This window comes from Anabrus simplex, chromosome 5 (assembly GCF_040414725.1).
Source record: "Anabrus simplex isolate iqAnaSimp1 chromosome 5, ASM4041472v1, whole genome shotgun sequence".
NCBI classification, from domain to species: Eukaryota; Metazoa; Arthropoda; class Insecta; order Orthoptera; family Tettigoniidae; genus Anabrus; species Anabrus simplex.
The window spans coordinates 368145462-368363141 of record NC_090269.1 but is presented as its reverse complement, the minus strand read 5'-3'; the positions used below and the strand labels follow the sequence as shown (position 1 = coordinate 368363141).

General features: G+C 40.0%; 1 protein-coding gene across 1 annotated transcript; it reads right to left on the bottom strand.

Annotated features, from left to right (window-relative positions):
- Window positions 1-224: 224 nt before the first annotated feature.
- On the bottom strand, window positions 225-205946 carry LOC136874127 (uncharacterized oxidoreductase YjmC). The gene is made up of 11 exons (XM_067147686.2): window positions 205649-205946; window positions 122295-122681; window positions 103844-104032; window positions 89051-89112; window positions 79300-79353; window positions 64490-64597; window positions 57642-57837; window positions 47976-48130; window positions 7317-7427; window positions 466-509; window positions 225-385 (listed from the first exon to the last, which is right to left on the bottom strand). Exons 2-11 carry the CDS (start codon window positions 122635-122637, stop codon window positions 373-375), a joined length of 1275 nt encoding a protein of 424 aa, XP_067003787.2. The 5' UTR covers window positions 122638-122681; window positions 205649-205946; the 3' UTR covers window positions 225-372.
- Window positions 205947-217680: the final 11734 nt, after the last annotated feature.

The window sequence follows — 217680 nt, the reverse complement described above, 5'->3', positions numbered from 1 at the left end:
TCATTAATTGTTGTGGCTTGGCCCAATCCAACTCGTCACTGCTGGCAGTGTCAGTGCAGCCAGAGACATTGTACAAGCATTCGCCTGGAGATGAAATAAGGAACCATAGAAAGCAATTTCAAACATGGCTTACCTGTCTGATGTGTCCATCAGTGCCTGCTACATGAAACAACTTATCAACATAATATGGTAACTTGTAAAGAGACAGGAGTCCAATATGACAATACTGTATGAATATATAACTTTATTTTCTTATAATTACAAGTTATGTAATTATTAGATGAGTTTGTACTCTCAATTCACATCCTGCAGGACAATGATTGTCCTCTTCCTTGACAGGTTCCATTTAACCTGAGGGATTCCTGGCTATTGTTACTTCTGCTCTCTGTAATGAAACAATTATGGTTAACACGCAAAATTAAAAACAAAAGTATCATCTAATAAAATGATCATTGATCAACTTACATTATCAGCATTGGTTTAACTCCAAGGGATACTGCTAGCTCATACTGCAATGGAAATAAAAATTGTTCATTTTCTCTCACTTTTACAACATAATTCAAACATCAATTACATAGACTCTCGGAATTGACTGCTGAATAGCTTTTAATCCTTAATTCAAAACTAGCCTTCAGCTACTAGTAAAGTTGCATGTTATATTTCATTTGATTTCGACTTCAAAGTAAAAAAAGTAATAAGAAAATTGTATATTCCCAATAGACATCCCTCGGCTGACATCCGAGTGCATAAATAAATCGGCCACTGAATAGCAGTCCTACCCAACTTGATGCCAGTCCCAAACCTGGATAAATGGGTGGTCATGGTTGACAGGATGTGTCGTGTTGTCCTCACATCACCTGGTAATCTGCAGTTTGAACTGAACAGCAGATGATTGTTCAGCTAAGGCCCATCAGTTTGGTTAATACCTTGGGGTTTGTTAGCTTGTTTTGTGATATTTGTTGAGACATTCCCAAACATACAGGGCTATTTTCTGTCACAGGTAAGTTAAAATAACTAAAACGAAGTTGTCAGAGTCATTATCATTTCGTAGCATGTATATCACCAAAATCTAAATGTCCACTCTTTCTCATGTTGAAACGTAAAAAATAAAAGTTTTATTTAACAAAATAAAACACTGTGTTGCAAGCTGACAAGTGCATTCCTTTGGAAAAAATATTATGAAAAAGCACATAAAATACTATATCAAAACAGACAACAAATACAGGAAATCTTTTAGGAATGTGCAGATATTCCAGGGATTTTTTGATGACACAGTTCTCTATCTGATGTGTAATGAACTAAGTATCTCTGGGCCTAGGATAGAGAAAGTGAAATCCATCTGCAGATGAATAAGAGTAGAAAATGTCAAGGACGAGAAAATTAGAAGTACATGGATATGATTAGTGCAAAGTTCCAATAAGCAAGTGAGTTCAGGATATAGAAACAGAATAGATGACATACAGGAATGTTGTAGTAGAAACAGCAAAGGAATACCTAGGAACAACTGTGTGTAGAGATGGAGAAAAAGCGAATATCTTTGTGGAATGTTGAAGTAAGGGCAGCTTATAAATGTAAAAAGATCAAGCCAGTGGCTGCTCGGTTTGGGTCACGTAGCTATGTGCTTCAGTGGATTCAAACCCCAATGTCAGCAGCTCTGAATATGGTTCTCCATAGTTTTCTATTTTCACTCCAGGCAAATGTTGGGGCTGTACCTTAATCAAGGCCACGGTCACTTCCTTTCCACTCCTAGCCCTTCCCTGTCCCATCATCGCCATAAAACCTATCTGTGTCGGTGCGACTTATAGCAAATTGTAAAACAGAAGTTAAACATTTTAAAAAAGACCAGAAGAAAATGTAGGCATATCGGAAATGGCTCCAAACAAGGAATGATACAGACAAGGAACTATTTGTAGATGAAAGAAACAGAGAAAAACAGATAATTGTTGATTCCAAGAAGAAGTCCTGGAAAGATTATAGTAATAACCTGGAAAGGCTTAGTCAAGCAGCAAAGAAACCTTTCACTTTCTGGACAGAAAGAATCTTACAGAGAGTGAAAAAGCAAATAAATAGCCTTTTGAGTAAATCAGGTGAACTCTCAATAGATCCTAAGGAATCACTGGACAGGTGGAAGGAATATTTTGAAAATCTTCTCAACATAAAAGTAAATTATTATATTTACCTTGCGAAGCACTGAGCTCATGTAGAGGGAAGGGTAGAAAATGAACTCCAGTGTCATAAAACAGTAGGAATAGATGAAATTAGACCTGAACTGGTGAAGATTTTAAAAGTATGAAAGATCATAATATGAAGATTAAGTTGGAATTCAAGAGGACAAATACTATATTATAGGACATGGAGTAAGGGACTGGAATAAATTATCAAGGGAAATGTTCATCAAATTTCCAAGTTCTCTGAAAACATTTGAGGAAAAGCTAGGTAAACAATTAGTAGAGATTCTGCCACCTTGGCGACAGCTCTAAATTCAAGTGATTGATTGATTGATTGATTGATTGATTGATTGATTGATTGAAAATCTTGTCAATATAGTGGGAAGGGATGCATAAAATGGCTTCACAGAATAATAAGATTAGCATGGAATGTTAGTTAGGTACCTTCTGATTGAGCAAAAGCAGTATTTGCACCTATCTATAAGCAAGGGAACAAGGAAGGATTACAACTACTATTGAGGTATTTCATAGATGAGTATACCAAGCAAGGTGTTCACTGGAAGTTTGAAAGGGAGGGTGCAATCAATGGTTAAGAGTAAGTTGGATGAAAACCACAGTGGTTTAGACCACAGTGGGGCTGTCAGGATCAGATTTTCAGTATGCACCAGGTAATTGAAGAATGCTCTGAGAGAGACAGACACTTATGTTTCCTAGATCTAGAAAAGGTATATGGCAGAGAACCAAGGGTAAAAATGTTGCTATACTGGGGGATTATGGGATTAAGGATAGAATATTACAAGTAATTAAAGGCATTTATGTTGACAATTGGGCTGCAATGAGAACTTTGTTGCTACGGGCTTTAGGTCACTCCGACACAGATAGGTCTTATGGCGACGATGAGATAGGAAAGGCCTAGGAGTTGGAAGGAAGCGGCCATGGCCTTAATTAAGGTACAGACCCAGGATTTGCCTGGTGTGAAAATGGGAAACCACGGAAAACCATCTTCAGGGCTGCCGACAGTGGGATTCGAACCCACAATCTCCCGGATGCTCAATGAGAACTGATGGTAGAATGAATTCTTGGTTTACAGTACTTACAGGGATTAGACAAGGCTGTAATCTCTGTAATCTTTTACCTTTGTTGTTCACAGTTTACATGGATCATCTACTGAAAGGTATAAAATGGCAGGGAGGGTTTCAGTTAGTTGGAAATGTAATAAGTAGTTTGCCTATGCTGCCGACGTGGCAGACTGTGCTAACAGCCTGCGATCTAATATCTTGGGACATGAAGATGTTCATCAAAATGAGAAAAACAAGTGAAGGAATGAGCAGTCAAAGATGGGAAAAGGAATCATAAAGAAGAGGGGGTGGAGTGCAATCATTTCACCTCAGATTCTCTTATATTACCAAGATGGAAGAAAACAAAACGTGATGGTCTACAAGTCCAAAGTACCTAAAACTATTCAACTTAACAGTGACTCACTATTGTTTGCTGAGGTATGTTCCACCTCTTCAGCTGCTACTCGTCTGTGCTACATGGGATTACAGCTGCAGTTGTGCAAAACCTAACGTATCAACAACAGGTACAACAGCTAGTCTTTTGTAAGTTTATACAGATCGTTGCCTGTGCTGTTGGCCATGACTGTTAAGGAATCAAGTCTATATGGTGGTGATTTTTGTTTTAAGAGGAAGAACAACTAGGTATTCATCCTCTCTGAACAATTTAAATGCAAAAAAATACCCATGGCACAACAGCCCTGAAGGGCCATGGCCTACCAAGCGATTGCTCCTCAGTCCCAAGGTCTGCAGATTATGAGGTGTCGTGTGGTCAGCATGACAAATCCTCTCGGCTATTCTTCTTGGCTCTCTAGACCGGGAATTTAAATGCAAAACAAAATTTAAAATAAAATGAACCTATTCATTCAATGGAATGATTTGAAAATGAATTAAAAATAGAACAATTTTTTAAAGCCAAAAAGGACACAAACATAACAAAAGGAAACATAAGTTGAAATATGTATGCTCTTGATTTATCCACTCTCACACAAAAATGATGAGATCAACTGTATTCTCATTATCAGCTAGTATGAGTCAGAGTATCTCCTGTAGGCCAGTGTTCCATCCTAAGCCAGAGATTTGTGCACTGTGAGGATGTGTGCCACAGTGAATTTGGCACAACAAGAACACACCTCTTTAGGAGGTAAGAGTGCATTGATCTTCCATGACTTATCCTCAGTCTATATAAAATTACAACCTCTCTCCACGAAAGCCAGAAAGAGGACCACCACATGGCAGTTGTCTTCTCACCTTGTTGGGTGTTCGGATAGCTAGCTACTCCAATTCCCAGGACGCCAAGATGGACGTAGCTGAGAACAAATATCCCAAGCAGGTACATTCACAATTCGAGGTGGTAAAAATATTGCTTCTTTTGCAGCTTGATCTGCAAGTTCATTTCCCACAATCCCAACGTGAATTGGAAGCCAGGCAGAAGTGATTCTGGGGCCAATATCACACAACTTGGCTAGAGGGACATGAATCTGCTGCACCAGTGGGTGCTGCGGGAAACGGGTATCAATTGACCGCATAGAAATTCACAAGTCGGTACACACGAGAAAGTGGCCTCCTTCTTCAGTCAGCGCAAATTACAGAGCTAAGGTGGTGAAGAGTCTGACACTGTGGTTAGCCGGTTCAAGTTCTGTCACGGTATTGGCTGGCACAGTACGAGAGGTGGTAGTGTACGCTTTTAAATCACTAGATTGCATGCCCAAAGCTTAGATTAAATTCCAAACTTCTCCACAGTGTTCATATGAAGTGACGGCATTTGTTGCTGATGGTGATTCGTTAAACTTTGAGCAGACCGCTTGGTGCTATGTGCCAGCACTGGGTGTCACCCTCTCCCTTCCTACTATCATATATCACATCATTCATTTCATCTCATTAACTCCACTGATGAGGTTAATGTCAGGAATGTACATATACATAGGTGGTTTGAAAAGTTCTCGGAATGTACTAGAATTAAGTATCTTACCTCGGTGGAACTGCTTTTATTTTTCAATATAGTCTCCCTGTAGACTAATGCATTTGGTCCAGCGATGTTCCAATGCCTTGATCCTATCTCGAAAATGAGATTCCTCCAGGCCTGCAAAATACCTCTCCAATTCGGCTGTCAGTTCTTCCCTTGTAGAAAATCTCCGTCCACTGAGGAAAATTTTCAGCTTGGGGAATAGATGAAAGTCTGATGGTGCCAAATCAGGTGAATAAGGTGCATGTGGCAACAATTCGTACCCCAGTTCATGAAGTTTTGCCATGGCAATAACACTTGTGTGCGGCGGAGCGTTGTCCTGATAAAAGATGACCTTTTTCCTTGCCAGACCAGGCCTTGTTTTGCGTATCTTTTCCTGTAGTTGGTCTAGGAGGTTTGCATAATATTGCTCCGTAATTATTTGGCCAGTAGGAAGATAATCTATCAGCAGAATGCCTTTTGCATACCAGAAAACTGAGGCCATGACCTTTCCGGCCGAACGCACTGCCTTTGCTTTCTTCGGTGGTGGTGAATCAGCATGTTTCCACTGCTTTGACTGCTGTTTTTTCTCTGGGGTATAGTAGTGGACCCAAGTTTCATCTGTAGTCACAAACCAGCGCAAAAAATCTTGTTGGTTGCACTTTGTTCGGACATTTCCAATCTGGTGCGTTTATTGGCCAATGTCAAGAGCCGCGGCACCCATCTTGAGGATAATTTCTTCATACCCAATTCTTCGGTTAAAATATAATATACCCATTCAGAAGACATCCCTACAGCTTCAGCAATCTCCCGCACTTTCAGTTGACGATCCTTCATGACCATTTTATGCACTTTTGCGATAAATTCTGAGGTCGTAACACTTTTTGGCCGTCCACTACGCGGATCATCATCCAAGCTCTCCCGACCAAATTTAAACTCGCTGGTCCAGTTGGCAACAGTTGAAAATGAAGGAGCAGAGTCCCCCAGTGTGTTATGAAAGTCGGCATGAATTTCCTTTGCTTTCATACCTTTCTTTACAAAGTATTTAATCACTGCTCGAATCTCAGTTTTTGCCATTGTCACAAATCACTACGCGGGAACAACAACAAAGAGTCGTCACTACCACACTCCTGCAGCTAGAGCACTGACACGCCACGTGTTCACTCACAAAGGATGTGTGATTATTGCACGGGAACCTCGTTGCTCTAGCACTGACATTTAGTGGTGATTCCGAGAACTTTTCAAACCGTCCTCGTATCCCGTAGTGCTTTGTCACCGCATTTTCCTACAGTACAAAGGAGTCTTGCTGTGATGCCTCAACAGCACACTAGCTGCCAGAATCTTGAAAAGATGTGGCAATCCAATTGATGATCCTACTGCCACAGTGGGGCAAAACTCTGATACTTTCGTGACTTTTAACGAACTTTAATAATTTTATTTTTACTGAGATATTGGAATTATCTTCTGAAAAATGAGCCATCGTCTAAAGTTGTACAACGTACCGGACTGTCACCATTTTGCAAAGAGAATAACAATCATAATGAATTCTACAACCTCATAACTGTTTTTTGCAGTAAATATTTTATTTCATTGGATGATTTTTAACCACTTTTTGAGTGTATCTCTTTTTTTTTAATGCTATTTGTTCAGGGCATCGACCTAGAAAGATCTTTTGCCCCTGCGTGCACCGTATGTAAGGAACCTGCATGTATTTTGTATATGGCAGAAGTGTAAAGTGTTGAATGTGAGGAAAGGAACATTAAGGACAACACAAACACCCAGTCCCCAGGCCAGGGATATTAATCATTTACAATTAAAAACCCCTGACCCGGCCGGGAATCAAACCTGGGGCTGCCGGGTGACAGGCAGACGCGTTGCCCCCTACACCGCAGGGCCGGACAGTGTCTCACCTTAAATAGAAGTAAAATAGAATGATGCTGTGTGTAATATAGAGGAAGGTCATTCAAAGAGTGGTTGAAAGCCCACCAATGATGGTTTTTTTTTTTTAATAAATAATGCATATCATTTATAGTTACTGATAGTCATTCCCGCTCAGAAAGCACGCACTGCATTTTCCTACACAATCATTTTTTTCCTACTTGTTATTAATGCCAGTACTAGTAAAATATAACCAGTGTTTAAACTTACCGATGAATTGATCTGGTTGGGGAGATAAATTATGCCTCCTTGTCTGTCCACCTTCTCCATGTTTGCCTTTTCAGGGTCTCCTGGGACCAGCACTGGTTTCCCCTTCTCAACCTGCAACAATTTAATAATATTTGGATACCATATAAAGCATTTGCTTATTCTTTTCTGGACTCAGCTCGATGGACTGCTGTAAAAATCGTGTGTTGTTCGGCTTTTCTGTGTTTCGCTACGTTGAACTGCTACTCTCCGACAATTTCTTTTAAATATGTACACATTAGATAAACTGTGCCTGTACATGTATTGGAAGGACAGAGAAGATTTATTTCTGCTGTATGTCACATTGTGACAAGATGTCGTGTCCATACAAGAACTAGGAAAATGTACTTATTTCCTTGTTTAATGTTAGGAGTCCACTTTGTCAATATGGAAACCTTTCCTGTGTACAGAAATGCCAGAATGCTATAGAAATACAGGGAGAGGCAGCGCAAGTCACTGGGATTTTAGCAGGTGCTGCTGCACTGATGATGGTTGCCAGAATACAGATAGTTATTTTAAATTCGTTAAGAAGTTACTGGAGAACTTAGGTGAAATTTCCTTGCATTTAATCATTTTCAGAGGGTTGGGTAAGGCCTGTAGCAGATGTACCTATATGCAAGAGAAGAGAAAAATATTTTGCTCTGTCAAAATTTAAGGAACCCATTTTTGATGGACTCCATACCCAAATTACGGGCATTTCAGTTTTTTTTTTTTTTTTTTTTTTTAAATATATAATTGACCTTTTCAGTCTGATGGACTGCTCTAGCAACCAGGAGAGCTATGCCTGGTAGGGATTCCTGCAGCAGTCACATGGGAGCTGTGCCACATGGCCAATGGACCAATACTTTCCTGTTGCTTGCTTTCTTTATTATTTTTTCAATTTGGTTTATGTCACATCAGCACACATGGGTCTTATGGTGACGATGGTTTAAGAAAGAGCTAGGAGTCGGAAGGAAGCTAACATCACCTTGATTAAGGTACAGCCCCAGCATTTGCCTGGTATGAAAATGTGAAACCACGCAAAACCGTGTTAATGGCTGCCAACAGCGAGGTTCGAACCCACTATTTCCTGAATGCAAACAGCCACCCATTCGGTCGTCAATTTTTTCACTGATCCAGAATGTGCTATGACAAATCGGTCTGTCAAACTCGCTAAAATGCATGCACAACCAACCCTACGAGCAACACTTTTCGCACCATTTAGCTGCATAAGAAATGGCAAGGCAGAAGTACCATTGATCATACCTTAGTCACTTTCATATTGTAGAACTCCAGGATGAGACCGAGAGAGGTCAATGAAAATAATAAATTTGTTTCAGCCCATACCAGACGACATGGAGCACTGTAAACCCTATCTCTCACTAGCAAAGGTAGTGAAGTAAACATTTTAGTAATTCAAACTGATAGTGAGGTCATAGTCTATAATGACTATACAGCAAGGAAAAAAAAAAATCATTAATTTCAAACTTTTTAAATAGGTCAGAAGCTGCACAGTTCCTTCCACAAAGAAATTAAAATTTAAAGTGTAAAATAATTATTTAGAAGGGCAAGGGTGATGTATTACATTTTGCATCATCCTCGCTGTAGAGGTTAAACATGAAATTAAATTAACTTTTTAAGTTTGAAAATTTGAACACTTTTATGAGACCCTCTAGAAGCTTATATAAAAACAGGAACTTTTATGATGTGTAGAGAAGAAATCGTTGACTGTGAAGAAACTTAATTCCTGATAAAACTATGGCATCAAGAGTCTCTCAGCTGATAATTTGCTATTTCTACAGTAAAACAAAAAGGAGAGGGAATAATCACTCTTAGCATGTACTCATATGTATTAAGAACACATCTTCTGTACGGAAAAAATGAAGTAAATTTGCTGTAATAAAGGCAAGATTATGCATTGAGTCTATTCTTTTTCCTTACCTCTGCTAATATACAATATTCTCACAAGGAAGGCAAGTTGCTCTCTTTCCTGAAGAGTTAACATATCACAGCTGATTGCTACTTAAATGAGAAGTAACAATCATAGGAGGCTATGTTGGAATGAAGCATTAAAGTTCCACATTTGGTGGGAAACTCTGAGGACTGTAGAGACTGATGTTTATGCAGGTTGTCATGTCCGTTTCACATCTCAGGCCACTTGCAACAGATAGACTCCCACAAAAGTAGTAAAATATTCAGATACAGTTCACTGTTCATTATTTTTCCTTCAGAAATATGGAATTCCAAACGGATAATGGTTTGCAAATCAAGAAAATTGCCACCTCGACTTGCCCTTAGCTGTGCTCCTGCTGAATTTTCTTTTACTGTGACGAAGACAACGAATTTCATGCTGAAGAAGCATGTCTGAACATCCTACCTGTAGTCTTGTCAAAAAATGGATCATTAGTGGCTTTCTTGATTAATTTGTCTGAAATCTATATCTGTTCCTGCCTTTTCAGAGGTTAAGCAATGAGGTGCCATACGCTCATACACCGGGCCTATATGAACTTCCTCAGTCATAATACATTAGCAGATGTTCACCAAGAACTGAGCCGTCATAGTCACGTCCTTAATGATGATAGTAAGAAATGACGTATGGCTTTTAGTGCCGGGAGATCCCAGGACGGGTTCGACTTGCCAGGCGCAGGTCTTTTGATTTGACGCCCATAGGCGACATACGCGTCATGATGAGGATGAAATGATGATGAAGACAACACATACACCCAGCCCCCGTGCCAGGGAAATCAACCAATGATGCTTAAAATTCCTGACCCTGCCAGGAATCGAGCCCAGGACTCCTGTAACAAAGGCCAGCACGCTAACGATTTAGCCATGGAGCCGGTAGATCTACTACCTCAATGATGATTATTCTGACAAACACTCTGTGCCACATGATTTAAGATTTCATCTATCCATGCAGTCGCAGGTCATCCAAAGTATTCATTATTGATGATAAATTCTTGGTGTGTGCCGATGCCAATCAATTTTGATCTCATCATTGTAGACACCGCCTGGCCAGGTAGTCTACAACAGATCACAGCGGTCAGAATGAACGAGGAAACAAGTGAGCTGGAACCGAGGGGTTAGAGAAAGGAATGCTGGAATGTGGCAACATCATGAAATGGCACGTGCAATGCTCCTCCCTCCAACCCTAGCTGTCAGACGCCAACTTTAGTTATTAGAGATATTTGAATTGACGAGTTGACATGTTGCTTGGGAGTTGTTCATTTTTACTAGGAGCTTGGTCAAAAGGGAGTTCAAATTTGAGAAACTGGATGTTGATGTATTATCCTTTATGACAACTTTTGTGTGTTGCTGCTGTAACAAAAGAATTTGCGTGAGAGTGTTGTTTGTTTTTATGATATCTGGTGATTGTATTGATGTGCTTCACTTACCCCTTTGACTGCTGCTATCATGCCTCGCGGTGCTTGTTGCAGCACGGTGACTGCTTGCTTTCGTGTTTCTGCTTCTGGTGTTATATGTACGAAGAATCTGTTGTGGCAGGTGAGTAGGAGACGTAGGGGAAGGATCAGTAGGTGGGGCGTTGGGCGTTGACGTAGTGTGTGGCGGGGAGTCTTTATGCGTTGTCAAAGTAGGAGTTGTGTCTGTTTCCCCGCCACACACTACGTCAACGCCCAACGCCCCACCTACTGATCCTTCCCCTACGTCCCCTACTCACCCGCCACAACAGATTCTTCGTACATATAACACCAGAAGCAGAAACACGAAAGCAAGCAGTCACCGTGCTGCAACAAGCACCGCGAGGCATGATAGCAGCAGTCAAAGGGGTAAGTGAAGCACATCAATACAATCACCAGATATCATAAAAACAAACAACACTCTCACGCAAATTCTTTTGTTACAGCAGCAACACACAAAAGTTGTCATAAAGGATAATACATCAACATCCAGTTTCTCAAATTTGAACTCCCTTTTGACCAAGCTCCTAGTAAAAATGAACAACTCCCAAGCAACATGTCAACTCGTCAATTCAAATATCTCTAATAACTAAAGTTGGCGTCTGACAGCTAGGGTTGGAGGGAGGAGCATTGCATGTGCCATTTCATGATGTTGCCACATTCCAGCATTCCTTTCTCTAACCCCTCGGTTCCATCTCACTTGTTTCTTCGTTCATTCTGACCGCTGTGATCTGTTGTAGACTACCTGGCCAGGCGGTGTCATCCCATTTGCGATCACTCTTATCAGTGACATACAAATAGTCAGGTTACTGTGAGGGAATTCCTTACTGAAGCACTAGTACAGAAAGACATCCCTCAAGTAACTGGCAAAACTGGGATTCTTACAAATCGTATATTGAAACTCATTAAATTACTTATATTTACCATTTGAGACTGATGCATTTATATCGGGACCGACAGAGAATAAACAGGACTCAAATAAACCTTTTATTTAGAGTTACCATATGGTTGTGGGTGTAAAGGCAGTTAAATGAGTTTTAAGAAGTAGGACAAAAGATGGGCGTATTAAAACCATTGAATTTTATACTTTCAGATTTCAAAACAAAGGATTTTGCTGTAACACTTCACTTCTTCGACAGTGCTACCCTTTTTGAAGCAATTGTAGCTCATCTCATACTTAACAGTTAACTTACACTTTCTTATACAATAGGGGACAATATTCATATTATTAATGCTTACATAATGCTCAAACTGTTCAAATATTCATACTGAGACATTAAGTAAGCAGCTGCTCAAAATATAATTAGTCTACTTTCCTCTGTCTGTATGTATGTCTACCCCTCAGTCTCGTTTATTGATACCAGGTCGGGATGAGGTGAAATTAATTTATACAGCATGTTTCTACAGCCAGATTCTTCCTGGTGCCAACCTCAATTGAGGAGCTAATGAAGACAAAATGTGTTATGATGAATGAAATTGGGTAAGGGGTGCGGGGACTCAACTCTGGCTTATGGATAGGAATTGTACTGGCATTTGCCCGGAAGTGAAAATATTAAACCACAGAAAACTATTCTGAGAACAGCCGACGGTGGGATTCGAACCCATGCGTTTCTCGAATGCAGAGCTTGGCTCCATAGCCATAGCGCATTAAAACGCGCGGCCACTCTGCCTACTTTCACCTATATAAATAAAATTATAATTTTTGTATGTACACTCAATTAGATGTACAAGATTCCAGAACTTAATGTTAAGAAAATGTTTAGATTAAAATAAGTTGAAAAAAAATGATAATTCTATAATGATAGCGCGAAAAGATTATATTGCATTCGGAAAATATTTTTTTTTTGCTAGGGGCTTTACGTCGCACCGACACAGATAGGTCTTATGGCGACGATGGGATAGGAAAGGCCTAGGAGTTGGAAGGTAGCGGCCGTGGCCTTAATTAAGGTACAGCCCCAGCATTTGCCTGGTGTGAAAATGGGAAACCACGGAAAACCATTTTCAGGGCTGCCGATAGTGGGATTCGAACCTACTATCTCCCGGATGCAAGCTCACAGCCGCGCGCCTCTACGCGCACGGCCAACTCGCGCATTCGGAAAATAGTGGGTTCGAATCCCATTGTTGTAGCCCTGAAGATGGTTTTCCATGGTTTTCTATTTTCACAATAAGAAAATGCTGGGGCTGTACCCTATTTAAGGCCAGGGCTGTTTCCTTCCCACTCCAAGCCCTTTCCTATCCCATTGTTGCCATAAGACCTATCTGTGTCACTGCGACGTAAATTCAGCGGTAAAACAAACCCATGTAACCAAACATCCCTGACTTTTCCGTAAATTTCTGTAAGAGTATCAATTATATAAAGCATAAGGCTTGCCTTGCTTCGTCTCATCCTGCATGTCGTAAGTAAGCACACAGACAGCATAACAACAAAAGCTACGTCAACAATGGATGTCTCCAGCTGGAATAATTACTGTATTTTAAAAAGTATAGACTAATATTACCCCCAAAAAGTTCAAGAGAGAGGGTACGGGTTGGAAGAATACTTATCACACAGTTGTGTGGAGTACACCCTAATTACCAGTCCCCTTGCTGCATTGACGTTGGAAAACCCTGACAGGCTGCTGATAATTTTACTAATGGCCACAAAACAGAAACAGAAAGCCACTCACACTGAACTGCTTGCAACAAGATCTAATTCAGAAATGAAATGAGAGGTTTGGCAACTCCCAGCAAGACGAGCTGGCCAGATGATTTATCTCCATGGCAACCGCAGTTGCCCCACCCTCGTTTCCATGGCAACCATACCCCCACTCCCTTTATCCCACCATGGCAGGCAGTAAACGGACCTCCCTCTAAGAAATGTCAGATAACAACATTAGTTATTAGAGGTATAGTTTGGGGAAACAACTAACAAGATGTACCTAGCCGTTTACAATCAATAGATTATTGCAGCAAGCATCCAATTAATAAGAGACGTGAACATTTCTCACTATTATGACACGTAAATTAAGACTTTTAAGCCTCAGATACTACTGAATTTTAACAGGGTTTGACTCAAACTTTAAGTAGCACACTACAATAGATCATTGATAATTAAGTTATAAAAAACAAAGAAATTTATGAGAACTTTAGCCAAATCTTTTTAGTGTTGATGGGATTTACCATGTTTTGGACATCAGGGTTAACAGAATTAATGTATATTCCAATTTTAACACTGTTATTTTAAATGTTAATCTGTTCATTGTGTTCACAAATGTCTTTCTGTTGATGTATTTTACTACTTAATATTAAGATTAAGTGCAAATTAGTTATAAGTATAGTTAAGAATGTTATAAAGGCTGAGGATGCTCGTAAGTCGAGCAAAATATGTCCCTGTTAATGTAGTATTGTAGTAAAATGATTTTCTAGTGACAAAAAACAATTATGTATTGAATAAGTGGAAAACAATAATAAAAATCGTGTGCAAATTATAGCAAGTTTCAGTACGGGTATAAACATGAGAATAGCTACATGCAACACCGTAGTACTATTCGTTAAAAGTGAGAAAATGTGCGGTTGTTCATTTGATCAAGTATTTTATATGATAACATTGCTTTTAATTGCTACATTCCTACTGACATTTTTGTAATGACATATGTTGACTTCAGTGAGGAAAACCACAAAGTCAGTCTTTCTGAGAATCCCATAGCGAAGCATGGGTACATTAGCTAGTCTTTATTAAAGTTGGTGTAAAGTTTGATTACGATTAAGATTCCTAAAATTGTATTTTAACATGTTTTAATGTGTTTAATGAGTTTTCACAAAACTGCAGCACAAAAACTGTGTTACATAATAGACATGTAAATGGTATCATACATACATACATACATAATCATTATAGACTGTTATGCCTTTCAGCGTTCAGTCTGCAAGCCTCTGTGAACGTCGCCACAATCCTCGATTTGCAACTAGTGTTGTGGCCTCATTTAGTTCTATACCTCTTATCTTTAAATCATTAGAATCTGAGTCTAACCATTGCCGTCTTGGTCTACCTCTACTTCTCTTACCCTCCATAACAGAGTCCATTATTCTCCTAGGTAAACTATCCTCCTCCATTCGCCTCACATGATCCCACCACTGAAGCCAGTTTATGCGTACCGCTGCATCCATCGAGTTCATTCCTAAATTGGCCTTTATCTCCTCATTCTGAGTACCCTCCTGCCATTGTTTCCACCTGTTTGTACCAGCAATCATTCTTGCTTTCATGTCTGTTACTTCTAACTTATGAATAAGATATCCTGAGTCCACCCAGCTTTCGCTCCTGTAAAGCAAAGTTGGTCTGAAAACAGACCGATGTAAAGATAGTTTCATCTGGGAGCTGACTTCCTTCTTACAGAATACTGCTGATCACAACTACGAGCCCACTGCATTAGCTTTACGACACCTTGATTCAATCTCACTTACTATATTACCATCCTGGGAGAACACAACCTAAATACTTGAAATTATCGACCTGTTCTAGCTTTGTATCACCAATCTGACATTCAATTCTGTTGAATTGCTGCTTACCTACTGACATCAATTTAATCTTCGAGAGGCTAATTTTCATACCATACTCATTACACTTATTTTCAATTTCCAAGATATTGGACTGCAGGCTTTCGGCACAATCTGCCATTAAGACCAAGTTGTCAGGATAGGCCAGACTGCTTAGTACATTTCCACCTAACTGAATCCCTCCCTGCCATTTCAGCAGATGATCCATGTAAACTACGAACAGCAAGGGTGAAAGATTACAGCCTTGTCTAACCCTTGTATGTACCCTGAACTAAGAACTCATTCTACCATCAATTCTTACTGAAGCCCAATTGTCAACATAAATGCCTTTGATTGATTTTAATAATCTATCCTTAATCCCATAGTCTCCCAGTATGGCGAACACCTTTTCCCTCGGTACCCTGCCATATACTTTCTCTAGATCTATGAAACATAAACATAACTGTCAATTCCTCTCGTAGCATTTTTCAATGACCCAGCGCATACTGAAAATCTGATCCTGACAGCCTCTCTGTGGTCTGAAATCACACTGGTTTTCATCCAACTTTCTCTCAACGACTGATCACACCCTACCTTCCAACATGCCAGTGAATACTTTGCCTGGTATACTAATCAATGAGATAACTCGATAGTTGTTGCAATCCTTCCTGTTCCCTTGCTTATAGATAGGTGCAATTACTGCTTTTGTCCAGTCTGAAGGTACTCTACCAACACTCCATGCTAATCTTACTACTCTATGAAGCCATGTCATCCCTGCCTTCCCACTATACTTCAGCATTTCAGGTCTAATTTCATCTATTCCTGCTGCTTTATGGCAATGGATTTTATTTACCACCCTTTCCGCTTCCTCAAGCGTAATTTCACCAACATCATTTTCCTCCTCCCCATGAGCTTGGCTGTTCGCAATACCACCAAGATGATTTCCTTTTACATTGAGAAGATGTTCAAAATATTTCCACCACCTCTCCAGTGATTCCCTGGGATCTATTATGAGTTCACCCGAATTACTCAAAACACTGCTCATTTCCTTTTTCCCTCCCTTCCTAAGATACTTTATTACTGTCCAGAAAGGTTTCCCTGCTGCCTGACCTAGCCTCTCCAGGTTATTACCAAAATCTTCCCACAACTTCTTTTTGGATTCAACAACTATTTATTTCGCTCTGTTTCTTTCATCTACGTACAAATCCCTGTCTGCCTCGGCCCTTGTTTGGAGCCATTTCTGATAGGCCTTCTTTTTACGTTTACAAGCTGCTTTCACTTCATCATTCCAACAAGATGTTTGCCTTTTCCCATCTTTACACACAGTTGTTCCTAGGAATTCCCTTGCTGTTTCTACTACAGCATCCCTGTATACCACCCATTCACTTTCTATATCCTGAACCTGCTTACTGTCTACTGTTTGAAACTTCTTACTAATCATATCCATGTACTTGTCTAATTTCCTCGTCCTGGAGATTTTCTACCTTTATTCGTTTGCAGACAGATTTCACTTTCTCTACCCTAGGCCTAGAGATACTTAGTTCACCACAGATCAGATAGTGGTCTGTATTATCGAAAAATCCCCCGAAAACTTGTACATTCCTAACAGATTTCCTAAATTTGAAGTCAGTTAAGATATAGTCTATTATGGACCTGGTACCCCTAGCCTCCCACGTCTAGCGGTGAATAGCCTTATGCTTGAAGAATGTATTCGTAACTGCTAAACCCATACTAGCACAGAACTCCAGCAAATGCTTCCCATTCCCATTAGCTTCCATATCTTCCCCACATTTACCAATCACCCTTTCGTATCCTTCAGTTCTATTCCCAACTCTCGCATTGAAATCACCCATTAGCACTATTCTATCCTTGCTGTTGACCCTGACCATGATGTCACTCAATGCTTCATAAAACTTGTCAACTTCATCCTCATCTGCACCCTCACATGGTGAATACATGGAGACAATTCTAGTCCTGATTCCTCCAACTGACAAATCTACCCACATCATTCGCTCATTTACGTGCCTAATAGAAACTATGTTGCGTGCAATGGTATTCCTGATAAAGAGCCCTACCCCAGACTCTGCCCTTCCCTTTCTAACACCCGTCAAGTACACTTTATAATCTCCTATCTCTTCCTCATTATCTCCCCTTACCTGAATATCACTTACTCCTAGCACATCCAAATGCATCCTCTTTGCTGACTCAGCCAGTTCTACCTTCTTTCTTCCATAAGCCCCATTAATATTGATATCTCCCCATCGAATTCCATTTCGTTCGCCAAGTTGTTTCCAAGGAGTCCCTCGCCTGTCAAATGGGAGTGGGACTCCATTACTCCCATAGGTCCGAGGCTTGCTTAAAGTGTTCTGAGCTCGGTAAATTCATGAAGCAGGATGCTGCCCTACTTGCACATAGTCCAAGTGAGGATCTCTCCTCTAACGGGTTATGGACCACCGGTGAATTGTATAGTCCTAGCCGCCTGAGCACAAGGAGGGCCACGACTCAGAATATGTCCGAGATGCCCACTCCCTTTCCATAGCAACTGGTATCCCGACTCTCAGGACCACTTACTAGGCCACTCAGCCGTTGCCCATGGTTCACGAACTAGGACGTGACTACAGTAACCCCCACCATGAACCATATTATGGTATTCCTAATTCATTAATACTCAACCAAGAATTGTTATTTATAATATAGAGCTGTATCATATTTTAAAGTTTGTGATATATAGTTTTTTTTTTTTAACTTTGTAGCTGAAGATAGTTTTAATAACAGTCTAAAACTAGTCCTACTGTAAATGAGAGAGAATAAAATTCTGCAATACAATTTATAAGTGTTGATTAGGTGGTAATGTCCAAAATAAAGTTAAAGCTAATGAAACTGGGAAATCAATATGGAAATGATGAAAATCATAAATCAGATTTTCATCACACTTGTTGGCATATCACTTGGAAGTTGTAGAATTTCTTTAAGTGCGCTTCTGATCATGTTGTCGACTTAACAGTCTTGATTTGGGAATTTTCTCAATCGAAATAGTTTGGAAGGGGTATATCAATGTCAAGCCTATAAACTGATTTTTTATAGTCAGTTTTTGATGCGGTTGGAGTAATTGGGTTTTGGTAATCTGATCTAAGTTAGGTTTCAATTTTTCAAGTACTGATTTTCACTGAAGATTAAAGTCTGTCTGAAAGATGCCCCTAAATATTTTATCTCTTCACTATCATTTATACTTGTAATTTTTCCAGAGTATGTCAAAATATCATCACAATAAAGATTACCATTTTTCATAATAATGGCATTTGATTTGTTTGCATTTATATGCAAACCTTAAGTGCTGGAGGAATCACTGAAATGGCCTATCACAGCATAGTGTTATCTCACCTCTATTGTTTAACATACTATATCTACCAATGATCATTTTATATCTCCATATACCATGAAATTTTCCTTCGTAGAAAGTTGTTGACAACACAAACTGAAAAGTTTGAAGAGGCAGAGCATCTGATCTCTGCTACACTGGATGTGCTTTCCACCTCAGAAATAGGGAAGCAGCAAGGAAGTCCAGCATCAGATGTTATGCTGGTCAACTGGTATATCTAGAGGTAATTTTAAATCATACCGTGATCTACAGAACATATTGTTTGCACATCAAACGCAAGGTCTTTATGAGAAATAGGGAAATAACAGCCTTTGTAAATTGCAAGGGGACAGATTCTGAGACACTACATACAACCAACTTGTCTCTGTGTTACTCCACTGCTAAATGCATTATGCTAGCCCTGCTTAGTATCAGTCCACTCATGCCAAGCAAGTTGTTATTGCTTTGAATGAGTCATGTAGAGAACTGTCACTGGATGCCTGAAACCAAAACCTGTGTACAAATTTTACTCTGGCTAGCATTATCTCCTGACATGCACCATGAAGTTTTGGGACAAACCAAACAAAGTCGGTCAAATATCATGCTTATCCTCTTTTCGGTCACCAGCCTTCAAGGGATGACTCAAATTAAAGGAACTTGCTGAGCAAATAGAATGGTGTTCACTATGAGACTTGAGATAGCCAGGATATGTTACGGAAATCCACCATACCACCTGTATTAGAATGGATTAAGGACAAAGGAAGTCTTCTTGTGGACCATGATACCAGCTGGGAAATGGAGGTCACTCAACAAATGTCAGAGTAGTATTGGAATATGTAGAGTTAATCTACATGAATGAGGGTACCTGGAAGAGAACAGTGCAAGTGCAGACAGCTCAAACCCGTGCAGAATGTGAACTGTGTCCATTCTCTTGCACACCACAAGAACTGACAGAGGATCATGATAGTGCTACTGGAGTGACCCGTTTATTTGCAAAGAATATTTGCAACTATAATTAATCATCTACATAACCCTTGACATTTATGTAAGGTGCTTCTGTCTTCAATCTATATATATAAAATTAGAGTTTTGTCTGTACATTGCTCAGAATTTAAAAAGGAAATGCACTTTTTAATTTTCCATAATTTCTGTCTGTCTGTATGTATGTACACGCATCACGAGAAAATGGCTGAAAAGAATTTAATGAAAATAGGTATGCAAAGTCAGGGAATATGTCGCTACAATCTAGGCCAAGAATAATTTTATTCACGCTAAGTGAAATGGTAGTTTAGGGGAAGGACTTAAATTTAATTCTCAAATATTTATGTTATTAGTGGTCCTATCTTAATGAAAATCAGTGGGCAGATTTGGGGAATAAGTCGCTACAATCTAGGCCGTAAATAATTGTAGTCACGCTGAGAAAATGGTAGTTTAGGGGAAGGCCTAAAATTTAATTCTCAAATATTTATGTTATTAGTGGTCGCATCGATAAATACTACATAACTAAAGTTATATAATATTAAATTTTTGATTATTTATGTTTTATACATTGTTACCGTACAGGGTATGATCACAGAGATATTCATGAATTCGGATTATTGTTACTAAGTCCATATCAGCACAGAGTCACGAGAAAATTGGTAAACAGAATTTAATGAAAATCGGTATGTAAAGTTGGAGAATAAGGAACTACAGTCTACACTATAAATAATTTTATAAGATGCCCTAATATCATAGTCAAAAGAAAACTAAATGTGAAGGCCTACAATATAGAAAGCTAATAAAATTGATCAACAGTAACAATACATTGACCATTGTTTGTTGTGATGTGCTTTGTCTCTTCTGTTGCCGTTCATCTCCAATAGATGGGATTACTGTTATGTACCGATTTTTTTTAAAATTTTCTTTACATCACCCAGGCACAGATAGATCATATGGCAGAGGAGTGTTCATGGCTATCTGCAGCCTGGTCATTCCAGCACTGGGACTTTGGACTGTTAGATCGGCACCGTAGTACTGTTCGTTAGAAGTGAGAAAATTGTGGTTTTTCATTTGATCAAGTATTTTATATAATAACATTGCTTTTAATTGCTACATTCCTACTGACATTTTTGTAATGACCTATACTGACTTCAGTTAGAAAAGCACAACGACAGTTTTTCTGAGAATCCCATAGCAAAGCACGGGTACATCAGCTAGTAAATAAATAAATAAATAAATAAAGAAGTTGAAGTAGGACAAATACCTTTGTAAGAATACAACATTGAAAATATAGTATAAAAACATAATTATCTCTTGGCAGTTCTAGCATTGGCAACTAGAAGAACATCAATGGAGAAAATTTACAGATACCCTGTGTTCCAGTGGGAACAAAAAGAATTATGTGGTAGGTAGAATGAAAGAAACTACATAAAATTTCAACTATGAAAGAAATCTGAATTTTAATATGAAAAGCAGTCCTATATTTTAGTTTTGGACTTCAGAAATAACTCATCACCCTTCTATACTACCACCACCACCACCACTACTATAACTACTTTTCTACTTTACTATTTCTATTTATACCATCTATTATGAGACTATATGGTCATTAGTCCTGCAAATTTTCTGTGTGTGAATGTTGTCAGATGATTTCTGGATCCTTGTGAGAACTCTTACAGAATGATGAGCAGATAAATTTGGCACCTAGGGAATTTTAAAGAAGGGAAAATGTGGGAAAAGAACACAAGAGGGTGCCCAAGATTACAGTACACCTAACATATACTGTATTTACGCGAATAATCCCCGCCACCAAATAATCCTCGCACCCTAATTTTAGGAAGACTCATAAAATAAAAAATGAAATGAACTAAAATTCCTTCCATCGAAAGAGTAACATAGGTATGAACAAACACCTCATATAACTCCCTGAGGTCCACGTGTTCTTTACACAAATACGAACATGTCAATTTACGGATATAGCTGCTTCCCCTGAGATGATAAAAATACATTATCACTGCTATAAAATGCCATGAAAATTAGCAAGTAGGCCTATTTACGTGACAGGTATTTAATTAATCTGAACTTGGAGTAGGCTCGATTCCTTGTAGAATCTTAAATTACAAATTCATCAAACTCCACATCTAAAACACTTCTCACACGCGGTCTATTTTTACTTGAAAAGTAACACAACCAGCGGTGGATAATTCTTTTAGTGCAATGTAAACACTTGAAACAGACACACCAGCCAAGTCGGATGTTAGTTTTGTGATACAGTAAAGCCATGTTATTACGTGATTTCGAATTAACCGCCAACTCATAATTCAGAAATGCCAATTCTTGCCGTGTCACAAAATATTCTGATACCCACTACTGCATGCAATTAATATTGGTTCACAGTTTAAACCTTTCAAATGTCATGAAAAAATTCTTATTTCCAAAATGTATCCAACAAGATGCCTGTACATTATTCAAATAATGCACTTGGATAACTCACTAGCAAACATAACCTCACGCAATGAAAGAAAAAGGAAGCACGATTCAAAGACGAGGGCAAATAAATGCTGGTTCCTGTGTGCAAGTGTTTTATTTTCTTGTTTACTGTACTGTTTGCATCTTTAGATGCCTTGTACTTACACGGAAAGTGCCCAACACCCTTAAAACATCGTGGCTCATCAAACTTTTCTATGACGAAGGGAGGAAGTCTTTCGCTTCCGTCTGCATTGTAATACAGTACAGTGACCTCATGTCCTTTAAAACCATACGTCTGTCTGGGCTTGGCAATGAAAAACAAAATAAAAAAATAAATACATTTTCATCGGCATTGACAGTATTGTTCGGTACATACGAATTGATTACAATTATGTGCCTTGCTTTTTCGCCTACTGTCGGCATCACCAGTCCTCGTGGATTCTGCTTCTCCGCACACTTCCTGCTACGTGATATTGTGGCGTTCCTTAAAACACCAAATACAAAAGAATATGCGATTTCACTCGAAATTAGCAATTATACAACACACTGTAAACACACCAAAGTGGGTGAAAGTGTGGAAAACTACCCCTGCACGTTCTGGAAGGCGCATTCTATCGTGACACGGAGAAATTTTGAATTTATTTAAATTCTGTAAAATACTATTTTTTAAAATGTCAAGGCAGTTTATAATTACAAGCTTGAATAGTTTTTCGTTTAAATATGGCATATGGGGACAGCTTTATTCCATCTGCGGTTACACAAAGCATAACTGTACACTCAACATCAAAAACTAGATGAGTCAGGAGCGTCTTAATTTTAACACAACGCTTAGAAATTTGTAAGTTTTTAAGATAAGTTTTCAATGAAAATTATGAAACAATATATCATGAAGGTCTTTCAGAGGTATAAGATAGAAATGCAAATGTGATTCTGATATAGCTGAAGATGACCTATGAAGGGTCGAAACCGGTCCTAGATTGTAATACTTTGCAAGAAAATAAATGTATTGATTAGGTGGAATTTTTCTTTCCTTTTATGAAGATTGGTAAATGTCAATACGGAAAATGAAATTCATAAATCAAGAGTCAGGAGCGTGTTGCCAACCTTGACGCCAATAAAACTCACACCCCAATTTCGTGCCTCAATTTGTTTGAAAAAATATGCGGGGATTATTCGCGAAAATACGGTAATACACGACAAAACACTGAACACCTACTTTGACCAAGAGCCTGGCAGAGAACAGCAATGGACATAAAGAAAAGGTGTTGTCTTGTCTGTAAAATTAGGAATAAAGAAAGCAGCAGATAATTCATTATAAAGATATAGAATCTTAAATCTGTTATTATGAGGTCCTCTGTAACCTAGTACAGTGCACAGTGATATGCTTACAGTTTGAACATTTTTGGTTCTTGGCACTACATAAACACATCTCACCAACTGGACTATGGATAAAACACTTCCTATCATCACTAAAAATCAAAATCATGATGTTAGTGTGACATTCAACTACTTTAATGGTGTGATGGAGACATCTAGTGACAATTCAAAAATTAATGGATGTGAAGTAAATTTAGTAATGTAATGTTTATATTATCTCTGACCTTTCTTTATGTAATTGATAGTTCCTTGGTAAAAAAAATTTTCCCTTTTTTCTCTCTTCTCAAGTTACCATTACCTCATGCTACTTTAAATTAAAGCATGTCTGACAAATGTGTATTTATTCATCATCATTAACCACAATGGTGAAGAAAAACTGAGCCTCTTTTTGGACCATACAGGTGTTTTTCTCCTCCTTTTGAGGAAGTTGTTTTCTCCTTGTGGTGAACAGAAATGGATACTCCTTTTGGACCATTCAGTATTTATTTTTCCCCCTTTCAAGTAAGTTGTTACTTTGTTTCTCTTGTTTTCAGCTCCTTGCGCAGGCAGCATATTTTTCCAGATTGTATTTAGACTAATGACCATTTTGACTAAGTTTCTACACAGCAATCTACAACAACAGGGTTGCTACAAAATGAAGTTCTTATTTATTCTGATTAGCTTTCATGTTAAAACAACCATGTCTCACACACACACATTGATAGTAACTAAAGGAATATTTAACAAGTAACATTATAATTACACAAAGATAGAATCACAGACATCTATGTAGATGTCAGAGTGAAAACATGAAGTTATTTTTGTTCTATATTTTGTTGTTTATCCTTGTCTCTCCTTTCTACTGCTTCTTTTTCTCATACTAGCCAGTCACAGGTCATTCCTGATGTGTATCACTTGGCATCATTTGTCATTTGTTATCATTTTATATTTGTATACTTGTTTATTCCATTACTTACACAAACTGATGGATATGCACATAAAACTGGCAAAACACAATTCAATTAAGTTGATGTAGGTACTACTGGGATATGAGGTGATTCAGGGTAATGAAAGGGTCGACCGATGACCAATTGACCAATGAGGTCTCTCAGAGCTTATATAGAGAGACCCAAATCTGCATTTGGTCTTTTCTAACGACACATTGAGGCAAACATTAAAGAATGGATGATGTACTGTCATATAAAGTAGGCCTAGGTACCGGTACCACAAAATCAGCTGAAGGATGCAAGTATGGAATGTGAGAGCTCATATAAAAGAGCCAAATGGCATTAGGGCTATTCAAATGTGCAAAAGAAATCTCAAATGGATAACTTATCTCACTGGTCATTGTGGATTGAAGGGACATCTGGACATCTCTACAAGAACTTACCTGCTGTGAACCCCTCTTCTATTAGATGTTATAAAGCAGATGAAACTGCTAAACACATATTTTGTGGCTTTGCTGCACTTTTGGCAGTCACTTTATTAGTTCTCTGTAAAGTACCTCTTAGTAGTCTTCCAGCATTTATCATTAATTGTGGGAAAGCACAAAGGAAAGCAGCACAATTTGTTCTGGATGATTTCCAACAAAAAAGTAGTGTTATGAAAATATTGCAAACTTTGGGCTGGGTAAACTTGGGAATGACATTAGTAGATGAATAAGCTTGAATAAGGTTAAGTGGAGCTTTTAAAATTAGGAAAGATCAGAATATGAAAATAAAGTTGGAATTCAAGAGGACAAACTGCAGATGTCGAATTTAAAATTGAATTAAGTATAGGTCACTAAGTTTAGTAGTAATAGAAGAAAAATAATGTATTAAACAATTTGACTCCATAGAATACATCCCCTCCTTAGAAAACAACTTGACTGCATTAGCAAATGGCTGAGGTAACCTACCGTACCCCTACTTTTCCTTTAAGGACATCTTTAAATTCATAATTATAGTAGCTATTTTATTGTTATTAACCTTACATCTTTGGCACATATTCATTTATAGGATGAAGAGTAAGGGACTAAAATAATTTATCAAGGGATATTCGATAAATTACCAAGTTCTTTGAAAACGTTTAAGAAATGGTTAGGTAAACAATTTATGACGAATCTGCCATCTGGGTGACAGCACTAAACGCAGATCATTGATGAAGGAAGAAATAATAGAAATAATAATAATAATAATAATAATAATAATAATAATATCTAAAAGTACAGTTCAGCATGTCATTGATCTAACCAGAGCATAACATAATGGAAAGTTATCTAACTAGCCAGCTGGATTCATACCAATGACAGAGTATTACACCGCCTTGCATTCTATGCTAGACAATTAAGGAGTTAGGAAGTACTGTTGGAGGACTTCATTAAGTTCCAAATTTCAAGTATTTAAGGGTTTAACAGAATTTAAAACTGAACATTTATACATTTCTAAATATTTTCGAGTGTGATTTGATACAATCTGATGATGTTCTTTCAAGAACATACATGTTGTTCTATTTTTAATTAAGTTGATTCTTTCTCAGGTATAATTCTTTTATCATATGTTTTCATTTTCAGGTACTTTCTAAATTTATTTATTCATAAATTAGTTTTGGCAGACTGAAGAATCTAACAGTTATAAGTTAACTGAGTCAAGACTGAAAAGAAATGGCTTCAGATATCATACAGCTACTATTCGGTGCCACAAGCTGCAAGATGCCACAATAGACTTATGGAGGACCATACTCAATAAGACCCCCCAGGTTTACCCTGATGACAACTCTCCAAGCATATGGAGGGCAAGAAGGGAACGTTACAATGAATTCTTCTCAGTGGAATGTCATCAACAACTTGGAGGTTCAGCATTGCTTGATGATGATGCTTGTTGTTTTAAGGGGCCTAACATCGAAGGTCATCGGCCCCAGGAGGTTCAGCATTGGCCACCATACATCACTAATTCACATTCAAGGAAATATATGACTGTATTACACAAACACAACATTCTCTGATGCAGAAATGGTTTTGCAGAGACTGTAGAAGATGGGTTTACTCTGGAAGACAGTAATGCTTGTCCACATCATGAAGCAGCTGTTAATGGATACCTGGAAGGACAGGGGATCCACAGAATGGGCTGGCCAGAGTCTTCTCCAAACATGAACTGCATAGAGCATGCATGGACCTTTCTTAAAAGTGCATTTTCCAACCGTCAACATCCACTACCATAGCTTGCTATGTGGTCTGCTCAATTTGAACCTCTCTCTCTCCAGCAAACTTGAAGACAGTGGAAACTATAAAAGCCACTTAATACCTAAAAGAAAGCTTAAGGTTATCAAGGACCACATGAACTAGGCTAGTATGTGTACTAGCAGAGACCGATTTCTTTACTAAGGAACTACTGTTAAGAATAACTTTGATGTCACACCTTTATGCGAAGCTCATATCCCAGAAAGAGAACAGAAAGCAGCAACTGTTGATCCAGACTTTTATCAGACACCTGCCATGAACACTAGGGAATTGAAGCAGCCTGACTTCGCGCTCTGATACATACACACCAGGACTGCAGTCCACGGATTCCACCACAGACTCTGTGGCCAAATAGGATATCACCAGACATCGATTCAGTGCTCTTGCATTCTCAGCAGACAGTACTGTCAACAGTACCACATATTCATATGCCAAGCTGGGATGAACACACTGATGTTCAAGGCAGAGAAGAAAGCTTTGTGTGATCTATATATTATATATTAATTCTATGCAGAGTGTGTTTATTGAACCTTAATAATAAAAGATGCTGCCATCGAGGAGAGGGACTATTTCCCCTCAAAATCACTCAATGATTTAGTACCGAGCATACCCTGTTGCATTCAAGAAAGCCTCAGGTTTCGTGAAAGACCAACACATTATTGACTCATTTGACTGCATTGAAAACTGTTTTTAATTTGTGACATTCTAAACAAGGATGTTCCTTAATTTGTTTGGCCTAATATATAATGTAAATGCCTTCTTGCTCAATGAGAAAAGCAATGGGAAACTACCTCAATCATAATTTCCCTTGTACACCTCATATATGATGCCTAGATTATTCACAGCAGTTCATTGTATGATTTATTAATACAGTATTAGAGTTAATCTGTTTCATTTTCTGTTTGATGACATGGATACAACTGCAGAATTACAATTAACATCCAGTCTTTTACCTGTATATTCACCTAGCAATAAATACCTAGATAACTTAACAGAATAGTCCTGTAAGAAAAAAGTATCTTAACAATGAGATACAAATTCTGCATAGCACGTCTTGCAGGCCATTGCCCAGATCATTTTGAAATTTGGAAAAAAAGTACATTGCTGCTAAAACAATAACTTACTTATTTCAACCTAGTGTCAGCCAAGAAGAAAATACTCCATCTACTGTTTCGAGATATAGGCTGTACCCAGAATAACTTGATAAATTTAAACAGCACATATGGATTATCGAAAATTCAACCCATTAAATTAAAACTACCGGTATTATGAAATCAAAACTTTGGAAAATAAAACAATTGAATTTGACCTATAAAGCTTTAAAGATTTCTCTAGAACATAGTTTAAAAAAATACTGAAAAAATAAATGAAAATGTTAATATTGGGGATATTTGCTTGTTTTTAATCAATTTTGCACTATCATTCAATTATTTTTCTTGACCCGGTTGAATGACTGGAAACAGGCTGATTTTAATTTCATTCCATTATGTGCAATCTAGACCAAGTCATTCTTGTCTAAAATGTTTTGCTTGGGCCTTTTATTAGTGTCATATCAATACAGAAAATGAAAAACGAAGTATATTGTCTAGATGTTGTAAATGTTGAAATACTAATATACCCAGTATTTTAATGGTTATATGCCTAGAAACTTACGATAGTCTTCACTTCTTTGACACATTTGTTATCAGTTCTTGCAGATCATGTTTCAGATATAGGTAGTTAAGATATCCTTTTACTTTCCTGGCCTTTTCCCTTTTATCTGGAATCGGCACTAATGGGAGGATTAAGCCCTGTTTTACGTATGCCAGATGCCCTTCCGGAAAACTCTATGTGAGGGATTTATTTACTCTTGCCTGTTTCTGTGGTGGTTAATAGTGTGATATGTTGTGTGTAGGGTGTATTAGGATGATCAAAGCACTCAGTCATTGAGCTAGAAGAATTAACCAAATGTGGTTAATCTCCCCGCCCCCTCCTTGAAATGAACCCACGGCCCTATGCCAATACGCTGACAATTCATCCCGGGAGCCAGACTTTAGATACGAGCCTGAAATAAACATTCTTAAGAGAATTTTCAATAATTTATAGCAAAGAATTCAAATAAAAAATTTGTTTTTGTTTATGAAATATTCAGTTTTTAGTCTCAAAATTTTCCTGCATTCTACTAGATTTCAGCCAGAACAGTTGTCACCCATTCATGCTTATAAATTAAAATCAATTATTTTTAATCAGTTCATGGTGATTACTAAACAATTTTCCTTAGAACAATAGTATTTTGCAAAATCCTTACTTGTGTCAGCAAATTAACAAAAGGCCAACCCCTGACATAGAATCAGGAAAATAAATGCTTGCCAAGGGAACCTCTAGCCTGAAGAAAACCCAATAGATGTGGGGCACATTTTTCCCTGGCATTCACATTTTAGGGGGTTGATGACCTAGATGTAAGTCCCCTTTAAACAACAACCATCATAATTATCATCATCACCATACATTTTAGTTATTTTTGTTTTCTCCAACTAAGGAACCACCATTTTTAGTAAATAAGTGAAGAAATGGAGCGAAGTTTATTACTCTAAAATCATATTCAGACATCACAAGTCTCACCATCATACCATTCTGACTGCCAGTTAACTTGTTAATTGATAATAATTATACACTTAAGAAAATGGAAATTGCAACATCATGAAGGTATTGGTCGTTTGTGTTAATTTTCAAGACATGGAACGATGTCATGTAGGTATGTAAACGATCAAAGTTTCAGACCCATTGGAGTGTTGCTACAGGTCTCCCCACGTGATTGGTCGTGGAGGAATCAACTCCAGTATACGGACTCTGGTGTAGCGTAGTTGACTTGCAGTCCGTGCAGTGAAGTGTTCCCCGTCAAACATGCCTCAACGACAGAGAAGAGCACGCTATCAACAACTGTCGCCGTTTGAGAGGGCTCAGATAATTGGTCTGTGTGAGGCTGGATTATCGCTAAGGACTGTCGCTGCACGTGTTGGCCGACAGGCATCTATGGTACAACGTGTATGGCAGCAGTGGTCAAATGAAGGTACCCACACTCGTAGACCTGGCACAGGCCCAGCGCTACAGACAACTGTGAGAGAGGATCGCCGCATCATTCGGATGGCGCGGATGGAACCCCATGCAACAGCAGCGCAAATTCGAGCAGCTGTGGCACCCCACGTTGCACAACAAACAGTTGGTAATCACCTGCATGTAGCTGGCTTACGAGCCCGTATCCCTGCAGAAGGTGTTCCATTGACTCCACAACAGCGTCGTGTAAGGCTCTTCTGGTGTCGAGAAAGATCGACGTGGGTCGACGAATGGCATAGGGTCGTCTTTAGTGATGAATCGCACTTCTGTCTTGCCTGCAGTGATCGCCGGAATCGTGTGCGCCGACATACCGGGGAGAGGGGTCCCCCAGATCTTATTGTCGAGAGACACACAGGGCCAACACCAAGCGTTATGGTCTGGGGAGCTATTGGCTTTAATGTGAAATCACAATTATTGCTTGTTGAGGGCACTATGACTGCTCGACAGTACGTTGATAGGGTACTCAATCCAGTGGTTGTCCATATAATGGCGAACATTGATAATGGGATGTTTCAGCAGGACAATGCCCGGGTTCACACTACATGCATCTCCAGAGAAGCTCTCCACGACATCACAACCTTAGAATGGCCTGCCAGATCCCCAGACCTCAGTTCTGTTGAGCATGTGTGGGACATGATGGGTCGACAACTGGCCAACCGTCCTCAGCCACCCACAACTCTGGAACAACTGACCCGTGCTGTGCAGCAAACATGGGCCACAATTCCTCAGGAAGCGATCTAGGGCCTTATTGACTCCATGCCTCGACGAATTCATCAATGTATTGCAGCTCGTGGTGGGCACATCCTGTATTGATTGTTGTCCACACTTGCGGTCAGAGGGACCTGAAAGTGTAATAATCGAATCACAACCGAACACTCGTCCTGCATGTTCAGTTGCAGCAATGTAGCACCACTCCTTCTGGATTGCAACATTTTCTTCAGTGTAGTTTGTGATCTCACGAGTTTCTTATTGTAACATTACAACACATCTGCAAGTTTCATGGAAACATCTATATATATGAAAGAACATGTCCTGACTGACTGACTGATTCATCATCGCCGAGCCAAAACTACTGGACATAAAGAAATGAAATTTTGAGGATACATTTATATTACAATGTAAGTGCTCGCCAAGGGAGGATTTTAGGATATTCCATCGCTAAGGGGTTGAAAAGGGGGGTAAATTTTTAAAATTAGTGTATATATATCTCAAAACTTTGAAAGTTTACAAATGTACAAGATGGTATTTAGAATCTCCTTTAAAAATAAAGAAATACGTATTTTTTTTGTTTTCGGAAATTCCCAATAGGAGGGGTGAAAAAGGATGAAAAAGGGGTTGAATGCCTTTAAAGAGGATACTTATATTTCAGAAACTGAAGATATTTCAGACCTGAAAATTGGTATTTGGGAACTCCTTTAAAAATAAAGAAATAGGTACCTTTTTGTTTTTGGAAAATCCAAATAATACAGGGTGAAAGGGGGGGATTTTAAAAATGAGTGTATATATCTCAAACCTTAAAAAATGGTATTTCGAATCCCCTTTAAAAATAAAGAAACACGTTTTTTTTTTCTTGGAAAATCCCAATAGGAGGGGTGAAAAGGGTTAAATAGGGGTTGAATGCCTGTAATGAGGATACTTATATCTCAGAAACTGAAGATATTACAGACCTGAAAATTGGTATCTGGAATCTCCTTCAAAAATAAATAAACACTTATTTTTGTTTTTTGGAAAATCCAATTAATAGGGTTAAACAGGAGTGACAAATTGGGGTGAATTTTTAGAAACTATATCTACAGTATATCTCAGACACATAAAATATTACAGTCGTAAAAATTGGTATTTGGATTCTCCTGTAAACGTAAGAAACATAGGTGATTTGTTTTTCGAAAATCCACTTAAGGGGGACGCCCTAGCATTTTCCAAGGCCTCGATTCACTCACACTCATTTTATAGGCTGTTTGTACGATAGGTTCGCCACTCCCAAAGGCATTTTATTACCTTCTGCCAGGTTCAAATTAGGCCGCCCCTAACATGGAGTCAGATGCCTTTTGTAGCAGCTCCTCTGGAGTACAGACGCTACGTGTTTTCCCCTTCCACCATCTCCACCATACCGAAGTCCACCTTCTCCGCCGTAGATGCCGCTGAGGTCTTCACACATAACCCAGGGCAAGGGTCCTCCATATTTATGACCCCTGGAGAGAAGTTGTCCCAGTATTTTAAAGCCCCCAGGATTTGGGCTACCTGTTGGTCTGCAGGTTGTATTGGGTATTTCAACCAGCCCTACATACTGTAGGGACCTCCTATCCACCTGAGGACGTGCTCTGTAGTGGTCAGGTTCCCCTGGTTACTTATTGGAAGTTAACCCCACCCACAAAGGCTGAGGTTATTTGCAGTGCGTATTCATTACCTACTAAAATCTCAAAACTAGTATGAACAAAATATTGCTTACAGCATTATGCCAAAGGACAACATTTGGACCTTAAGGAAAAAAATGTCCTCACCTACACATTTCTTGAAAGGATAAATAGTGACAGACGGACTTGAAGAATGAAGTGAAAATTATAATATAAATGATTCAAAATATGTGAATTGGCCCCCTATTTCACCAATATTACCCAACTGTAAAAATTATGTTCTTTAATAGTAGTAAATGAAATATATTTTTGCTATAGCTAACTTTGTAAAATCAAAATATTATGAAAATTATAGACAAATGATTTTTAATGCTATGTTTAAAAATGCAAGTTGTAAATTAACGAATTTCATGTATAATATATAAACAAGAACAACTATTAAGCATGCCACACAGGTGACATCATTTTTCATAAAGAGACAAATATTTTCATGTTATCGAGCCGCTATAAGATTTTTTTAAATGTTCAAACTTGTAAACATCTTTCATAAAAATTTTAGTGTAAACATATTTGGTTTCCTCCCTTTTTAACAAATGACACATCTCTGTTTTGACCGCTGTGACTATCTTTCCACTTAACCTGTTGAGTTGTAAATGGTGTTCCTCTAAAAATGTTAGAACTTTTTTGTTTCATTAAATGTATTTCATAACAAGTATAGTGATTTTATGCACTGATGGTTGTAGTTATTGCTTTAAGAGGATGTTCAGCTGTGTAATGTTTGTTTCATTAGCATAGCTGTTAGTGATACAACTGCCATCATCAAAGGCCTGGTACTGCCAGATATTTAAGAATGACAGGAGGGCTGGTATGAGGTTAAAATGACACATGTAGCTCATTTCCATTGGGGCTGAGTCTGAAAAGGGCTCTACCACCTTGGCACGAGGACAGGAGTTTTGTCCAGCTTCATGGTTAAATGGTTATCATGCTGGCCTTTGATCAAAGGAGACCCGGGATTGGTTCCTGGCTGGGTTGGGGATCTTAACATTCATTGGTTAATTCTTCAGTTTCAGGGGTTGGGTGTTTGTGCCGACTTCAGCATTAGAATTTATCGTAGGTAGGGACCCATCCTCACAGATGCGCAGGTCACCTATAAGGTGTCATGATTATTTTAAACTATGACTGTTCAATTTTGTCCATATTGACTTACAATCAATCTATGAAGATACTCTTCTCCTCGTCATTACTTCACATTTTATTATATTACCTCCCGTACATGTTTCAAGAGCTCAACTGCTCCCTTCCTCAGTGGTAAGAAACATCAACAAAAGTCCTTGGACTTGCTATTATAATCTATGCTATACTCTACATTGTACAATTTAAACATCCCTAGTGTTAATAAAGTCTTATCTTACTCTCATTTTCCAAATTTGTTCTATCTTAAGTTCACTGACACATTGTACAACACTGTCATCAGTAATCATCATCATCATCATCATCATCATCATCAATGGCCCACTCCAGTCGCCCAGGTGTGGTTAACAAGCCTCCTCCACTCCTTTCTGTCCTTCCACTTTTCCTGCTCCATTACTTCCACCACATCCAATCAAGCTTCTCTGTCCTTCCAAATTTGATCCATCGACCTTCTTCTCGGTCTTCTAACTGGTCTCTTTCCAATTCCCTTCTTGCTACCTATTCCTTTCCCATTCTTTTTTACAAGTCTGAGCCATCTCAATGCTAAAAAGAGAAAGATGTTCCACCTATTCAATACAATAATAAATTGTTGCACAAATTAATGTTGCAACATGTTTAATCTGTCTTGCCATTTTTGTATTGGCTGATGATGACATGGATATATGTCGAAACCAGTCCCATAACATATTAAACATGTTGCAACATTAATTTGTGCAACAATTTATTATTGTATTGAATAGGTGGAACATCTTTCTCTTTTTAGCATTGTAAATATTAGTTCAATACGGATCAGTGATGAAGTTTTTAACTTTAAATGAACCATCTCAGTCATGCTTTCTGTATCTTCTGTACTAACGGTTCTATACTTAGCTCTTCTCTGATTTTAATATTTTGAATTCTCTCTCTTCTTGTCTTTTTAACCGATGTTTTTAAAAATTTAATTTGTACTGCTTGAATCTTACTATCTTGTCTCTTATTAGTTACCAGTGTTTCTAGTCTGTATGTTACAATTGGTATGAAATACTGTTTATATAATGTTAATTTCATTCTCTCGTCATTCCATAAAATCTCCCTAACTTGACGATAAAATGTTATACCTTTATGTAGTCTGTTATTAATTTCAGGGTTGATTTCATTCCTTCCATTAATAATGGTACCCAGATATGTAAACTTTTCTACATTCTCTAACCGTTTTCTGCCTATGTTCACTTGGCTTCTCTTTTTCTCTTTTCCACAGTGCATGACTACAGTTTTTTTTTTTTTTTACTACCAGTAATTACATTCCAAATTCTTTCAGATTTTCATTCCAAACGTCCAGTCTCTTGTGTACTTCCTTTTCTCCCTTTTCCCAAATCACCACATCTTCTGCAAATACCAAAGCATTCATTTCATCACTAATGATACTCTGTTATACACGTTTCATTATTTCATCCATCAATATAATAAACAATAATGGCGAAAGTGCACTTCCTTGCTTGAGACTTTTTTTTGTATACAGTGTTTCAGAATCGCCACTCCCCACTTGTACACTGCTTTTACTCTCATGACACAATATTTTTATCTTCTTAATTAATGATTTTGGTACATTCCTTTTCAGTAGGCATTCCCATACATGTTTTCTCTGAACTGTATCATAAGCTTTGTCCAAATTCAAAAATATGAAGATGATTTCCTTGTTCCTTTCCAGATGTTTTTCCATTATCGTTCGCACTATAAATATCAAGTCTATTGTTGATCTATTTGGTCTAAAGCCATATTGTCCTTCATATAACTGTGTTTCTATTATATCCCTCAGTCTTTTGTCTGTGACTATCTCCATTATTTTTAGCCATGTGATAATAGGGTTATACCTCTATAATTTTCACATTTCTTCCTATTTCCTTTCCTGAACAATGGTACAATGCTTCCTTGTTGCCAATCTTCAGGTATCCTTTCATCCTTCCATATGGCATTGAGGGCTCGGTATAGCCACTGTAGTCCAATGCTTCCTGCTGCCTTAATCATATCCGTATTTAATTCGTCTTTTCCACTTGCTTTACCTTTGGTCATTGCTTTCACTGCCCTTTCAAGTTCCAACCATGTTATCAGATTCTCTTCTTTTCCTCCATCTATTATTTCCATTTTCTTATCTCCTTCTTTCTCCAAGCAGTCATCCTCATTGTACAGTTTTTCAAAATACTTTGCCATCACCTTCTGAAGATCCTTTTCATCATGTACTATGGATCCATCTTCTCTCTCTAATGCCTTGAATTTTTCTTGATTTATTCTTTTCGAGTTTATCACTCTGTATGACAGTTTCTGATTTCCTCGACTCTCTTGCTCACTTTTGTTGGTAAACTCTCCCCAACATTTCTCCTTTCTTCCTTGATACTCCTCTTTACTTGTAGTTTCAAACTTTTTTTATTCCACATGTAACTTTTCTATCTTATTCTTATCCCTCTGATACGTTTTTGCATTTCCTTATCCATTTCTTTCTTCACCTTGCTCTCCTTTTTTTTTTTTTTCCCCTACCACTGTGTCTCCTTTCCCTTAACCTTTGCTTTTGTTTTTCCGCATACCTCAATTGCTGCTTCCACAAATGTCTGTCTTAAATTGTCCCACTCTTCTTCTCCACTTCGTATTTCCGTGTTAGGCAACTTCCTTTTTATACAATCTTGGAATGCCATTCTTTCATCCTCCTCCAATTCCCAAATCCAGATCTTTGGTTTCTTCTTTAATACAGTTTTAGGGATTTTTACTTGTTTTAATTCCACAATTAATAATCTATGATCACCCTCCATACTTTCACTGGAGATTACCTTCATATTCATGACGTATCTTCCCCATTCTCAGTCTGGTGTTATAAAATCAATGAGTATTCCATACTGTCCATCCCAACTATATCGGCTGATCTTATGGCTATTCCTCTTCATAAACCATGTGTTCTTTATTATCATGTTATTTCTGATATAAAAGTCCAACAGTTTCTCTCCATCTTCATTTCTATTTCTTTACTGTCATCAATAAGAGAAATCATACATCATATCTTGAAAATGTTAACACATCCCTTTTCTGTGTTTAAACTGTTTAATAATTTATCCCCAATATGTCCTTTAGTAAAAAAAGCCTTGCAAAATTAAAATTCACAACAAAAATATGAATAAAATCCTGTTAAATCAGCCACTATACGCTAAAATGTTGAAAGGCTCTCTGCTCTATTCTTGAAAATATTTCTCCTTTCCTTAAATCATGTTCCTTCTTTTACACCTAAAATGAAAAACATTATTATTAAATTTCTTAATATGCAATTCAAATATCTTATTTGTATACGTTATTCCAAAACTGTCATTTGACTTACTGCTAAGGTTGTAAGATCTTTCATATAAAACTGGAATTTTTCCAATTAATCACATTTGATCATACAAGCCATAACTGTGAAGTTCCTTTTATGCCTTTCAACATTTTATTCATTTTTTGTTGTGAATTTTAATTTTGCAAGGCTTTTTTTTTTTTTTTTTACTAAAGGACATAATAGGGATAGATGATTAACAAATTAGACACAGAAAAGGGATGTTTTAACGTTTTCAAGATATTATGTATAGTTTATCTTATTGATGACAGTGTTGTACAATGTGCCAGTGACCTTAAGATAGAACAAATTTGGAAAATGAGAGTAAGATAAGACTGTAGTAATACTAGAGATGTTTAAACTCTACAATGAAGAGTATAGGGTAGAATTAAGACATAGATTATAATAGCAAGTCCAAGGAATTTTGTTGACGTTTTGTACCGCTGAGGAAGGCAGCGGATGAGCTCTCAAAACTTGTACAAGGGGTAATACTATAAAATGAGAAGTACTGACAAGGCGGAAATGTTTTCGTAGATTGAGATTGATATAGGGCGTCATCTCAAACGTCTGTACCATGCCTCTCCATAGGTCATACGCCATTATTATTATTATTAGGGGCCGATGACCTTCGATGTTAGGCCCCTTAAAACAACAAGCATCATCATCATCATCATCATTATTATTATCATTATTATTATTATTTTTATTTTTATTTTATATATATAATTCGCTGGGGCATCAAGGACCATGTTAAGTCTTGTTGCATCTGACAATGAACTTGGCCTTCTTTAGAGCCCATATTTCCCTCATTCTTTGTGAGTGGGGCCTGCTTACGCTCCTCTGTCCAAGGGGCACCGTGTCTTCTATTCGGTTGCTCGTCTCGGTTTAGCCAGTTCGTCAATATTTTCTTGTGGAAGCGATCTCTGTTAAGGGCATCTTCAGCTGAGATATGTAGCATTTGCAGATCTTCTTTGGTATTTCTAAAGCAGGGAATTGGGTTTTTATTTAAATTGTTGTTGTCGGTGTTGGTGTAGACACGATATGGGCTTTTGGGCTAATTGCCTTGTCAAGAAAACAAGGTGAAACTTTTTACGTTTCTCAGAGAACTTTGCTCTGTGACTTCCTGAGGAAATCTTCTACAATAATGAGGGTTTGAATTTAAGATTGTTTTATTGTTGATGCTGTAGTGGTATGCTCATTTGTCACCAGGTGGCTTGCTGTATGCTGGCACAGCACTCCAAGCGGAGCTGATGACAACATTAAGCTCCCATTTAAGACGTTCATCACACCATGTGTGTGTGAGGAGTAACAGAAGACATCAGACAAATCAGGGACGATGCAGTAGAAGAAATAAATAGAAACTAATAAAATAAAATGCAATGAAAGACACCAGGATAGAACAGAATGAAGAGAAAGTATGTGGAGAAAACCAGATGATAATGTGAGACATGAAAGGAGGGGGCATAACTTATGAAAGTATGACATTAACACATAGCTTGGAATGAACCAACTGGTGATGATGAATGTACAAATTTGGAAAACACCGAAACGAAATAACAATATTGAAAGGATAGGGAAGAGAACTACCTACGTAAATTCTTAATGGCTGGCAACCATGTATTACTTAATTGATAGCCAGTGTCCATGTTGAAATTGTTTAGGATTTTTACGTATTTCCGCAGCTTCCTGTATAATCCTAAATCTGTAGTGTTCAGTGTGGGTAAAAGCTCAAACATCTTGGAACACAACATCATGACCTGACGATAGGGCGTGCTCAGCTATTGCAGACTTGTCTGGCTGGTTGAGATGGATATTTCTTTCGTGTTCCTTGATGCGAGTCTCAATGGACTGGCAAGTTTCGCCAATGTATATTTTGCCGCAAGTAGAAGGAATCTTGTATACCCCAGGGTGTAATAGTCATGTCTACAAGCATGGGCCATATTATAATAATAATAATAATAATAATAATAATAATAATAATAATAATAATAATAATAATAATAATAATAATAATAATAATAATAATAATAATAATTGTTATGGAGTTATCCGTGGAAGGCAGAGGTGAAAGAAGGTGCAGGCTGGAATGGGTCTAAGTACAAAGCTGAAAGATGAATTAAAATTTCAATAAAGGTTATATTTTCAATAGTAGAAAAACTTAACAAATTTCACATAGAATTTAAACAAATAACAACAACTCGACCGCTATCCACTAATCAGGTACAAGGTATAATTTTACAAACGAACGCCCGAGTTTCAGGGTCTTTACAAGTTCTGGGCTTCGAGCCCCAATTACACAATCCTCGAGCTACTAGCCCAACTTTACCAAGGGACACTCATTTGATCAAAGGGCAGAAATCCCCTTCATTCAAGGAGCACTTGCTCCCACCTCGTAATGTTAGGCCTCCTAGAGGCACTTTTCAAAACACCCGAAAGAGCTGACCCACTCTCAATCTTTCAAGCCTATTCAAGGCAATACCATACCTTACAATCACTTGCCATCAAGGCACAAGAATTAAACAGGGGTATCTTGTACCCAGCCTACAGGGCCTTAAAAGAAAAATAATAGGTTAATTTAAATGGCCCTAAATGCAAAAAGAATGCAGGCGTGAATCAGCACTCCCAAATACACTTTTTAAAACCTAAGAGGCACTAGGCCGATGACACAGGGGCTATTCCCAAACTAGGGAGGTGACTCGTATAAGAAAAATATTAACACATTAAGGAAGAGTAGAAAATCGGTTACGAAAACGTAGTCACCTCCAATCAAATAAAGGAGAGCTCGAGAGGGTAAAGCACTCTCTATCCCTGAATTACAATTAAAGATAAATGAAGTTTTACAAAGACTGAAAAAGGTTTACAGGTTTCAAGAGATAGGTTACATATTAAAGGTTTCAGACCTTCCCTGCAGTTTAGACTGCTGAGCTAGCGAGAAATAAAGATGTTAAGTGGCCATTACCTTGTAGAAGAGCTGATGCCAGATGAAAGAGGCGTTTCCCGCCTCCTGCTACACTTCCATACACAAGGCTAGATGTTGTTCGAGTGGCCAGGAGCCATGAAAATCAGCAGTTTTTATACACTCGGGGAAGATTCGAGACCTTTCATGAATAATTAAGACACACCCACTCAACTTTATTGGCTGGCTAAAAGTTACACATCAAAATTGAAGAAGGACACGATTGGTCAAAAATTAATTACAGAAATTCTGGATTGACTATGTTCAAAACTGGCGGAAAGAAAATATTTATATTGCCAACCCACAAATGAAAAAAACAAAATTTAGTTATAGGAAAACTTACGAGTACAAAATATCTTCAAGAAAAGTTCCTTCACTTCACACCAGGGTACATGATCATAGTTTTTTAGTAGAGACATCTATAAGAGAATGTCCACACTTCTTGATTAATGGAAAACAAAACAAGTTGAACTCCACACAATATTGACAACTTTGTAATCACAAAATTTATGGTAGTGCCATCTTCTGAGAAAACTTATAAGTGGATACAGATGTTAAAGTTTAGAGTTTCTCCTGTAGAGGAGTACTTAACGGCGGAAAATTCAAATATGCAGCGTATAGGTGTACCAGCCAGTACAACAACAACAACAACAATAATAATAATAATAATAATAACAACTTATTATTACTGTATACGGAGATAGTTTTACAATCTTAAACGAACTGAAAATCAGAATGATAATACTGAAGTCCATTAGTGAGGAGCCTGACACAATTAAGTGGAAGCAATGCCAGACTCAGCTATGGAAACAGTGGTTGCCAACCCACGCTTCCCAATTGAGAGCCACAGGTTCCCCTTTTAGTCACGTCTTACGCAGTGGATATCGTGGGTGTGTTCTATCAGCCCCACCCACATGGTATTTTATTGCTCCTATAGCTTTTGTTTTTGGAGCGCCCCTTCCACCCACACAATCCACCTGCTGCCAAAGGTCCTAACACCCCCACTGAAAAATATTCCTGGGTACGGCCTTGCAGACCTCCATAGTGATCATAAGTATCATGGAGAAATATGTGAAGATCCTGGAGAAAACCCGTTCCTTTTCTACTTTACAAATATTGCATATAGCCGCCACGATTTGAACCTATACTGCAGCATTAGATGAGCTATTTCACAAATAACTGAAAGTCAGATCATTTACTCATGCAACAAAAGATTTCTGAATTTCAGACATTTCAGGAAATTTTACCAGCAATTACACTTTTCCCTACCACTTCAAATTCAGTAATTTTTCATGTTCTTTTGGTCCTACTGGTTCTGTAGCAACCCTGGACTACTACAGTGACTACTACACAATCATTCACCAGTACTCACCGGGGTCATATTTCTTAGGTAACCTACTAACCGTCCCATACGATCAACAAAGTCATCTTCAAAGCATCGGGTGTTGATTGCTATGAAGCAATGGCCGAGATTGGCTGATGATCCATCTTCACTACTCCAGTTTCGAATAAATGGTCCATATTTAGCCGCTGAAACAAGGGACACAAGATTCTGATTAAGACCTATGACCTATTACACTAAGTTTTCATTTTCTTGTTCTTGTATTGTGGCAAGTGCTCCCCGACACTTTCACGTTGGAACTTCTTTCGATAACGGGAAAATACAGTTCTTCCAAAAAATAATATGGTATATAATTTTCCAAAACAAAAATTATGAAAGTTGGACTACGTAGGATAATATCATTGTAAGATGAAGTGCACTCAAGGGAGAAATCTCCACTTGCTTGCATTTCTGCCAAAACAAAAGGGTCTTTAACTTTGTCAGTAACTTGAAGTCATACTTTACTCTGACATAAATAGCATGGTAGTGCTTGTTTATGAGAACTGAGTTAGCTAATGATCATGTGAAACATAGCAAAACATACCTGCCAAATTTACAAAACAAAAAATCAGGATATTTTGAGAAGAAAATCAGGAAATACAATTGGTCAAAGTGTTTATTCTACATGTCTTGCACAATACAGGAGTACTATGGTAGGCCCCTATCTATATATATAAAATTGGATGTTGGTATATTTGACGTTAATAGACCCAAAAACTACGGGAGCGATTTTGCTGAAAATTTCACAGTTTGTTCTTATAGTAGTTTGAACGAAATCCGATGGGTAGTTTTTTTATGATGGGTAATTTTAGGTAATTTTACTTAACTGCAAAGCCGCAAGAAGATTGGATCGACTTAATGGACAGATTGTCGTTAGGCGTTACGCTGTATCTTGATAGTCCGGTAATAAATGCTGTATATAGGTGGATGGGAACACATCACCAAGGAGGTTCATTTTTATGCCTGTTATTTGGAAATAGCAATCCAACATGCCGTGATCGAGATGTACTTTCATGTCATAGGACCGACTTTGATAGGTCTGCCAAGTTTGAAGAATGTAGGTGTGTATTATATGTGAAAAATATATATGAAACTGTGATAAATTATATAATATGAACTGTGGAATGAAACGAGTTATCACTCACTCCCAACGAAGAGAAACTGAGGGTTGCCAACGAGCAAAGGTGACTGTATGTAATCTACCACTATAGGTATATATATATATATATATATATCTTATTTTGCTACCGCTTTTTCCCCTCACCTGTGGGGTCATGGGTGCGAACTGCGTCGCACAGTGGATTTGGCCCTGTTTTATGGCCGGATGCCCTTCCTGACGACAACACTATATGGAGGGATGTAATCACTATTGCGCGTTTCTGTGGAGGTTTGTAGTGTGGTATGTTGTCTGAATATGATGAGGAGAGTGTTAGGACGGACAAATACACCCAATCCCCGAGCCAGAAGTATTAATCAGAAGCAATTAAAATCCCCGACATGGCCAGGAATCGAATCTGGGATCCTCTGAATGGAAGGCAAGTACGCTGACCATTCAGCCAACGAGTCAGACATAGTTTTACATATATATAAATGTCATTGTGTGAGTAGATATGGATTACACCTCCTCCTAACCCACCGAAGCGATTTCAACCGAACTTGGTACATTTAGTATCAGGAGAAATCGCGTGGGGACAAGACACCATAAGCACCCTTAAGGTTGGGGGAGAGGGGTTAGGATATAAAAATAATCAATAGTGTCGAATCCTTACTTTTAATGGGTCGCTGAAATAAATAGTGACACTCTGGAGTTTTTTAAGTACAAGTTAGGCCCCATTTGGGGTGGGGGGCTAGTATATTATAACACTTATTGTCTCAAAACCCAAATGTTGCTATACGAGGCTACAAGGCTAAAAATTAAATATCTCTATTCCCTCACAGGAAGTATGTGAGTGAGATGATCGGTCTCTGATAAGCCTTCCGAAAATAGTTTGAACTCAGCTCCACACGTGTGAATCAGTCTTGATCTTGGATGCCATTACTTAGCAAATGCATAATTTAATATATTGCATCATGCGCCCACACGATTATGCGAAGCACAATGCAATTTTATCAAGTAATAATAAACTAAAATTTGCCAGAATTGTCTTTAAATGGCTCTTGAAGTATCTAGAAAAGTCATTAGTTGCTATCTTTGAAATTCTGTCCCTCAATTACTAAACAAGACTCCAAATCTAGCAACTAGTCACTAGAATTGACTGGACCGATGTGAACGAACACTAACTTAGCATGCGAGAATGAGATATTGACAATTGATGTGTGCTGTGTTTGAGTCATCAGTCCATAGACTGGTTTGATGCAGCCCTCCATGCTACCCTATCCTGTGCTAACCTTTTCCTTTCTACGTAAATATTGCATCCTACATCTGCTCTAATCTGCTTGTCATATTCATACCTAGGTCTACCCCTACCGTTCTTACCACCTACACTTCCTTCAAAAACTAGCTGAACAAGTGCTGGGTGCCTTAAGATGTGTCCTATCATTCTATCTCTTCTTCTTGTCAAATTTAGCCAAATCGATCTCCTCTCACCAATTCGATTCTGTATCTCTTCATTCGTGATTCGATCTATCCATCTCACCTTCAGCATTCTTCTGTAACACCACATTTCGAAAGCTTCAATTCTCTTTCTTTCTGAGCTAGTTATCGTCCATGTTTCACTTCCATACAATGCCACGCTCCACACGAAAGTCTTCAAAAACATCTTTCTAATTCCTATAACAATGTTTGAAGTGAGCAAATTTATTTTCTTAAGAAAGCTTTTCCTTGCTTGTGCTAGTCTGCATTTTATGTCCTCCTTACTTCTGCCATTGTTAGTTATTTACTACCCAAGTAACAATATTCAGCTACTTCCTTTCAGACTTCATTTCCTAATCTAATATTTCCTACATCACCTACCTTCGTTCGACTGCACTCCATTACTTTTATTTTGGACTTGTTTATTTTCATCCTGTACTCCTTACTGAAGACTTTGTACATACCATTCTGCAGACTCAGATAAAATAACAATACCATCAGCAAATCTCAAGGTTTTGAGTTCCTCTCCTTGGACTGTGATTCCCTTTCCAAATTCCCCTTTGATTTCCTTTACTGCCTGTTCTATGTAAACACTGAAAAGGAGGGGGGACAAACTGCAGCCTTGCCCCACTCCTTTCTGGATTGCTGCTTCTTTTTCAAAGCCCTCGATTCTTATCACTGCAGACTGATTTTTATACAGATTGTATATAATTCTTCGTTCCTGGTATCTGATCCCAGTCATCTTAAGAATCTTAAATAGCTTGGTCCAATGAACATTATCGAATGCCTTTTCTAGATCTACGAATGCCATGTACATGGGCTTGTCCTTCTTGATTCAATCCTCTAAGATCAGGCGTAAAGTCAGGATTGCTTCACGTGTTCCTACATTTCTTCTGAAGCCAAATTGATCTTCTCCCCACTCAGCTTCAACTTGTTTTTCCATTCTTCAGTAAATAATACGTGTTAAAATTTTGCAGGCATGAGATACTAAACTAATGGTGCGGTAGTTTTCACACCTGTCAGCACTGGTTTTCTTGTGAATAGGTACAACAACATTCTGCCGAAAATCGGATGGGACTTCTCCTGTCTCATACATCTTACACACTAAATGGAATAACCTTGCCATGCTGGTTTCTCCTAAGGCAGTCAGTAATTCAGAGGGAATGTCATCAATTTCAGGTGCCTTGTTCCTATTTAGGTTGCTCACAGCTCTGTCAAACTCTGACCTCAAAACTGGATCTCCCATTTCATCAGCATCAACAGCCTCTTCTTGTTCCAGAACCAAATTATCTACATCTTTACCTTGATACAACTGTTGGATATGCTCTTGCCATCTTTCTGCTTTGTCTTCTTTCCCTACAAGTGGCTTTCCATCTGAGCTCTTAATATTCATACACCTAGATTTCCTTGATTTACCTGTATCCAGCATCTATCTTTCCCAGGACCATCCAACCTTCGACATCCTTGTACTTCTCCTTCAGCCATTCTTCCTTAGCTACCTTGCACTTTCTATCCACTTGATTGCCTTATTCTTTTCTGCCCTCTTCATTTCTAGCATTCTTGTATTTTTGTCGTTCATCAATTAGGTCTAGTATCTCCTGAGTTATCCACTGATTCTTAGTTGATCTTTGCTTCCTTCCCAACATATCTTCAGCAGCCCTACTGCATTTTGCATGACTATCCACTCTTCCTCTATTGTGTTTCCTTCAGCCTTTTCATTTAGCCCTTGTGTAACATGTTCCTTGAAACAATCCCTCACACTCTTTTCTTTCAACTTTTCTAGATGCCATCTTTTTGCATTCTTTCCCTTCTTCAATTTCTTCAATTTAAGATGGCATTTCATGACCAACAAGTTGTGGTCAGAGTCCACATCTGGTCCTGCAGAAGTTTTGCAATCCAACACCTGGTTTCTGAATCTCTGCCTAATCATAACGAAGTCTATTTGATACCTTCCAGTGTCTCCAGGTCTCGTCTACGTATACAGCCATCGTTTGTGGTATTTGAACCAAGTATTGGCATGGACTAAATAATGATCAGTGCAGAAGTCAACCAGCCGACTTCCTCTTTCGTTCCTTTGTCCCAATCCAAATTCTCCTACTGTATTGCCTTCTCTTCCTTGGCCTACCACTGCATTCCAGTCTCCCATCACAATTAGATTCTCGTCAGCTTTTACATATTGTATTAAATCTTCTATCTCTTCATATATTCTTTTGATTTCCTCATCATCCACTGAACTAGTAGGCATATAGACCTGCACTATTGTGGTGAGCATTGGTTTGGTGTCTATCTTGACGACAATAATTCTTTCAATATGCTGATCGTAGTAGCTTACCTGCTGCCCTATTTTCTTATTCATTATTAAACCAACTCCTGCATTTCCCCTGTTTGATTTAGTGTTGATAATTCGGTAGTCGCCTGACCAAAAATCCTGTTCTTCCTGCCAACGTACTTCACTTGTACCAACAACATCTAACTTTAGTCTATCCATCCCCCTTTTCAAATTCTCTAACCTACCACAACAATTCAGATTTCTAACATTGCACGCTCCGACTCGCATAATGTGAGTATCCATCTTCCTGATGATTGCCCCCTCTCATGTAGTCCCTACCTGGAGATCCGAATGGGGGACTAGTTTACCTCTGGAATATTTTACCCGGGAGGAAGCCATCATCAGTACATCATTCATACAGAGAGAGCTGAATGTCCCCGGGAGGTAGTTACGGCTGTAGTTTCCTGTTGCTTTCAGCCGTGTAGCTGTATCAACATAGCTAAGCCATGTTGAGTATTATTACAAGGCCATATCAGTCAATCATCTAGACTGCCGCCCTTGCAACTACTGAAAGGCAGCTACCCCCCTTTTGATGAACCATTCCTTAGTCTGGTCTCTCAACAGATACCCATCCGATATGGTTGCACCTGCAGCTCGGCTATCTGCTTTATTGGGACACGCAAGCCTCCCCACCGTGGCAAGGTCACATGGTTCGCAGGGGAGGGTTTCAATACAGGTTTCAATAAACATCGCACATTCGCGCGCATTTCACATGTTATTAAACGTTGATATTTGCTTTGAAAGCGGCCAATGAGTGAAGGACTTCCAGCTACTGGTGTACAAAGATGAAATGGCTGGATTTGAAAACAAATGTTTGAAGTTCACCAAAAAATAAGCTAAAATCGGGATAAATAATAGTATAATCGGGAGACGGGAAAAACTGTCAAAAATTGAGTGTCTTCTGCCTAAATCGGGAAAGTAGGTAGGTATGCAAAATCTTCGCTCTCTACAAATCCTGTTCACTTGAAGACATAAAAGAAAAATAAAGATTGATTTTGTTCGCTCCATATTTGTAATCACCTCTTTCATTATTATGAAGCAAACTGAAGATGACCGAGATAAAACATTTCAAAAAGTGAAGTGCCAGTACTGGGGTGAATTTAGCTACAAATCACTACAAAAATTCTGGCTCTCAGAGCAATTTACCAAATCATTTGTTGCCTCTCCTTATTACCTAATGAAATCACCACTGTGCTTAGAACTTTTCTTCTTTTAAACTACTGGAAGATGATTTACTTATTTATTTGCATTTATTATATACAGTATAGTGAGTCTCTGTGACTCAGGCGGCAGCATGCCGGCCCTCTCACCGCTGGGTTCTACGATTCAAATCTTGGTCACTTCATATGAAATTTGTGCTGTGCAAAGTGGTGGTCGGACAGGTTTTACTCTGAGTACTCTAATTTTCCCCTGTCATCTTTCATTTCAGCAACGCTCTCCAATCTCATTTAATTTCTTCTGTCAGTCATTAACCATTGCCCCAGAGGAGCACAACAGGATTTGGCAGCCAACACAGTTCTTATCCTCGCCGTTAGATGGAGGCTTCATTCATTCCATTCCTGGCCCGGTTGAATAACTGGAAACAGGCTGTGGATTTTCATTTAATTATATATAGCATAGTTATCCAGTTCAATTTCTGGTGAATTACTATCTTTACAATACACTATATCTTCTGGTAAGGGCTAGATCAAATTAATTATCATATTTCTCTCTCTCTCTCTCTCTCTCTCTCTCTCTCTCTCCCCCTCAGTCTCATCCTTTGCTTTGAGAACATGTAAGTAGAAGTAAAAGCGATGATAGTATCACCATTTTTTTCTGTGGCCAGTACTTGTAGAAAAAAGTGTGAAAGTGTCGCTTACAAGGCTGAATGGTATATATTTTTCAGTGGACTTGGCAGGCTTATAAGTAAAAAGCACCATCTGGTTCAGTGAGGAAAGACTGGGGAAATGACCTTACTCCTTTTTTATTACCTTACAATGCCTCTTTCAGTGGTGCCTAAGCTGTTTATGACAGCTGATGGTTGAACTCTTGGGGATCCAGTCAGTCTTTGGTCTTTGGGTTAAGAACTCTAAAAGACATGATTAGCCAGCAATTTGCAAGCAAGAAAAGTATCATTATTAGTACTCACCGGAGGCATATCTCTTAGGTATTTGACTAAATGTTCCATACGTTCCCTAAAGCCATCTCCAAAGCATTTGGGGTCAATGGCAATGAAACACTGACCAAGATTGGCCTGCTCATTATCTGATTCCCAGTCTCGTATAAATGGTCCAAAATTAGAGCCTGAAACACATATATAGGCACAGAAGTGACACTGACTATAGGGAAACAGATGAGAGCTGAAATAAAGTAGTAAAGTTAAACCTAAACACGAGGAATGAGAATAAAGGTGATGAGTAAAATTTTTTCATTAAAATTATGAAGTAATTAAACGGAAGTTTATCAAATGATAGTATTTTAGGAACGATTGCATACAAAAAATTAATTTAATAGTAAATTTTCAAGAAACTACCTTATTTTTTAAAGAATTCACTAATTGTCAATATTCTGTGAGATGGAGCGAGTTGAATGAATCCAGAAAAATTAAGACTTTTCTTTGCAAGCTTTTTCAGTAAACAATATTTACTTGCAATATTTTGTTTAATTTATACTTCCATGCCTCAACACTAGATATCATATTCTATCTGGTGCATGTCACATGAATTTCAGAGTAACTGTTTGAATCATGATATTTCATACAGAAACCACAAGTTTTGTTCCAAGGATGTAAATCAATGTTTTTGTGAAATTTCAAGTTAACAGAAGATTTTTTTAAAAGCAACAAACAAATTGGAAATCAAGCCACAGTAAAATAGGGATATCAAAACAAATACATAATAGCAGAAAAAAACAATTACACAATATCACCTGCATTTATTTTGACATAAATGCATCTTAGAGCTGAGGGGGTCATTTGAAAATTACAAAACAAAATAGTGTTGTGTAACAAAATGTGTGATGTGATGTTACCTAGCAACAGTACCTTGAGAGCTGCAAAGGCCATGGATCTGTATGTCATGGCCATCCATCAATACTTCACATCACAGCCTGCACAGTTGCTAGGTAACATCTTGTCACACATTTTATAGAAAGACATTTATAATCATTTGGTTTTTCCAAAGATAAATTTAATTAATGTTTTAAATCTTTCTGTCTCTTCCCTTTTCTTGTGTTTATCCAGCTTTCTCCTTATCCTTCACTTCCCACATGAAGACTGAAGACCCTCATTCAGTGTTGAGGCCCATACTCCTGAGGAAGCTGGGAATCCAAAACAAGCTTTTACAGATACAAACATGAAAATACAAATGGACAAGAACAATCTCCATGTTTGCATACAGGCCATGAAGACCTTTGGAGGAGTGAAAGGTAGCAGCTTCCACTATCCATAACCTCGGCACTTAAGTGGGGAAAGAGTGGTTAGCACTTTGCCCGGCCACCTTTGCCCACAGGAATGAACTCATTTTTTGGGGGAACCTCAAACCCATGTGCACCTCCAGAAATGGAAATTTTGTTCTTAAATTTTTCTACTTCCTGACGGAGAATTGAACCCACATCCTTCCAGGTTCTAGTAGATCTGAAACATGTAGAAACTAAAAGAGAGCAAAGCCTTCTCTGTCCGATTCCCTTAACAGCAGCTTTGTTTGGCAGCTAAGAGGTCATTGTCCCTAATGTCAGTAGAATACTTACTGGGAACAAAGAATAACAACATTAATTTCAGAATGAATGAAAAAAGTGAATATTTGTTGAAAGATTATAAATCATGATAATATCTACATTTTCAAAGAGAGAAAAATCAATAACGTCAATTTCCCAACCTAGATTAAACATTTCAAGTACAGTCGAACGTACCCTAATGGACACCTCCCTATGCAGACATTTTTCCTCAGAACTGATTTTTTTTCTTTTACATAAGACACAAGCATTAAAATATGCCTCATTTAAGCAGACACCTCGAATTCCCCAGACAGCAGACATCACCATTAGTCTTGTCCATTTGTCTTAAGTGGACACGTTACATGCTCCAGGGCACTTTTCTTACACCATGCTCTGTCATACCATTCTGCAGACATATGGAAATTCCTTTTGAATGTCTGTATACAATTTTGAGACCAAGGAAAAAAGAGAAAGAAATGTACATAAGAATGCTGTAAGAGTCACAAAGAAAATTCTCATGTACAAGACTCTTTCCAAATTTTTCTTTATGGTCGCCTTGCCTCTAAAATTAGTGTACATTCTGAAAATTCTACTTGCCCAGAAATGCTGCAATTGACTATTAACTCACAAGTTACAAAGTGATTTTTCAACCTAGTTTGAATCATTCTATTCATAACTTAGATTGTCACTGATAAGGTTGAGGTCAGGTATTTCAGTTAACCTTGACAAGAGACTTGTATGTTCTATAATTGTTGAGCATTTCAGTCCCCAGTAAACATGAGTAAGATGGGATGAGCATGTTTAGATCTCTTGTCGGTGGCGGCAGCTGCAACTCATATCCGAGTAAACATACCCTTCGGCAGTTTACATTTTAACACTCACAATACTTTGTGAATATGTTTCATATTACCTAGTAGCCCTTTCTTGACATGAAATATACGTCCACACAGATATCATGGAATGGCTGGGGCTGAACCTGACACAGCTTCCGTGCTTGTCGTTTATCCTCTTCATGTTGACGTCACTCCTCTTCAAACACCATAACTGATGTAGAAACAGTATGACGCTAACATCTACGATTCTCGGCATGCAAATCCCAGGATTGAGTGTTAATTCCAGCTCTTTTCATAGTATACTTTCGCTGATCCTTGACACACCTCGAAGGGGCTCCATGAAGTTTTGTACTGGAGCAGAGTTCACCATACAGGAGTTGATGATAAAGCCTGGTTTCACTCATGCGACGGACGTGCCCTGTCCATCTGAGGTGGTGTGGCCGCCTGCAAAGTTGGTGACATGGTCCTATCATTTGATGTTCAAAATGGATCTAAGTTTTTGCAGATGGAAGCGCTCTAGCTTTTTGATATCCTAACGATAGAGGGTCCAAGTTTCACAACCATAGTAATAATGGTGTGTGGCCTCCAGAGAGGCAGGTCTTTCGATTTGACGCCGTACGGGCGACCTGTGTATCTGTCAGGATGGGGCCCTACCTAGGATGATTTCTAATGCTTAAGAACAACACACATACCCAGCCACTCAGCCATCAGAATTAACCAATTAAGGTTAAAATCCCCGACCCCGCTGGGAATCGAACCCGGGACTCCTTGGACCAAAGGCCAGCATGCTTACCATTTAGCCATGGAGCTGGACCACAACCATAAGCAGTGTTGATATTACAACAGCATGATAAACCATGATCTTGGTATGCATTGCAAGGTCCTTATTCATGAAAACATGACGGGGTAAATGTCCAAATGCTGAGTGGGCAGCACCCTTTCTCCTATCCACATCTTGTGAGCAGTTAGCATTTGTTGAGAGGATATTTCCTAGATATAAAAAGTGGTTACCTGCTCCAGTTGAGTATCTGCAATGGAGATATTGAAAGCTGGGAGGTTCGACCCAGGTGCAGGCTGTGTGAGTACTTCGGTTTTCTGAACATTAATGGAGAGACCAAAACGATCACAAGCACTCTTGAAACAACTGACTGACCGACTGTTGTGGCTCCTCAGGTGTTAAAGCAGGTGTGGCAGCATCATCTGCTTATTGCAATTCCGTAACGGAGGAAATCTTGGTAAGCTTTTGGGAGCTAAGTCTATCTAGATTGAACAGTTCCCCATCGAAATAATATCTGACCTTTACACCTTTACCTATTGGTTGTAAATGTTCTATATAGCATGGCAGCTAGATAAAGAGTGAAGAGTGTTGGAGCAAGCACACACCCTTGTTTCAATCCAGGAGTGATTGGAAATGGATCAGAGATAATATTTTGATGAATGATTTGGCCAGACATGTTATCATGAAGAGCCTTGACCAGATTAACAAAATGCTGTGGACAGCCAACGTGTTTCAGTACTTTTCATGCAAAGAATTTTACTGTTGTCATATTAAATTTACAAAAATATTTTGTGTGTGTGTGTAACACCAAAAATTATAAATTCAAACAAGTGACTGACACAAGTGGAAACAGACTGTTTACAAGGTAATTCAGGATTTATGGTTAAAAAGTAAACTGATGATGGAATTATAATGAGATTTTTCATTGCTGAAGGATTCAACAGACTGTTTCCACTTGTGTCAGTCACTTGTTTGAATTTATAATTTTTGGTGTTACACACGCACAAAATATTTTTGTAAATTTAATATGACAACAGTAAAATTCTTTGCATGACTTTGTGAAATTTATTTCTGTTTGCAGTTCATCTTTAAGTGTATCTAGATGAAGCCTGTTTCTGACTTCGGACCACAGCACTCTTTCCCCACTAAATGTTCTTTCAACAAATGCATTTGACTCAGGAATTGAGAATAAAAGTTGTAGCAGCTTACAGAAACTCCCATTATATTTTTCTTCTGGCAAGGAGTTCATAACTATCATCCATTTTCTTTTAAAAAAACCTGCCTCCTCAATTTTGATTTTTCTAATTCACAGCTGAACTAATTGAATCCTTCAGCAATGAAAAATCTCCATATAATTCCATCATCATATTACTCTTCAACCATAAATCCTGAATTACCTTGTAAATGATGTTAAATATTATTTCATTATTTAGAGACATTACATGTATTTTAAACAATTTTTTATCTGTTATGAAATAAAGAAAATTGTGACAATACACAAGTTTTTTTAAATTATTTACTCCACTATGTATTTCAAAGAGTTGCTCTATTGTCATCATCATCATCATCATCCTTTCTCTTTATCCAGCTGTAGCCGGGTAGGGGCAAATATGGTTCCTCTCCACTTTCTTCGGTCTTTCCACCGCTCCTCCTGCAACACTGTGTCCAGGTTTCTTTCTATAATGCTGCCTTGGATGGTATCCTTCCATCTCAATCATGGTCGTCCATGGCCTCTCCTTCCTTGGATTTGCATTTCCATCATCTTTTTTGGCATTCCTTCGTCGCTCATTCGCTTTATGTGCCCAAACCATCTTAGTCGGCTCTTCTCTATTCTATCATTCATTTTTTCCACTCCAATTTCTTCCTGGATTTTCTCATTCCTTATTTTGTCTCTTCTACTCTTCTGTATCATACTCCTCAAGAACTTCATTTCGGCTGCCTGTATTCGACTCTCATCCTTCTTTGTCACTGTCAAAGTTTCTGCTCCGTAAGTTGTTATGGGTACGTAATACATCTTGTACATAGTATCCTTTGCTTCCAGTGGCACATCTTTGTCCCATAACATGTTTCTTACACTATGATAGAAACAACTTCCAGCTTGAATCCTTTTACTAATCTCAGCATCCAGTCGAGCATTCTCCATTAATTCACTCCCCACGTATTTAAACGTTTCCACTACTTCCAGGGGCTTGTCTGCAAGTCTAATCTGACCTTTCCCTTCTTTTTCCCCTCTAGACATAACAAGAGTTTTACTCTTTTCTACACTTATTTTCAATCCACATTCTTCGATCTTCCCATTCACCACATTCAACTGTTCTTGAACCTTCCTGTCGTCTTCTCCCCAAATCACAATATCATCTGCAAATAACATCATGTTCATTTCTCTTCCTCCATATGCTGCTTTTGCTGTTCTCATGTTGTCATCCATTACTATTGTAAACAAGATTGGTGATAGAACACTTCCCTGTCTCAGCCCACTAGTTATTTTGAACCAACTTGTCCTGCCAACTTGTGTTTGCACGCAACTACAACATTCCTTATACAATGCCATGATCATTTTTATTAATCCCTGTCCAATTCCTTTTTGCACCAGACTGTCCCAAACTTTCGTCCTGGGGATACTGTCATATGCCTTTTCAATGTCAACGAATGTCATCACCATATCATTCCCGTACTCCCAGTGCTTTTCCATTAGTTGTCTCATAATGAAAATGGGCTCTATTGTTGACCTTCCACTTCTGAAACCAAACTGATTTTCCTGTATCTGATTCTCAACCCTCAACCTTATTCTACTTTCCAGTATCCTTTCCATTATCTTAGCAACATGGGATATTAGAGTAATTCCCCTGTAGTTCTTCAAAACTTTCTTATCACCTTTCTTGAAAATTGGGACGATTATTCCTTTTTGCCAATCCTCAGGGACCTCCTTATTCTCCCAGACATTCCTGAGAACCCAATATGTTCACTGCAGACCTACAGCTCCAGCTGCCTTTATCATCTCCACTGAAATTTCATCTATTCCGGCAGTTTTTCCATTCTTCATCTTCATCTTTCTTACTGTCATTTCAATTTTATTCATTGTAATTTCTTTATCCATTTCTTCATCAACTAATTGCCTTTCCTGGTCATCCATTGAATGACTGTCATCCGTTCTTATGTTCAGCAGCTTCTGAAAATACTCTCTCCATCTATTTCTTATTTCTTCTTACTGTCATTTCAATTTTATTCATTGTAATTTCTTTATCCATTTCTTCATCAACTAATTGCCTTTCCTGGTCATCCATTGAATGACTGTCATCCGTTCTTATGTTCAGCAGCTTCTGAAAATACTCTCTCCATCTATTTCTTATTTCTTCTGGCTTTGTTAAAATTATGCCACCTTCATCCTTCACAAATCTGGTGTTTACTTGATCTCTCTTTTTGTTTCTTAAGATACCATACAGTAGTTTCTTGCTGCCTTGCGTATCATCTCTCAATTTCTGTGTGAATAAGGCCCAGCTTTTCCTCTTTTCTTCCTCCACTACTTTCTTGGCCAAATTATTTGCCTCCACATATTTTCTTCTACTTTCTTCAGTCTTAGATGTTTTCCATACTTTCCATGCCATTTTCTTTTCCTTCACTTTAATCTTTACCCTATTATTCCACCAGTGTGTTTCTTTGTCTTTCACATTTCCTGATGTTCTACCACACACCTTTTCTGCACATCCAACCAGTGCTTCCTTAAATCTTTTCCATTCCTCTTCAACATTCCCCACCTCTGTTCTGGGTACCAAGGGTATTATTTCCCTTTGAAATTCTTCTTGTATGCTTTTCTCCTTCAACTTCCATACTTTAATTCTTTTCTCTCTTCTTACTTGGGGTTTTTCAATCTTTCCAACTTTCAATTTTCCTATCACAACTCTATGATCTCCACCAAAGGCTTCTTCAGGCATGGCCGTTACATCTACAAGGTTCTTCCGGTGTTCTTTCTCTATGATTATATAATCAATCATGGTCTTTGTTCGTCTGTCTCCCCAACCATACCTTGTAATCTTCTGACTGTTCTTCTTCCTAACCCAGGTGTTTCCAACAATCATTTGATTCCTCAAGCATTTACATTTCCATATCCAAAGGGCCCTACAACATCTTCCTTTCCTTGTCTTTCCATTCCAACTTGCGCATTTAGATCTCCCATCAATAGTACTTCCTTATCTTCTATCTGTCTCTCCACTTCCTCTAAAAAGTCCTCTAGATGTTCATCTATGCAACCAGTTTGTGGGGCATACAACTGAAACAGATCTTTCACGCCATTTTCAAACTGCAGTCTCATCATCATCATCCTATTGCTGACGTACTTTGTATATTCCACATATTATCATGTAGTCAAATAGTGACATATAATTGTTGCTCTACTTTGTACACAATTGTTTGATTGTATTTAAGGGCAGGAGCTATGTACATAATGAAATGATTTACATCTATGTTGGGTGATCTCTTGACATGTGTCATCTCAGAAATATGCATCTGCTGATATAGGTTAATACTGTTTTTTTTAAATATTCATCAAATAATACAGAATTCTCTCACCATTTTACACATAACTTACATCCAAAAGGGATAAAACTGAACAGTTCTGAAACTCTAGAAATTTACAGACAGCAATTATTAATAGATCCACAATACATGTTCAACGATAATATTTAAGAAAAATGGCATCTACAGGACCAGATTCAGGGTTTGTTTCCACACCTTACCGCCACTACCAAACCTTCGATTCACAATTAAGTATTTATTTATTTTCCACCTAGTCGATACAATGATTGCTTAAGGCAATTTTTAATGGTCAAAAGTGGTACAAGTTTCGTATATTATCAACATCTTCATGTGGCTGAAGCTGATTTTATGTAACTACCAAACCTGCCATCAAAACTGTGGTAAATCCCGCCTGCTGTCTGGTACTGTATTCCATAACATGCCTGACGAGCCTGTGCCAACGATTTATCACCTCTCGTCACTGCTGAATACCAACCACTTGTCAGTACTAGCTTACTATACATCCTTCCTCTTTGCTTGCATTATTACAATTGCTGCTATTTGTAAGTGCAGCATCTTGGTTGTGAATGAACCTCCCCACCATGTCCTATAAGTGCTTAACAGGATTCATATCCGATGAACGAGATGGCTACATCGGTCTCCAGAAAGCTCCTCGAATCAATTGTGGACAACTTTTGTCCGATGACATGGCGCATAATCCTGCTGGAAGGGCGGCAGGTGATCACCAAGCAGAACAATGTACCAGTCTCCGGTCAACGACCTGTTCATGTGGATCAGCGGATCCAGCCATGTCTAGTGAACACACCTAACATCATTATGAAGCTCCTACCAACCTGTATGGTGCTTGTTGACAACTGGAGTCTATGGCTTCATGAGGTCTGAGCCATATATGAACCCTACCATCAGCACGAAACAACTGGAATAGTAACTCATCAGATCAAGCTACCTGTCGCTAGTCTCCAAGGGTCCAATTAGCAATGTCACACAGTGTGTCTGTGTTGTGGTGTTAAGGCACTCTGGCAGGTCTTCTGCTCCCATATCCCACTGACGTTAAAGAAAGCTGCACTGACTTGCTGGATATGCATCTGGTACCTCCTGCATCGATATGAGCAAATATGGCTTTAATGTTTCCATAGACAATTCTAGCCAGATGCCACTAACTGCACATTAACGATAAATATGACCAAAAAGAATTTGAAGCGATTTTGAAATATCTTCAACGAATCATATGATTCTGGTTAAGAAATGGGTGATTTTGTTTTCACAAATTACAGCAAATTAAAGTGACAAGGTCAGTTTAAAGTGAAATTTACTTATTTTGCAATGAAGTGCAAAAATGCAGCAAAATTCATGGAAAATAACAATCTTAAAATTGTATTCCCAATATCACATATGTGAAGGGAAACAGAAGACAGAATAAGGATTTCACATTTTGACAGAAGTATCTCTTTGTATTAATATTCTATAAAATCCCTGAATGGTATGGCCATGTATGGTGAAAGATATGGCTATTTAGGGTGAAAGGGTAATTTGTTATGTAATCTTGATTAGGTGTATATTATAGTTCTAATCAAAATTACATAAGGAATAATGAATGATTATCAATATTGCTTTTGCTTCTCTTTATCTATCTTTCACATAAATAATTCACAAATCTCATGAATTAAACTTTTTATGAATAACGAAATTAAAGCAATGGGGTCAGACCTATTTCGTGAAATAACATAAACAATTGTTTCCTTTTCAAAGAATAAAAAAAATCAATGCAAAAAAATCATGCCTCTACATATCACCCATCACTGCCAATGGACTTTCATCCATGTTCCTAAGCATTAGAAAAGAACGAAAGAAAAAAAAAAACTCTCACTAAGGAGACTTCTGAAGAATAGTTGGTAAGACAAGAAGAGATCACCTGAACATACATACATAGATAGTAGAAGTGAAAGCTGTAACCTACCTCCAAGAATGCCGCACAAGATTTCCACAAGCATTGCCAACCCATAGCCTTTGTAACCTGAGGTCTCTTCTAATCCTCCGAGAGGCATCATACGACGGGCATTATAAGCAACTTGAGGATCTGTGGTTGGATTTCCTTCTTCATCTAGTGCCCAACCTAATGGAATGGGTTGTTCTTTGCGAATCTGTATTTCTATCTAAAACAGAACAGCATACAGCTAAATAAAGTTGAATAGCCTGGTAAGTAAGAAACATACTACTTAGTAAATTTTGTATGTTAAATTAAATCCTATTCTTGTTTAATAGTCCTTTGTTTCCATAAAAGGAATCAATTTTTTCTATGCCTGGCCGCCTTTGCCCCCAGAAATTAACCTGGTACTCATTTTTGGTGTAGGCTGAGTGAACCTCAGGGCCATATGCACCTCCGGAAGTGGAAATCTCATTTCTTAAATTTTAGAACTTCCTGACGGGGATTCAAACCCACGTCCTTCCGGGCGAACCGAGTACGCCTTGACCGCCTCGGCCAGGCAGCCTCTAATGCCCTAGTTAAAAGCCAATGTAATTCTTCACTGTTCAAAATAGTGGCCTTTATGAATCCATATCATAACTCTGACTCCTTGAATACCACAAAATAGCCAACTTCTATTTATTTTCTTTATCATATGTGACCTGTTGAACAGAAAGAGATCCAAAGTCAGCAATGGAAATTCTAAGTGTGTGTAGTGTAAATATTGCATTTCTGTGTTTTGACTTCTTGAACTATCTATGGATCTTCTTAACAAACTAAGTTACGCAGCAGCTTGAGTCTTCACCACTTAATGTCATGAAAACTTTGTACAGTTAGTAAGAAAATCAGTAAAAACTGTAATTACGTTTTTCTCAAAATACAGTTTTCTTAATAGCAACAGTCAATAAATAATAAATATCTTCTGAAGTATTTCACCTAGGAAACATGAACTCTTTTTTAGAATGCTCAGTATCTTATGCCAATATTAAAACCCCAAAACTCTCAAAAGTGAAAAATCTAGGTCTCTTTCCACACGTCAGGTCACATATGGCAGTCCAAAGTACTGGTGTATATATCTTATACTATATCTATAAAGGAGGACATCCTGACAGATTGATTCATTCACTCATCAGTGTCTAGCTGAGACTATTAAAGTTAGACATGAAATTTTAAGGATATATTTGTATAAGTGTGTAAAGGTATGGTAGGAAGGCATTTTATAAAATGTTGTTTTTTAAGGGGTTAAATACAACTTCATTTTCACAGCAAAACATTCTTCATATAAATACCTAAAATATAATTTCTGTATTTTTTGAAATCCAACTTACAAGGGGTACAAATAGTTAAATAATGGTTTATTCAAAATTTACATTTTTTTCAATTTTCTCAACAGCGAAATAAAATACCTTAAATTACCCTACATGTGTCTCCTGGGTGGTGCTAAGTAAGCAACGAAATTGGCTGCTGGACCTTAAGCTCTGCTTAACGGATATCCCAGCAAATAGAGGATATATTTAGCTTCGACTATAATGACGGAAAATTATTCCAATCAAAACGGCTCTTTTCAGAGCCAAACAAAGGACATAGGGCCCGCTTTGAAGGTCCTACAACTGAATGTTGAGGGTATAAGCCGATCCAAAAGTGACTACCTCTTAAAACTGCTTATCGACAACCGTGTAGATGTTGTACTACTTCAAGAAACACATTGCGAGAATGAGAACCAACTTCACTCCAGATATAAACTACCAGGATTCAATTTTGTTGCAGCTACCTTCCATAAAACCTATGGCATCTCTACGCACATTCGAAATAATATTGAGCAAGTAAAAATTCTTGACATCAGCTCTGATAACATTTTCACCACCAGGATTAAAGTTGCAGACTTGGAAATAGTAAACATTTACAAACCACCATCTCAACCTTGGTGTAATGAAGCCATCAAGAATGTAAATCATCCGGCAGTCATTATGGGAGATTTCAACAGTAGGAGTACTCCCTGGGGGTATGGAGATACTAATTCAGATGGTCTTGGTGTGTTAGAATGGTCTGAAACAGAAGATGTTTTCCTTGTGTACGATGCAAAAGAGAGAGGCTCCTTTCACTCAGGAAGATGGAAGAAGGACACCAACCCAGACCTCTGTTTTGTTTCAAGGGACGAGCACGGAAGACCTTTACAATGCAGCAGGAAAGTACTGAACAATTTTCCCCGAAGTCAGCATAGACCAATTCTTCTAAAAATTGGACCACAACACCTGTACCTCGCTGGAATTTTGAAAGAGCAAACTGGGAAGCATTTACTAAGGAGTTGGATCACAATATCCAGTGGATTCCACCCAACTGGATAATTATAAACGATTTGTTAGTTTAACATGCTCCATAGCAAAGAAACATATTCCCAGAGGATTTAGAAAAGAATATATCCCCGGATGGAATAGAAGATGTGATGAGCTGTACAAAGAATACCAAATCAGCAACAGAACAGAAGTCGCTGATGAACTATTGCAAAGCCTAGATTCTGCCAGAAAAGATAAATGGAACTCAATGACAGCAAGCATGAATTTCCAACACTCAAGCAGAAAAGCATGGACTCTTCTTAGAAAACTTGGTAGTTGTACTCCCAAATATATTAATAAGAGCTCAATGGTATCTCCAGTAGATGTAGCTAAAAGAATTCATCAAACTGTCCAAAATACCAGAAAATGTCAATAAAGAAGAATCAAAAAAACTCAAGAAAGAGCTAAAAACTAGGCTATCCTCGACTGAATCAACCCCCCAGTTCTCAGGGGAATTCACAACTGCAGAAATTTCAACAGCTCTAAAAGAAATAAAACCAGGCAAAGCAGCAGGACTGGATGGGATATACCCAGAATTCCTGAAACATTGTGGACCTAGAACTCTACACTGGTTACTTATGTTCTTTAATGACATGGTAGGCTTCCATCTTTGCTTAAGAGAACTAAAATAGTTGCCATTCTAAAGCCCGGAAAAAGTGGAGATAGTCCTGAAGATTATAGACCAATAGCACTCTTAAGTATTTGCTACAAGTTAATGGAGAGAATGATTTACAACAGAATCTCAACCACAGCCTTCCAACGCATACCAACTGAACAAGCAGGATTCCGACCTAACCGAAGCTGCTGTGATCAGGTCTTGGCACTCACCAGCCACATTGAGAACGGATTTCAAGACAAGAAGAAGACAATCGCTGTTTCTGTGGACTTGACATCAGCTTATGACACCGTATGGTGACAAGGGATGATTTTGAAATTCTTGAAGATCATTCCCTGTAAGAACCTTGCAACACTGCTGAACAATATGCTATGCAATAGAGCGTTCGAAATACATTTAAACGGCAATAAGAGTAAGCCCTATGTACTAAACGATGGTTTACCCCAGGGATCAGTTCTTGCTCCTCTACTATTCAGCATCTATACTGCAGATCTTCCAGAAACTACTTCCAGGAAATTCATATATGCTGATGACATAGCTCTGGCTGCCCAATCGAGTGACTTCAAAACAGCAGAAATTACACTCACAAAGGATCTCCATAACCTGAACAAATATTTCAGTACTTGGCGACTCAAACCTAACTTGAACAAAACTGAAGTAAGCTGCTTGCACCTAAACAACCAAAAAGCCAACTATGTACCTCAAGTCGAATTCAAAGGCCAAAAACTTAAGTATAACCCATATTCAAAGTATCTGGGCGTCACAATGGATCGGACACTTTCATATAAGCAACATCTCTCTAACACAGCAGCCAAGATAAAAACAAGGAACAACATATTACACAAGCTCAGTGGAACAGGATGGGGAGCAAGCGCAACAGTACTACGAACATCAGCTCTTGCCTTGATCTATCCAGTTGCAGAATACTGCTGCCCTGTGTGGCTTAACAGTGTATATACTTCAAAAGTTGATACACAACTGAATGATACCATGAGGACAATATCAGGCACCATCAAATCGACACCCCTAAAATGGTTACCCGTTTTATCCAACATCCATCCCCCTTACATACGAAGAGAACTGGCTCTAGTAAGAGAATGGCAGAAATGTCGCAGTAACCCTCAACTGCCCTTACATCAGGACTGCAACTCTCAGAAACCGAAGAGATTAAAGTCCAGAAACCCATCATGGAAGTTAGGCGAGAAGCTCCTGGAAACACATTTTGATGCTGATGAGATCTGGCACGAAGAATGGACCTCTTCAAATCCTGACCACCTGGGTTTAATCCACCATCCTTGTAGAGCTCCTCCTGGTTTCAACTTACCGAGAAGGGAATGGACATCTCTAAACAGAATCAGAACAAACCATGGAAGGTGTAAATTCTGGCTTCACAAGTGGGGAAAATCTGAAGACCCATTCTGCGACTGTGATAATGTGCCTCAGACCATCCAGCATGTTGTTATGGACTGCCCAAAAAGATTCAATGGATCCATTAAAGAATTACATAGTGCCTCTACAGAAGCAGTGGACTGGCTGAAAAGTCTGGACATAAGTTTTTGAATGCTGACTTGTAAATCACATACTTATTTAAGAAATATGTATTTATATGTACTTATAATGTATCCTTGTTTTGCCATACGAAATAATAATAATAATAATAATAATAATAATAATAATAATAATAATAATTCATATAAATATGTAAAATACATTTTTTTGCATTTTTTGAAATTTGATTTACAAGGGATGCAAAGGGGTTGAATAAAAATTCCTATCACAAAATCAGTTATGTAGCAAACAATTCATAACGAAATGAGATATCAACACCAATCTTACTAAGAAATTGTTCTCTATACTGGGAGTACGTCTAGCTCTTTAATAGCTGTTTAGTTGGGATAATTGTAAGAGTATGCTAGGAGCAACATGGTGTGATAAAGCGGGCACTATATCCATAGCATTTGACAATTAACAGCTGTTTCCAGAAGACATCTTTTGGTGGTGATCAGATTGTACAAGACGTATTTATGCCAACTTTCAAAATGCAAGGTCAAGTTTATCATTTACATAAAAGCTTGCTGCTAGATTCAGAAGAGAAAGCTCAGTTTTTACAAATTTATTTTGCTGGTGAAGATAAAGAAGCGCATCTAAGGTATTCTAACTATCCCAGTCTTAAGCAGGAGTTAGTCAGGTGACCACAACGAACATGGTTCAGTACAAATTTGAAGGAACTTTTCAGAACAGTTACAGTTTGTCAACATCCAAAATGGATAAGTGCCCCAGGCTGCCCTGACATCAGAATTTTCTCACATAAATCCTATGTCAGGGCTCACCCGACAATGAATCTTTGCAGCTAGAACTGTTACACCGGCCCAGATTGGCACTTCAATATGATCCAGCCATCCGTTGATGACTCTTTGTGGAATTCTTCTAGAGTTATTTTCTCTCTGGTAACAGGCCTCATGAAGAGCTGACTTTGGTCATGCAAAAAAAATGTGAATCTTTGTGGATACCATACCAGTGTCCATAATGCTTAACATTATCTTTGAATAATGTATCATAATGTGCAGTTTTATTTTGATGGTAAAATGTAAGTAAATTTTCTGTAGATTATTTATGATCTACATTACTCTGGTAAGTTAAGGTATTTAAATGAACCTGGAGTGGCAGGCATGTTCCCAGAAAAAGAGGGCTAAGGGTTAATTAATGGCGTATGGTGTCTGTAGAGACCAGGTGTAGGTCTTTCGAATTGATGCCTATAGGCGACCTGTGCATCTGTGAGGATGGGGCTCTACCCAAGATGAATTCTAAACCAAGCAAGTGGCCATGCGCTTAGAATCGCGCAACTGTGAGCTTGCATTCGGGAGACAGCGGGTTCAAACCCCACTGTCGGCAACCCTGAAGATTGTTTTTTGTTTTTTCCCATTTTCACACCTGGCAAATGCTGGGGCTGTCCCTTAATTGAGGGCATGGCCGCTTCCTTCTCACTCCAAGCCCTTTCCTGACCCATCGTCACCATAAGACCTATCTGTGTTGGTGCGACATAAAGCAAATTGTAAAAATAAAAATACAATCTAATGTTAAACACAGCATACGCATCCAGTCCCTCGGCTAGACTGACCATTAAAATCCCAGACCTGGCTGGGAATCAAACCAGGAAGTCCTTGGACCATAGGCCAGCACATTAGCCATGGAGCTGGACATCAGTGTACTTACTCAATATACCGCAGATATGGTAGAATTCTTCTTTTTAATGAAATCAACAACATTATTAAACTTAGCATATTTCTGTTCATTCTTGTGATTTAGAGTGAGAGATTTATTTACAATCCAAAAACTTTAACATTCTTGCAGCAAAATCATGGGAAATTTCTGTTAATTTTCTACATCATGTCGAAATGAAATTTAATCAACATCTCTAACAACGGTACTTGAACAAATGGAGGTGCACAGTGTTATAGAGGATTTATAGCACTTTATATTTGCATGCATGTTATTCGCAATATTTTAATGTAGAACCACTCAAAGCATAATAATTCCTTTCTTGAACATACAGATTAAGACTCTTTTATTCCAATCATCTTAGGTTTGTTTCTCTTCCCATACAATCTTGAACAGTCTGCATATTTAGCAATCTCAAAGATGTAATTTCCTTTATAATTTCTATTGTAATTCCATCCATTCCTACTACTGTCATCTCTTTCATAACAGTTTAGAATTAAAAATAAGTGGTTTAATTAAATTATGTATGATCATTGTCTTTAATAATAATAATAATAATAATAATAATAATAATAATAATAATAATAATAATAAACCAAAACTGTTGATACTTTCAAATTCATGAAAAAAGATAAGAAAGTGAACAGTAGAACTTCTACAGAGCTAATCATTACCTTGCCAAGTGCCACAGATGTGGTAGCCATGTCCAAAACAAAGGCTTCTGCTCCTAGTCCTACTCCAATGGGTGCAGCTATTGAAAGAGGATTTGTGCCTAAAGCTGCCTGGAACAGAAACCACAACTTGTAACTGAATTGCCTATTTAAATTATGCTAACAGGGTTTTAGTTGGCTCGTATTCATTGGCACTCAGTATCGATAGTTAAAAAAAAAAAAATTGCTTAACAAGTGCCATAAATTTCCATACAAATTAGAAAGCTCAGGATATCTTATTCATAAGTTTGAAGTAACAGACTTGAAAGTAGCGAGAATGATTGCTAGTACAAACAGGTGGAAACAATGGCAGGAAGGTAATGGGAATGAGGAGACAAAAGCTAAGTTAGGAATGAACTCAATGGATGAAGCTGTACGCATAAACTAGCTTCGGTGGTGGGGCCGTGGGAGGTGAATGGAGAAGGACAGGTTACCTAGAAAAATAATGGACTGTGCTATATAGGGTAAGGGAAGTAGAGGGAGACCAAGACAATGATGGTTTCAGTTTCTAACAATTTAAAGATAAAAGCTACATAGAACTAAACGAGGCCACAGTACTAGTAAATAAAAGATTATGGCGACATTTAGTAAATTACAAAGGCTTGCAGACTGAACACTGAAAGGCATAATGGTCTATAATGATGATGTATGTATGTATTAGAATGTTCATTTTTTATAACTAAACTCTCCAATAACTGGTATAATAACATTGAAATATCTCACTAGTAAAAGCTAGTAAACAAATCATGGTGCTGTCTATTGGTTACAATGAGAACTATCTTTTTAGTGCCAGGTGAAAATGTAAAGGTGATGTCTAAAAGAGCCAGGTTGTTTTAATGGAAAATGTAGGCTTTCAGAAAAGAAAAGAAAAGAAAAGTAATTCCTCTTTTTAAAGTTATGAAAGCAAGACTTAATCAGGGAGTGCAACATCATCATTTAACTTCAGGGTAATTTTCAGATCTACTCAACCACATGATGTACACAAGGAGAAATGTGGTATATATGAACCTACATTCCACATTACACTGAATAACATCATCTGGACTCCATAGAAGTATTAGGACTGATGACAGGAGCAAGAGGTAGCATTACTCACACATTTTACAACTTTTATAAGAAATTTTAATTTGGATAACCAATTTATTGAGGGCATTGGGTTAGCATCACTGAAAGGCTCATTATTAACAACAATAAGACATCATTTATACTCTTTGTACATCTTTGTTCATAAGGAATGGCACATGGGTTTCAAAATTATTGATTGATATGATTTTTATTAAGAAAGGTAGGCTATAATATGGTATACCTATCATTTATAGACATATTTTACATGGTCCTTGTAGTTGTCAATCAACTTTTCATGTAAGCTTTGTCTTTTTGGCAGCCTGCAAATGGGGGAAGCAGAAATAAATGCATTTCTCTCTCTCTTGATTAATTAAAATAATTTATTAAGGAAAATAAATGTTAGAAAATTTGATTACTCCTGTTACCACTAGTTTACAAATGGAGTGAACATGAACACTAGAGGGCAGGCGTACATAATATGAGAACCAAGAAACACATTTTGTTTGTTTTAAAAACATCTGCAGGGGTATTAAAAATCCAAAAATCTAGCATATTGAAGAAAATACAGTAACAATGGCAAGCACACCAATAAACACAATTAAATGATGACAGTGAAAATAAACAACCATATAGCTAACGACTGATGAGTCAAATGATGCCCTCTCTGACTTCATGGACAGTGATTCCGATCTTTTGTGTGACCAAGCAAGTGACAGTAGTGATGATGTTGATACTAATAGTGGCCGGAAAGAAAGGAATGTTGACCGGACAATCCTCCACAGGCTCCACAACAGTTCCTAGTATCATTAGTTCTTCAATTTCCTACATCGACACCATGCTTTTACGAGTTGCGTGTGAACAAGTCGTGGAACTTCAAACGTTGCTCAAAATTACTGATAGAAAGAAAACAGAAGAATGTTGCCAGAACATGGTAGTTTGAACTCTCTTTAATGGTCATGCCAAGTTTTGATGCCATTTTCAGTGTAGAAGCCTCTCAAAGAATAAAGAAATAAAGCATCCCTCAGAGCGACGCTGGCAAGTTTCATTCATTTTTTGAGGATTGCTCACAGCCACTCTGACACGAAGTTGGTTAAGCAATGCAAGCTTCCAATACCGCTCTGACCATCTAGCCAAAAACCATACAGTGAACTTTTCTGTGGGGCCATGGCGGTACCTTGGGGTGCTAGGAATTTTTATTGTATTATTACTACGTATATTGAACACTTAAGTGAAATATCACTTTGAATATTGTTTTGCTTATGATTTACTATATGCACAGCAGAAAGAAAGCTTTGGCCATGGGGATATTTCTTGCTATGTGTCCTGTCAGTTAAAATGTTAATACTGTATACACACTCATCAAAAAGTTTTGCGGCAGCTTGTAAGATGTATCATTGGGCAGGCATCATTTGCAGACCGGGAAGTGGACTCATAAGCTGCTGGTAAATGTAACCAAATTGGTATGTATGTCATACTCAAATGGTAGGTAGTAATTCAGATGAAGTAGTAGCACCAGGTAGGAAGCATTAGTCATGTTCTGAACAGTGTAGCAAAAGTTTAAGATGGCAAGGAGCATTGTCAATGAGGGAAGTTACTCTGTCTGTGCGTGCGTGCGTGCATGTGAGTGAGTGAGTGAGTGAGTGAGAGTGTGTGTGTGTGTGTGTGTGTGTGTGTGTGTGTGTGTGTGTGTGTCAGAGACAGAGTCAAAATGAGTGGTATGCATTAGTGTTCTGGGATGGTTTACATTGGGTGGCCATATATCTCTGATGATGATGATGCTTGTTGTTTAAAGGGGCCTAACATCTAGGTCATCAGCCCCTAATGGTACAAAATGAGATGTAATGACAATTTAAAAGTCCAAAATCATCCATTGACCAGAATTCAAAACGTGATGACGAAGAATGAATGGATGGATATGAATTTAAAACAACCAGTGGATCCGACCCGCAATGCCCCGCACTCCCAGGAACTAGTGTTAAACAATAGTAGTACTGATCAAGGGACTGCTTCTAAAGTACAATACTGAATCGATGATGCTTGTAGTCTAAAGGGGTTCAAAATCCAGGTCATCGGCCCCTCATAATGGTACTTATCACTAGGAAAGTAGAACCATGGTATTTGTCATGTTGCGATACTAATCAAAAGTAGTGCAGACTCGTGGTATTCCACACATTATGGTACTACTCACAGGTAATTTAATGCACACATGTAATACAGACCTATGGCGTTTCTCACATTGCGGCACCATTTACAGGCAACGCAAACCTATGGTGTTCCTCACGTAGGTGTACTAATCACAGGGACTCATACTATCCCATGTGTTCCTCACATAGTGGGTACTAATCATAGGCAAGGCAGACTCATGGTGTCACTCATATAGTGGTACTAATCACAGGTACTGTAAAACCAATGCTGATTCACACATCGCTACTAATCGCAAACCTATTGTGTACCTAACATAGTGGTACTAAGCGCAAGTAAAGGCGACCCATGGTGTTCCCCACGTGGTGATACTAATTGTAAGTAATCTCATGGTTCTAATTCGATCATCCCTTGGTCGCCCATTTTAGTTGCCTCTTACGGCAGGTAGGGGATACCGTAGGTGTATACTTCGCCTCCACCCCCCACCCACAGGGTGATGTGTGTTTGGTCTGCAAGAGCTATTTAATTTCGCTGAAGTGCACCAGCAAGCTGGTTATGACCCTCCTATCCGCCACCTGGGACGCACCGCGTAGGAGTATCACCTCTCTGCCTGCTATGCCAGCGTAGTAGGTTCGTGGCATACATCTCTGTTGCTAGTGGGTTTACGACGCACCGACACAGATAGGTCTTATGGCGACGATGGGATAGGAAAGGCCTAGGAGTTGGAAGGAAGCGGCCATGGCCTTAATTAAGGTACAGCCCCAGCATTTGCCTGGTGTGAAAATGGGAAACGACAGAAAACCATCTTCAGGGCTGCCAACAGTGGGATTCGAACCCGGAAGCAAGCTCATAGCCGCGCGCCCCTGACCGCATGGCCAACTCGCCTGGTGCATACATCTTTCATGGTTGTTCAGGGCACTTTAAATGCTCTGAAGTACAGGAACATAATTCTCCAATCAAGAAAGGAATCATATTGCCAGCATTTCAGAATTGAGACTTCATTTTAAAGACAGTAACTCGTGTGTCCATATCGTTAAGACGTTCTCTATCATGGTCTGCCTCCCTGTTCCATTCACATGAACCCGAATGAACATGTCTGGGACAGAATAAAATGAATTGTTTATATTTCTTCTGACTAACCTCATCATAATATGGACTCTTTGCCTAGAATTGTCAGTGATGAATCAGACAAAATGAACCAAGAAAGGCTTGAAACCAATGGTATAATATTTAAGATATAGGTCCCAGATTTTCGTTCATTAAGTATTATTTACTGTAAATATATTATACTGACATGAGTAAGATCCATTTTTATCTCCTTTAATAATAATAATAATAATAATAATAATAATAATAATAATAATAATGTATGTGTATGTTGGGTATTCAGCCCGAAGGCTGGTCTGATCCTTCACAGTTCCACCAAAGGCTATCAGACAATCTAGGCATCACTGAAGAGGCATACTAGGGAAATGAGGAGTGAGGTAGTTTCCCGTTGCTTTCTTCACCGAGCCAGAAGTTGCTATTGCATATCAGTCTGCCAAGCCCACTGACATGCATGCACCAACCGACCCTATGGGCGATATTTTCACACCAATCATAACAGGGACTGGCTGCATAAGGAATGGTATTACTAGCATCGCTCATACCTCGGTCACTTTCATACTATCAAAGCCAAGGATGAGACTGAGACAGGTCAATGAAAGTAACAAATTGCTCTAGCCCATACCAGAAGACATAGCGCACTGTAAATACTACATCTCGCCAGCAAGGGCTCCAATAATAATAATAATAATAATAATAATAATAATAATAATAATAATAATAATAATAATAATAATAATGCAGACATTTTAATTTGACATCTAGGCTGCCTGCATGTTAATTTTGATGTTTGCTTTTAATCTATCAGAATGCACAGAAAAACAAACCTCTCTTGATTGATCTATGGCTGAGTTTTAGTTAATCTTGTTGGACAAACAACCCATCAGAGATCTTTAACATGCCAACATCATACAACAGAGAATGTTGAATGGGCCCGTTTTCACCCTTAAAAATTCTGACTACCTACGCCAGGTTTGAACCCGCAATCTTGATATCCAGAGGCTGACACTTTACGTAACTCTGATCCTTAAGAGGGAGCTGTGCCATGAACTACATTCAAAGTCCTCCATACAGACCACGCAGGTCCTTGATGTGGTGAAAGTTATCCGCAAGCTTGGCGCTTTGCCCCCAGGAATTAACCTGGTACTCATTTTTTTAAATGTAGGCTGAGTGAACCTCAGGGCTATGCACACCTCCGAAGTGATAATCTCGTTTCTCCAATTTCTTGACTTCCTGATGGAGAATCGAGTCCACGTCCTTCTGGATGAGCAGAGCACACTTTTACAGCCTCAGCCAGGCAGCTCCTATATACTTCATAGGTGATCCAAATATATAATTTGATGTGTATATCAAAAACAGACGCTGGCAAAAGTATATAAACACCTACAACGGACATATACAATAGAGCCTCCATGGCTCAGGTGGCAGCATGCCGGCCTTTCACTGCTGGGTTCCATGGGTCAAATTCTGGTCACTCCATGTAAGATTTGTGCTGGACAAAGTGGAGGAGGGACAGGTTTTTCTCCACGTAATCCGGTTTCCCTCGTCTTCTTTCATTCCAGCGACACTCTCCAATATCATTTCATTTCATCTGTCAGTCATTAATTATCACCTCAGAGTGCGCCAGGCTTCGGCAGCCTGCACAATTCCTATTTTTGCTGTTAGAGAGGGGCTTCATTCATTCCATTTCTGACCCGGTCGAATGACTGGAAACAGGCTGAGGACTTTTCACAAAGGACATGTACAATGTTCAGGGAAGGGGGAGAGAGAAGTTCTCCAACTTTCCACATTAACTGCAGCTACACCTGATATACACTCACTGACAAAAAAGTGAAACACTACATATTTCAGACAAAATTTAATATTGGTCCATTTGAAACCTAGTAAAAATCAAATATTTTGACATTACAACAATATGGCATAGTATTTTAAATTAAATAGCTCATTTGAAAAGTTTCAGCTCAGTAAGTGAGAAACATTATTGATCGTGGCAATTACAACAGTCCACCAACACAAATTTGGAAATGTCAGAACCTGGATCGCTGTACAGCTTTGTATGCAGTCCATTTGTCCACATGTTTTCAACACAATTCCATTGCCTCAGGGATGGATATTACCACCACTAGCCACAGTTACAGCTGTGATTCAATCAGGCATGCTCAGGATGCAATCTCAAATGTTCTCTTCTAGTATGAGCTCCCATTCTGCCTGGAGCGCAGCCCGAAGTTGAGCCAGTGTGTCAGGCGAACGACTCCTAGCACGTCTCCCAAGCGTTTCCCAGACATGCTCTATTGGGTTTAGGTCAGGACTATGAGCAGGGCACACCATGAGCTCAATTCTGACTTCATCCAGGTATTCACATACACAAACGGCAACGTGTGGATGAGCATTGTCATTCATCAGGATAAAGTTCTCGCCAATGACAGTTCTAACAGTCACCACGAGATCCTTTAAAATCTCCTCGATGTATTGGTGGGCTGTCAGACTTCTGTTCTCAATGAATACAAGCTCTGTGCAGTATCAGTGTCAATCCCAGCCCAGACCATCAGAGATCCTCCACTGAACGGTGTCTTTGGAGAGAAAGTATAGGGTAAATAACATTCCTCAGACCATCTCCATACTCTCTTCCTTCCATGCGGTGCCCTCAAACAGAATCTGGATTCATCCATAAACAGCACTGTGCTCCACTGTTCAGGAGTCCAGTTCCGATGGGCGTGCCAAATTGCATATGAGGGGCATGGTGCTTGCGTGTAAGCAGAGGTCCTGTGACGAGTCTCTTGGACTTCACATCCGCTTCATACAATCTCCTTCTTTCTGTCCTTTCGCTGATGTTCACACCCAGTACTTGCTGCAAACGATTTCTGGCCTACACATCTGTTGTGTGTTGATCATGAAGAACTTTCATTACGAGAAGGCAGTCAACCATAACCGGGCCACCTGATGTGGATATTGTCTTCTCTGCACCTTTTAACAGTTCTGTACACGTTAGAACAAGACATGCCTGTAACGTCTGTACATAGCATATACTGCGCCCATCTTTCACTAATGCTACGGCCCTTGCTGCATTTTCAGGTAAAAGGGCCGTAATGAACTGACTTAGAAGAGAGACTAACTGCTGTAGACAATCCGTAATGTCCACAAAAAATATGCAGCACGGGAATTCACAGCAATAAACCTTGAGAGAGCAGTTTGTGGTTATTCTTGTCCAAAGGCAGGAAACAGCAATATTGGTGCTGTGATTATTACAATCAATAATGTTCATCAGTTTTTGCACCAAAACTTCTCAAATGGGCTAATTAACTTATGATACATTGCCATATTGTTGAAATGTCATAACATTTAATTTATACAAGGTTTCAAATAGATTACCATTAAATTTTGTCTGAAATACGTAGTGTTTCGCCTTTTTTTTCCAGCGAGTGTATTTTTTCTCCGTCCCTGATGAGCTTCCTTGAGAGGGTGGTACTTTCTTTTTTTTTTTTTTGGAAGTAAAAAATAATGGATAAGGAGAAAACCAGAAAAATATGAGAAATAGGAGAGGAAGAAAGAAACGTTAATGCAAATGGCAGAAGATGAGGACTGCATGACAAACTCAGGAGAAAGGTACTCAACACACATAAAGAAAGAAGTATTCCCAAGAATAACCTCTCCTTCAAAGCATATAGGCACCTCTCTATGGGTAAAGCTAGGAAGCAGAAATGAACTCGTCAGGGGCTTTAAAGAAACAAATGTGGAAGAACTGGAATTGAGGGTAGGAAAGTCCATTTATGAAGATGACAATATGTGAAAATGCAGAATTTATTCATCTTTTGAGTCTTCACACGTTATTCTTCATCTCTCCTTTCTGTTGCTCCTTCTATCTTCTATCTTCTATGGCTTATATTCATACACTTGTTTATTCCATTTTGTTACTAATATTAAACCTGCAGATACTTTTATCCTTTCTGTATTTATGTATCTTGTTTTCCTTATCCTCTACAAACTGCATCAACCTTACTTTCTCTTTACCAGGCTAAGTGGCTCAGACGGTAAGGGCACTAGTTTTCTGAGTCCAAGTTGGCAGGTTCGATCCTGGCTCAATCCATTGGTATTTGAAGGTACTCAAATATGTTAGCCTCATGTCGGTAGATTTACTGCCATATAAAAAAAATCCCACAGAACAAAATTCTGGCTCCTGGGAAACTCCAAAAACCATAAAAGTGGTTAGTGGGATGTAAAACCAATAACACAATGGCAGGAAAAAATCCAAACACCATGAAATAGGGAATCTAGAATATGGAAATTTTGGCAATATATTTGTTGATGTAACATATTTGACTAAAGGTACAAGACTACAGGTTTATTATCTGCTTGAGGAAAGCCATCGCTAATGTGCCATGCTGGACGATTAACAACCGGTGTAATTGCCCGACTGTTGAATGCAGGCATGCATTGTGTCATACAGGTGCCAGATGTCAGCATGTAGGATGGTGTTCCATGCATGTTGCACTTGGTCGGTCAATACAGGGATGGTTAATGCCGGTTGTGGGTCGTTCAATGCTGTCCCATACGTGCTCGATTGGAGACAGATCTGGAGATCGAGCAGGCCAAGGCAACATGTCATCACTCTGTAGAGCACATTGGGTTACAACAGCGGCATGGGGGCTTGCATTATCCTGTTGGAAAACACAGGAATGCTGTTCGTGAATGGCAGCACACCAGGTCGAGTCACCAGACGGACGTACACATCTGCAGTCAACGTGCGTGGGATAACCCCGAGAGTGCTCGTGCTGTTATAGGAAATTGCTCCCCATACCAGAACTCCCGGTGTAGGTCCAGTGTGTCGCCGCTGCAGACAGGTGGAATGCAGGCGCTCACCTGACCTCCTCCTAACCAACACACAGCCATCACTGGCACCTAGACAGAAGCGGCTTTCATCAGAAAACACAACCGTCCTCCACTCCATCCTCCAAATGAGCTCTCGCTTGAAACCACTGAAATTACAGACAACGGTGATTTGGGGTAAGTGGAATGCATGCCACAGGGCATCTGGCTCGGAGCCGTCCTTCAAGTAATCGATTTCGAACAGTTCATTGCGTCACTGTGGTGCCAACTGCCACTCGAATTGCTGCTGCAGATGCAGTCCAGTGTGACACAGCCTAATGCCGAATATGGTGGTCTTCCATCTCGGTTGTGCCATTGGGACGTCCGGAGCCCGGTCTTCTTGCGACATACCTTCTCGTGACCAATGCTGCCAGCACGCATGCACAATGGAGACATTCCTGCCAAGTTGCTCTGCGGTAGCGTGGAAGGAAAATCCACCTTTGCGTAGCCCTATTATACGGCCTCGTTCAACCGCAGTGAGCTGTCGATACTGGCCTCTTTGTCATCGTAAAGGTATTTTTGACCCACTCACAGTCACTCCGTCCACTCTCAAAGGTAACTAATGCTCTTGCACAGTACAGCCATATTTAAAGCAAACCTGATGTAAGTCATGAGGCCGCTATTAGCGCCATGCTAATGCTATTTTGCGAAATATGAATCATTGTCACCTTTCAGATTTATATACACACCTACCAATGTTCATTAATCTAGCACAACCCCTTCTTGGTGTTTAGATACTTTTTTTCCACCAGTGTATTATTTTTCCTTCCCTGTCCAGTTTCTTGCATTCATCTAGCTTCTTTATCCTATACACTCTCATCAAGAAAGAAGAATGCTCAAGTATGATTCCCACGAGGTGTACTGATGCCTTGATAAAGCTGGTTAGAAGAGAGACGCTCATCTGGGGCTGGGAAGAAGTAGACCTGGAAGAACAAACACTGATCGCAAGAGAGCCCATCTATAAAGACACTAGTGTTGGCTACTGAATGCATGATTCGAAGCAGTGTATCGATTCATTCAACTGTTGAGTGAATCAATTCACAGGAGCGGTGAGCTCACGGCACACGATTCAGCTTACTCCCAGCAGACAGTGCTGAGTCGAGCACTCACTGGACGTTGACGGGGAGCAGAGCTTCTGCTGCAGCGAGACAGTGAATCATGGCACATCGAAAGAATCGTGAACGAGCATGGCTCAGTGAGACAAGATACACACAGCTCCTTATCGGCACACTGGACACTAAAAAATGTCAAAAACATATCAGATGTAAGGCTTTTCAGGCGTTTGCTCTATTAACCAGCGTTTCGTCTTAGGTCTGACACTAGACTCATCAGAGTGGGATGTGTCAGACCCTACCCACTGACACTGGGGTGTATGCAGGTGAACTTATCAGAAGCCCTTATAAGAGACACAGTCCGATAACTGCATACGGGAGATAAATCTCCACAATGGAATTACTGCCCGCCTAGCAATTCCGAATGGAAAAAGTCTAAATTCCCATGGAGGGAATTAGATATTTTTCACCAATAGAGCATGTCAAAAATGTCAAAAACATATCAGATGCAAGGCTTTTTCCACACTGGACACTGGCAGAGAGCCGAGCTTCCGCTGCAGTGAGACATACAGTGAGCCATGGTACACAGAAAGAATCATATGCTATAATAGACTCTCAAGCTCAGCTCATTTGAAAATAATACCCACTTGCATTCACTGTCCTCTTCTTACAGGAAGGTTTAAATAATAGATGGATTTATTTGCAGTGTAAAATTCTAAGTTCCCATGGAGCGAATTAGATATTTTTCACCAACAGAGCATGTCAAAAACAGAACAGATGTAAGGCTTTTCAGGCGTTTGCTCTATCAACACGTTCCGTGCGGTTCGGGTCACCATGTGCCCTGAAACATGTTACTCTTCTCCGTCGGCGCGAACTTCCCAGAATTGCGAAGTAAGTAACTACGTCCTAGTTACGAATTTCCGTTAACTAATGGCAACCTAGTGTTCCAATTAAAGTAAAGGATCGAGGCATACTGCTAGTTTTGATCGGCCCACCGGTGACCCGAAGGAAGTTTTTTTCATCTTCCATTCATATCGCTTCGGGTCACCCTGACTCCCGACTGTTGTCTGACCTATATTTTTACGCGGGAATCGCTTAGCGCGGTTACGGTGAATGAAGCCTAGAGTGTTGCTTCCCGCAGATGGTAGATTGTTGTTTAAGGAGTAACCCTTCTGATATCTGCTTTTTACATTGCCTATAGAGGTTACTGGAGTAGTTATTGATATATTTATTATCTTCCGAATTGAATATTTACAAGCAATTTCACGTCCTTTTTAGGTATGGAGCTTTCACATTCTGACACACCGGTGGCATGGAAAAGAAAGAGGGTTAGGACAGCACTGGGGTAGGCTTATATCACGTTCCGTGCGGTTCGGGCCACCATGTGCCCCAAAATATGTTACTCTTATCCGTTGGTGCGAACTTCTCAGAATTGCGAAGTGAGTAACTACGTCCTAGTTACGAATTTCCGTTAACTAATCGACAACATATTGTTCCAATGGAAGTAAAGGATCGAGGCATACTGCTAGTTCTGATCAGCCCACCGGTGACCCAATTATTTCCGGGGTGATTTCTGTTTCACGCAATTGTTGAATCGGAACACTGTGGCACAGGTAAATACGCTGGAATGTCTCCTCAACAATAACGCACACAACAAGTGCACATGCATAGTTTAGGATGTCATACTAGGGAGTAAACAAAGTCAAATTCGTCAGGTCACCGGTGACCCGAACCGATAATATCTAAAGGCAGCATCGGGTCACCGGTGGGCCGATACGACGTAATATTAAGTCATCGAAATTCACTGCCGCAAGGAACGTGTTAATCAGCGTTTTGTCTTAGGTCTGACACTAGACTCATCAGAGTGGGATGTGTCAGACCCTGGGGTCTGTGGGTAGGTTCTGACACATCCCACTCTGATGAGTCTAGTGTCAGATCTAAGACAAAACGCTGATTAATAGGGTAAACGCCTGAAAAGCCTTACATCTGTTCTTATTTGCAGTGTTAAAAAGGTAGTCAAAACATAATTCTGAAGTAGCTAGTAAGTAGGTAGGCTGTTAGGTTATACCATTTATTAGTTTAATGAATCTTAGTATTATAACTTAGTTGACATTTGACAATTAAACTCGACTCTAGCCTGCCCTATGACTATGAGTCATGCTCATGACCACTCAAAAGTACCTGTTTTATATTGGGAAGAATGGCTCAGTATTCTCTCAGTTCATATGTCACATCGTTGCACAAGACTTCAATCATATGTCGACAGTAAGTGAGCCAACTGACGCAATAACTTAACCGACAGTATGTTGAATCAGAAAACCAGTGGGCTACTGTACATGCAAAATATGACGATTTAAAAAAATCCTCTGCTAGTAGAAAAATATATATTTTCAAAAATGACTGAGCGAGTTGGACGTGTGGTTAGTATCGCATAGCTATGCACTTGCATTCGAGGGATGGTGGGTTCGAATCCCACCGTCAGCAGCCGTTAAGGTGGTTTTCCATAGTTTCCCCATTTTCACACCAGGAAATGCTGGGACTGTACCTTAACACGTTGACGACGGTGTATTGTTTTCCGAGTTTATTCATTAGGAACGAAGTGAAAAATCAGAGATACCTCTAATGGATATATTGCATACTATTACACATCTTAAATAGAGCCTATAGGCGTTAGGGTGCACTGTGTGCACTGTGTGCTGAGACCGCCCGGCGGGTCTCATCGTCCACAAGTAACGCACAAGGTTCGCGCGCACTCTGTGACCCGCCGGCGACCTCACTGAAAGTGGCGGTCTTTGCTTGAACTCCAATGGATATATTACATACTATTACACATCTTAAGTACAGCCTATAGGCGTTAGGGTGCACTGTGTGCTTAGACCGCCCGGCGGGTCTCATCGTCCACAAGTAACGCACGGAGTTCGCGCGCACTCTGTGACCCGCCGGCGACCTCACTGAAATTGGCGGTCTTTATGCAGCATTGTTTGTTTTGATCGAACGTAGTGTTGTGAAGCAACATGTTAAGTGTGTGTCTATTCTTATATTTGTACATTTTTTCTTCATATAAAATGATTTGAATAATGGAACAAGCATATTGAATAATTTCTTAATTATCCTAGCTCCCATGTACGCCCTGTATGTCCCACTGTATACAAAGTTAGTTTGCCTTATGTAGAGACGAAACAGAAAGGACGAAAGCATAATCTGTGAACGGCGCGCGATACAGTTCCAGTATATATAATGTGTCATGAGACCACCGGCGAGTCTCACCGTCCAGAAGTAAAGAGTTGGTGTGAGCCGCCGGCGGGTCTCATAGTCGCCAAAGTGTTAATTGAGGCCATGGCTGCTACCTTCCTAATCCTAGACCTTTCCCATCCCGCGTCGCCGAAAACCTTCGACGTATTAGAGTGACTAGCATTTTTTTTTTTTTCTAAGAAAGGAGCTCATAGTACGAAGACCAGATGGCAGCTGCGAGCACTGAATGCTGTTGCTGCTCTCTTACCAGTACATACTACACAGATGCAGTAGGAGCGGTAACTAATGTGCCGTGAATCAGATTACTGTATCGATTCAGTAACGTGAACAGAATCAAATGAATTGATTCTGTAAAATGAATCTAATGTCCCATCACTACTGCACACACTAGCACTAGCCTGTCAATGTGTTTCCACTATACTCTTGCTATACTCCTTTCTATTTCCTGTCTTTGAAGATTCCATTCGGTTCCAGTTTCACAGTGGCATAGCATGAAATAAAAATATAGAGACGCTATAGTTTAAACCCCTAGTGCACTGGGCGAGTTGGCCGTGCAGTTAGAGACATGCAGGTGTGAGCTTGCATCCGGGAGATAGTGGGTTTGAACCCCACTGTCGGCAGCCCTGAAGATGGTTTTCCGTGGTTTCCCATTTTCATACCAGGCAAATGCTGGGGCTGTACCTTAATTAAGACCATGGCCACTTCTTTCCCATTCTTAGGCCTTTCCTGTCCAATCATCCCTATAGGACCTATCTGTGTCAGTGCAACGTAAAGCAAAAAATAGAAAAAACACCCTAGTGCTAGAAATAAAACGTGGAGGTGGATATGCACTCACTTTATTGAATGGTGGTCCTATAAATTAAGTTTAAAGATGGGCAGTGAAATAAACAAATAATAATGCACTCTCAGCCTAGCCTTTTGAGGGTTACTGAAACTTGCATTCTCATTCAATATGAGCCATTTTTGCACACACTTAACAATGAAAGCCTTGGGTCTTAGGTTCTTTACATTTGCACTTGTGAGTTATATTTCACTGCACCTTGTTTTCTTAATACAGCAAAATCCCAAAAGCTTATTATCATGTCTACAATTATGGACCATGAAAGCATCAGTCTAAACAACAATTGAGTGTCGTATTGTTCCACACTCATATTCCATGATTTTTTTTTTTTTTTTACAGTAGATTGACTAATTTCAAAATGAATACCAGTTGTCTTTTGAGAAAGGCAATGTAACATCCCTGTAAAGACAACTTCAGAACAGTCTTCTTTATAATGAATGCGATTGTGTACTTACTTGTTTAGCTCCAGTTGGACACATTAGAGGTGAAGTATTGGTGAAAGACAATCCCTGAAAAAAATAAGAAAAATGTTAACTCTTTACAAATATATTTTATCATAATGCCACTGTCTGATGTACATTCATTTTCACTGTGATATGTATGAAAAAGGCATAAAATGAAAATCTAAATGTACATTTAAGTTAATAGTGGTATAGGAATATTGAAGCAGACTAGACAATAAAGGGGGGCACTAGAAATATAAGCACTCCATAGCTACAATGGAGATACTGACTGTTAGTTGGGAGATGCTCAGTTTTCCATCTTCAAATATGTTAGAAAAGTAGTTATCATCGTGCTGAGTTGAGATTCAAGTTGATACTCAAGTATGAAACTATTTAAGCTCTCACAGGGACCTGAACCTTTCCTGCAAGATACATGTGTACAGAAATGACTGCGGTATGTGAGGAAGGCAATGTTCTATTGTAGAGTGGCTAACTTTCTCAATACTAAGCATCCTCAAGTTCTTAGGGTGATTCAAATGAGTGTGTGCTTTTTCCCAAAAACTGCCCTTTTTGGGCAAAAAAAAAGTCACAAAATACAGAAGGTTTCTCATCAACTAAAGCTAAAGTATCAAGTGATTTGTGCCCGAAAACCAAATGTGACATCTTTTACATTCAAGAAAGCCATCATGCTATTGATCAGTGACCACCAGCTGTTCCAGGAATGCATTTGGCTATTTACCACCCCCAGTTGTGTTTATGGTACTTCAGTCTTTGACAGACCTGGACTGATCATTTTGTCCAGACATGAGAAAACAGAAAGATATTGAAATTCTAACAGTAGAAATCAAAAGTGCCACTGTAACATCACTCTACAAGCCACCTTTAGACAGTTTATTTTCTCAGAATGTACAAATTTCAACAACCAGGATGCTAAGACTATTGTAAATAACTTCAACAGTCGCAGTAAGAGTTGAGGATACAGTAAGGTGGGTGAAAATGAGGAAGCTATTGAGTGATGGGCTGATGCTAAAAGCCACTGCAGATCAAATACTATATTGTATATAATGCTATATTTATTGTGTTATTATACCACGCGATAAATGAACTTTCGCACACCACAAACTACAACATGTTTTGCTGTAGTACTTTTCTAAAGGGGCCAAGAGAATAGATGCAGAAGCGTTATGACATTTAAACTTCACATTTTATTTACCTGTGCATTATCTTTTATACTTATTTGTGATTGGCTGATGATGACCAAGAATAATGCTCGAAACTGGTACCAATTATAATTAAGTAGGAATGTAAAATTTACATTTATTTTAATAGTATTGAAAGGTTGAAACCATCATATATCTTCTTTCAACTTAATAGTGAACTCACTTCAATATGGAACAATATGAAATTCTTATCTCTTAATTCGGGAGATAGTCGGCAGCCCTGAAGATGGTCTCCCATGGTTTCCCATTTTCACACCAGGCAAATGATAGGGCTGTACTTTAATTAAGGCCATGGTCACTTCCTTTCAACTCCTAGCCTTTCCCTATCCCATTGTCGCCATAAGACCTATTTGTGTCGGTGTGACATAAAGCAAAGTGAAAAAGTGGACTAAGTTGATTCATGAAAGTAACATCACTAGGGAAGAATTTGGTGTGTTCCATCATTTAGGATAAATTCCTGCAGTACTTTCACTTAACACCAATGTAGTTTGATGAGATATGTCACATTGTTTAATAACAGAAAATACAAACCCCCTTCATCAAAATTTTTGGTGATTGTTGCCCAAGCCAAGTTCTTATTGAGATGCTTGTATCAGTGTCCCTAGGACCTTTTTAATGGGCCCTGCTGTTTCTGCAGACTGCCCGGCTAACATAACCTACATGAGTTTTAGTTACATAATATTAATACATATTTGGGTCATTGGGTGCTCCAAATTAAAATGTAAATACTGTAAAACTGTTCATTTAAATGATAAATCTTCATTATTGTCAGCATAATTGAATCAATTAAATCGGAGTTTAAATGTTTAGCTCGAATCTCATGGTAGTGTCATGCGTGAGCGGTGTCTGGAATCACATCCGAGCACTTGATTCCACATGACGTTACAAACCAGTACGGTACTCCACAGCACCCGAGCGGTAAGCCCCAATGTTTAATGACTATGAATGAGCAGTAGAACACTAGAAGTTCAAAATATGCAGTTATGTCTTTTTTGTGATAACATTAAATAGTTCAATTTTGCAGTAAATATTTAGCTGTCTGATATCACTGTAAATGTCCTCTGTGGATCAGTGGTAGAGTGTCAGCCTCTGAATTCCAAGATAGCGGGTTCAAACCCAGCAGAAGGGGTTAGATTTTTGAAGGGCGGAACAAATTCCATTCGACATTCTATGTCGTACAACATCGGCATGTGAAAGATCTCTGGTAACACATTTGGTGTTTATCCAACAAAATTCACTAAAACTCAGTCTTAGATGCCCAAGAGAGATTTGGCCTACTCTGCCTAGAGTAAAACAGAAAGTTGAAATTGACGAGCATGGCATCAAATTAAATAATAATAATAATAATAATAATAATAATAATAATAATAATAATAATAATAATAATAATAATAATAATAATAATAATAATAATAATAATAATAATAATAATAATAATAATAATTTAAGCACTCTAGAATCTAATTTTGGCAAGATCCAAGCCGTGTTATGTCGCTATTATTATTATTATTATTATTATTATTATTATTATTATTATTATTATTATTATTATTATTATTATTATTATTATTATTAGCGTATTCTCCCAATAATGGAAGACGTTAAGCAAACAACTCAATCAAGCTTTCTTTGGGTTCTTCTTGTTCTTCCAATAGGCTTTCATTCTCTCTGAGAAGGCTTGTTTACGTTCTTCCGACCATTTCGGTCTGCACTGTTTTTGCTTTGGTTGCTCTGATGTAACTTCCCACTTGTTGAATTTGTGTCTGAAGGTGTCTCTTTCTAAAATGTCTGTTGCACATATGTTTGCGTTTTTGAGGTCCTTTCGAAGTTCGTCCAGCCAAGGTGTTGAATTCTTAAGTGAGCTAACATAATTTAATATTCTTTTTGACAGTCGATTTTCTGGTAATCTTGTAAGGTGTCCAAAGAATTTCATTCGTCTTTTCTTAATGTCAATTTCAATGTTTGAAACTTTTTCTGTTGTTTTGATTGATTGTAGCCTGTAACCATCTTGGGTATATCTTGCTCCTAGGATTTTCCTGATGATCTTCCTCTCTTACCTTTTTTATTTCTTCTAATTCTTGTTTACTGTTGAGTGACAATGTTTCACTTGCGTAAAGGACTGTTGGTTTTATGACTGTGTTGTAATGCCGAATTTTTGTCTGTCTTGACATGCATTTTTTGTTGTAGATGTCTTGAACTAACCCTAATGCCTTCTTGACTTTTTGGAGATGGTTTTGCTGTGAGATCTTCTCAAGGCCTGTCGGTTCGATGAATTCTCCGAGGTATTTAAAGTACGAGACCCGGTCGATTTTACCGTATTTTGTTCTCAGGCTCGTGATATCTGTCTTTGAACAGAAGAATTTAGTTTTCTCAAATGAAATCTGTAGTCCCACTTTTTCTGCAGATTCCTTAAGTATCTCAAGCTGCTTGATGGCAGTCTCCTCATCCTCTGTTAAAATCGCCAGATCGTCCGCAAATGCAAGGTATGGTATGTAGAGGTTGTTTTTGGGAAAGCCCAATCGGATCGGTTTCCAAGATTCAAGTTCCTTGAGTTCCTTTTCCCATTCTTCCATAACCTTGTCTAGGACGACGTTGAACAGAATAGGAGAGAGTCCATCACCTTGTCTCACACCTGTTTGAATGTCGAAGGGTTCTGAAATTTCTCCCATAAATTTCACTTTAGATTTTGTGCCCGTTAGTGTTTGTCTTATGAGTTCTAGGGTTTTGGGATCTAGTCCTCTCTCTTCTAGAATTTGGAATAGTGAGGGTCTGTCTATCGAATCATATGCCTTTTGGAAATCTACAAATGTGCATACCATAGGCTTTTGTCTGAGAGCTCGTAGTTTAAATATGGTTTTGAGGTTGAAAATTTGTTGTGGGCATGACCTGTTTGGTCTGAATCCTGCTTGAAATTCCGATAATTTGGGTTCTAATTGTTGTTGTGTTCTATGCAAGAGACAGGCTGATAGTATTATTATTATTATTATTATTATTATTATTATGTCGATGGTTCAGTCAGTGCTTCTATATGGTTCTGAAATCTGGGCTGAATCCTTGAGATTTGCTTGGTATCGGAGAAGGATAGCTGCCGTACAACGGAGAGCGGCTTTACGTATTGCACGTGCATACCGCACTGTTTCCGAACCGGCAATCCTCACGGTGGCAGCAATAGCCCCAATAGACCTACTTGCATTGGAGCGGCATGAAATCTGGCGTACCAAAGGAGAGCTGGGAAAGAAATGTGCAAAGAAGCGCGCCTTCAGTCAACTGATGAGGCGATGGCAACTCAGATGGGAAAGTGACCCTCGAGGCAAATGGACCAAGCGACTGATACCACGCTTGGATATCTGGGTTGAAAGGGTCCATGGTGAAGTAAATTACTACCTCACGCAGCTTCTAACAGGACATGGATATTTCCGGAAATTCCTGCATAAAGTGGGCAGAGCGAGTGACGCAGCATGCATATACTGCGATGATATTGACGACGTATATTACACCTTTTTTGTATGCTGCCATTGGACAATTCAGAGAAGATGTGTGGAAACTGAAATAGGAGAATTGACAACAGATAATGTTATTTCGGTGATGCTGCAAAACCAGGAATCCTGGGATCGCGTGGCAGTACATGTGGAGGAATCCTTCGTCAGAAGAAGAAGGATTTGGAAGCATACGAACGTTCGTAAAGGAGAAATGAAGAAAGAAGATGTCTGAAAGACAAAGCATGATATCACCCTGAAGTAATGCGAGAGCGGTTCCGGGGTGATGACTCACATCGTGGGACAAGGGTGTGTGGTTTTTAGTGGGTAAGAATCCCACACACTTGTGGAGTGCGGACCCTTCACAAGTGTTTTTTTGAAGATTTTCCACAATCCCTCGTAAAAAAAAGAATAATAATAATAATAATAATAATAATTATTATTATTATTATTATTATTATTATTATTATTATTATTATTATTATTATTATTATAATAATAATAATTATTATTATTATTATTATTATTATTATTATTATTATTATTATTATTATTATTATTATTATTATTATTATTATTGCCCTAAGGGGAATAAATTTGAATTTTATCATATTCATATTTTACGTAGTATTCCCTGCCCAGCTACTGTACTCATTCTTGCCACTCGGCTAACAAACATTTCTGGGGAGAACACTGTTGTATTAATTGTTGTTAATTTGCCATAAACATGAATGACATTTCACTTCCTCCATTAAGCTTTCCATGTTTAAATCACAAAGTAAACTGGAAATAGCTATACATGAAAAATTCTGTAGGGTTGTATCAAATGTGTATGAATTCTAGTTCTGGCTTGCTTACCCCGAGCTACTCTGCAACAAGCAGAGCAGCTTAGCTTGCACGTCATCAAAGCAAGAGTGCATGCATACAGAGCATACAAGCCATAGCGAACAAAGCTGGGTTCCCTTAAATCTACCAAGTTTCACAGGACCTGTTTGGACTGCCAGATTCGACAAGAGTGTATGTCAGTGTACTGCTGTATGTGCTGTGCAGGCCCCATTGATACGAAGAGGTGATAGATGGCGACAAGTCAGGAAATACGGTGGGTGTGAAAGGATGTCCCATCCAAGTGATTTCAAGGTGCCTTCCACTGGTTTTGCTGTGTGAAACTGTGCATTATCATGTAATAAAATCACTCTGCTATGTCTTCTGCCCCATTCCGGTCATCTTTCGATCATTGTGTGATTTAATCATTTGTTGGCAATAGCATTGTGCATTAATGGTTTTGCTGGGCTTCCAAGAGTTCATAATACACAATACCGTTCTGGTCCCAACAAACACAAAGCATTGTCTTCTTGCCGAAGCGATTTGGCCTTGGTGTTGAAGGACCGGCTTCACCAGGCACAGCCACAATTTTCTCCACTTTGGGTTTTCAAAATAAATCAATTTTGTCACCCATTACTATTCGATAGAGAAATGATTTTTCTTTCGTGGCACTGAAGCAGCATTTCACAAGCGACTTCGCGACTTTCCAGTTGCCGTTCATTCAAATCGTGTGGGACCCATTTACCGACTTGACTGATATTCCCCATTGCTCGTAAATGTCTGCTGATTGTTTCATGTGACACATTCAATGTTTGTGCCAACTTCTGTTGAGTTTGAGTTGGGTCATCATCCAGTAACGCCTACAATTGCTCATCTTTGCACTTTTGTGGTCTACCACAGCACACACTGTCTTTCACATTGAAATCATCATGTTTAAATTGTCAAAACCATGTCTCACATGTTCTAATCGATGGAGCATGTTCACCACATGTTTCTACCAGCAAACAATGACTTTCCATAGCCTTTTTCTTTTGATTAAGTAAGAAAAGCAATGCATGCTGCAAGTGTTCTTTTTCAGGCACAAACGTCGACATGATCACTGAACGATACAACACAGACTCTAGTGTTTGGTGGACTCAACTTGTGTGTATTGGTAGGTTAATGTCAGACGAACAAACTGATGTATATGTCGAATTCATACGCTGCGTACTGTTTGTTGGCACCATCTCTTAGTGAAACCGGAAAAGACTTATGCATACGCCTGGTATATTCCGTCAAATCTCTGGTTGCATATTTTAAGAGAAGAGACTGGTGACTGAAATTACAATCACACTTAAAAGAGTATGATACCACTCAGTGGAACAATTATTTTGACATGGTGCAGTCAGTTCACTCCTAGTCATGGTGGATACCATCTGTAATCCCAAAGTTTTCTTGGAATGAAAGTGGGGAAATTGCAGAAAACCACTTCTAGTATGACTGAAAATGAGATTTTAACCTTCTTTGCAAGGCTAAATGAACCTTCAAACCATCCAATGCTACACTCATGGCAGAACTAGTACTATAATCCAGTCTCCACTTTAATATCTATCTATATATATATAAAGTAGCTTGTCCTGACTGACTGACTGATTCATCATCGCCGAGCTTAAACTACTGGACATAAAGAGAAGAAATTTTGGGGATATATTCATATTATGACGTAGGTGCTCGCTAAGAGAGGATTTTTGGATATTCCTTCGATAAGGGGGTGAAAACGGGGGTGAAATTTTAAAATGAGTTGCTCTATATCTCAAAACTTTAAAAGTTTACAGATGTAAAAATTGGTATTTAGAATCTTCTTTAAAAATAAGGAAACACGTATTTTTTTGTTTTCAGAAAATCCCAATAGGAGGGGTGAAAAAGGGTGAAAATGGGGAAAAATGGGTTGAATGCCTTTAATTAGGATACCGGTACCTATATCTCAGAAACTGAAGATATTACAGACCTGAAAATTGGTGTTTGGGATCTCCGTTAAAAATAAAGAAACACGTATTTTTTTTGTTTCTGGAAAATCCAATTTGGGGGGGGGGTGAAAAGGGAGTAATATTTTAAAATGAGTGTATCTATCTCAAAATGTTTAAAGGTTATATATGTGAAAATTGGTATTTAGAATCTCCTTTAAAAATAAATAAACACACGTATTTTTTCGTTTTTGGAAAATCCAGATATTGGGGGGTAAAAAGGGGGTGGGTAAATTTTTTAAAATGAATGTGTATACATCTTAAAACTTTAAAATTTACAGATGTAAAAATTGGTAGTTAGAATGTCCTCTAAAAATAAAGGAAAACGTATTTTTTTGTTTCCTGTAAATCCCAATAGGAGGGGTGTAAAAGGGTGAAAAATGGGTTGAATGCCTTTAATGAGGATACATATATCTCAGAAACGAAAGATATTACAGAACTGAAAATTTGTATATGGGATCTCCTTTAAAAATAAAGAAACACGTATTTTTTAGTTTTGGAAAATCCAATTAATGGCGGTTAAACAGGAGTGACAAATTGGGTGAATTTTTGAAAGACTATATCTACAGAATATCTTGGAAACGTTAAATGTTACAGACGTAAAAAGTGGGTGTTTGTAATCTCCTGTAAATCTAAAGAAACATAGGTGATTTGTGTTTGGAAACTCCACTTAAGGGGAACTCAAAAGGGGTGAAATTTTAAAATGAGAATTTTTACAGTTTATCTCAAAAACTTAACATGTTACAGAAGTGAAAAATGGTTTTTTATCTCTATTAAACATAAAGAAACGTGTATTTTTAGCTTTCGGAAATACCACTTGGGTGGAGGGGGGGGGTAAAAGAGACTGAAAATGGTGTTGAATTCTTTTAATTAGGCTACTGATATCTCAAAAATGAAGATGTTACAGACGTGAAAATTGATATTTGCAATCTGCTTTAAAAATAAAGAAACACGTATTCTCGGAAAATCCAATGAAGGGGGGGGTGAAAGAATTCAAAAAATTAATTGAATTAATTGAATGAGAATACATACATCTAATAAAAACTAAAGTTGTTACAGACGTGAAAATTCGTATTTGGATCTCCTTTAAAAACAAAGAAAAACGCGTTTTGGGGGGAAACCATCTTGGAGGGCGGGAGTGTAAAGGAGTTGAATTTCTTTCATGAGGACACATAAATCAAAAACTGAAGAAGTTAGAGTCGTGAAAATTGGTATTTAGAAGATCCTTTACTATTAAAGAGACAAGTATTTTTTGCGGGAAAATTCACTTGGGGGGGGGGGGAGTAGTGTGAAATGAAGTGAAAAAAGTAAATTATTTTTATGGGGATACTTATATCTCAAAACTGATGGTAATAGACGTGAACATTGGTGTTTGAAATCATCTTTAAACATAAGAAACAAGCCTTCTTTTAATTTTTTTGCGGGGGGGGGGGGGGTGCCGGTAAATAAACTTAACGGCGGTGGGGTGTAGAAGGAGGTGAGACCAATTTATTTTACTGTTCTTAATGTACTTATAAGGATCCTCGGCAGCGCGCCGGCCTCTCACAGCTGGGTTCCGTGGTTCAAATCCCGTTCACTCCATGTGACATTCGTGCTGGACAAAACGGAGGCGGGACAGGTTTTTCTCCGGATACTCCGGTTTTCCTGTCATCATCCATTCCAGCAACACATAATAATAATAATAATAATAATAATAATAATAATAATAATAATAATAATAATAATAATAATAATAATAATGTTCCGGACCGTCGTCAAATGTGCGGACCGCGCTGGAAACGGCTCCTGGACGGGTAATGACTAAGAATGCAGTCCGGCCGCGGGTTCAGTGCCTTCTCGGCACCCAATACGACACCACGCCGGATCTCCTGAAGGATTTTATCCATATTAAAAATGATTATAGGAAAAGATGGCAAAGATTTACGGACCCAACTGACCGGGAGGAATACCTGAGCCTAGCCCGGGAAGTACGAAATCGATTGCTGGAAAAGAAGATTGAAAAATGGGAGGAAACATGCCGTAATCTAATAGAAAACGAGTCAGATCGGGAATTTTGGTGGGTTCTCACAGAAAACGAGTCAGACCGCGAATTTAGGGGGATTATATATCTAAAACAATAAGCATTCAATTATAAATTTCAGTATAATACCGTAGCGAAGCACGGGTATCTTGCTAGTATTACAATATATTGGTGTCTGATCATTTGAATTTGATAGAACTTACTGAAGAGTAGCCTACTTACCACCATCCCAACCTTAACTGCTTGCTCAGAGTAGTAACCTGCCATTCCAAAATGGTTGGAATCTGGAACATAAACAAAATATTATAAGTAGATTATTATCTAAATATACTACTACTGAACTTCAATAAGAAACTTTCACAGAGTGGAACACAAAGTGAGTGATTGATGGGAATGAATTGGTAAAGATTTACTGTAGGGGTGTGAAATCAGTAAACTACAAGCCTGTGAACTGAAATTTCTTAGGAATGCCATGCAGAACACTCAGCAAGATCATGTGAAAAATGAGGATGTCATATCGTCTTTGGCATTGGAGCAACCTCTGGAAGAGAGACCAAGGTCTGCAAGATTTAAATGGTTCAGGACCGAGCGAGTTGGCCATGCGGTTAGGGGCTTGCAGCTGTGAGCTTGCATCCAGGAGACAGTGGGATCGAGCCTCACTGTCAGCAGCCCTGAAGATGGTTTTCCGTGGTTTTCCAATTTCACACCAGGCAAATGCTGGGGCTGTACCTTAATGAAGGCCACAAACACTTCCTTCCCACTCGGGCATGTAAAGAGAATGCCAGACATTCAAACACCACATGCATACACGAAATAAACAGTCAGCAGAAGGAGACCTGTTGGAAGACCAAGGAAACAATGGCTGGACCAACTATATAATAATAATTTCGTGTGGCTATTTCTAGCCGAGTGCAGCCCTTGTAAGGCAGACCCTCCGATGAGGGTGGGTGGCATCTGCCATGTGTAGGTAACTGCGTGTTATTGAGGTGGAGGATAGTGTTATGTGGTGTGTGAGTGCTGGACCAACTGGGATAGATATAGAGAGTAGAGGAGGGGACTGGAGTGATCATGGGAGAGAAAGGACGTACATTGACAGACAACCATGACAAGCGCTCGTTCACCACCACCACCCTACTCGGCAATCTGGAAGAGTTACATCATGATCGTGATGTATGAAAGTAGAGTTAACAATTATATTAGCCCCCCTGGTGGCTATAATCATCAAGACGTGAAGTCTGTATGGTCTAACATAATGCTTAGCTCGTTAGAATCCCGTTGGTTAAAAAAGTTTCACTATCAGAATGTTGGCCAGCAGGGTAGGAGAGGTGGTCATATACAATTCCTAATCACTAGATTGCGTGCCAAAATCCTGGATTCAATTCCAAACCTCTTTGCAGTGGTTATATGGAGTGAGGGCATATGATGCTGCTAATGATGATTCGTCCAACAGATGGGGACGTAAAGCCTTGAGCGGACACCTTGGTGTTATTCGACAGGAGTAGGCTACACGCTGACACCGGGTTTCACCCTCTCCCTACCCCATTAACATCATCATCCAACACCCAGACACACAAGTCGCCCATGGGAGTCAAATATCAACACCTGCACCAGGCGAGCCAAATATGTTCTTGAGCACTCCCAGCACTAAAAACCACAATCTATATATATAAAATAAGAGTTTTGTCTGTACATTGCTCAGAATTTGAAAAGAATGGTATTTCTATATCGGTCATGTCCACAGTAATAAGGAAATGCACTTTTTACTTTTCCATAATGTCTGTCTGTATGTCTGTCTGTCTGTCTGTCTGTCTGTCTGTCTGTCTGTCTGTCTGTCTGTCTGTCTGTCTGTCTGTCTGTACACACATCACGAGAAAACGGCTAAAGAGCATTTGATGAAAATTGGTATGTAAAGTCGGGGGATAAGCCAATACATTCTAGGCTATAAATCATTTTATTTATGTTGAGTGAAATGGTAGTTTAGGGGAAGGCCTAAAATTTAATTCTCAAATATTTATATTATTAGTGATCCTATCGATAAAAACTGCATAACTAAAGTTATATAGAACTAAATTTCCAATCATTTATGTCTTATACACTTTTATTGTACTGGCTATGATAACACAGATATTCATGAATTTGTATTTTTGTTACTAAGTCCATATCAATGCCGAGCCACGACAAGGGTTAACAGACTTTTTATTATTTATAAGTTTCAAATTCCGTATTGATTGGATTCAATAAATAGTATTCTTGTCTATTACAAGGGTTAACAGAATTGAATGAAAATCGGTATTCAGAGTCGGGGAACAATAAACTACACTCTAAGCTATAAACAATTTTATTCACCCTGGATGAAATTGTAGTTTAGGGGAAGGCGCCTATGTTATTGGTCCTATCGAAAAGTACTACATAACAAAAGTTATAGAGAATACAATTTCCAATCATTTATGTTTTATTCCCTTTTACCGTACCGACTCTAATAAGAGTGGTATTTCAGAGTCGGAGGAAACTAAATGTGAAGGCCTACAATATCGAAAGAGAATAACATTGATCAACAATAACATTACATTGACCATTGTTTGTTGTGATGTTCTTTGTCCCTTATGCTGCCACTCAACTCCGATAGGTGGGATTACTGCTCCGTACTGAGTATAACAGCTTGACTGAATATTGGCGGGGAATAGCTGGGGAGTTAGAAAACTTTCTTCTTTAGCATGTGATTCCTCTGGTTCATACATTTTCTGATACTGCTGGTACGTAACACACTGGTTCATCACATTATTCCAGCTAACTGATCCCTACTCTGACGCGCTATTTTGAATGAGCAGTGTGCACACTTAAAGCAGAGGCTCACTCATTATAGTAGTAGTATGACCTGGTCTAGAATTACAACTTAGGCCTATTCCAATTTATAGCACCACGATTCACTAAATAACTCAAAATTCAACCCTGAAAAGAGCCGTTTCTTAACCCTTTGACCACCAGCCTCATACGCGGTGTCCATGTCCTATACCGCCAAGGCCTAATGAGCACTTTTTACCTTGCAGTAAATTATTCGTTATAACTTCTGTTCAATTTATGTAAATTGGATGGGCATTTTTTGTTTCAAAGGTAATGTTTTGGACATTTTATCGATGTAAATTATGCGCCTTTATTTTTAAAAATGTTATTTTATGAAGTGATAATTCAAATAAATATTTCCTTTCTTTGAACAAAAAAAGTATTTCATGATCAAAAACCGGTGAGAAAAAAATATTTTTACTATCAAAAGTTGCATTATTTTAGAGAGGTGGTGTTTCCTATGCTATATATAAAAAGATGGAGCCTTATATACAGTATTACAGTTACATTATTATTATTATTATTATTATTATTATTATTATTATTATTATTATTATTATTATTACATTAGCGTGAAATTTTCTAATCTTACATTTTATGCAAATGCTGCAGTTCTTGGTTCGCTTTAAGTAAAAAAATTACTGCTAATGTATATTTCACACATACTTAATGCTCAAAAATTCACTTTTTGTCTTAAAAATATGATACAAGAAATTATTTACTAATATTTACACATGTTTATGACGTGCTCTAGCAATTGTGCTTAGGGAGGCACAAAGGGTGTACACTCTTCTTACACTGTTTACAAATGTATCCGGTCTTTTTTCCATTTACCACCTTGACTAGTACTACTCTTTCTGAATACGGAACAGTTGCGTTCCTTTTTTTTTTGGTAAAATAGTAAGGGGTTCATTACCTGCCTGTGGGAGCTGAATTGCTGCTTGGCCACCAAGCCACTCGGCAGCAAGTTCCTCAACTAAACTTGTTGTATATAGTCTTATTTAATCCAAAACTAGTCCAAAACATGTAGCATACATTATTAAAACGAATAAATAACTTGGAAAGTACTTTTTCCGGAATGTCCAATCAATCGGACGTTGGAGTATTTAGACTGAACCTGGAACGTTGGCGGTTAAAGGGTTAAGAAAAGTTTCTTACTCTTCACTTTTATTAAATTCTACATTCATTTTATTCTAAGTTTGCAGTGAAGAGGGTGTTTCTAGCTTGAAGGAAAAATTTCCCTCCAAGTCAGATAGATTTTTCTGCTGCCAGTGTAGTGAATTGAGATTTTCCAACTCATCGGACAGACTGTACAGCAGGTCCGAGTAGGTAACTAACTCTACAGTCTGTAAATAGAGTTGGTGTAGAGAATGTTCTGGCAATGTTTCAAAAGTTTGTAGTTTTGTAATATTAACTCGATACGGGAAAGAAGAAATCAAATCAAGATCAGCAATAATGCAAAATAATATGAACGTACTAAGGGCCACAGAGAGTAAGGCCGGGCGCAAGTTGAGACGCAGTTTGGTGAGGTGAGGTGAGTTAAGGTGAGGTGAGGTGAGGTTTAATTTAATTTTGTGTGGCTATTTCTAGCCGAGTGCAGCCCTTGTAAGACAGACCCTCCGATGAGGGTGGGCGGCATCTGCCATGTGTAAGGAACTGCGTGTTATTGTGGGAGAGGATAGTTTTATGTGTGTTGTGTGAGTTGCAGGGATGTTGGGGACAGCACAAACACCCAGCCCCCGGACCATTGGAATTAACCAATAAAGGTTAAAATCCCCGACCCGGCCGGGAATCGAACCCGGGAGCCTCTGAACCGAAGGCCAGTATGCTGACCATTCAGCCAACGAGTCGGACGTGAGGTGAGGTGACGTGACGTGCCATGAATTTCCATGAAACACGGAAAGGAATACAACAGCGAATGTTCAAACGCAGGGCGACGTTGCACAGTTTCAGCGCGTCTGTGAGCTGCGAAGGTCTGTGCTCGTGCTGCAATTTTCACTAGTGACTACGACCTGCGCGGAGTGAATTTTTTTTAACGAAGAAGTCTACGATGGAGGAGAAACTCGTCGAGACAGTTTGAGAGAGTACAACTTTTATATGACATCTCTTCTTCTTTTCTTCATGAGGCTTCTGAATATTAGTTCCTAATTAGTGTCGACCTCTAAGATCTTTTGCTACCATGGTTTTCCTTCATTCCCACCTAGATATACCTGCTCCCTTCATAAAGCTGCAGGTTGTTCTTATTGGGTCTTCTTAGATTTTTTCTCTCTCTTCACCTGGTAGTCCTAGAGTGGAGAGTGTGATTCTACCCAGCGCCTCACATTCGAAAAGTGTGTTCAGCTGATTTTTCTGCTTCACTGCATTTCCTACATATGTTGTTTCTTCTTACTCCAATTCTATGTAGGTGTTTTTTCAGATGGCAGTGTCCTGTCAACAGTCCTACTACCCATCTTATATTTTCTCTGCTGAGTTTCAACAGTTCTTTAGTATGCTTCTTGTTTGGTCCTTTTATCAGTTCCTTTGCAAGCCTGCATCCTGGAGTATTTTTCCAGTTTTCCATTTGTTTCTTTTGTACCCATTTTCCTATGTAGTATCCGGCTTGTCCATAGGAAATCCTGCATACAGATTCTGGGCCTACAAAATGTGTTTCTGCCCCTTTCCTGGCCAGTTTATCTACCTTTTCATTTCCTTCTATACCTGCATGCCCTGGTACCCGTATTATTTTGACAATGTACTTTGAGAGCTTCAGGAGAAGTGAGTGGCAATGCCAGACAATTCTGGATATTATCCGGACTGCCTCCAGTGCCTTAATGGCCGCTTGGCTGTCTGTAAAAATGAAAATATTCTTATTTCTACAGTTAATTTTCAGATTTTCTTCAAGACATGTTGTGATAGCTACCGGTATCATTTCAGCTTGAAAGACTGTAGTGTGTCTGCCCAGGCTCATCTAGATTGATTTCTCAGGTCTTTCCCCATTGATCCTTCCTCCTGTGCCATCCACAGTCTTTGAGCCATCAGTCCACCACACTACATCTTTTTCAGTATTCCATTTGTTGATATCCAGTCTTCCTTTTTTTTTTTATTATCTGGGTCCCAAACGGTTTCTCAAAGTTGTACTTTGGTAACATATGATCAGAAGGCATGTGTAGAACATCTCACATGCTGACTACATGAAAATCAAATTAAAATCGCAGTTGCAAGTTTTTATAATTTGTTTGTTTTAGTTGACATTTTATATTAAGCACACTCCCTTTTTAACTGACTATTTGTTTGTAGAAATAGGCATATATTTATATATTTTCTACATACAGATGTATGTGATGATAATAATAATAATAATAATAATAATAATAATAATAATAATAATAATAATAATGAATGACAAGAATAATAAATTAGTTGCGAGGATTCAGGTGTGTCATTAAAAATAAAGTAAACATGTGATCCTGAAATTTATTTTCTACTTCTGCAAATTGTTTATAATTAAGTATAGTAAATTTTTTAAAAAAAAGTTGCTTCCTGCTCTGTAACCTACTATTTGAAACAACATATTTTCTCGGAATGATTTTATTCACTACGAACAAACACTTGTTAAGTTTCTCTTCATCATGTTTTGTATTTTTCCGTTCGGTGTTTTAAACTTTTTTAGAAAAAAATTCCAGTATTTAGTAAAGATTAAATATACCACTCATGTTCATAAAAAATAGAACACCTTGAAAGACTAGAGATAGGAAGTTCATATTCACAGGTCATGTTCATTAGTACGTTCTGAAGAAACAAGTAGCATTTCATTCACCTAGGTTCAGCATGTGTCCTGTTGCCTAGCAGGCACTGGGTCCTCCATGGGCACTGATAACTTATTCCATGCGTGATGGCATTGACACGTGTAAGGCGTGAATGGCGTCCTGGGGTATAGCCATCCATGCTGCATTCACCTGGTTCAACAGTTCATCTTTGGTGGTTGGCATTGGGTCACAGCGCCACACCCGTCGTTTCACCATAGCCCACACATTTTCGATTGACGACAAGTCCAGTGATCGGAAGGGCCAGGCCAACAGTCTGACATCCTGTGACAACAAGAAGGCACGTGTTCGTGCAGCAACATGTGGTTTCGCGTTGTCCTGCTGAAATATGGCGTCTGGGGTGTCGTGCAGAAAGGGTATGGCTACGGGTCGCAGGATGTCATTCACGTACGTCACACTGGTCACAGTGCCCTGGACACTCACCGACTGTGATTTGTGGCTATACCCAATAGCACCCCACACCATAAGGCCTTGAGTTGGCACTGTATGTCTTGTACGAATGCAGTCAATGTGATGCCTCTCTTCCTGTCTGTGGCGAACCAAAATGCGGCCATCATTTTCAAACAAACAGAACCTGGATTCGTCCGAAAACACTACCTGCTGCCATTCCTGTCCCTAGTGACGTCGTTCCATACACCATTGCAGTCTAGCATGTTTATGCACATTAGTGAAAGGTAGGTGGAGAAGTGGACTGTCACTCTTGATAGTGAACAATGTGTTACACTGTTCCACTGTTGCGCCATAGTTGAGGAGGACGCAGATCTGTCCTGCAATGCCATTCAGATGAGGTGCCGATCCTCTCGGGGGAGGGGGGTTATGTCAACCAAAGGTATTGGCGAAATATCACTGTAATACTTGTCCCAAATGGAAGATAATAATTCATTTTACTCAAATAAAGTGTAAAATCTGCCGTAAATTAAGAAATAGTACGAAATATTTTACATGCAAGGAATAATATGGATACATACTTTACTACCTTACAGCTATTTTTTCTGCTACGTCGCAGTGCTTTCGTATGTGTTTTGTTTGTCTAACACTTTCGTGTGTGATGTCTTTGTTCACTGAAGTTGTTTGAATTAATTAGGTGTTTTCTTCACGTTGCTCATTCCGCTGCTCGTGCCTTCTTTTGTTTCTTTCTTGAGGTCCAGGGTTTGCACTGACAAATGGGAGTGCTATGTCTGTGAATTGTCATTATTTTTGTCCATATGACTGGCGCGGGCAGTACAAACAGCAAAATATCATGATCCCTGGACCAATAAATATATTATTACTCGTTTGTTGAAAGGAAAATAGCATGATCCCTGGACCAATAAATGTATCATTTAATAAATGAGTTAAGGCACAAAACGAATCAGCAACATGAAGAAAACAACACCTAATTAATTCAAATCAATCAATCAATCAATCAATCAATCAATCAATCAATCAATCAATCAATCAATCAATCCTGATCTGCATTTAGGGCAGTCGCCCAGGTGGCAGATTCCCTAACTGTTGCTTTCCTAGCCTTTTCCGAAATGATTTCAAAGAAATTGGAAATTTATTGAACATCTCCCTTGGTAAGTTATTCCAATCCCTAACTCCCCTTCCTATAAATGAATATTTTCCCCAGTTTGTCCTCTTGAATTCCAACTTTATCTTCATACTGTGATCTTTCCTACTTTTATAGACGCCATTCAAACCTATTCGCCTACTAATGTCATTCCACGCCATCTCTCCGCTGACAGCTCGGAACATACCACTTACAAGTGACTATTCTCATTTTGGTTCCGTATTGAAGTTGACGTATGTCTCAAGTATTATTACAATATTATAAGTCCACCTGTTGTATTGTATTGAACAGGTGGACTTATAATATTGTAATAATACTTGAGACATACATACCACTTAGTCGAGCAGCTCTTCTTCTTTCTCTCAATTCTTCCCAACCCAAACATTGTAACATTTTTGTAACGCTACTCTTTTGTCGGAAATCACCCAGAACAAATCGAGCTGCTTTTCTTTGGATTTTTTCCAGTTCTTGAATCAGGTAATCCTGGTGAGGGTCCCATACACTGGAACCATACTCTAGTTGGGGTCTTACCAGAGACTTATATGCACTCTCCTTTACATCCTTACTACAACCCCTAAACACCCTCATAACCGTGTGCAGAGATCGGGACCCTTTATTTACAATCCCATTTATGTGATTACCCCAGTGAAGATCTTTCCTTATATTAACACCTAGATACTTACAATGATCCCCAAAAGGAACTTTCACCCCATCAACGCAGTAATTAAAACTGAGAGGACTTTTCCTATTTGTGAAACTCACAACCTGACTTTTAGCCCCGTTTATCAACATTCCATTGCCTGCTGTCCATCTCACAATATTTTCGAGGTCACGTTGCAGTTGCTCACAATCTTGTAACTTATTTATCACTCTATAGAGAATAACATCATCCGCAAAAAGCCTTACCTCCGATTCCACTCCTTTACTCATATCATTTATATATATAAGAAAACAAAGGTCCGATAACACTGCCCTGAGGAACTCCCCTCTCAACTATTACAGGGTCAGACAAAGCTTCACCTACTCTAACTCTCTGAGATCTATTTTCTAGAAATATAGCAACCCATTCAGTCACTCTTTTGTCTAGTCCAATTGCACTCATTTTTGCCAGTAGTCTCCCATGATCCACCCTATCAAATGCTTTAGACATGTCAATCGCGATACAGTCCATTTGACCTCCAGAATCCAAGATATCTGCTATATCTTGCTGGAATCCTACAAGTTGAGCTTCAGTGGAATAACCTTTCCTAAAACCGAATTGCCTTCTATCGAACCAGTTATTAATTTCACAAACATGTCTAATATAATCAGAAAGAATGCCTTCCCAAAGCTTACATACAATGCATGTCAAACTTACTGGCCTGTAATTTTCAGCTTTATGTCTATCACCCTTTCCTTTATACACAGGGGCTACTATAGCAACTCTCCATTCATCTGGTATAGCTCCTTCGGCCAAACAATAATCAAATAAGTACTTCAGATATGGTACTATATCCCAACCCACTGTCTTTAGTATATCCCCAGAAATCTGATCAATTCCAGCCGCTTTTCTAGTTTTCAACTTTTGTATCTTATTGTAAATGTCATTATTATCATATGTAAATTTTATTACTTCTTTGGCCTTAGTCTCTTCCTCTATCTCGACATTATCCTTGTAACCAACAATCCTGACATACTGCTGACTGAATACTTCTGCCTTTTGAAGATCCTCACATACACACTCCCCTTGTTCATTAATTATTCCTGGAATGTCCTTCTTGGAACCCGTTTCTGCCTTAAAATACCTAAACATACCCTTCCATTTTTCACTAAAATTTGTATGACTGCCAATTATGCTTGCCATCATGTTATCCTTAGCTGCCTTCTTTGCTAGATTCAATTTTCTAGTAAGTTCCTTCAATTTCTCCTTGCTTCCACAGCCATTTCTAACTCTATTTCTTTCCAGTCTGCACCTCCTTCTTAGTCTATTTCTCTATTATAATAAGGTGGATCTTTACCATTCCTTACCACCCTTAAAGGTACAAACCTGTTTTCGCATTCCTCAACAATTTCTTTAAACCCATCCCAGAGTCTGTTTACATTTTTATTTACCGTTTTCCACCGATCATAGTTACTTTTTAGAAACTGCCTCATACCTGCTTTATCAGCCATATGGTACTGCCTAACAGTCCTACTTTTAAGACCTTCCTTTCTATCACATTTATTTTTAACTACCACAAAAACAGCTTCATGATCACTAATACCATCTATTACTTCAGTTTCCCTATAGAGCTCATCTGGTTTTATCAGCACCACATCCAAAATATTTTTTCCTCTGGTTGGTTCCATCACTTTCTGAATCAGCTGTCCTTCCCATATTAACTTATTTGCCATTTGTTGGTCATGCTTCCTGTCGTTCTCATTTCCTTCCCAATTGACATCTGGCAAATTCAGATCTCCCGCTACAATCACATTTCTTTCCATGTCGTTTCCCACATAACTGACTATCCTATCAAATAATTCCGAATCCGCATCAGTGCTACCCTTTCCCGATCTGTACACTCCAAATATATCAAGTTGCCTATTATCTTTAGAAATGAGCCTTACACCTAGAATTTCATGTGTCTCATCTTTAACTTTTTCGTAGCTTACAAATTCTTCTTTCACCAGAATGAAAACTCCCCCTCCCACCTTTCCTATCCTATCTCTACGATACACACTCCAGTGCCGTGAGAAAATTTCTGCATCCATTATGTCATTTCTCAGCCATGATTCAACTCCTATTACAATATCTGGTAAATATATATCTATTAAATTACTTAATTCTAATCCTTTCTTTACAATACTTCTACAGTTCAACACTAACAATTTTATGTCATCCCTACTTGATTTCCAGTTCCCTGTTCCCTTATCACCGCTCCCTACGCCATCGCGTTTCCCTGAATGTACCTCCCTATTACCCTTCCAAACAAATTTCCTAACTTATACGTACCACTGCAGTTTAAATGAAGGCCATCCGAGCGCAGATCCCTATCTCCTACCCACCCATTAGGATCTAGAAATTTCACTCCCAGTTTCCCACATACCCACTCCATAGTCTCATTTAAATCCCCAATCACCCTCCAGTCAGTATCCCTCCTACACAGTATTCCACAAACAACTTCAATGACCAAATACATCACACATAAAAGTGTTAGACAAACAAAACACCGAAGCACCGCAACGTAGCAGAAAAAATAGTTGTAAGGCAATAAAGTATGTATCCATATTTTAGTTGCTCATTCGTTTTGTGCCCTAACTCATTCATTAAATGATATATTTATTGGTCCAGGGATCATACTATTTTCCTTTCAACAAACAAGTAATATATTTATTGGTCCAAGGATCATGCTATTTTGCTGTTTGAACTGCCCGCGCTAGTCATATGGACAAAGATAATGACAATTCACAGACATAGCACTCCTATTCGTCAGTGCAAGCCCTGGACCTCAAGAAACAAAAGACGGCACGAGCAGCGGAATACAACATAAAGGAGTCCTGTCTACGGCCCGTAAGTATGTGCATATATTTCTCTACTAACGACGGTATTTCTTAATTTACCACGGATATTTCACTTTATTGGTGTAAAAGCAGTTATTATGTTTCATTTGGGACAAATATTACAGTGACATTTTGCCGATACCTTTGGTCTACATAACCACAATCCCAATAATGCGCCCTCTTTCAAATTCATCCTCCACGTCTCTCAAATAACACTGATCCATTACCTTCGGTTTATAGTGACAACGAGAGCCGCAGGCATATTTTACTAGTAGGTGGTAGTGCACCGAGATATCGATGTGGACCTTGAACCTGAGAGCCTACATGGTTTAAATGCTAATCATTTCTTCAGAACATACTAATGCACATGTCCTGTGAATATGAACTTCCTATCTCTAGTCTTTCAAGGTGTTGTGGTTGTTATGAACGTGAGTGTACATTGCACACACTATGGACACAAAAAATTGCTCGCAGTGGTGATAGAACTGCCATCTCAACTTTTGCTCTCTCTGTGCGCAGTTGAGTTCCCAGTCTGCCTCCCTGCGTCACCCTGCGGTCTCGACTTGCGCCTGGCCTAAGGAAGCTACAGCAAATACAGTAGAGACAATACGCGACACTGAGCGAGATATCGAGGGACAGCTATTGGAGCTCACTCTAGCGGATAGACCTGAACGGTACCGATTCTGTCATAAGAGCACGTGTATTTTTGTGTGAAGTTTTTGGTGTTATTTATGCGTTTTCAGTGAGTTGACATGATTAAATAGTAGCGTGTGTCATTCCTTGATATGTCCTCTCAACATGAGGGGAAAGGTATGTGCTGTGTTTGGCTGCAGTAATTACGAAGTAGAGAAAAATGCGCGGTCGTTCTTCAGGTTCCCTCGTGACAAAAACATGTAAGTAATATTGTGTTTGCATATATATTCTTCCAGTGACAGATTTTTATATTACTTCATAATCTTTTGACCTGCTCGACCCATGTTTTAACGGGCTTAAAATATAATACGCATATTTTATTGTATAGTGCAGCAATTAACCTTCAATACCAATGTGTTGTTGTAGGTGTGATCTGTGGGTTTTGAAATGATAGATAGATAGATAGATAAGAAATGGGTGAGCCCTGTTTTTGCAGAGCTGCACACGTAGGTCTATGAAGACCCTTTGTGCCCCTTGAACGGGTTTGCCTAGTCCAGACCTAGTGCTCCTATAAAGGATACTAGTGTCCGGATTTTGGCGTTCCTGATGTCCTCCATGCTCACAAAATGTGAGCCCAGGTATCGATGTCTAGTGCTTGCAAAAGCCTCGCACTGACATAACACATGCGCGGAGGTCTCCTCCTCCTTGCCGCATCTTCTACACATCGGATCCTGGGTGATTTTCATGATGTGTAGGTGTCTCTGTAAGGTATTGTGGCCTGTTAACAGTCCAACTACCATTCTCATTCTGGTCCTGGTTTTGAAATGTCACAGAAGCGATTTGGATAAAGTGTACAAGAAAGAAGGGACGTTGCGCTTGTATAAGAATTATAAGATCTGTTCAGATCATTTCCAGGCCAGCGACTTTAAAAATCCTCGACTATACAGCCAAGGGTATGTTACATTTTTACTCTAATTGTACGTAAATATTCCTCAAAGCATCACTATCGACAACATTTTCAAACTTTTCTTTCTTTTATCCCTCTTCTCAGATTAAAGCCGGGATTTTATAGATTTTCTTTCTGTTAGTAGGCTTCATGTTAAGAGGAAAATTGTCCAGCTATTAAATGTTAATTCATTGCATCATATGTGTAAGGAATGTGCCGATATTTTTATTGACAAATGTCTTAATGTGATGGTACAATGTTTTTAAATGAGGAAAAAAAGACAAATCCAACAGTAAGATTTCAGGCAGGAATGCTAAAGCTAAAAAAGTAATGCATAAATGAAAGATCAAGCCATTTCACACCTTGTTTATATGTCTAATTTCAGTCTTTGAATAATAACCTTTTAAATAATTCTTCATTAATTTATCCAGAATTGCTTTAGCAACTTCGAAGTTAATATCTCAATACCACTTTCTTTCTAGACGTAATTTATTTATCCATTTCCGTATATACATTTCCATTGATATTTGAATTTAGCGCGATTTGTTCAGGTCAAGTCACTAGGAGCGCCACCGTCGAATTGTCTCCCATTTCAGCAAGGCGAAATCCGTAAGTGTCGTGTATTGTCTCTACTGTATTTGGCACCGAGCTCGATAGCTGCAGTCGCTTAAGTGCGGCCAGTATCCAGTATTCGGGAGATAGTAAGTTCGAACCCCACTGTCGGCAGCTCTGAAGATGGTTTTCCGTGGTTTCCCATTAATTAATTAATTAATTAATTAAGGCCACGGCCGCTTCCTTCCCACTCCTAGCCCTCTCCTGTCCCATCGTCGCCATAAGACCTATCTGTGTCGGTGCGACGTAAAGCAATTAGCAAAAAAAGAACTGTATTTGGCTACAGTTGAAGTCTTGACATTTAAGCGCCGAAAGCAGTAACTACGAAGTATGCTGCGTGTCATAGTTATACCTATTTGCGGCATATCACCCTTTAATACAGGCGGAGTGTTTAATAAAGCAATCATGTAGGGCTAATGCAATTCAATATACATGGACCCATTCCTAAGCTCGTGCTAATAATTTCAGCATTTAAGACAGAACACGTCATTGTCGATAAATATGAGATTTCATAATCACTAACAAAATGAACAGTTTCTGACAATAACCTCGACAAACACACGTGTTCAATACAGAATATAACTGTACAACTAGCCACTGATTAATTTACACACACACACACACAAAAAAAAAACTAACAACGAAATTTCGAGCAACTTTTCTCGTCAGACTCCAACTCTCGTGGGCTAAAAAGGAAGCGAGTAGGTACGTCACAAGCCGCTGACAGGTAGAGGCATGCCCACTAGTGTGTCTCAAAATCCGGGGGGACAATATGGGGAGTGGACAAATATGTAATCATGCACATGCTAAGTGATTGTCCCGTCAAGGACAGATACTACAGCTAGTGTTTCACTAGAAATTATATTTTCAAAAAAGTTTTGCTTGTGTTAATACCATCGTAAAATTCATAACATGAAAAGTTCTGAATCGATTTTATAATATTCAACAGAAGTCAACCTCTTTCTATCAACGAAATGTCCTTACCGCTCACAAACATTCGACACTTGTTTTCACGAACATATTCCCAAATTCCCAGATAGTTCCAAGGACAATATTACAAAACCAGGACTCTCCAGGCTAATCATAAGTCTACATAGAACAGTACTTACTATTAGCGACAACCAAGCCAACTCCTGTATCTGCTGCCTTGGTAATTGCCAGCCTCATGCAGAAGTTACCAACTACCGCGCCCAGTGAATTCATGCCGTTGACTAATGCTGTGGCGGATGTCTGCTTCATGATTCTGGGCTCTCCATTTGGATCACAGAGTTTTTTCCGTATGTCATTCAAGTATATTTCTGAAAATATACAGAAACATTAATTACAGGCATTTCCAAACATTAAATTATTAAAGGTGGTGGTGGTGGTGGTGGTGGTGATGATGATGATGATGATGATGGTTATTGTTTTAAGATGAAGTACAACTGGGTCAACCTTCCTCTATTAACACTAATCAGAGGGAAGAAATGGAAGGGATCCGACATTTCGGAAAACGAAGGTATCTGCCAAAGAAAGACAAGGGTCACGTAGGGCGTGAAAATGAAAGACTCCCTAGGCCTCCATCTGTAAGAACAATAGTTGACCGGGCGAGTTGGCCGTGCGGTTAGGAGCGCGCAGCTGTGAGCTCGTATCCGGGAGATAGTGGGATCGAACCCCACTGTCGGTAGCCCTGAAGATGGTTTTCCGTGGTTTCCCATTTTCACACCAGGCAAATGCTGGGGCTGTACCTTAATTAGGGCCACGGCCGCTTCCTTCCCATTCCCAGGCCTTTCCTGTCCCATCGTCGCCATAAGACCTATCTGTATCGGTGCGACGTAAAGCAAAAAAAAAAAAAAAAAAAAAAATAGTTGACCAAGGGAGGTCGGATAGGATAGAAGAAAGTGAGGAGCCTGGCACAAGCAAGTGGAAGCAATGCCAGAACGCAGGCTAAGGGCCCCATGGTCACCAACCCATGCTCCCACATTAAGACTCCTTGGGACCCCTTTTAGTCGCATCTTACGACAAGCTCGGGATACCGTGGATGTTATTCTAGCGTCGCCGCCGACAGGGGGATGTTATTAAAGAAATTTACATTATATTTCTGTTTGCAATACTAGTTTTCTTTCTTAATGTAGTTTTAACTCATCACTGTGTTGCCATATGGTAACGATGCTTTCACGTGCTTTTCCTGTTGCTGGATGCAAATATTTGTGCTCGTGATACTAACCAGAATGGAGCTACGGATCCGGTCTTTTTTTCTTTTGCTTTACGTCGCATCGACACAAATAGGTCTTATGGCGACGATGGAATAGGAAAGGGCTGGGAGTGGGAAGGAAGCGGCCGTGGCTTTAATTAGGGTACAGCCGCAGCATTTTCCTGGTGTGAAAATGGGAAACAGCGGAAAACCATCTTCAGGGCTGCCGACAGTGGGGTTGGAACCCAATAATTCCTGAATACTAATTCACAGCTGCGCGCCGATAACTGCACGGCCAACACGCTGGGTCTACAGTTCCGTTCAGCGGCAAACGCAAAATTTCTTCAAGGGGTGGGGGTTCATTTTTTAAGACTGGCTATTTAAATGCAAGCAGGATGTTTAAATTGTGCAGGGACAAAACACACATATCTTCATTATAGACTTATGTCTTTCAGCGTTCGTTCTGTAAGCCTCTGTGAATTTACTAAACGCCTCCACAATCCTCTATTTGTAATTAGTTCTGTGGCTTCGTTTAGTTTTATACCTATTATCTATAAATCGTTAGAAAACAAAGTCTAACCATCATCGTCTTGGTCTCCCTCTACTTATCTTACTCTACATGACCGAGTCCATTATTCTCCTAGGTAACCTATCCTTCTCCATTCGCCTCACATTACCCCACTATCGAACCCTGTTTATGCGTCCATCTTCCCTAATAGAGTTAATTCCTCTACTAGACTTTCTCTCCTCATTGCGAGTACACTCCTATCATTGTTCCTACCTGTTATACCAGCAATCATTCTCGCTACTTTCGTATCTATTACTTCTAGTTTAGAACTCAATCCTGAGTCCACCCACCTTTCACTCCTGTACATTAAAGTTGTTCTGAAAACAGACCGGTGTAAAGACAGTTTCGTCCACGAAGTGAGAGATGGCCGAATGCCAGCGCTCGCTGCATTTCGGACATTTTCTTTTTCACACATTCTTACTCCCATGCCGATGGGGGCTGAACTTTGACTTAAAGGGCATCCAACACTTTCCTCTTCACATCCAGACAACATGCCACACTACCAATCACCACAGTAACACGCAATAGTGATTGCATCCCTTCATAGAGTTGGCATCAGAAAGGGCATCCGGCCGTAAAACAGCGCATAATCCACATATGCTACACAATTTGCATCCGCGACCCCACAGGTCGAAAAGAAGAAGAGGAATGTTTTCTTGAACAGGTGCCAACATAGATAGCGCTTTAGGATTGATTTGCTTGGAAGTGTGAACACAGCCCCATTTGGGACAAACTCATACGCAGACGAAGATGTTTTTATTTTTTTTATTAGGGTTGTCTATAGTCGCTTTAACTCAAAAGGCTTATCGTGACTCTTACAGGTGATTACAGAGTAATAATATTGAAATTATCAGGAAAAATATAAATAAATAAATAAATAAATAAATAAATAAATAAATAAATAAATAAATATAATGTTAGTAAATTTATCAGATTTTGGATTGCAAGCCAGTGTCCTTGCGGAAGTTGGCGACTTGATGACTCGGTGCTGGAGAAGCCAATGTCACTTGCATTTCTTTAGGTATGTTATGGTGTTGGCACCAATGGTAATACAGTTGACATTCTGAGATAATGTGCTTGACAGTAAGATAACAGTTACATTTACGGCAGGTGGGAGGTTGTTTCTTTTCTAGGGGATAGTTATGGGTGATATTGGCGTGTCCTGTCCTCAGTCGGGAGATTAAGACTTGTTCATGTCTGGTGATGTTTTGGAAAGGATATATTCCCGTAGATATTTTAATTTTTTGCTACTGGAAGTTTTAAGCCAGTCCATTTTCCATGCTCGTATAGTTCGATTTTGATGTAAGCGATGATATCAGAATGTGGAGTGGCAATTTGAGGGTCGTTGATTGGAAGACTACTTGCCTCTTTTGCTGCTTGATCAGCTGATTCATTGCTTGGTGAGATCTCTGTGAGATGGTATCCACACTAAAATAACATCTTTTTCCTACAATCTTGATCTTGTAGAACGGCATTTGAAGAATTTCTTTAACAAGGAGGTGTGTTGTTGATGGTTTTGTATTGAAGTTAATGCACTTTTTGAATCAGAGAATATTGCTTTTGAAATATGAATCATGGCCTGTAAAGGGCATACAGTTCATTTGAAAAACAGCTTACTCATTTGTATTTCAACGCACAACCATTTCTCTCATTGAATTTTGATCCATCAGTATAAATTGCACTATATAATGATCATCTATTGCAAATTTCATGAAATAACTGTTGGTATTTCGTTGTATCAGTTTGAGCTTTAAGATTGTTGTTCAGTTCCGAGTTAATTGAAGGCAAGCGAGCCTTCCATGGAGGGGTATCTAGGGAGTTGTGCGAAAGTAAAGTGGGTGGAAGGATTAGATTTAGTTCTTCGAGAAGATTGTATATTCTGATAGTAAATGGTTGGGATTGAGATCCAGTGAGTTTTCCTTTATGTCTCTTTGAAAATAAGAGAGATTTTAAGTAGTGGTTACTTGTGCCAGCTATCTTGAGTGCGTATGTCAAACTCAGCTGTTTACGTCTGATTTCAAGCGGTGATTCATTGCCTTCGATCTCCATACTAGCTATTAGGCTGGCTCAATTCGAAGAGCTGAGGGATGGGGATTTGTTTTGCCATAGAAGGCAGTATCTCACGGCTATTTCACTCCATTTGTGCTTAACTTTCACGAAGGCTCGTAACTGTTCTTGAAGGCCTTCACGTTATTATTTTCGGAAGTTGTTTCTAATTTGTTTTTATTCGTATTCTGGAACTTTTCACGAATCTCACCGTGTTGCCTTTTCACTTTCTTTACAGTAGCCCGCAAGCATTTCAGTTTGCACGTTTCAAATTACTGACCTCCCTCCATTTACGAACTACAAGAGTCAGATAATCAGTCTGGGCACTATTGTCTGTTTTTAACACAATAGTGCTACCTACCTCATCCTGATCAGTTGTATCACTGCCGTTGCACACACTAGTAGTTTCTGCAACACCTTTATTTTTTTCATTCATCACAGTTAGGGTGTTAAAAGTTTCATTTCAACTACTTCCTGCCGGGCTGAGTGGCTCAGACGGTTGAGGTGCTGGCCTTCTGACCCCAACTTGGCAGGTTCGATCCTGGCTCAGTCCGGTGGTATTTGAAGGTGTTCAAATACGTCAGCCTCGTGTCGGTAGATTTACTGGCACGTAAAAATAACTCGTGCGGGACAAAATTCCGGCACCTCGGCGTCTCCGAAAACGGTAAAAGTAGTTAGTAGGACGTAAAGCAAATAGCATTATTATCAGCTGCCTCCTTGGTTGGCCGCGTTTCGCTGTTTTGTATTCAGGGTAGGCCTAGTTAGGAAACACTGACTGTACATTTTTTTTTTTTTGAAATTTTAGGTAAACTTTTTGTGATTCTACTTTTACAATCTTCAGCGATAATACTGTAAAACGTGCGCTGCAGACGACAGAGTGGACAGATGGGTGCCAGAGTTTCCGGCCTTCACCCAAAAAGGGATGGATGGGCATATAGTTTATATCAGGGGCACATGAACACCCTGACAGGTGCGCCGACGTCGGGTAATTATTGGGGGCGGGGGGCATGATTAACATGAACACAGCCATGTGAAATGAGGAATAACTATTACTGCAAAAGTTCCTAAATGATGTTGATGATGATTGTTGTTATTGTTTAAAGGGCCTAACATCAAGGTCATCGGCCCCTAATGGTACGAAATGAGACGAAATGGAATGACAAAGTAAAAGTCTCAAATTCTCCACTGACCAGAATTCAAAACGTGAGGACGAAGAACGAATGGATGGACATGAATTTAAAACAATCAGTGGATGCGTCCCGCAATGCTTTACAATCACACAAACTGACGTAAAAGAATAGGATTACTGACCAAGGGACTGCTTCTATAGCATAACACTGAAACGATGATGCTTGTAGTCTAAAGGGGGGTCCAAAATCCAAGTTATCGGCCCCTCATAACGGTACTGATCGCTAGGAATGTAAAACCATGGTATTTGTCATGTTGCGGCACTAGTCAAAAATAGCAGAGACTTGCGGTATTCCACACATTACGTCACTACTCACAGGTTATGAAATTCGACATATAATACAGACCTACGTTTTTCTCACTTTGCGGCGCCATTTACAGGCAACGCAAACCTATGGTGTTCATCACATAAGAGTACTAACCACAGGGACCTTCCCCTATCCCGTGGTGTTCCTCATATAGTGGGTACTAATCACAGGCAAGGCAGAACCATGGTAGCTATCATCCCATGGTCCTGCTCATATGGTGGTACTAATTACAGGTACTGCAAAAGCCGACCGCACGGTGCTCCTGTGTGCTATTAATCACAAACCTATTTGGTACCTAATATAGTGGTACTACGCGCAAGTAAAAACGACCCATGATGCTCTCCGTGTGGTGGTACTAATCACAAGTAGTTTCATGGTTCCAAGACAATCATCCCTTGGTCGCCCCTTTTAGTCGTCTCTTACGACAGGCAGGGGATACCGTGGGTGTATTCTTCGTCGGCGTCCTCCACCCACAGGGGGCTGTGTGTTTGGTCCGCGAGAGGTATTTTATTTCCCTCAAGTCCGCCGGCAAGCCGGTTAGGACCCCACTATCCGCCACCTGGGACGCGCCACGTGGGAGTATCATCTCTCCCCCTGCTACGCCAGCGTAGTAGGTTTGTGGTCCTAAATAATAACAATATTCACAAACAAACAGGAAAAAAGAGGGCGAAAACAGAGCTTGTTTCTCAAATAGGCCTATATCTTTGAACGAGTCTTTTGTACGGAGTTTTCGATACCGGTAATATTCACAAGTAAACAGAAAAATAAACCTTGATTCATAGATACATATATTGAGGGAATGTTTTATGTACGAAGCTATCATAAATAATCATAAGTTAAAAAAATGAGAACTTGCTTCATAAGTACATGTTCTCTCCTGATTTAACGGCTTTCAGCCTCCGGAGGCTACCAAACTCCACGCTTCAAGGGGACTTAACATCTAGGAGGAGAATTTTGTGGGGGGAGGGTGAAATGGGACTCTGCCCCACACCCACGATCATTTTCGGGGGCAGAGAACGCCTTGCCCCTCCCCCTCCAAAGTCAACGCCACTGCACCCTGGTAATCCCAAACAATTGCAATTTACACGATATTGTATGATAACACGATTTTTGTACGTTGAGAACGTTCCAGTCGGTTTTTGTGATAACGATTTAGGGGCTATCTGACGGTGAGAAAGTGGTCTCGGTCTAGAAAGCCAACAATAATGACTGGCAGTCGTGCTGACCACGTGTACCTTGTAATCTGATAACATGCGGGCTGAACAGCGCTCGCTTGGTAAGTCAAGGCCCATCTGGGCTGTAAAACCATGGAAAGTGAGGGGGTGGGGGTGAAAGAGCGAACTATTTTTAATATTTAACATTTTTGGCTGTAGGACAATAATATGATGACGATTATTGTTTTAAGAGGAAGTACAACTTGACAACCATCCTCTATTAACACTAATCAGAGGGAAAAATTGTGGAAGGGGTCCGATTCTTCAAAAAGTGAAGGTATCAGCTAAAGAAAGGCAAGGGCCACGAAGGACGTGGAAATGAAAGACTCACTAGACCTCGATACTTAATACCGACGGGGTCGGAAAAGAACAAGAGTTGACCAAGGGAGGTCGGGTAGGATAGATGAAAGTGAGGAGCCTGGCACAAGCAAGTGGAAGCAATGCCAAACCGCACTCCCGAGTTAAGAGTCGCTGGGGCCCCTTTTAGTTGGAACAATAATAAGAAACTAAAGCAATTATCTAGACTATTACATGATGCAGAAGTTATCTCACAGTTATCTCAAACGGCTGTAGGTCACGGCAGAGCTTCTGTGAAAGATTTCTGCTTATCCTAAAGGATAGTCCCGAACGATACATGTGTCTCTCTTTTGACGGGACGGTGTGATGGATAATATGTCGGGAATACACAAACACAGTCCTTATTCCGCATTCGAAGCCGGTCATCAAGAGAAATTTTCGTTTTACGTTTGTGATCAATAGCTACTTAATCGAATGTATTTTCTGCCAATTCAATTGAAGAGAGAAAATTTACTGTAGTATTAACATCCTTGAAGTAGGTACGTTTCTAATTTCTTACGCCTGTTCAGGAAATGCCAAAGGGTACTGGTAAATCTTGGGTAACAATGCACATGTTAATAGAAAATTTAACGAGTGCAAATATTACCCGACTAGTTTAGACATGTTGGAACTATTCATTTTCTAATAACAACTCCCTGGTCTTAATTAAACGCTCCTTCCTCGCCCCTCCCCCCCCACCCCCACCCACCCACCACCACCACCACCACTACTAGAGCACTGTAAATATCTTTTTTACAAGTTCTGCTTATGACATTTTATTGTTCTTTATTACCCGTAACCTGTCTCTAACCAGTTTGTAAGAAAGTGTTCCTTATTTTCAAGAACTTCATAAAAAGTCGAGATAGCTAGCCTACATAAAGATGTATATTCGCAGTGCAACCTTTTGTTCGTATGACACACTTTTAAGGTCCTAATTCGTTTTCGTCTTCGTTGATGCGCATACATTTGTTAGCTATGTTTAAAGTTCCGAGAATTCCAAATGACAGCCCAGTAATATTCTTCTTCTTCTTCTTCTTCTTGATGGTTATGGGCTCCGAAATTTTTGCGCAGTAAAAAGCCGAATTTATATGAAAAACACTCGCATTATGTGTATACGAAGGTCGACACTTCACTTATAAAATTTCATATTCACAGACCTTTACAATATTCACATCGTTATACTGATGACAATAGCCATGACGTGTTATTCCACTTGTATCAACTATAATATGGCTGAACTGATGGGAGCTTTTAACGATTACCGTCGACCAAAATATTACGTACAGTCGAGTTTGGAGGTCATTTATGAAATAACCAACAGGCCTACAGAAATGCCAGTAACTCCATGTTTCTCCTTTCTTCCGTTTGGTCATATAGGTTTGGAATGTTTAATGTAATAATAATATTTTTATGCAGTTGGAACACACCCGTTTTAAACGTTTTTTATAATAATAATAATAATAATAATAATAAATAATGGCTTTACGTCCCACTAACTACTTTTACGGTTTACGGAGTCGCCGAGGTACAGGAATTTAGTCCCGCAGAAATTCTTTTACGTGCCAGTAAATCTGCAGACACGGGGCTGACCTATTTGCTAGTTGCTTTACGTCACACCGACACAGATAGGTTTTATGGCGATGATGGGATAGGAAAGGGCTAGGAGTGGGAAGGAAGAGGCCGTGGTCTTCATTAAGGTACAGCCCCAGCATTTTCCTGGTGTGAAAATGGGAAACCACGGTAAACCATCTTCAGGGCTGCCGACAGTGGGGTTCGAACCCACTACCTCCCGGATACAAGCTCACTGCTGCGCGCACGGCCAACTCGTCCGGTTCACACTGACCTAACAGAAATAACTACCAACACTCCAGGGACAGACACATATTTAAAACTAAAAATAGTTACGTCTGAGATAAACATATAAAGTAGCCTATTTAAAGGAAATAGAAACCTTCCGATTTCCTTCTCATTTATCTCGTTTAATTCGTCTCTACTAACATCTTGAACTAAGAGAGAAATCTATAAAAACAATATAATATGTAGCACCAAAAGCTCTTTAGCTCGTTTCTGCTCCCACCGAAAATAACTATGGTAAATTCACATTTAAAATGCAATATTACGTAAGAAAGTAAGCTCGTTAGTTCATCCGATTTTTTTTGACGAACATATGCTACTTCGAATACAAAGTAAAACACCTTCGTGTTCTCATACCGAAGTGGTGCAGCTCTTTTCAGGTACACTCCCATTGCAGGTGAGTTGCATGTACCAATTTAACCACGTACTAGTCCTCTACCAAATCTTACATTTCTGAGAGTACCGGGAATCGAACCCGGACATCATACGACGGCAACTACGCTAAGGAGGTGGACAAAATAAACTCGTGTCCTCATCCCGAGGTAGTTCAGCTCTTCAGGCACATTCCCAATGTAAGTGAGCTACGTGTACAATTGTACTCGCATACCAGCCGTCCTAAAACCAAACCAAACACCATGGCGCAACAGCTCTGAAGGGCCATGGTCTACTAAACGACCGCTGATTAGTCCGAAGGCCTGCAGATTACGAGGTGTCATGTGGCCGGCACGACGAATCCTCTCGGTCGTTATTCTTGGCTTTCTAGACCGGGTCCGCTATCTCACCATCTGATAGCTCATCAATTATACTCACGCAGGCTGAGTGGACCTCGATCCAGGTAAAAATGCCTCACCTGACCGAGTATCGAACCCGGGGTCTCCGAATAGAAGGCAGACACGCTACCCCTACACCGCGGGACCAGCTGCCAGTCATCCCGCCAATCTAAAATTTCTGGCAGTGTCGGGAATCGAACCCAGATCTTCGAGGACGGCACCTAATGGCGCCAACTGTTACACTATGGAGGAGGACAAACTCGTGTGCTTGTCCTGAGGTGGTGCAGCTCTTTCTAGGCACACACCCAATTGAGATGCAGGCCTACCACTTTAACCACTTACCGGGCCTCCTGCCAAAAGTTTCCGACGGTACAGGGAATCGAACCCGAATTCCTAAGAAGGGCAGCTAAAAATGATACTCATTGTACTCCGGAGGTAGTAGAAGATAAACCCGTGTCCTCATCCCGAGGTGGTGGAGCTCTTCAGGCACATTCCCAATAGGTGTGATTTAAGTGTACTTATTGTACTCACATACCAGCCATCCTAAAACCACATCACTTGAAATTGTTTGCAGTATAGTCTGCCAGGCGTAGGTAGCAAAGAGTTACTAGATAAAGCCAGCAGTTCAGTAAATCATCCTTGGTCTAGAATTCTGCTATCACAGCTAGTGGAGTATCTATATGGTGAAGGTGGCCCATTTCTGATAGTGGTCTCTCGAGCGTATGTCATGGTCGCTGTTTCTCCCTCGGCGCAGGGATTTTTCAAAGTGAAAGGAATTGATGGATTTCTTTTAAAGAATGATTCAGAAATTAGGGTTCTTTTGCTTAATTTCATTTTCTTAGCTTTCGAAATTTCATTAAGCATTTTTCTAAATAAAATCATTTAAGAATGTTCTTCCATAACTTGACGCATTATGAGAAAAATTCAAACTATATTGGGAATTACTGCCAGTGTGGAGACAATATTTTCCTTGACAGCCAATAAAAGATAAAAAAAATAAAAAAGAATAATTCTAGTACGAGTCAACGTGGATATAAGTGAATAAAAATAATGCCGTTGTGATAGTATTACAAACGACGCGAAAGTATCATTCAGGTATAAACTGTAGACTCAGGATAAGGCCAATCAACGAGCCATATAGCCTATGTGCAGAATCAGAGACTTACTCAATAATGTAAGTACATTCTTAAAAGTAATCTGTCTGTCTGTTAGGTCACCAGCCCAGAGGCTGGTTGGATCCTCAAATAGCACCACCAAAGGTTATGCGGTTATAAGGAAACCGCAAAAACCAATGGCAGCACCAAAATGAGGCGTACTAGGCAAGCCGAGGAGTGAGGTAGTTCGCCATTGCTTTCCTCACTGGGTCAGAAAGTGCTATTGCAGCACGACTGACTATGAGCAACTCCTTTCATAACACTCAGATGCACTAATCGTGCTCTGAATGACATTACTCAGCACCACCCATACCCCAGCAGCTTCTATATTGTCACAGCCATGGATGAGACTGGGACTTCGGTGGAAGCTACACTTTACTCTGGCCTGTGCCAAGAGATGGATACAAAAGTACTGTATCCATCAAGAAATGGCAGCAGGCAAAAAGGTAATCTATATATATAAAATAAGAGTTTTGTCTGCACATTGCTCAGAATTTGAAAAGTGGTATTTCTGTATCGATCATGTCCACAGTAACAAGAAAATGCAGTTTTTACTTTTCCGTAATTTCTGTCTGTCTGTCTGTCTGTCTGTACACGCATCACGAGGAAACGGCTGAAGAGAATTTAATAAAAATCGGTATGTAAAGTCGGGGGGCGAGCCGCTACAATCTAGGCTATAAATAATTTTATTCACGCTGAGTGAAATGGTAGTTTAGGGGAAGGCCTAAAATTCAATTCTCAAATATTTATATTATTAGTGGTCATATCGATGAATACTACATAACTAAAGTTAAATAGAATTACATCTCTGATCATTTACGTCTTAAGCATTTTTACCGTACCGGCCATGATAACACAGATATTCATGAATTTGGATTTTGTTGCTAAGTCCATATCAACGCCGAGCCCCGACAAAATGGGTAAACAGAATTTAATGAAAATCGGTGCATAGAGTCGGGGAATAAGAAACTACAGTTTAAACTATAAACAATGTTATTCACCCTGGGTGAAATGGTAGTTTAGAGGAAGGCACCTAAAATTTAATTTTTAATTACCTATGTTCTTCGTCCTATGGAAAAGTACTACATAACAGAAGTTATAGAGAGTACAATTTCCGATCATTTATGTTTTATTCAGTTTTACCGCACCGACTATGATAAGAGTGGTATTTCAGAACCGGAAGACAATTAATAATGTGAAGGCCTACAATATCGAAAGCACGTAACATTGATCAACAATAACATTACACTGGCCGTTGTTTGTTGTAATGTTCTTTGCCTCTTATGCTGACATTCAACTCCGATAGATGGGATTACTGCTGCGTACCGAGTATAACAGGCTAACTGAATATTGGCGGGAAATAGCTGAGGAGTTAGATAACTTTCTTCTTTAGCATGCTATTCCTCTGGTTCATACATTTTCTGATAGTGCTGGTACGTAACCCACTGGTTCATCTTAGTATGCCAGCTATTCGATACCTACTCTGACGCGCTGTTTTGAATGAGCAGTGTGCGCACTTAAGTCAGAGGCTCGGTTAGTAGTAGTAGTAGTAGTAGTAGTAGTAGTAGTAGTAGTAGTAGTATGAACTGGTCTAGAATTACAATTTAGCCCTGTTCCAAATTAAAGTACCACGATTCACTAAATAACTCAAAATTCAACCCTGAAATGAGCCGTTTCTTAAGAAAAGCTTCTTCCTCTTCACGTTTATTAAATCTACATTAATTTTATTCCAAATTAGCAGCGAAGATGTGGTTTCTTCTCTGGCTTGGAGGAAAAATTGCCTCCACGTCAGATAGTTCTTTCCCCTGCCAGTGTAGTGAATTGAGATTTTCCGACTAATCGGGTACTCCCAGGAAACAGATAAGTAAACGGGCATAGTTTTTGCCCCGGGACTATCCACTATTCGAATCTCCCCGGCGAAAAAGAGACGAAGATTGTTCACGGATCACGGATGTCTGCGTTTTGGTCATTCGAGCTCTGTAGCTTTGGACTTTCAGTTCGGCAGCATAGTGCTGTTCGTTAAAAGTGAGAAAATGTGTGGTTTTTCATTTGATCGAGTATTTCATATGAAAGCATTGCTTTGAATCGCGCCATTCCTACTGACGTCATTGTAATGACCCATGCTCATTTCAGTTGGGAAAACCACTAAGAGAGTCTTTCCGAGAATCTATAAAGGCACGCGGAGAGTGTCTACCATCATAATGAAAACTCCCCAACCTGATTGTGACTGACGGTAGGCAAGCTGGCCTACCATTACAATGAAAATCCCCTAACCCAGTCTTCATACGAGAAAAGTCGTTGGTGACTTCCCCGTCGTGTTTCTACGGCAACGTTAAGAGCTATGCAACTTAATACAATCTTGCTCACAACGTTTACACTACCTAACCTAGAATTCTGTATACAATATAGAATTCCGTAGCGAAGCACGGGTACATAAGCTAGTTTAACAATAAGCTTGGGTATCACGCTAATAATATGAGCAATGTTCACGACCTTATTATTATTATTATTATTATTATTATTATTATTATTATTATTATTATTATTATTATTATTATTATTATTATTATTATTATAGATCAATGAAATTGTTGAGTACATCGAAACGCCTCGGAATGCCTGCGTCTTCGGAGAGACAAGGTCTCGGTTTGCTCTGAGGTTTCCAAGAGAATGAGTTTTTGGTTCAAAAAAACCAAACCCAAACCCCATGGCGCAACAGCCCTGAAGGGCCATAGCCTACCAAGCGACCGCTGCCCAGCCCGAAGGCCTGCAGATTATGAGGTATTGTGTGGTCAGCACAACGAAGCCTCTCGGCCGTTATTCTTGGTTTATACAGTTGCAGGGAGAATTCAATTAGGTGGAAATGTAGTAAACAATTTGGCCTATGCCGACGACTTGGTCTTAATGTAAGATTGTGCTTAGAGCCTGCAGTCTAACATCTTGGAACCTGAAACTAGGTGCGATGAGTATGATATGAAAATTATCCTTTCCAAGACTAAACTGATGTCAGTCGGTAATAAACCCCAGAGAACTGAATGCCAGTTTGGGAATACAAAGCTGGAACAGGTAGATCATTTCAAGTACTTAGGATGTGCATTCTCACGGAATGGTAGTATTGTAAGTGAGATTGGATCAAGGTGCAGCAAATCTAATGCAGTGAGCTGGCAGTTGCAATCAACAGTATTCTGTAAGAACGTAGTCAGTTCCCGGACAAAAACCTATCTTTACAAAGGTCTGTTTTCACACCAGCTTTGCTTTGCGGGAGTGAACTCTGGGTGGACTCAGGATATCTTATTCGTAAGTTAGAAGTAACAGACATGAAAGTAGCGAGAATAACCGCTGGTGCAAACAGGTGGGAACAATGGATGGAGGGTACTTGGAATGAGCATACACGGTCTAATTTAGAAATTAACTCGATTGATGAGGCTGTACGCATGAGCCGACTCCGATGGTGGGGTCAAGTCAGGTGAATTGGGGAGGTTAGATTACCTAGGAGAACAATGGACTCGGTCATGGAGCCTAAGAGAATTAGAGGGAGACTACGACGACCATGGTTAGACTCAGTTTCTAGTGATTTATAAAGATAAGAGATATAGAACTAAATGACGCTTCGGAGTTAGTTACAAATAGAGGACTGTGGCGGAGTTCAGTAAAATCATGCAGACTGGACGCTGCATCTTCTATAATGAAGATGTATGTTATTGTTATTATTATTATTATTATTATTATTATTATTATTATTATTTAAATTTCCCAATGCCACGCCGGCCTGCCTAAGGAAGAGTCAACAAATTAAGTACGGTACATCGAACGAGGGATCTTCCTTCCCGAGACCTGGCAACACTTGTTGTAGTTGGAGCATGGTAGATTTGTCGGCAGTTGGATGATACGTAATGGATCAGTCCCTCCCAACACTAATCTTACGTGTAAGTATGCAGGTACCTTCTAGAGCAGTAGTATTCAAACTTTTTGGTTGGCGTACTCCCAAAATCCAATTATCTTCGTATCCCTAAAGTACGAGTATATTGCGATTGTACTGTACCAGAAATAACAAATTACTGTTTCTGTATGCCAAATAATGAAAATAAAAATCCACAACCTGTTTCTAGTTATCCGATCGGGTCAGGAATGCTAACAAGGAAATGCACTTTTTCCTTTTCCGTAATTTCTGTCTGTCTGTCTGTCTGTACACGCATCACGAGAAAATGGCTGAAGAGAATTTAATGAAAATCGGTATGTAAAGTCGGGGAATGATCCACTACAGTCTAGGTTATAAATAATTTTATTCACGCTGAATGAAATGGTAGTTTACGGTAAGGCCTAAAATTTAATTCTCAAATATTTATGTTATTACTGGTCCCATCGATAAATACTGCATTACTAAAGTTATATACAATTTCCGATCATTTATATCTTATACATTTTTCCGTACGGGCTGTGATAACAGATATATTAATGAATATGCATTTTTCTTGCTAAGTCCATATCAACGCCGAGCGACGAGAAAATGGGTAAACAGAATGTAATGAAAGTCGGTATATAGAGTCGGAGAATAAGGAACTACAGTCTAAGCTATAAACAATTGTATTCACCCTGGATGAAATGGTAGTTTAGGGGAAGGCACCTAAAATTTAATTAAATAGGTCTACCTATGTTATTGGTCCTATCAAAAAGTACTAGGCCTACATAACAGAATTTATAGAGAATACAATAATAATCACCACCACCACCACTCCCCAATAATAACAATAATATATTGTGAAGACCTATATATCGTCGGTGGGCAGAGGAAACCTCGTAACTCCTTCGGAGTAAAATTTACAGTAGAAGCCCAATTCTGAGCGGTGAGCGGTGTTCCTGCCATTCTTAGTGCTTAATGATACATACAGACAGACAGACAGAAAATACGGAAAAGGAAAAAGTGCATTTCCTTGTTACTATGAACATGACCGATACAGAAGTATGTGTAAGCATGCAGGTATATTCTAGAGCAGTGGTATTCAAACATTTTGGTTGGCGTACTCCCGAAATCCAATTGTCTTCTGTTCCCTTCTCAGGCAACGCGGCAAGCCTTAATAAGACAGGTGAAGAAAGGCGGTTTTCTCATGAGTTTTCATTGCCTAGCACCGATATACCTACGTGTATTATTATTATTATTATTATTATTATTATTATTATTATTATTATTTATACAGACATTACTATATTGTACTATACACACTTACTGAAGAAAAATTGGAGTGAATTAGTGGATTTTGAAACAAAAGAATTTTTAAAAAAGCGAGCAATGCAGCGTAAGTAAGGAATTTTACATAATATACCTAGTGATAGACAAAAACACTAAATCAAAACATATTTTTTTGTAAATAAGTTGACTCAACCCTTTTCTGAGCTGCTTACCGAAAACAGAGTCCGGCTCCATGGCCTTTGGTCACAGGGGTCCCGGATTCGATTCCCGGCAGAGTCGTGAATTTTTACCATCATTGGTTAATTTTGCTGGCACGGGGGCTGGGTGTATGTGTGGTCTTCATCATAATTTCATCCTCATCACGACACGCAGGTCGCCTACCGGCGTCAAATCAAAAGACCTGCACCTGGCGAGCCGAACATGTCCTCGGACACTCCCGGCACTAAAAGCCATACGCTATTTCATTTCACCGAAAACAGAAGCTACGATAAATTTGCGTACCCCTTGAGACGATCCCGCGTACCGCTAATGGTACGCGTACCACACTTTGAATACCACTGTTCTAGAGAAAACGAATAACCAATAAAGGGTGTGCAATTAAAAATAAATGGGAAAAACTTCCTGGGCACTGAAACCTAACACGAAGCCGCTGGAGTACGAAAACAACACGACCCAACCAAGGAAAATCGGGTAGAAAAGGTGAAATAGAAGAGCTGGATATTAAAAAAAAAAAGCACACATTCACGATGTGTAAGCCCGTGGGGGAAGCTGAGTATTTATTATTCAGTTAGATAAATAGCGGTGATTGTTGTAAGGAGAAGATAACCATGAGTATCAGTCCCTTCTGTTTAGTAATAATAGCTTCATTAAAATCATGAGCATCAGTCCCTTCTTGTTTAGTTTCATTAACATTAATCTACACCCAGCTATGAAAATGATACTATGGATGGGGTTGCAATGCGATGTGGATCATCTTTGAAATGACTCGACTTTATTACATTTGAAATTGATAGCCCACTTCATGTTTCGTGAAATCTGATTTTCAAGCAAGAATGAAACCAAGAAAGACGTATTTTCCTCAAATTTAAATGAGCATTAAGTTTTAACTCTCAACAACTTATATAACATTAAAATTCATGCTCTCGGAGGCAATACTGGAAAAATTGATCTTTCCCGAAATTAGGCACATCTATTCTTATGTCACTCTTAACCTATATGTGTAAACTTTTAAATCCATACATCTTAAGAATATTTGTTAAGGCCTTAAATTAGTTCAGAAAACTGTTTGTTTCATGTTAATATAGGCAAGCAACAAAGCATTTAGGGACAACTAATTCTAATTTTTATCCATTTTTATAGTTTAATGGTTTTCAAGACTGAGTATTGGGTTTATCTAAAGACTAGCCACGTTTGAATTTAAACAAATACTGGAATGTATTTCAGTATATCACAGAGCACGACAAATCCTGGGCGCGAGGTCACCATGGCACCTAAAATCTTTTCTTTGGCGCCTTATATTTCTGAGTATAATCTCTCCCTTTATATGTTTATTGCCCGGTTTGCTGTCGCTGAACTATTGAAAAGCGCATGTAATAATACACAACCTCTTGACATTCCTAGCGATTTCTACTTTGATATTAATGTTATTACCGTTTTAAATAATAATCAAGGCACTGTATAAGAAAAATGAAATGTTAAGTACGAAAGTTTTGGCGTCGAGGAAATCTCTCGTAAAGAAAATATTACCCACATAGAAATAACTCAAATATTCTTCTCATGAAAATGACACGAATAATATCCTGCGATGCTCCTGTACTATCAAAATAGAATCTTATTTGCTATTGTAAAGTGAAATAGTGTGTACTATCGCGGAATTTATTTCCGTATGTTGACAGAATACAAAGCTCCTAGGCATGTGCATGGATACTAAAGACAAACTAAGGATGTCTTGTAAAGTATGGATTGTTTCTGGTATCATATTTGTCTTTAGGCAGGGAGATAATGTTTACATTTTAAGTTATTAATCCTTTAATATGACAGACTAATACAAACAAAGGAATTGTGCAATTTGGTGTTGTTGACAATAGTCATTTACAAGTTTCTTAGAACAGTATCAAAATATACGTATGCAACAATTAGCTACTTTCATAAATTTGTATACATAGTGGCATGTCTTATTTAGTCCAATGTTTTTACAATTTGTGGTAATCTGTTGGAGGCCTAGTGTATAAAACTATAATATCCCACTACCTATTGCTATTACTGCTAAGTTTTATTTTTTTCAGAAGGCTGGACGCTAGTATATTAACGATGCGAGTACTTGAAAAAATACTTGGTTCCTAGGTTTGAGTGTTGGCTCTTAGATTTAAAAACATTTTTCATGGTCTAAAAAATATATCAACATACTAAAGGTCACGTTGGAAATACACCAAATGAAGGAAGTTACATAATGAAATTATAACAAAGTATCCCATCAGTAACTGCATTGTTGATCCGGGACCTAAATCTGTTATCTGTTGGCGTGTTTGAAGATAAAGTGATCCATACTTCACAGTGCTGTGTCCAAAGCATAGATAGGGATTTTAACAGCATAAATGCTTTTTAATACAATGGTAGATATAAAATTAAAAAAAAAAAAACATAGCATAATACAGCCCTGAAGGGCCATGACCTACCAAGCGGCCGTTGCTCAGCCCGACAATGGTAGATATGACATTTTTAATTAACAGCACTGAATTGCTAATGAAGATGTGTTACTCACCGAGCCTGTTAAGGCCATGGCTGAAATGTCCTCTGTAGTCCGCAGCCACCAGAAGTTGTGCCTGTTGTTTGGCTGAATCTTTTCCGCAGCCCACCTTTACGAAGCAGTCTGTAATGAACCGCTCTACTTCAGCCCTTGACACAAGTCCGCCGCCTTCCCCTGGGCGGTAACGTGGATCAATGTCGGTCTTCGGTAGTTCTGTTTCCGATAGGGCGGGGTCGGTCTCCGATGGGTCGGTTTCGGTCACCGATGAGTCGGTCCTCGAGGTCGCCATGCTTCTGAAGAGTGTGGTACCTAGTCGCAGGAGGCAGTACCAGCGCTGTGATGGAAGCGTCAAGGCCATGTCGGATTGCGCGCGCAGGAGCAGTTATGGCAATCAGCGATGCACTGCAAAAGATAACATATTTTCTTGTGAGATGCTGTGTAATGTCTTGATCAAAGAGGATAGAATGGTCTTGATCTGCGAAAGTAAGGTTAGGATTTCGTAACTGTTGAGGGTTACCACATTATTCTAGCGGAATGTAGGACTTTAATACTCTAAAATGTAGGACATCGGAAAATCTGTGCACTGATAGGAAAATGTTATGAAAATAACCAATATTTAATGCATGTGACTGTCACATTAAACATAACAACAACAACAACAACGAAATCAGTCCTACTTTTATTGTAAAACATTATTTATATTTAAGTCCGACTCCATGGCTAAGCATGCTGGCCTTGGGTTCATGGGGTTCCGAGTACGATTCCCCGTCGGATCGGGGATTTTAGTACATAGCAGGGGTGGCCACTAACCTAAATTTTGGGAGCCGCAAATTTACGAAAGTTTAGGAGACAAAATTGGCAGCATGTTTACAAAATGGTCTATAAAATGAAGACGCGTTTTTCATTTTATAACCAATGTAAAGGTAAGGGTTATTCTGCCCGAAGGCAGGTCCGAACCTCCGCAGAGGTATGCCTGAACCGGAGTTAACGTACGGTAGGGTGGCCAGTTCCTTTCCGCTCCTCCATTCACTTACCCCCACCAACAACGCGTGGCAACCCATCCAAATCTTGACCACGCCCAATGTTGCTTAACTTCGGAGTTTTCACGGGATCCGGTGTTTCAACCCGGCTACGGCCGTTGGCTTATAACCAATGAAGGAACATTTATTTTCTACACTACACAGAACATTATTGTTCAGATACACATCAAGGAATGAGATTTGGCTTTTGAGAAGTGCTTTTTCGAGTGTTCATTTTTGCTGTTAGTTTTTTTTTGAAATCTGGCCGATTGGTAAGCGCAGTTCGCACAATTTCACTTAAATGTTCATCAGTTAGTTCAGATCGATACTTAGATTTAATGAATTTAAGCCGCACATTGCTGTTGCTGACTGCCGCAAACCGCGAGTTGTTGTTAGTTTCCATTAATTATATCAATTAATTTTACTCTAAACTTGGTGTCAAGAGCCGCACGAGACTGACTCAAGAGCCACGTGCGGCTCGCGAGCCTCGTTGTGGCCAGCCCGGGTATATAGATTTATCTCTATATTAAAAAGAGTTTACTGAAAACAGCTGTCCGTCTGTTCTACTGGACCAATTTGCTTCATTTCTCTTGTATTCTCTCCGGAATTACCTGCCAGTGAATCGAGAGATAATGATAGGTCTCTGAGTTCAGCCAACTTTGAGTAATCATAAAATCAGCAGGTTGTTAAGCGACTAACACTTTCATTAATATTCTGATACGTGTGATTTTCATCTATATTAATATTATAAACAGGAAAAATTTGTATATTTGTTTGTAACGGATAGACTCAAAACTACTGAACCGATTTTAAAAATTACTTCACCTATAGAAAGCTACATTGCCAGTGACTAACATGGGCTGTATCTTATTGTCAAACAGATTCGAGGGGGGGGGGGGCGACGGGGGGATATAAAAATAATAGGCTAATATAGGCGAAATCGAATTTGTCGTACAAGGACGAGACAAAGCTCATTTTAAGCGCTTTGACGCAAAGAACAAAACTCTGTAAGCTCTACGGGCCCGAAAACCATGTTTTAAGGCCCTAAAACGAACCGTTATGGAGATATTGGAAGCACACTAAGTTACCCCTGTTCTAGGAATCGGATGAAGAAACGAACGGCCGTAACCATGGCAACGTCAGCTCCAGGATTCTACAGCAGCTAGATTATGCATGTCCGTTTGGGCATAGCTGCCAACCAAAATTGGTACACATATGACTTACTATCTGGAAAAAATAAACTGTTGTGTAAGACGCTCATAGCACTCCTTTGGGCGGGGATGGAAAGGAAGTGAAGTATAAAAATAATAGCCCCGGATATCTCCGTAGTACAGCGACCAGCCCGACAATAACATAGATCTAATCTTATTCTTATATTTGTAATAGTTACGAAATGTCGGATTAAACAAATACATTCAATAATATTTATATATGTGGTACTATCTATGCTTACACCATAATTTCAAATATGACAAATAATTTCTACGTAGGTACTTAATACACCAGTGATATAAATATCTAATGAAGTCAGTCACACCGATAGTATGAGTAACTAAAACCAGTTTCTGATAACCCGTACGAAGAACGAGTACCGCACTTCTGCTAGTCCTTAATAACGTCATTGCATGTAGCCATGTTTGATTACTACTTGTCAAGCCAGAGAGTAAACACTTCCTCTGATCATGGAAGAATACTATCCTCTACTCGATATTTTATGATTCTCTAACCTTTCCCTTCTTCTTCATCTCTCTATCTGTTTACCCTCCAGGGTAGGTTTTTCCCTCGGACTCAGCGAGGGATCCTACCTCTACCGCCTCAAGAGCTTCAGACTCTGGGTCAGGAGATACAAGTGGGGAGGATGACCAGTACCTCGCCCAGGCGGCCTCACCTGCTATGCTGAACACGGACCTTGCGGGGGGATGGGAAGATAGACAAGGAAGAGGGAAGGATGTGTCCGTGGCTTTAAGTTAGGTACCATCCCGGCATTTGCCTGGAGGAGAAGTGGGAAACCACGGAAAACCACTTCCAGGATGGCTGAGGAGGGAATCGAACCCACCTCTACTCAGTTGACCTCCCGAGGCTGAGTGGACCCCGTTCCAGCCCTCGTACCACTTTTCAAATTTCGTGGCAGAGACGGGAATCGAACCCGGGCCTCCGGGGTTGGCAGCTAATCACACTAACCTTTCCCAGCTTCTGAATATACTCAACAGATGGCAGACCGTTCCTAATAACTTACATGCTGCTAGAGAAAACAGTCTGCGTACGTACAAAGGGGAAGGTATCAAGTCGACTAGACTTGTGTATGACCATTAATAAAGCGCAGGGACAAACTCATGAAAAAATGGGGAGTCTACTTACCCGAACCAGTATTCAGCAATGGCCAACTGCATGTTGCTGTTTGGGGTTATCACATTATTCTAGCGGAATGCATGCCTTTAATAATCTAAAATGTAGGACATGGGAACATCTCGGGCAAGTTCGCTTGAAAATGTTAGATCCAGATACGACCGAAAAGTCGAAGCACAGAGAATATTGTATGGAAAGAAGTGTTATAAACTACATTATCAGCAGTGCCGGACTGTTTGGCTCAGACGGTTGAGGCGCTGGCCTTCTGACTCCAATTTGGCAGGTTCAATCCTGGCTCAGTCTGGTGGTAATTGAAGGTGCTCAAATACGTCAGCCTCGTGTCGGTGGCACGTAAAAGAACATGACTGCGACAGACATATCAAGAAGAGTTATCTGACCTACTTACATTCATATTCATAAAAAAACAGAACACCTTGAAAAACCTGAGAAATTCATATATTCACAGGACATGTTCATTAGTATGTTCTGAAGAAACGATTAGCATTTCAGTCATTTCAGCATGTGTCCTGTTGCCTAGTAGGCACTGGGTCCTCCTCCATGGTCACTGATAACTTGTTCCATGCGTAATGGCATCGAAACATTTAAGCCGCAAATGGCGTCCTGAGGTATACCCATCCATGCTGCATTCACCTGGTTCCATAGTTCATTTTTGGTGGTTGATATTGGGTCACAACGCCACACCCGTCGTTTCACCATATCCCACATATATTCGATTGTCGACAAGTCCGGTGATTGGGCGGACTGGGGCAACAGTCTGATATCCTGTGACAACAAAAAGTTCGTGCGCATGGGCCCTCCGAGCCGGAGTACCCCCAAGGGGGAGTCCTCTCTCCGATTTTACACGGCCTATATGTGAACGATCTTCCCACCCTACAAGGTGTTGAAGTCCAGCAGTACACTGATGGTGATGACAGCCATTTATACCACTCAGCGGAGAAATGACTATGCCGTCAGAGCGCTACAGAAATTGATATCACTGTTCTGGAAGTGGTGCGTAAGGAACAAGGTGAAAATTAATCCTCCCAAAACGCAGGCAATTGTTTTCACCAAGCGTCTTCCTAGAATTAGCCATCTTACTATTAACAATGTCCCACTGTCTTGGTCTAATAAAATTAAATATTTAGATCCGACAGTGGACCGCGGGTTAATGTGGAAACTGAATCTAGAATAGGCCTTACAGCACGGGTGGCAGCCCTGAGACCTCCGCTATATAATAGGCACATCTCTAAGTCTATAAAGAGAAACCTATATCTAGCATGTGTCAGGCCTATCCTCCTATACGGCTGTGAGGCCTAGTGCTATATTCCGAAATCCCACAAGCAAACCCTTCAACGTTGTCAAAATAAAACCCTCCGCCGGATGACTAATGCTTCTATTCTGAGATATAATAAAAAGATACGAACTGAACTTCGTATTCCGCTTATTAGATCTCACATAAACAAAATAGTCAAGATGGCTAAGACTAGAATCCTCCTAAGTCACTCTACCGACCCAGGCATCCTACTCTTAAAACAGGTCGTAAGGACCAAGAAGCCGAACACCCGTTTCAAATATCGCGGCCCTTGGCTCACTTACGACCTGTTTTAACTGGTCACCCCACCCCCTCCCCGCCTTTTTCGGCCTTATCTGACACATAATAATTAAACCTGTCAAAATTAATTCCCCCGCCCCTTGGAAAGGCCCGTTTGTTAACAAGGAAGCTTTCTGCTTCTTCAAATTTCTTCCTCTCTCTAAATGTTACTCCGATCCTTTCATTTGAATTTTTTTAACAGAGTAGCGAAGAGGCGCGCGGCTGTGAGCTTGCATCCGGGAGATAGTGGATTCGAATTCCACTGTCGGCAGCCTTGAATATGTTATTCCGTGGATTCCCATTTTCACGCCAGGCAAATGCTTGAGCCGTACCTTAATTACGGCTACGGCCACTTCCTTCAAACTCCCATGCCTTTCGTATCTCATCGTCGCCATAAGACCTATCTGTGTCGATGCGACGTAAAGCCACTAGCAAAAACAAAAAAAAAAAAAAAAAAATCACTTCCAGGTAAATGACAGGACAGTTCATATCCAGAGGCCACATCAGATTCCTTCCACCTTATTACCCTATTTCATTCACCTTCATTCATTTCGTCTTCATTAGTTCCTCAACTGAGATTGGCGTCAGGAAGGACATCCGGCCGTAAAAATATGGCATGTAAATTCATCTCGCCTCTTCCCCGACCCTGTATGAAGAAACGGGGCTAAGAGGTAGGCATACATGCATACATACATACATACATACATACATACATACAGATTTCCTGCAAGATTTCTGGCCTTAAAAAGATATAATAAATATTTAAATTAAAAATATGTCCTTCACAGAGTCTATCAATAGCTTGTTTCTCTCCTCAGTCGATTGAGCGTAAATCGATTTTAAAAAATTAGAATGCGATTTGCATTATAGGCAAGAAAACGAACAAATCAATTCTTTTACAGTATGTTACTTCCTGCAACCATAACAACTACCTGGAAAACTTTATTTCGCCCCCAAAAACAATTATTGTCCGTATGGTCAAGCTGCTTACAATAATGTATTCTTCGTCTTGCGAGCCCAGCTTGGCAGGCTCGATGTTGGCTCAGTCTGGTGGTATTTTGAAGGTGCTCGAATACGTTAGTCTCGTGTCGGTAGATTTACTGGCACGCAAAATAACTCCTGTGGGACGGAATTACGACGCCTCGGCATCTCCGAAAACCGTAAAAGTAGTTAGTGGGATGTAAAAACCTATAACATCATTATAATTTATCCTTTCTTCCGCGACTGGAAAATACATTTTTTGTGAGTGTATTGACTTTCTAAATTGTAGGGAAATTTTCGGGATTTTCCAGACGTCCGGTAACCTTATAATTCCTACCACCGAGCTCGATAGCTGCAGTCGCTTAAGTGCGGCCAGTATCCAGTATTCGGGAGATAGTGGGTTCGAACCCCACTGTCGGCTGCCCTGAAGATGGTTTTCCATGGTTTCTCATTTTCACACCAGGCTGTACCTTAGTTAAAGCCACGGACGCTTCCTTCCCACTCCTAGCCCTTTCCTGTCGCATCGTCGCCATAAGACCTATATGTGTCGGTGCGACGTAAAACAACTTGCACATGTAACTCCTACCAGCCACACTAGAGTATTTTTGCAGCCTATGAAAAGAAACAGATGGCTTAACAATAGAAAAATATCTTTCGAAATTTCCAGATCTCGAGATAATAATAATAATAATAATAATAATAATAATAATAATAATAATAATAATCGTATGGTCCCAGCTATATCGTGTATAGGCACTTTAAGCTGCCGACGCCGTTTAGGCTGCCTTCATGTCAATTTCGACTCTCAGTTCTAAATACCAGATAGTAGAGAAATAAGACTTCTGTTAGGTGATGTATGATGGTAAGGTAAGGGTTATTCTGCCCGAAGGCAGGTCCGAACTTCCGCAGAGGTGTTCCTGAGCCGGAGTTTACCTGCGGTAGGGTGGCCAGTTTCTTTCCGCTCCCTCCATTCCCGTACTCCCCCACCAACAGCGCGTGGCAACCCATCCAACTCCTGACCACGCCCAATGTTGTTTAACTTCGGAGATCTCACGGGAATGCATGATGGAGTTTTAATTAATTTTGTCGGGTAAGTACCGAATATGTCCGCCTCTGTGGTGTAGTGGTTAGTGTGATTAGCTGCCACCCCCGAATTCGATTCCCGCCTCTGCCACGACATTTGAAAAGTGATACGAGTTTTGGAACGGGGTCCACTCATCCTCGGGAGGTCAAGTGATCAGCCATCCTCGAAGAGGTTTTCCATGGTTTCTCACTTCTCCTCCAGCAACTAAAGGCCACAGCCTCTTCCTTGTCTATTCCTTCCGCTCTTCCCATCTCCTCACAAGGCCCCTGCTCAGCATAGGAGGTGAGGCCGCCTGGGCGAGGAACTGTTCATCTTCCCCAGTTTTATCCCCCGACCCAAAGTCTCACGCTCCAGTATACTGCCCTTGAGGCGGTAGAGGTGGTATCCCTCGCTGAGTCTGAGGGAAAAACCAACCCTGGTGGGTAAACGGATTAAGAAAGAAAGAAAGAAAGAAAGAAAGAAAGAAAGAAAGAAAGAAAGAAAGAAAGTACCGGATATGTCACCGGAACATATTTTACATGCCAACATCGTACCGTATGACATGAGTAGTCAATGGACTTTTCCCCGCCTTTCAAAAATCTGACTACCTCTGCCGGGCTTGAACAACGATCTACGGATCCGAAGGTCGAGAGTCTACTACTGAGAGTGAAATTTCCCTTTATCAACTCCCTCACTTTCTTAAAATTTATATCTCAGAGCTAACTATAGTAAATATTTCACGATGTGGAAGTTTTATTTCAGAATCAATCAATCAATCAATCAATCAATCAATCAATCAATCAATCAATCAATCAATCAATCAATCAATCAATCAATCAATCAATCAATCAATCAATCAATCAATCAATCAATCACTCAATCACTCAATCAATCAATCAATCAATCAATCAATCGCCACTGATCCGCATTTAGGACAGTCGCCCAGGTAGCAGATTCCCTACGTATATGTTGCTTACGTAGTCTTTTCTTAAATAAATGCAAAAAATTTGGAAATGTACTGAACATCTCCCTTTGTAAATTATTCCAATCCCTAACTCCTCTCCCTATAAACGAATATTTGCCCCATTTTGTCTGCTTGAATTTCAACTTTATATTCATATTGTGATCTTTCCTACTTTTAAAAACACCACTCATACTTATTCGTGTACTAATCTCATTCCACGCCTCTCTCCACTGACAGCTCGGAACATACCACTTAGTCGAGCAACTCGTCTCCTTTCTGCCAAGTCTTCCCAGTCCAAACTTTGCAAAATTTTCGTAACGCTATTCTTTTGTCGGAAATCACCCAGAGAAGGCACAATGGCCTTAACTACGCCAATAAACACATAAAGAACTAATCGTGCTGCTTTCCGTTGGACATTTTCCACAGTTTTCGAATCAAGTGATCCTGGTGAGAGACCCATACGCTGGAACCATACTCTAGTTGGAGTCTTACCAGAGGCTTATATGCCCTCTCCTTTACATCCTTACTACAACCCCTAAATACCCTCATAACCATGTGCAGAGATCTGTACCCTTTATTTACAATCCCGTTTATATGATTACCACAATGATGATCTTTCCTCATATTAAAACCTACTGACGGCGCAGAAAGTATGTGCGGTCGAGTTTAAACGCTAATAAAGTTTAAACCGGTCCACCAGTCTAAAATATAATCACACCACCGTAAAGCTTGTTTTATTTTGCGTTCTTTGAAGGTATTTTCATATTTTTATTATGTTTCCTGTGAATGTTATATTAGGCGGAACGCAAAAAGTACCCATTTTCTTGCCCGTTTTTTGTAAACAACAATTTTGTAGTACCATTACATGAAAACGCACAGTTCGATTTTCATGAGATTTAGGGGGATTTTGGAATGTACTATTAACAATAAATTTCTGAAGTTTAATTACTTTATACGCTTTGGAAAAATGTTGTTGTTGTTTTTGTAAAAGGCTGCCTTTTTGATACTGAGTGGTCTCCCGAAATCGAGATTGAGTTCATCAGAAAGACCTCAAGTTATTTGTTTAAAATAACAAATAGGCTATAATGTTTATACCGAAAACATACAATGATTTCTGTATTTTATACCGATATTTATTTGAAAGGGAGTGATAGGCGTTCCGGTGTGAAATCAGCTTGCTTTCGCCAGGGGTAGTACAATTTACAGATAAGGACAGTTAGCGTAAGCCTGAACGTGTTCACTTATGTTCTGGCACTCGCGTGTTATATTAGCGAAAGTTTCTAATCAAATTCTCGCTTGTTTAGTTTTTACATTTCCCATAAGCTTTTCACATGAGGGCTTTGGACTTCCGAAGGCAACTTTTAAAATGTTTTTTTGGGGGCCGATGACCTCGTTGTTAGGTCCCTCTAAACAACAAGCATCATTTTAAAATATTTTTATTTATTGAATTTTTGTTTTTTTTTCGTATTTTGTTGATTTAGACTATTATGTACAATGCACTGTATATACAATACTGTATAACGGTTACTATTTACAATGTAAGTCATTTATTTATCTACATATGATATATTATCACTGAAGTGGAAATTATCATCGTCACTTTCGGAATCCGGGTCCTCAAGATCAATAATCAGAGGCTATGTCATTAACGTATTTTCTGAGAGATGATATTTCTCCCAATAATGTTCAATTTTCTGTACGTGCATTACACACTTTTTACAAAGTTCACGTGTCACGGAATGTAAAGTTTCCTCACACAGATCTCTGATTTCATTACACGGTTCACTTTTTCTTGTGGATTTGCCATTTTATCACTTGCTATTTTATTTTTCACGTAAGCCCAAATTAGATCTGTGGCATTTAACTCTCAATGCGCAACAGGCAACCACATCAATTTAACATCTTGGCGCAATTATTTCGTGATTTGATCAAGTCACTTTTGAGCAATTCCAAAATAAGGTTTAGCGTGATCAACCAGTGCAGCTTTTGTTAATATACTGAAGTTAAAGGCATCGGCAGGCAGTAGTCTTCAGCCAAGTTATTGCTGAATTTTTTGTTTCCGTATGCATCGTATGGTAAAGGTGCCTTATAATCACAATAGCTAACTTCGGTGGGAGTTTCATCAAAATCTTGCGAAACCATTCGTCAAGATGCCGAGAATTCTTCTCCTTGTGATAGTCTCTAGTTCCTTTCTTTCCTACAAAGCAGAGTTCCGCCCCTTCCAAAAAGCCGTCTTCACTACCTGTATGTAGTATACTGTAATTACACGTTTTCCAGCTCCAGATGGGGTTCTAAAGCCCCTCTCCATTTAAAACCTCCAGTAAATGACCACGATAGTAATCTTAGTTTGAGGAATTACAATTCAACGCTTCTATTACGTTTTCTTGCAACGCATATTTAACCATGTGATTTTGACCGCACCACGTCTCATGTGTGTCAATACACTTTATTCCCACTTTCTCTGAGTGGTCGTATTTTCTTAAAAATGCATGCCGTGAAGCAGCAGCAGACACTGATTCCGTAAGGACAGGCTTTTTGCTTAATTTTATAAACCTAAAAGTTTATCCTTCAGTATTTTAATAGTTGGAAACAGTTTCACCAGAAGGAACTCGTGAATAGACCTGCGCGAATTACTCCAATAGTGAATTGATCCACTTGAATACACGGCCGTCCGCTCGATATTCTCTTCCTCTTAGAGGGGTTTGATTTTTCGCATTTTCCGCTTGAACTTCCTGCACTGATCGGAGCGAAATACCAAGACAATCTGCCACTCGTTGGCACACAGGATATCGGTTTTCACGTAGCCTTTCTCCATCTAGCGTGAAAAAGCAAATTGGACTTGCTGTACAGTTATACGTATTTCGCCTTCCGTAAACCATGACCTCGGGGACATTTTTAACTCTGTATTAACTGAGCAATACAGCCAGTGGTACTGAAAGCCCATATTAATGCAAATAACTAAACCACAAATAAGTTTGGAAATACCATGATTCACCTGCTTGTGATCTTATCGTGGAAGGGAGTTCACCGCAACGAGGTTTGCCCATTTACTGGACAACCCTTTGCTCAAGCTGCTTGATACACCTGAGTGCATATCGCTCGCTCGCTTCAATTAAAAATCGGTATAAAATTCAGAAGGCATTGTATTTTTTCGGTATACAACGATTTGAAACAAAGCACTTCATACCTTTCTCATGAACTCAATCTCGATTTCGGAAGACCACCAAGAAGCAAACGGACAGCCTTTTACAAAAGTAATAACTTCTTTGCCAAAGCGAGTAAAGTAATTACACTTCAGAATTATAGTTATAATAGTGCATTCCATAATCCACCTAAATTTCGTGAAAATCGGACTGTGCATTTTCATGTAAAGATACTACAAATTTGTAGTTTACATTTTTAAACATTTGGTTTACGCCACACAGACACAGATAGGCCTTGTGGCGACGATAGGATAGGAAAGGGATAGGAGTGGGGAGGAAACGGCCGTGGCCTTCATTAAAGTACAGCTCCAGCATTTGCCTGGTGTGAAAATGGGAAACCACAGAAAACCATCTTCAGAGCTGCCGACAGTGGGGTTCGAACCCACTATCTCCCGGATGCAAGCTCACAGCTGCGCGTCCCTAACCGCACAGCCAACTCGCCCGGAGTTGCTTACAAAAAACGGACAAGAATATAGGTACTTTTTGCGTTCCGACTAATATAACCTTCACATGAAGCAATAAAAATATGTAAATTACACCAAAGAACGCAGAATAAAACAAACTTTATGATGATGTGATTGCATTTTAGATTGGTGGCCTGGTTCAAATTTTATTAGCGTTTAAACTCGACCGCACATACTTTCTGCTCCGGCAGGAGGTACTTACAGTGATTCTGATAAGGAACTTCCACTCCATCAACGCAGTAGTTAAAACCGAGAGGACTTTTCCTATAATTGAAACTCACAACCTGACTTTTAACCCCATTTATCATCATACCATTGCCCCCTGTCCATCTCATGACATTGTCGAGGTCTATATGCAATTGCTCACAATCTTGTAACTTGTTTATTACTCTATACAGTATGACATCATCTGCTAAAAGCCTTATCTTTGATTCCAGTTCTTTGCTCATATCATATTGTCGTTGTTCCGGCAATAGCTCCTTTGTGCAAAACACGAAATTTTTTAGGAGATGCAAAAAACAAGTTTGTTGGTAGAATACTGCACCTTTATTGATCAAAGCATTTTAATAACATTTGTTTGCACTAAGATATCATAATAATTAACATCAGTGTTCATGAAACATGTAGATATTTACAATAATGGAAATATATTCATAGAATGCACATAGAAGGTTTTGCCTGTTCCTTTTCACCACATAAGAGAAACGCACCCAAATAATATACTAAGCTTCATTATTAATTTACGTTATTGCACACATCGTTTTTATAACATAACATATTTTTCTGCTTACGCTGTTATGTAACAAAATCCAATAAACTTTTAGAAAAATACATTTGAGTTCAAAAAGATAAATACTGAGAAAATAGGTAAGGATGACAATTATTTTCATTGTTTATCCAACATTTTGCTGCTTTCTCATCTTCACTTGTATTTCAGAGAGTCGTAAAATGAGTGATGATCTTTTTCTATTACTGACTTGAGTTCTTGAAGATGCTTGAATTTAGATTTCGTGATTGGAATTTGTGATGTGTAGAGTGGTTGAACCATGGTGTGATGACATTCTTTACGTCTGTGAGGCAACAGTTTCCACTTCTCGAAGCGTGCTACCTTGTAAGATATTTCACCACATGGACTGTATTTTAACATCCTTATATCATGGGCAGTGGGATCCCCAACCTTCTTACCAGGTCTCAGGGAGGGCAGGATGCAATTCAATCCTTCAAAATTTCTGAAAAATGAAAATTCGTTGACAATAATGTTGTATGGCTTTTTAGGCCTAACCATTCTCATTGATGTATTGTAGTCCATGGGTGAATATATTGGTGGATTGAAGTACTGCTCTAGAGTAGAATGTACACTATCTGCTTCTAACATTGTATGGCCCTTTTCAAGGAAGACTTGCTCAATAATAATGGAGTTTGTCTTGAAAACATTGCTCAGGGCACTGGCCAGAGTTTTGTTCCGGTTCTGGTAGGCGCACCCATCAGAAATTAATATACTTGTACTGTTTTGGTATATGTTCCAAGTAATGGACTTTGCAAGACACAAACTCATTTGGTGAAACACTCCCATTACGGCCCTGCAGTAGTGACTAGGAACTTTAGGCAGATGATCTAGCTACTCTTTCTCTTTGCCACACTCGCTAACCCGTTGTTTCTTTGCAAGTAGTTCATTTGAGTCTACAGCATGCCCACTGTTATTGAACAGAGAACAATCGTCGTTGCTTGTCCACTTTTTAAACGTATCTTCGCCAATCGCTAGGGTGTTTATAAATACAGTTCTGCATGTTCTAATCTTTTCACCCGATGGTTTTCGTAAAAATACATCATGTTCTGTGTTCTTCCTAGTGTCTTCCACTGTTGATTTCCTCCTCCTTAAAACATTTCTTGTTGTTACACAACCACGAACGAATGTTTTCTTTTCACTCCAAGAATTTAAGTTCCAGGAGGTGCTAAATACTTTATTTCTCTCTTCATCTATTATCTCAGCGCACCGAAAACTGCGCTCAGATTTCTTAGTAGTGGTTGTGTGTTTGCATCTACGCAGAACTTGCTTGGATACCCTTAAACGATTTTGAATCGCCTTATCCTCAGTCTTCTGAAATCCTACGTATTCCAGTCCCTCGAGTCTTTTATGTTTATTAATCTTCCTCTTCGAACCACATTCTATAATGTTTGGATTGTCAACGACCTCACAGTTCTCCCCTTCCTCTTCTTCCGTATCACGGCTTCGTTTTTCTTTCCCCGTAGCATCCTGTTTATTTATTTCTTCTATGCCACACTCCACATTTAGATGTCCACTTTCCAGAAAATCTTCAACACACAGTTCACCAATGACTTGTAAACCAATATCTTTGTTGACACGCGTTTGAATAGTTTGTTCCCTGTCACAGCCATCCGTCACATTGCTGTTTTCCTCATCTATATTTAATCACTCAGTAAGCTCGGGACCTAGTTCAAACATTAAGGGCCCCATAGACGGTCCGTCTTAGCGCCCGTCTTACCTGCGCAGTTCTAAGACGACAGGTAAGACGGACCGTGTGTGGTAGAATTTTCATCCCTGTACCGTCTTAAGGGCCCCATACACGCGCAGACTTAGTCGGAGGTAAGTCTGCACAAACCAGTCTCTTCAGACATGTCTCTGTGTGTATGGCCGATAAGTCTGCCGACAAAAAGTCTGCAGGCAAGTCTCTGACATTCTAGTGCTGCTTGAATTCAGCCGGAGACTTTGCGACGAAAGCGCCATCTCAGAGTTGCGGCAGAAAATGTAAATGTGGTAACCTACAAATATGAAAACTGAAATTTATTTTTGCGGGTCTTTTTCGTGCAGAGCGCTAAACTGTGTCCAGATAACAACTCATCTTCTATACCGACTACCGGTATCTAATTAATTTCGATCCGCATACATTTTTCAACCATCCGAAGCCCATAATCTTAAACAGAAAACAGCTGAGCGTGACGTACCGTATTCAACTTCCTCGGTAAATAGTCATTTAGTCTGAGCGTGTGTGGGCAACTGCATACTTCCGACTTACCTCCCGGAGGCAAGTCCGTGCAGGTAAGTATTCCAGAAGTCTGCGCGTGTATGGGGCCCTTTAGACTTGGCTCGAAGTGATTCTGGCAGCGCCTGATTTTTCTGTGCGTGTACAGGTAAGTCGGCGAGCAAGTTGGAGCGTGTGTGGGGTCTTCAGACTTAGCGTCAGTTTTAACCAATTGCTCCTACAGTGCATTTCGCTCGTAGGACATAATGTCGGATTTAAGAATCATGCCTCGAGCGTTTCTAATGGAATTCATACAGCTATACCGTTGTAATCCGTGCTTGTGGAAAATCAAAAGTAAAGAGTACACGGTACAGGGTTATTTTTACATGTTTTCCATCAACCGCACCCAGACAATTTGGAAAATTCCATTTTCTTTCAAACTGCTGTCCAATACATATCCATTCATCTTCTTTTGTTGGAAACTGAAACAAAATAAAATTATTATTGTTATTATTATTAAATCATGCAACTAAAATATAATTTAACCCAATGCAATTAATTATATTTTTTGTTTTTGGGTTGGTTGGACGAAGACCGTTAATTTTCACACTACATTATATAATTGTTTCTTATTTGTACTCTAAGCATACATTATACTTTGTTTTACCTATATTAAATTAACATGAAATACATTTCCTTTTACCTTGTGCAAGAAACTTTTTTACTTACTTTGAGATACTGATCCTTGCGCACCTTATATATTGCAGAGCAAGTCTCAGGAATTATTACTCCCAAAGAATGGACTGAAATTGCAGCGGAAAATTTCAGATCTTCGTAACTTCCACCGGTTGCTAGGAAACGAAGTGTGACGTTGAGTCGTTCATGCGGTGTTATTGCCCGTCCCATTGTACTGTCACTCTTTCTGATATGGGGCGCTACCAAGTGAAGAAGGTATAAATACGTTTCACTGTCCATCCTCAAATAATTGTACCAGTCTCCTGGTTCAAGAGTTAAATCTTTCATTAAATTTACATGCGACAGTGTATCTCGTTTAACTAACCAAGCTTTTGCCCATTTTGATCAAGCCCTTTTCTTTTTAGCTTTTGATCTCAAAGCTAATGCTAGAGCGGTGTAAATTAGAAGTTCCTCCAACATGTTATCCGTGCACGAGTAGCGAAAACTGATCGCAAGTCTGACAGCAAAACGGAGCGTCTGTGTCCTCTTCCGTGTTCCGTCTTACCTCTCATCTTACAACTGCGCAGGCAAGACGAACAGTGGGACAATGGTGCAAGTCATAGTCTGTCACTATGTTATTATCCGGCTCCATGGCTAACTGGTTAGCGTGCTGGCCTTTTATCATAGGGGTCCCAGGTTCGATTCCCGGCAGGGTCGTGAATTTTAACCATCATTGGTTAATTTCACTGGCATGGGGGCTTCATCATCATCATTTCATCCTCATCACGACGCTCAGGTCGCCTACGAGGGTCAAATCAAAAGACCTACACCTGGCGAGCCGAAGATGTCCTCGTACACTACCGGCACTAAAAGCCATACGCCATTTCATTTCACTGTGTTATTGGCATTTTGTTTATTCTGCTCCTGTACCATCTGCACCATGAACTTCCCTCCTGAAAGCTTCTGGGAGAGAGAAAAGGCAAAATTTAGACTGAATCGTTTAGCTATGCATCACTTTGCAACAGTAATAATTGACTTTTGATATATTACAATGCTCCAAGACTTGAATTCCCTCCAATTTATCGTAAACATTGAATCTAAATCAACATAATACTTACTTGGTAATATGATGTATGACAGTTTCTCTTACAATGATAACGCACTCAAAACACAATAATCCAGACTAACGGAAGGTACTAAGGTTTGACATTCCACGCAAACTACAAATAATTCACTAATCCGCTACTCAAACATACCGCGAACACACACGCCAAACAGTTCAGAACTAAAGCAACAGGGTAAAACAAAATCTCCTATGTGACACTCAGACGTCCAATCATGTCGTTGCAAAATCATCTATGTGCACGCCTTGTCACATAGGAGATATTGCAGACTTAATATATGACACGAGCACATCGGAGATATTGTTTTCGTTAAAATTTATTGGTAAAATATTTATTTTCACATAGGTTTTTTTCCATGTGATGTGGCATGTCTCCTACAGTTTAATAAAGCAATAATCTGAAAATGGACAAAAATGTCACATAGGAGGTTTTGCAGAAACAATGACGATATATGAGAAAATATAAAAGTCCAATAATACTGCCGCTTTGGTGTTTCGTAGCTCAAAATACGGGGATGTGCTACAGCTTGAAACTACATAACATTCAATGTCTTAGGAATTACTTTAATGGGCATTTTTTCCTTAAGTGGTCGTTCGCTAAGATAAGGATAAGAAACACGAAATTCTATGTGTAAGACTTATCTCTAAAGATAATAGGCAGCTTCGTGTTGTTTGGGTGTATAGACCTGGCAAGGTTGGCGCTTGCGCTAATGTGGAATGTTATTTGATAAGATAATCAGCTTTGTGGGGAACGACACAGAAAGGAACGTTGTTGTAGCGAGTTATCTCCAATTTACCAAATATTAACTGGGAAGAAAACGCGAATAATAGAAATAATGGTCAACAATTGGTGAATAAGTTAATCTGGGAAGAGCAGTTGAATCAGAAGCTGATGGAAACAGATAGAGGGGAAAATATTCTAGACGTGATGCTGATAAAAAGCCAGTTGAGCTCTATAGAGAAACTGAAGTGATAGATCGTATTGAGTAATCATGTAGCAGTTTTTGATGTAGTTAAAAAAAGTGTGAAGGAAAGCAGTTCTAGGCAGTACTACAAGGTTGATAAAAGAGGCATGGGTGAATTTTTAAAATTAATCCCTGGAAAATGGCAAACAAAAAGTAAATAGCCTACGGGGCGAGTTTAAAGCAATTGTTGAATAGTGTGAAAACAGGTATGGTTCTTTAAAAGTGGTAAGAATTGGTAAGGACTTTCATATTGTCAAAGCCAAGGGTGAGAATGAGACAGGTCAGTGAAAGTAACAAATTTGATCTAGTGTATACAGAAGACACAGTACACTGTAAACATTAGGTCTCGCCAACAAAGGCAAGAGGAAGAAATTCCGAGATATTTTTGGAATATGATAAAACTATACACGATGCATGGTTATTTTTCTGAAAAGGTTTATGGAGAAACATGAAAAACAACTTGCACAGTCTGAACATCATTATTTTGACAACGTTGGCTTCTTAAAAGATGCTTAATTTTATTTATTTTTTGGTAAAATAAGGGAAAAGTAGACAGATAAGCCACATATTTGAAGGATGCTATAAAAGATACCATTTCTTTATCTTCTGTAAAATGGCTTGGCAGTGTACGAGTCTAGGCTAAGGCAATCTGCATGATCGGTGGCTGGTCCAAATGGGGCTGGGAGGACTGCACTCAGATGATTACGATGCTGCACTGCTGAGAGCCTGAGAACATGCCTTACTTATGCCGTTACGAAATCTCAGCCGATTCATGTACAGTAGCTCCAAAAGTATTCGCTGTTAGCCAGGGTCGAAGCCCTTTCAGTCCCATGGCGAGCAAGAGTCAATTTTAACATGGCAACAACAAGCACATGGAGTGCCAAGAGTTTTGACTGGCCTTCAAACATGGACTACCTCATCCGAATTCGAACCGGCAAACTACAGATCATGAGTCGGGCACTTCGATTTCAAAGAAGATTTCAGTCATCATTAATCTTCATTTAGAGCTGTTGCCCAGATGGCAAATTCCTTATCAATGATTACAAAGAACTTGGAAAATGATCGAACATTTCCCTTGGTAAATTATTCCAATCCCTAATTCCTCTTCCTATAAATGCATGTTTGCTCCAATTTGTCCTCTTGAATTCGAACTTTATCATTGCTCTACCGAGGCAGCCAATGCTCAGGGGTTGATTATTTAAATAATAGACCTTTTAGAACAATCACTATCATCATCAATCAGCAGCAGGAGCAGCAGCAGCAGCCAATGCTTGTAGATCGTCTGAGATCAGTAACATGGAAGTCGAGCACCAATTACAATCGGAAAAAGCTACCAGGAGAGAAATTAACGAGGTTGTAAGTAAAGGTTGCAGATCTCTTCATATTATTGTTAGGGTATTTAGAGGTTGTAGTAAGGATGTAAAGGAAAGGGCATACACGTCTCTGGAAAGACCCTAATTAGAGTATAGTTCTAGTGTATGAGTCCAACACCAGGATTACTTCACGTCCGGCTCCATGGCTAAATGGTTAGCGGGCTGGCCTTTGGTCATAGGGGTCCCGGTTCTATTCCAGGCAGGGTCGGGAATTTTAACCCTAATTGGTTAATTTCGCTGGCACGGGGGTTGGGTGTATGTGCCGCCTTCATCATCCTTTCTTCCTCATCACGACGCGCGAGCCGAACATGTCCTCGGACACTCCCGGCACTAAAAGCCATACGCCATTTTATTTACAATAACAGTTCATCTCGTATGTTGACACTATGTAGTCGTAATTTTTTCGTGACTTACGAGATTATACGAACTGCCACTGCCGTGTTGTGAAAATCACTAGTGTTACATATGCGGGTATCAGTAAAGCATATTTTCTTTTTCTGTGGGATTGTAAGTCTGTTTGGATAATACTAGTCAAGTAAAATCGTGGCATGTTCGAATAATGAATACCGACAGCCTGTCTTCCAGTCATTGACCGGGTCAGGAATGGGATGAATGAAGCAGATATTGTTAGTACGATGGGGTCGCTACTCCCAAAGTGATTTATTAATGAATGATAAATGCTATGAAATGAGAATGGAGAGTGTTGCTGGAATGAAAGATGACAGGGAAAACCGGAGTACCCGGAGAAAAACCTGTCCCGCCTCCGCTTTGTCCAGCACAAATCTCACATGGAGTGACCGGGATTTGAACGACGGTATCCAGCGGTGAGAGGCCGACGCGCTGCCGTCTGAGCCACGGAGGCTCAATAATGAATATAGTTTGTGTGAAATGACGAACGTAGCATTTTATTATTTGGCCTTATTTCGTCCAATTTTTATGTATAGAATTCAATTAGGAAGTCTAAGAAGCAAGAAAAATCTGCAAGGTCTCCTCTGAAAAGGAAATTAACGTTACCTCCTCTATTCTGTGATAAGTTTCCGAGATAATGAGAATCAGTTGAAATGGAAGGAAATTTCGTTATCAACCTAACCTTAACTTGTTTTGTTTTGTCTTGCTTGACCTTGGTACGGTTAGCAGACTTAACCTTTGTGCATTCTTATTGACTTACGACATATGCGTATGTGCTTGTGTGTATTATTAGAGCGTGGTTTCATTTCAGTCCAACACGTTATAGCAGATTTCAAGAAGGGAGCTGAATTATTATTTACACCAGACAAACACTGGAAGAATACGGTTATAGTAAAGCGTATATCAAAATAAAGGCAGAACTATACAACATTCAATTGGGAACATGCATCATTTTCAAAAATATTTTTTTTGAAAAGTACACCAATGAAATAGTGCGTAAACGTATTACATTGTGGTATGTTGCCTTGTTTTCTACCATTAAAAAAATATTTAATAGTGCCTTTCCGCAAGGCGAGTGAAACGGCCTCTGACGTAAGCGGCGCGCTGTGACGTCACGATCCAGTACCGCATGCAGCTCTACCAGCCTTTGTGCATCAGCCGTTGCTAAAAGGCGATTGTTTATTATTCATGATCGCAAATAACTTCAAAATGACGGAAGAAAGGTTCAAAACAGCACAGTCAGACAATCTACCATGTGTAGACGTAATCATTCTTGAAAAATAGTGACTTTTGTGGCCGCAGAAATTCGCGGATAACAAGCAAGTTTGTAAGTGGCGTCTTTTATATACGTGCAATGTACTGTAACCCATAGTATTAGGATAACAACGAACCTGGATAGATATCACATCACTTTCAACATTTCCTTCTAGACTGATTCCCCTATTAAAGAATAACATTACATTTTCGGTCTTTCAGCATTAGTAAAGTAAGAAATCGGATTTCAGCACTAACATAAACATATAGGTAGCATTATAGTACTAGTCCGCTTCTGTGGTGTAGTGGTTAATGTGTGCCACTCCCGGAGGCCCGGTTTCGATTCCCGGCTCTGCCATGAAAGTTGAAAACAAATAGTACGAGGGCTGGAACGGGGTCTACTCAGCCTCGGGAGGTCAACTGAGTAGAAGGGTTTCGAATCCCACCTCAGCCATCCTCGAAGTGGTTTTTCGTATTTTCCTACTTCTCCTCCAGGCACCTAAGGCCACGGCCGTTTCCTTCCCTCTTCCTTGTCTGTCCCTTCCGATCCTCCCATCCTCCAACAAGGCCCCTGTTGAGCATAACAGGTGAGGCCGCCTGGGCGAGGTAATGGCCCTCCTCACCCGTTACATCACCATACTCAAAGTATCACGTTCCAGGACACTGCCCTTGAAGTGGTAGAGGTGAAATCCCTCGCTGAGTCCGAGAGAAAACCAACCCTGAAGGATAAGCTGATTAAGAAAGAAAGAAAGATCATAGTACTATAGGGCTATAATCTATCATTCCCAAAAATATGTATATTTATGGTTGGGACAACTGGCCTACCCACTTCCGGGGCCCATGAAAGAGAATTAAATGTCTTTGTGGAGGGAAAAAGTTAAACATGATAAAGATAAATATGACTTCATCTAGTTTTCACAAGTCGGGCTGAGTGGTTCAGACTGTTGAGGTGCTGGCCTTCTGACCCCAGCTTGGCAGGTTCGATCCTGGTTCAGTCCGGTGGTAGTTGAAGGTGCTCAAATACGTCAGCCTCGTGTCGGTAGATTTACTGGCACGTAAAATAACTCCTGCAGGACTAAATTCCTGCACATCGGCGTCCCCGAAAATCGTAGAAGTAGTTAGCGGGGCGTGAAACCAGTAACATTAATTACATTTGGCTTTTAACAAGCTGAGCATATCAGGAAAGAAAAGTGTCCTGGTGACATTTTAGTCGCTCAATACAGGAATGTATTTGGGTGCTCTGACTTTTTTTTTTGCTTTACGTCACACCGTCACATATAGGTCTTATGGCGACGATGGGACTGGAAAGGCCTAGGAATGGGAACAAAGCGGCCGTGGCCTTAGGTACAGCCTCAGCATTTGCCTGGTGTGAAAATGGGAAACCACGGAAAACAATCTTCAGGGCTGCCGGCAGTGGGGTTCAAAACCCACTATCTCCCGGATGCGAGCTCACAGCTGCGCGCTCCTAACCGCACGGCCAACTCGCGCAGTATTTTTACTCTTCGATTTATTGACTTGGCTTGTATAACCTAAAACTTAGGCTAAGTTGGATAATATTTTAAACACCTACATCACTATTTTCACATGTGTGCAATTATGTTATTTATTTCATTAATATTATGATAATTATTATAATTGAGCATTGTTAACTTATAAGACCCCAACAGACAAGCATTGGTTTTGTGTAGAGTTATACATTTGTTAAATTCACGTTGTTTCCTTTCATCATGTACACGCCTATTCTTTGTTACATTATAGAGTATTTAGATATAGCCTAAATTTCTTTACCAATTAAGCTCTTCAATAAAGACATACATAACTGTCCCATGTCAAGATATATTGATAGAATTAGAGCTGTCAAAATGGTTCATAACCCCTTTGATTTATTATCTTGACATGGATCACCCAAAACATAGGTTAGGTTTGGAGAATACTTTAATAATCAGCATTATTTAATGCACTGTTTATTACTTTCATATTCCATGATGTAATTGAAGCATTCAAATCAAGCATCATACATTAAAATGTAATGTTTTACCACTAGAACAGCTGACATGGTAAAGTGATTTGAAAATTCAAACAAATTCATTTTACGTTAAAACCTTCAAAAAAATAAACTGTAGACTTTTCCGATATATCACCAACATTTCTCCAGCTCGCCAAAATCCATTTCTCCCTAGTTTTAGCGTCTTTGGAACGTTTATAAACAATTTGTTTGGTATGGTATGCGATGTGCTATTGCACATCGGAACTCTACACCATTTATAAGTTTTCTGCCTCACTGTCTGCGCAGGATTCATTTTAAGTCTAAAATATACCACTCAGATCATTACCCAATGTATAGACCTCGAATTTAAACATACTAGACACTAACGTAAAGTAGAAATACGCGAAGTGTATCCTGCTTCTCACAGCACACTATGTGTTATTTCGTCTGCTAATTCAGTCAACCTGTACGATGACGTCAGGCCAATGAGATCGCGTACTTGCGTGACGTGACATTTTCGTAGATTTTTATCATGTTTGGAGTTATTATTTGTACATTCTGATCACATTTTTGAATTCTGCATGCAATTTTGGATCAGATTAGCATATTTTTAATTAAAACCCCGGATCATGCATGTTCCCTATTGAGTGAGGGTGAGAGGGTGTGTATTTCCTTAATTCCTCATTGACCTTGAAAACAGAATTAATTATGAATATCTTGATTTCTCATTTACTTGGTCAAGGGAACCTTCATTATTGATATCTTGAGATTATAGTTCGTTATGGTGATGATGGTGATGATGATGATGATGATGATGATGATGATTGTTGTTTAAAGGGGCCTAACATCGAGGTCATCGGCCCATAATGGTACGAAATGAAATGACAAAGTAAAAGTTCAAAATCATCCACTGACCAAAATAAAAAATGTCATGAAGAATGAATGGACGGACATGAATTTAAAACAATCAGTGGATCCGACTCGAAAAACTATCATAAATTAATAGTAAATGAAATGGCGTATGGCTTTTAGTGCCGGGAGTGTCCGAGGACATGTTCGGCTCGCCAGGTGCAGGTCTTTTGATTTGAATCCCGCGGGCTACCTGCGCGTCGTGCTGAGGATGAAATGATGATGAAGACGCACATACACCCAGCCCCCGTGCCAGAGAAGCCACCTGGGAAGCGCCACGTAGGAGTATCACCTCTCCCCCTGCTACGCCAGCGTAGTAGGTTCGTGGTGTCGGTAGGTTTACTGGCACGTAAAAGAACATGACTGTGACAGGAATATCAAGACGAGTTATCTGACCTGCTTACACTCATATTAAAAAAAAAAAAAGAACACCTTGAAAAACATGACAGGACATGTTCATTAGTATGTTCTGAAGACACGATTAGAATTTCAGTCACCTAGGTTCAGCGTGTGTCCTGTTGCCTAGTAAGGCACTGGCTCCTCCTCCATGGTCACTGATAACTTGTTCCATGCGTAATGGCATCGAAACGTTTAAGCCTCGAATGGCGTCCTGAGGTATAGCCATCCCTGCTGCATTCACCTGGTTTCATAGTTCATTTTTGGTGGTTGGTATTGGGTCACAACGCCGCACCCGTCGTTTTACCATATCCCACATATATTCGTTATGGTAATGTCTGGTGATTTCAATGTGTAACAGGTCAAGTTGGCAGCAGTGATGAGTGATTTTAAAAAACACGAGAATAGGGTAACGATCGATATTTACTTTTAACGTAGGATTACGTTCTTCGACAGCGGGTACCGTACATAAATAAATAAATAAATACATAAATAAATACATAAAATCTGAAACGTAGTTTTTATGAAATAGCGCTTCAAATTGAGGCGAAATTTGTGCTACCGGGCGAGTTGGCCGTGCGCGTAGAGGCGCGCGGCTGTGAGCTTGCATCCGGGAGATAGTAGGTTCGAATCCCACTATCGGCAGCCCTGAAGATGGTTTTCCGTGGTTTCCCATTTTCACACCAGGCAAATGCTGGGGCTGTACCTTAATTAAGGCCACGGCCGCTTCCTTCCAACTCCTAGGCCTTTCCTATCCCATCGTCGCCATAAGACCTATCTGTGTCGGTGCGACGTAAAGCCCCTAGCAAAAAAAAAAAAATTGTGCTAAACGTGACGTAACACGTATACTCTGTTATAAGATGGCGCTATGTTGACTCGCTGCTCAGTTGCAGGTGAGCTGTCATTGTGAATATATCGTAGCCAGTTGTATAGGATAATAAATTTAATCATTGAAAAGAAAAACTGACGTCTTAAATTATATCTCTTATTTCTCATATCACACCGAGTTATTATCTACATTCCAAGTGTGCCACGTTCCATTGGATGAAATCTATTATCCACATAATATTTGTCTTTTATTTCTAATTAGTAAGTGTACGAAGCCCTCAAAACCCTTCGACCGATACAATAATGATAGCCTACAGCCAATTTTTCCAGTGTATAGCTTTACATGTCGAGTACTATACACATTTCGTCCTCACGCAGGTTACCTGCCTGACGCTATTGCTTGTGTACATTCACCGTCGATAATGCTTCAAAGTATATTCATTTGTTTTATTCCGTGGATTTCAAAAGAACCTATACTGGCAAATATTTACAAAAATCTCTATCTAGAAACGAGAGAGAAATGTTGACAAAACAATGATCTGGTTAGAATACACTGTTAAGGGTTAAATATGGTGCATCTAGTGTCAACCCCCCCCCCCCCAATACAAAACAACTCGGCCATAGAATTCCGCTTTCGAAATTGATTATCGGGCGCCTAATTGACACCATATCAGAAGGACTGCAATTCTGTAGCTCAGACCATACGATTTTTCTTCTTCTTCTTCTTCTTCTTCTAGCCGTCTATCGACGAAGTGAAATACCTTCATGTTTTTTCTCTCCTTGATTTTCGGTCTCTCCAGTATTTCTTCATTCTTTCACAGCGTTCTTTTCTCCTCCAGACAGTTGCACACTTTCTCTTTCCTAGAACCCCCAAACTATCTAATCCGATTGCGAAATGTAAGCCTGTCTGAAATTTCTGCTTTCGTAATCCTCATCTCTAATAAATACCTTTTCATTTCGACGAAACAATTTATTTGTGTTTTAGGATCTTTGTCAAAATGGCCAAATATTTCTTTTTTGTCATTCTTTTCGGGTTAATTCGGACCAAGCGACTATTAAAAGAATGTCTTTTCCCGAGGGCATCTGATAATTGTTTAGTTTGACAGGATTATTATTATTATTATTATTATTATTATTATTATTATTATTATTATTATTATTTCTCCGTTAGGGTGACAATTTCAATGCTTCATCTTTTGTTGTTCCTTCTTCTTTCTCCAATACTCCTTCATCTGCTCACTATGTCTCCTTTTCCTATTCTCGGACCGTTTTCAGCCTGTTTTCTTTCCCTCCCGACCTTGGAAGCTTTCCATTTTTAACACTTTCTTTCTAAAATCTCTCTCTCTCTCACTCTGTTGTTGCTTCTTCTCTTATGTTGTTTCTTTACAAATCTTTGGCTTCATGAATCCAGGGTGTTGTTGACTTCTTGTTCCAAAGATATTATCACAAAAATACCAATTCTAGGGATCCCTATAAAATATTTAGTAAACAACTTCAAAAATATGAACCGCCAACACTTGGATAAGAACGGAAAGATGACACATAATAATAAAGATAATACACAAATTCTAGCAGACACTTTCAATAAATGATTGAAGAACTACTTGATATAAACACGGACATGCCCATTAAAACTCCACTAGAAAGTATCGATCGACGCAGCTTTGATGAAGTTAATCAAGTCATTAAAGAACCGAAAAAGTATAAAACTTGTGGGGAAGACCAAACATTTGCCGAGTTGCGGAAAAATGCTGCGGAATCAATTAGAGAATCTCTTCACCATTGCTCGATACAAATTTGGAATGATGAAAAATCACCAGACCATTGGACAGCTGCAGTAATCCACCCTTTACAAAAAAAAAAAAAAAAAAAAAAAAAGATAAAATAAATCCTGGGATATCACTCCTGGATTGTACTTAGAATATGTTCTCGAGAATCATTTACAATCGGTGCAAATATCAACTGGAGAAAGAATTAGGAGAGTACCAGGGAGGATTTCGACCATGGCGTAGTTGTCCAGATCAAATAATAACACTAAAATTACTATTGGACATCTACAAAAGACGACAGAAACAAATGATTATTACTTTCGTAGACTTTCGGAAAGCTTACGATTGCATTTACCGACCTTCAGTATTAAAAATATTACGAAATTTTGGATTACACCCTAAATTAGTTAAAATGATAAGCTTAACATTAACAAATACTAAATCAAAGGTAAAGTTTAGAGGAGAGTTATCCGAAGCATTCACAATCAGAACAGTACTAAGACAAGGTAATGTATTATCACAACTTTTGTTTAATTGTACTCTGGAATACTTGATGAAAGAATGGTATAAAGGGAATAACAAAAATGTAAAAAAACTCGATACACTAAAGATGAAAGTAGCCTAAATTGCTTAGGATTTTCAGATCTTGCACTACTAGCTAACAACCTTAATGAAGCTCGGAATCAAATCACAAGTCTCCAAACTATTGCTGAAAAAATAGAATTAATTTCATATGAAGAAACTAAAATAATGACACTGCTTTTTTAAGCAGTGCTCTGATATGCGGGAATGAAACAGAAATTGTAAAACAATTTAAATACCTTGGAGAAAGTATAACATACAATTTAAATGAAAAAAAATGTCTTGGACATAGAGAACGAATACATTATCCAGAGCCCAAAAAGTAACCAGAAATACTTACAACAAGAAATGTTTGTCACTAAATACAAAACTGAAACATTGTAAGACTGTAGTCCAACCTGAAATAACTTACGGAAGTGAAACATTATTTACACTAAGGCAAAAGAATAACATAGAAAACATTTTAAAAATAGAAAGAAGAACAGTAAGAACATGCATTAATAAGAAGTACCAAAAAGAAGGAGAATGGCGTATCATCTGAAATGCAGCAGTAGGCCCTATATCAAGAAATGGAACATAACGGATTTCATAAGAAAGAAGAAAATATCATTCTTTGGTCATCTCAAGACAGGTTATTACGCAGAATTTTGGAGAAGCTTTGGAAACAAAAACAACAACCTATCTGGATAAAATAAAATAAGACATGAAAGAATTAGACATAACACTGGAGGAATTAAAGAATAAATCAAACAATGTAAATAAATTGAAGAATAGTAAAATTAGATTCATACCAAAAATTGATAAAAGAGAAACAACTAAAAGGGTACTTTTAGAAGAACGAAAACGAAAATTAGATAGAATGAAGAAATACTGGAAGAACCTTGATGGGTTGGAAGATCATTCGCACTTAGGCCTATAATACGGAGGAAATATCCTTCCTGTGGGACTCCAGATTGGAGGGCCCGAGGGGTGGATTTCTCCCCCTCACAGGATACATAAAATCTCCTGTTAGTCAAATAAGACTGAATAATTTTGACCAAATAAATGGGAATATATAAGTTTCCAAGAGTGTTACTATTAAGTTTCCGTGCCAAAGGCTTTTTCAACATTGGAAAATATTGCTGGCATGTTACGGCGTATACTGAATGATCTTGTAATGCACTGGACTAAGCGCACCGCCGCTAGTGCAACACTGCACATAGACTGGAAACCGAACTGTTCCTGTCGCATTATTCTTTGCGCGCCCAGGAGGCGCGTGAGGAGTAGTTTAGAAATGTGCGATAACAAGGTGATCGGGCGATGATTTTGCGGGAATAATCTGTGCTTCCTTGGTTTCGGAATGACGGCCATACCCGTCTTCCAAACAACAGGGAAGTATCCCGTTTTTAAACAGTCCGAAAATATAGCTGCCAGGAATACTGCTGGCTTACAGGGGAGCGATTTTATTTCTTTATTTGACACCTTGTTATCGCAGGGAGACTACTTCTCATTTAGGCGGACCTCTGCACGCTTTATGTCTAATATGTCATTGTCAGGTCTCCATAGTCGTTTGAAAGTTGAGGCTTTTCTGTGCATCTCACGGCTCCGTCGTTCGTTTTAGTCATCGTCATCGTCAGAAATATCGTGAGTTAGACACTGACTCTCAGTTGAGTCTGCGAAGGCCTCAGCTTTATCGTAAGGGGAGAATACTAGTCCGTGGCCATGAATTGCGCGCGCAAAATTATTATTATTATTCTTCTTCTTGTTTTCGAATAGGTCTACTATGGACCACGTTAAGCATCATTCATTTACGGTTCTTCCTCTTTCGATCGGCCCAGTACTTCTTCATCCTTTCGGAGTGGGCTTCTTTACGTTCTCGTGACCAGTTGTTGCCGGTCCGTTTTTTGCTACTTTGATCTTGGAATCCCTTAATTTTGTTGATGATTTTTCTGTATTCCTGTCTGTTGTATACTGCCTGCTGTGATATATTATTTTCCTCCATATCCTCCTTGACCCCTTTAAGCCAGCTAGTTTGTGTCTTCCTGTTCTCCATGTATTCCAGAATTCGCTTGGCTGTTCTCTCTGGTGGCATTCTTTTAATGTGTCCGTAGAAGCAGAGTCTTCTCTTCTTGAAGGATGTTGTGATTTTTTCGGTCCTTTTGTATAGTTCCTCATTTGGTCGCAGTCTAAATTCTTGACCCACTTTCCTGGGCCCTAGTATCTTCCTCAAGATCTTCCTTTCTGTCTTTTCAATGTTTTCTAGTAAGCCCTTCCTGTTCAGTGGAATACATTCGATCGCATATAGACTTTCTGGTTTGATGACAGTGTTGTAATGTCTGATTTTTGCAGTGAATGAAACTGATTTTTTATTGTAGACATTTCGACATAACTGGTATGCTGCTTCCATCTTTCTTGCCCTTTCCTGTAATGCTATTCCTGGTAGTCCTGTTGGGGTTATCCATTCCCCTAGATATTTAAACTTCTGTACTATTATTATTATTATTATTATTATTATTATTATTATTATTATTATTATTATAAAAATAAATAAATGGCGTATGGCTTTTAGTTCCGGGAGTGTCCGAGGACATGTTCGACTCACCAGTTGCAGGTCTTTTGTTTTGACTCCCGTAGGCGACCTGCGCGTCAAGATGAGGATGAAATGATGATGAAGACGACACATACACCCAGCCCCCTGCCAGCGAAATTAACCAACGATGGTTAAAATTCTCTACCCTGCCGGGAAACGAACCAGGGACCCCTGTGACCAAAGGCCAGCACGCTAACCATTTAGCCATGGAGCCCGACATTATTATTATTATTATTATTATTATTATTATTATTATTGTTATTATTATTATTATTATCATCATCACGCTGTTTGGCGATAAATTACCTCTGCCGCTATTGCCATTATTGACAATAAGAGATCATAAGTGTCATTTTGACAATAAAATAGATGAGAACAAGACATGGGCCCCCGAACATCTGTTGTTAAAAATGTGTAACACTGCTGGGTGGTGAAAGAATCCTGCCAATATGTCTTTTGCAATCCCTATGATACGGCGCGAACCATAAGATCATTTGACAGACATCTACAGCACCTCTTCTTGACAAACGTGTCTGGAATAAGTGTTAAGACCAGACATACAGAGCTCGATAGCTGCAGTCGCTTAAGTGCGGCCAGTATCCAGTATTCGAGAGATTGTGGGTTCGTACCCCACTGTCGGCAGTCCTGAAGATGGTTTTCCGTGGTTTCAGATTTTCACACCAGGCAAATTCATTAAGGCCACGGACGCTTCCTTCCCACTCCTAGCCCTTTCACATCCCATGTCGCCATAAGACCTATCTGTGTCGGTGCGACGTAAAGCAGCTTGCAAAAAAAAAAAAAAAAAAAAAAGACACACTGTTAAATATCCATCTTTAGAATCAGCAACTCGAGCGGTGGCTCATGGGCCAGGACTTCCCATACCAACTCCACCAGATTACACAATATTTCCCGAAGTAATTGAAAGCGGTCCTGATGTTCAGAATGAATTACATAATGGTACAGATTTTGTGGAAGATGGTACAATAAATGAGCCTCATTTTCTAACACGGGAGGCTTTACATTATTGGGTCTTGGTTTAAGTAAAAGTAATGCAGAATTGCTTGCCTCAAGGTTGAATGACTAGAAGCTGCTGCAGAGTGACACCAAAAGAAATTTGAGCTTATGTTTTCTAATGAGAACTTTTCTTTCTGCAATGATGTTGATTCTATGTTGGAGTCACTCCGTATTGAGCATGAACCTGAGGATCGGCATTTATTCATAGACTGCTCGAAAACAAGTTTGAAAGGAGTGCTGTTACATAATAGAAGAAAAATATCAATCCATTCCATTAGCTGATGCAGTTTGTTTGGTTATGATAATATGACACCTTGCTATCCAGCATCCAGTGTGATAACTATTCTTGGCAGATATGTGGATATTTGAAAGTTATAGCTATCTTACTCGGATTACTGCTTGGCTACACTAAAGTTTTCTACTTCTTGTGTAAGTGGGATAACAGAGATGGACGTAACTCAAAACTTAACAGTTTACATACGTAAAAACTGGCATTTGGAATCTCCATTAAAAATAAAGAAACACGATATTCTTGTTCTAGGAAAACCCACTTAAGGGGGATGAAGGAAAGTGAAAAAGGGGTTGAATTCTTTTTATGAGGATACTTATATCTCAGGCCTCCGTGGTTCAGACGGCAGCGCGCCGGCCTCTCACCGCTGGGTTCCGTGGTTGAAATCCCGGTCACTCCATGTGACTTTTGTGCTGGACAAAGTGGAGGCGGGGAAGGTTTTCTCCGGTTACTTCGGTTTTCCCTGCCATATTTCATTCCAGCAACACTCCCCAATATCATTTCACTTCATCTGTCATTCATTAATCATTGCCCCAGAGGAGTGCGACAGGCTTCGACAGCCGGCACAATTCCTATCCTCGCCGCTAGATAGGGCTTTATTCATTCCATACCTGACCCGGTCGAATGACTGGAAACAGATTGTGAATTTTCATTCACGTATATCTCAAAAACCGAAGAAGTTACAAATATGAAAGTTGTAGGCTATTTAGATCTCCAAATAAATACACATGTTTTTTGTTGTTATCAGAAGATCCACGCAAGGAAGTGGAAAAAGTGGAGATTTTTAAAATAGGTATATCTACAGTATCTCTCAAAAACTTAACGTATTACAGACATACAAATTGGTATTTGGAATCTCCTCTAAAATAAAGAAACAAGTATTTTTTGTTTTCGGAAAATCCGCTTAAGGTACGGGGAAGAGAACTGAAAAAGGTGTTGAATTATTTTTATGAGGATAAATACAGCTCAAAAACTGAAGATGTTACAGACGTGAAAATTGGAATTTGAAATCTGTTTAAAAAATAAAGAAACACGTATTTTTTTGTTTTCTAAAACTCCACTTAAGAGGGTTGAAAAGAAGTATAAAATGTTGTATTCTTCTTCTTCTGACATATATCTCAAACACTGAAGATGTTACAGATGTGCAAAATGGTATTTGGAATCTCGTCATTATATCAAAAGGAACTGGTCAAAAGGAGAGTCACTTAAACCAGGACAAGCACATATTCATCATCCATTTGTAAGTTCTGAAAAACTTACTGCCTCCGTCGTATGTCAAACAAGGCTTGATTAAGAATTTTGTGAAAAGAATGGATCGTGACGGCAGTGCATTTCCCTTCGTGAAAAATAAGTTCCCGAAAGCCAGTGAAGCTAAACTGAAAGAAGGAATAAGGGGCTGATGAAAGATACGCATTTGACAGCAACCTTTTAAATATGCAAGAAGTAACTGTATGGTTGTCCTTCAAAAACATTGTCACAAACTTTCTAGGAAATTTAAAAGCCTGAGAACTACAGAGAACTTATCAGTGAGCTGACTGAGAACCACAACATTATGGAATGTAATATGTCCATTAAAATACCTTTTTTTTTCACTCCCATCTCGATTTCTTCCCTGAAAACCTAGCGGCTGTGAGAGACGAACATGGGAGTGTTTCCACCAGGACATCGTGGAAATAGAAAGGCGCTGCTAAGGCAAATGAGGTACAAATGTGTTGGCCGACTAACAGGGATGTTCCTCAAGCAAGGTACAGCTAAACATCTACTTCACATGCATTTTAGGTAGGTAAATGTAATTTCAGCTAAGCTATCATAATATTACAGTGTAAAGATACGAGAAATATTTTGCATGCGGTTACTCAAAACACCTGCCTGCTGTCAGTTCTTGATGGATACAGTACTTTTGCATCCATTTCTTGGCACAGGCGAGAGCAAAGTGTTAGCTTCCACAGAAGTCCCAGTCTCATCCATGGCTGTGACAATATGGAAGCTGCTGGGGGTATGAGTAATGACATCCACAGCACGACCAGTGTTTCTCAGAGTGTCAGTCATGCTGGCCCGGTGAGAAAAGCAATGGCAAACTACCTCACTCCTCGTCTTGCCTAGTATGCCTCATTTTGGTGCTGCTATTGGTTTGTGTAGTTTTCTTATAGTTGTATAGCCTTTGTGGTGCTATTTGAGGATCCAACCAGCTTCTGGGCTGATGACCCAACAGACAGACTACCGGTACTCAAAACTTTGGGTGATTGGAAAATTCTGTAAAAACATTTGAAATAAGCTCAAGAAAGTAACATGGAATCACCCATTGGTGTCCTTTTAACACACAAAAGATTCAATTTTGTTGACCAGTGAAACATATGCAAACCCCCTGCTCGATTCCATCTACCGAGGTGTCAGTGGAGGACTCTAAAAAGACGAGACAGAACACGGCTGTCGCCTGTCGGATTTTTTCATTATGGACACTCGAGTTTAGGCGTTAATTACAAATGAACCGACTGGCCTATTTCAAAACGAGTTATACCAATATTTTCATCGTTTAATTCTGCATTAGAACGTATAAGACAAATTGCTTTTGAAGTTTATGAATTATTTTTTATTTGTGGTTGTAATAAACATTGTCCGAGTTTCTGGCTTCTTCTCTAGAAACCGCTCAGTTAATGCATAGAAAACTACTTGTCTGATGGTAATGACACTTTTATATGTTATAGCCACATGCATTCGTAGTGTAATACTCGTTACAATTTTTTCAACGTCCCCGCAAAAAATAATTCTTACCATTTTTCTAAAGCAACTTTTTCTCAGCCCAGGATAAACGTATAACATGAAACTAACCACTGTAACCGTACAGTGTGATACTGAATTCATAAAGAATAATATTGATGAGAAGTTGCGTGCTCGCTGGACAGTGAGGATAAAAACAAGATAAAGGATAAAGACAAGACAACGATGAGTTATTGTTGACCTACATCACTGTCAACATTGTCTTGTAAGCTTAGACTAAATATTTAAGAAGTAAATCAACAAAGCAAATATCATAATATTGACTTTACGTCCCACTAACTACTTTCACGGTTTTCGGAGTCACCGAGGTGCCAGGGCTTAGTCCGGTAGGAGTTTTTTTACGTGTCAGTAAATCTACCGACACGAGACAGACGTATTTAAGCACCTTCAAATACCACATGACTGAGCCAGGATCGAACCTGCCAAGTTGGGGTCAGAAGGCCAGTGCCTCAACAGTCTGAGCCACTCATCCACGCAAGCAAATATACACATTGTCGTTAAATACTCCTTTATTCATAACTTACCGCATTAGTTTGCTTGGTGACTTCATGACGATGACACTATCTGTAATTTACATTTGTTTTTAAACGTATCTAAGATTTATAGCCTAGCGAATGTTTTGAAATACGGGCAGAGAACAAAATTTTTATGGGACAATTCTCCATTTGAAAGGAATTAGTACTTCCTCAATCTTTAGTAAACCGAGCGATTGCCGTGCGGTTAGGTTGTATTCGAAAGATAGTGGGTTCAAAGCCCACTGTCGGCAACCCTGAATATGTTTTTCCGTGGTTTCCTCATTTTCACACCGGGCTGTACCTTATTTAAGGCCACGGCCGCTTCCATCCCACTCCTACCTTTTCATGTCCTATAGTCGCCATAAAATGACCTATCTGTGTCAGGCCTATCTGCTACCGGCCAATATGTTTTGAGACAGCAGGTAGCTCTTATCCCTCTCCTACCGCTTCACCTGACTGGTTTGAGCACGGAAGCGGGAAGAGTCCATCAGCTCACTAAGCTGACTATAACATGCACTCCATAGAGTCTGAACTCGAAATTGGATATTAAATCGATTGATCTCATTGTTCATGTCATGTACATTAACGGAAACAAGATTGTAAAACCTTTGATAAAGCCGTTGTTATGTTAGTACATAGAGTCTAGGATACCTCCACAGCCCCCCCTCCCGTGTGTGGGGGCGGTAGAATAACACACACGGTATCCCCTGCCTGTCGTAAGAGGCAATTAAAAGGGGGCCCGGGGCGTCTTTAACTTGGGAGCGTGGATTGGCGATCGCGAGGCCGTCAGGTGATTGTTTCAACTTACTCGTGTCAGGCTCCTCACCTTCATCTATCCCAGGGGTTCCCAAATGGCGGCCCGCGGGCAGCTTGTGGCCCGCGAAGCCATATAATGCGGCCGGCGAGAGCATTTTAATAAATAATGTGAAGAATAGTTACAAAGTAATATTTTATAGGTCGTTCAAAAATGTATTAATTTTTATATTCGTTATAGACCCAAGTCCGAACTAGCTCTTTCTTTAATATTATTTTCTCTTTTTAAAAATTCACTTGATATGAATGGATTATTTTTCACTTTTAAATATTTATAATCCAAATTTCAGATAATAATGATTGGTTTTTACGTCCCATTAACTACTTTTGATGTTTTTCGGAGACGCCGAGGTGCCGGAATTTTGTCGCGCAGGAGTTCTTTTACGTGCCAGTAAATCGATTTACACGAGGCTGACGTATTTGAGCACCTTCGGAATGATTTAACATCGAACCTACTAACTTCAGAAAGCCAGCGCCTCAACCATCTGAGCCACTCAGCCCGGCTCCAAATTTCACTTTATGCAATTGTAAAATAATGTTTTTCCTAAGTAATTAAAATTATGTCCTCCCCTGTGGTGTAGTGGTTAGCGTGATTAGCTGCTACTCCCGGAGGCCCGGGTTCGATTCCCGGTACTGCCACGAAATTTGAAAAGTGGTACGAGGGCTGGAACGGGGTCCACTCATCCTCGGGATTCGATTCCCACCTCAATCATCTTGGAAGTGGTTTTCCGTGGTTTCCCACTTCTCCTCCAGGCAAATTCCGGGGTTGTATCTAACTTAAGGCCACGGCCGCTTCCTTGTCTATCCCTTCCAATCTTCCCATCCCCCCGCAAGGCCCCTGTTCAGCATAACAGGTGAGGCCGCCTGGGCGAGGTACTGGTCATCCTCCCCAGTTGTATCCCCCGACCCAATGTCTCACACTCCAGGACACTGCCCTTGAGGCGGTAGAGGTGGGATCCCTCGCTGAGTCCAAGGGAAAAACCAACCCTGGAGGGTAAGCAGATTAAGAAAGAAAGAATTAAAATTATCAAACCTTTATTTCAATTGAATTATGCATATTATTTTTTCATAATGGCGCTTCTGTAGGCCTACTATATGCAGAATTTTACGAAAATTGGCCTATTATTCAAACGCGGCCCGCGAACATGACTAAGGTTTCCAATATGGCCCTCGAGCCCTTACAAATTGGAAACCCCTGATCTATCTTATCCGACCTCCCTTGGTCAACTCTTGTTCTTTACCAATCCGACGGTATTAGAACATTCGACGCCTACGGGTTTTTTCATTTTTACGCCTTTTGTGGCCCTTGTCTTTCTTTGGCCGATATCTCTGATCCCTCTGATTAGTATTTTATAGAGATTAGTTGCCCAATTGTGCTTCCTGTTAAAACAATAATCACCATCCCCACATGTATATCCTTACATGCATCTTCTCTGCTTTCATGCTGTTTAGATTTCTTCTCCCACATTATAATGTTACATATTTTTGCCGTTCTCCCTGTGCCAGGGAGTGTACAGGAAAAGTCCTCTCAGTTTTAATTACTGCGTTGATGGGGTGAAAGTTCCCACCGGGGATCATTGTAAATACCTAGGTATTAATATAAGGAAAGATCTTCATTGGGGTAATCACATAAATGGGATTGTAAATAAAGGGTACAGATCTCTGCACATGGTTATGAGAGTATTTAGGGGTTGTAGTAAGGATGTAAAGGAGAGAGCATATTTGTCTCTGGTGAGACCCCAACTAGAGTATGGATCCAGTGTATGGGACCCTTACCAGGATTACTTGATTCATGAACTGGAAACAATTCAAAGAAAAGCAGCTCGATTTGTTCTGGGCGATTTCCGACAAAAGAGTAGCGCTACAAAAATGTTGCAAAGTTTGGGCTGGGAAGACTTGGGAGAAAGGAGACGAACTGCTCGACTAAGTGATATGTTCCGAGCTGTCAGTGGAGAGATGGCGTGGGAGGACATCAGTAGACGAATAAGTTTGGATGGTGTCTTTAAAAGTAGGAAAGATCACAATATGAAGATAAATTTGGAATTCAAGAGGACAAATTGGGGCAAATATTCGTTTATAGGAAGGGGAGTTAGGGATTGGAATAACTTACCAAGGGAGATGTTCAATAAATTTCCAATTTCTTTGCAATCATTTAAGAAAAGGCTAGGAAAACAACAGATAGGGAATCTGCCACCTGGGCGACTGCCCTAAATGCAGATCAGTAGTGACTGATTTATTGATTGATACACACACAGTGCACTCATTCAACTTTATACTCGCGGTCCGTTCGACCCGGAAATTGGACACCGCTGACTCAGACTGCATGGTCAAGGATGAAGGAACTGTATATACTCATCATATTATCATTTGCCAACTAATTGGCCGACTATTTAAGGGTACTAGCTATAATCGTAAATACAGTATTACGTAACAAGTACTTACCGGCAACAGTAGTGTCCAGACTATTGTTCACTCAAGTGCGGACGCTTGACACATAACACGCACTGCTTTGAATTCGCACCTATTATGTATCACACGGACAAACGATTCACGTGAAGTTACTACTTAGCCCCCCCGTGTCTCCGCCGCACTGTGACAAGCATCGTCTGTCGCAAGCTGAAAGCTCACTGTCGATCATGTCAGTCCACATTAGCAAACTATAACCGACTGTGTGACTGATAACGCAGCCCCGCTCCGGTCGATACTGTGTTCCATCCAACCTTCGTGTAGTTCAACAAGGTCATGGTCAGTGCTCAAATGTTGTGACAGGTTAGGTCAGCTCCTTCCTTCACGATTACGGAACGGAGCTGAAGTAGGTCGTTGGTCGTAGTTTTCAATACGAAGCGGCTTTTCTTAAACATCTCCTATTCAACACACAATTTCAATTTCAGTTACATTTATAAATGAAAAGTGGTACTTGAAGTGTTGTCGGGTGGTACACTACGAGATTGGTGGATAAAATATATAATATATATTCTTTCTTTCTTTCTTTCTTTCTTTCTTGATACGTTTACCCTCCAAGGTTGGTTTTTCCCTCAGACTCGGCGAGGGATCCCGCTTCTAACGCCTCAAGGATAGTGTCCTGGAGCGTGAGACTTTGGGTGGGGGATACAACTGGGGAGGACGACCAGTACATCACCCTGGCGGCCTCACCTGCTATGCTGAACAGGGGCCTTGTGGGGGGATGGGAAAATTGGAAGGGATATACAAGGAAGAGGGAAGGAAGCGGCCGTGGTCTTAAGTTAGGTACCATCCCGGCATTCGCCTGGAGGAGAAGTGGGAAACAACGGAAAACCTCTTCGAGGATGACCGAGATGGGAATCGAACCCGGGCCTCCGGGGGTGGCAGCTAATCACAAAATATGTAGTATTTCCTCTTTCTGAAACCGTTTACCCACCATGGTTGGTTTTCCCCCGGACTCAGCGAGGGATCCCACTTCTACTGCCTCAAGGGCAGTGTCCTGGAGCGTGAGACTTTGGGTCGGCGGGATAAAACAGGGAAGGAGGACCAGTACCTCGCCTAGACAGTCTCATCTGCTATGCTTAACAGGGGCCTTGTAGGCGGGTGGGAAGATTGGAAGGGATAGACAAGGAAGAGGGAAGGAATCAACCGTGGCCTTAATTTAAGTACCATTCCGGCATTTGCCTGGAGGAGAAGTGGGAAACCAAGGGAAATCACTTCGAGGATGGCTGAGGTGGGAATTGAAGCCCCCCTCTACTCAGTTGACGTCCCGAGACTGAGTGGACCCCGCTCCAGCCCTTGTAGCATTTTTCAAATTTCGTGGCAGAGCAGGAAATCGAAGCCGGACCTCCGGGGCTGGCAGCTAATCACGCTATATGTAGTATTTTAAAATTGTTATATCGTTTTACCGTTACTTACATAGAAAAGTATTTCAAGAGGGTGGATGGATGTGTAAATGGTAAATAGTGGTAACTAACGAGTAATGACGTCGTTGCAAATTTCATATCTTATAAATGCAATTCTAGGGGTCCGTTGTCTGTAATGTCTAGTTCGCCAAATTTTTATATGTTTATCCGTTTCAGGTCAATTCAAGATCGTGTCAGTAGTTTTTAGCTTTCGTGTTTGTTTGTTTGTTTGTTTGTCTGGTTTTTGGTTCCACCATCACGGGTAAACGGCTGAATAATTATCTCGACCAAACTTCATATTTAGAGTCTACTCATTCAGGAGTAGGTTTCGATATGCATATCATTTAAAAGTCACTGAATAGACTGGGGGTTTATAGGCAGACCGGAAGAGTCTTTTTCTATTTTCTCTTACACTATTGATTATACAGTATCTCGACCAAACTTCAAATTTAGAGTCTACTCATCCAGGGTCAGGTTTTGATATGCTTCTTCTTCTGTCTTCTCCTTTATCAGTTTACCATGCAGGGTCGGTTTTTTCCTCGGACTCAGCGAGGGCTCCCACCTCTACCTCCTCAAGGGCAGTGTTCTGGAGCTTCAGACACTGGGTCGGGGGATACAACTGGAGAGGATGACCAGTGCCCCCGCCCAGGCGGCCTCACCTGCTATGCTGAACAGGGGCCTTGCGGGAGGATGGGAAAATTTGAAGGGATAGACAAGGGAGAGGGAAGGAAGCGGCCGTCCCCTAAAGTTAGGTACCATCCCGGCATTTGCCTGGAGAAGAAGTTAGAAATCACGGAAAACCACTTCCAGGATGGCTGAGGTGGGAATCGAACCCACCTCTACTCAGTTGACCTCCTGAGGCTGAGTGGACCCCGATCCAGCCCTCGTAACACTTTTCAAATTTCGTGGCAGAGCCGGGAATCGAACCCGGGCCTCCGAGAGTGGCAGATAATCACACTAACCACACCACAGAGGCGGACTTTGATATGCATATTGTACCGGGCGGTACACCTCCACGCCGCTTGTTCAAACATTGCGCCAATTGAAACTCCTCTACAGGAGAAAGCCTGAACCTTGAAAAACTGTATTAACTCAACAGTTTCTCCGAAGATGGCTCTGTGTGAATTTTGATGTGTTTTTGTTTATCATTGATCAAGAAGTGTGGACATTCTCTAACAGATGTCTCTACCAAAAACTATGGTAATACACTCTGGTGTAATGGAATGTACTCTCCTGAAGAAATTTTGTATTCCTGAGTTTGGTTTTTACTAAGTTTTGTTCTGTGGTTTGTGGGTTGGCAACATTAATCCTTTCTTTCCGCCTGTTTTGAATTTAACCAATCACTAATTTCTGTAATTTATTTTCCTCCAATCATTGCGTTCTTCTTCGAATTTCCATGTGTAATTATTTGTCTACCAATAAAGTTGAGGGGGTGTGTCTACTCATTCTTGAAAGGTCTCGAATTTTCCACGAGGGTATAAAAACTGCTGATTTTCTTGTCCCGGGGCCACTAGTATAACATCTAACTCAGTGTGTGGATATGTAGCAGGGGGCGGGAAGCGCCTCGTTCTTCAGTCAGCAGATCTTCAACAAGGTAATGGCCTTTTAACATCTTTATTTCTTGCTAGCTCAGCAGTTTAACTCTCGAGGAAGGTTCGAAACCTTTAATATGTAACCTACCACTTTAAAATGTAAATTCCTCTTCTGTCTATGTAAAAACTACAAATATGTTTTACTGTAAAGCGGGGATAGAGAGTGCTGTACCCTCTCGAGCTCCCCTTCATTTTGAAATTGAGGTGACTACGTTTCATAACCGTTTCTTCTCTTCCTTAATGTATTAAAGTTTTCTCATACGGGTCACCTCCATAGATTGGGATTAGCCCCTGTATTATCGGCCTAGCTCCACATAGGTTAAAAAAGACTTTAGTGTAGGAGTGCAAGTAATCGCCTCCATTCAATTTTGTATCTTGGGCCATTTTTTTAACTCGTTTTGTTTTCATTCCTGAGAAGACCCAGTAGATTGGGTACGAGGTACCCCTGTACCATTATATGTGTGCCTTGAGGGCAGTTAGTGTGAAGTCTGCTTATGGCCTCCTGATAGGCTTGAACTTTGAGAGCGGGTCTGCTCTTTCCTAAATTTGATCTCTGTGTGCCTCTAGGAGGCTTAACATTGTAATTAGGAGCAAGTGCTCCTTGGCATGATGGGGTTTTCTGCCCCTTTGTTCAATTTTGTACCTTGGTAAAGTTAGGCTAATAGCTCAAGGATTGTGATTGTGGGGCTCGAAGCCCAAACCTTGTAATAATCCCCTAACACTTGTAATTTCTTTGTATCTGATTTTGGCTTGTTAAGTTTTCAAATTCTATGTTATCATTGTTAAGTTTTGAAAATATAACCTTTGTTGAAATTTTAATTCATCTTTCGAACTTGTAGTTAGACCCATTCCAGCCCATACCTTCTTTCACCTCTGCCTTCCACGGATAACTCCGTAACACATATAATTTAAAAATCACTGATCAGACTGGTAGTTTATATGAAGACCAGTGTATTTTTTAAAAATTTTCTCTTACATATTGATTAAATGTAAAATAGGTAGACTATATGTAAAACGCCCCTTCATTTTAAATAACTTTTGTTATGTACATAATTTCGCTTACTCTTCAAATGACGGGAAAAGTGACTATTTCCTACAGGCTTCATGCTCTGCAGCCAGTGACGGACACCCTCGCAGACCTACAGTTATTTGAAGGATCCTTAACAGGAGAATATTAGAGGATGCATCATGTTTCTTTCGGCTTTAAAATTACCCCACCTAATGTATCTGAACATCGAAGTAACATGAGGTAGAACTTTTCCCTTTGGTGTCTGTCTGTCTATCTGGTTATCTATCTGCTGGTTATCTATCTGTATATTCCTAAAAGTGGAAAAATGCTGGACTTATTTCAACGAAACTACGTATTTGGATTCTACTCACTCAGGATTGTGTTATCAGGTGTATATGATGTCATGGTAATCATATGAAGTTGGTATTTATAGGAAGATTATTCTCAAATATTTTCGTTAACATTAGGTCTATCAAAAGATTGTATATAACAACGTTTAAGAATATGTTATTTCCGTTCCTCTATGTCATGTACGAATTTATCGTACGACGGATAATAACAAAGATGAATATGAAAAATCGGATTTTTAGTCCAACTCCCGTGGGACATGCCATGCATGTCACTTGAAGTTGGGCAACTGGGAAAAAACTAAAGAACCATTTTATTCTTTCCGATAGGACATATATTAAGGGAGGTATCATCAATGTCAGAGCGATACGCCATTGGTCAGAGATACAATATGCAAGCTGAGAACCATGCAGTATTTCACACAACTTCGGACCAGGAACTGTACCGTACAATATATTCGGAAATGTCATCATTCTCTCTCGACTTTGTTCAGATTCATCGTATATGTCGCATTAAACGCGTGTCCGGCTCTATGGCTGAATGGTTAGCGTGCTGGCCTTTGGCCACAGGGGTCCCGGGTCGATTCCCGGCAGGGTCGGGAATTTTAATCATCATTGGTTAATTTCGCTGACACGGGGGCTGGGTGTATGTGTCGTCTTCATCATCATTTCATCCTCATCCCGAAGCGCAGGTTGCCTACGGGAGTCAAATCGGAAGACCTGCATCTCGCGAGCCGAACATGTCCTCGGACACTCCCGGGACTAAAAAAAGCCATACGCCATTTCATTTCATCAAACGTGTGAACAGAGCCATGTTACTTCACATAAATTACTGAAGGTAACATGTAATCCATTGCAAATTCCCGTGTGAAGAATGGGTACAAATACTAGTTATATATGAAAATAAAAACCTACAACCTGATGTCCAGTCATTGACCGGGTCAGGGATGGAATGAATGAAGCAGATATAGGCTATTAGTACGATGGGGTCGCCACTCCCAAAGTGATTTATTAATGACTGATAGATGCTATGAAGTGAGAATGGAGAGTGTTGCTGGAATGAACGATTACAGGGAAAACCGGAGTACCCGGAGAAAAACCTGCCCCGCCTCCGCTTTGTCCAGCATAAATCTCACATGGAGTGACCGGGATTTGAACCACGGTTTCCAGCGGTGAGAGGCCGACGCGCTGCCGTCTGAGCCACAGAGGCTCCTGCGCTACTTATATATATATATTTTAAAAAAAATTCTCAGAAACAGTCCGCCTCTGTGGTGTAGTGGTTAGTGTGATTCGCTGCCACCCCCGGAGGTCCGGGTTCGATTTCCGGCTCTGCCACGAAATTTGAAAAGTACGAGGGCTGGAACGGGGTCCACTCAGCCTCGGGAGGTCAACTGAGTAGAGGTGGGTTCGATTCCCACCTCAACCATCCTGGAAGTGGTTTTCCGTGGTTTCCCACTTCTCCTCCAGGCAAATGCCGGGATGGTACCTAACTTAAGGCCACGGCCGCTTCCTTCCCTCTTCCTTGTCTGTCCCATCCAATCTTCCCATCCCTCCACTAGGCCCCTGTTCAGCATAGCAGGTGAGGCCGCATGGGCGAGGTACTGGTCATGCTACCCAGTTGTATCTCCCGACCCAAAGTCTGAAGCTCCAGGACACTGCCCTTGAGGCGGTGGAGGTGGGATACCTCGTTGAGTCCGAGGGAAAAATCGACCCTGGAGGGTAAACAAATTACGAAGGAAGGAACGAACGATCTCAGAAACAGCTTAATAATAATAATAATAATAATAATAATAATAATAATAATAATAATAATAATAATAATAATAATAATAATAATAATAATAATAATAATAATAATAATAATTGTACCGGGCGGTACACCTCCACGCCGCTAATTCAAAATGTGCGCCAGTTAAAACTCCTCTGCTGGAGGAAGTCTGAACTTTATCGACGGTATTAATTTTCTACTTTCTCAGAAGATGTCACTACGCGGAAAGTTTGGAGTTTTTGAACTGTGCCACTTTTGATGTATTTTTGTTTTACCGGTAGTAAGAAGTGTGAACTTTCTCTTCTAGAGGACACTACTGAAAAACTACAATGGTGCACCCTGGTGCGACGTGAAAGAACTGTTTTTTTGGAGAAATTTTTATTTCAAAAGTTTGTTTCTTGTTAAATTTCTTTCTGTTATTGTTTAAGTTGGCTGTATACCCCTCTCTTTCCCCTTGTTTTGTATCTAGCCAATCCCGAATTTCTTTAATTAATTTTCCCTCAATTATGTGTTTCTTCTTCATATTGTGTAGGGGTTTTCGTTATCCACCAATAAAAGATTGTGGGCGGGTGTTTTCCTTCCTAAAACGCCTCGAACTTTCCGCGAGAGTATATAAACTGCTGATTTTTGGGTCTCTGCGCCACTTCTGTTCCATCTTTCAGTGTGTAAAGTACATAGCAGGGGGCGGGAAGCGCCTCTTTCTTCGGCAGCGGTCAACAACAAGGTAATGGCCGATTAATAACTTCTTTCTTTGCTAGCTCAGCAGTTTAACTCTCGGGGCGGGTCCGAAGTTTTCCATAATGTAACCTTCCTTAAAATGTATCTATTCTATCTTTAAACTGCGTATCGGGATAGGGAGTGCTTAACCCTCTCGAGCTCCCAATCATATTGTTTTGAGGTGAACTTATTTTTCTCAACCTATTCTTCGTTAACGTAAAGCAAATTGTTCTTTTCTAAAGTCACCTCTGTAGTATGGGATTAGCCCTTGCATTAGTGGCCTTGAGCCAGATTAGGTTTTAAAACAAATGCATTAGGAGTGCAGATCGCCTCCTCTCAAATTGTTATTTTAGAGGTCATGTAATTAACCTTCTTCTCATTTAATAGACCTCAGTAGGTTGGGTATTTTACCCCTGTGTATATGTCCTTAGAAGACAGCTTGAAAGTGGAATTAGGTGTGGCCTTTGACAGGCCTGAATTTTGAGAGCAAGTTGCTCTTTTCCCGAAAATTTTGTTTTCTGCGCGCCTCAAGGAGGCCTTACTGTGTATTTTGGAGCAAGTGCTCCTAGGAATGAATGGGGTTTTCTGCCCCTCTGTTGAAACTTGTGTTTGGGGTAAAACTGGGCTAATTGCTCAAGAATTGTGAGGCTGGGGCTCGAAGCCCAAATCCTGTAAATATTGTAATTGTATTTTTATTGCCTTGCTACTCTGTACCTGCCATGATTGTTATTTCTTTATTTTGAAAAGAAAATATAACCTTGTTAATTTTACATGCACTATAATTTCGTAGCTTGAGACCCGTTCACCCCCGCACCTTCTTTCACGCCTAACTACCACAAAAATACGGTAACAAGTGGTAGCAGAGCGTGGTTGAATGGGTCTCAATTTAGCCCCTTTTGACGGCTAAACATTGCTTTGATTCAAACTCTAACAATTTTCTCAGTTGCTGGAATTTTCTGATTTTTTCAAAATTGTTCTGTCATCATGCCCGGCCCTCGCGATGTTCTCCATCTTAACTATTTGCGCAAGGAGGAGTTGATCTATGAGTTAACTATCAGAAATGTGCAATCTGGAGGCACGGTTGCGATAGACACCAACAAGCTTAGAGAGTCCCTTGATTTGGCCATTTCCATCCCCAATTTGGGAGAGAAAGAAATTGATGACTCTCTTTCCACGATCACCGAGAATACTACTGGGCTAGCATCGGTAGTTAGTTTTTTTGACGAAAATGATCCTTCTCCTAATCAAATTAAGCGTGTGCAAGCCAGGCTATATCATTTTTCAAATAGAGTTAACGATCTGTTGTCTCTGAAGTTGAATGACGTTCAGAGGAAGGAAGCTAGTACGTTGCTTGAAAGTATTTCTGAATTATCTAGCAAGGTCACTCAATTGTTAACTGGGGAAGTTCCTCCCAAAATTGATCAACCCATCACGATGAATGTAGGTAGCGAGGAAGAGCCTCCTAAGGGAGAAGCCAATAGGATAACCGTTGCCGCTCAAACTATCTCTGCCCCATTGGACAACGAGTCTGAACGCCGTGCATCGTTGAAATATATACGATCTGAATTAACTTCCTTGCCATTGAAACCTTTACCTACTATGTCACCCGGGTTTAGCAGCTTGCCTCATCCATTGGCAATGTTGCTCAGAGGTATCTCTAAGTTTTCCGTTAATACCACCAGTGACGTAATTTCATTTTTAAGATTTTTAGTTGAATTTCAGGATCATGCCCTCGTTTTTTCTCTTTGCCCACGTCAGATTTTGCAAATCATCTATCCCTATGCAATAGGTATTCTCTCAGACAAAATAGTTAGAGCCATTGCCGAGCAATCATCGATTGAAGACTTCCACGCCCACTTGCTAGCTAACTTCATCCCGGCCAGGGCAAGGTCCTCCCTTATTCAGAAGTACTATTATCGGGTACAGCGCTTGGATGAAAACTTGGCAGATTTCATCCAAGATATTAAGTTCTATACTAGGGTGTTTGCTCTTCACTTCCCTGAGGATCAGTTTGTACAAGCTATTGTGGAAGGAATTTCACCATCCTATAGGTCATATTTGTGTTTCGCGGCGTGCCCGCAAACCTTCTCTGAACTTGAAGCATTGGCCGTCTCAGCGGAAGGAGTTAGATACGCCGACTCTTTGCGTGTCGCGAAAGAACCCCCTCCCTCTTTTAGTAATCTTCGGCCTCCACCTCGCCGACCAGTCACGCCCCGTAAATGTTATGCTTGCGGGTCGCCCGACCATCTGCGCAATAAGTGTCCACTGATCAAGTCGAGTGGGACAAGGAATGGGGCGGGTTCATCACAAGGCTGTTTTAAATGTGGGGCTTTCTCACATATCGCCAAAAATTGCCCAAATTCAAATAGCACCCCCTCCTGCTCAACTTCTGGTGCAAACTCCACCAATGCCAATAATAAAAAATGACTAGTGGCTTCGGCTGAGTCGACTAATCCCTCTTCCCGAGGCTCAGCCCCTGGTAAACAGGTCGAAAATTCAGGGAATGTTCTATCTTCAAATTCATCTTTCGAATGCCCCAAAGAATGTCTTAGGATTGCGGCGGATACCCCCGCACCTGTTCCTTTTCTTAAGATTGAGTTAAATAACGAGCCTATAACAGCACTATTAGATTCAGGCAGTGTTTGTTCAATTATTTCGGACCAATGGTATTCAAAATTGAAATCTGTTTGTAAACTACCTGACTATGTCTCATCTCCTGTTCAATATGTTTCGGCTAATTCATCTCCATTGGAAATCCTAGGTTCTGTAAATGTCAAAATTCGTATTTTTAAATTTACATGGAAAATCAAATTGTTTGTGGCTAAGCACTTGTCTTGCCCCATTATATTGGGAGCTGACTTCATTTCTTACACTGGTCTTGTGCTCGATCTCCAGAGTAGGTCGTGCACATTCAAATTTGCGTCCAATTGTAAAATTCCCTTGTTTAAGTGTAATTCTGTATCATGTTCATCTATTTCGCCTACCCAGGATGAGATGTTGTTAGACCTTAGACATCTACCTGAGGAGCAGGTTGATAGTATTCGCAAATTATGTCAGTCATTTCCAGAGGTGTTCTCTGATACTCTTGGTGTTACTGACCTTATTGAATACAAAATTGAGGTCACGGATTCGATTCCTGTCCGTTTTCCACCATATAGGCTATCTCCACCCAAAATGAAGGCATTGAAAGAAATCATCGATCAAATGTTGAAGGATGGTATTATTAGGCCCTCTAAGTCGGCGTATTCTTCGCCTATTTTTCTAGTCCCGAAACCCCAAGGAGGCTTCAGGCCTGTCATTGATTATAGGGCTCTCAATCGGAAGGTGGTGTTGCAATCTGTGCCCCTTCCTGACCTTCATTCTTGTTTTTCATGGTTTCGTAAGGCCAAGTTCTTTACTATCTTGGACTTGAATCAGGCCTATAATCAAATTCCCCTTGCCGAAGAGTCTAAACATCTTACAGCGTTTGCCACGGACTGGAACTTATACGAATACAACCGCGTGCCTTTCGGGCTCCCCACGGGAGCAGCTGTACTCACTAGGCTGCTAGATAGGGTCTTCTCCGACATCAAATTTGAGTACTTGTATCACTACTTGGATGATGTCGTCGTATTTTCGAGATCTTCGAAGAACATCTAGATCATCTGCGAGAAGTTCTTAATCGCCTTCGTAAGGCTGGGTTAACTGTCAAGTTGTCCAAGGTGGCCTTTGCTAAGCCCTCTATGTCATTCCTAGGGCATATTGTGTCACCTGATGGTGTTGCCGTCGATCATTCCAGAACACAGGCCATCCGTGATTTTAAACCTCCCAAGGACGTTAAAGGTATCGCCAGGTTCATTGGTATGGTGAATTTCTTCAGGAAGTTTATTCCTAACTTCGCTAATAGAGCGGCGCCCTTAAACCTTCTTCGTAGGAAAGGCATCAAATTCGAGTGGGGACCTTCTCAACAAGCCGCTTTTGAAGATCTTAAATTAGCTCTCTGTAATGCCCCTGTACTTGCTATGCCTGATTTCTCGAAGAAATTCATCGTCCAAACCGACGCGTCGTCGTCAGCAGTACCTGCAGTCCTTCTTCAAGAGACTGAACTAGGGAGGCGACCCATCGCCTATGCATCTAGGACTCTATCGGCTCAAGAAGCCAAGTATTCTATCTATGAGCTCGAAGGGTTGGCAGTCTTATTTGCCTTAGAGAAGTTCCGTCTCTATCTGGAACATGTCAAATTCGACCTGGAGACAGATAATCAAGCCTTAAGCTGGGTCTTAGGTAGGCCGCGTCGTACTGGTCGTATAGCCCGTTGGGCCATCCGTATTTCTGCCTTCCAATTCGATGTCCGGCATATCAGAGGTACCGAAAATGTTGTTGCTGATGGACTCAGCCAAATGTTTTCCAACGACGTTGAGAACCATGAACCGGTCGATAGTTCATCTCCTCCCGAGTCCATGCTATCTGATGTTAATGCCATCTTAACAGATGCTCTTTAGGAATATCGAGAGATACCAACGTGAAGATCCGACGCTGGCTCCGATAATGGAAACCCTTTCTTCTGGGGAACATGCTGTCCCTTATGTTCTGAGGAATGGTGTTCTATGTTGCCCTTCGAGGCATCATAAGATGATGAAGGTTGTCGTTCCAGCTGTTCTTGTGCCTATGATCTTCAAATACTATCATGAGACCCCATTAGGGGGGCATCTTGGAATCTTTAAAACTCGTGAAAAGATTCGTGAAAGGTTCATCTGGAAGGGTATGGACGGTGAAATCCGTGAACTAGTAAAAGCTTGTAAATCTTGTTTGCTCAGTAAATCAACCATGTCCACCAAGGTAGGCCTTCTGTCTTCGCATCAAGCGTCGCGCCCCATGGAACGCATGTATATTGATTATGTAGGACCCTTCCCCCAGTCAAATGGAAATGCCAACAAGTTCATCTTTGTATGCGTAGATGGTTTCACAAGATTTTCCTGGTTATTTCCGACTAAGCTGGCTACCGCTCAGTCCACCATTACTTGCTTAAATTCTATTTTTGCCTCTTTTGGTCCGTGCCAATATATTGTGTCTGATAATGCTAAGGCGTTCACATCAAATCTTTTTCGTAAATTCTGTTTTGACTTGTCCATCTCTCATGTAACGACTTCTGCTTATTACCCTCAACCATCTCTGGCTGAACGGGTTAACCGTAATCTCAGGTCCGCGCTTATTGCCTATCATCATGAAGATCATTCCAGGTGGGACACGTCCCTGCATTGGTTAGCTTTTGCTTTGAATTCGGCGGTTCATGAATCACATAAATTTACTCCAGCCTCTTTGATGTTCAAGTTTGTTCCCAACACGCCGCTCTCTAACCTCTGGTCCTTGAGTGACATTCTACCTGAGACAATAGATCCGGACAACATTAAAGATCTTTGGAAGAAGGCTAAAGCCAATCTTAAAGTGTCTCATGAAAAGGTAAGGGAAAGGTATGATCGTGGACGGAGACCCACCCCTTTGAAGGTAGGTGACCAAGTAATGGTCAAGAATTTTGTTCCCGCGGGCAAGCTTGCCCCCAGATTCCATGGGCCGTGTGTCATTCTCGATTTCCTTACGCCGGTTACGTTGTTATTAAGCAATCCAGCCACCGAGAGGATATTTAGGGTTCACTTGTCGCAGGTGAAACCTGTATAATTTCTGTGCTAACTTGCCTCATATTATCTTGAAAGGAATATGAAGGTTATATTTTTTTTTGAGTTTCACTTTTAAGGCTTTCTGCCCCTTCTATAGTATTTTGTTTTATATGTAAGCATTTTTGTGAAACCTGCTCCGAACCGTTAAACTGCCATCCTGTCCTTGCCACGGCCATTACCACGCTCCCGTCTCCTGCTCCACTCTACACAGTGGCTTAATTAATGCCATGGATATCTGCACGCCGCTGGCCCCTCAACCTCTCCACAAGCCTGTGCCCTCAAAAAAAAGATGATGGTCCAACAAATTCTGCCGCCTAGTTTTAATGTTTCAGTGCCCCCGCAGCCGCGCGGCGCCGTGCCGCGCCTGGGATAGAGGAAGCGCCCCCTTGACCCCAGCGAGGACGACATGTGCACGGCGAGCCGGAGCTCTCCTCCCGGCCAAGGCTGATGTGCGGCGCACGACCTGCTACTTGCCCGCAGCCTGTATATGTTCACCGCGGGCGCGGCGTGCTTCAACACCACTGCTCCCCTCATAGTGCGGGCGAGCGGTATCTCAGGGTACTTGTGGGGTCCGAGCGGCCGCCTTTGGACGCAAGCTGCAACGGCCGGTCTGGCCATCCAACTTAATCAACATCAACTACATGGACAGTTACTATCAGCAATTACAACACTTGGGAATTCAACAGCAATATTTGGTGGACCTTGCTAAATTTTTCTTCACTTTCAAGTATTAAAAGTTTATCTTCTGAATTCAACTTCTACAAACATAAAGACTTTACTTCACCAGTCACAACAAAAATTTTGAAACTGAATCAAACCACATTAAGAAAATCTTATAAATACTTCTGCAATTAATCTCCATATCAACATCAAAACTTGGACTTTGTTTCCAAACAAATTGCATGTGTCACCCCTGGAGGAACTTTTAGGGGGGGGGGGGAGGTCTGTACCGGGCGGTACACCTCCACGCCGCTAATTCAAAATGTGCGCCAGTTAAAACTCCTCTGCTGGAGGAAGTCTGAACTTTATCGACGGTATTAATTTTCTACTTTCTCAGAAGATGTCACTACGTGGAAAGTTTGGAGTTTTTGAACTGTGCCACTTTTGATGTATTTTTGTTTTACCGGTAGTAAGAAGTGTGAACTTTCTCTTCTAGAGGACACTACTGAAAAACTACAATGGTGCACCCTGGTGCGACGTGAAAGAACTGTTTTTTGGAGAAATTTTTATTTCAAAAGTTTGTTTCTTGTTAAATTTCTTTCTGTTATTGTTTAAGTTGGCTGTATACCCCTCTCTTTCCCCTTGTTTTGTATCTAGCCAATCCCGAATTTCTTTAATTAATTTTCCACCAATTATGTGTTTCTTCTTCATATTGTATAGGGGTTTTCGTTATCCACCAATAAAAGATTGTGGGCGGGTGTTTTCCTTCCTAAAACGCCTCGAACTTTCCGCGAGAGTATATAAACTGCTGATTTTTGGGTCTCTGCGCCACTTCTGTTCCATCTTTTAGTGTGTAAAGTACATAGCAGGGGGCGGGAAGCGCCTCTTTCTTCGGCAGCGGTCAACAACAAGGTAATGGCCGATTAATAACTTCTTTCTTTGCTAGCTCAGCAGTTTAACTCTCGGGGCGGGTCCGAAGTTTTCCATAATGTAACCTTCCTTAAAATGTATCTATTCTATATTTAAACTGCGTATCGGGATAGAGAGTGCTTAACCCTCTCGAGCTCCCAATCATATTGTTTTGAGGTGAACTTATTTTTCTCAACCTATTCTTCGTTAACGTAAAGCAAATTGTTCTTTTCTAAAGTCACCTCTGTAGTATGGGATTAGCCCTTGCATTAGTGGCCTTGAGCCAGATTAGGTTTTAAAACAAATGCATTAGGAGTGCAGATCGCCTCCTCTCAAATTGTTATTTTAGAGGTCATGTAATTAACCTTCTTCTCATTTAATAGACCTCAGTAGGTTGGGTATTTTACCCCTGTGTATATGTCCTTAGAAGACAGCTTGAAAGTGGAATTAGGTGTGGCCTTTGACAGGCCTGAATTTTGAGAGCAAGTTGCTCTTTTCCCGAAAATTTTGTTTTCTGCGCGCCTCAAGGAGGCCTTACTGTGTATTTTGGAGCAAGTGCTCCTAGGAATGAATGGGGTTTTCTGCCCCTCTGTTGAAACTTGTGTTTGGGGTAAAACTGGGCTAATTGCTCAAGAATTGTGAGGCTGGGGCTCGAAGCCCAAATCCTGTAAATATTGTAATTGTATTTTTATTGCCTTGCTACTCTGTACCTGCCAGGATTGTTATTTCTTTATTTTGAAAAGAAAATATAACCTTGTTAATTTTACATGCACTATAATTTCGTAGCTTGAGACCCGTTCACCCCCGCACCTTCTTTCACGCCTAACTACCACAAAAATACGGTAACAATAATAATAATAATAATAATAATAATAATAATAATAATAATAATAATAATAATAATAATAATGTCCGCCTCTGTGGTGTAGTGGTTAGCGTGATTAGCTGCCACTCTGCCACGAAATTTGAAAAGTGGTACGAGGGCTGGAACGGGGTCCACTCAGCCTCGGGAGGTCAACTGAGTAGAGGTGGGTTCGATTCCCACCTCAGCCATCCTGGAAGTGGTTTTCCGTGGTTTCCCACTTCTCCTCCAGGCGAATGCCGGGATGGTACCTAACTTAAGGCCGCGGCCGCTTCCTTCCCTCTTCCTTGCCTATCCCTTCCAATCTTCCCATCCCTCCACAAGGCCCCTGTTCAGCATAGCAGGTGAGGCCGCCTGGGCGAGGTACTGCTCATACTCCCCAGTTGTATCCTCCGACCAAGAGTCTGAAGCTCCAGGACACTGCCCTTGCGGCGGTAGAGGTGGGATCCCTCGCTAAGTCCGAGGGAAAAACCGAGCTTGGAGGGTAAACAGATGATAATAATAATAATAATAATAATAATAATAATAATAATAATAATAATAATAATAATAATAATAATAATAATAATAATAATAATCCTCTCTAAAGAACCAGAGAAACAAGGAAATGCCATTTGGTCCTTGTTTCAATGACGGTGAAATCCTGACATTCACCTCCCCGCGGTAGAGAGGGGGCAACGACTGCATATAAAAATTTTTTATATGCAGGCGGCTAACGAATGAAGGGACCGATTATCTCCCGGTATAAGGAGATCCCCTATACCAAGTGCCAACAGTCTCTTTGAGAGTGGATGAGCGGGTATGGGTAAGGGCAGTCTATTGTCCTGGGGACAAGAAATTGTTCCCAAAGGCGGAGGAACCAGTTTGGTCAACGGCATTAGGATGCAGAAGGCAACGGGAAACCACTGCATTAAAGATCCTGAAAGATATTCCAATAAATCCACATGGCATGGCTGCAACGTCAAGATCGGAGCTGGCCGTGTGGATCGTCTACCTCTGTTTGGAGACGACGTCTTAAAAAGAAGTAATAATAATAATAGAATGGCCTCAGCTACCGTGTGCAGACATTTTTATTTGACGCCATCTGGCTGTCTGCTCGTCAATTTCGACGTTCCGTTTTACTCTAGACCTACTAGATGGCAGAGCAAACCAGATCCTTCTTGGACGTCGCCGGCTGAGTTTTAATTAATTTTGTCGTATGAGCGCCAAATGCCTTACACATCTTTTACATGCTGAGATCAAACGACATGGAGTGAAAATTGATTTTTTTCCGCCCTTCAAAAAGTTTGCTCCCTCTGTCGGGCTTTGAACCCGCAATCTTGGGATCCCAAGGCAGACACACTACCACTGATCCACAGAGGGAGCTGTAATGATGGCGCTATTAATTACCAGTTATTAATTTGGTTTGAATTGTACCCTATTTCGAGAATTTCTTGAGTGACGTATGTTTGGTTGAGGTTTTCGTTGAATTTTTGTTGAATTTTTTTAATCAGTGTTGACCAAGTCCAAGAAAGGAAGGAAAGGTGAGAAAGGATATTGAAAGTGCAGTAGTCATAAACGACAGAAGGTGGAAGGACGTTATAAACGTGGGACACCTGTTCGGCAACGTGTTACAAAGAAATAAATGACGTTTAATGTAGTTGCTTCTAGTAATAGAAATAACCTCTGAGAACCATAAGTTACTTAAGTCCAATGTTGCTATGCTAGAAGCTTGAATGGTAGAGCTACACGTGTTGGATGATATGAAAGTATGACATTGACACAAGCCTGGAATGAACCATCAGGTGATGAGGAACGTACGAATTTGGAAAACACCGAAACGAAATAACAACAGTGAAAGGACAGGGAAGAGAACAACTGACGTAAATCCTTAATGGCTGGCAATCACGCATTACTTAATCGATGGCCAGTGTCCCGGTTGAAATTGTTAGGATTTTTACGTATTTTCACAGCTTCCCGTATAATCCTGGACCTGTAGTGTTGCGGGTAAGAGCTCGCGTGGGTTTGTTGCTCCATGGGATTTGTTTTCTCTATGGCAATACGAGACCGTAGGAGTGTTGTAAGTGTTTTTGACAGGTTAGAAAATAAAAGTATGCTTCAGGTTTGTAAATTAGAATGAAATACTGAAGTGGAAAGAGTAAAACGGGTAGTTTTACTTCAGTTTCTGACATATTGGTGACCCCAACGTGATTTGACTTCAAGTGCTGATCAAATATTATAAAATCAGTCATCCTGTGGTTATTTGGAAGGAGCATAGGAAGCCAAAAGTTCTCTTCAACTTAACGTCTTATTAATCCAGTTTTGAACCTGATAATCCAATTACAGTCCTTTAAAACACACAACGCCTTTGGGATTGCATTTATTCATGAATCAAATTATATGATCTTTATGATTTTTCGACAGCATCCAATTCTTAGACAGTTAGCTCGCCGCCAACACGTAACTCATGTTTCTTTCTTGAATTGTTGACAAAACGCAAAATCCAGGCTACCATTCTCAGAATATTCGTGTAAGTCGAGAAATAACGCAAGTACCACTTCTTTTGGTGGTCGGTGACAGTTATGAATGTCATATCCAAGTTTTCTTTCTCTTGGTCAACTAGTTCTTCATTGACAACCGAGTCTAACTTCGGCCAGTCATCTTCTGTAAGTTTCGGCCAACTCGGTCCCTCCCACCTTCGGGTTTCTTACATTCATTAGATGCGGCAATCCTTCGATCAGCCTAAAATTTCTGACTCAGTTCTTCTGGTAGTTCAGCATCCTATCTTAATTTTGATTTCCAACTTTTCTGTAGAATCAGTTTCGGACAAAGTGTCACGGGGCAACTGAAACCTATGGGAACAAACACTCTCTGTTCTGCAGACAGGACATATCTTCTGGTCACTGTTCCTTGGGGTTGACTTATTCCGCTGACATCACAGAACAACTTACCTTCGACTTTATCCCACAGCAATCCAAGAACAGTAGATGGCTTGAATTGAATATCGACTCCTGAAGACCTATTACTCTCCCATCCTGTCAGTTCGAATTTTTCTTCGGCCATTATCTCCATAGTTTGGTTTGCGAACCTCTCTAGTTCTTCTGAATAAAATGAGGTAGCGCATTTATCCACATAAAATGAATCGTTCAATCTTTCAGCCACGTGTTTCGATGGTGATACTGAACCCTTTAACTTACCCTTCCATCGTTGGTCGGCCACAGCTGCTGCAATAGAGCAATATCGAACTCTTAGATCTTGGGGTCGTAGCGGGTATATTTCGATCACGATCTTGACCAAACGATGTGCTTACTAACTTTTATTGAATTATCAAAATGCAAAAAATTATGTTATAAAATCATTCATCAGAAAAGAAATGTTTAATTATTTAACATTTAAACGCAGTCACATTGCATTGCGTGAGTTTTATCTTTTACATTTATCGAAGAACCTTCTTCGGAGGAAAGTAGAAAATATTACAAATTAGTGGACAGCGAAAACTAGAAAAACGAAAATAAAACCTGGATATCGGGCACCTTTTGATCCAAACGATAACTAAGAATTAATCCACACGATCCGTGGAAAATCTGACCTTCAACACGTAGAATTTTAAATTTAAATTTAATTAAGGTTATCCACCAGTCAAATACCCTGTCAGATATGGGAACACCCGCCGAATGGACCCTTAATTGAACCAAATTGACTATCAGTTGCTTTGGGTAGGTTGCGAAATACTACTGGAAGGCATGTTGTTCACTACAAGTTAACAGCAGCAGTCATAATTAAAAATAAAATTCCACCATGTATTGTCATCTCATGACACCCTTATGTTATGGAATAATCCCGATGCTGAAACATGCATCAGAAGGAACCAACAACAACTCGATCCGAGGGGATATTACGTTACGTCGTTCTGAAGGAACAAAACTGCGAAATGCAGGAAACACTTATCCATCATGCATTTTTTTTTTGCTAGTTGTTTTACGTCGTACCGATGTCATGCATTTACAAGAAACGCTAAACACTGAAGTTAAAGAAACTAGTGATAACTTACTTGAAAAATATTCTTACAAAACAAACTTTCAGGTTATAAACGGTTATGTTGAGTTTAATAAACTTACAAGTCCACATGATAAAATAAAAAACGAAAATACCAAAACAATCTACGGAATTCTTTCCATTTTACAAATTCTGACTACCCTTACAAGTCCGCCTACTTATGTTTGTCCCAATAAACTAACTACACGTTATTGACAAATCAAAGTCATACCTATTATAAAATGAAAGAACGAAAATTGAAAATAAAGTATATTCCCAGCTGACGAATTGAAACCGCATTCGTAGCTCAAGTCTCACAAAAAAAGCTAAGTGTCAACACGCACAATATCAAAGCACTCGGACGTCTGAATGACAAAATAATTAAGTCCGAAAATAAATGAAAAGTACTAAGGTTCAATGAACTCAAACGCGCGTGGCAAACAGCAGTAATAATCAATCACATTTAGCTCAGTATCCAATGCTGGACAACCCTCACGTTTATGCCACTAGTGGTTCCACAATCTAATATAAACACCTTTCGGCTAGTAAGGATTGCACCGAAACATGGCCTCAATATTACTTTGCTAACACTCTTCGCATTACATACACTATTGCAGACACTACCATCGTTCAAGTCACTTCGCAAAAACACCTAACCTAAGACTTGACTATATACAGACGACATCCTAATCCTGTCGTCACATACAGTGTCTACACACCCTAACAATAACATCTATATACACACACCATCCTAAATCTATCGTTGAACGTAAATGGGGATGTCTACTCATCAGTATACTCCTATAATACGCGTAACGTCCTAAACCTATTGTCGAGCGGAAACTGGAATATCTACTCATCCTCTAAAGTGTCAGGCGAAATCTCAACTTCAAACATAATTACTGTTATTTGGCTTGAAACCTTGTCGAAACTATAGCATACAATGAAACGAATCCTGCCACAGAATGAACGCAAGTCTGGAAATGCAACTAAGTTCCTATATCATCAATAAAACGTAAAATGAAAATTAATAACGCGCGACTACTCAATCCACGACTCAAACACGATCTCGACATACGTAGTGAAGTTTGGAAAAATAACAATAAATTACAGCACACGTCTAACATTACGTGAATATCGCCAAACAGTAATCTTCACCATCACAAAAATCCACACTCTAATTCTAGGGTGAGGCCCAAAAATCGCCTACCATTTCACTGTTCCAAACCTTCATACCCATAAACTATCCAGTGAAGCGAAATTCAATGAATATACACAGCCAAACTATCATTTTAATAACGTCCAGTATCTCATCCCACAATGTTTCCGATTTAATGATAATCTCGTCTTGTAATATACGAAATTTACTGGATAGAAATTTGTTACAACAGTTAAATAACACCAACCGTATTTTCAGAATGCCCTTCTATTCTTGAGGTCGCGTACTATAACATTCACTATGCTGACTTTACATAAATCGTCATTGGACTTGACAGCCAAGAGCTACAATCTTCTACAGAAATTGTTTTTCACGGGGAGTTCTTGACTTGAAATCATAATGTGCGTCACAAAACACTCACTTCGACTTTGACCGTCATTCAACCGCCCAGCTCTTCCGGATTGCTAGCGGAATCTCACATACAGCCTACCTCAGAAATATCATATTTAATATACAGCCTGTCTAAAAAATTCTTCGCCATCGGCAAATATAGCCTGTCTCAAAAATTCATCTTCATCGCCTATCATCACGGCGGCATTACTCGTGCAATACAGGCTTCCTATGCCTTCAACATCTACATAACTATTCTCTCAACATATCATTCCGACACAACCCATTTCTTTCTATTTCAAAACCTTTCAAACCTAGATACTTCCGTGACGAACACTCTTATAAGAATCTTTTCATTCATTTTATTACAACTTTTCTCGGACCTCAAGGACAAAATAACATACCGTGTTACAAAAATTTCACTTCCCACGAATAAATATAACTTTATCAGACTTCACTGGATTTCGACACGAACGCAAATCTTACTCAACATTACGGTTAAATACATGTTTAACATCGAAAATTTTATCCTGCTGTAAATATTATTATTATTATTATTATTATTATTATTATTATTATTATTATTATTATTATTATTTCACTTAAATTCTTTCTGAACTCAAAGGATATTCGAAATTATCATGTTCACTGCGACTATATTATCGTTATCAACTTCCTGATATTTTTCAGTTTGAACATTATCTCAAATAATTTGAACACATTATTTAAACTTCGCATTTTACAGCTTCTCAACGTGATTTTTACTGCCATAAAGAGTTTCACACGACGAACAGAAATATAACACTTTCGCCTGATCATTATTAAATACTATTTCGACACATGCACTGGAAATTTTATTGGTACGAACAAATTCTATCTACAGCATTAATACAAAATATAGACAGACCTGTAAGTAGTCATCTTGGAGATTGCGGCTACATTTAGCCAGCTGACCTCGGATTTAGCCATTCATGTTGGCAGAATACATCATCTTCTTGTAGATTACTTAAAATACACAGATTTTACACTCGCTGTTGATTAACAAAAAATGACGCACTTTCCTCGCTTTACTCATACGACGAACTTCCCTCTCTGCTGTCGACTGCGACTGTTTCCCAGGACTCTGTCCTCGTCCACCCTAATAATAACAGGTGTTACAAAGATAACGAAATCAGACCTTCTCTGACTAGCCTCCAAACCCCCTTTGACAATATCAAACACACACAATGTAATAAGATGAAATCAGCTATGTATTTTAAGCAGATAACTATGCCTTCACAGTTTTCGTCAGTGGAAGCTCAGGAAAATTTCTATCACCTTCAGTTAAATATCTACTTAAACCATTCCCATCAATAGACAACACAAGTTAATTTTAAGATACAAATTCCGCACTTTTATGTAGACGAGCGACGTGGGTTCCAGCGTCCAGGCTTTCAGATAGGATGTGTCAATGTAGGTGGAGGGGATTTCTTTTATACCCTGTGAGATGACGCTACCCCCACGTTGAAGCTTGGTGGTACAATCTCCTAATTCCACATCCACTGGACCAATCTTGTTGAGATTTATTCCACAAATTCAGACAGAATTGTAATTCACTATGGTGTTAATTTTATATTTTTCCCATGCTTGCAACGGGCGTAATAAATTTATTTCTGGCATGTGACTTCGCGGGATTTCTTAGGAATTGACCTCGACACGTGCCGCAAATCCGCTAGTATGGATGCCAACTTTCCTCCAGGCTTAGTTGCATTTATATTCACCCTATGGATTCTGTCTCCATGTAATGTTTATTAATAATTTCGATCCTTTATTCCTGGATTAACCATGTCGCCAAAATCTCTCGTTATGAAGGATTTTCCAAAAATGCTAAATTAGCCAGTACTCGATATCAACCGAAGTATCCCGGCATTTTACGAGAGGGCGGCTCGCTCGTCACGGTGAATTCTGTTCCCACGGATAGCGAGACTCTTGAAATAAAACATGGCTACCATCAAAAAAGTTATTTGTAGCTGAAATAAATATCTGCAATTATTTTTCATCGTAGAATTATGGGTTCAATATGTATTGTTGTAGATGGGACTGTATGACTGCTTCCAGGAGGAATGTACTACTACAGTTTACCCCGAAGACCATCCACCGATGTCTCATGATTTTGATTCTCCTGTTTCCTGTGAAGTCCCACCAAAAACGCAAGTAGTCTCATTCTTCTTTATCAACCTAAATTTGCAGAAAAGCTTGTTTGATGCGTGGAAAACTCCGATTCTCTTTTCAGGAAACATAAGTAGAATTCTAAGTATCAGATTTTAAAAAAATGGTCCCTTAGCTGAACAGTAATTTAAAGAATGGTTACCCTTTGATTTAGAAGAACCATCAAAGACAGGTCTCACCTTCGTTGTCGAGTTATGTTTAAAGACTGCTCGACGTGGCATATAGTATCCATCTTTTAATATCTTGTCATCCGGTACTTCTTCAATTATGCCTTCTGTCAATCAATTTTGCAACACTTCGTCATAGTAATGAATTCTTCCTGCTTTTGTCAGTTTTGAAATTAATCTCTTCTCTGCAGTTACTGTATTTTCGCTCAGTTGTTCGCTACCATTCAACCATGGGGATTTGACTTTATATCTTCCTTCCGAATCTCTCTTCACAGTGCTCTTGAAGTGATTTATTACAGCAGTCTCCACGTCGTTATTTGATTGGCTTTCATGGGGATCTGAAATTCCCAGAAAATCTAGTTCCCATAAGTCTAGCAAATGATTGATGTGGGTCAACAGAATGATCAGCATGGCGGAGTGGCTACTGGTTTTGGAACCTCTTCCTATTTTTCCAGTCACATTCCATCCGAATCGAATTTTTATTGCTGTGAGCCCACACTGTGGTTCCTTAACAACACCGGTGTAAAGCTTGCTCAACGCACCAATCAATATTTCAATTGACGATTGTCCTGCTCCAACATCTGAAAGTTGAATACCATTTTGTCTTACCTCCTCCATAACAGCACCTGGTTCAAGCCGTGAAATAGGAGCCACATATCATTGGCCGATCCAACACCGAAATCCTACAGGAAAAGTTGTCCACCAGACTGGTCAAGAAAATATCGTAACATTGATGCTTTATCTTCTTAGTTGAACTTCCTCCAAATAAGGCATGCACCACTAATTCTGTTCTTAACTGTTGAAAACGCATCTCTTGAGCTATTATTTTCAAAATATATGATCATCGTGAACCAGTATGGGTTATTGCTCTTACCGTACGTTTCCTCCCGCTTGTTTCAAAATGAACAAGGAATGATTTAAGCTGAATATCACTGGTTTGACAGCGAAGCATTTTGATTTTCTTCAGGATTTTCTTCATCAACTTTGTTTTCTTGTTTCTAGCTGTGTACGCATAATGGTACAGTGCGTCTTTGAGCATAATAAGCAAGTCATTTTCTGCCTACAGTCCTGCGCTCGATGACCTTCAAGCAGACGAAACATCCTTTCCTTTTTCTACTTTTGTCTTGTTCCTGTGCGTGAAAGCAATACTTGCTTTCGTGAGGTTTTTCATAGAAAATGTACATGTGCTTCTTCCGTTTACCGGAAATATGTCAGCTTGATTGATCCTAAAGTACGCAAATACGATTCTAAACTATCATATAGACGGGCAATCTCACGTCTTCCTCGGTTTACAGTCGCATTCTTTATGGCCAAGGAAAGAGTCTCTCTAACCTAATATTCAATGAACAGCTCCCCTCTTCCAAATTTATTCTTCAAGCTAGCTGTTGCCTTGGCGTAATTCTCAGCTGTACGTGGGAAGCTTTCTACAATTTCTCTGGCTCTGGAATTTACAACAATAGATTTATTAAGGTATTGGAATTTATCTTCTTCGTCTAAGTCTTCATCGTCAAGAATCCACTTAAACTGACTCCTGAAATTAAAAACTTCTTTTACTCCTGCGCTAAATTTCTTTAATTCAGTTTTTGGAAGCTTTAATTTCTTTTTATGGCTAACCAAGGAAGTGATATTTAACGTTATCTATGCGTGTATTTACAAAAAAAAAAAAAGGCGTGTAACCTTCACACGCATGTGATCCATCTTTAATCTATACATCTCTAGTGTTTCATATTCTTTAACATAGTCATCTTCCGATCCTTCGTCGCCTTGTAGTGTTAATGCACCCAATTGCTCATCAAGGTCGTAAAGGTCATTGTACAGTCTTTCTAACGTTGCCAATTTCGTTCTCACAGTTTCTTCTTTCGGATCTTCATTGCACAGTTCATGCATTAACGCTTCATAATTTCTAGTGAACGAAGATCCTACCGGTGTACGTTTCTTTATAATTCCGCACATTGCTAACTCATGTACAACAACCAGATTGAGACTTACTAGTTATCTGCGTTGTTTTATCACGTCGGGGTCGCCAATTTATATTGTGCTTGCGGAGGACCTTGGCAGTTCGATCTGTGGTATTGTGAATGTAAGGCTGGTACACGGAACCATTCACTTCTTCTTTATGCGAGGTTTGTTTAATAGTCACTCTGGCATGCAGGGCTCTATGAATCTGTACATCGTTGAACCATTACCATTGAACGTCACTCTGAGTGTGTCCATCTCTTACAGGATATTTGATGGCTCACAAATTCGTTTCCCCTCGTGGTGAGTGTCGTGAGAATGCCATCTTTGTATGGTTTTCTGTGGTTTCCCATCTTCACACCAGACGAATGCTGGGGCTGTATCTTAATTAAGGCCACGCCCGCTTCCCTCCTACTCCTAGCCCTTTACCATAATTCCGTCGCCGAAACCCTTCAATGTGTTAGTGCGACGTTAAACAAGTAGCAAAAACAAAATAAACAAAAACAACAACTAACTGCTCACCACCAGACAAGTCACACTTGCTGACACAAAAGTGATCGATCCGAGTTCTAGTACGACCAAAAGGAGCACATTTAACATAGAGATTTCTTGGTTACGTAAGTTCGGCGGATGCAGAGTGGTTCTTGGCCCACATTTGGCCATGGCTGGTCTGTGGTCCGTCAGCTTTGCACTCGGACCGGCCAACCGAGCAGAGAATGGGTGGCCACGGATTTACCGTGGCTCTAGGCCTCTGTATTCGGGAGACGGAGAGGGGCTGGTCCCCACCGTCGGCTTCCCCCTGTGGGTGAGGGCGGTAGAATAACACACACGGTATCCCCTGCCTGTCATAAGAGGCGACTAAAAGGGGTCCCAGGGGCTCAGAACTTTAGAGCGTGGGTTGGCGACCACAGGGCCCTTAGGTGAGATCTGGCATTGCTTCCACTTACTTGTGCCAGGCTCCTCACTTTATTCTACCCTATCCGACCTTCCTTGGGAAACTCTTGTTCTTTTGCGACCCCGACGGTATTACGTATGGAGGCCTAGGGAGTCTTTAATTTTCATGCCCTTCGCGGCCCTTGTCTTCCTTTGGCCAATACCTTCATTTTTCTAAGTGTCGACCCCTTCCATTTTTCTCTCTGATTAGTGTTATATAGAGGATGGTTACCTAGTTGTACTTCTTCTTAAAACAATAATCACCACCACCACCACCACCAACGTCGACTGTCCTGAGAATGGTTTTCCGAGGTTTTCCATTCTCCTGCACTAAGGGGAATGGCGAGCAGGTCCTACTATAGACCACGGCCGCCAAACCTTTCATCTTCTCTGCACATCTCCTTCTCCGTTACATATCTCCTGGCCTGAGAGACGGCGTCACCGTTTAGGAGGCCCGCCTCTCCCTTCAGGGGAGGAATGAAAACATAAAATAGTAGTAGTAATAATAGTAAACTGCATGAGTACTACTCATGTGTGTACTGAAGAAATGTACATTAAAGAGCAAGACAAGATATATTTTATTATAATTTAAGACAATATTAGGTAAGTAATCGATAGCGCTAAATAGGCTACAGACCAGTGGAGGATGAAATGAATACAAAAGGAAAAGATTATTACAAACGAGCATAGCAGGGCATGAAGTATACCATATTCTACCCTCCCCCCCCCCAAAAAAAAGACCAAGTGAAAAAATAAATTATTTTCTTAACACGTTGGCTAATGGTCTAAATCAGCGTTCTTCAACTGATGGTACGTATACCACCAGTGTTACTTTGAGGTGTTGTCGAATGGTACGCTACGAGATTGGTGGGTAAAATATCAAAAAGTATTTAACATCTTAAAATTATTGGAAAGGGCTCCTTTTAAAAAAAAACTCTTGCGTGGTGTCTAATATTTAATTGGAAGAAATTCTTCAGAAGTCTGCCTCTACAGGCAAGTCAGCGAACTAAGATATTTTTGCTCTGCTCCCTGTCTCGATCTCCGCGAAACATGTATACTCTGCCATCTGCCGGTAGTCTTGTCGTTAGTGCATCAGTCTATTCCCTCTTGTTTCTCAGAACACTATTACTAATAGCCAGATTGAATAATGTGGGTAACATTGGTCCACATTGCAGGACTCCACATTAAACAGCTATTCTCTTGGATCGCTGGTTTTCTATCCGAGTAGGAGAGATATACTATTTTTAAAGATTGCTTGATACTCCTTGTGCAATTAGACAATTTTCAATACATTTTACCGAACGCACGAGTAACGTCACGACACAGTCTTTACCAGTAGATTTTGCATTTTTAAGACAGCCAGAAATCAATCTTCCCGGTCTCGAAAGCCCAGAATAACGGCCGAGAGGATGCGTCGTGCTGACCACACGACCCCCTGTAATCTGCAGGCCTTCGGGCTGAGCAGCGGTCGCTGGGCAGGCCAAGGCCCTTTCAAGGTCGTTAAGTACCGTGGGGGGGAAAATCAATCTTCAATTAATATGGCAACCTGCTAAATTGGAAATAAAACCACGCTGGCTCATATTCAGGTATAAATTGAGCTTTCAATTCGAGATCTAATACTCGTTCAACTACCCTTCTAATTATGGAATAGATTGTTATGAGGCGCCAGGAAGGTAAGTTATTAACACGTTCTTTTCCTTTGTAAATTAGAGCTGTTCTTTCTTTAGTGAAAAATGTAATTTGTTGTACGTCCTACTAGCTACAGTAGTTTTACGGTTTTCGGAGAGGCCAAGGTGTCGGAATTTAATTCCGCGGGAGTTATTTTACTTGCCAGTAAATCTACCGACATGAGGGTGACGTATTTGAGCACCTTCAAATATCACTGGACTGAGCCAGAATCAAACCTGCCGAGTTGGAGTCAGAAGCTCAGCGCCTCAGCCGTCTGGGCCACTCAGCCCCGTCTCTTTCTTTCTTAATCCGTTTACCCTCCAGAGTTGGTTTTGCGCTCGGACTCAGCAAGCGATCCCACTTCTACCACCTCGAGGACAGTGTCCTGGAGTGTGAGACATTTGGTCGGTGATAAAATTGGGGAGGAGGACCACCGCCTTGCTCAGGCGACCTCACCTGCTGTACTGAACAGAGTCCTTGTGGGGGGTGGGAAGATTAGAGGGCATAGACAAGGAAAAGGGAAGGAAGCGGAAGTGGCCATCCCGGCATTTACCTGGAGGAGAAGTGGGAAACCGCGGAAACCACATCGAGGATGGTTGAGGTGGGTATCAGCTTTTCATTCAGTAAGCTTGTAAGTGAAACCCTACGGCTTTGAACCCCTCTCTACTCAGTTGACCTCCCGAAGCTCAGTGGACCCCGTTTGAATCCTCGTATCACTTTCCAAATTTCGTGGCAGAGTCGGGAATCAAATCCGGGCCTCCGGGGGTAGCAGCTAATCACAAAATATGTAGTATTTACAAGTTAAAATTGTTATATCCTTTTACCATTACTTCCGTCGAATAGCACTTCAAGAGGGTGGATGGATGTGTAAATGGTAAATGGTGGTAACTAATGACGTGACAACCTTTATATTATATGCATTTCTAAAAACACATGTCCGGGATTCCGGATGAACATAAGAGTCCAGGAGAGACTGGCACAAATTCAAAAATGTATGTAAAACCTAAAATTACACTCTCCATTTATAATCCAATGACATTTTAAAATGTGTCATACAGGGTCTCTCATATAAAATAAGACCGTCGAAGCGGCTTTTTTACTCTCCTATACCTAAGCTCCATTATGGGAGGCGCGTGCACAGTTCTTGACCTTTCAAGCAGCCTGCACGTGTTCGACCTGACAACCATCAGACGCCAGTCTAATCTCAGCTGTTAACATGGTGAGACAGTTATCATTGCAACACCATATTTTCGTATATAAAAGTTCTGGTTTCATCTTAATGGTCGTGTGAACAGTCATAACTCGCTACTGGTGTGTAGAAAATTCTAATGGTGTTTCTGAAGTCCCTCATTATTGGTGTTTGGTGTTCTGTTAATGCAAGACGAATAATTGGGCCTTTTTGGAGACGACAGTAAATGCAGAGAGATATCAAGATGATTTTGACGTCGTTCTTCAATCAGTTAACGGAAGAAAAAAAAATCGCGTGGGTGGTTTCAACAAGATTCAGCCTCTGTTCATACAGCAGAAGATTCCTTTCTTACAATTTCGGAAGTGTTTGCAGGCAGAGTGATCAGTGCTGGTCTGTTCCCCCCCCCCCCCCCCCTCGTTCTCCAGATCTAACAGTGTGTGATTTTTACTTGCGGGGTAAACTGAAATAAAAAGTGTATCGAACAAATCCTCACACATTGGTGGAACTGAAAGAAAACATTACAAATAAAATCAGAAAGATTACAGTGACAGAATTCACTTGCGTGAGCCAGATTGTGGCTACCCGGATACAATGCCTGAATAACCCAGGTAGGACGACACTTCCAGCATCTTGTACAAGGTAAACTTTCATATAAGATTGTATACGCGCTTAAAGCAGAGCGGCGGTGCGCAACATAAGTTCGGCTGAGGCAGCTGCCGTAGTTTATTTGAGAGTGGTGGTGGTGGTGGTGGTGGCGATTATTGTTTTAAGAGGAAGTACAACTAGGCAACCATCCTGTATATAACACTAACCAGAGGAAAAAGTGAAGGGATCCGACACTTCGAAACATGAAGGTATCGGCCAAAGAAAGGCAAGGGCCGAAGGGCGTGAAAATGAAAGACTCCCTAGCCATCGCAAACTGTACAATTGCTAATGCAAAATATAGAATCTTTCGAAATATGAGTACAGATATCATCTATCTCATTTTCAGTTTTGTCGAATTCTTTCAGGAAAGCTTCGGTCTTCAATTTGGGAAGGAACAATCCAATTATGCCTTCAACAATACCATAAAGCAACACATAATCAAACACAAGAGGTCCAGAATCTACAATAAAAGCCTTAAACAGATCAGGGGACTCGGTAAATATTCCATACTAGCAGAAGTACCCGTTCTTCGTATGGGTTATCAGAAACTGGCTTTAGTTACTCATACTATCGGTGTGACTGACTTCATTAGATATTTATATCACTGGTGTATTTGCTTAAGTACGTAGAAATGATTTGTCATGTTTGGAATTATAGTGTATTTTCTTCTTGTTTCCTTCACGGGGCCTCTAAATATTAGTTCCTAATTAGCGTCGACCTCTAAGAACTTTTGCTACCATATTTTTTCTTCTTTCCCACCTAGATATACAAGCTCCCTTCAAAAACCTGCAGATTTAGTGTAAGTATACTTCCGCTAGATAGTATCACAAATATAAATATTATTGAATGTATTTGTTTGATCCGACATTTCGTAAATATTACAAATGATCAAGGAAATACGCGATGCATAAAATAAACTACTATTATTATCGAGAATTATAATTCTCAGGGCTTGTCACTCATGCCGCACATCATATAATGAATCTGAATATAAATGTTGAGAAATTTTTTCAAGTCATGGGCGCACCATCTTGACAATTGTGTACAGTATATAGGTTGTTTTCATGGTTACAATGACCGTAAATGTGGACCAAAATATCGGCACTAATAACATCAGTGATCCTTCTACTCCATGATTTAATAGAAAATAGTTTAAACTATAGGTAACAGACTCTGCAAAACGCTGAAACCTAAGCCAGTACGTAAAAACGGAGGCCCGTCAGCAACCGCAGGTCGCTGTACTACGGAGATCTCCGGGGCTATTATTTTTGTACTTCGCTCCCTTTCCATCCTCGCCCGAAGGAGTGCTATGAGCGTCTTACACAACAGTTTATTTTTTCCAGATAGTAAGTCATATGTGTATCAATTTTGATTGGCAGCTACACCCAAACGTACATGCATAATCTTAGCTGCTGTAGAATCCTGGAGCTGACGTTGCCATGGTTACGGCCGTTCGTTTCTTTATCCGATTCCTAGAGCAGGGGTAGTGTGGTGCCAATATCTCCGTAACAGTTGGTTTTAGGGCCTTAAAACATGGTTTCCGGCCCGTAGGGCTTACCGAGTTTTGTTCTTTGCGTAAGGAGGATTAAATTGAGCGTTGTCTCGTTCTTATACGACAAATTCAATATTTGCCTATATTAGCCTATTATTTTTATACCTGCCCCCCGTGTCCCCCACCTCGAATTGTTTTTAAAATAAAATACAGCCCATGTTACTCATTGGCAAGGTAGCTTTCTATAGGTGAAGTAATTTTTAAAATCGGTTCAGTAGTTTTTGAGTCTATTCGTTACAAACAAACAAATTTTTCCTCTTTATAATATTAGTATAAAAATAGATTAAATATTGTATATAGTAACTCGAAGTCAAGGTACCATATATCAGAACCAGCTGAATAATAATAATAATAATAATAATAATAATAATAATAATAATAATAATAATAATAATAATAATAATATGGCCTCAGCTACCGTGTGCAAGTATTTTAATTTGACGCCATCTGTCTGCCTGCTCGTCAATTCCGACGCTCCGTTTTACTCTAGGCCTAATAGATGGCAGAATCTCTCTTCGACATCTATGGCTGAGGTTAATGAATTATGTCGTATGAGCACCAAATGTGCCACCAGAGATCTTTTACGTGCCGACATCAAGCGACATTGAGAGAAAATTGATTTTTTCCATCCTTCAAAAATTTTGCCCCCTCTGCCGAGCTTTGAACCCGCAATCTTGGGATCCCAAAGCAGACACTCTGCCACTGATCCACAGAGGGCGCTGTAACGGCCGTGCTTCCAAAAAAGAGCCATTAGTTTTGTTTGGATTGTACTCTCTTTCGAGAAACTTCTTTAGATGAATTTGAAGTGATTGAATTTGAGTGACGTGTTGCACCCATCAGATGAGTCTGATTGGCTGATTTTATTAATTATATTTAATAACATATAATAATAGTCAGATAGGTCAAAACAAGGACAGCATTAGGATTTTCAAATAGCCAGCGCATGAGAACAAATCTTCAGCAGAAGCCTATGCTTCCTTTCTTCTCTAAAAATAAATTGCTATCTCTGGAACACCTGCTGTTGCATCAGCTTTGGAAATTACGCAGCAGTAATGGAAAAATACTGGGAATGAGAGAGACAGAAAATCACGGTTATAACTACCTGAATTCCCTTGATTTGGAATAGACCCGTCCATACAGTTGAATAACGTAATCTGTGCTCCAATCAGATCACTGAATTCAAATATTTTCAAAGGACAAAATTATATGTAGCTCATTAACAATCCAGGTCAATAATTAATGAAGATTGTGTCACAATAGGATGTCAATATTTACTGAAATAATTCTTGACCAACTTAATGGCTTATTGGAAATAAATTGAAACATTTGAGTACTCAGATATTGGGTAGTAACAAGAGTGGAAAGCCCCTGCCAGTGTGGAGTTTGGCTCGGTAGCGTAGAACGAGATATAGTCCAGCTAACGCCAACGATACTGTGATATAAATTACGAACAGTTCTACGATCACGCTGCATTACCTGGTAACACGCAACTATGGAAATTTTGTATGCGAGGCATTTCATCTTTTGGGTAAATTTTATTTCGGAGGTACTCTAGCGCTGTTCAGTTGGGATTTTTGTGTGTCAAAATTAGTATTCTTACGCCGATAAGGGCGCCAACCACCCTTGAGAAGCAGTTTTCCGCTTGCAGTCAGCATCCGGAGTTTCATCGTGACCAGACGTGTTTTAGCCTTCGCTTCATCTTCGGGTAAAGTTGCAGTGAGCTAAGTGTATTCACCAATTTATTTAGGTGAAATCAAGTTTTATAAGTACAAGCTGTATTGGAAAGTGTTTATAATCATACTATTGAGCTGATTAACATATCAGCATATTTTATAATGTTCAATCTACGTATTGTTGAAGTGAGACTTGAAATTGCACAATAGTTACATCACGTATAACATGACTGTAATGTGTTGGCCCGTAAGAGAAGCTTGACATTCTAATAGGCACGGAACTGTAATTCAGTGGAGAATATCTTTGCCTGCTACTGGGAGCAGTCATTTAGTGGTTAGAACGCTGTGCGGGGAAGGACATACTTTCACTCTCTACCAGGAATTTAGGTCGAAGGGGTGCGAAACCCTACACAGCTGTTTTGTAAAAGCACAGGGAGAGCAGATACCGCGAGAGATTTCACTGCACCAGAAGTAAACTTGAACGAGCGCCCAGCACGGTAAATCATGCTTTGTTACCAGGCATTTGCTATTTGCTTTACGTCGCACTGACACAGATAGATCTTATGGCGACGATGGGATAGGAAAGGCCTAGGAGTTGGTACAGCCCCGGCATTTGTCTGGTGTGAAAATGGGAAACCACGGAAAACCATCTTCAAGGCTGCCGACAGTGTTACTCGAACCCACTATCTCCCGATTACTGGACACTGGCCGCACTTAAGCGACTGCAGCTATCGAGCTCGGTGCCCCAGGTATTTGAGCACTGTGTAAGCTGTATATATTATAAATGTGTAATATAGGCAGGAAGTACAGTTTTATCCTCTTGTGTCGTCTAAAGTACATTTATTTTTGAGGTAATTAAAATGATCGGTTTTTTGTATATTTGCATTATTATTAGTAATTCATATATATACATGTATTTTATTTGTTAAATGCAGACGGGGATACCGTGGTATATGAATGATGAATTTAATTAATGCTGAAACCACATCCATGAGAGTTACTGTCAAAAATTCTGGTTGGCTGACGGTGACGAATATATTTTTTTTGGTTGCAGCAAGTACCACAATTAAACAGTTGGGTGGTCAGTACTAGTATTTAATTTGTGTTCGAATAGTTAAAGTGCTGTTGAGCAAAAGACGCGATGTTGGGTGACGGCAATATGTTTGAGATGTTGAAAGGTCCATATATAAGATAATAAAGTGATACACGACGTTATTTGCTAAGGAAAAATAAGAAATATGGTGAACATATTCCGTAGGTTGACTGGGAATAAAGGTATCCAGCGTGACAGCTGAGATGTTAATGAATACAAACAGATTGGAGTGGAATTGACTTCATATTGAGAAATATAGGGGGAAAATAAGCCAGTCAAAGATAATATATGATTCGAAAGGACCAGATGACGTTTATGCTATTTAACTGTGACACAATATCGCTTATTGAGATAGAAGTTATTATACACGTTTGATTGCAATTTCAATATTATGTTGGCAACAGTGAACACCCAATTGAGTTATTGTGAATGTTTGCTAGGGCTCGCTAGTAGGAACTACTTTCGTTGAACACCACGAATGATTATTATTATTATTATTATTATTATTATTATTATTATTATTATTATTATTATTATTATTATTATTATTGGAAAATATTTTTTTTATTTTTGCCACGATCCTTATTAGCATTATTTGGTGCATTTTTTTACATTGTCATGGTATTCTATGGTGTGTGGACCACAGGAATAATTATTCAGAGTTGTGGTCAATTTTCAGCGAAATATAATCAGTTGGACGCTGGAATAAACCAAAAATTTGGTATGAGGCTAACGATATGAGGATTTTTCAATGTATATTTTATGTATATATTAACACTAATTTATGCATTAGTTTATTGTTTTTGGCTGTGTATCTCGCGTGGTGTACATAGTAGAGTAATTTAGAAACTATTTTATTTCAAGTGGGAGAGTATTATTCTCTCCGAATTAATAAGTTAAAGTAGGATAGACACTCGTACACATGGTAAAGCAAGGTTTTAGATTCTCATACAGCAACAACAAATCCCCAGCTTGAGTTACATGTTACTGAATTCTAAGGTTTAAAATTAACGTTTATTCTACTTTGTAAAGAACATGTTATAAGTCATGAATTGCATATAGGAAGTCAGTAACAATTTCATTCAGATGTTATTATTATTATTATTATTATTAATGTCATAAAACCTGTTTTTGGAAAAATGATGTTTACGCATTTATTCAGTGAATCAGTTATTTCGTTGAATTATAATCTATCATGGCAAATATTGTTTTATAAATTGAAATTCAGTAAGCTCTATTAATGAAGCTTGGTTACCAGTGGTATGGATTGTTGTACGAGGGGTAATATGAATGTTCTGAAGTACCAGCTACGTACACATAATGGTCTGTGAGGATGGTGGGTTAATAGTGACTACATTTTTATGTCAGAATATTATTATGATTATTATTATTATTATTATTATTATTATTATTATTATTATTATTATTATTATTATTAGTATTGGTTACCATTATTTTAGTAGCTCACCAGTGTAATTCACAGGTTATTTGGAAGGCCTAATGAGGCATAATATCAATCATTTTAGACAGTCAGTTGTGGATTTAATAAGGAGATAGGGAATTTAATTAATTAAATATTAACATGTATATATATTTTTAGAGAGAGAGAGATTTATTAAAGAAATAAATCGTCCGTCCTCCAATGAGGGTGACCATTTGGATAATCTATCAAATGTTTTGTTATCAACAATATTGGATTTGGTGGACAATTATTAGTATTCTTAATGATTTATTTATCGATAGCCATTAAAAATATTCATTTAATAAAATTTATTATTATTATTATTATTATTATTATTATTATTATTATTATTATTATTATTGCAATATTATTATTATTTCAGTACGTTGCCAATTCATTTGATAATGTGGGGTTGGAAGACTTGGTGCCATAATATAAATGATTTATAATGGTCAGCTACGAAACTAATTAATTAATTAATTTGATTGAAATTTAATTAGTTAAACATTAACATTTTTATTTTATTGTAACGTCTAGTATGTTTGTTAGTCAATTTCTTTTTGAATTTGGTGAATTATTAATAGCATTTCTGAACATTGATTTACGGATAGTCGTCATATTATTTCAGTTATTATTATTATTATTATTATTATTATTATTATTATTATTATTATTATTATTATTATTATTATTATTATTATTTTATTACATTTTCATTTTGGCTTTCCAAAATTTAATACAGGCATTTGTGAGACATTGTCGAGACATTTATAAGTTCTTCTAAACAATTTATAATGCATTTTAGTAATATCATTCATTTTATTAATTAGTTATTATCAACATGTTTATTTATTTACATATCTTAGAAATATTTATTATTATCTTATATTAAGTTCGATAGATGACAAATAGTATTCCGACGATTAATTTGAGTTAGCCACAAATAATTTCATTCATATTATTATTATTATTATTATTATTATTATTATTATTATTATTATTATTATTATTATTCCTATTATTATTATTATTATTATTATTATTATTATTATTATTATTATTATTATTATTATTATTATTATTATTATTATTATTATTATTGTTATTTTATTGATCCACCTGTTATTTTATATGAACACTATTATTCTGGTAATGTGTACAATTACACTGGTATCTGGGAATTTGATAAACAAATCTGGTAATTAATATTTGATATAAAAACTCAATAATTAATTAATAATATGTTTTGAAATTAATTAATGATGTGGTCATGTGTGTTATTAAAGAAAATATGTTTTTACAGTCTCATAATGTAATGACATGCTATCAACAAAATTTATTTCACATTAATTAACATTTTATAAAATTATCTTCACTTTTCTTGATTTTATCAATAAAATTTAATATACACATTTTAATCAAAATCAGTCTGTGTCGTAATTAACATAATGAGTAGTTTATCCCAAAAGCATTATCCCTATGCATCCCTATTCGACGACAGGGGACTGATCGCGCCTGAGAAGAAGATCTCATACACCTTCGGTAAGTATATTTTTTTGAGGGCAGCCGTGGCACCATTTGACATCCAGTCAATACCGAAGGAACTCAAGAAGGGTGCAGTATCTTTGGCTGAGGTATTCGTTGACCTTTTGTTGTTTTATTTTGTATGATTATCAATATGGAAAATAATATGTACGCTGATGGTCACGTTTATTATCAATTTTATAACAAATAGAATGAAAGTGAGTCAGATTATTAATCCTACGATTTCCCCTATTCTTTTAACAAGTGTTGACCACGGGCGTGACAGAATACGTATGAATTTTAATCAAGCTTTCCTATCCAAGAAGGAAAGGAAAGGTAAGTGCAGTATTGAAAATGAAGTGCGGTAGTCTTAAACGACAGAAGGTGGAACGACTAAGCAATGTTCAGCAATGTGTTACAAATAAACAAATGATATTTTTCTCTAGTTGCTTCTTGCAACAGAAGTAACCTCTGACAGCCGTAACCTACTAAGTATACTAAGTCGAATGGTGCTATGTTAGAAGTCTTAACAACAGAGCTACGCGTGTTGGATGTAAAAATATTGGATCAGTTATTAGACAGTCGCCAAGATGACCAAATTATAATAGCAGAGAGACAAATTACCGAGAAGTACTATGACATTTATGATTTTGAGGTTATTAATGTCAGAACAAAATGAATTCTTTCAAATAATGGTACAATAAGCCTACCTCTCGGTGAAATTGATGTATTAGAAGGAAAGATGCTGTGTCGACTCAATAATAACTTAATTTCCTAAAAGCAATGAATGAAATTTAACGGTGGTATTAAAGAGTGGTTAGGATTTTTGTCTCAGTTTCAAATGATGCATGAAGATAACACTTTGCATGACAGTGATAAGTTTCACTACTTAATAGAATCTGTCCGCCTCTGTGGTGTAGTGGTTAGTGTGATTAGTTGCCACCCCGGAGGCCCGCGTTCAATTCCCGGCTCGGCCACGAAATTTGAAAAGTAGTACGAGGGCTGGAACGGGGTCCACTCAGCCTCGGGAGGTCAACTGAGTAGAGGAGGGTTCGATTCCCACCTCAGCCATCCTGGAAGTGGTTTTCCGTGGTTTCCCACTTTTCCTCCAGGCAAATGCCGGGATGGTACCTAATGTAAGGCCGCGGCCACTTCCTTCCCTCTTCCTTGTCTATCCCTTTCAATCTTCCCATCCCCCCGCAAGGCCCCTGTTCAGCATAGCCGCCTGGGCGAGGTACTGATCATCCTCCCCAGTTGTATCCCCCGACCCAGAGTCTGACGTCCCAGGACACTGACCTTGAGGCGGTAGAGATGGGATCTCTCGCTGTGTCCGAGGGAAAAACCGACCCTGGAGGCTAAGAAAAAGAAGAAGAGAAGAAGAAGAAGAATACAATCCATGAACGAGGATACTGAACCATATTTGTTCATAGTTACCCGCAGACAGCAGACAATTATTTCCAAACCATTGAAGCCTTGAAAGAGCAGTTCCTCAGAGATGATCATCTAGAGAGCTTTTAAAATTGGTAATTTCAAATTTTAGGTAGTATGACAAACTTCCACTTTATGTTTATCGATTAAATTATAATTTCATTTACACTCTCTGAGTACTTTGAACCTCGCCTGTGCAAAGCCAAACACGTGGTTGTTCCTTGTTGTAGAATTCAGCCTCCCTGAATAAACGTGCACTGCACAGCAGAGAGGTCAGCTTTCCGAACAAGTTGGGAATGTAGAAGCTGGAAGCATGACTCAGTTGAAATGTCTTATGAAATTCGTCAAATCTGAAGTCCAAAATGAACAGCAAATCCTGGAAATTTGGAGGTGAAAAACAAGCGACAAACATAGCGACTCAGCTGAATCTTGCGTCATATGTGGGAAAATTCATGATTAGCGCAAAATGTTTTAAAACTAAGAGCATGAACCTTCGTGAAAGGAGGGCAAAAGCTAAGGAAAAGAAATGCTATTTTGTGCATTTGCGACCCAGTCACCTGTCAAAGAGCTGTAAATCAGATGTTGATTACTCAGCTTGTGACAATACGCATGTTACAGCCAAGTGTCCAGAAATATGCAAGGATGAGAAAAATGCAAGACAGGATAAAGAACCAAGTCAGTTCCACGTGCCGGTTAGCCTGCATGGGATCAGTAACGAGAAAATGGTGAGGGCATTCTTGGATTGTGGATCCCAACCATCGTACCTCCTGAAGAAAACAACCGACGAGTTGGGACTAAAACCTTGTGCCTAAGAGCCGTCGATGCATGTTTTGTTTGTTGGGAGTCAGACATCAGAAGTGAGTCACAAGAGGATCAGAATTACGTTGCAGAAACGCAGAGAAAGTTCCAGCTGGGTAGTCGAAGAGATCAGTCAATAATTTATACATCCATTCCTCGCAATTCAAAATGCCCCACTTTGGTTAATGAACTGAGACTGAAGAACATTTGGGTCAGTGATATTGGTGACAACTTATGGCGATGGACTAGGATGCCGAAATTATCACTAGAAATGTCATTCCACTTATAGGGGTCTCACAGCCATTCATCCCCGTATGGGTGAGGGCGATAGAACAACAGCCACGGTATCCCCTGCCTGTCGTAAAAGGCGACGAAAAGGGGCCCTAGGGCTCCTAACTTCTCAGCGTTGATTGCCAACCACGGGCCCTCAGCCGAGTCCTGGCATTGGTACCACTTACTTGTGCCAGGCTCTTCACTTTCATCTATCCTATCCGACCTCCCTTGGTCAATACTCGTTCTTTTCAGGCCCCGACGGTATTAGGTTTGCGAATCCTAGGGAGTCTTTCATTTTCACACCCTTCGTGGCCCTTGTCATTTTGGTCGATACCTTCATTTTTCGAAGTGTCGGATGCTTTCATTTTTTCTCTCTAGTTAGTGTTATATAGAAAATGGTTGCCTAGCTGTACTTGCTCTTAAAACAATAATCATCACCACCACCACCTCCACCACCACCATCACCAATGACAGAAGGGCTGGTGTGTGGTTGGAATGGTACATGCAGCTCACCTCCATTGGGGATGTGCCTGAAAAGAGCTGCACCACCTCGGGATGAGGACACGAGTTTATCTCTCACTACAAATACAAACCTTTTCATAGTTCTCACTTTTTTTTTTTGCTAGTTGCTTTACGTCGCACCGACACAGATAGGTCTTATGGCGACGATGGGACAGGAAAGGGCTAGGAGTGGGAAGGTAGCTTTTTTTTTTTTTTTTTTTTTTTTTGCTAGTTGCTTTACGTCGCACCGACACAGATAGGCGGTGGGACAGGAAAGGGCTAGGAGTGGGAAGGAAGCGGCCGTGGCCTTAATTAAGGTACAGCCCCAACATTCGCCTGGTGTGAAAATAGGAAACTACGGAAAACCATCTTCAGGGCTGCCGATAGTCGGGTTCGAACCTTCTATCTCCCGAATACTGAATACTGGCCGCACTTAAGCGACTGCAGCTATCGAGCTCGGTCATAGTTCTCATTAGGTCCTTCATTCATCATCTTCTTCTTCCAGCTCCTGTGGGAGGGGGTGGGAGAATAACACTGACGGTGTACCCTACCTGTCATAAGAGGAGACTAAAAGGGGCCCTGGGACTCTTAACTTAGGAGCGTGGGTTGACGAATAGAGGGCCGTTACCTGAGCCTTGACATTGCTTCCACTTAGTTGTGGCAGACTCCGAACTTTCACTTATCCTGTCCGACCTCAAAATCAACTCTTGTTCCATTTCCGACCCCGACAATATTTGAGCATTCGAGGCGTAGGGAGCGATGGTGGTGGTGGTCGTGGTGGTGGTGGTGGTCGTGGTGGTGGTGGTGGTCGTGGTGGTGGTGATTTTCCTTTTTAAGAGGGAGTTATTGTTATTGATCCAACAACAAGGTTTGACAGTTTCGAAGGTTTCGAAGTGTCGGATCCCTTCCAGTTTTTTCTCTGATTAGTGTTAACAGAGGATGGTTACCCAGTTGTACTTCCTCTTACAACGACAACCACCACCACCACCGCCACCAACACAACCACCACCATTCTTCTCCTTCTTTAAAGACCTATAATCCATTTCTCAATTTCGCCCATGGCTAATGCATGATCATACTGAAGTGGCAATGCATAATTAGGACATAGAAAACATTCCAGTCTGTCAAACACACAAAATTTAAATCAAATCATAACACTATAAACATACATGTAAAAATACACAGTATTTACACAAAGAATTTGTTTTATAGGTATATTTATTGTGCTATATGTTTTGTCGAAAATTTGTGTGTTTGACAGACTGGAAAGTTTTTATGTCCTATTTGACTGAGTCGCCACTGGAAAGTATGGCTTCCTTCTTAAAAAAAGAATAACAATGCATAATTAGCCTATTCCGAAAGTAGACCAAAGGCCAAAGAAGCTGATTCTGAAAAGAAGAGACACTACGAACCCTGTTTTAAGAACTCTGAAGAAAAGTATCGCATACCCGCCAGTTGCTGGGAGGTGATTGGGATATCTTCGGTGCGCGAGGATCTGTCACAAAATCTTTAGTTAATTTCTTCCTTCGTTTTGGTATTCCTGTTTCGTTTCTAAAATATATTTGTTTAGATGTTTTACGTAATTCATTGTCAATGGTAAATCACCATTTATGCGGTGTATGTAAAGAAAAATATTTTATTCCTGTACACCAGGAGAATTTCAAATTCAAATGTACAGTATATAAGCTCATTTTATCCTAAGATAAATAGTGCGAAAATTACTATCTATTTGATGCTGTTACCGTACGGTACCCCTTGTTCTAGGGCAGCTAACCCTTGTGGATTTTCTCTCTCTCTCCTAGGTAATCATCCTCTAAGAGGCGAAGGGAGTCTTTCATGTTCACGCCATTTGTGGCCCATGTCTTTCTTTCGCCGATACCTTAATTTTTCGAAGTGTCGGATCCCTTCCTTTTTTTTCTCTGATTAGTATTAACCCCCTGTGGGTGGGGGCGGTAGAATAACACCCACGGTATCCCCTGCCTGTCGTAAGAGGCGTCTAAAAGGGGCCCCAGGGACTCTGATTTGGGAGCGTGGGTTGGTGACCACGGGGCCCTTTGCTGAGTCCTGGCATTGCTTACACTTACTTGTGCCAGGCTCCTCACTTTCATCTATCCTATTCGACCTTCCTTGAACAACTCTTGTTCACTTCCGACCCCGACGGTATTAGGTTTCCGAGGCCTAGGAAGTATTTCGTTTTCACGTCCTTCGTGGCCCTTGTTTACCTTTCGCCGATACCTTCATTTTTCGAAGTGTCGGATCCCTTCAATTTTCCCCCTCAGATTAGTGTTATACAGAGTATGGTTGCCTAGTTGCTCTTAAAACAATAATCACCACCACCACCACCACCTGTTAACAGAGGATGGTTGCCCAGTTGTACTTCCTCTTACAACGGCAACCACCACCGCCACCAGCACAACCACCACCATTCTTCTCCTTTAAAGACGTATATAATCCACTTTTCAATTTCGATCATGGCTAATGTATGATCATACTGCAGTGGTAATGCATAATTAGCCTATTCCGAAAGTAGAACCTAGGTTTCTTAAGAGGACTCTTGCGGGATGCAGTGCAGTATTAAAAGTTCTCCCACTCCAGCTTGGAGACAATGAAATACGGTTCCATAACGAGAGCTAATTCTGACGAACTGGCCTTCAGGCAGTTTATATGGAGGCCGGTCTTTATCTGAAGCAGCTGACGTTTTATTTGCAGATAAGCTCAATGAATACTTCGTTGACAGGAGAGTGCGATAAAGATTACGTAGGAATTCATTATGTAATGCTTGTTTAGTTTCTGGGAGTATTCCTTCATCGCAAACTGGAAAGAAAAGAACAAACAGCGCAAAATATCCGCCAAAGCTCTCAACTTGGGAGCGTAGAGTGGGGACCATGGGACCCAGCTGATCCCAGTATTATTTCCACTTATTTGTGTCAAATTCCTCACTTTCATCTATCCTATCCGACCTCCCTTGGTCAACTCTTGCCCTTTTCCGACCCCGACGCTGTTAGAGCTTTCGAAGCCTAGGGATTCTTTTATTTCCATGCCCTTCGTGGCCTTGTCTTTCTTTGCCCGATACCTTTATTTTTCGAAGTGTCGGATCCCTTCCATTTTTTCTCTCTGATAGTGTTATATAGAGGATGGTTGCCTAGTTGTACTTCCTCTTAAAACAACAATCACCACCATCCTTGTGGGCAGGGACAGTACAGTAACACACACGGTAACCTCTGCCGTTTGTAAGAGGAGATTAGATGGAGCCCCAATGGTTCTTAACCTTGGCGCGTGGTTTGGCGACCCCGGGACCCTTAGCTGAGCCCTTCCCCTGTGGGTGGGGGTGGTAGAATAACACCCACGGTATCCCCTGCCTGTCGTAAGAGGCGACTAAAAGGGGGCCCAGGGGCTCAGATCCCTCTGTGGGTGGGGGCGGTAGAATAACACGCACAGTATCTTCTGCTCGTCGTAAGAGGTGAGTAAAAGGGGCCCCAGGGGCTCTGAACTGTAGAGCGTGGGTTGGAGACCACGGGGACCTTAGCCGAGTCCTGGCATTGCTTCCACTTAGTTGTGCCAGGCTCCTTACTTTCATCTATCCTATCCGACCTTCCTTGGTCAACTCTTGTTCTTTTCCGACCCCAACGCTATTAGGTTTGCGAGGGCTAGGGAAGGGAGTCTTTCATTTTCACGCCCTTCGTGGCCGTTGTCTTTCTTTGGCTAATACCTTCATTTTTCGAAGTGTCGGATCCCTTCCTTTTTTTCCCTCTGGTTAGTGTTATATAGAGGATGGTTGCCTAGTTGTACTTCCTCTTGAAACAATAATCACCACCATCACCACCACCAGGGTCTCTGCACTAGGGGGTGGGAAAGCGTGGGTTGGTGACCACGGGGCCCTTAGCTGAGTCCTGGCCTTGCTTCCACTTGTGCCTGGTTAGATGGAAGAGAAGGCCTGAAGGCCTTAATCTTGCTAGGTAAAATAAAACATTACTACTACTACTACTACTACTACTACTACTACTACGACTACTACTGCCAGGCTCCTCACTTTCATCTATCCTATCCAACCTCCCTTGGTCAACTGTTGTTTTTTTCCGACCCCGACGCTATTAGGTTTCCGAGGGCTACGGAGTCTTTCATCTTCACGTCCTTTGTGGCCCTTGCCTTTCTTTGACCGATACATTCATTTTTCGAAGTGTCGAAACCCTTCCATTTTTTCTCTCTCTGATAAGTGTTATATAGAGGATGGTTCCCTAGTAGTATTTCATCTTAAAACAGTAATCACCACCACCAGCACCACCACACTCTTAAAACAATAATCACCACTACCAGCACCATGGGGTACAGCGGGCCTCTTAGAGGGTGAGCATCATTTTATACTCGCGTGACGAAAGCACCAAATTGTTGAGAACGCCTTCACTAGTCCGATCAGATCAACTATATAATCTACGTTATCGCTGTGGTTAACTGCGAGTTACGTATAATCAGTTATATTTAGCAATATTTTTTATGGGCTCGTTTACATAGGATGCACGTTTGCGCGAGTAAACAGGTGGTTTCTCGCTGGCGGGTGGTTACACTCTGCGCATGTTTGTTGCGCGCACGTGCTCGTGGTTGCACCACCAATTTTATGAAACAAAATAATTTGTTTCTATAGACCGCAAGCGTGCTGCACGTCGATTGAAGCTGAGAAGTGCTTTTAAAAGTTTTTTTTCAAGGTCTTAAACAATGAATGTACCGGGCGAGTTGGCCGTGCGCGTAGAGGCGCGCGGCTGTGAGCTTGCATCCGGGAGATAGTAGGTTCGAATCCCACTATCGGCAGCCCTGAAAATGGTTTTCCGTGGTTTCTCATTTTCACACCAGGCAAATGCTGGGGCTGTACCTTAATTAAGGCCACGGCCACTTCCTTCCAACTCCCAAGCCTTTCCGATCCCATCGTCGCCATAAGACCTATCTGTGTCGGTGCGACGTAAAGCCCGTAGCAAAAAAAAAAAAAAAAAAAAAAAAAAAAAAAAAAAAAAAAACAGTGAATGTTGGTTGTCAGTGTACATGAAATGCTGGCAATTTGGGATGCTAAGAATTTAAAACAAAGTAATATAGACCACATTTAGAAACTGTGACTTGAAATAGCGACTTAATGTGGACTGCCACGCAAATTAAAATTTTATTCAATAAGAAATACTTGTAAGTATTTTAATAACTTAACCTTGTCCTATTGAGTTTACTGTAACTGTGTGGATATTTACCTAAGTTAAAAGTTATGCGTTAGTTTTATAAATGTCTAACGTAACTTTATTATTGATCTTTTATACGGGCGCAGATAAAAACGAGAATAATCTTACAAGTGCAAATATTTAATGTCACACGAAAATGGCAAACATGGCATCTGTCTTCCTACAAATTCTCAACAATCAATCAATCAGTCAATACTGATCTGCATTTAGGGCAGTCGCCCAGGTGGCAGATTCCCTATCTGTTGTTTCTCTAGCTTTTTCCTAAATGATTTCAAAGAAATTGGAAATTTATTGAACATCTCCCTTGGTAAGTTATTCCAATCCCTAACTCCCCTTCCTATAAATGAATATTTGCCCCAATTTGTAACATAGTGTTTATATGTCTACATATTATAACATGATTGAATATTAAAACTAATGAATAACAGCATGGAGATATTTAGCCAAATTTATTAGCTTCATTAATATACGATTCTAGTGGGAAAAGATATGTAAGTTATTTAAGAAAAGATCCAACACTCAAAGTGCATTTTACACCGAACTGTCTGAAATATGTCCTTCTGTGGGTGGGGGCGATAGAATAACACCCACGATATCTCTTACCTGTCGTAAGAGGCGACTAAAAGGGGCCCAGAGGGCTCTGAACTTTGAAGCGTGCGTTGACGACCATGGGGCCCATAACTGAGTCGTGGGATTGTTCCCACTTTCTTATGCCAGGCTCCTCACTTTCATCTATCATACCCGACCTCCCTTGGTCAACTCTTGTTCTTTTACAACCCCAACGGTATTAGGTTATGAGACCTAGGGAGTCTTTCATTTTAACGCCCTTCATGGTCCTGCCCTTTCTTTGGCCGATACCTTCATTTTTCGAAGTGTCGGATCCCTTCCATTTTTTCTCTCTGATTAGTGTTATATAGAGGATGGTTGCCTAGTTGTACTTTCTCTTAAAACAATAATCACCACCACCACTCTGACAAAACAATTCTGATGATATAATAATAATAATAGAACTAGTTAATTTCGTTACTTGCCACCAGCCTAGTAAAGGGGAATCACCGAAATTTACAGCCAGGCCGGCTGTTTGCCAATACTTCAATCTACTTGCTGATTATTCAGAAAAAACCCAAGCTAATTATTAAAGAAACTGTAACCAAGAGTAACTAAATTACTGACTATTCCGTTAACATGAAACACATTAGGTATACACTTTTAACATCATTCATGTTATTTCACTTATTTAGAACGCATGCAGATACAGCCATGAGTAAAACACGTACCTGGCGATGTAATGTGCAGACGTTGAACATATGACGACGTTACAACTAATATCTGTGCACTCGTTACATAAACTCAAGTAGGAAGCACCTCGTATCACCTATCAGTACCAACTGATACCATCACAACCTGAGCGGAAAATACCTTGAGGCTTACTAATAGATTGTTTACACCAGTGACTTGATGAGTCACAAGGAAACATCAAATCACTGAAAGACACTTGCTTCAAGGAGTCACAACGAGTATAACAGAATTTTCGCGTGACAATCTATTCAGTTCAGTCCCTGACCAAGGCCGTGATCTGGCCCGTTGCTGTGGTTACGTACTGGCACGACTTCAAGGTTGGACCTTGGCCAACACGAGACCTCTAGTTGCCGCCACGTTACGTCATCCGATACGTCAAACTGTACTACATGAAGCTAGCGAAAAACTCGCAGCATGTTTACTTATTACACACACAGATTCTAGCAGTTTGATCTTAGAAACTGCTGGCCGCCCTGCATGTCACTTTTACCTTCAAGTCTAATTCGACGGGTCCGGCTCCTTAGCTGAGTTGTCAGCATCGCGGCCTTCGGTTCAGAGGGTCCCGTGTTCGATTCCCGGTAGGGTCGGGGATTTGGTAAATTTGGTTATTTCTTTTACCCCCTTTGGGTGGGGAAGGTAGAATAACACACACGGCATCCCCTGCTTGCCCTAAGAGGTGACTACTAAAAGGGCCCCCAGGGGCTCTCAACTTAGCAGAGTGGGTTGGCGACAACGGGACTCTTAGCTGAGTCCTAGCATTGCTCCCACTATTTGCGCGAGGCTCCTCAGTTTCATCTATCCTATCCAACCTCCTTTGACCAACTCTTGTTCTTCTCCCGACGGTATTAGGATTGCGAGGCTGAGGGAGTCTTTAATTTTCACGCCCTTCAGGCCCTTGTCTTTATTTGACCGATATCTTCATTTTTCGAAGTGTAGGATCCCTTCCATTTTTCTCCCTGATTAGTGTTAGAGGATGGTTGCCCAGTTGTAGTTCAACTTGAAACAATAATCACCACCACTTCTGTGTTCGTCACACACAACTTATCACGCTACCAATACCACACAGACACACTCGGATTTGGTAGCGTGATAACAACAACAACAACAACAACAACAACAACAACAAAAGTACTACAAAGAATCCATGAAAACTGAATATTACAAGAAATTATATCGAAACAAGAAATGTCACGATAACAAAATAAAACAAAAGGAAGTAATGAAATTTGCGGACAATAACATTTTTCCTTATGTGTATGTTTTGTCCTCAGCCCGAAGGCTGGTTGGATCCTCAACAGCTCCACTATTAGCTGTCATAGATGGCCTAGGCATCACTGAAGAGGCGTGCTAGGGAAATGACGGCTGAAGTAGCTTTCCGTTGCTTTCCTCACTGAGTGGAAAGTTGCTATTACATATCAGTCGAACAAACCCAGTGAAATGTATGCACTGACCGACCCTATGTGCAACATTTTCACACCATTCATAGCAGGGACTGGCTACATAAGGAATGGCATTACTGGTATCGGTTATACCTCAGCCACTTTCACATTGTCAAAGCCAAGCATAAGACTGAATGTAACAAAATTGTTCTAGCCAGGGGCGTAGCCAAGGGTGGGGGTGTACTAGGCGTTAGAACACCCCGTCCGCCATGGAAATTTTACAAATAGGAACTAAACAGAAACTGAGAATACACAATAAACTAGTCAATAAACATCCGGAGACGTAATTGTAGAACCAACAGATCTGTTCAATCTATTTTCTATAAGAAGCCTCGAAAGTTGGATTATAGATTGTAAGCAGAAGATAAGAGTACCATTCGCTGTAAAGCTGTTGACCTTGATCGTATTGTTTTTGTTCTGTATTTTAATCCAAGATATGGTAGCTTACTCAGATCTGAGTATTAACTAATAATAATGTTATTTGCTTTACGTCCCACTAACTACTTTTACGGTTTTCGGAGGCGCCGAGGTGCTGGAAATTTGTCCTGCAGGAGCTCTTTCTCGTGACAGCAAATTTACCGACACGAGGCTGACGTATTTGAGCACCTTCAAATACCACCGGACTGAACCAGGATCGAGGGTCAGAAGGCCAGCGCCTCAACTACCTGAGCCGATCAGTCCGGCCCCTTGAATATCAACATAATTCACATGTACCAGAGTCCTTATAATGGCAAGCATATTCATTGTGTTCTGTCATCATTTCAGCCGACCTGGCTACGCTACTGAAAGAAATCAACATAAAAATCCAATGAATGTAATGGGCATTGGAAAAATATGGATGCAAAGATTAACGGAGAAGGTTGCTGTTGGGATCCTTGGTCCTCGTTAAAGCCAAACTGTAAGATCGGCGAACCTTACTAACCGACAGTGGTCGAGTTGGGAATAAATTACCGCTGGTATGCCAGCATACACCGCTGTTTAGACAAAATGGTTCAGATACAGTATTTTTAATTTTAGGAGCAATGTTTCATTCTCCCCCTTTTCAACCATTTTCTTCGCCCAGGAAAATATACAGTCTCTGAAAAAGTCGTTGAGTGCTTGACATCCTCTACAGGTAAGTCTCTCCCTGGCACAAACTATCTCGCTTGGTTTGCATGTTCCTGAAAAACAACACATGCTCGAACAGACCGAGTGAGATGATTAAACACAAGCGCCAATAGAGATAAAATAACCTCAACCATCTTGTTAAACATGTCGTTCTTTGGATTTTGAAGTTATTTTATTGCACTTAGTTGAACATGTCAATTATTTATTTACTCGAAAGGAAGACATCTCGGATCATTATGTTGTGGTTAGGCGGTCAAACCCTGTCCAGTTTTGACTGAAGGATATTATTACCTGTAATAATGACCTCGGCTACTATACAATACACCTACACAATGATACAAGAACATAATATTAATGTATTTATTATTTGCTCCAAATTCTACATTTCCGAACATAATTGCTTCACATTCTAAATAACATTCACACTTCCGTACATATCTTCATGTTTTTATATCCTACAGATTGCACATTACCTTCATATTTCATGATGCACATAACACCCAGAGCTCCATCTGCGATGGTTAGCTGGTGTACTTCAGGGGGCCCCAAGCACGCCCCCAACTCAGCGTGGCGATCAACCACAAGAAGAGATTCGCCAACTAGTCGAGACATGCGACGCGCAGTTCTGGTACGAGGCAATGGATTATCTCCCGAAGGAGGAGAGAATTCACGTAGTGCAATATTATACGCCATGATACCCCCTCAGTGGAGAGAACACTGCTGGCTCGTGTCAGAACTCGCATCGGTCTTCGGGCCAGAGTTCACCTAAACAGTGGCTAAGGAAAGCTCTGCACCTGAGTTCTCGGCTTGTTGAAGAATCTCATTATCGCCTCCGTTGGGGACGTTATTGGATGTGCATCTTATATCTAGTGGGTATGGACCGCACAATGAACGAGTCTCCACCTGACGGCATCATTCATGTAATATTTGTATTTCTGGTACATCTTCTCGAGTAGCACCACAATGTCGGTAGATCAAGGGTGAGTTCAGAGCCCCCCTGGGGCCCCTTTTAGTCGCCTCTTACGACAGGCAGGTCATAGTGGGTGTTATTCTACCGCCCCCACCCACGAGTATGACAAGGGAATTCATGAATTTAGACTTTTGTTGCTTAGCCCATATCAACGCCGGGTATTGCTGAGTTGTTCAATCATGTTAACTGGCGATTATTTCTGTCATGATTGTCGTAAGGTGTAAAAACCCATGGTCATCGGTCCATATCGACAAGGAAAATTGTTAAGATGATTATAAAAATGAGAAAAAATCCTAAACGAACGATCGCTTGAAGAATAAGGCAAGAGGGAGTCAGGAAAGAAGGGAGGACTCCCTTTGTAATAGATGCCCTAATATCACAGAGTCGGAAGAAAATTCAATGTGAAGGCCTACAATATCGAAGACTCATAAAACTGATCAACAATAACACTACATTGACCCTTGTTGGTTGTGATGTGCTTTCTCTCTTCTGCTGTTACTCATCTCTGTTAGCATGCCATTCCTCTGGTTCATCAATTTTCTGATTACTAATGGTACGTAACACACTAGTTCATTATAGTATTCCAGCTGTTCGATCCCTTCTCTGAGGCGCTGATTGGAATTATCAGTGTGTACACCAACGGAATCATGGCAGATGAGTGTTCACGGCTGTCTGCGGCCTGGTCATTCCAGCTCTGGAACTTTGGACTATTAGATCGGCAACTTGGTACTGTTCGTTAAAAGTGAGACAATGTGCGGTTTTAAATTTGATCGAGTATTTCATATGATAACACTGCTTTTAATCGCGGAATTCGCACTGAGGTCATTGTAATGACCTATGTTGATTTCAGTTGTGAAAACCTCAGAGACAGTTTTTATGAGGATATAAAAAAGCAGATAGAGAGTGTCTGCAATTACAGTGAAAACTGCCCGACTCGATTGTGACTGGCAATAGGCAAGTGGGCCTGTCATCATAATGAAAACTCTCCAACTTTATTGTGACTGGCAGTAGGCAAGTGGCCAGCCATCATAATGAAAACTCCCCAGCTTGATTGTATTTCCTCTTAAAAAATAATCACCACTGGTGTCTGATAGTAGGCAAGAGAGCCTGCCTATCCGACCACCCTTGGCAAACTCATATTCTTTTTCGACCCAGAGGGCACTAGAGTATTCGAGGCACACGGAGTTTTTCATTTTCGCACCGTTGGTGGCCCTTACCTTTCTTTGGCCGATACCTTCATTTTTCGAAGTGTTGGACCCCTTCTATTTTTCCATCTGATTAGTATTAATGGAAGATGGTTACCTAGTTGAACTTCCTCTTAAAACAATAATCACCACCGCCGCCACCACCACCACCACCTTACTTAAAAGTCTACTTTGATCATTTTGTGACCTCTGACGTTGACCACTTCCGGAAATATAACTCATACCTCCTATAGAACAGCTTCCTAAAATGTTTTTCACACCACTCAAAGATAAAATCTCCATTAACCTGCTATGAATAAGGTTTGCTATTAGCAGCTAATATTGTGCATACAAACTAACAAGTGTGGCGACCTCAAATTGGGAGAGTTACCTCAATAGACTTTATTTATGTGCTTATTAAAATACACGTTGCTAAACTTCGCCTCATCTTCTTTTTACGGACATATTTATCTAGGCCAGTTAAAACTTCTCTAAAGCACCAATTTAGTCGTTACATAATATGTATTCACTCAAGCTAACGACCACCAACGTGCCTCATTTGTAGGAACCTTGCCCTACATTGGACTTCCTCGTGCGGCACGTGTATTATTAAAATAAAAACTCACAGTTCTAGCTCCTCAATATACTGTAAGATCCACTTAACTAAAAGACAGGGACGACCTATCCGAGGAGAAGCCATTGCTTCTACTTGCGCCAGGCTCCTCACTTTCATCCCTCTGTGGGTGGGGGCGGTAGAAAATCACCCACGGTATTCTCGCCTGTCGTAAGAGGTGACTAAAAGGGGCCCCAGGTGCTCTGAACTTGGGAGCGTGGGTTGACGACCACGGGGCCCTTAGCTGAGTCCTGGGATTGCTTCCACTTACTTGTGCCAGGATCCTCACTTTCATCTATCCTATCCGACCTCCTTTGGTCATCTCTTGTTATTTTCCGATCCTGACGGTGTTAGAACCCCCGAGGCCTAGGGATTTTTTTCATTTTCACGCCCTTCGTGGCCCTTGTCTTTCTTTGGACGATTCCTTCATTTTTTAAAGTGTCGGATCCCTTCCATTTTTCCCCCTCTGATTAGCGTTATATAGAGGATAGTTGCCTAGTTGTACTTCCTCTTAAAACAATAATCACCACCGCCACCACCTCCTCACTTTCATCACAAATCGAACATGGAATGTCTCGAAAAAATGTACTTCCAGAGTGATTCCACAAACAATGTCATGTGATGAGATGGCGTATGGCTTTTAGTGCCAGGAGTGTCCGAGGACATGTTCGGCTCGCCAGGTGCAGGTCTTTTCATTTGACATCCGTAGGCGGCCTGCGCGTCGTGATGAGGATGGAATGATGATGAAGACACATATACGCAGCCCCCGTGCCAGCGAAATTAACCAATGATGGTTAAAAGTCCAGAGCTTGCCTTGAATCGAACCCGGGACCCGTGTGACCAACGGCCAACACGCTAGCCATTTAGCCATGGAGCCGGGCATGTCATGTGATTATCATAATCTCTCTCTTTTGTTGGTTTTCGACCGCACCGACGCAGATAGACATTATTGCGACCATGGGATGGGAAAGGGCAACGGCTGGGAATGAAGCGACCGTGGATTAATTAACAACAACCCCAGCATTAGCCTGGTGTGAAAGTGGAAAACCACGGACAACTATTTTTCAGGGCTGCGGACATTGGGGTTCGAACCGACCATCTCCCAAATGTCATCTCACACTACATGACCCAGTCGCCTAACCTTTTCACTCGGTATTAATACAGTCAAAGATTGAGATAGCGTATCAGTTTCTAATTTCGAAACTGCCAACATATTCAAATTTTTAAAATTCCTTTATTTAGTGGACTGCTTAGCTGAAATGGTAAAAGCGTGCGTGCTAGTTTACCGAGCCTTTACTTTCCACTCATTTAAGGGTCTTCATGGAGATGACATTGCTTTGCTTTTTAAAAATAATAATAATAATAATAATAATAATAATAATAATATGCTGCAGAAACACTGTCTATAACTAGACATGATTCAATGGAAAAGTTGGAGATCACGGAAAGGAAAATACTACGAAACATTCTAGGCCCCAAATTCCATAATAACAAACTTTCATACATCAGCAATGAAACACTGTATAGGAAAAGAGAAAGGATTTCCGACACAATAAGGAAAAGGAGAATTGACTTCTATGGCCACATCCTAAGAATGGACCCGAAAAGGATAACTAAAAGAACCTTCGACTATTTCCATATTAAGAAAACCAAGCCGAACTGGTTTAAGGAAACTGAGAAGGACCTCCGAGAGTTCCAAATTACAGAAAAGATGCTGTGATCGTACATATATCACACCCTCGCACTGTATGTAGAAGTTAGAGATATTATTGTCAGTGTTCGATTTATTATTATTATTATTACTATTATTATTATTATTATTATTATTATCAGTATTTCATTTGTATATTTTGTCATTTATATTTGTAAGCTGGGAGATATTCACATATGTAGCTATGAGTAATTTGATTTGAACAACGAGTGGGAAAACATTGCTATATTGGGCCCAGGTAATTTGTATGACTCATGCGAGCATCCCAGTGTCTGATGAGATGTGTTTGTTGATGTTGTTGTACTAGGAAAGTTCTATGAGTCATGTGATATACCCCAGCGTTTGTTTATGTCTTGGGAGCATGAAGAAGTTCAGGGCATGGTCTTGACTAAAGGATCACTCATGATTGGCTGGCAAGAACCAATCCAGACGTATTATGTGAGAGGAAGGGGAATGCTGATGCCTATAAAGGTTGATCAAACGGCGGGAACCTCACTCGGTACGGACAAGAAGGAGTACTGACACACTGTACGAGAAGGAAGTAGTGCGGACAGACTGTACGAGAAGGAAATAGTGCTGATATACGGTATTCGATTGACACGGCTACAATGGACTGGACTTCAAACGTTCGTGGAACGCAGTTTTGTTATGTTCGTGGAAAGTGGCTGGTCAATAAATTGTGGAGGGCGTACGCATTAAGTGTTGTAGTACTTGTGGAGGTCTGGCATTATATGTTGGTGAAAGCTATCTCAGACTTTCCATAATTTATGTTGAGGATGGACAGGCGTGTGTTACTCAGATGTAAATATCTTTACAACAAGTGTTAAAATATGTGAACACAGTATTACAAGGTACAGTGTCTGTGTGATGTGATAACTGCCTATTATGAGAATCGGCAAGTAGTACTGATACAGGGACAGTGAAGGGTACTTATCTACATATATGTACATTGTTCATCGGACTATCTAAAAATGGTAGTTTAATTCTCGCTTTCGTTTTCCCACTGTTTTCATTGTTGTTGTTGTAAATATGGAGTCTTCCATTAATATTTTATGTGTATATTATATGTATAATGTTGTGTGTTGATGAGGTGCTCATGCACGGATTTTGTTAAGAATATAGTTAGCTATTTTAGAATCAGTGGAGTTATTGATGAACCTAGGTGCAGTTCCTACCTATTTAGTCGTTTTCAGGAGGTTAGGTAAGGCCTGCAGCAGATGTACCAGTACGCAGCATTATGTACACGCCCTGGGATATAAAGTTTATCATGCTCTTTATCAAAATTCGAGGGATCCATTCTGGTGAACTCTGGCGCCCATACTACGGACATTTCAATTAAATATTTTTATTAATTTAATTTATTTCAATTTTATTTATTCAGTTATTTATTTATATATATTATTCATGATTTAATTATCAGTATTCATCAAATGTTACAATGCTTGTAGATGGATCCGCGAAGAAAATAACCAAAGATAAAATAAAGAGGTTTAAGGACAGGGTGAAGCTCAAACGACTATACAGAATTTCTGAAGAAGAGAGGAAGGTAAGATCTGAAAGGATGAAAAAATACTGGGAGGACAGGAAAACACGACTCACTAACCATTGATAAATTGGGTGAAACGGACAAGAAGAAGATGAATAGTGGTTTTACGTCCAACTAACAACTTTTGACTCTTTTTGGAGATGCCGAGGTGCCGGAATTTTGTCCCGCAGGAGTTTATCTACCGACACGAGGCCGACGTACTTTAGCACTTTCAAATACCACCGGACTGAGTCGGGATTAAACCTGCCAAGTTGGGGTCAGAAGGCCAGCGGCGTCTCAACCGTCTGAGCCACTCAGCCCGGCTTTGCTATTTACATGAAACATTTTATGGAAAGTTTAAAGGTCAGGGAAGGATTCAACTAGGTAGAAGTGTAGTATTGCAACTACACCTATGCCGAAGACTTAGTCTTAATGACAGACTGTGCTGAAAGCTTATATCTTGTAACACGAAATAAATACAGCGAATAGGACATGGAAGTTAGCATTTCCAAGACATAAGTGATGTTGGTTTCGAAAACCTAAGGGCAGTGGCGACCATATGGCCCTTAGCTGAGTCCTGGCATTGCTTCCACTTACCTGTGCCGGGCTCCTAACTTTCATCTGTCCTACCCGACCTCACTTGGTCAAGTCTTGTTCTTTTCGACCCGACGGCATTAGGTTGAGAATCCTAGGGAGTCTTTCACTTTTACACGCTTCGTACCCCTTGTCTTCCTTTGACCGATATCTTAATTTTTTCCAAGTTGCGGATCCCTTCCATTTTTTCTCTGATTAGTGTTAATAGAGGATGGTTGCCCAGTTGTACCTCCTCTTAAAACTTTCCAAAAACCTAAGAGGACTGAAAATAAGGCAGAGAATATAAATAGGAAGCATTTCAAGTAAGGTGGATGCGTATTATCTCAGAATGGTAGGATATTAAGTGAAATTGGATTAAGGCGTAGCAAAGCTAATGCAGTAAGCTCGCATTTACACTTTATCCCATCCTATGATAAAGAAGTAAGCTTCCGGTCGATTTGTTTACTCTGCTGGATTCAAGTGAAGCCAGGATGGACTAAGGATATCTTATTCATAAGAGGGAAGTACGACACATGAAAGCAGGCAGAATGATTGGTGGCAAAACGGGATCGATAGCCGAAACAAAAGCCGAACAGCAACATGAATATCTTCAGCATGAAGAACATAGAATGTATATTCCAAACTGTCAGTCAAACGGCGAAAACAGGAAACTAGAGCGTTAAAACGATTATCATCGTTGGTAATAGCATTTAATTTGATAGTAACATTGTATTTCTTGATTTCTCTTTGGTGATTTTACCTTCTCTCTGTTTTCTATATATTGCACCCTTTCTTTCGTTCTTTATTTCTTAATCTGTTTACCCTCCAGGGTTGGTTTTTCCCTGGGACTCAGCGAGGGATCTCACCTCTACCGCCTCAAGGACAATGTCCTGGAGCGTGATACTCTGGGGTCGGGGAATACAACTGAGGAGGGCCAGTACCTCGCCCAGGCGGCCTCACCTGCTATGCTGAACAGGGGCCTTGTGGGGGGATGGGAAGATCGGAAGGGACATAGAAGAGGGAAGGAAGTGGGCGTGGCCTTAATTTAGGTACCATCCTATCATTCACCTGGAGGAGAAGTGGGAAACCACGGAAAACCACTTCGAGGATGGCTGAGGTGGGAATCGAACCCCATCTACTCAGTTGACCTTCCGAGGCTGAGTGGACCCCGTTCTAACCCTCGTACCACTTTTCAAATTTTGTGGCAGAGGCGGGAATCAAACTCGGGCCTTCGGGGGTGGCAGCTAATCACACTAACCACTACACCACAGAGATACTGCACCCGATAGCCTAATTTAAAAAGGATGCATTATAGTTATCTGTTACTGCTGTCGTCCCCAAACAGTTAAATTAAAGATTTTAGAAAAGTTTCTTTTTCCCACTTTATTTTATTTCGGTCTTCCAAAACTTTAAAACAGATTATAAAATAATATTACATTCTACACTGACTGACAGAGCAAATGCAACACCAAGAAGGAGTGGTCAGAACTTTATGCCAATTGCAGGGTAGACTGACGTCACTGAGGTATGCTCATGATGTGAAATGCGCCGCTGTGCTGCGCACGTAGCGAACACGGCGTTGGCGAATGGCCCACTTCGTACCGTGATTTCTCAGCCGACAGTCATTGTAGAACGTGTTGTCGTGTGCCACAGGACACGTGTATAGCTAAGAATGCCAGGCCGCCGTCAACGGAGGCATTTCCTGCAGACAGACGACTTTACGAGGGGTATGGTGATCGGGCTGAGAAGGGCAGGTTGGTCGCTTCGTCAAATCGCAGCCGATACCCATAGGGATGTGTCCACGGTGCAGCGCCTGTGGCGAAGATGGTTGGCGCAGGGACATGTGGCACGTGCGAGGGGTCCAGGCGCAGCCCGAGTGACGTCAGCACGCGAGGATCGGCGCATCCGCCGCCAAGCGGTGGCAGCCCCGCACGCCACGTCAACCGCTATTCTTCAGCATGTGCAAGACACCCTGGCTGTTCCAATATCGACCAGAACAATTTCCCGTCGATTGGTTGAAGGAGGCCTGCACTCCCGGCGTCCGCTCAGAAGACTACCATTGACTCCACAGCATAGACGTGCACGCCTGGCATGGTGCCGGGCTAGAGCGACTTGGATGAGGGAATGGCGGAACGTCGTGTTCTCCGATGAGTCACGCTTCTGTTCTGTCAGTGATAGTCACCGCAGACGAGTGTGGCGTCGGCGTGGAGAAAGGTCAAATCCGGCAGTAACTGTGGAGCGCCCTACCGCTAGACAACGCGGCATCATGGTTTGGGGCGCTATTGCGTATGATTCCACGTCACCTCTAGTGCGTATTCAAGGCACGTTAAATGCCCACCGCTACGTGCAGCATGTGCTGCGGCCGGTGGCACTCCCGTACCTTCAGAGGCTGCCCAATGCTCTGTTTCAGCAGAATAATGCCCGCCCACACACTGCTCGCATCTCCCAACAGGCTCTACGAGGTGTACAGATGCTTCCGTGGCCAGCGTACTCTCCGGATCTCTCACCAATCGAACACCTGTGGGATCTCATTGGACGCCGTTTGCAAACTCTGCCCCAGCCTCGTACGGACGACCAACTGTGGCAAATGGTTGACAGAGAATGGAGAACCATCCCTCAGGACACCATCCGCACTCTTATTGACTCTGTACCTCGACGTGTTTCTGCGTGCATCGCCGCTCGCGGTGGTCCTACATCCTACTGAGTCGATGCCGTGCGCATTGTGTAACCTGCATATCGGTTTGAAATAAACATCAATTATTCGTCCGTGCCATCTCTGTTTTTTCTCCAACTTTCATCCCTTTCGAACCACTCCTTCTTGGTGTTGCATTTGCTCTGTCAGTCAGTGTATCGAAGTTGATGGGAATTTAAAATATTTTCTCCATTTT

Bases quoted from the DNA above. Each gene is read 5' to 3' on its own strand.
- LOC136874127 (XM_067147686.2), bottom strand. From the start codon at position 122,637: ATGGCCTTGACGCTTCCATCACAGCGCTGGTACTGCCTCCTGCGACTA. The intron at 79,354-89,050 runs GTAAGTAGGCTA...TATTTTTTTCAG, and splicing joins CAGTTAAGGTTGGGATGGTG to GGATTGTCTTTCACCAATAC. The intron at 57,838-64,489 runs GTAATGATTAGC...GTTCTGTTTTAG, and splicing joins CATCTGTGGCACTTGGCAAG to ATAGAAATACAGATTCGCAA.